General features: G+C 38.2%; 3 protein-coding genes across 5 annotated transcripts; 1 reads left to right on the forward strand and 2 right to left on the reverse strand.

Annotated features, from left to right (window-relative positions):
• Positions 1-20877: 20877 nt before the first annotated feature.
• LOC131687315 (scavenger receptor class B member 1) lies at positions 20878-178539 on the forward strand. Its single transcript, XM_058971392.1, has 11 exons — positions 20878-21783; positions 106277-106571; positions 136995-137086; positions 137640-137797; positions 148018-148156; positions 148213-148416; positions 176656-176911; positions 177006-177134; positions 177195-177313; positions 177376-177501; positions 177578-178539. Exons 2-11 carry the CDS (start codon positions 106439-106441, stop codon positions 178028-178030), a joined length of 1809 nt encoding a protein of 602 aa, XP_058827375.1. The 5' UTR covers positions 20878-21783; positions 106277-106438; the 3' UTR covers positions 178031-178539.
• On the reverse strand, positions 93048-94106 carry LOC131688422 (uncharacterized). The gene has a single exon (XM_058972627.1). It carries the CDS (start codon positions 94104-94106, stop codon positions 93048-93050), a length of 1059 nt encoding a protein of 352 aa, XP_058828610.1.
• A 32480-nt stretch (positions 178540-211019) lies between the features above and the next one.
• LOC131691420 (LHFPL tetraspan subfamily member 3 protein) lies at positions 211020-260466 on the reverse strand. Of its 3 annotated transcripts, none has more exons than XM_058977791.1 (7): positions 260276-260466; positions 242771-243065; positions 230824-230957; positions 230352-230478; positions 211454-211594; positions 211286-211387; positions 211020-211223 (listed from the first exon to the last, which is right to left on the reverse strand). In XM_058977791.1, the coding sequence occupies exons 2-7, from the start codon at positions 242910-242912 to the stop codon at positions 211021-211023; spliced, it is 849 nt and encodes a 282-aa protein (XP_058833774.1). In that variant the 5' UTR covers positions 242913-243065; positions 260276-260466; the 3' UTR covers position 211020. The 3 variants fall into 3 exon arrangements, with proteins under 3 accessions (XP_058833774.1, XP_058833773.1, XP_058833775.1); XM_058977790.1 differs by having other exon boundaries at positions 242771-243186; XM_058977792.1 differs by lacking the exon at positions 260276-260466 and adding an exon at positions 259727-259745.
• Positions 260467-265608: the final 5142 nt, after the last annotated feature.

A 265608-nucleotide genomic window follows, 5' to 3' on the forward strand; every position in this document is an offset into this window, starting at 1 on the left:
TTTTGAAAATGAATTTTCAGATATAGTGCACTTTATATATGTAAATGTTAAAATTTTGAGGCCAGAAAAAAATAACAACAAATATGAATTCAGCGTCACATAATTACCCCAATGTGAAGTTTTCATCAATACGGGCCATTTTTGAGGTTTTGTCCGACTTGTGTATGAAAAGTGATCACTGTGGTATTATACACGCAAGATGGTCTGAGTTGATCAGAAAATGTATAAGCAAGTGACTCTATCATGCGCAGAATTTCCAAACAAAGCAAAATCCTGGACACCCTAAGGTAAAGTTAGTCGTGTTTAAAATGATAAAGCAGAATATGGCAGAGAAAAATCTTGTTTCAATCTAAGAATTCTAAAAAGAAATTGTAAAAGCTATTGGAAAGATTACAGAACATTTGATGGTTATAAATAAAGAAATATTGTGTGACACTTCTCTTAATAGCAGTTGCAGAATATAGCGGAAATCTGACAGAATTGACATGTAGTAATCTGACCTTCATATTTGCTTGACGTTGTTCGAGAATGAAGAGTGCTTTAGCCAAGGGGTAATGCTGAAGTATGGCGAGTTTACCGTCCACCATTTGAACGTTGGTTTGACCAGTAAAAAACAATCTTTGTATCCCGTGATGAGTTTAGGTGGCTTTTGTAAACAAAGCGCGTAATTTCCTGTTTATTTATCATTTTAAATAGTACGTGTTTCACATGTTCAATGTGAACATTTTAACATAGAGGCTATAGTTGCCAATAGTATATGGGCGAAAGTGGATATTTTAAAGCATCACACATTCTAATTCTCACAATGCTGACAAAATAAAGAAAGAAGTATTTGTTGTTCTCATTTTTTTAATGCAATTTTTTTATTTTTTCGGAGTTCTCTTCTCATAGATCTAAAGCTAAAGAATTCCTAATCTACAAGAAATGATGTGTTTTGCTTCGAACTGAACTAACTGAAGTTGGAAATGCATTTGCCAAGAAATAATAGTCAAGTACAAAATTTGACTGAGACCGTGGGTTTAACATTTCGAATTCTTCTGATTAGCGTATGACTTAGATTTTTAGAGTGATTGCATAACCATTCTATATGAGAAAGGCATAAAAAGGCCACTTATTCTCTTTCATTGAACTTTCCACTTCGCCGAGTCTTGTCATCTTTGAAATCATTCGGTATAATGTTGATTCTAAGCGCGTATACCACCTTGAGGTTCATTCATGTTCCATCCTCGCTGTAGGAATAGAAATAACGGCTCTTTGCAAAATTCATTTGTGTACGAATTTTTTGTCGAGCCAGGTTTTTTGTTAAATAATTCAATAGACGTCAGACGTATATGGGAAGAGAACTAAATGATACATTTTTAATAATAACAAACTACCAACTCACATTTTATAGACAGCGTGTCTAAGTTTAAATCAAACCATCCTCCGTAAGGAAAGTGAGTATGAAAAGTAGGCTATGCCTTCGTTGCAAGTGGTTGACTTTTTTCGCAGCTCTTTTCGAGTCGGAAAAATTCTTTCCAGCACAGATTGTTCCTTCCAATCGTTTAAAACATGTTTAACTGTGAAATCCAGTAATGGTAAAAGTGAAGAAGCATAAAGGAGGTGTTTCTCGAAGCATTTCTCAACGGACACGACTAGTGAAAGTTTTTTCCCCGCGAGACGGGCCGTCGTCACCCGGGGTCGCTGTAACTACGGCAGTGACTTATAGAAACACTGCTCAGTACGGGTCAACGCTCTGAGGAGGGATTCCGGACAGAATACCTTTCGAAAAAGCATTTATTTTTCGGCGTCGCTTCAGGAAGGATTGGCGAAATATTATATTGGCGGCGTCATCCCTACCAGCGAACGACAGGTATCGCATTGATTTTCGCATCTAAGAAACGGATCGCAAACTGAAACTGTCCTTTACCACTCGGAGGTCCCATTCCCGAGTGAGTGCTAAGACAGCAATACCCCAACCATGGGCCTGGATGCCCCATCATCTTCCTGGGACCTCCACTCCGCCAAACGCCTCCACAATACCTAAATACCTTCTTAGCAAAGTCACTCCCAACGATTTATCATATCCCCTTCAAACGGAAACGGTTGGTACGGTTGTCCTCGTTTCTTCCTCTTTTAAGATTCAAAACGATTCGTCAATCAAATTATTCATTAATTGAATAATTTGATTGCCGTTTAATTTTGAATCATCTTCAAACCAAACTCTGCACAGTAGGCCTGGCCGTTTTAATATTTGCGACATATGAAAATATGCTTCAAATATTAATATTGACAAGAAAAACACTATAGAATAATTATAGTGTTTTCCAGGATGCTTTTCAATACTGGCTGTGTAAGGGTTAGAATAGAATGGAATAGAAACATCCTCCGTAAGGGAAGTGGCTCACATATTATTGCGTTTCCTTTGTATTTTTGCTGAGTAATTTAACCCAATATTTTCCGCCATTTTACTGAGCATAATCAAATAACCTTAGACTAGTCGTTCAGAATGTTCGGAAAGGAAAATCAGTTCAATCCACGACGAAGCAGTTCGGCATTCCAATGAAAACGTTGAAAGACCAGTTGAAAAATCGTTATTCCATAAGGGGAGCTCCTTATGCGTTATCATTTTTGCGGTAGCTGTAGGGGGCGTTCCCTAGCAATTTCTGGATTCGAGGTTTTTTTTAAAACCTACATTTTGAAAGCGGCATCCTGAATTTATTTTCTCGTGGGTATGCAAAAAGTTGATCGAAAAGGCGCATAGTTACAGAAAAACAGGTACGGTTATGGTTGCAAACAGACGAAAAGTTTTTGAAAGACTACAACTCATTGAATAATTTCACTGATCCATGAACGATTTTTTTTTTGAGCTTGTTCCGAAAAAGCAACGAACTAACGTTCAAAAAATCTTTAAAAATGTTCAGTCAATTTCAGCGAAATCCGACAAAAAAAACTATATAGTTATGATATCAGCATCAGGAGCGTTGGCTTCCTATAAGACAAGAATATCCCAAAGAATTCTACACGGTTGAACGGCTGGAAAGATGGAGTCAGGGGCATGAACTCGGTTTCCTTTTACGAATTTTTTTTACATTACGAAGGTATTTCATCCATGGACGATTCGTCAAAAGTTGAAGTTTTTCTTTAACTTTTGTCGACGAGTATTCCTCTCATACAACATAAGACACATCTAGTTTCTGTAAAAAATGAAATTATACTTGTTTCCCTTCCTCCGAATTCATCAAATTTCATGCACTCACTGGATGTAGCGTTTTTTGCACCAATGAAAAAAATCGTTCTTGAATTTTTAAGAAACAGAGGTTTAAGAACTATGGAGCTATGATTCTCCGATCGGGTTTTGTCCCATATATAAATAAACGGATTCCGTAAATGTGGATTCATTCGGTTAGACTAAAAAACAATTGGTCATGGAGCCACACAGTAGTTCTTCTTCAGAAAAAAACTACTCCCATTAGTAGAACGTTTCGATGCATTCAACGATAATGATACTATAGATGATATTCCAGAAAATTCAACAATTCAAGCTACAATTCATACGAATCTGATTCAGTTTTTGAACGAAAGACTTCTTCCACCTCAACTCGAGTCATTCATACATCGTCGAAACAAGTTGCTTTGCACAGGATCTGTAGAAGACACAAGTTGATGTGTTTAATACTCGCTTCTCCATCACACCTAATTGAAAGAGAGGTTGCAGCAGAATAAGGAACGTTCGTGGGACACTGGTAATAAAGCACTTTTGATAAGGTACAGATGTGGATGGAGTTTATTACAACAGATCCACGAAATGCTTCCCAAAGAACCTGCAATGGCCTGGATGAAATCCAGCGAAAAACAACCAAATTATACAATTAACCCTTTCATGCCCAACTTTTTTCTAGTGTATGTATGGTTTGAAAACTATTTTTCCTTGCAAACGGTGGGGTCAAAAAATATAAAAAGCGGAAGTTTGGCAGCTCTTCATAAGTTGCTACGAAATATTACAGCAGCTTGCGGATTCACTAAAATAGATAACCTGAAGCGACTCCAGGACAGTCTTCAGGTTCTGGCGAAAGAAGCTGTGTAGAGTCGGTTATTAGTGGCAGAGTCGGTTCCCGAAGTAATTGAGGACCTCGGCAATCCGGAAAAAGCTACTGAAATCGCTGGTAGCTAAAAGTCCGCAGAGTTTCAGGACCAAGACTGGATAAACATGAACGTTTCTCTACTTCGGGATCACAGTTAAACAGTTGTGTAATCAACTCGGTGGACTACACGATCATTTGAATAATCCGATAAACGGGTGTCATCGGCAAAAGCGTTCGTGAACTGCCATATCACTTAAACCGTAAGCAAGCAAGAGTTGCATGAGATGCTTGGTGCACAATGTGCATTGGAAGAGCACTTCATTCACTCAAAGGCCAGGTTCGAAATTAGGAATTGGGCATAGAATTCGAATCAAGCTTAACGCGAACTAGAAGAAACGAAACAGAAGCAAATGATACACTTCCACTAGGACAAAGTCGCCGGAAAAGAGCATGTACTGGGTCTCATGTGGTCCAAAAAAGGGGATGCACTGTCTTTCTCGATTTCGGCTCAGGGCGAAGCCACAAGTTTCGGAGCTCACCCGACCAGGCGTCATATCCTAAGTGTTATCATGTTCCTTTTCAAACCGTTCAGTTTGCTCTCGCCGTTCACCGTATTAGAGAGACTGTAACATACTGGAGATATGAGATCAAAACGTTCATCACAACTAATTGACTTATAAATTCAACCAGTCGTAATAGTTCAGTCGCTTTCCGGGATTGCCTATTGATATCTGTTTGCTGTATCGTCGCGTGTTTTAAATTTCGATGAACATTAAATGGTAACCATAAATGCGACTAAAATGGTGCAGCTCGTTGCATCATCAAGTTCATCGTGAGAACTTAACCTAAGAGCGAAAATCGAAAGTAAATTTTTCTTCTTTGGTTGATTGACTAATATGTGTTTTAGCAGCAATTGACATTGGTTTTAATGCTCGAATTGTTATAAAAAAAATCAACCTTTTTATTATATATATTTTTTGAGTCATTGTTTCAATGCTTTAGCTAAACTGAGCCGTGGATCTTTCATATTTTAACATAATATCAACGATAAAAACAATAATACGAGTTTTAATGGTTGTCCGGCAGATCTCGTGCGAGCAACGAGCCATTGCGCATGGAGACCTGTTCACGAGGCTGGAACATATTTTTGTCTCACCAACTGCACATTGAGAGTTATTCATTATTATCTCACTATTTTTTTTTTTTTATTCATTTCGTTTATTTGATAGGCACAAATGCGTTAGCTTGGCGGTGCCGAATTCTTTTGTTTTTACATTTTGAATATCTTAAAACTAGGAGGTTACAATGTTGAAATATTTTTTTTACAAAAGAGAAAAAAATTACAGCTATCTTAAGACTAGAAAAAAAAGAGAGGGGGCAAAAGATTCTTTTTTATGAAAAATTTTAAAAAAAGGAATTCAATAGTAATAGTTTTTTAGGAAATATTTACAGTTATCTTAAAACTAACAATATAGTTTGGTACACAAAAGGGGGAACAAATATTTATGAAAAATTTCACAGATGTTTTAAAACTAGGGATACAATTCTATTTACAAGATGGGGGACAATAGTTTTAACAAAGAGTAGAAATTACAACTATCTTAAAACTAGGAATACGGAATACAAATTTGATTTTTTATCGGATACTTATGCTTGGTCATTTCCAAAATCGGTGTAGAAGTAGTTGTATCAAGGACCGGAAAGAGAAGGCGTAGATGGTGACCGGTGGAGAAGAGCAAAACTTGCAACTTTCGGGCAAACGGGAGATCAGCGAAACAAATTTGCGCCTCAGTCTAGTAGGTCGGATTGGCGGATGGTATTCTTCGGACCCGCGGGGAATCCTTCAAAGGGAATCCTTCGGACCTCGAGTCGCTCTCGCTTCAGATTCCGTAGTGATAAGGGCGACGGCGGTTACATAGTGGCAGTCTGAAGCTTATCGGTTCCACACGGCAAGAGGAAACTTCTAAAAACGAGAAATAAAAAGAGAGGGGCTAAATTGGGATATTTATCGTTTTTATGAAAGTATAAATAAGGGACATATAGGGGAAATCACGATTTGCCAGCATATCTCGGACTGGGACATTGGGTGATCTACCTCGGGCCCGAAGGGAATCCTTTAACTGAGACCTGGCGTCCAAGTACCCGGCACATACCCAGACAACGTGCTCGATGTCGTGATAGCCCTCGTCACAAGCGCACAGACTACTCTCCGCAAGCCCAATACGCCTCAAATGTGCATCTAAGGTGTAGTGGTTGGACATAAGTCGGGACATTACACGAATAAAATCCCGACCCACATCCATCCCCCTGAACCAAGGCTTCGTTGATACCTTTGGGATAATCGAATGTAGCCATCGTCCAAGTTCCCCGTTGCTCCACGAGGTTTGCCAACTGTTGAGTGTCCTCTGACGACAAATACTAAAAAATTCGTTGAAGCAGATTGGTCTTTCGTATATGTCACCATTTAATGCGCCCACCTTTGCTAATGAGTCGGCCTTTTCATTGCCCGGGATAGAACAATGAGAGGGGACCCAAATAAAGGTAATCTGATAAGATTTTTCAGATAACGTACACAAGGACTCCTGTATCTTCCCCAGAAAATATGGGAATTGCTTTTTAGGCTTCACCGCACGAAGAGCCTCGATAGAGCTCAGGCTGTCCGAAATGATGTAGTAGTGATCTGTGGGCAGAGTGTCGATGATCCCAAGGGTGTACTGAATTGCAGCTAACTCTGCGACGTAAACTGAAGCGGGATCATTGAGCTTGAATGAAGCGGTGATAGTATTGTTGAAGATACCAAAGCCAGTGGACCCATCGAGATTTGATCCGTCAGTGTAAAACATTTTGTCGCAGTCGACTTCTCGGAATTTATTATAAAATATATTGGGGATCACCTGCGGGCGTATATGGTCCGGGATTCCACGAATCTCTTCCTTCATGGATGTGTCGAAGAATACAGTAGAATCAGAAGTATCTAGAAAACGAACACGGTTGGGAGTATATGAAGAAGGATTAATGCTCTGTGCCATGTAGTCGAAGTACAAGGACATAAAACGGGTTTGAGAATTAAGCTCGACGAGCCTCTCGAAATTTTGAATCAGCAACGGGTTCAGAATGTCGCATCGGATGAGCAATTGATATGAGAGTTCTCAAAATCGATTTTTTAGCGGAAGAACGCCCGCCAGCACTTCGAGACTCATCGTATGGGTCGAGTGCATGCAACCCAAGGCAATGCGCAAGCAACGGTACTGGATTCTCTCCAGTTTGATGAAGTGTATGTTCGCAGCGGAGCGGAAACAGAAACACCCGTACTCCATCACCGACAATATCGTTGTTTGGTACAACCTGATCAGGTCTCCTGGGTGAGCACCCCACCATGTTCCAGTTATTGTTCGGAGAAAATTGATCCTTTGTTGGCATTTCTGTTTCAGATACCTAATGTGACATCCCCAGGTACCTTTAGAGTCGAACCAGACCCCGAGATATTTAAATGTGAAAACCTGGTTGATCGTTGCACCCATTAATAAAAGCTGGAGTTGCGCCGGCTCACGCTTCCTAGAAAAAACAACCAACTCAGTTTTCTCCGTGGAGAACTCAATACCCAGCTGAAGAGCCCAAGCAGACAAATTGTCCAAGGTATTTTATAATGGTCCTTGCAAGTCGGCAGCTTTGGGCCCTGTAACAGAGACCACCCCGTCGTCTGCAAGTTGCCTTAGCGTGCATGAATTGGCAAGACAATCGTCAATGTCATTCACGTAAAAGTTGTAGAGCAGGGGACTTAGACATGAGCCCTGGGGAAGACCCATGTAGCTAAATCGCGATGTTGTTAAATCGCCATGCGAAAAGTGCATGTGCTTTTCAGACAACAGGTTTAGCAAAAAGTTATTTAAAATTGGCGAAAGACCATGCTGGTGCAGCTTCTCTGACAGAATGTTGATAGAAACTGAGTCAAAAGCCCCCTTAATATCCAAGAAGACTGATGCCATCTGCTCTTTGTTAGCATAGGCCATTTGGATTTCTGTAGAAAGCAACGCAAGGCAATCGTTCGTCCCTTTGCCTTTGCGGAAGCCAAATTGTGTATCTGACAGTAAGCCATTTGCTTCAACCCAATTGTCGAGGCGAAACAAGATCATTTTCTCGAACAACTTCCGAATACAGGACAGCATTGCAATCGGCCGATACGAGTTGTGGTCGGAGGCTGGTTTTCCTGGTTTTTGAATGGCGATGACCTTCACTTGCCTCCAGTCATGAGGGACAATGTTACCCTCAAGAAACTTGTTAAATAAGTTCAGCAAGCGCCTTTTTGCAGTGTCAGGCAGATTCTTCAGCAAGTTGAATTTGATTCTGTCTAACCCTGGGGCGTTATTGTTGCATGACAAGAGAGCAAGTGAAAACTCCACCATCGAAAACGGTGTTTCGTTCGCGGTATCGGGAGGAGACGCGGCGCGGCACGTTTTCTGTACCGGGGCAGAGTCCGGACAGATCTTCTTGGCGAAAGCGAATATCCAACGGTTTGAATATTCCACGTTCTCGTTGGTACTATTACGGTTACGCATACGTCGAGCCGTACCCCAAAGAGTGCTCATCGCTGTTTCTCTCGTTAACCCGTCGACGAACCGGCGCCAATAACTGCGTTTTTTGGCTTTCATTAAACTCTTCATTCGCCTTTCTAGCGACGCGTACTGTTGATAGCTAGCGGGTAACCCGTCTTCCCGGAAGGCCTTATATGCAGTGGACTTTTCCGCGTACAGCTCTGAGCACTCTTTATCCCACCACAGTGTGGGAGACCGTCCATGGGTATTCGCGCTGGGTACTGGTTTAGTCTGAGCGTGATTCGCACTGTCGAGAATCAAACCAGCCAAAAACCTGTACTCTTCCTCCGGAGGAAGTTCTTGAGTGGATTCGATTTTAACGGATATCGCGGTCGCGTAACTCTTCCAATCAATGTTCCATGTGACGTCATACGAGGCATTGATTGTTTTCGATGGTCTTGAACCGTTAGCAATTGAAATCACGATAGGCAAATGATCGCTACCGTGGGGATCAGGGATCACCTTCCACATGCAATCTAACTGTAGCGATGTCGAGCAAAGCGATAAATCCAACGCGCTTGCGCGTGCTGGTGGTGTAGAAATCCGCGTCATTTCTCCCGTGTTTAAGATGGTCATGTTGAAATTGTCGCAAAGATCTTGGATTAATGTTGATCTATTATCATCATGAAGACAACCCCATACCGTACCGTGCGAGTTAAAGTCTCCCAGAACTAGCCGCGGTGCCGGTAAGGATTCCGTGATATTACAAAGCGTTCGGTGCCCTACCGAGGCTCTAGGAGGAATGTAGATGGAAGCAATGCAAAGGTACCTTTGATTAAAACTTGACAAGCGACAATTTCAATGCCTGGTGTCGAAGGGAGGTTAATTCGGTTGAAAGAATAGCACTTTTTGATCCCCAAAAGTACTCCTCCATAGGGGTTTTCTCGATCCAGACGAATTATATTAAAGTCGTGGAAGTTGAGATTTATATCGGAAGTTAACCAAGTTTCACATAATGCGAAAGCATCACATTTTAAACTATTTAGTAAAAATTTAAAGGAATCGATTTTCGGGGGGATACTTCTGCTGTTCCACTGTAGATCGAATCGGTGACCTCGTTCGATGCCATCGAAGGATACGATCGCTGCAAGGAGGGGCCATTTAGTAGTCAACTGCTTCAAAAATGTTTGCACTATAGGGAGAAAACGTATCAGAAGGCTTTTAAGAGGATCAGTAACATTGAAAGCTGTGAAAATTAAGTCCACTATGTCAGAAAATTTCATTAGTCCGCTACTGGACTGAGTATCTGTTTGAAAAAAGGGGACACTTGGGGTTTTTGGTGTCCCTGGAAGTGGTGGGTACTCCTTGTTAGAATTAATATTTCCAAGTCCTGGAGCAAATTGCTTCGGCTTTTGTGCATCACTTCCGTTGGATTTATTGGTTGTAGATGGCGCACTCTGAGTGGACGACACCTTGGCACCCTTACGAGGCAATTTAGGGGAGGCTAGATTTCTCCTCTTCCTGGATTCCCCTGGGTTAACCAATGATGTTCCCTCTTGTGGGTCGTCAGATTCTTGCTCAACGCCAGCCAAAAGAGCAAAGGAATTTTCGGAAGGGACAGATGGCGAAGCATTCTTTAGCATTTCTGCATAAGAGTGCCTCGAGCGATCCTTAAGGGAGCGCTTAATTTTATCCCCGCGCTGCTTGTACGCCGGGCATGACTTAAGAGCATGCGGAGGGCCCCCGCAGTAAATACACTTCTCAGTTTCTCCACCGCAAGCGTCATCCTCATGCTCTCCCTCGCATTTGCCGCACCGTTTTTTATTGCCACAATAAGTGGCTGTGTGGCCCAGTTGCTTGCAATTGCTGCAGTTCATTACCCGCGGTACAAACAGGTGAACGGGTAAGCGAACCCTATCCACGAGGACATAGTTGGGAAGAGCAGACCCGGAGAAAGTCACCCGAATCGAGTCTGACGGAGAATAAGTTGTCTTATCATTTTCTGTTTTTGCGGAATACAATTGCTTGCATTCCAGAATCTTCACCTTTTGAAGTGAAGGGTCCTTAAAGCAGCCAACCCCGTACTTCAAGAGGTCTTCGCACTTTAGACCCGGTTCGGCGACTATTCCATCGATCTCAACTGCCCTACAAGGCACATACACTCTGAATTGTTTCGTAAAACGCTCGCTGCGAGCAATCTGGTTTGCCTGATCGAGGTCATTTACTATAACGCGTATCTTATTGGCTCGAACACGTGTTATCTGAGCTACGGCCGGGTAGTTGGCAGTCAGCTCCCGTGATATTTCTAGAATATTGGGCGATTTCGTGTTGGGCCGGAAATACACCACCCAGGGTCCATTTGAACTGGCTGGGTATGTTTTAATACGGGGAGGACTGGGGGAATCAGGGGAGGGAGTAATTTCGGGTTTATCCGGTAAATCCATGGGAATATCATTCCCATCCAATGTTCCTTCGCCCTCGGCCATTTAGGCACGAGGATAGCACGTGGTGTAAACGAGAGATGAAACTTGTATTCAGGGGAAAGGGAAAAGTAGACCGATCGGGGAAAGGGAAACGAAAGAAAGAAAAATAATACTTAGCTTATATAGCGGCGTGTCCGGCAATTCTGGTGTTCACTTCACCAGCCTGGGCACCGGCGAACAAAGACTGCCTCAAACAATAGTTGACCTTCACTGACAATATATATTCTTGTTCACTTTATGCACAGCACCAGAAAACGAACTGCTTCGATCGAGAGCTCGGAGAGTTATGAGTTATCTCACTATTGTACTCTTCCTTGCCATCATCGTACTACTTATATGTGCGCGATCAGATGTTCCTCCTTCCTTCTTCCGCTTACGGGTCACGAGTGTGAAGTTCCTCAATGATGGTACTGTTATCAATATTACCTAAACAGTTACCACAAATTTGCAACCGTTTGTGGTACTGGAGATTGTGGATTGAAATAGACTTCTGTAAATAAGTTTTCCGCGACGGTTTTTGAGCACGATAGTTCGTAATCGACCGTTCTTTCACAGAAATGGCACAAAATAGTTTGTTCTTGATCTGAGCGATGAATTATCTATGTAATGGTGCTATTGCATTATATTTTGTACTGAAGGGCCCTCTACACAAAAACATCCTTTGAAATAGCTGGATGTAGTTCCTACATGGGTCCTTCTTAATGGATTCAATTTTTCCTAAAATGTGACATTAATCTTTTAATGACCACTGTGCAAATAAGTGGTGTCAGATCTTGCAGCCGAGCCTCGATTTTCCCATTGTCTATATACACTCAACCACGTGCTTGAAGTTGCAAAATGAATGGATTCGTCTGGGCCAATTTGTTTAACGTTATCAGCTCTCCATTGTCACCTTCTGCAAATGTTCCATATCACAAATGCTTGGACTCAAGCAAAAATGCAGGAAGTCGATAACCACCACATTTGGCCAGAGTATTACTTCTTGCTTCCGCGACTCACTCAGTTTGACAGACCACTACGACAAGAATCAGTTTTTTGGTTCTTCAGACAAAGCATACAATTTAAAAGCAACTGTGTTTGTCGTTCGCTTCGCGCTGCATTGAGCAGAAACAGAAAGAACACTGCGTATTTTGACCATTGCCATTGGTGATTGGTGGTTAGAAATAGCAATCTTCTTTAACATTTTCTCTTCAATTTGTTCCAACCAAGCGAAATACAATAATTTTCGGAGGATTTATTCCCCTAGCCACCCCTCTGGCTACATGCCTAGTCGAGACATTGAGTGAAATAGACAGAAAGCAAAAAAATCCACTTTTATTTTTGAATTCTTATTTTGGTGTCCTATTTATCATATATTAACTGTAGTTCTTAATAACATATTTTTGTAATTGTAATTGTGTAGTGAAAAACGCTTTTAATCCACCTAACAGTGTGATGAGACATTTCTTATAACTCTTATCACTCTCTTTTGATATTATATCGTATGAGAACATTTAAAACTTGATGCTTCGCGATATTTTTGATAACACATACTACATGGGATTGTGGCAGGACACAGAGAATCGCTCAAATCAGCATAGGACAACATCAGTGCTAGAAATCTCAAACCAAATCAATGGGAAAGCGAAAAAATGGCCCATAAAATAGACATACAAACGAATTATTGCTAATGCTCTGTTAATAAAATATCTAAATTCCTCAATCAATGCATTGTGGTGGGAAAACTGAATTTTCCTAAAGGGGTTATGTATATTGTACTGAGCCAAAAAATTGATTTTTTTTTTAATCGAAATGAAGTTTATACTTTACTCAAATTTCCAACGCGACTGAGACCTAAAAATCAACGCTTTTTCTGGAAAAAAGCGACAATAGAGTGACACCATTCAAAGAAAATCAACAGTGAATATTTCCAGACTTGGTTTTATTTCCTATTTAAGAACTATTGTGTTTTTTACATCCTAGATTGCATGATTCAGTGATCGAAACCCAAAACTTCATGAAGTATTTGAAATTATTAAATTAAAATTTGTGTTTGCTATTGAAATTGACAAAATGATAGTATCGCCCCTTTGACGATTGTTTACTTTTTCGGTCCCACCTATCAGCATTGAAGTATCGCCCTTCAGGCACGTAGCCAGAGGGGGGGCTAGGGGGCTAAAGCCCCTCCCGAAATTTTTCAAAAATAAATTGAATAAATAAATAAAAAATTTCTTGCTCATTTGGTTTGAACAAATCATTGAGAAAAACTTGAAGAAGGCTATTTCTAACCACCAAAGGCAATGATCACGAAATTCAGTGTGCTTTATGTTTTTGCTCGAGCCAGTGCGAAGCGAACGACAATGAACGACTATAATTGTTGCTGTAGTAATCTGTCGAGATCAGTGAGTAGCAAAAGCAAAAAGTGGTGCTCCAGCCAAATACGGTGATTATAAAATTATTGTTGATTCGCATAGGACCGACCATCCATAATGTGGAACATTTCCTGAAAGTGTAAATGGAGGTTAGACTTTCGGAAGCCGCCTTTATCGGGTTTTACCATGGCAGGCATTTAGCGCTCAACAAATTAGCCCAAAAGAAACCATTCATTTCGAACAACTTGTGTGTGACAATGCTATAATTAAGATCCTTCTATATACGGACGATGAGAAAATCAATGTTCCGCTACAAGATCGGATACCGCTTACTCGCAGAACAATGTCACATTTGGGAGAAATGGAATCCATTAGGAAGGGCAATTATTGAGGGCGAGAAGCAAGGAAGAAATTAGATATTCGCGAACATAAATACAGCAACTACAATAATGACACGGAAATGTACAATAGCGAGATAGAAATGAACAACTCCTCCCCAAGACATAGTTGGTGAAGAAAAAAATATTTCCTGGCCTCGTAAACAGGTTTCCACGTGCAATGGCTAAGCTCTTGCGCGAGATCTGCCGGACAAGCATTTAAAGTCATTTTTAATGTTTACATACGGAAATATATAAAAGACCCACGACCCCGTTTGTTAATTTTAAATGATAAGTTTTTGAATTGCACACAATTCTGAATTTTTGTATTAGGTCAGTGCACACTGTGCACTCTGTACTCTGTATTTTGCTACACATAAAGTATTTCAATTTGTCTAAGAACGATTCAGCTGAGCAGACAGTTTTTGTTTCACGCCATTTTAACGCAATACCATTAATTTCATTCTCACGAGGAATTCGTTCCGTACTAATACACTGTTAATCCGTAAATCCGTGATATCTGCAACAAACTTGTAAAAGAAAATTCTTTTAAAAGTGGACGGATCAAAAAGTGCTAAAACAACAGGCAATCACGAAGAGCGACTAAAATGTTGGGACTGATTGAATCTATAAGCCAATAAGTTGGGATAAGCGTTTCGATTTCATGTCTTCAGTATGTGACAGTCTTTCGTTCTGTTTTTGCTCGTCATGGAATAAAATGAGAGAAAAAATGTAAGATAAATAAGAGAGAAAGGCAAAAATATGCCAAAGTCCAAAAAAGTCAATTTTCGTCAAAATTCTTTTTTCGAGATTTCATCAAATTTCAACGTTTCATGCATTTTAAAGTCATTTGACATCAAAAATGCAAATTAGATTTTGAAATTTTCCCCTGAGATTGTTTCATTTCAGTTTATATGGGAATTTGCTGTGTGGTCGCACTCTTCAACCTGTAACTCCGGAACCGGAAGTCCAACCAATAAAAAAATGTAATAGTAGCCGATGGGAAGTTAATGCAAATCGGTTCAGCCATCTCTGATAAACAGAGGTCACATTTTTTTCCACATACACACGTACATTTTCCGATTTCAACGAACTGAGTCCCTCTGGGCCGGGATTAGGTTGACGATTTTTAGAGTGATTGCATAACCTTTCTATATGAGAAAGGCAAAACATGTTTTGTTTTTTTGTGTTTCGAATTCATCTCGTCAGTAACTAGCACCATCTGGGTGTCTAGTTAGACGATGTATCTAAACTAGTACCCAAATTAGCACTAGTTAGACACAAAAAATTCCAAACAGTTCACACGACATATGTGAACGCCTAAAGCCACATGTCCCGAGTGATGTCTCGGGAAGCAAATATAGCTCTGGTTTGCTGACGAGAAAGCGAAGACGAACTCTTGTCTTTTGGTTCAAGAAACCAAACGCCTGGTATTATGCAATAAAGTAGATGGTGCTAGTTACTGACGAGATGAATTCGAAACACAAAAAAACAAAACTTAATTAAAATTAGGTCTTGTGCCCTTAACGCGCAAAACGGTTTAGTCCAATTTTTATTGCACAAAACATGTGTTTTTCTCAGGATTGTTATGATTACAACATGATCTGTATTATTTAAATTGAGAATTTCATAAAGTTGAGTTAACGCAAACTTCGGATGAAGTCACAGAACCAGTAATAGTAGCAAGACGCCTGATCATGAAAATAGGAGTTGAACCTATTTTCCGCATCTACAAATCGTCTGCCTTATCAGAAGATTTGAAGCATATTTCGACAGTCACTTTGTTCGGACATTCTTTGCAGCGGTAAACTTGGATTTCACACTGATATATTCATACCTTTGGAGACAACCTTGACGTTGGTTTCGTTCGCCTGTTTAGCAAATGCGTGTAAAGTTTCGTGAGACGGGTTTTTAGATATTTTTCTACTCATTCCAACTTAGAGTCTTCTACACCTTGTAAAGGTGTAGTCTAGAATGCATAGCATTTTCAAATACTTTGAACTCTTGAATATTCATTTTTGTAACTAGAGAAATTTCTAATTTGTGAATTAATAATAATCAAATTTAATTCGTCGATGCACTATAGCCTTTCTTGTAACAGAAAACATATTTTTAGGGTTTTGTAGTGTCTATTGTCTTAGTTTCGGAATTGTTTTCACTAAGAACTTTTTACAATTACGTTCAGTTTCCTCTGACTATCTCAACTCATCAGAATTAATACATTTATGCAATAATTTTTAAGCCCCTCCCGAAACAAAATCCTGGCTACGGGCCTGTCGCCCTTACGTTTTTTTTACAATACCAATTTTACAATTGGTGGGGGTTTGGTGAAAATCGATCTAACTGTCCAAACGGCATAATTCCGAAACCGTAATTTTTGAAGTTTTAAAATTATGCAGAATTAATTTTTCAGAAAATAGTAACAGAGTTCGTGTTTTTAGCGAATTTGTTGAGACTTTATTGTAGTCATGAATATTATCCTGAAAAAATTCACCATAAATACTTCTTGGACGATATACCGTCAAAATTATTTTATCAAATGATGCGCTGTTTAACGTTTGTAAAACTCATCGAAGATACTAAACCTCCGAAATTGGCGGCTTAAAAATGATGTTATCTTGACCTTAAATTACTGTTTTTGAACATTTGACCTATACATATAATTGGTCATACAACAAAAATCAAATTCTCATCAAAATCGATCAGGACCTGCTAGAATCGAATGGAAATCGTCATTTTTCATAAATTTCTCTCTACATTCGGAAAGTGTTATCCTCGTTATCAATCATATTACGTTTGCGTCTCAACTCGACGCATTCCCAAAATATAAACCTGTTTTAATCCACCTAGTGGTGCAATTGTGCTTGTCTCACTTGTCCAGACTACGATGGTTATGTTCAATAAAATGGTGGAAATGAATATTTCATGTTCAGTACGATTTGCACATACATACAATGGATCGACAGCCACGATCTTGAGATACTATGTGATACTGAAACATCGCTTGACCGCCGCTGGTTTCAAGCGATGTTTCAGTATCACATAGTAAGATCCGGGAGGTCCGGGTCCTGCCGAAAATTTTCAACTTGTTAAGAAATTTTAAACTAGTTTTATTTTTAAAGTAGCAACCACTCACTGCATACTCCCTCCGGGCCGGTATGATTGACGATTTTTAGAGTGATTGCATAACCTTTCTGTATGAGAAAGGCAAAAAGGGGGTGGGCGTGGCGTAGTTGGTAAATCGATTGCCTTGTACGCAGCGCACCTGGGTTCGAGTCCCGACCCCGCACATAGGGTTAGAAATTTTTCACAAGAGATTTTTCTAACCCGAAGAGGCGAATGACCTTAAGGTTAAAACCTCTATAATCGAAATAAAAAAAAAGAAAGGCAAAAATGTACCAAAGTCCAAAAAAATCAATTTTTGTCAAACATTATTTTTTTCGAGTTTACATAAAATCTCGATGTTTCAAGCATTATAAAGTCATTTGGCATCAAAAATACAAATTTGATTTAGAAAATTTTTCATTTCAGTTTATATGGGAATTTGCTGTGTGATTGCACTCTTCAACTCGTAACTCCGGAACCGGCAGTCCAATCAATAAAAAATCAATTGCAGCCGATGGGAAGGTTGTACCTTTCATTTGAGACTAACTTTGTGCAAATCGATCCAGCCATCTCTGAGAAACAGAAATCACATATTTTTCCACATACACACATACATACACACAGACATTTTCCGATCTCGATGAACTGAGTCGATTGGCATATGACACTCGGCCCTCCAGGTCGGGGTTAGATTGACGAATTGTAGAGTGAATGAGAAAGGCAAAAACATTTTTAGCAAATGTTGAAAGTTATGCATTTTTTGGTGCGCAGTTCTATGTTTCACAGACATTAAATCAATTTTTACTTCGCTTCCTATTAAATAAAGACCCTTATTACAGTACATCTCTACAAAAACGAGCTCAATTTGAAAAGAAATCTGAGGATCATGATTGAAAACAGAACTCTGGAATTTTCTATTGGAATGTTTTCAGGCAGGATTTTGATATTGATGCAATTAGACAACTGTGAAATCAAGACCAATAGATCAGTTACATATCAGGACCCCATTCCGACAATTTATCAAAAGTCCTCATGATGTTTGCAACAACAGAATATCAATGTACGGATCAGATAATTGTTATTGTAATATTGAATTAAATCAGTCTGCATCAATAAATTTTCAACTTCAATCCAATTTTTTTGTGGGTGTGGTGGGGGGGGGGGGCATTGTATGGTGTTAAACCCCAAAACCTTCCCTTGGCTACGCCGTTGCTTGGAGTTAGTTATTTCGCTTTTCATTTTCCAATATGTTTCAGATCGATCCGATGGTCATGGATTAGAAAAATTGCAGTCAGAAGGTTCGCACAAATGAACATTTTTGCACTGATAAGTTATCAAGTTCCTTCCAGACAACTTGGAAGTGTTCGGTGATTATTTCTAGCGGTTGTAGATAGAAAAATGAAATACAAAATTCGTTTTATCGAAATAATGTTTGGCTTATTTCAATGGATTATTACTATATTGAACAATAAATAGGCGACAAAGAGTAATCCACAAACAACAAGCCATAACTTTTAAAGTATTCAAAATAGATATTTGAAGTCTTCAGTAAAGTTATTTGCAAAAGTAAGAGCTACAAATTTGCTGAAGGCATCATTTCGATATAATCACTTCCAAGAAAATTTGGGAAAATATCTCACTCATAGGGGGATTAATCAGCAAAAGCACAATACCAAAAGAAAGGGCATATTGCCTCCATTAAATTCACCGAAGATACTATTGACCTAAAATAAGCCGTTTTGGCGTTAAAAATAGATTACATGTTTTTGGTCATATTTCTGGCAATGGGAAATAATAAAAATCTTTCGTCCGCATTTAATGTTAAATATCTCTTTTGATAATAGTCCGATTTCAACAATCTACAGCTTGTTCGAAAGGTATTCGTTAAAGCTGTCTAAAAACATATAAATTGCTATTCTATATTGTCAATTTCGGCAGATAATTCAAAAAAACGGCAAAAAACGCCATTTTTACGCATTCAAACATTCATATCTTGGAAACTAAACATCAGAATCAAAAACAAATTAATAGCGTTCATACTGTTTTTTAGTTCTTTCATTTAAAATTGGTTTGGATAAGATCGGGTTAGCCATTGCTGAGAAACACGAATGAGAATTTGTCCGTTACATACACACACACACACAGACACACACACACACACACACACACAGACATTGTCCCAAATCGTCGAGCTGAGTCGATTGGTATATAAGACTCGGCCCTCCGGGCCTCGGAAAAAATCTTGAAAGTTTGAGCGAATTCTATACATTTCTTTTATAAGAAATGTAAAACATAGCTAGAAATCCATTCCGACAAGCGACAAAGTAGTACACATTCCTTGATGGTTGTTGCGATCTGTTTGCATATATTTATCTCGTTCATACGCCCCCGCTGATTGGCAGTGAATAGGTGCCGTGGAGAGGGATCGCATGCCATTTGCCTGTCTTTGCTAAGCATGCGATTGTAAAAAGTCGCCATGACCATGATACGTGAACTTTTAAATTTAATTGGAAATGGTAATGAGTTCTATTTTCACAGAAATGAAGACACGCCATAGCGAGTATTGAAGCTTAAACCAATGCCTGAGCTCTAGGAAGAGGCGTATAACCTCAAGGTTGTTTTAACCGGTACAATCGACATAAAAAAAACTTATTTACATAAATTCCCTAATAATATTTTGTATACAAACACAACATAACTGAAAATCACCTCGGACTTTTCTCCTAATGAAATTCGAATAATGAAAAATGCTCGGCTTGTCATTCGTTGATACACTTCAGCGAACTTGACTTTAGGTATTGCTCGTCCATTGAGCATTATTTTTCATCATTTCCGGCCTGCATAAAAATACTGAACTTTGCGTAGCAAAAGCGAAAAAAATAGAAATCAGATCGAAAACTGTCTTATGATGTTGCTATAAATCTAATCCACGCGAAAATTCTGCGTGATTTCACCATCCGTTGTACCATTCGTAGATCGCATGCCTTTCAATCCAGCAGAACTAAGCAACCGCCGACTGAAATGAACCAACCGTGGTGGGATTTTCTACCCGCACCGTCCCGTTGGTGGTGAAAATGTGCACGAGTGACTCTCTGCCAGCACTAAAACCGAGCGCGCAATTACTCGAGAACCGACTTCCCCGCCCGCTGCTTGTTTTAGCTGCATGATCGCAGCGCAATGCATGTCACTCGTGGAGGCGCTTCGTGGTTCGTTCGCGCTGGTTTTGATTTGTACCTACCTACATAGGTACATGGATGTATTTATTTCAGAGAAAATGAAACTACCTTTTATTTCAGCCCATGAACCGGGTCAAGTTCAAGCTGCAATGTTCGTGGTTTTGTTGAAATTTTTATCGCGACTAAATGTTTGTGCAACAGAGACAACCATCCCACATTGCTGGGTACATCGACCAAATGATGAATGTTAGAACCGTCTTAATGGGACTGGTTTCCAGTCGTGCATTAAAAATTGTGGAATGTCTACTATGTTGACACAAGCAGGAACTAAGTTTGCGCATTAAATGTTCATGCTTATGTGGAATGGGTTTCCATTGCGTTATCGTTGCACGAAAAATCTATGTTTCAATTAAACAATGAGAAAAAAAAATAACTAACTCAACCACGGCCTTGAACGCATTTAATTCTTTTGCCTGCCAGCAGCAATGGAAAAAAGGAGGCTAAGCTTTCAATTTCCATTCGAGGAGCTCATTTTCGATTTGCCCCCCCGTACAAGGAACGCCGGTCGGCAACTCACCATTCTGGCATTCTCAGCGGTTTCTCAAGTCGATTACATCGCAGCGCCCCGTACTCGAACACTCACGCATATTCACCGAGAGTTCACTTGCGCACCCCTTGGCTTAGTGTGTACTTACATTGCATTGTCAGTGGCGCAGTGCCTCCTGCGATCAGTTAAACATCGCACAACAAGACACCGCTGCTAGGCCCCCGCAGCAAGCCGTGATGGGTAGTAAATCGTTGAATCTTAGCACGATCGGATCGTTCAACTCGTAGCTCTCGGAATCAACGGCAGAGAAGGAGGTAGTAGTCGTAGTGGAAGAAGAAGTAGTAACAGAACCGATCAGGACTCTTTCTCAGCAAGCAAGCATAGCAGTTCTCGATTTCGTCGGCCAACGGTCAGGCGGGTGTCATTCGTTTGTAGGCTTTCGCGAGTCGCGGACGTGTCCGGGTTTAGGCGGTCTTAAAAGTTCTATCGCGGTACCAGTGCAAACGTTCTATACGACACGGTTCTAACTGGTTGTCTTGGGATTCCTGGCGAGCGGGGTAGTGTTTCCTGATTGGCGTGTGGTTCCAAGTTGGTGTTGGTGGGGATATAAAAAAAACGGCAGCTTCAAATCGCTCATCATTTTTTGCGTGACAGCGAAAGGATCTGTGGGGGTGAAAGTTGTCGTCTTGAAAAAAATATTAAGTTCTGGAGTAAGAGATGGAATTTTTTTCTGCGCTCGAGGTGAAATAGTTCGAGTGCACTGGGAACGAGGATTTATTGAATTTTTTTGTGATTTTTTAAAACAACAGTGGAGAAAAAGTGGAAGTTACTTGTTTCGAAAAAAAAATCTACAATAAGGTATATTTCGGAAGTTTTGTTTCTAATTGCAATCAATGAAGAAAATTCGGGTGCCAACCGATAATGTCAGTTAAAACGTATCCTGCCGATAATTTATTAGCAGAAACAGAAGTGAAGAAAGTATTGTATCCGTGGACGAACCAGCAGATCGAAACCATTTACTGAAATTAAATTACTCGCTTGGTTGAATTGTGTTCCTAAACGACATCTCTGTGAAGTCACGGTGTGTACACATTCTGGACCGGATCCCTGCCGACTACCTCTGACTCGAATCTCGCCAACTTGCCCCGGTAAGTCAAATTTCAATCACTCACACACAACATTTTAGGTCAAGATTCGCAAACGGACGATTTGAATGAGTCAACAAGTGACAAACCTCTCGGCACCACAAACGGCATTGCCATTTATCGATTTGTACACAGACAGCAATGAGGCTTGAGAAATGCTCATTATGTTTGGCAATGCAGCCACTCAAATTATCACCAGTAAAGTAATGCATGCTGCTGCTGCTGTTGCTGTTACTGATGTCTGATGTGGCGAGTGTGGTCGCGTGCTGCCAATCTCCTTCTGCACCATATTTACACCACATTCATAATAATTCAGACGAGTATACGGTGTGGCAGTGAAGTGACCCAAAGCTCGACATCTAATTGACCAGACAGCAGATAGACTGAAAGATAGCTGGAGAAAGAGCAGATGAAACAGAAAGCGAACTGAGGTTGAACGCGTCGTCGCGAATCAACCGCGAGCCGACCTTGTCGAACGATTTTTGCTTCTTTGAGTGATCCTTAGATGATTGGCGGCGGTGGTGGTGATGGTTGGAGGGGAAAGTTGAAGCTCACATACGGTACGGAAGATGTTGGCGGTGGCTTGGGAGCCGAATTATTTGATAATTTCGCGAGAGTATTTCAGGCTTCAGGGCAAATTTTTTTGCGTGGCATTCAATTATTATTTAATTCTTTCGATTATATAACAATTTGGATGCTGTGATTTTTTTTTTTTGTTTTTCTGCGGCCGTGACTTCTCCGTAAGTGTTTGATGCATTCTCGATCTCAGCTATGTGTTTTGTAGCTAATTATATTTCATTGCATTATAATGCCGTGCCTCCTACAAACGATACTACGAACGCCTTCGGGAACCTGCTTTATTTTTATCACATTTTAATAACTTAATTACTAGCGTTTATTGCACGAAAGACTCAAGTATCTGTTCATTTAGCGTCAATTCAGATTCGGTTCAAAGATCTCTAGAAGCAGAAAAGAACGTGATAAATAATAGGAAATGATTATTCACAGATGCACGGCATCACTGAAAATGGGACTTTTAATTCCCATACCTGTTTATTGTTGTTTTACTATAACTATACGGTCCACATCTAGAGATTTCGTAAATCTTAACCTATTATCAATTTTTACGATTGTTTCTGTTGAAAATTTGTGTATTTTTAATTAATAATGTGTAATTAAAGTTAGCTGCTTTAAAAGTTATAGTCTGGAAATACGAAAGGCTATGGTTGTCATGTGAACTGAGAAACGATTTCGAAAAATATTGAATCAGGAATAATTTGATTTTTAATTATTTGTTTGGTTTTCTCATTCAATGATCAAAGCTTAAAGTTTTCCATATGCCTATACTATGAAAGTTGAAAATGTTTTGACACCAATGAGGGCAAAAAACATCGATTAGTAATGTTTGAAGCGCATTTAGCCAGATTGTCCCTGCAAATCAGTAAAAAAAACCTAATCCACCAGGTGGAGCAAGGTTGTCACATTGAAAATACACTTTGTATACAGGAATAAAAAGCAAAATTGGTGTTTGAAAAATCGGCCATGACTATGCGATATACAGTCGTGGCCAAGAATCCGACAGTGAGACCGAATTGGGTGCGTGTTATTCTGAATAATCCAAAGCAAACGTGCAAAGAGTTCTACACACCATAGTGTAGTGTTTACATCCCAGCATGCAACGTAAAGATTAACGGTGTTGTCACAGAAATGAGTTACCGGGCGGAAAATTGCTACTATCTCAAGTCAGCGGTAACATGTGAAGCCGTGTGTGTTTGAAATTCAATGTTTAAAAAGGAGATTACAGTTTCGTTGGGTAGGATCGGCGAGGATTTTAAGCGACATACTCAAATTCTGCCACAGCTCAAAGAACAATGGTGGAAGATTCGCTGTGCGATCGCATTGCTGATGACACATTCAAGGTTTGGAAAGATCACGTATCCACGATTAAGAACCCTCATCGACGCATCCGCGCTCAGGAACATATTTCGGGTAAATCACACTCAAGTTTCACCGTAGTAGTACACCAAACTACTGAAAGCTTTCATGAAATTTGCTCCTTGCGAATCCCTTATTCTATAAGCGTGCATCGATCAACATGATTCTAGGAATCGAGCATTTCTTTTCATTCCTTCTGGCGGCAAACAGGTTTTAACAACCAAAATGACGCTTGAAAGGAGTATTGGACGGTTTCAGAAAATTGAAGAGACAGAATTTCGGTCCGGATATTTTTTGGAAAAAAGGCGAAACGTAGAACCGCTTTCATCCACCATATCGACAAATTCAGAGGAGCGATACATGGTATGTTTGCGCTGATTGAAAATACTAACGCTTTGACCGTTTATATATTCGAGCTTCCTGTAAAACGACTCATACGAAATACTAAAAAGAAGGAAGAAAATTGGACATATGCAAATGTGTTGGTGACGATAATGGACCACTACCAGCATCTTCCGGCAGTGAAAGAAGTCATCACGACGAGAATAGTACGGGTGGTCCTCGACGCGTCGAGGACGGCTGTACGGGCTAATCCCTCAACGAAGCTACGCTAGTGGGTCGTGTGGTGCAGGATTAGCTTATATTAACGATCCTTCGATTCCAGATCTTCTCCTTGACATTTGTGAGTGGTACATCGCTAAAATGTACCGACATGTATTGGTCCATTCAGACGATATACATAACCAGAGAATTCTGTGATTAACGCAATGCAAACTGGAATCAGTAACTACGCAATTTATCTTAACTTTGTGGGCGGGGACGTACACACGCTACTCCTTCGTCTCCAGCAATGTCATTTGCTCTCTTTAGACTGGAAACCACAACTCTGAGCATATCCGGGTGGACTTCTGAAATTTCGAGCACAACAGAATATCGTTCCGTGAGGCCTATCGAAAATACTTAGTAGATACTTTATCGTAGAGCCGCAAAAAATGGTTCAACTGAGTTCAATAGGTAGCATTGCAAACGGAGAATCGAAATCATTATCTTGTTCTGTTCAACATCCATTACATCATCAGGACGGTCTTTTTCAAAAGAACTTTGATGAACTGGCCGAGAACCTGAGAGCAATGTCGCCTTCCTGAGTTAGGCACTTTTAGAGTCTTCAGTGAAGTTGTTGAGAATGATATTAGAAACAACATTGGTTTTTTGGTCGAACAGTGTATCTTTAGACAGGGCCGGCGACAGCCGCGCACATAATAACACATTTGAAACTTAATTTGTATGTATTCAACTGTTCAATCACGTTGGGTGAGGCTAAGTTAAATCATCGATTGGTAAAGCAATTTCGAAGATATCCTTCATCATTTTCACTTTAATCACCTCGTTCATCGTTGAAGCAGCTCAGCCTTTGAACTTGGAATAATTTCACGTGAACTATTGCACAAAAATCGGAATATTATTCGTGAATCTAATTGTACTACGTAAATTAGTTCCACACATGGTTTGATATACAAGCTCGTGGAATAGTTTACAAAATCATAAGACACCTCCGAATGGTTCCGCTTTCATCATCTAGTTAATATATCATGCATTTTTGTGTATAGTTTTAATATTTGATTTGGAACTTATTCACAAAACTCACAATATTATTCATAGATCCATTTGTGTCTTTTGGACTGGTTCATGATTCATTGTATATTAGTATAGGTTCACTATTCGTTCTCGTAATATAATTCACAGAACCATAACATTTGTTTCCACTTTAATGATATAGTTCATAAAGTATGCAATTTGTTGCTGATACTTCCGCCTCAACTATTACATAGAATTCAGAAAATTATAATTAATAATGCATCAATTTTCGCATCGTAAGCTATTTCTTGATTCATAATTTGTTTTGAATGAGTTGTGAGCTTGTAAGCTTAGAAAATATCCCGAATTGTATCCACTTTCATGAAACGCAACTCTTGATTATAAAAAAATCCAAGTGAACTATTTCACGAAATTTGGAATGGTATTAATGAATTCGATCGATTGAACTTTCATGATCCACTTCCTACTATCACGCTACTTGATTCGAGAATCCGAAAAAATACCATCCGAAATACCACGAGAATGTAAATAGAAAATTGATATTTTTTAATTTTTTTTAAATTTAGAGGCTCCATGATAATATTTTTTAGCTTGTACTACACCATTTTGAAGATATATTATGTGGCTTAATGACTGCGAATGGAAGATGTTTACTTGCAATTTTAAATAAGACTCAGGATAAATTTTCTGCACGACGCAAAATGGTCAATGGGGCACTTCAAACAATTTAAATAATTAAAGACAATTTCAACTTTAATGCATTATAGTTATTTTTGGATAATATTTTTTTGTTAATTGTGATTTCAGAAAAAGAATTTCTAAAATCTTAGAAAGACTTCCATTTGACAAAGTTAATCTGACTCAGTTTTTTTCATGTAAAACTTGTACGCAATCTCGTAAGCATGCGTAATTTCATGATGTCGCAACCTATACGACACGCTTGTCCCAACCTATTTTTCGAAGAAAAAAAATTCAATGAACCAAACGCAAAACCCTGATTGGTAATAATATTACAGTTAATTCTTAACACTTTAAACTTATTTACATTGCAATTTCGATGAAAAAGATTCAATTTAAAATGGCCCAAAAATCAGCACAACCAAAGATTTTTTGCTCGTTTTTTTGACACTGCTCAGTGCAGCTGTGACAAGAATAAACTATAATTTCAACTTGGCATCAATAGTGAGCTACTACCGAGTCCAGTATGTGCTAAAAGTAACAGATGGCAACACTGCATAGGAACGAAAATATCGAGCTGTCCCAACCTATACGACAATCCCTTACTTATATCTGTTCTATAAAGTTTCGATGTGTCAGAAGAAAATTTTCGTCTTCAAAAACTCTGAAAATCTTTTAAAGGTCAACAAAAAACTTACATGGTGGACAATATGAAAGATATAGTTTCGTTCTCACAATAGAATTTGCAAATGTAAAATAAATGTACCAAAAACCAAAAATGTACATTTCGAGACAGAGTTTCGCAGTCTTTCAGAAAATGGAAGAAATCCCAATTTTAAATGCTTTGTCGAAGGAATTTACACAATGGTTACATCGATTTCTCGGAATTTTCTGAACCGATTTTCACAAACTTAGTTTTAAACGAAAGATACATCAGCTGCCATCAAATCTTTTTGTCGATCCGACTTCTAGTTTCCGAATTACAGTAAGATGACATGGAAAATACCGATTTCAAGGGATACTGAAAGGAATTCAAAAAGGTGAAAATTTTCTTGAATTGCGAGCCCAATTGCTTGAGTTTGTAGTACCTGATCACCAAATTCTGTTTAAAGTCTCTTTAAATAAACTATACAACACATAGACGCCTCCGGAAGTCTCAGAAAAGGTGACCATACTTCCAAATTAACAAAGTCGCATTGACTTATCGGAGATGGTTGGGCCGTTTTTTAACAAACTCAAATGAAAGGAATATTATCCCATTAACAGCAATAAAATTTTGAATGGTCCGCTTATATGGTACCGAAAATATAGACTCCACCACCGAGAATTCGTCGGAAATAGTCCAAACTTCTGAAAATGCAGCAACAAAGAAAACCTTCTTGCCCTAATAATCAGTCGAGATGAGTGAGTCGCAGAAGCAGGAAGTGGTGCTCCGGCCAAATACTGTGATTACTGATGACTCGCATAAGACCGACTATTCGTAATGAGGAACATTTTTTGGAGAGGAAAACAGAGATTCTAATTTAGTCGCCTTTATCGAGCTCGAACATGTTAGGTATTAGGCTCATAGCGTCAAACAAATTGGCCCAGGCGAAACCATTCATTTTGAATAATTTTAAACACATGGATGTGTGTGACAGTGTTATAATTAAGAGCTTCATATATATGGACGGTGAGAAAATCAATGTTCGGTTGCAAGATTGCAGATACATGTCATATTTGGGAGAATAGCAGTAAAAACTTTAAGTCGATAATACAATTACACATAGTTCTCTTTGCACATATCAAAGACTAACTAGTATGTTCCAGTTCCGTGAAAATACGGCACAATTTAGTTTATTCTGATCAGAAACCACTAAACACAAACAATTACCAAATCTGTGGCACCTGTTCAGGTAATATTGAAAACGGAAAAGCCTGCATCAAGTATCTTAAAATCTACAGCCAGCACAATCATTGAAGAAATGCACACTCGTAAAGGTAGCAAGTAAAGAACAAATCAGATTTTCGCGAACGTAAAGGCAGCAGCCACGATGAGATTCAATAGCGAGAGAGATCTGAACGACCCCCTATACGTAGTTGGCGAGGAAGAAAAGATGGGTAGGCAATGTCAGAGACATAACCGAAATGAAGTAGAATACACTTAGGCTGTTAATTCGAATGCTGTATTTTTTACTATCTTCTGCATGGTTGCATTAAAATCAGCTATTTGTTGTGATGCATTATGCCCCGCCCTTGTGGTCCATTTTACCCCTGTACAAGTGTTTTGCCCCGCCTATTTTTCAAAGAGATTTATTATGATTTTGAAAAATTGAATATTTTTCATGTTTCTAAACATTTAACACAGCAAGCATATCAAATACGATCGCACTCATCATGGGATGAACATTGAATCATTTCATAACATAAAATAAACCGGGCTTAATGTCGATGTACAAATCCCGTCGTATATGTAGCAGTTATACAATGAATCTGGTTCTACGGATCGTTATAAAACTGTGATTATAGCAGCATATACGATGATATTTAAAAAATTATCCCAATTTGCCTTGAGTATCAAATCATTAGCAGAAACTTATAATATCAGCATCCAATAAGCCAACATCATCTCCATCATACAGCACAACAACCAATGATAATCCAAGCCATATGGGATCTCTCGCACCCAACCACCCCTTCGCACGCACTTAAAATCCGTTCATTGAACTCCCAAGAAAAGAGCGGCACGCATGTGCATCATGTATTCCAACCGACGAGTTTGAGCTGACACAAATCGTAGCAGCTACTACGAGCTCAGAGCGCAAATTGCCGTTTTTATACCTGGCGCAGTGCATACATTATTATCGTTATCTATCGTTATCTAGATAGCGATTTCGATCAGTACAACGGAAGTTATTCGCATTTAAAGACATTCATGCGTACTAGGCAAAAAATATTTCAATTTACTGAGAACGATATAGCCGAGACGACAGTTTTAGTTTAGTTTATCGCAATATCGTTTTCATAGGCACTTAGTTTAATTTTCATGCGAGGAATTCGTTACGTATTAAAACACTGTTGTGACTAAAATGTTGTGACTGGTTGAATCTACAAGTCCAATCATTTCGATTTCGTGCCTTGGTTTTTGTTCGTTTTTGAATAAAATTAGAGAGATGATCAGAATTCACGGAGGAGGAAAAAAGAATCAGCTAACCTAAGTCGGCTCACGAGCAATTCTTCTATCTTTTCTATACACTCAGAATGCCTTCTAAATTGCGTTCTAATCCTCTCAATTCGGTTTGAATAAAACGGAATTTTTGAAAGCACCTTACGTGCAACAACTTATATTGAAATTATTTCCAAAACTTTGGTAAAACAAATCTGTAATCAAAAAGCATTACAGCTTTCTTCAAGAAATCATTCATCTCTTCCAATACAATTACTGAGCAGATTAGTGGTAACATGTTTGAATTGACTTATAAAGTATAACTGCAGGCATCATAGCAAATCCAACTGCCAGAAGAAACTAGACAGTAGGCCATGCACATTGCCGCTGACAAAAATTTTGCAAAAGATTCACAGGAATCGGATAAATTGCAGTAATTTAAATACAGAGAAATCTAAAAAAAGTCTCTTTGGGACAGGAGAAGCAAGTGCGATGTTTTTTTCTTTGATTTGTCGGAAACAAGTGTGATGCTAAAATTAATGAGCTCATCTATTTTTGAAGTTTCTAGCTATTTTGGTGGTGTCATCAATGTTACATCTAACAAAATTTGTGTAAATTAGAAGATAACAGTAATCAGTACGGAAGGACTTCCTTCCGATTAGTGAACAGTTCTTTAGTAGAAAAAATTCCGGTTAGTTTAGTAGATTAATTCATTGAAAAATATCATGAACTCCGAAATAAAACATGTAATATTCGTGTACTCAAATATAATATTTGCTTAATCTGGGTAATGTTATCGAGTTCCAATGGTTTTTTAAGATTGTAAGGCAATAGAGCTAAAATTATATTTATGTTTTGTAGAAAAATCAGTAGTTTTTTTTTTGCACACGCTTTACATGTTAACAAGCAAAATTACTGGTTTTTACCATAGTTTCAAGAATCTAGTAGAAGAATCACCTAGAAAAATCAACCTGTCTAATGATATAAAAAGTATCAATTACATAAAAAATAGGATCTATGAAAAAATCTGAAAACTTAAATAAATGAATAATTAGTTGTTCTCACTTTTCTGAAAATGTTGCCGAAAATAGTCTTCAATATAAATTATTCTAGATTTGAGTTAAATAGTAGATGAGCCGTTTCTCCGCATCTACAAATCGCCTGCCTGATCAGAATATTTGTAGCGATTTTTGACATTCTCTTGTATTTGTATTTATATTTAAATAATTGAAGTCCAACTGACACTGAGTCGACGAATCATTCCTAAAATCGGCCTGTGTGCAACGTAGTTAGTGTTGCGCATTTCAGTTTGCAGCAACGATTCGGGAGATCATATTCAGCCAGAAGAAGTATGAATCTACGCTAGACAGCTTCAATTCTTTGGCTCCAAGTTGCATGATAGGGGACGCTTGCAAATTCCAACGGTGAAAATTGTAACTTGTAAATTAACCATAAAAATCAAATTCAAAACCAATAATTCGCAATAGCCTTTCTTGAATCAGATAACATATTGTCTATTGTCTTAATTTTAGAACTGTTTTCACTAAGAACTTTTCAAAATTTTATTCAGTTTACAGTGACTATCTCAACACATTGATGAAACAAGTTTTAAGCCCCTCCCGAAACAAAATTCTGGCTACGGGCCTGCATAAAGTTTAATGTTCCTCCTCCCTTTAATCGTTGTCCGCTCACTCTTTAAAAATTCTTCCCTAAGCTTTTATACATATAAATATATAAAATATATAAATATATAAAAAAACAAATTAGGCTGTAATGTTTGTAGTGAGCTCTCGCAGTACTAAGAGGTTACGCGTATTATGTACTCGACGCATCGAAAGAATGCAACCTGTCATAATAAGTTTGTTTGTGATCTAAGCGTCACCAAAAGGCGACAAACCCCCTCCTACACTCTAACCAGTAGCGTGTAGCAACATGATATAGTCAAGACGCACGTGCTTGACAAAGTCTACTGAAAACTCGCTCAATTATGTAAAATTTAAAAAAAAAGCAAGTGAACTTAAACTTTTGACCGGTAGTGTATATGTATTCAAGTTTAAGTTGGTGTCAAAATTGTCTTCTTACTTCTACAATATAAAAAAAATCAATTTGTTAATAATGCGAAATAGTAGGCAAACTTTAATTAATGCTATATATTTTTAAGGAATGTGAAATATAAAAAAATAAGAAATTGGCAAGCCAACGTAAGGTATCATATCGAATAAACAGATTGAAAAAATATAAGTATTTATATTTTCTGCTCTTCCGACTTTTATATTTAGTCGCTCATTTGTGATTATAGTCACTGATTTGATTTGCTGTAGTTCCGCAGCAAAGATTAAAAAAGCAGTTTTTTAAAACTACTATCACGATTAAGATAATCGAAACAGTTTCCACAGCGCGCTACTCCAAAGACTGTTGTGAACAAATTGATTACACGTTTAAAAATTTTAATGAGTTGTTTGATTGAAAGAGATTATTATTTTTAAAATTTTCTTCTCGGTTTTGCTAATGCAAGGATCGAGATTCAGCTCAGAATGCTTCCTTTCGCCATAGTCTTCACTACGTGTCGTTGCATATGAACGATTCTCGCCAAAAGCAGCCCTCACCCGTTCAATATTTTTGTCAATACTAGAGAGTATTGACAAAAGTATTGAACGTGTAATGAAAAAAGTTGGATTGACGATGTGCATTTCAAATGGGATTGAAGTATTGAAGCAGTATCGTCAATACTGTCTATTGACATAAGTATTGAACGTGTAAGGACCGCTAAAGAATAGAGTTTAAATGCTCGATTACGAAATCCATCGCCACATATCACGACTTTGCACTCGACACCTCAGTTGTCGCGCTAAAAATTCTTCCCGCCTAACCTGTTTCCCCGTAACCCAATCAAAGCAGGCAAGGCAACCACAAACGGAAAGCACCACCACAAAAACGAAGATGCACCCGTTTAGCAAGTCAAGCACAAACGATCAGAGCTTGATCGGTGATCGATTCCACCCAGTCATGTTCGATGTCATAATCGCCTGAACCAGCACTAACTATACCGATATGTTGCTGTTGTTGCAGTTCCCTGCCGTCCGTTTACTGGAGGCACATTCAAGTGCACACGTGAGGACTGGTTTTCCACCGCCCGGTACCAGCGACTAACTACAACGCCGTCTACAGCCAACGTGACAAGTTTGCGTTTTTTTTTTGCTTGCCGCTCCTCCACACAGTGTGGATAATTTATATAGAAATGAAAACACGCCGCAAAACATTCCGGGATCGGGACAACAATCCGGTGTACATCCGATCGACGATGGCATCAACGATTGTAATTAGTTTCGCTTTCGTCACAAGGTCAGACTGTGGGTAATGGGAGCCACTCATCAAGGCGAATCGGTTAAAGTCGAAGCTACCGACAGGAAAGTTACCCGGTCGGTAATCGATTCTTTCCCCGCCTAGAGTCTAGACGCGTTGAGAGTGAAATTTTCCGCTAGCTCGATTTTCTGCTACCGAGCACATGTTCCGACTCCTTACACAACACGTGCATTGATTGCGTGCAGTTTCTCATGCTATCAGTTCCAACAAGTAATGTTCGTTATGCATATACGTGGGAAGATTTGTCTGGGAATCCCACAATCAAACTGATTATGACTAAAAAAAAGTAGTTCCGCGTACCTACCGTCACTAGTTTTAAGCGGGGCGACTCATCGTCTATTCAAGTTCAAGATCTGTCTGTTGAATCAGTTCAACCACCTGTCTCTGGCGCCGCCGGTCCCAGCTGTCAACAAAACCGGTTCTCGCAATACCGGATCAAAATTTACACAATCGCGCGAAATTGGTCCATCGGCGTTAAGCAAAGCTAACAAGTTTGATTCGGAAATCAGAACCTATAGGCATGCCAACCAACCATCGACTACTGCACAACTTGTACCTACTGTTCATTTGTTCAACGTGCTTCCCAACCAGCTAGCGCGGTGGCTTCATGCTTCGTTTGGTTAAAGTATTTAGCACTCTTTAGGTACTTCAATTAGTGTGGAGCTACTATAGTTGCAGACTAAGCCGCCTTCAGCACATTACGCCATCGTTTGTTCCAATTTGTCCATCAGTCTGTTGACTCGCTGGGTTAGATAGACATTCCAAGTTAAAAATGTCGGGGAAAATGTTCAAGGTCATTAACAGATAAAAGCTTCGATCGAAATGAATCTACAAATCATAATCGAATCATTGCAATTACTGGTAATTTCAAACGTGCAATTATGAAAGCCAACCTCGAAGCACTTCTTCTTCCAAACTCATACCGCATCGTTTCCTTTGTTTGCTTCGGCTATACAAATTCAGATTCAGATGAGGGGTTTCTCTATTCTCTCCGTGAGGTGATCAATTGGGTAATACGCTAATTGCTGATCGGTTTGGCATTGATCGACTTTTTTTTCAACTTCTATGTACCACTCGAATGCGATGCCGTGCGGTTCGGTCAGCAGACGAGGTTGGCCTGATTTGGCTTCCTCGTAGTAAGTATAAGTGCGGTATGGTTTCGCGAGTGTGAAGGATTTTCCGTGTCGTGTGTAGTTCGAGGATAGTACATTGCAGTTGTCGGCGAACAAAGAATTACATCCCGGAAGTGTGGATGTAAATTCGTTCGATGGTTATGGTCATTATGTCGTAAAATTGTAAGTATCGGAATGCATTACTGCAGTAGGAAGCTCGTATAGGTTCCGCGGAATCATTGATACTTTTGAATATACTTTGACCTGATCTTTCCGAAGCTGTAGTTTTCGGTACTTGCTTATGATTTTTTTTCTAAAATTCTCTTGCTCAATATCCTTTATTTGGTCCGACGAACGTTCAAAGTTGGATACTTCTGTTTCCGCTTATTTTCTTCTTGAAAGAAATTCTATCGAACCCATCTATCGGTGGTCAGATGATTGAGTTCAAAACAGTTAACGCTTCCGAATTTTCTATTGGAGATTTCGAAAAAGTTGAAGCCTATTTCTACCGGTTGTCTTTCCGAATATTCATATGAAGACTTCTTTGGGAAGGGTGATTGACAAGGACTACAAACTCGTTAAGAATAAAGTCTAATTAAAGCGCGACTTCAACCAATAGGTGGAGCGGAAGAGGCACTCTATCCCGACAAAATATATCTTATCCACGGACCACGATCTTTACAACATTCTTGTATTATATTTCGAAATGATGATTTTAATAAGCTCATCGCAGCATGCTGTGCGTTTCCTTTGGTTTGTTTACTTTTTTGTACGGTTTAAATTCTTCGTTTCCAAAATATCGCGCATTCAAATTGAAGTGGAAATAAGGTTTCTGACTGAGTGAAAAGGGGGTAATTTGGCGAGTTGCTTTGGAATTCACCGCGCGAGTATAAAATCCATCATAAACAAACGTGGGGTACATCATTCTTTGAATGAACTGCAGAGATGACGCAAAAAATCCGCATCTTCCAACCTGAAACTGAATCAGAAAGTGGCGTCTCTCATTAGAAAGAATAAATCAATGTCGATACGTGAATTTGCCAATCAATCTGGAGCGAGTTTCGTTATAATCCAACGTATCAAGAAATTGAACAAAAACGGAAGTCCTATCAAAATCAGAAAATTACCACACAAAGTGTACAACAAAAGCAAAGTGCTGCAATAAGGGCCCAGAAATAATATTCGTGAGTTTTACAGAAAGCGATACGAACAGGTCAATTCAATTGCTCGTATGGCTAGCGATATCTTCCTGGAGAGTGAAGTCTACCAATTTTAACACCATCGCACAGTGGTCGGAAACGCCAAAAACGTGAACTTAATTCACTAGAGGCCAAACCATTGAATATATTTACAGGGTGTCTTTGGAGTAATTGTTCGTATGAATATTCCCCACAATCTACTAACAATTGAAATTAGGCATGGTTTACTACGATCGAACTAAAAAAAATAAATTTTTATCCTGACGAGGTAGAAAGTTGGTGTCTTCGACAAAGTTTTAGAAATGCTCATAGTGAAGAATTTTGTTGAAAAACTTGAGCTTGTAGGACTAAAGGTTATCGATTTATAAGTCGTTTTCTCTCAGAAAACTGGCAACCCCCTTAAATCTAGTTTTTTTTAATATAACTTTTTTCATTGTGACCTTTCGTGCAAACTATGTTCTAGACAAATATGTAGGTATCAAAACTACATAATATTGCCGAAGACTGCATGTAAAAATACTTATTCGTTTAAAAGTTATTGAAGAATTTTACATTTTTTTACACCAACTTCAACTTTGTATAAGAAAGAAAGGTGCAAACCAAAATGCACGAACAGGCACTTTTTTCACTGTCTAAACCATGCACAGTAAAGTTAAGAAGGTTTGGTGCGTGGCACTCTAGAACCCTATGAATAGGGTAAGTTTACTTTATCTTGTTTTTTTTACCTTTTCCATACAAAAATCAGCATAAAAATTCTTGGTTTGATATTCAATTACAAGTATTATTTTCACATATATCTGAATATTTCAGATTTTATAAGCGTGGGAGCAAAATGTGAAGTTTTTAATATCATTGCCACAGTGGTCCAGGAAGCGAAATTAGCGGGAAACAATTGTTAACGCATTCATCTTTAGGTTTAGAGATTTGGTGTCTTGGAAACATTTATTGTGCGTGACAAACTGCATCTTTTGACTGAAACGGTTTTAGGGTGGTCCTTAAAATGTCAAAGTTGTAGACATTTTTTCAAATTATAGTTCAGAAAGAATGATACTTTCTTCTCCAATATTCTAGAACAATCAATTCTGAGCAAGTTTGTTGAACATACTAATTTTATATCTCAAACCGTTTTCATTTTATAGTGAGTTCCATATCATAACTTAGGGTGTCTCTCAAAAAAGCAGTTTACTCCGTACAGTTTTTTAATATGATTTTTCTCTCAAAAGTACTCTTCAGTGTACTTTCAGAGCATGATTAGAGGCAACTTTTGTTGAAGAAAGAAAAATTTTATTTTGTCTGGTTCAAAAGTTATACTTAATTTTCACTTAAAAATACGCCCTTTTCAAATGTCGATATCTTAAAAAGGGGCAAACGAAAATTGATAATTTTGATTGCATTTGAAAGACTGTACTTTTGTCTACAATATAGAGAAAAATTGGAGAACGCTTTTTTGTCTTTCTCAAATAAATGAAATTTAAGTAAAAGCATTTTTGCGTATAATCCTACAGCGCTCATATTAAAAAATATTTGTTTTACGCGGATTCTGTGAATTCTTGTCAAGACTTTTCAAGAATCACATACATTTGCAGGTTTATATTAAATAACTTGTATACGAGTGCAATAGAAACTAGAATCGCTTTTCTATTACTTCCACCCTACCATTCCACCAACAAACATAATGGAGCTATCGAAAATGCAAATATACACTGAAGTCTTTTTAGGCTGTTTTTATACGCGCATCCCCTACATAAAGAAGCCTATGTGTACAGTATGTAAAATAATTAAAGACACCCTCGTTCTTTTCTATTTAATCCCATTACCACTACTAGAATGCCACACTTTATTACGACGACTAACTTATTCAGTTTTTGATTTGTTGGCTGTGAAACGGTAAATCAAAAATTTTAAAAGAATGTTCATCGTACAATACAACAAACCTTTCCTATGACCAAAATTACTGAAACGATAAAGGGGTGTCTTTATTTTTTTCATACTGTATATAGGAATTGTTGCATTCGCGCAGGATTTTTTTTTGTTTTAGTTCCATCGTAGTAAGCCATGCCCAATTTCAATTGTTACTCCAAAGACACCCTGTAAATATATTCGATGGTTTGGCCTCTAGTGAATTAAGTTCACGTTTTTGGCGTTTCCGACCACTGTGCATCGGAACTATAAATGCGATAATCAATCGAGCTTAGTGTCTGCAGAGAAGGTTTCTGCTTTTATAAGAAGTTAAAAGATGCATTGTTGGCCAGATTTGGAGACGGTGCATAGTGCCAAAACAACTCTTACTTAGCTCCAGGAAAAGAGTATAGATTTCGTGACCTCAGCTTCAGCCCGTCTAACCTTACTGGATAATTGTGTAGAATGTCTACAAAAAATTGGCAAAGCAACTGAGAATATACCAAAATTAAATAAATTGGGTTAACACGTCAAAAAAGAAAGCGTGCGGAAGTTGCTAGAAAGTGTTCAATCAAAAATTCGAAAACTCGCAAAGGAATAACATTAAATGCATCAAGTCAATATTTAAGTTCAATCTCGTACTAGAAAGATCAAACTTCATTTTGATTTTTTATATTTTCCTTCAATCTATTCTTATTTTTATTATTCTATTTTAATACATTTTTGGCCCAGTTCCATGTCCACTTTTCTATAGTTTTTCTCGTTTTGAAAAGTTTCATTTTGTAATAACCTTCATTTATTCCATTTGGTTGAGTTTTCTTTTGTTTTTGCCTCTTCTTTCATTTATCTTAATTTCTCTTTTTTCCCGTTCCAATTTTCAAGCACATAACTTTCAAACAAATCAAAGTAGATTTGCTGTTCGAAAATAATTAGAATGCTTATAAAAATATAAAATAAGATCGTTGCATAAAGAGTATTGGTTGTTGTTTTAATGATTAATCTCCCTAAAAGTGAGATATATTTACCAACTTTCTTGCAGGTGCTTATAGTAAAATAATATTTTTGGTAAAACTTTTATTTATTCACTATCAAGTCTTCGATATATACCGTACAAATCACACTTAATGTGATTGCTAGGTCAATGTTAAAAAATTCTAATTGCTAACTTACAACTAGATTTAGTAGTATGGAAATCATAAACTAAAGCAGTTTCGTTGAATTTGTTACAACATCTGCCTACCGGATTGTTCTGGCCATACGCTGTACGGTGCCTACGATACCACAGAAACGGACGATTCCTTATATCACGAGGGGGAACAAACAAATGAATCCTTCAGAGAATGTCGAGACAGTCAAAATTGTTCGACAACATATCGAAAATGAACATTCTTTGCAAGAAAGTGCGGAAGAACTACAGCGTTGTCAAATCTAGCAACATGCATCTATTATTATACGGCGGAAAACGGATAGGACCCAAGGCAGTTTTCTGAGAGAAAATAGAGCAAAACTTCTCTGAACGCATTCTAGTCGGCTATTTGAACGGCATTGTATGGCGCCCATACTTGTACAGCATACTTCAAGGTGCTCCGAACCAGTCCGCAGTATACAGAGTTCAGTGCGTAGAAATCAATAAAATCGACTGTGTTCCATTTCAGAAACTCCAATGTTGTTATTATTGCCGAAGATTTCTGTCAATAAACACCCCGGATAGAATCCACCCTCTCGATGACACAGGCTTGAAGAGAATATTCGCAACGCCTTATATTTGCCGAGCGCCCAAAACTTATCACCTTACATTTATTTAGCAAACACCCTTCCTCTATATTGGCTATATCGACTTGGAGCACAGCAGAATCGAGTGCTAAGGCAATTGAACGAAAGATTTTCTGATCATCAGCATAGAGTAGTTTTCCGTACTTGATGCGGGTGCAGAGATCGTTAATAAATAAACGCGAGATCAGTGGCCCTAGGTGACTTCCTTGAGGCACCCCGGTTGGCGTTATGAATGCGCTTGAGCGTGTAGTGCCAATTCTAACGAAGGTGGATCGTTGTGAGAGTTAAGAATACGGCCATCTGGTAACCCACTCAGGAAAACCTAGTCGCTCCAGTTTCAAGCAGCAATGTTGTGGGGCACCTTGTCGAATGCTTTCGCGAAGTCAAAATATACAGCGTCCACTTATTTACGCTTCCCGACAGCTGGAACTAGAAAGCTTATGTACGTCATCAAGTTCGAGGTGGCGGAACGTTTTTTTACAAATCCGTGTTGACGTTCGTCGATTATGTTAGAAGAAGCAGCGTACATCGCATTGTAGAGGAACTTTTCCAGAACTTTAGCTAGGCAGTTCAGCGAGCAGCGAGATTCCTTTGTAGTTTTCAACATTGTGCGCGTTTCCAGTCTTATGAATAGAACTATAGCAGCTTCTTTCCATACAATTAGAAAAACATTTTCTGAGATTGAACGCTGGAAATTATACACACTGGTGCATAAAGTGCTCGGGCACAATGCTTTATAAACACAGGAGGCAAGCAATCCGGACCAGGCCCTTTCAAAGGATCAACACTGGACAGAGCGCTCAATACATCGGAATCACTTACGTTAAGAAAAGGAAGGTTGATATTATGCGTTGGAAATGTTTCAAGGTACTGTTGCGATGGATAGACAGGACGGCTGGTAAATACAGCTCGGAAGTGATCTGCAAAAAGGTCCACCGACTCGGCAGCGGACTGTGAATTTTTGTCACGAAGATAGACATTTTCTGGTACACAGCGTTTCTGCTATTTATAAACGTCGAAAATGTCGAGGGATTATTTCGAAGGCTGCGTTGAACTTGGTTCAGATATTCACTGAATGCACTGTTCCTAGCTGTTCCATACTGCAGTTCAATCTGACGAAGAACAGGTTTGTTGTTGTCGGTCCTATGGTGTAAGTATAGCTTTCGTTTTTTTCCGGAGTACGTTGCATAGGAGACCAAGCTCGGCGTTCCACTAAGGAAACTTATAATCTGCTTTTCTGCTGACACGTTTTTAGGAACATTACGGCGAAGAATCTCATATATGGCATCATAGAAAGCTGCAACTGCCTGATCTAGGTCATTTTCAACCAGCGTCTCACGCCAATTTAGAGCACCAATGGCCATTGACACTTCATCAAAGTTTGCTTCGAGTAAAGCCAAAGTTGAAGTCGTCGTTAATTGTATCAAAAGCTTCACCATCATCAGAACGCACATCAAAGCTTAAAACGAAGGGTTTATGGTGAGGGTCTACCTTCAGTACATATGTCGGAGGCTCAATCAGTTCGAACACGTCTGTGTCATTAACGAAAGCTAAATCGAGGGTCCAGTCATTCACGTTACTAAAAGAGCAGATTTGATACAAGCCACCAGCGACCAACGTTTCTGTGATTGCGTCACTTGCTCCGATGTTGCATTTTCAGGAAGGTAGCACTTACAATCTTCATTAAAAATCCACCGAAGATTAGAAAGATTATAATCACAACTCATCCAGGATGCTTTGGACTGCTGAGGAGTGAATGTTGTACAAGTCAGGATCACTGTTCGACCTTAGATAAATGCAGTAAATATATAACGATCGACCTGGCATTGAAACGCGTACTAAAACATGCTCCAAACATTCACATCCAGACACTTTTAGTACATTCCCAGTTAGATGTTTCTTCATCGCTATAAGAACACCACCTTCGTGGCTTTGATGACTGGTAGAAGAGTAGCAATCGCATCGGTATATATCATCACGTAGCCAGGTTTCGGTGAGAACGATAATATCGTAGTCGGAGTGAATGAGGGAAAGCAAGAAGGCCTGCGTTTTAGTTCTCATTCCGCATACGTTATGGTAGTAGACGGACAGGATCATATGCTATGGACATACTCGCCTAAGGACGAAGTTCGGAAGACCCCCTCACGACCTCCAAACGCAGGACCGGGATGACTGAGCTGGTCGCTGGCTGGTAGCGCGACTGCGTCGGAGCGCTCGGGACCTTCCGTAGTAATGAATAACGGGCGTCCCGGTAATGGCAGCGCAGCGTGAGTTTGTAGATATAGTCTTGACGATGGCATGGAAATTATGCTTCGTTCAAGTAACGGCAAATTACGCGAACGTATTGTGCCATGTGCGTTCTCAGGATTACGGACTCGATGATCGGTAGCAGCAAAAGTAGTGCCGAGGCGGCATACGGTAACATTATCAAAAAGAGGAGCACGCGGAGCAACACGGAGTGAATGGGTGAGCGCGTTAATGTAGTGTTATACTCGGCTATTGATGTGCTGTTACTCCTAGTGGTGTTATAGGTGTTAGAGTTAGGCCCGCAACGAGAGGTTTGCGAAATTTTTAAGCAGAATATTCCTCAAATTGACGGAACAAAATCCCTTCCGGCCAGGATTTATTCAATGATCTCGCAGATATTGGGACGAACACAGCTTTTTCCCCTATCTGTTTCGAGCCAGACAGGCATTCTGATGCTTTTTGTACCGCGTCTGATCCACGGGGCCGCTTAGCTGTTCGGCAAGAGTCAATTGGAGACCAACGGTTAACTATCGATGTCGGAACGGATGGATTTGATGTAGACAACTGCTTTATTTCTGTCTGTAAGTTGTTGATTGCATCCGTGAGTGATACGAGAGGTGACTTTTCATCAACCACTTTTGTGATTGAGCGGTGATGCGAATTTTCAAATAACCCAGCACAATTATCACACATCCAAAATAGATTTTTCCGATGTGTAGTAAAGTAGTCCAGCAGAACTAGAGTAACACTTGAACAGGCCATATGGAACGAGTACCCACGGCAGACAACTGAGTCGATCCCGGTGAATAACTGGTTGCACTTAGCGCAATTTTTCTCAATGCTCATTTCGCCCAGGATTCCACTCAAATGGCAGCACACACTAAGTAGCACGTAGGTAGCAACGCACAGTATATCAGCAGCGGGCACTGCGTAAATAATAAATCGAATATCGATTCAATTCACAGTTGAACGGTGATGATAACACAATATTTGTACACAAGAGATGAATTAACGATAATTAGACGGCACTTTGAAAGCAGCGCGACACGAAAACACTTTAAAAACGATGAAAATACTTGGTCTCTAAAGAGCGCAACAAACTGAATATAGAAACTGACAACAACTTTGAGGAAGACACGAAGTCTTTATCTTTAATATCTCCACCATTATTGCTGGTTGTTTGTGGATGATCCCTTTAAAGCTAATTCATTAATATTTCTTTTAAAATATCATTCTGACAAATTCGGTATGTTCTGTAAAATGGTTTGAACTATCAAAATGGACAACTTTCTATATTACATTAAAGGCTTATTTCGCGTATTTCCAAAGCAATTTGGCAATTTTTAAAACATAAAATATTTTAAATGGCTAACAACGTAGAACGGCTGAAGTTACGTCAACAATTTTTTCGGACTACTTATCAAAAATAGCAAGGTTTGTTATTTGCTGCTATGATTTTCGTGATTAATCCTCCTATAAGTAAAATTTTTCAACTAAACTTTTTTTTTGGTAAAAGAAATAAGCTAATGTCTTTTTAAAAGTTGTGGAGATCGCTTTCACGTATATCTTTGCTGAATACACGAAGTCTTTTCCCATACGAATTTAAACAGTGGGCGAAAAAATATAATTTCACCGATCGAGCTAAGCTAATTGCACGGTTGTTTTTGGACCCAAACAAACATTACCCAAAAAGTTGTTCGGATCCAGAATGTAATTTTTGTTCCACCCTAGTGTTCACCTTTAGCATACTTTGCATCCCATAGTGATACAATACGCAGGAAATGTCTCATCTCACTGCTAGGTGGATTAAGTCGATTTTTAAAAATACCTTGTTGAACGTGGTAAATTCTAGGATTTATCGTGTTTGTAGCATTGGTTGTATTTTATAGCAGTACAAGGTATGGATACCATGGTACGGGAATCAATGTTGGTGTGTTTATCTGACACAATATGGTTTTATGGTGTACAGTGATTCTAAGATCACATGCGTATCATAAGTATTTTGTACGAGGTAATATTTATACTGTTAAGAACCATACTACTGAAAGATGTTGTAGGTGAAGGAAGATACAAAAACCTGTTTTAATCCACCTAGTGGTACAATTGCGCCTTTATCATTTATCCAAACTATGATTCAATAGCTGAAAATTAAATTAATTAAATTCTTATCATACTTAGCACGTATCTCACGACTTCCACGAAAGTTGACGCTGACTCACTTTAAACAAAAAGTGTAATAATTAGGGTAGGGTGTCTATTAGACTGGTTCAATTTTCGACTTTTAGCTCCACCAGGCTCTAGTGATTCCTTTTATGGTCCTTAGCAATTGTGCAAATTTTAGTACCGATTGGTTGTGTCTACGGACCCTCCAAAAATTTTAAAGTTTATATGGAAATTAGTATGTAAAATCGGTTAAAATTGAAAATAAATTCTTAAAAACCTATTTTAATCCACCTAGCGGTGCAATTGTGCCTTTCTCAATCATGAATCACGAGAATGTGTGCGTTGTTTATATTCATTAAATGCTTTTAAATACATATATTACATTTTATTATTATACATCACATGACAACTATATACAGGAAAATAAATCATTATTCGAGTTCTAAAATTTTTAAAAAGAAAAAGCAGCCACGGTAATATTGAACTGAAAAAAGGTGCAAAATCGGCAAAGTCCCAAAAAGTCGATTTTAATAAAAAAAAATTTTCGAGATAACATAAAATCTCGACGTTTCATTCATTTTAACGATGTTTGGCATCAAAAATACGAATTCGATTTCTGAAATTTCATGAGGTCCCCCCTTTGAAAAAAAATTTGAGTTCCGGCTTATATGGGAATTTCATATGTGACCGGACGGTTTAGTCTATATTTCCGGAACCATATAAGCGATCCGTACGAAATTTTATAGACATCTATGGGGATATTATAGCTATCATTTGGGACTAAGTTTGTGAAAATTGGCCCAACCATTTCCGGGAAACTGATGTGAGTTCGTAAATTTTGAAAGATGGCCGCTTTTCCCGGGCACTTCCGGAACCGTCTATGGTGGCTAATGTAGTCAACGAAAGTTTGGTTGGCCGTCGGTGACCTAGAACAGCAAATTTAAGTTGTTTGAGAGACATTTTAGCGAAATTTTTACCTTTTTTGCTTTCATCGGAGTATCGGTTTGAATCACAATTTGCTATGTGATCGCACGCCACAACCTGTAACCCCGGAACCGGAAGTCGGATCGGGATGAAATTAAATAGCCATTTACGGGAACGCAATACCTTTCATTTGAGGCCAAGTTTAGTCGAATCGGTCTAGCCATCTCCGAGAAAACGGAGTTGACTGTTATTCTGAATTTAGATACTTCCGCCGGGGCTTCCGGAACCGAGGATGGTGGCCAATGTGGCCAAATAGACTTTGAATGGATGTTAGTGACCTAATACTACAAATCGAAGCAGTTGTGGTCATATTTTGGAAAATTTTTCACCTTTATACATTCATTGCAGAATTTATTAAAATCGACATTTTCTGCGTGTTCGTACTTATCACCCTGTAATTCCGGAACCGGAAGTCGGATCCATTAGAAATTCAATAGCAGCCTATGGGAACGTTGCACCTTTCATTTGAGACTAAGTTTGTCAAAATCGGTTCAGCCATCTCTGAGAAAAATGAGTGACATTTTTGGTCACATACACACACACATACACACACACATACATACATACACACATACATACACACACACAGACATTTGCCGAACTCGACGAACTGAATCGAATGGTATATGTCACTCGGCCCTCCGGGCCTCCGTTAAAAAGTCAGTTTTCGGAGCAATTGCAATACCTTTCTATTGAGAAAGGCAAAAATCATCCCATCAATCAATTCATGAGAACGGTATATATTTCTAAAGGTGTTATTCTGCTGAACACATTCGTGGAACATTGTAGGTTTTTGAAAATTCTCTGAAAAAAGTTATTAACTAAAGAAGCAGCATGGCTTCAAAATAAGTGGATTTTATTATTAATCATAGCAACCCTGAATAGCTGCATCTGCCATACGGAAGCGGTGGGTGGTAAGCCTAGTTTACATTTGTATAAGGATGGAGCTATTCAAACAGGGTTGCTATGATTAATAATAAAATCCACTTATTTTGAAGTCATGCTGCTTCTTTAATTAATAACTTTTTTCAGCGAATTTTCACAAACTTGCAATGTTCCACGAATTTGTTCAGCAGAAGAATACCTTTACAAATATATAGTGTTCTCATGAATTGATTGATGATAAGATTTTTTAAGAATTTATTTTCAATTTTAACCGATTTTGCATACTAATTTCCATATAAACTTTGAAATTTTTGGAGGGTCCGTAGACACAACCAATCGGTACCAAAATTTGTACAATTGCTAAGGGCCATAAAAGGAATCAGTAGAGCCTGGTGGAGCTAAAAGTCAAAAATTGAACCAGTCTAGTGTCTATTTTCATCCTATTTGGGGAGGGTGCCACACTAATTCATTAATTACTCGGTCTACAATCAATGGAAGGCGCACAAATTGGCATCAACAGCTTTGCTTCGTTTTTAAGAACCAAGATAATAACATAAATGCCTGGAAAACGGTGAAACGTTCGTGTTTGAATGCAACGAAAACTCAAATCGAGTGCCCCTGTTGTTGTCCTACAACTTGACTCAATGCATTGAACAAAGATGGCAGAAGCTGCTCTGACCAATGGGTAGGGTGATAACAGAAATGTAGCGAAAATAGGCTTATTACCCTAATAAGCTTAATCAGCAGCAGTTTAATGTTATCTTTATGTGATCATAATTTGAAATGCTTGGAGAATGGCTTTGGAAAGGGAGATGGGTTAGGGTTAGGTGGAGAATGCGAAGAAACTGCGGGTTTGAGGATGGTCCACGAAAGGAGGGAGGTGATTAAGTATGGAGATGTAAAGGTAAGAGGAGGAAGGCGATGAGATATTCAACTACATACTATGCCTTTCATTTGAGATTTGTTTGTGAAAATCGGTTTAGTCATCACCGAAGAACCAATGTGACTATAATTGTCGAATATGCCCGGAATCTGGGACTTCCGGAATCGGCGGTAGTGGACACTATATTCAACGAATGTTTCATTGGTAATCATTGATCTAGATCTGGGAATCGAAGTAATTTGATGACTATTTCAATAGTTTTTAGCCCCTGAGGTATTGCGATTGTAATATGGGAAATTGCAGTGTGACCTTACTAACAAACCTGTAACTCCGGAAGCAGAATCCTGGATTGAATGTAATTTATCAGCAGTCAATGGGGTTACTGTATCTTTCATTTGAAATCAAGTTTGTAAAAATCGGTCAAGAATTCGCTGGGAAAGAGGTGTGATATTAGTTTAGGAACTTAACGAGTTCCCCGAGGGCATCATGAGCCGTCATAGGTGGCCAATGTGGTCAAAGCTACTTTAAATGATCATTAGTGATCTAGACCTGCAAATCAAAGTAATGTTGCAATCTAGTTGGCCTCGATCAACATATGGCTGGTTGTAGTGAAAAATCGATTGAAACAACTTAACTATCAATCGCTAGTAAATGTTATAACAAAACATCTAATCAGAACGGCAAACAAACTTCAAACCGTTTTAGCAAACAATAATGTTGTCATTTTCCTGTCTAACCGCTGCTTACCCCCGTGTGCAACTTTCAAGTAAGTCAATCTCGCATAACTTGAACTATGCAACGTCACGATCGCCGCTATCTCAGTAGGATGATCGTATCATTCAAGCATCTCACTCCACCTGACAGTCGATGTTGCCATATTGTAAATAGAGTTGATGCCATGCTACACTGACGTTAGCAAAGAGGAGATCATAGGATGCAGAAGCCTTCAATTGATGTTCACTGTGCTTTGAAAGTAGGTCGAATCGTTATTCATGGTCACAAAAGTAGCAACCGAGTTCATAGAGAGCCCCCCTCTTAATACGCCTCTGGTGACTTGATGATGAAAATTGAAACACATTCAACTTATTTGCTTACATCTGAAGTGTTCTCAAGTGCGCTGCTCGCGTCCAAAGTTCTTCTACACCAATGGAAAGGGGCATGATTCGGTGAGTATCGGTCAAGTGACTGGTTTCACTCTCCTTTTCTACAGGGGAAAGAACCGTGCGTCGGTCGGGCCACCGTTTTACGTAACAACAGTACAAGATGACAGACGCTTGTTTTGTTACACGTACTCAACTCATAAGACCGAAACGTGAATAAAATTTTAATGCGTCTCATATTTGGTGTACTTTAAAGTGATGATGAACTACCCATCACATCGCAATGAATGGCTCTATCTTTGTTGGGAAATTATCACAATCTGGACACGAGACTCGTTTTATAGAGCCGCACACGTTAGACACACGTTACGTTATTGGGCAACGCATGCTAGATGGTTAAACAAATCAGACGGAGTTGTCTGGCTTCAAGCACGTCATTATGTTTCACCCAAGATGCTGTGATTACAAGCATCAAATAGGTGCAGTTTATTCAAATGAACAAGTGTTAATCCAGCATTATTGGGTCAACCGTAAAAACCCACGATTGGGGACAGTAATTCAAAAAGACAATCATTTCAGAACCGCATAAAAAACGAAGGTCACGCCAACCGTACAAGGACCGACTTGGGACCATAAAACACGCTTGCCACAAAGCAAACATCAACTTGAACTCTTTGGTCCGGGTTGGAATTTTGTGGCCGACAATTAGGACACCGCAGCAGTAAATCAAGACCTCAGTCCCCAGCAGCGGTTGCGGTTGCCAATTTTCGTATCAAGGGGAGGTCAAAAGGTAGCTTTTAGCAGAGCCTCTGTCGCTACCGCCTCCATTATTCAAAACGAGAAAAGAGCGAAAGAAAGAAGAGAAAGAATCAAAAAAATATTCCTCCGCAAGGTAAATTTCTTCTCAACCATCATAAAACGATGATAAACTCGACGAACATTGGCAGACAAAAATCTCACCCAACTCGCGACTGAAATTGCGCGAGGTGATCAGTACAGATCAGTTACCAGTTTCAGCCGTGGCGATGAAGGTGCTCGGGTGAGGAAAGAAAGGAAAAAAACACAGCGCTTACTGCGTTCTCGCCTGCCTTCGAACGATCCATCTTCTGGAAGTCTCTTTTCTTCGCCGAAGCATCTTTCGTTTTTGTTTTTATTGTTCAGTTCGCCGGTCGTACACGTGAGGCACTTTTCACACTCTTGTAAAGTTTATGGCGCTATTTTTATGCAATATGAATGAAACTTGTTTTTCGAAGTCTATATTTACATTATTATATTACAGCGAAACAGATTACTAATGCGCAGTGGTGTTCAGTGTGTAGGTTGCGTCGTTAGTACGTTTTAATCATTTCAGAATGAATATCTTCTTTTCTTCATTTCTAAGTGACTTCAACGCTAACAGAAACGAACCCGAATCAAACAATTGTCATAACGATGCCTATAACTGTGTCTATAAATAACTAACTTACCGTGCTTACGTATTCAATGTAAATAAAGATTTTAAAAATAAATTATGATTACACTACTCTTCCTGAGGCTACCCACCAACCACGCAATCGAACCTCCGTGAGTAAACTCTTATCATGTCCCCTCGTACCTGCTCCCAGTCCTCGATTACGCTTCCGTAGCTGCTCACCGTAAGCCATGTCAGTTGATTTCTTCGCACAGGCTGAGAAGCGAAAATTGCGAAATGAAACTTGTACTTATCGGCTGATACGAATGCTCTGTTACCATAATTCAATCTCGCGTTTTCACTCTACACACATGAACGACAGCGTACGCCGATCGAAGCAGGCTATCGCATAAATACAATGTTGCTCGATTGAAATTGTCCCCTTTCAACTGCAATTTGAATAGGCACAAAATGCTATCTCCCGGCGGAGATGATTAGTCAAATAGCGATGATTGCCCACCGCCGCCGCGCCCGCCTACTATTAGCCAGTGTTCCCAGAACGCGAACTATGGGTCGATAGAGCAAACAACCGGTTGATGATCGATGATCGGTTGGACTTTGCGGCTTCCGCTAGGCGGAACAGAACGGTGTTTAATATGCAATTTGCGATTAGGATATCGCATCGTCGAGTTAGATTCGTTCTAGCATGAGCGACAATAGGTTCCGGTTGGTGAAATTTTCCACTCGACCAGCTTATGCCGCCAGCTAATTTGATGATTTATTATGCAGAAAAAAAGGTATCGCAATAGCATAGCGTCAATTTACCGTGACTCTCGCATTGATACTGGCAGTTTTGTGTGTAGGTTCGTGAGGTACGTTACCACACCTATTGGCCATAAAAAACTAGAATTTTTCTCTTGATCGCAGTGACGTGTTTCGAAACGTTTTAGAAATTTTTATGGTCTGACATGTCTGTCGATGGTCGATGCTTGGTTCAATGATCGTACAAACCGTATTTTGTTCCGAATCAGGCCCGAAGAAACTACATGTTTCAATAAATTTCAAGCGGTATTCTCTAGTTGTTTCGGCACACTGCCAGCGAAAATGTCGGCCTTATCGCGTTGCACCGTTATAGATTGTTTGCTATGTCGATAATCGCCGAAATAGTCAGAGATGGTCGGGACCACAAAATTCGTTGCTTATCTAAAACTCGAACCTCCGAAATTTAAATTTAAGAAATTCGACCTAATCCCACCATTACCGCGTTTTGGCGACGAGGAATTGTTTCGAGTACAAGCAACCCGAATCAAACGCACAGCCTACTTTGTTGTATAACCCTCATGATGGCAGCATGTGTTTTCAATTTATGACTCTAGTGGTTTTCTTCGACAATGCTATCACTTTCGCTACATAAGTGAACCATTTTCTTAAACCTTTCAGAACAAAAGTAATTTTTGTTCAATAATTCACCAAAGTTTAGTTTTGCAATAAAGTTCCCAAAAAACGTTCTGTGTCAGTTGCCCCATCTAAATCTTGAAAATATTTTCCAGCCGGAACTACCACAAGCCACTTGAAAATAGAAATGATTTTCACAGTTTCAGTGAATGGAAACTTGCTTATTTCGTTGACATATATCAGAAAACGACATAATGCCCGTATATTGTACGAAATGTTGTGCATTTAATTATAATTTATGCATAGGTTCATGAAAATAATATCAAAAATTCGTAATGGAAGTCGTTTACGAAAATCATGATCCAGTTAATGAAATTGTGTTCCCACAAAACTAGTTCACGCCGAAACTTACGTGAGGTTACATTTGAATATTTAGTTGGCATCATGACCATGGCCATAACGTGGTTTTCTATCGCCCTTGTCAGAATCCCATTTTTGCGCCAACGTGGTATTTTCTTTTTTTGATTTTCTTCTCTAGTTCGATCTTCGAACATAGTGTGTACCTGGAATGGCACACCTTCCTCGATTTAGTTTTTAACTTATCTTCACTCATTTAAACAAAACAGATCAAGATTTCTGCCTTCCTTTTCCCCTAGGGCTCATGTCTTTATCGAGTGCTAACCGGCACCTTACGAGCCTGAATCGAAGACAAGTACACCTGAAGCTGTTAATTCTAATATCCTGAAAGATTGTAATAAGATCCGGTAAATTTAGATAAACTTCGTTGAAGGTGGTTTCCATTTAACCACTGCAAAAATCACAATTCAAGCTTTTTCCGAGCCATAATAGCTCAATTTTGTTTGGTTTGAAATAATGAAGCAGTCCCTATTTTGAAAACAGTTTCTTATGCCAGTAGGAAAACGGTATCTATTAGTAATATTGGGCGTTCGTTACACAATGCAATATCCAACGCCATTAAGACTTTTTCAAAACAAGAGCGTTTGGTATACAGGATGTTTGGATCATGATTAAGAACCTCTCGAGGGATGATTGACTGTCATATTTGGAGAAAAAAATCGTTCTACACATACCATCAAATCTCAACCGTTACAGAGTTATTGAACTTTTTGTTTGAAAAACTTATTTATCTATAACTCAAAAAGTATACTTTGCATTTTAAATCTTTTAGATCCATTGGAAAGGTGAGAAAATTTACTATCGAATGGTACTCTCATATCTTTCAGTTAATTAGTTTTTATTATCTTTTAGCTTAAAGTAGTTAAAAGTTGGTCTTTTTGATGAGGTTTTTGTTAACTTTCTCAAAATAATGAATTATGATTATAGCAATATCTATTTTCCAAAAGTTGAATTTCAGTTGATTCACAATTTGTTCTTCAACATCATATTTTTATCTCTTCTCATTTCTTTGTAATTTCATTACTAAACTTTTCCTGTAATCGACTTGCAAGCGCTTAAAAGACTCTAATCTAAAAATATGCTTTTTATCATTATTTCCAAGGCTTTATTGGAAAGCTGAGAAAATTTTCTTTCGATGTATGTACAAATATTTTTAGTTAAGTGTACAAAATAACTTTTTACTAGTAAAATAACTCAAAATTAGCGTTTTGAGAGTTTTGTAATTATTTTAATTATTATTCAAATAAATTTATCGTTACTATTGTTTATTTGGTACCCTTAACATTCTCTATAACTTGTTATATGACACTTTATCCCTATCGCTTTTCGTTTCGCTGCAATTTAATAGTTAACACAGCATGAGCTCACCACAAATGTAGTGGGTTCAAAATCCTTGTTTTTGCATATGAAACGAGGTGGTAAAAATGATTTTGCTTCGAAACTGAAAGAGATAATTGAATGGCGTCAAAAAAAAAGTTGTAGAACTTGCTGAGATGCATTTATTCCATGATAATAATGAAGATGTTCATTATTTACTATTTTAAGAAAATAACGAAAATGTTAACAATAACATTAACTTTAAATTAATTAACTTCTAAAAGAATACCAAATTTGCTTAACTGTAATGTATTAATACATTTTTTCCTGAAAAATTTTCCTGACTTTCGAGTAAAAATAAGATAAGGGGCAATAAGTGCCATATTTTTCCAATAAGAGCTAGTATTAGTAAAAATAAGATAAAAATAACCAAGTTCAAACACATGAAAACAAAAAAAGATAAGTGTATCATGTGAAAGAATAAATTATGCAGCTCTTCAAGCTTAACAATCTGAATTATTAAAATGGTGATGTTAACTATGGTGATCAAAATTGTTAAATTTTAAATAAATTTCTGTTAAAAGGTTACTTAACCTCACTAGCTGAAACATGTGAGGACATCATTCAATGAGAAATTTTCTCACCAATAGATCTGAAAAAATTGAAATACAAAATATTGTTTTTGAGTTAGAGCTATTTTAAGACAACTAAGTTCTTAACACAAAAAGTTCAATAACTTAGTAACGGTTGAGATTTGATAGTATGTGTAGAACGATTTTTTTCTCCAAATATGGCGGTCAATCATCCCTCGGGAGGTTCTTAACCATGAACCAAACACCCTGTATCCAAACAGGACGGTGCAGGTTGTCATTATGGGCAGTAGGAAGTAGCAATTTCTTCTGTTACCAAAAAACATCATAATGTCTTAATGTAACTACAAAACACTAGAAACCTTTATCAATAAAAGCATTCATTGAATGAGTCATGTTCGTTGACATGCAAAGTAGCGTCTGCCGGTAGTAATAAAGTACTTAAATTATAATTGGTTATTAGATAAACATTGATTGAAGCAATTTTGAAATCCAATATACCGACTTTCGGTAACCATAAAACACTAGTAACCTAGACCAAATTAATGTTCTTTGAAAGGGAGTAGCTAGGGGATGATAAAAATTGATGATTGCATCCATTTTAAAATTTTAAATATAAATTTCCCGGTGATCGTAGGAAGCAAAGGCTCTGAAACGCTAAAAACAGATCAGCCAACACAATCCGACGTTAGGACTGCATCGAAAATAAGCTATCCACATAAATTTGCTTCGCGAGTACGTATATATAGCGCAGAGCATGCTGTGACGAGCACATTAGAACTATCATAAGTGGCCCTTACACGTTCAATATTTTTGTCAATACACAGTATTGATAATATTGTTACAATATTTCAATCCCATTTGAAATCCACATCGTCAATACAACTTTTTTCCACTACACGTGGAACGTACTCGTACTTTTGTCAATACTCTTTAGTATTGTCAAAAATATTAAACGTGTAAGGGCCACTTATGATAGTTCTAATGTGCTCGTCACAGCATGCTGTGCGTTTGACTGACATCATCGTTTTACTTTTTTGTGCGGTTTAAATTCGTTGTTTCCAAAATGACGCGCATTTAAAAACAAGTGAACGTTAAGGATACATAGTTAAGTGAAAAGGGTGAAACTATGCGAAAAATTTACGATGCGTACCGAAATTCATCACGCGACTGGAGAATTCATAATAAATTTAGAGGACACTACTCTACTTTCTGCCAGGAAGAGGCAGAAAACTCGAATCTTTCAAACGAATACTGAACCGGAACGTGGTATCTCTGGTAGATTAAAACAATGTCGAAACACGAAGAAAAAAATATCAACGTAGGAAACGAAACAACCAGTAGATCTTATTTTCGATTTTTCTGTTTTTTAGTAAAGAAGAAAATAGTCAAATAAAGAACAAAAAAGCAACGTGCTGCAAGATGCAATTGAATCCGTAAGTTTTGCTCCGGTTGTATGCATGTATTTTGTTGGACGACCAGACCTATGTAAAAAGGGGCTCAAAAGTTATTCCAGGTCCACAATATTATACTGCCATCATAGGGGAGGATATAAGCGATGTGGACAGGTCGATTCAAGTAAAAAGTCGCGCAAAACAAACTGGTATGGCAAGCAAAATGTTCCAACGTTCTTAAATCTACCAATTTTTACACTACCGGAAATTTATCAATCCGAGCGTCTGCAGGAGTGGTTTATCTGAGAAGCGTCGGAGAACTACTAACACAACTCGAACTTTACTTGCGGAAATACATATAGATTTCGTTGACAAAGATTGCCCTTAGCTACAGTTTAGCGAACATTATGGAGCGATTGTGAAGATAACGGATGGCAAAAATAAAGTCGTTAAGTTTCCGTCTCGACACAAATTATATTCATCTAATATAATTGGCCCTGGATGGTCTACTTCTGGACAAAGCCATTTAACATAATCGATATATCTCTTGGTCTAACTAAAAGTTACTAATATCGCCATGGTCCATACCTAGATTTACGTAGGTTACCTCTGAGCACTGGCGGCTCCAGGGGGTGACACGAGGGGGCACGTACCCCCCCCCCCCCCTATTCAACCAAGAAGTTTTCCATCCTTAGAGGATTACTTAAGGAACATATAAAATAATTTCTGTATTTCATTTGACAAATTTTTCGCCACACTCCACGCCTACCAGGAAATGCGTTTCCAAGATTCGAAGTGTAATTTTCCAAATCGTGCCTCACACACATTTTTTCACGAGGGCGTACCCCCCCCCCCCCCCCATTTACCATCCGGCTGGAGCCGCCTATGCCTGTGAGCGACCTTTAGCCGGTAAATAAGGTTGCTCACTGCGAGCTTTTTTACGAAGAAGTATCTTATCTACGTACCCGTCCGAGAAGTAGAGCTTCATGGTGTAGTCTCCGATATGGGCCATCAAAACGAAGATCTGCTGTAGTCTGGGGTTGCCTCCGTCAAGAACCATTTACTTCAGTCAGTGCAAATTCTGGATTGGATGCAATTGCGTTTAGCAAAAATCGGGAAGTACAAGAAAACAACTCATTTTCCATCCGCATCATTTCTGGCATTTCGCCGGATATGCTGTTTCAAACTTTGTTCTTTTGAGCTGAGTTCGTATACCTATACCTATACCTTTTTGTTTCGGGGGCATGAGCTGCCATCGTTGCAAACCATTGGGCTATACAGCTACCCTTTATAGAAACAATGTGGAGAGCATCATGAAAGTGATTGTGGCAATACTGAAAAATCTTACTGTGGGGAAACTCCGCATTATTTCTTGACAAATTCCGTACCTCGCGTACAAATTACGCGGAGAACAACTGAAACATTCTTTCAATTAACGCTCCGAGAAGAAATGTTTCAGAGGACCAAGCCACTGGCCACTAAAGAGCGCGAGTCTGACAATCCCATTCAGGGAACATCTTCTAATCATTTCCTCTCTTAGTTTCATCGATTCTTTGAAATATTTAACAAATAAACTGCAGTATGAAACATTTGCATTGTGCAAAACCTGGTTTACTTCCGACGTAGATCTAAGGACCGAGAAAGCACTATGAAAAAGAGTTTTTGGGGATCGAAATGTGCGATTTTTTTCAATCGAATAACCTTCATCGTTATCAGGTATTGCAGTTGTCGCTTGTCAAGTCAGATTCAAAGGTAAAGACCTATGCATTGTTTCCATATACATCCACTAAAACTCTATTCGCACCTCAGCTAGTTCTAGAAGACTTCAACTACCATGGTATGTAATAGGGTTGTCTTCACGATGATAACTGATGATGGATATTCGCGACTTTTTAAATATAATCATGTTGGCTCGGTGCTCAACACTGCGAAAAAAAAAATTGACGGAACGGGTACTTGGCGCAAACACCGGTAAACGGTCTCGCTCTCCGTGGTGGGACAGAGAGCGCTAAGATCTGTACGCGAAAAGGTTATATGAGGACTTTTTAAATCGTCCGAATATTTCCGACAACACGCGACGCTAGAAGCGCAAATGGAAAACTGAAAAACGCAGATTTTGGCGCCGGTTCGTCGACGGATTAACGAGAGAAATAATGTTTCGTCTGGCGACTAGGCCCTACGTTCTGTATTTGATTCAACCTTCGATCGGAATACACGGAACACTGAATTAGAAGGTGATGTTTATGTATGATCGGTTAGTTTCAACAAGTTTTTCAGTATACATTGTCAGAGGACGCATGAAAATTGGAAAATTTCGTGGAACAATGGAAGATTAGGAATCCCAAAAATATTAACAAACCTTGGTTCAAGGGGATGGACTAGGGTCGTGATCTCATTCGAGTGATATCTCGGGTCATGTCCAATCATTATACGTAGGATGCGCACCTCCTGCGTATTGTGGTCGTGGAAAGCGGTCACTGCGTTTGTGGTGACGCGACATTAAACATATTGTCTGGTCATGCGCCTACTATTATGGTGCTAAACGATCACCTTTGGTCTCGTTTCAGTCCGAGATGTGTTGGCTAACCTCGATCTCTAAAATATGTGTATTTAAATTTTTAAACTCGTTTAATATCCAAAAATCTTTTCTCTTTTGGTTGTTATGCGCCCAATTTTCTCTATTTTATAGAAATTTCAATTGTAAAACAAAGAAATTGGCTTAAAGTTATCGCAAAAGTGGCGGGTCAAATAAACAGATTGAATAAAAAAATTAATTTGTTGTTCATCGAGAATTTAAAAACGCGTGCACTGTGTGCACGAGACACATACGTGGCTAATTTCGGGTTTTGGTTGGTCCCAAAGTTTCAAGTAAGTAATTACCCCCTCGGTTATTTTCAAATGGTAGTACTACAGATACTACTCACGTAATCCACCGGTCCTGCATGGAATCATAGTTTGCAACACTAGGTAGATTAAAGACATTACAAATTACATAACAAATCTTTTTTTATTCTAAACAAATCTTCCTCGGCAGTTATCTCGATTTCGTTGTGAACACTTTAAAGATCAAATCCGTTGATCCGATATTCTCAAGTTTTATTTCTCTGTCAATCTTTCAAGCGTTTCAAATTTAAAAAAAAGTTGTTTGCTGTCAATGATAACAAGGTGGCTCCGATTTTCAAGAATTTGAATACATCTGGAAAAAAATTCTTATTAGACTGCACACTACGAAAAAACATGCGCTGAAGCAATTTGTGAAAATTCATCTACTACAGCCAACTCTAATTAACAGCTAAACAGTTAGAGACAGATAAACCAAAAATAACGACCCAATTGAACAATATTGAAGAGACAACGATCACAACAACTGCTTCCAAACCAGAAACTCGCATCACCAATAATGAAGCAAATACCGATGAAGACGGGTTTAGAATAGCAACCCGTAAGAACAAGCAACAAATAAGAATCTCTGACCGTGAACAACAAGGAATCAGTAGGGGAGAGTGAGGACACTTGATCCTTGGGGATATTTGATTCCCTGGCCATATCTCATCTATACGAATAAAGTTATCACAATATAAAAAGAAAATGAAGTATTTGCTCGTTTATGAGGTTTAAAAATAAATCTAATGTATTACATTTGGTTTGGAAAAGTTGTGATATATTTTAGAAAATATGTGTTTAAATCCATGTCGAAGATCTTTTTATAAATTTTTTTAACGGTTGTATGAGATAGTCGAACTAATTATTTATGAATATTTTCATTTACGATTACTTTCTAAGGGCTTTTGTCTAGAAAAACACGTTCTTTAAATAAAAATTTTAACAAAACATACAAATAAATTTTAATTTTTTTCACCTTATAGAACAGGCATCTCTATCCCTGTGACAATGGGTATTCTTGATCCCTATCATTAGTTCTCTCAAACACTTTCGAAATGTATAAAAATAGAAAAGCATCATTTTCATAAAGTACCGGGCTCTATGAATTGATCTAAAATGTTTTTTCCGTGAACAAATCATGGTATAAGTTATTGAAAGTTGGAAAAGCCAATTAAACAGTACTGATTCACCGTAAATACTTGTCTTGACTTTCTACTGTGGTTAAAGTATGTCGTGCATCTAAAAATGTAGTATCATTAGTTAATTTGTCAGGACAGGTGGTTAACTCAACTTTCGTGTCTATAGGTCATAGTGTGCTTTGTTTCTTTAGCCCTAGTAGGCGGGGGATCAAATTACCACACGTTTTCACAAAAAAACCTCGTTTTGACATGATTTTCAAAACTGTTCATATTACTGACAGGACATAGAATTCGGGTTGACACATTATTCATAGCTCTTACAATTCGAATTGACTACAAGATGGCGAATTTTGCAATTAAAGTTTTTATTTCGTTGAGAAGTTATTAGAAAAAAAAAACAAAAGTGGAATCAAGCGTACCCACTCTCCCCTTCCGATGATGACATGAACGTGAGCGATAACGCGAGAGATGGCAAACCCAATCTGCGACGGATAAGGCAACTAATGCTTCACGGCCAAGGAAAAGGATCTCAACACGCAGCAGCAAACTGCGTCAACAAGATCTGGCAGATAGATATTCTTAGCATTTTTTTATTTTTACTTATTGTAAAAACTTGAAACTATTATACATAGGACATTGTGCAAATGTTTTAAAATAATTCATCTGAACATTCGAACTCGATAATATTTTAGTTATTTCAGATCGAATTTCTATATATTAAGAACCCCCACTGCGCTCTATTGCTCAACTATCTATGCCCGTAAAATTGAGCTAAGGCTTTTGAATAATTCATTCAAACATACCAATGTGGTAAATCTAAAATATTATTTTTGTGTGCTATATGAAATATCACTGGTACACAGGCAGTGTTGGCAAAAAACGATTTTTGGCATTTAGTTCGAACTATCGTACTTTGAGCAGCTATAATTTGTTTTGAAGACATTCTAACACCATACATCCTTCGGCAAAGTTGTTCAGCATATCCTAAACTATACTTTTATTTAATTAGTTGCATACTGCAGGAAGAATTGTAGTCAGTAGAATTGAAAATACGAAAAAGTAGGTTTTCCCATACTAATTTACATTCAAATCGATCCCAAATTTTGCACAAGTATTTGGGACCCCAAATGAAACGTAAAAGTGCTGCGCTAGAAAAAACTATCATTTTGCCCCGCCTTAGTGAACATATGGAATGGTCGACGATAGGTATAAATGCATACTTGCGGAAATATTCTTCAGGTGAACTTGATTTGTTGAGTTCTCTCGATGTTTCTGACTTTGAATAATCATAAGTTCATCGATTCTTATTCCGACATCATCTTCTATTTCTTCGGCGATTGCGAATAGTCTATTGAACTCACAACTTGTAGAGCTATGAGTTGGGACTATCATCAACAAAAAGGGCTCAGAAATTTGCCCAACAATATTTTTTTAAAAAAATTGTTAATATTAGTTTGGCCAGCTGTTGCAAAAGGTAAAATTTTTATTAGCCAGGGATATGTTGAGAGTAACTGTCAATATTAATCAAAAATTTCTTCTTCTTCAAATCAAATATGAAATTTTAAGCGCAATGTGTGTGGTATTCTTAACAACTGTCATCATAATCCACACGACATCTAAAATGTAATTTTAATATAATGATGAAAGAATTTTGAAACCTTTGCTCCCGGAACATGGCGAAAAATTTGTGCGTATTTAAAAGCTCACAATGTTATGTGATTTTCATCTGTACGTACGCTCAAATCTTAAGTTTTTGATTCTCCACAAAAAACCACAACAACGCAACTCTTTGTCTCGACCGGCCAGCACTGTTTCTAATATCGCCACGAAAAATGAAACTCCGAAACACGATGCAAAATCTCATAAAAAGATACGACTTCTAGGGGTGATCCTCAGATAATTCACAACACCGCCGCACCTCCGCCACCAACCGACCAACAAATACTCTTTGTAAGGAATGGATTAATAAATTACAATTGCGCAAACGTACCTGAGCATCATAAAATGCCATCACAGCGAGTGTGCCGCTCCGGCGCTGACAAAGAGGACCCCAAGCTGTGATCATTTGAACATACTGGTTTTTCGTATGGGGGGGGAACTATTTACCATTTAATTGGGTCTCTCTCTCTCTCTCTATCTACAGCAGTCTGGTAAAAGGCGACTTGTTACACCAAGGACCTTCAAATTTATGAAACTAAGCGCATTGCGACCGAGATCGATTAGAATCGTACGTTGGAGTGGACGGCTATTTATCCGAGATACACAAAACAACATAAATTGTGTAATTCCAGAAGGTCGTGATCACGGAAAACTCTTACAGCAAGTGGCGAGTCTCTGCAGTTTGAGACAGTTTTGCGACCGGGCCGTGGTAAGTGCCTTCGGGGAGGGGGGCAAACGCTTAAAGACTATGTGCTCGCACGCTTGTAAAGAACCCGATGACAGTCGTCGCTTTTGCCTGTACAGGTTTCTGCGCTTTGGTCTAGAGTCTAAATAAATCTATCTATGAATACTTACACTGGTTCGGTGGTGTGCTCATATGTGAAGAGCGAAAGTCTTTGCAGATTGGTCCAATGAACCACTTCAGACGGGGTTTGTTTTTCTTGTCTTGGCTGAGCTAGAAACAGGTTTCCAAGTCAGTAGGTGCGGATGCCGTCATAAACCTGTAACCTCTGGTCAGGCTAGAGAAGGTGGAAAACTCAAGGATAGAACGGAGATTTAATTGGTTGAATTTTTACAATGGCAGTCGCCATTAGAATGAAAATACTAGAACTAAAGTGATTTAAAGGCGGTGTTTTAAGGATTATAAGCGAACTTTAGGCATTCAACGAACAATTCGCCGTGATTTTATCTAAAAATTGATGTTGCAGTCGTAAATCCTTAGTAATATCTTTTTACACCATCTATTAGGTCGAAATGTAACAGAAAAGTATATGCACTTTGAAACTATTTCTGAACAATGTATTTAAACAAGCAAATTATCGTACTACTTATGTTACCACGACAGGAAAATTAGTTACGCACCCTAACTTATCTAACTTAACATCAGTGCTTTATACCTAGCATTAGCGTTCTGTTACTAGGCTGGTAGAGTCATGTAAAGCACACACTAGTTTGACGCTGGCTTAGAACATTTCTTCACATTGTGCACTGTATTTCGCTTGAATTTTCAAAATCAAATTCAAAGTGGCAGTATGCAGATCTATTCGATAGTGATTGATTCTGATTTGCAAAGACTGTTCGAGACAAAAAAACTCAAAATCTATTGCCAAAATAGCCAAAATTTTCTCAGAAAACCTGTCTTCCCCGTCAGAATGATTCGAGGACTGCCATGACCGCCTTGTACGCAACCATGTAAGCATCTTGAACCTTTAAAAAATAAACATATCTTGCGGTTATTATGCCGATCAAACACGGAAAACCCACGCTCTGCTGGATGTCAACAAATCGGTGGTGAAGATCAACAACCAAACAGAAAGATGCGCTCCTTACCAATGCCTACTACGCCCGGCTCTTCAGTTAAAAATAAACCATGGCGCCACGAGCCGAAAACGTGCGCCCATAAATCAATTTACAAAAAGCGCTGCTACAATAACCCCCTTTAAAACGCTCATCTGTAAACAGGTGATATAAACTTCGATCGCTAATTTTCCGCCCATTAAATTTAGGCGAAAACCGTTGACGTCGCGACGAGGAGGGAAAAAAAGTCGCAGTCTATCGTGTGGCAAAACGACGTCGCCGCGCGACACGGCTCGTGCTCCGCCAGCTTCGGGTTGCTTGGATCGCGTTTTCCACACCCGACACCAGAAGCTTCCAGCGGGTATGATAAAGCTGCCGAATGGATTGAACATGGTTGAGTGACTTGCTATCGTTTACTTGCGCTAACCCATCGAGGGGGTACGAGGAATAACACGAAGGAAAAAAACATTTCAATTTAACGCACTGTCATTCGTCGCGGCACGATCGGTCGCTCGCGACTGATCTTTAGCTATTGTTTGTTGGCTTTATTATCTTACATGCTGTTTTTTGGGCGGTGAACGTTTTTTTCTGGTCGTTTTTTGACCACCGATGATGGCAAGGTGATTTACAGGAGCTCATAAACAAACGTTAATTGATTTTAAACGACTTTTCAACCAGATTAGCGATCGTACAAATTAATATTTACTACCAACTGACGGCTGACACGGGAGTAAAACAACACCTCTCAAGAAAAGGAGTTCTTATTAAGCTGATGATAATTAGTCAAATCGAAACTTGCTTTGGCTTAGCAAGCCTATGTCATATTGCTCCTTAAACACATATAGTGTTCTCGGTTTTAGTGCTCGCGTCAAACTGGCGCTAGCATTATCCCTGTCGCTAAGTAAGTGTCAAATTCTGATAAGACGAAGTCGAAACACAAGTTCCATAACTAATTTACTTCTATTTAAGTTCGTGGAGTGATGACAGCGGATATGAAAGTGGCGATTTTACTAATTTTTGAAAATTGCAGGAATAGTTCCGTATTTTTTTGTGCATTGCGGTGACAAAGTTTCTTCGCTACCCCTTTACAGAATGTTCCTGAAAATCAATCAATGTATTCGGGGCATTGGTAGAGTACTACTGATTGTTTTCATGCAGATTTTTCCAACTGTGTGGAAACAAACAGCTTCTGTCATTCTCAAAGATAGCCGTTCTTTTTCGGCTTTCTTAGTCGAACCTTAACCTTACCGTTCTAAGGATCAGACTTTGTCGTTGATGTCGTTCATAAGCCAGTGCGAACCTTCTTTAATCTTCTGTTTTGGATAACTGATTCACCCAACCAATGTAGCTGGTGACTGCTCCCTTCATCTTCAGTTTCCGCTTCCTTATCGCTCAATACTTCTATATTGGAGGGAACTGGAGACCTTTGTGGGCATGAGCTGGACTCCCTTGTTGTTGCACCATTGCAATCCGTCTTTTCGGTAATGGCAGCTGGCTAAATCTGTCCAAAATATAACTAGACAATCATGGGACTTAATAAAAGATAAAATCCGTTTTTAAGACACTCTAATTTATAGACTTCCAAATTCATACCCAAGTAACAATTGAAGTTATATAGCACGCTACAAGTGCAATCTTAATTTTATTAGTGGCTATAAAATTACCATAAAACCTCAATTGTTACTTGGGTAATCTTATACGTCACAAACACTGATTTTCTTGCCACAGGAACAGACCCCTCGCCAATTCAGATTGCTTTTTTGCGAACTGATCTGCGAAAACAAACATATAAGTGTGCCATAGTGCTTTTAAAATAATCCTTAAATTTTGCCTGCTCTCAAAATGACTTTCATGGATTTTGGAACTCACGGTGCATAATTGTTTTCTCTTTCTCATCCTGCGTGATGAATATCCAGAGTCTGTTAATAATGGAAAACAATTAATTTTCAAATTTCACAAATAACATTACAAATACTTGGAACCTTAAAAAAATGTGGATTACCTCTTTATGGTCGCCAGGCATTCGATCAAAACCGTTCAAGTCAGATGGCGTAACCCCATAGATCTACCGCCTTACCGGTCAATCCGTTGTGATTCGCTCGATAGGGATACCTTGTCAAAACGACGAATCATATCCAAAGCTGTTTTAAGGGTGAACTACAGACTGGTTAAATTTATACTCCTTGTTTTCTCTGTTTTGAAATAGCAATCACTCTCTTTTGCTTCCAGATCTACGGATTTGTAGGTTTTCTAGGGACCTATGGATCGGTAGATAGAATCTACGGAAATTTAATATTGTCTGCGGAAATCTAAGGATTTATCTCCAGCTTACTTTTGTATATTGCCACGGACATACTTTCTATTGAACTGGCGGATTTATAAACTATCTTGCGCAGCAGCTCGCCACGTACAATTAAAACTCCGTGCACAATTCAGCCCGCAAATTTTTCCTGAAACCAAAAAGTGTCATACTGGCTTATTCGGAAGGCTTTTCTGTATAGAATAGACTATAATGGTGACTGTTAGTTAAAATTTTGGGTATTTTAGTTATTTTTTGAATAAAGTACTCAAATGAGATTTTTTAACAAATTGTTTGGTTCAGTTTGTGCACAATTAAATTCTGTAAAAAGCAATGTTTTACTTGTATACATAGCTTTTGATTTTCATAAAATGGGCTTAATTGAAATACTTATTTTTACCTACAAACCTGATTGAAGCAACTACCGTGAAGGATTTCAAATTGTCAGTAGCGCAGAAAATCACTAAATTATCCCGTTGGCGGCAACCGGCTTAGGCAGTCCGTTAGTAATTTTTCAAGAAGCGAACTTTCATCAGGCATCGGTTAACCGGAGGAAAACGACTTTTACTTATCTGGTAGGGTGGATGTACCAATAGTCGCATGCTTAAGGAAAATTTTTGATAAAAAATCGATGAATAGACCTATGGGCAATGTTAATACATTAAACGAAAGCTTTCAGTCCCTACTTCATAGGAAAAATATAAAGATGGCTTAATAACCAATTTATGTATTCAAAACCGCTTGTACCACTATAGGAACACATGTACCAATAGTGGTGCAATCGCTAATTTCGGTTCCTATTGTTGCAAATCCCATTGCTTTCTTATGGGACTTGAAACTATAGGTACACTACATCAACTATAGGTGCAAGGGAGCTCAAAATTCTAAGAAAATCATTTTTTTTCAATAGTTATTTGAGCAAATTTCAAGGATAACAGTTTTATTGTCGCATAATTTTAGTGTGATGAATCGATAAAAAAATATTTGTTGATGGTTGGTACCTTAGTTATGCGTATAACCCACTACTGCAACTATTGGTGCACCTCAACTATAGGAGCACCCACCCTACATACACGTCAGTACTAACCTGGACACGTTTTGTTAAGTATCCACTTGCTTTTTTATGTTTGTAATAATGAAAGCGATTGTGCGTGGTGTATGTCGAATAGGCGGTTGAATCTAATAACTTATTAGTTTAAGAATATTTTTTTTATTTCGATTATAGAGGTTTTAACCTTAAGGTCATTCGCCTCTTTCTGGTTAGAAAAATCTCTTATGAAAAATTTCGAACCCTATGTGCGGGGTCGGGACTCGAACCCATGTGCGCTGCGTACAAGGCAATTGATTTACCAACTACGCTACGCCTACCCCTAGTTTAGGAATAGTTTTCCGTTAGAGATAGCTCTGGCCATGTCAGTCCTTAATAGGATGCTGAATAACACCGGAAATATTTCTTCTTTAATTTTTTCCTGAAATTCTTCTGACACTACATTGCAAAATGGATGAGCAGAAATCAATATGTGGTGAAATAATAGATGCAGCAATAAACTTTTAGGACTTATTTGTTAAATCATTTTCAAACGACTCAATATATCATATTTTCTGGTAAATCACAATCACAATAAATTTGAACATCCACATCAGGTCTAGCAAGTATTAGTTTTGGCATAACACTTAACATCTATTATGTATTAATATTATTGTGAGCGAAAATACCCCAGTAAACAAAGTAAATAATACTTTCAGCAAATATTAAATTATTGTTACGCCCGCCACAAATATTAAATATTCATGATTATTTTACATTTTCGAATGCAAGTGTCAGAGCGAGTAAAGGCGCTATAACTTAGGCTCAATAGCCAGGACAGGGCTAAATACCTCTGTTCCATCCTAGGGAAGGACCAAAGGAGTGACATTAACCCTCTTAGCCAAGCCACTTCCAACGATTTATCAAACCCCCATCAAATTGAAACGGTCGGTACAGTTGTCCACGTTTCTTCCTTATTGAAGGTTCACAATATTGCGTTGATTAAACCATTCATTAAATGAATAAAATGAATATAATTTTGAATCATCTTCATTTTGTACGCTGCTCAGTTGGCCTAGCCGCTTTAATGATTGTGTCCCATACCATATCTGCCACAAACATTAATATTGACAAGAAAAATTGTAGGCGAACGTCTGCAATTTTCCAGGAATCCTAAATGTATTGACTGTGTATGTGTAGACTAGACTAGACTGGACTAGACATGATTTTCATAAAATGGGCTTAAAAAACTTACAGTCATAATCTGTTATACCCTAAAACTTCAAAAAAATATTCACAGATATTAATTCTAAGTGATGAGGATACCTCCCTAAGTAAACATAAGTCTTAAAATGGATAATTTGCCAAAGCACGTCGGATGTTAATACAAATGTTGTATACAAAGTTGGGGCTCCAAAAATCGAAAAGAAAATTATTGCATATTCTGAAAGTACATACTTTTGAAAATATCCGTACGAAATTTCATCCAGATCGGTGCAGTAGATTTCAAATTACAGCCGTTCCAAGCGCGCAAGTTCCATCTACGAACGAAGTTAACACAAAACTTTGAACGCGATTATCTCGGAATGAAGTTTTTTGCAAAGAACCGTTGCGTTGAACGCGAACTCAAAAACTCAACAACTATTCAGCCGATTTTCATAATCTTTTTTTAAAATTATTTGTATACTTGCAGTTGTATTAGTTACATTCTCGTATACTTGAACGGTTCATTTTTCAATTGAAATTTTTCGGTTCTTTGCCTATAATTTTTGTTTAAAATTTTGAACACCTCAAACATCGATTTTTTGTCAACATAGTTTTTTATCGAGCAATCATTTTTTTGAGAAACTAAAGCCTTCAAGTACACCACAATACATTTCTCATCAATATTTCTTTTCTTTTTTTGATGTCCGTTGAATGGTTCGTCTTGAAGAGCGTTCACCGCAAGCCTCTGCGAAAAAATTGCGCTTCGGGGGAGGGGCCATAACCCCGACAATTTTAAATACTTTTTTAATACCATTTGTTTTTATTTTCCTCGATAGTATACCAACAAGTTGTCTTTGGCTTTTTCAAACGAAATTTGCAAAAAACCGGTAAAAAAAATCACGAACTTAGCTCACTTTGTCCTTTGTCCTTAAGCTTTATTTTGGTTAAATAACCTCTCGGCAATAATGAGCTGGGAAACTTTGGACAATTGTATGCAGTCAATCAATAAATCTAACAAAAAGCGTATACTATCATTTATTGGAACAAAATTTGTGTTCCTGTTCATTATCTCGTTTTGAAATTGTTAGAAATGTTATAGAATTGAAGCAAAATTCAAGTTTTCCACCATGGGCTTTTCGTTTATTTGGCATGACTTGATGCGTTGACTTAACGAAACAATCTCGGCGCGGCCAGAGGTAAATATAGATATCTGTAGCAACTCTGGCAACAATTGAGGTTTTATGGTACTCTTGAAGCCCTTCTTGAAACTTATAACATATTTGTAGTGTGCTGTAAAAAAGCTACAAAATGATACACAGAAGCACACCTGAAAATGTGCGTAATGTCGAAACGCACCGCCAAATCAATCATGATTTGATAGAGGCTCAATATTTTGGCGATGTCATTGATGTCAGGACCTTCTGAAAACCGAACGTCGACTCTGACCTTTTTCCGGTGGTCTGTGGGATCCGCGCAAGAACAAACTGGAAGCCCAATGCTTGCTGCAGCTACACGTAAAACAGGAAGAGGGCGCTATCGGCATATTAAATAAGGAAACGTCGAAAATGTACTTGAGGAGAGGGGAAAACTTTACCATAAACGACGCATGAAAGTTTTACAAAACAATTAATAACACGAGAAGGATAAACGTTTATTACTGAAAGGACAAAAAATTAGAAATAGTAGAGGTGCGTAGCAACTGTTGGAAATATACGGATGTGATATGGCTTTTCAGTCGATAATGCGATTGCGTCGATTACTGTGTGATCTTTGCGGCGAAGATCACACAGTAATCGTCGCAATCGCATTATCGACTGAAAAGCCATATCACATCCGTAATTAGAAATAGTTACGTCGATTTTCAGCCCCCAACGGCACTGGTCACGTTCAAATCAGTTGCCCGTCGAGTTCGGCTCTTTCACGCTGAGCTATAGTATTCATATAGAGGATAAGTACCGTTCTTGTTGTAGGGAGCATTATGTGCAATTTGTGGTTCGAAATTCTCTCAGCTTGAGTACAATTAGCTCACCTCGAGGTGTTGTTTTTTCGCAGCGGTCATTGACTTCCAAACGTGTGGAATTCACCAGGCCATGCGCTGTTTTGCCAGCTTCATCATGTCCTAAATTTGATAGTGATGCTGTTCAAAGCTGCACCATTGCATGATGAGGTAATCTTGTTAGAAATGAAGAAATGCATTCGAATTGGATGGATGGACTCATGCCCTATCTACAAAAAGAGCCATAAATTCGAGTGTTATAATCTAGGCATAACACTCCTCAATATCTCCCTTAAGCACCTTATTCTGTTTGACTCGTTGGTGGCAATGTATGACGGTGTATACCAAATGTTTACCTTGCGATCGCCCTTGAATAGATTTCGAAAATACACCTAGTGCACTCACCAACTGTTTGTGGATTTCAAGTCAGCGTCCGATGCAGTGAAACGATCTGGGGGGTAAATAACGCTTCCAAGAAAACTAATTATGTCATTCGGCTCATCCAGGCGTTAAATTTAGCGATGAGCTTTCTAATTTGTTAATCGAAGTTGTGCGAAGGAATAGAACTATCATCGCGATATCTTACATGGATCTGGGGTTCGTGGGTGATATTATTGGAGTCGGTGCTTGCTAAAGCTTCGAATAGTTCTTCTATCGGGTTGCGTGGTCAACCGAAGCCTCGTACCAAACCTTGCTACATACAAATTGCTGTTACTCTCTGTTGCTTTGCACGACCATGAGTGCCAGTGTATTCGAGGGACATAATAAAGAATTGATAATGGAGCAGGCGCATGAACGACACCGAGCAGCACTAAGAATACAAATATGCAGATATCAGAACGCTGACTGCACGCGCTATCTGTGTTGAAGCATAAAGCCCAAGGAGATTTGTTACTGGCTGTTTGAAAAAAATATACTTTTATTCGAATGCATCAAATTTGTCTAAAAAATAATATATAATTACACAATAAGTTTGAAAGCGTTGATACTGGTAAAAATTTGTTTCTTAGTGGGAGAAAGATAATTTATTATTTCTTGAGAATTGTGGTCATCTCAAAAGAAGGAAAAATGCGACTTAGAAGCAATCGCGCTTTACGGTCAATGTTGAAGACAATGGACCGTGGCACCTCTATGTTTTTTATTTTTTTTCTCAAATAAATCAGTTTGAAAGAATTTTGACGCTTGAAAATATGTGCTGTGTAAATATGCTCAAGGTTATGGCTTTGTCGTTTTTAGCAGTGCACAACACAGGTATAGTCGGTGATACACTCATCCAAACTCGGCTAAAATTAGGTTATCCTTTTTTTTAACTACACCATTGTAGCACCAAGTAAAAACGAAAACGCCATTAAATTAAGGAGTACTAAATTCTGAGTCGCATATGAAGTGATCCATGGGAATCCATCTGGGGAATTCATAGACATGTAAATAACACATATTTTTAAAACTCTGTCTCTCGCTGTAGAACGAACAAGAATGGTTTCTGAACGAACCACGTGAATGCAAACATAGAGCTTCCAACCAGGGAATCCCAGGATTTTTGCTTTTCACGGGATACTCGAATCCCGGGAATTTATTTTTATTGCCTCCCGGGATTCGGGAAACCAGGGAAAACGCATTATCTTGATTTTTACAAAAGATATATGATCTTCATTAGAATTTGTGCGGGTAATATTTCGATCTGTACATTTTACAAGTCGTTAAAATTTATTTACAAATTGGTTTTTTCGTCGACGAGACTTACAGTAGTACAGAGCACAAGTTATCAACGTACAGGATTATTTCAATGATTTGTATTACACCAAACAGACTAATCAGTAGATGACTGCGGAAGGATTTTTTTTTTTCAAAAATAATTCATTAAAATAAATCGGTTTTCAAAAGCACACAGGGCATTTAAAAATTCTTTTTTTTTATGAAAACAAAAGCTATACATTTTTCATTGTTTATTCTGTATTTCCGGAATCCCAGAATTTCCCGGGATATAGGTTCTTTTCGAATCCGGGGAAGCTGAAAACACCCAATATCAATTCCCTATCGAATAGAAATTCTTCTTGAAATTGGGCTTAGACACACTATTTCTAAAAGGGATGAAAATCTCTATTTGGAACAATTCTGTTTTTTTTTTCATGCAGAGTAAATCTACGGAAGTAATGTTGTAACAATCTGGCATCGCTGCTCCAGTCTTAAGGCACAATGTTTCTCAATGTTGACTAATAAATTCATCATTTGAACATTTTATATTACTCAGAAGTGACAGTACTAGCATCGGGTTCTGAGCTTGTGCGACCATCCCTGGCTGTAACTCCGCTGTCGATCTGGACTAGCTGAAGTTACACAGGGAATCAGTAGATAATTATGCTTAGGAGTAGCGAAACATCTTTCAATGTGCAACTCCTGGTAATCTTAAATCCTTTTGATCAATACCGGCTCCGGCCAGGCCCGAACGTAGATCGCGGAAGGAAAGGGAAGGAATGTTAATCCGATACTTGCTTTTGCTAGAAGCCATATATCCTACTGCGCACTCCACAAATATCACAGGAGAAGGATAATTGTTAGTAAGTATAGGGAATGCGATTCTTCTTCGCTACGAAGCTTAAGACCGACACCAGAGAGTATCTAATACCACTACCCTCCAAACAACCCGGAACTACGAGACGATAATTCTAACACCAAATAACCGACTCTTTTAAATGCACCAGGAAGGACAATTTATCCACATGAAAACAGTCAGTATGTAAACAAAACAGTAAGAGAACTTGTTTCTCACGTCATAAGCCGCATGTTTGTTGATTTTTTTTTGTTCCTCTAAAACCAGAATCTTCAGACAAGAAAAAAAATGTACTGACAAACTTCCTGCTCAGTACCACCGCCGCCGCCGCCGCCCCTAGTAAAGAGACCAAGACTGTAAGCTGACTCCAGCGAGTGTGGAAAAACCTTGGAATCCAAGCGGGTATCTTCTTCATTTGCATTTTTTTCGTCAAATATTGGCTCCGATGACCAAGTTCAGACAAATTGTTTGTCTTATCTATTCGAGCTACCTTTCGGACGGCGTTGCTGTGGGACAATTCGAAGTTCGTGGGAATGCTCGAATGGTTTCTAATTTGAGAAATCATGTTGGCTGGGTGCAGAAGTCACATACACACCAACGCGAAAATATTGATCTTTCGCGATTTGTCGAGAGGCTTAAACACCATTGCTAAATTATTCGACTCTATAGGACTGTAATTAGATTTCCTTCCAGCATGTGCTTTTAGCACGGCTGGTACACAGGCCACTCAGCTGATGTGAATGGAGGGGAAAAAATGAAGGTCGGCACCAGTTCTTGGGTTTTGTATTGGCTGCGATTTATCGGGGGGTCGAGCACTCGAGCCGTGTGTACGTGTACAAAGATTTGTACCGGTAGAAGCATATGGACATTCAAAGCTAATACCTAATTGCTTCCATTGCCTATGCAGAAGACATTGGAAGCGGTCGCAGCACGACTTGAAGAGTGGTCTACCTTGGCCATCAGTGCGGCCAGTTACGAAAAACCTAATGAAAAAAAAAAAAACAAAACGCAAAACTCCGGTGTGGTGCTTCTCCGGTGGCTTTCGCTGACCGTGAATTCGGCCATAGGCAAGTGCTTCTTGCCGCGATCTTGACGCGGTTTCGCGGCCGGCATTGTCCGGAGCAGCGGCTGGTTTCCATTCGATCCGGGTCGAACAGTTCCGTTTTGAATTAACTTTCGAAATGAATGAGTGGTGCGTTCTTAAACGAGAAGTTCCGGTTTAATTTATAGCATGAGCTATGGCTGTATTCCTCTTTCAATTACAAGGAAAATATCATTTTCTTGTAAGAAACAATCGGTCCAGCAGTCAAACCGAGCATGTAGTAGCGTGTGGTTGAAAAAACATCGCAGCATGCTAGGGGATTTTCGTCAGGTATTACTGAGTGCATTGACAGCGCGGGATGGAATCTTTACCAACTAGCAGCAATATAACCAGCCTGCTGTTTATTATACAAACGTACTGGAGAAGTTGACAGACAATAATTGATAGAACTTGCTTCAGTGCACATGAAAATTAAATGACAATTATTATTGTACCTTTTAAACTTGACACGGCTCAAAGCGTGGGTCTTTTATATATTAAATAAAACACATTTTATTGTGTTTCTATTGAATCTTTCGCACGCAATTTACCTTTGTGATCATGCCTTTAATTATCTTGCAGCGAAAGCGTAATGTTTTGAGTTCTGGTGAATTTTTGACCGCTGTTGGAGCTATTACCGCTAGGGTTACCAACCGTCCTTATTTTAAAGGACATGTCCTTAATTTCGATGATTTGGGAAAGCGTCCTTAATTTTACTTCAAATGTCGTTAGTTTTAATCTCAATCCATGTTATATTTGAAATCAATTAGATTAAATTCACTCAAGCGAATGAAACATTTTACTCGCCATTTTTTGTTATGTTCAGATTTAATTTTATTGCTTGAAGAAAAATTACAAACTAATACTTTTCATGTTTCTCATCTTGTTGAGCGCTGATAGAAAAAAAAACGATTTGTCCTCCATTTCGAACCATCGAATTTTATACAGCTATCACTTTTTAGCACAGTCGGCAAATTTCTCAGTTACTTCATGGACTTTAATCAATAAGTTCAATACTTAAGGAAAAACTTTGATTTTTGGAAATGAAAATGCAAAAAATAGGATTACTCGTACTAATATCCATACAAATTTCAAATGTAACACGAGATGCCACGACCTAATATTCTGCATAGTTTCTTAGGACCCCAGAAGAACAAAAAAGGCGCTGTTCTAAAAAAATATTGGAAATCTTTTCTTAACACCACTAAACCAAACACATTTTAGTCAAAGATGAGTAAAATTTGTTAGTCTCGGTCAAATTCAAGATGTCCTTATTTCGCTTTCAGCCCATTTGGTAACCCTAATTACCGCGTATGTTCAGAAGTAGACGGCCATGTTCCAATATGTACAAAAAAAAGTTTTTCTGAAATGAAAATTTTTACTGGAAATAAATAGACAGTTGGAGTCTTCAATTTCAGTAATTCAACTGAATATATCAACTTTTTAACTGCAGTTGTTTCTTTGTTATTGAACGTTTTCCTGAGCAATCCAAAGCAATGATTTTCTTAAAAAAAATTTCCGCAATAATTTAGAAATTATAATCCACAATTTTGTTGAAGATTTCAAGACGCTACGATATTTTTAAAAAGAGTTACAACTATAGCTTTGATAAAAAATGTCATACTTTTTGCCAGTTTTCTCCAAGACTTGCAAAATGATGCTGATGAAATAGTCTTATCTTGAGAATACTATCAATCCACTACAAAATTAAGGTTAAGTTGTTAAGGAATTTGAATTTCATTACAATATACAAAGTTGGGGGAACACCATTCTGCCGAGAAGAGGCAGAAAATCCGGATCTTCCAAACCAAAACTAGATCAGAAAAAGCTATCTCTAATTAGAAAAAATAAATAACCTATGTCGATATGTGATTTGGCAAATAAAGCGGGAACAAGTGTCGCAATGATCTAACGTATAAAGAAACGGAGCAACCTGACGATCTATAAACATCAGAAAGTAGACAAATAAAATGCAGCATAAAAGAAACGTGCTGCAACAAGGGCCCGGAAATTGGATTCACGAGTTTTGCAGCGATCGGGTGTATGCATTTTTATGGACGACGCACAGTGGGACGGAATCAAAAAAGCCGGACATTGAAACTATTGGTTATGGCACTTTGATGTCTTCGAAAAGGTTTCTATATTTTTAAGTAGTTTAATATAATGTTGGAAAAAATTTATTTAAGGGGGTATATACGCAGATAAAAAAAAATAACTTTGCAAGGTGTTGCCAAAATTGATAGTCATGTATGGAAAGTTTGTAGACGAAATGATTTTATGAAACTTTGTTGAAGTAGCAAAAAGGCTATCTGTTAAGCGAAAAAAGTTATTGGGTGAAATTGAAGTACATATCGGAATACCCCCTTAAAAAGTGTTTTTTCATTGTAACTTTTTTAATTGATTTTTACAGCTTTTCGATGTTCTAGAAAGTTGTAGATGCTTTCAAAACACACATTTTTGCGGAATATACCAACTCGCTATCTCTTCGTTTTTACGATGTATACCTGTTTTTTGTTTTTTTGGGCTAACTTTAAGGGGTTATGGTTTGTAGAGTAGCAGGTAGTAGCAGCTAAATTTATTTTTTTGTTGTTCAGCAAGAAATACCCTATTGATGCATATATAAATCATAGAGGGATCTAATGAGATCCTTGGAATAATGTGGGGTGAAATAGACTAGCGTTTCAATAAATTATTTGCATTATGAAGCACGAAAAAAACTATTAGGCGAAATTAATAAACATTTGAAATATTATAGTTCATTCCATATATTCTGACATTCAAAGTTAATTTTTTTGTTATTAATATGTTCATAAGTCATCAGTGTCCTGCCAATTATCTTCTTCGTCATTGGATGAACAAGGTATTTCGTTGCTTAGAATACTCGGTTATATTGATACCTTAACGTTCAGTGTTTTAGTGGGTGACATTTCCCGTCTCGTCTGCAATTGTAATGAGTGATTCTGATGGGAAGCCCGTGAACCCAGCTGTATAGATCCAGTAGGACAACTTTCGAAAAAGAAATATTGTCTATCTCGAGATAATCTAGCATCTAGTTGTTGGTATATGGGAAACATTGGAGTGCGATCGAAACAAAAACAAACGTCGGAATGTTTTCTCACTCGCACTGATGTAAATTAGATAGGCGCGTAATTTAATGCACGGCCCGGTGGCGCATGGCTAAAAAGTCGCAATGTGGATAAAAGAAAAGATTCGCAATAAAATTAGGTTTTCGTGTGCCAGATAGTACGAAATTTAGAAACATGTTTAAAACTGTTGCACAAATAACGTTTTTACCAAGTACTTCTCCGCAATGTTTCCATTCTCTTCAGATTTTCGTTGCTAAAAATAAAAGTTTTAAAAAAAGAGTTTTTTTTGTAGTTTTAATTTTTTATATAAATTTTTATTCAGTGTTTGATATTTTTTGGGAAGAAGAGATTATTACCTGTAACTTTTTCTCGAAGTGTTTTGCTGTTCAAAATACAGATTTCGAGCAACATTTTTTTTTGAAACGGCTCTTTTAAAGTATTGCTCTTGAATCAAAGAACGGCGTTGTACTTGTACAGCATATTCCAAGGTGTTCCGGATCAGTGCGCAGTATAAAGATTTCATTGCGTAGAAATCCACAAAATCGATTGTGTTCCGTTTTATAAAACCCAATGTTGCGAAATTGTTTGAAATTGTCTGTCGAGTAACACTCCTAGGTCACGGTTAGAATCCACCCGCTCGATAACACAGCCTTAAAGAGTATATTTGAAACGCCTTATATTTGCCGAAAGTCCGAAATTTATCATCTTACATTTATCAACGTTGATCTGCATACCGTTCAGTAAGCACCCTTTCTCTATATTTGCTATATCGTTTTGGAACACAGCAGAGTCGAGTGCTGAGGCAATTGAACGAAAGATTTTCAGATCATCAGCATAGAGTAGTTTTTCAGAGTTGATGCGGGTGCAGCGGTCGTTGATGAATAAGAGAAATATCAGTGGCCCTAGGTGACTTTCTTGAGGCATACCGGTTGGCGCTACGAATGCGCTTGAGCGTGTAGTGCCAGTTCTAACGAAGGCGGATCGTTGTGAGAGGTAACCCACTCTGGAAAACCTAGTCGCCCCAATTTCAAACAGCAATGTTGTGGGGCACCTTGTCGAAAGCTTTCGCGAAATCAAAATATATAGCGTCCACTTGTTGACGCTTCTCTACAGCTGGAACTAGAAAACTCGTGTACGTCATCAAGTTCGAAGAGCGGAGCGTTTTTTCACAGATCCGTATTGTCGTTTGTCGATTATGTTGGAAGAAGCAGCGTACATCGCATTGTAGACAAACTTTTCGGAACTTTAGCTAGGCAGTTCAGCAGCGAGATTCCCAGGAGTTTTCAACATGATGCTTATCTCCAGCCTTATGAATAGGAGCTATGGCACCTTCTTTCCATGCAATTGGGAAAATATTTTCCGAGATTGAACGCTGGAAAATAATACTTACTGGTGCAGAAAGTGCTCGGGCACAATGCTTTATAAACACAGGATCAAGCAATCCGGACCAGACCCTTTCAAAGGTTCAACGCTGGACAGAGCGCTCGCTACATCAGAATCATTTACGTTAGGAAGAGGAAGGATGATATTTAGCGTTGGCAATGTTTCAAGGTACTGTTGCGATGGATAGACAGGAGGGCTGGTAAATACATCTCGAAAGTGATCTGCAAAAAGATTCACCGACTCGACAGCGGACTGTGCATTTTTGTCTCGAAGATAGACATTTTCTGGTACACCCCCAGAACGTATATATAAATGTGCAGAATATCGAAGGATTATTTCGAAGGCTGCGCTGAACTTGGTTCAGATATTCATCGAGTGCACTGTTCCGGGCTGTTTCATATTGCAGTTCAGTTTGATAAAGAGTAATTTAGTTGTCGTCTGTCCTATAATGTAAATATCGCTTTCGTTGTTTCCGAACCCTGCGTAGGCGACCAAGCTCAGCGTTCCACCACGGAAATTTATATTCTGCTTTTCTGCTGACACGTTTTTAGGAACTCTGTTTGGCCTTAGCTCAAAGCAACAAATATATAACGATCGACCTGAAACGCGTACGACAACATGCTCCAAACATTCACATCCAGGCATTTTTAGTATAGTCCCAGTTAGATGTTTCTTTATCGCTATGAGAACACCACCTCCGCGACATAGATGACTGGTAGAAGAGTTGCGATCGCATCGGTAGATTGCGTAGTTCGTCGTTAGCTCGGTGTTATATCAGCACGTAGCCAGGTTTCAGCGAGAACGATAATGCCGTAGTCGCAGGAAGTGAGCGCAAGCAAGAAAGCCTGCGTTTTTGTTCTCATTCCACGAACGTTCTGGTACTAGACGGACAGGAAATCAGGTGTTGCACGCAACGGCACGCTATGAACCAACAGGTTTTCAGGGGTGGATTATCTTAAAGCAAAATACTCGCCTAAGAAGGAAGTTCGGAAGACCCCCTCACGACCTACGATCGCAGAACCGGGACGACTAAGCTGGTCGCTGGCTGGTAGCGCGACTGCGTCGGAGCGCTCGAGGGCTTCCGTAGTACCGTCCCGGTGATGGCAACGATGAACAAAGTGCACCTTCAGGAGGGTGAAATTCCAGTCGACTACTGTGCAGATGATCTTCGGTGATTGCGTCTAAACTGTTGTATTCAGCAGCAGTCTGTAGTGGGAGGCATTCTGAGTGAGCAGAAACGATGCGATCCAACTTTCCACTTAGACATTGAAGTTGTTTGCCAGGCAGGTTTGCAATGATGGTAGAATCAAACGAATTGTGTTTATCGACAGACTGCATTTGAGACTTGTTTTGAAAATGTGCAGAATCTAGAATTGCTTCGGAAGGACATATACCCTCCTTGGCGGTACCTGACACAGAAGGAGTCTCCGATTCGTCAGGTATGTTGATTGCCGAGGAAAATAAAGTTAGAAAGACGAGTTTTTCCGGTATAGCGTTGAGCTACAGAGCACCACCAGATGCATTTCTCTCTGCAGCAATCCTGATAAATGGTCGTTGACTTGTTGAGTTGTTCACAAATTCCCGAAAGTAAACGTCTTCTAGCCAGGTTTGTTTGGAGAGGGCCTTATCCCTATATGATTTACGAACGCCGATCTTAAATGTTATTTCGCTCAGAGATGTGACATCCTTGTCCTTAGGAACTAGACGAACTATCCTTGGTTGTATATCCTCGCCCAGGTATTCTTTCACTAGTGTCGAAACTTCATCATCCGTCGCTCGTGCTGGGGTCAAATGCTGACAAGTAGACCCATAACAGCTCCTCAGGTGGCGAGACTGTTTTTATTGTTTCAAACGCAGTCTATATTAGTGATTTTGGTTTTTATCTGGTCATCTTCACGCTTAGGTGTGTTTGGAACTAGATTATATCCAGCAATCCTTTTCCAAGGCGTATTTACGGTTGGAGATAACGGTTTTGACTCAACTTTAACCGAGAGAGCTTTTACGACGTCTTTCAAATCAGCAATGTCGTCCTTTAAGGATTAAACTAAATTAAAAAAATACAGCATACGTGTCAGGTCTTTAGTCATAGTCTGTTAAAATTTCGTAAGTTCACTTCGACCGGAGTATCTAATTTTCTACAGAAACCCATATAATTTCGAAGAACTTTTCTGCCTGGCAAGAAATTTCAGTTCGTTGTGAACTTGACATGAAGAATGTTAAACAGAAGGCAATTTTTATGGATTTGTTAAAAGCATAATGCGGAATGCATCTCGGAATGGTCAAACTAGACTTTGATAGTAAACTAAATATAGTTTGGTTCCATAAATACGCACTGCTAATTGAATAACAAATGTACATGGAAGAAACCGATCAAAAGACCAACACAGGAACTCTGACATATACTTTCTGTGCTTCATCACTTGCATTGAATCCAGAAAATACTTAGATTATAGATGTTTTAACATTAGGGTCATTTGCCTCTTTTAGTGGGGGTAGAAAAATATCTTTTGAAAAAACTCTAACCCAAAAATCCCACTCCCTGTAAAATATAGCAAACAAGAGAAATAAAAAATATAGAAATAAGTGAAGTAATAAAGAGTCTAATAAATCGACTTTTGTGTTTTAAATTTTGATATGAAATGTGCTTAGTTATGACACTCTGCTCTCCGGGCCGGAATCAAGTAGTGCATTTTCAGAGTAATTGCAAAACCCTTCTGTATGAGAAAGGCAACAGTAGTATAAGTGTGCAATTTTGTTCAATTATCTAAAGAAGTTTTTGAAAACAAAACTTTAAAATTTTGTCGTGCATTAAAGTTTAAACAAAAAAGAGAGTTTTGCCGAAATATTTTTAGTAGTAGTTGCACATCATGTCTCCTTACTATACAATCAAACATATTTCGTGATGTTGCGTAATTGGCTATAGCTTCACATGGCTTTACTCAGTATAACAAAAAATGCCCTGAAAATTGCAAAATACTCGAAGGTAACGTCTGCATCAGACAGCTTTGTCCACGTTTTGTTGACTACATCGTCTGATGAACAGGATTCTGGAAACACTCCGTAAATACCTGCGTAATCGCCATGAACAGGTTTATCGTGATTTTATTTCTAACCCCATATTGTCAAAGGCGAATTTTAAGTACTAGTTGGGCAATCTACAAGTATTTGTCAGACAATTAGGAGTAAAAAGTGGCAGGCGCCAAAAAAACAGGAAGACATGCCTCAATTGACCTTTGTTCACCTTCCAAAAATAATAACGAGTGATATAACAACGCCACAACAAACAGTCCAACGACCACGCTGTATTCTGCTACTGTATCACAGACTAACAGACATAACATTAAGAATAAATTCTTTAATCATTAAATTATATTGTGGATTGATTTGTCTCTAGTACACACTCAGTGCAAATCGATTTGTTGCCGTTCCTAATCCTATCCAAAAAGTCGATTAAAAACTTAGTAAGTCATGGATTCGACTTCGTTTTCGTCGCCGATCTCCGATTTATGAAAGACTCTTTCGTGACGAATCGCTCCGACGATCGTCACCCAAGCCCGGTATCCAGCTGATCAGCGCCACTTAATTTGATTTAAATACCATGCTGCGGCAGTCTGGGTGTTGACTGTCTGCGGTTAGGCGATCCAAATCGATTTAATTCAATTATCTTGTGTGCTATTGTTCAGAGCGGTGGTAGGTTGGTATTCACCAGCGACGTGTGATTATCACTTGTTGAAGTTGTAATTACTTCATAAACGCACATCAATGAATACCATCCGTTCTACATATGAGGACTTACTTATGTTGCACCACCATTCTCATTCGGAACGGAATGGTTCTGCCAGTTAGTGTTGAACGCACGGATCGAAAGTCAAGTGTATCAGATTTTGATGTACACCGATAGCGGCGGTTGTCTGCTAGTAGTTGAGAGGAAAAGCGATTCAAATCAGATCTAGTGGCTAGTAGCACTTCACGAAGCCTAAGTAGAGTTCCAACAAGGATAGACTAATGCGACTACTAGAGCCAACGACGCCGACGAGAAACCGAGGTGGTAATTGTTCTTTGTGTGTATTACAATGTTTGTGCAAAGTAATTGAAGGTGGTGGGCTAATGATCAAAGCGAATCGATCGAACCAGTCAGTGGCCGGTGTTTGTGGTCTAGCATGAGGCCACGAAGAACCCCGATGCTTGAGACGTCAGTTACTTTGGCTCCTCGGTTAAGGAAACTCGCAACTCACCACGGTGGCAAAAAAGAACAATGCTAGCTGAGCTGGTGGTGCTCATCGGCTGTGAAGTTACGACGGCATACCTCCCCGTTGCGCTGACGGCTAATCTAACACACTGTGCTCAATTAACACAAGGTAATGTTAATAAATAAATCGTTATTTGCTTTTAATTGTACACTTTCGCAAATGGGAGGATATGCGTGGCAGCTGCCGATGTTCTTGTGGGAAATTGTTCATAAATCACCTAGAGCAACTGCGGAGTTCTTGCTTACATGCAAGCAGTTGACCAAACAAGGTCGCGGTTTCCACTTGAAGCGCTGATGAGCGGGTACAAATTCCCGTCGTCGTCGTCGTCGTCTGGGTTCCAAACGCAACAATCAATCAGTCAGGCAGTGGTGTGATCAATACACAACAATGATGGACCTGCCGGCGGCTAAGCCACTCGGCAAAACGAGTGCCGTCAGTAGTATAATAATTAAAAGAGGCAATCAACCTTAGAAATAAATTTCCTTGCGATCACTTAGAGAGCTTAGATGCCTCGGTAGGTACGTAGAGTTGGATACGCATCATTGCGCCGGCAGTGTAGAATCAATATCGGCGATAGTCTTGCCGGATTGTGGTTGAACTTGACTCGGTGAAGGGTCAGAAGAAGCGATCTTCCCCATCGCATTGCCAGTACCTTCGGGGTGTACTTGTGTATTTGGACGTTAAGTACGATAATATTTCCGCGCGAATTGATTTTGGTGGGGGCAACACAGTCAAAGGATTATAGTAAATTTTGCCTAGAATCTGAAATAATCCGAAAGCACTTTTAGAGGAATATCGAAATAAGTGAACCAACAACCAGTAATATTTGGATTAATATACTAGTAGAGGGATTTGGGATATGTTGCGACAACTTTCATATTTGCTTTTTAATTGTAGCTAATTATAGGCAGCCTGTAGTAGTCAATCAATGAAAAAACTAATTGAGGTGTGAAATGTCAGGTACATGACCGCAGGGTCAACGTGACTACACGATAGAAAATGTACATCATGCCGAGGCAATTGCACAGTCAGCGGGAACTAACTAGTTAGATACGACTAGAGACATTGACATTGTAATATGGTCAGGGGCTGAGGGAGTGTCCCCGGTTGTGAAACACGTTTCGTTTTTTTGTCCAACACTTTTGTTAGGATCTGCCATTGGTGAAGATTGAAATACATTGGGATTGTAAAGCCAATATCTAACTTTAATGAAAAAAACGATTATGATTAAAATAGACTAGTATGGGTAATTTTTGAGAGATATGATGTGTATGTTCATAGCGGCATAAAATCAGAAACACTCGTACTCCATCATCAACAAATTTTGTTGTTTGGTATAGCCTGATTAGATCTCCTAGGTGGGCTCCCCACCATTTTCCGGTTACTGTCCAGAGAAAACTGATCCCTTTTTGGTATTCCTATTTCAGATGCCATGTGACATTCCCAAGTATCTATAAAGTCAAACAATACTCCGGGATATTTAAGTTTCTACGCCTGTTTGATTTTGGCACCCACTAATTGAATCTGAGGGAGCGTCAGCTCGTTTTTTTCCGTCGAGACTCAATACGCAGCCGAAGACTCCAATCAGATAAATTCTCTAAGGCCTCTTGCAATTGTTTTTTGAAATCGACATCTTTCGGTCCTGTAACAAAGACCACTCCGTTATCCGCAAGTTGCCTTATCATGCAGAAATTGACAAGACATTTGTCAATGTGATTCACGTAAAAGACCCATGTTGCTAGAACTTGATATTGTTGAATCACCGCGCGAAAAATACATGTGTTTATCAAAAAATGGCCAAAAACAATGCTGGTGCAGTTTCTCTGAAAGAACATTAAAAACGGAATCAAAACCTCCCTTTATGTCAAAGGAAATTTATGTTAATTGCTTTATGCGAGCATAATTTGAACGCAATGCAAGCCTTTGTGGGTGACAAATAGTTTATCTGACAGTAAGCCATTTACTTCAATCCATTTATCGATGCGGCACAGAATTCCTGTCCTGAACAATTTCCGTATACAAGAAATCATTTCAATCGGCCAATACGAATTGTGGTCGGAGGCTGGTTGGTTGAACTATTCCACGCCTTTATTGCTATTGTTTCAGTTGCACATACGTCGGACTGTCCTCCAAAGAGTGCTCATCGATGTTTCTTTCGCTAATCCGTTGGCAAACCGGTACCAAAAACAGCGTTTATGGGCTTTCATCAAGCTCTTTATTTTCGATTTCAATATCGGGTACTTTCTGGAATTGTCGACCGTTCAAACCTTCTGGAAGTCGTTATACCTGAAAGACTTCTCCGCGTACAAATCTGAGGACTATTTGTCCCGCCACAGTGTGGCAGGCTGCCAACAGGTGTTCGCATTTGGTCCATGTTTCATGAGGTTGAATCGCGCTATCGAGAATCCAGCAAGCTCTTGTGTAGACTTTTATGTTTGCGTGTTCATGTATCGTAAAATGCGTAAATGAATTTTCGGAATGATACTTTTGCAATTCCACTGTAAAATAGTGATCAGAGCCATAACCTCGTTCGATGAATTTTATCCATCGAAGATAACGATCCTATACAAATCAGTTCTCTCTTTGGAGAGAAAAGTTATCAAAAGACTTTTAGGTGGATCAGAAATTATGTGAATTTCAATCGATATCAAGTCCACGAAGTCAGAGAATTTCAGTAGACTCGCCGCTATATTTGTTGGCCTTAACAAGAAATCTTCAGTCAGAGCCACACTCTTCCTGTGCGTGACCCAAGAGAACATAAGAATTTGTCATGGTCGATAGCACAGTTATCAAACGTCTCTGCCAACGAACGACGCTGCACTTTCTCCTCAAGCTATTTGTACGCGAAACATGTCAAGCGCTCATGTAAACTCATGTAACTCCTCGCAGTAGAAATTGACATTTTCCCCACTGCAAAAATCATGTTCAGGATTCCCTCCGCACATACCGGGTTTTGCTCCTATATCGAGTGGCAGAGTATCCTAGTGGCTTGAAAGTAATGGAAATCATTATCCACCGTAAAGAAAGGCAAACAATCAGACGAACCTTGTCGAAGAGAACGTAATTGGGCAAAGCAGACCCGATGAAATCGCTCGATATGAGTCAGAATGAAGATAGAATTTTTGCTTTGTAATGGATACACTTGCAATCCAAAATCTTTACTGACTGGAGCAGCAATCCCGCTGAAACAACCAACCTCGTACTCAAGCAGATCCACGTATGTGAAACTCGAATCGGTGACGACGCTGTTTATCTCAATTGTGTTGGTGGGTAGCTAGGCACGGTACACGTTCGCAGAGATCTTAAATCCAGTAATGCCATCTGCTTGCTATAGATGACACTGAACTTATCTGACCGAGCCTATGGAATTTGAATCACGGTCGAATATGCTTATAGTTTTATTTCCGGGCCGGAAAAAAACACAAATGCTCCAACCGAGTTAATAGGCTAGAACTTTAAATGGAAAATCAGAATTTTCGATAGCAAGTCTCGATCGACATCCATCTCGCCATCAGATAAGACCTTTTCAAAGCGGCCACTCATGGGTTCAGCACAAGGTAAAAAATGTGAATTAGATGACATGAATTGTGGCAAATCCGTTCCGTGCAGTTTTCGTTTTATATTCATATACCACTTCGAATTATCTTTGCGAGCATTTTCGGCGTCGCTTGACAACGCCTGAGAGTCTTTCCGTCTGCTTCCTCGATCGTCGCTTTCATCCATACTATCATCCTTGCTGTCGCAAAGCCTTCCTCTTTGTTGTCTGGATCTTATTTTGCGGAGCCATTTGTTGCAACAGAAGCATTAGATGTAGTTGTTGTTGATTCAATACTCGTTTGGGGTTTAACCGTCGTTGCTGGTGGAGCAACTGTTTCTGATTTTACTGTTACTGATACTATTCGTTTACGTGTTGAAGTCTGGATGGTTGTTTTGGTTGTAGTTGACATTTTTTCATGAGGGTTGCATGTACGGTTTTCCATAGTGTGCAGATTGTTCACAGAACTGACACACGGCAGTTTGTTGGTCATAAATGCACAGTGTTGTCTGTGCATAACGGGTACCAGGTTCCAGGGTCACGAAGGAAGGAATATAGCAGTTTGGCCACATTCGTACGCCATTGGCAACGCCGGGGAGAAAATTTCTCAACTAGTCATTTTTATTAGAGACCACTTCACCGTACTGCGACATGAATCTGCGGATTATGCTATCAGGAGTACCTGGAAACAGATGCCGAGTGTCGTTTGTATTATCCTCCATATGCACGGGGATATTGACCTTAACGTTATTGTGTTCTAAAAAATGTTTCATATGCTTATTACAGATAAATTGATCTAGTGGAAGACGATTTCATTAGTACCACATTTCTTACATGTTGGAGATGAATAAGGTCAACTTAATTAGCAATATGCGTTTTTTATATTTAAACTAACGCTCCACTTTTACTTGTCACTCTGTCAGCTTCATTCCACATAACGTAAGAAGTTCTCCGCTACACTGCTGATAGCTGTTCACGGTGTTCCAACAGTCCTCGCGAGAGACTTTGTCGAGCTCACCCTCATTCGGCAGCGCAGTATCGAGCGACCGTGTGTGGCTTGCGGCGACGTAAAATTCCCAATCCCCAATGATGAACTTAATGTCATGGATTGGGCAGTGGGCGTATTCAAGCTCCATCTGCGCGTAGAATTATTTTTGTCATCGGTACTTTCGAGGCGAGGGCTATCCACGTTGATGATGCTAATGTTGAAGAATCGTACTCGATCCACCAAAGGTATACCGACCACTAGAGATGGGCGAATGAATCGCGAATCGATCAAAAGAATCGACTCTTCAGACACAACACGATGAACACATGAGCTCTGTTTGTCTACACGGAATAAAATATCTACTCATAACTAATTAATTTTTTTTTGTTGGGGACGAACCACTGCGACTAGTATTTAGATCTATTGTGGTTAATTAAATAATAGTTTTAATTTAATAATAGTTATAATGTCGAGGGAGAAACCAATCTTGAAAATGGCGGAATTTTTCGTGAAAAATAGCAATTTTCATTTCAAATGAGTAAAAAACTCCCTTAATTGAAAAATCATCTCGAAAACTCAACGTATAGTTAGATATATCTTACATAAAATGTGTATGTTAAATTTGAAATAAGTCGGTTAAGTAGTTTTTGAATGACAGTTAACACCGCAAATCGTGTTTTTCCAGAGGCATTCTACGAATAGCATCATCACACAGTCGCTTGTCGATATTTTTGCATAGAAAAATTACATAATATAATTGAAATGATACATTATAATGTACAACAGTTTTGATAAATTTGCTGAAAAAAAATCGCAAATAAGGTGTTTTCTTCATGCTGAAACCCTTACGGTCCCTAATCTCATCTTAAACATTTTTCAAAGTTCTGAAACGAATCACTGAATCGATCAAAAGAGTCGATTCCGTTTAGTGAGTGAATCGGACACGATTCACTCTCCAAACTGAATCCCATCTCTAACGACCACGACCCAAACAAACGCTTCAGAATCTCACCAATCACGACGAAAGCTGTTCCCAACTTATGTGTGTTTGGCCTCAGCTGTGGCAGAGAGTATGACTATTCCGAAACGTATGCACCAAGGCTTCCCCTCAGAGATATCGAAATTGCGGTTCATAATTTCGTTGAAAAGCACAAAATTTTGGGATTGGCGATTCCACGTCCTAAGCTTGCTATCGTTAGACCTTATCCGTTGCCTCGGTCCATCTGTTCGGTTGGAATCGTACCGATTATTTTATCGGTATCGGCTTGCAAGGCCCATAATCAACCCAAGAGGACCATCATGAGTAAGCTAATCCCGAGTATTACCAGGACTTTCGATTTTAGTCCTGGCGGACTAACAAGACGGTAGCATAAGCACTTCATTCATGAATTAAGTAAAGCAGAAATTGCCCGAAATTGACTCCCCCTCCCTTCCTTTAACAAATTGTCACATATTTCTTTATCTCCTCGCTTCCCCTAGTTCGAAACAATCACTTAAAAAAAATTCTTCAGTACAATCATGTTACGTAACGTTCTAGCTTACTCCCCTGCCCTAAATATCAAGTGTCAAATTTTGATGAACCACCTCACCCCTCCCACCTAAAAGTGTTTAGTAATATGAATAATCCCTAATAGACACTGTTTGCAGCCGCCTCTGACCTGAAAATATAAGTTCGGTTGTAGTTTATTTATTGTTGCCCATCCTGCATCACGGGGAGGCGAACTACCTTACAGTTTTTACTCTTACCGTCTGTTTAAACCAAACTTTTGAACGTTACTACTACTGCATTCCATATGACGCTTCACTTTCATCTTCAACAAATGTTTCACTTCGCGAATAAATGGACGGACAGGGCAATATTTAAAGTCAACAGCATCTCCTATCTCATTTCAATACATACACAGAAAAAAATATTTTGTAATTTTAAGTTTATTTTCATGCACATATTTGGAGCATGAATATAAATGTAAAATTAAGTTCCACCACAAATACACATGACTTATCGTGCAACGAATTTTATTATAATTTTACACGTGGACTGACACAGTTTACAGTTTCTTTAAACTGAAAACCAATGCACTTCAATGTATTTTTACTCGAATACTGATGTAAAATGAATAACAGGTAATATTACACGAATTAAAGTGTAAAATTTATGCTGTTTGATGCTCCAATTGATTTTAAAGTAATTTTCAATCAAATTTTGGATTCAATCTTTGTATGTTTACATTCGTCTTGATTTACATGTCGTTTAAATTTCATTATTTTTTGGTGTGTACGATTCCCACAGCAGAAATAAAAGTCACGGTTACATCTTCTCCCAATGTTCAAGCAATTAAAACAGGTAGATGATGTAGTGGAGGAAATGGTTGGAAGAAATAATGAAATATCGCAAACGCAATGATCCATTAATTTTCAGAATGCGACAGATTAGTTCTCTATTCTTTTGGTCTCCATACTTATTGCAACCATATTGAAACGATCTGGGTTACTTTAATTTCTGACTTATTTGTTGAATTTCTGAATCTGTGTAATCTACGAAGTGAGAAATAAATAGTTTTCGTACAAATTGAGTGGTAAAAGTTTAGGAAATGATCAGTGTTCATAACCATTAACCTATGCGATACTCCAACGATATTTTCAATTTCATGCTTTTCGATTATTCGGATAAGATGAAAGCCTATTGTTGTTTTTACGTAAGATTTTGGTCAATTTTTCAATCAAATTAGTTAATTGAATGTTCCTAATATTTCCTTATTTCATACTATAATTTCTGCCCCCTGATTTGATGAATCAATTTAAGTGCTGATGCAGTACGAAAATAACAGTATAAAATAACTAACCAGCTAAACTTTCCTCATGAAAAGTGCTCGAAAGTGTGTAATTGAGTTTGTTGTCGATACTGAAAACCTCAAGAGACTATTCACAACAATTTCAATGTTTAAAAACGATTTTAATCCAGCTAACAGTGTGATGAGACATTTCTTATAACTCTTATCACTCTCTTCGGATATTATATCGTTTGAGAACATTTAGAACTTGATGCTTCGCGATGTTTTTGATAACATATACTACATGGGATAGTGGCAGGACTCAGAGAATCGCTCAAATCAGCATAGGACAACATCAGTGCTAGAAATCTCAAACCAAATCAATGGGAAAGCGAAAAAATGGTACTACGTTGTGAAGCGATGGTCACTATTTATTAAAAAATCACGGTTAAATAAAAAATAAAACTATTAAAAAAAATCAAATAGTTTATAATTTTCACAAACTTATTGGGAAAAATTGTTTAATAAGCTTTTGTAATTTTGTGTAGGAAAAAAGCTGAAAGTTTCAGTATTTTCTCTATCTGCAACATTTAAACCCTTAAGTATACCAATTAATTGGTATACGAATTGGAATAGGTTCGCCAAATTTTGGAAGAAGTCTATAAAATAACTCCTTGAAAACTACCTAAAAATTATTGTAGTTCGATGCAATAAAAATATTTCCATCTTCATGATAAGGAAAACATGCTCAAGAAAGGATTTACTCGAATTCAGTCTTGTTCGTCTGCTAGAGCCCATCAAACATATGTTCATATTTGGCTGATAAAATCAGGGTTTCAATGTTATAATGTTATAATAGTTATTCAGCATTCGAAGAAGTTTCTTGTGAACGAGTGTAGAACGACTTTGTTTCTACTTACTTGAAATCAGCGGCGTAGCCAGAAATTCGGTTTTTTTTTTTCATACGTTTATTTGACACGGCATTTGCAATAGCTTTTTACGCCAGTTTCTTTTTTTACATAGCACGTTACAAAAATCCTTAAGACTAATTTTAACTATACTAGTACTTTGTCTAAAACTAACACTGAAATCACTTTATTGTTTCCTTTTTCCCTACATTGTTGTATTTCATACTGATCTAGTATTTTCGGGTGTATTTTTTTCTGTTATTGTCTAAATTTAAAAACTAAATATTCTAGGACCCTTTAATTGGTGAATGATTAGCCTTGGATGAGAGTATGAGGAGATGAATTTAATTAAATTTTGACAGACGCTGTTTTTAGAAAATGATAGATAAGTTCCATGTATAGAGGATCGCGATACGGCAGGATGTCTCTAACAGGAACATGGATTGGTCTTCCTCGGACTTGTAAAGAATCTACTAATTGTGATCTGGCTTCACGATATTCAGTGCAGGACCAAACAACATGCTCAATGTCATGGTAACCTTCTCCACAAGCACAATGATTACCCTCAGCGAGCCCAATACGACGGAGATGCGCATCTAAAGTATAATGATTGGACATGAGCCTAGACATCACACGGATGAAGTCCCGACTTACATCCAATCCTTTGAACCATGCCTTCGTTGATACTTTAGGGATAATTGAGTGTAGCCATCGTCCCAGATCTCCATTGTCCCAAGATGTTTGCCAACTAGCAAGTGTCCTCTGTCGAGAAGCGCTATAAAATTCATTGTAAGCGATGGGTCTTTCATATATTTCACCATCTAGTGCACCAATCTTGGCTAAATTATCAGCTTTCTCATTTCCCGCAATAGAGCAATGGGCGGGGAGCCACACTAGGGTAAATTTATAACATTTTCTTGTTAGGTTACTCAGAGATTCTCGTATCTTCCCCAAAAAGAATGGATCTTGATTATCAATCCTCTTTGAGCGTAGAGCTGCAATTGTGCTGAGACTATCAGTGAGGATAAAGTAATGGTTCGAGGGTAAAGTATTAATTATTTGCAAACTATAGTGAACTGCTGCTAGTTCCGCTATATAAACAGAGGCGGGTTCTGCAAGTTTGAGAGAAATTGAAAAATTATTGTTGAAAATACCGAAACCAGTGGCCTCACTGATTCGTGACCCATCAGTGTAAAACATTTTAAGGCAGTCTATGTGTTGATATTTACTTGTGAATATTTTAGGGATCTCTCGCGAGCGTAGATGATCCGGAATTCCACGAATCTCTGCTTGCATGGACGTGTCGAAGAATAAAGTGGATTCAGGAGTATCTAGTATATTGACGTATATGGGAACAGACCTAGCAGGCGTTATTTCTTGTGACATGTGATTGAAATACACTGTCATGAATCTGGTTTGGGGTTGAAGCTCAACAAGTCTTTCAAAATTTTCAATTACCAGTGGATTCATAACCTCACATCGAATAAGTAAACGAGAGGAGAGATCCCAGAATCGGTCTTTTAAAGGAAGAACTCCCGCTAGTACTTCAAGACTCATCGTATGGGTCGACTGCATGCAGCCTAGGGCAATTCGTAAACAACGATATTGTATCCGTTCCAGTTTAATAATATGAGTGTTCTCAGCTGAACGGAAACAGATGCACCCATATTCCATTACTGAAAGTATTGTTGTTTGATACAATCTTATCATGTCACTTGGATGAGAACCCCACCATGATCCTGTTATTGTTCGCAGAAAATTTATCCTTTGTTGGCATTTCGTTATTAGATACCTAATGTGGCCTCCCCATGTGCCTTTAGAATCGAACCAAATTCCAAGGTATTTAAAAGTCAGGACTTGGGCTATCGTTCTACCAACCAACTGAAGCTGAAGCTGAGCCGGATCACGCTGCTTTGAGAAAACGACCAACTCTGTTTTCTCCGTAGAGAAATCGATGCCCAGTTTTAAAGCCCAAATTGATAAATTATCCAAGCTATCTTGCAATGGTTGTTGTAAATTTATAGCTTTTGGTCCTGTGGCAGAAACCACCCCATCATCTGCAAGTTGTCTTAGAGTGCATGGGCTGACAATACAATTATCAATGTCATTCACGTAAAAATTATAGAGAAGGGCGCTTAGACAAGAGCCTTGTGGGAGGCCCATGTAACTTATTCTGAGTGTCGCCAAATCGCCATATGAAAAATGCATGTGCTTTTCTGACAATAAATTGTATAGATAATTATTTAATATCGGTGAAAGACCACATTGATGTAGCTTCTCCTTGAGAACATCAATGGAGACTGAGTCGAATGCTCCTTTTATGTCTAAGAACACAGACGCCATTTGTTCTTTTTTTGCGTAAGCGAGTTGGATTTTTGACGAAAGTAGCGCCAGGCAATCATTCGTTCCCTTTCCTCTCCGAAAACCAAACTGGGTATCTGAGAGCAAGCCGTTCGCCTCAACCCAATTGTCGAGACGTCGTAGGATAATTTTTTCCAACAATTTCCTGATGCAGGATAGCATTGCAATCGGTCGATACGAGTTATGATCGGAGGCTGGTTTTCCCGGTTTTGGAATGGCGATAACTCTCACTTGTCTCCAGTCACGCGGGACAATATTCTGCTCAAGAAGCTTATTGAATAAATTCAACAAGCGTCTTTTTGCTAGGTCAGGCAGATTCTTCACCAAGTTGAATTTAATTCTGTCTAGTCCCGGAGCATTATTGTTGCATGAGAGGAGTGCAATTGAAAATTCCATCATTGTCAAAGGCTGTCTATGAAATCGTTACTTGTGGGAGCATCGCGAATGATTTTCTGCGCAGGAGCAGAATCTGGACAAATTTTCTTGGCAAAATTAAATATCCAACGATTCGAAAAATCTTCGCTTTCATTAGTCACGTTTCGATTCCTCATTCTTCTGGCTGTGTTCCAAAGAGTACTCATTGATGTTTCTCTTGACAAGCCATCAACGAAGCGTCTCCAATAACTAGACTTTTTGGCACGACTTATACTGTCAAATTTGTTTTGCAAAATGAAATAATTTTCAAAGTTCTCACGTATACCCCCTTTCTGTTTCATAATTTCTTTGTAGGCAACTTGTTTAGCTTCATATGCATCAGAGCACTCTTTGTCCCACCAAGGATTAGGGGGCCGTCTATTTATTGTCATTCCAGGATTGCATTTCGTTTGGGCTTGTTATTCCGTTTATATTGGTGATTGGTCGATGGAAATGGGGCCTGGCGAAGGTTGGGTTTGTGCTTTTGAGCGGGTGTTGGTGACAAATCGCATGCAATATCCGATGACGTGGAGTAATCGGCTGTAGGAAGACCAACGGAGAAACCAGGGATGAACGGTCGGAACTGCTTGAGTGAGTGCAACCGTAGTTTTTAACTCCAACTCTTCTGCTGGCACGCCTGGGGGAATGAAGATTGGCCAATCTTGTGGTGACAGTGACAACCAGGCTGGGGCACAGCTCCACAAGTCGCTTTGTAGAAATTAGTCGACTGACATGCCGCGCGAGACCAGATCGGCAGGATTTTCAGCTCCGGGAACGTGTTTCCACTGACATCCGTTCGTGTACTGCTGGATTTCCGAGACTCTGTTTGCGACGAAGGTCAGCCAGTCGTTCGGAGGTGATCGTAACTACTGACCAAAAGTACGATACAGAAACGTTGACGTCGGTGGCCTTTTTGATTCGCGCGTGTAGATGAGCGGCTAGCACGGCTGCGCATAATTCCAAACGGGCGATGGTGGTTCGTTTCAGCGGGGCTACTCGAGATTTCGACGCTAGCAGTTGAATCCTCACATTTCCTTGGTCGTCTTCACATCGAGCGTACGTACAAGCTCCATATGCTGCCTGGGAAGCATCCGAAAAAGTTTGCAGCTGTATAACAGAACTCGGAAGAAATGCATATCTGTTGACATGGTGCCCAGACATTTTCACCAGCTCTTGGTGGTAGATTTCCCATCTCGATTTGATCGGTTCTGGAACAGGATCATTTCAATCACAGAACAACAACCACAATTCCTGCATCAGGATTTTCGCACGAACAACGACGGGGGCAATGAGTCCAAGAGGGTCAAATAACTTAGCGATGTCGGAGAGGATAGACCGCTTCGTTGGAGGTTCACTGCTTGTTCGAATCTGCGAATGAAAAGGGAGGTAATCTTCTTCAGGCTCCCAGCTGATTTCAAGTGCTTTGATGGTTTCGTGGGGAGACCTTGGAGGACTTCGAGACAGTTCGACGTCCATTTTCTGAGCTCGAATCCTCCCTTCTGCAGAAGTTCGCTCAGTTCTGCTCGCATACGGATAGCTTCTTCAATGCTTTCAGCTCCACCGATGAAATCGTCGACGTAGAAGCTCTTTTTCAATGCTGGACCACCTACCGGGTACGTATCACATTCATCCACCTCTAGTTGCTGGAGAGTTCGTGTCGCTAAGAACGATGATGGACCTAAGCCGTAAGTAACGGTCAGTAGCTCGTAAATCTGTACTGGTGAATGTTGGGAGAATCGCCACAGAATGCGTTGTAACGATGTGTCCTCAGAGTGGACCTGTACCTGCCTGTACATTTTGGCAATATCTCCGACGAGAGCAACGGGAAAGGTTCGAAACCGCAAGATGATGTTCAGCAGATCGTCCTGCACCACGGGACCTACGCAAAGAGCTTCATTGAGGGTGAAGCCGGAAGAAGTTTTTGCAGAGCCGTCAAACACAACCCGGACCTTGGTCGTCGTACTTGCTTCCTTAATTACAGTGTGGTGGGGTAGATAGTAGGTTGGAGAGTTGCGTTCGTCGTCCACTTCGACCAGCCGCATGTGGTCGAGGGAGAGATACTCTCGCATGAACTGATGATATTCGTCCTTCAATTTCGAGTCTCGTTCCAGTCGTCTTTTCAGATTTCCGAATCGTCGCTGCGCACTGCTTCTGGATTCGCCAAGCATCGGGGGGGGGGTTGTGCTAGCCGAGCCTACGATAATCCAGCCGAAGACGCTGTCAGCCAGAATCGGAAGATTTCTGTCAAGCTGCATGCGTGCAGCGCTGAGGAAGAAGGAGTAGAAATGCCGAGCACCCAAAACCATGTCGATCGGTTGACTTTCGTTGAAGGATGGATCAGCCAGAAGCAACCCCTTCAGAATCTTCCATCCCACAGTTGAAACACTTTGCGAAGGGACATTTGCCGTCACTTTGTCCATCACCAAGAAGTTGACACCACACGAAAAGTCACCCGTCCTTAAATGTACCTATGCGAACACCGATTCATGTGCCGGCTTAGATAGCTTGCCGGCTCCCTGTACCGTAACATTTACGGGTTGTCGCCGCAATCGTAGAATTTGCGCCATGCGATCCGTGATGAGATTCGGCTGAGATGCACTGTCCAGAAGTGCACGAGCTAGATGTTCCACACCGTAGGTGTCGATGACCATCACAATGACAGTGAGAAGAAAGACGTCTTCGCGAGGATGTTGTAGAGCAGAACTAACTTCGTCCACAGGAACATTCTCAGTAGCAGCCACCGTAAATTGCGTAGATGACTCGACCACAGAAGATCCACTAAATGGCGTAGTCGAAGCGATTGCACCAGGACTAGAGGAAGCTCCTTCGCTAACGTTTTTTCGGGAACCATCGCTCTGCCCGGAATGAAGAAGCGTATGGTGACGTCGATTGCACTTCCGACAGCTGAAATTTGAAGGACAATTGCGGACAAAATGATCACCCTTCAAGCAGTTGTGACAAAGGCGTTTGGAATTCACAAGCTGCTGACGTTCACTCGGTGAAATCCGATTGAATTTCTGACACTTCGTCACGGAATGCGACTGGTTGCAGGCGATGCACTTTTCACCTAAACTTGCAGTCGATGCACACGAAGTAAAGCGGAACTGAGAGTGGAGATGATTCTTCTTTGGTGGATGAGCTGAAATACCAGAAGTTGACGCTGATTCTACTGTATGATGGTTCACAGAGATGGATTCTAGCACTCGTGTTCTCCGCTGCAGAAACTCGATGAGACAGGCGTAGTCCGGATTCGCTACCGTCGACGCATGGTCCTCCCATGCCTTCAGTGAATCATCGAAGAGTGCCTGCACATGCCGCTTCTTTAGCAAGTAGTCATTCGAATACCGATTCTCCAATGTCTGCCAAGCCAAAACGTAGTTAAAGGAACTGATACCAATCGACTCGATCAACTGAACAGCTTCTCCCTTGACAGCTGCCCGCAAATAGTGAAATTTTTGAATATCCGGGACCTCCAGATTTAAATGAATGAGCGCCAAGAATGTATCATGGAATGCAAGCCATTGCATGTAATCTCCATCAAATTCGGGCAAAGAAATCGTCGGCAACTTGATACCAGAGAGAGAGTGGAGGACACATATAGGGGAACAGGGCTCCGATTGTTAGGAATAGGAGGCAATTTTGAAATGAGACTGGCTTTTATTTCAAATAGCCGACGTTCAAAGGATGCACGAGTGGCAGTGTGTTCTGCCCTACCTTCCTCGGTTGTGTCGTTGTCCTCAAGCTACGCCTGTACTGTCTCCAGGTTGTTCCATACTCCATTCAGGTACTCGAGCCTCAATGTCACCTGCGTCACCGATCCTAGCCACGGCACCAAAAATTATGAAGTCGTTTACCCTACGTTGTGATTCCTTTTTTTCTGCGAAGTCACCAGAATTTTCCGGTCGGGACGAGGGTGATAATGGGTCCACTTACCCTATTTGCAGCAGGCAAGTTTACCTGGCGCAGGTAACGAACATCACCGATGAGCAGCAGTAGAACGACGATCACCCAATAGCAGCTCGCAATTAAGGCGAGCGAAAAACAAAACTGCACGGGAAGCAGCGAAAGCTTACAGTGACTGCTATCATCAGTAGAACCAAACAGCAGCAGCAACGAAGAACTTACTACAAGAGTTTTCGGGCTGACTAAACACTGCACTTTTTACTGAACTGAACACATTTATTCACCTACATACGGGTTACACATTACATGCACTTGAAAACTAATTACACTAATTAAGGGATCGAAAGAAGAGCGATCTCGTCTGGTTGCAGGTTTATTTTCGACTGAATTTTCTGTGTCATTCTCACAGTGTGAGCTAATGTTGGCTCACCACATCGTATCATCCCGGTTGCCAGAAGGGCTAGAAAAACCGGTATAACTGGCGCCCGGTAGCACCGATCCTTGCGTGAGAATGGAACTTCTCACGCAGTGGGGCCAAACGTTTTGCGTGAACCAACACAGCCCTTTTCAGGGTTCTACCATGAAGTAAAGACTATTTTTTTTAATATTTTCCGTTACCGATAGCAACAGTGAAAATTTGAATTGCATTCGATTGCAAAATTTATGCTTGGTTAACTGTAGAGAACCAATCAAATCACAACTAATGAATGCTTTTTCAAAAACATTTTTATCGTAATTTATAGTAATTGTGTTCTCTATGGAACCTGTTGCACAATTTTTGAGAATATTCCCTAACAGATCGCGCAAAAATCTATTTATCCTGTTCAGTACAGCGGCAATAATTGACGTTAAAAAAACAACTCGAAAATGTCAGCTATTTAGGATTTAGGAATGTAAGATGCATTTTCTCGCAAAGGTCCCTTTTCAGATCCAAATTATTATAGGTATTTTCTTACTTCTGATTAATGGGTCATATGTCACCTTGACTCATGCACATCTATTCGAAAACATAAATTTGTTTTCATTTTCCAAAAAACTAGGGGTAAGTAATGTCCAGGATATTACAGGGTGTCGATGCACGACAATTATTTTGTATACAAGTTTTCTGTATAATATTAAAAAAATCCTGACCAAACATGCTACTTTTACTGGTCATTCGCCAAATTTAATTCTCGATTTACTGAACTAGTCTGCATTCCTCAACTTTTATCGGCAGAAATTTACAAAAACCATATACCCTTATTGACAGGTGTTCATAAATATTTTTTGCGGAGACTCGGTAATAAAATTGTTTTACTGAATTGATTACCGAACGGGATACTATTCAAATTTTACTGCACCCGTTGTATCAAACTTAATGTGTAATTTTAGCCGTTGGAATAGAGATGAGTAAAGCCATGTCAAGGCTTTACTCATCTCATGTAGATTTTGGTACAAATATTTCGTTAAAACTCCTTTTCTTCTTTAAGATATTAACCTTTTAACTTTATGGCATGACAATATTGCAAATTTAGTATCTCAAAACCAGCGATGATAATTGAATGAATTTTTGTACACTTATGGAATGATATTTACACTATCTCATAAAAATATTTCTACAGTGTAATTGTGTGAATAATGGTAGTTTTCATCTATTTAAAATTTCAATTGTATTTTTTCTTGTGTCCTTCACGCTAAAATTTTCCAAAAAATGTGAGTCAAATTACGCGGCAATCTATCACATTTAATAATCTGTATTGATATTTTTTTCATTTTTGTTCTTATCGAGAGTTGTGGAAGATTTTGTAACAGTGCGCTCCTTCGACGCATGGCCCACTTTGATGCAGCCCGAGAGAACTTACATATTTGCAACGCCACACGTCACAACGCCCTCATGCGCATTGCTTTGGAAGAGTGTATCTCGTGTCCAAAATTGCTATCTCTGGGATCAAAACAAAACAGATAAGCTTTTCTTTACGAATTATTGAATTGTCCGAGTAATTTGCATACTTTTTAGCGTTATTATATTTTCCAGAAGTTATTCATTTTTCTGTCACACAACATATTGGACCGCCGTGCTCGGATATTGGCAGCCGCTGTGCAAAGTGGGCAAGTTTGAACCTGCATTGATATGATTTTTTGCAAATTGACATACTTTAAGGACATTATTCATGCGAGCCACAACATAGCTTCTACGCCGCACACACCCCTCTTCCATGCCTAACCATGTATCTGACATGAGCAAATATAAAAATACGTTTTTCAATACACTAACCTTGCCGGTGTACCACGAAACTGCTAGCTAGAACATTTTCCTATACAATCAACCCGAGTTTTTGACGGAATTCCATCTGTAGCTCTTATTTTGTGCGAAAATATCACCCCTCTTCACTTGGGGTTTCTTTTCGAAACGCTTTTATTTTTCTTTTTCTCATTTTCAGAACACTTTTTCTAATGCACTTCAATCACACACCACTGAAAAAACACCCGCGAAACTTTAATCGTTTAATAACTAAACTTCAAATTTTCTACCAATGTGCAGATTACCGAAGGAAAATGTCCGAAAATTATTATTTGTGCGTTTGAATTTTCACTTCGAATTCCATTTTTTCTCAATGTAAACAAGCGCGTCGGTGCCTAGCAACAAGCGTGCCTTGCTGGCTTCCACATATCTTCACCTAACAGAATAGCGTCAGCGCCGACTTCGACTTCGCCGTATCCGTTGAGTACTAAAACGTACGACGGATACTTTGACGCACCATGCATATACAATGGCAGATTGCGTTGCGTTCAGATCCTGTCAACAGTTATTGTTTTTCTTTTTTTTTTTTCAAGCATGTGGGTTTCGAAGCAATTAAAAGTAATTGGCCAGATTGTGAGAATCCGGAACGAATCATGGAATATGTAGGTAAAGGATATGTCCATTGAAAATAAATCGGAAAATGGAAAAGTAGGAAATTATGAAAATTGGTTTTTCTCTTTTTCCTAAGATTATGTGAAACGTTTTCTTTTTGGAAATAAAAAACGATTTGAGTTCAAGCAAAACTCTGCATCTGTACATTCTGATAAATTGAATCAACCTCTAAAGATAACAAATATGGACCCAAACGCAAAGAATTTTTTCTCTTACAATCATTATTCTTTTAATTTTGAAAAGGTATATTTTTGCAAAAACCGCGTTAATTGGAAAATCCGCGTAAATTTTTTTTCCAAAAATAATCTCTTTTGTTGAGTTTTTTACGCGGATTTTCCAATTACGGCGGTTTTTTACGCGGTACGTATCCCCAGCGTAAACAAAAACCTGGGTGTAGAGATGTTTTTAGGATTTTTGCACACTAAAGAGCCTCTTTATTTCCACTCTTTTATGTGTGCAGCCATGGAATAGAATGCACACATGGGAGCCACACACATCGAAGAGAAGAGGTTTACTGTAAAAGAGAAGAGCGGTGGTTCGCATGAAAAGTGCAAAGAGCGTTTTTATGCTTCTCTTTATTCGCTCTGAGGTGTATTCCATCCCTGCTACGGGCCTGAATACATTGCAAAGTTCGAGTGACCAAAATTCGTATATTTCGAGTGCAACTAGAATAAAAGAATCTGAAAACATTCATGAGTGCTAAATTTGTTTTATTTCGTTGGTTCATCAATTAATAAAGAGTTTTGCCCATTTTAAGATGTTGGAGTATATAATATGAAAAAAAATATTGCGAATTTAATCTTGAAATAATTTGAAGCAATTGAAAACTAGTATCACGAAAGATTTTTTTTAAAAAGCTCCGCAAATATAAGGTAAAAATAAAATTTCGGTTTTTTGTAGTTTATGTACCCAAAAACCAAACGATATACTCTAAAAGTATAACAAATGAGGGTTTTATGAGTTCAGAGTACAACTCATTTCAACTTTAAATGGTTCGGTGGACTATTACGGCTAAGTAGGCAAAGTACGAAAAAAAATCGAGTGATAAAATTCACCCTGTTTAAGGACAATATACAAGCGAGCCACAACATAGCTCCTACGCCGCACACACCCCTCTCCACTGCCTAACCATGTATCTGACATTGAGCAAATATAAAAATACGTTTTTCAATACACTAACATTGCCGGTGTACCACGAAACTGCTACTTGAAGGACGCTAGAACATTTTCCTACACAATCAACCCGAGTTTTTGACGGAATTTCATCTGTAGCTCTTATTTTGTGCGAAAATATCACCCCTCTTCACTTGGGGTTTGTTTTCGAAACACTCTTATTTTTCTTCTTCTCATTTTCAGTGCACTTTTTCAAATGCATTTTAAGCACACACCAGTGCAAAAAACATCCGCGAAACTTTAATCGTTTATTAATAAAACTTCAAATTTTCTGTCTATGTGCAGATGACCGAAGGAAAATGTCCGAAAACTCTCATTTGTGCTTTTGAATTTTCACTTCGAATTCCATTTTTTGCGTCGCCTGCTTTGATTGATTTTTGTTAAAGAATGTTTTCAATTTTATTTCCATTCTGCTACATTTTAAAGACTTGCACATATAGCAAGGGAAATTCCAATTTATTAATAAGGGAGAGTCGGGGCTTGAAATCATTTGTTTTATGTTTTAAAAGTTAAACCATTTTTTCAATAATAAGGCTGTTAAGTGAAATTGTTGCATTTAATCTCAAAAATTATTTTGGTCGCCATTTATTTCCACTATCATTGTAATGCTATTAAAAACTTCTTGGGATTAAGTAAAAGTTTTGGTTTTCTAATTACCCGTAGATATTACGTTATGAAATGGCAGCATAATTGAAATAGTGGTTTTTGATCAAATGCCATGTCAAAAATAAGATTAAATGTTTAAACTCTTCTTTGATGTGAAGTGAAAGTTATAGTGGTTTAAAAAGGAAGTTTGTGCTTATCAGCCACTAAAACCTGAAAAGTAAGTGCAAGTGGGCCTGGGCAGGTGTTTTAACAGCATAAAACATTGGTTTTAATTGTGCTGACAGATAAGGTTATGGTTTGAAGTAATGATGTCATTTTTATGGTTCGAATAGGTCTGTCAAAAAACATTATGGACACCTTCAGAAATAACTCAATACTCAGTAAGGATCTGACAAGTCAGTCGAAATAAAAAAACTCTATCGAATTGAAGGCACGCTCAAACCGATATGGCGTGACTTAATTTCATTTCTTTTGTTTTCTTTCTCTCGGTTGTCCAAGAAGTCATTCCTCTAACTGGTTGTTAACCGCGTTGCTCTCAGCCGTCGTTCGCTTCCCCAAGTCAAGATAAATTGACAAAGGTCAGCGCAGAAACCGATACGATAACCAACACACGCCAGTAGGTATAGGTACGAAAAAAGGACCATCTATCTAGTTGGTGGCACCGCAACCGGTTTTGCGATGACTTGTTTGGAAGTTGACGGTTTGTGCGGTGGCGGTGACGGTGTGAAGTTCAACTCATTCCCTCGGCAGGGAATCCGCTAATAACTGTCCGCGAAAATATTTTATTGAAACTTTATCGTTGCTCTTTTTTTTCCTGCGACGGCTGAACGATGGAGGGCTAGAAGCTACTCGCTGCAGTCGGAAAAGAGTTGGGCCGAAATTGAACTTGACTCTCGGTGACGGCTAGCTGGTAGCGACGACGTCGACAATGCGTGTTGCCGAGTTGAGCCTTTCTTACCAATTCGGGGATAACTGGGTTAAGGTGAAAGTCAGCTTGGTTTTGTTTGAGGCGTTGGCACGCGTGTCATCTGAGGTTGCATTGCCGGATTAATTGGTGACGAATTCCCGTTCTTGAACTTTTGAAAGTGGTATTTCACGTACGCGATCGGCCATGTGGGAGAAGCGAGAAAGAGAACTTGATTATGTCTATAAATCCGACATTGATTATAAAATAATTTCTCGATTGCTTTGATTATGTTTCTTATACTAACATTCCCGTCCATCCTCAATTGATCGAAATAGACATAGCTAGACTGTTGACAATGTTCTGCATTCCTCAGTATCCATCACTCAAGTTTCTACCTATCCTTGAGCTACTGTCCGTCCTACTCGAATAGCAGCAACAATCCCTCCACTCTATCCATCCGAGACCATTATCGTTAGTTGTCTGCGCACCTGATCCGAATCAATGGCCAGTGAAGAGGGGTGGCAAAAATAAAGTATACAAATCCTAGAATAATTACGCAACGTGGAACTCCGACACTTGGCAGTTGAAGTCGTCGTGTTGAAATCCATCGGATGCAGTACCGTTTTCAAGTATCAAGTTTATACTAATTACACTCGTGCGGCTCAGCTCATTCATTGACATGACTATACACATATGGGGTATACTCGATCGTAGGTCAGGCAATGAAATAGTTCGTTTATTAACCAACCACGCTGGAACTGCACACCGCCCGATAGATACCTAATGTTGTGATGCGCTTGTGTTTAGGTTGAAAATTAACAGCTTATTCATCATCCGCAGTGGCAATCAATATTGCCAAGGGAAGCCTGGTAGCCAAGAAGCTTTAGAACTAACGCGATTTGTGCATAGCCTACTATTTACATTGCGTTTAGTTTTTCCGCTTGCCGTTTTTCACCAACACACAGCCCGTTTGTCAGCTCTAGGTCGCATCAGCCTTCACAAACACCAACAATGAATCGAACGAGACACGAAAAGCGGCCGAGCTTAAGACAGAACTTCAATCCATCCGTTCGAAGGCTATAATTTCATTTCTTTTGGGGGGCTGAAATAACTCAAAACTAACTCTAGAAGTATCGACCGGCGCGCGAGATTGCGTCAAATCCGCGATCATTTGGTACACGCGGACCGATTCTAGCAGTAGTAAACAAACAAGTTTGATTTTTATTACCGCCAGCTACCGCATACCAAGTTGCAACATTTATCGGTTATTGGTTGCGAACGGTGAATCAACTTTTCCGCTCTGACGAATGGTCTAGAAAAAAGTGCTCTGGGGGGAATGGCTAGAATCGCCTGATACCAACAAGTAGAGAGTGTGAGGGTTTTGCTATGTGACACAGTACTATTTGCCTAATTGAGGCCAAACAGATCCGCAGTTGGCCGAGGATTGAAACAGATTTTATGTTCGGATGACAGTTTGTTTTGCATGGCATGCTTGACGCGTTCTAGAGACTTATTATCGAAAGGTTAAGATATGTGGAAGTCAGGAACGCACGCTTGTTGCTAGGCACCGACGCGCTTGTTTACATTGAAAAAAATGGAATTCGAAGTGAAAATTCAAACGCACAAATATGAGTTTTCGGACATTTTCCTTCGGTCATCTGCACATTGGCAGAAAATTTTAAGTTTAGTTAGTAAACGATTAAAGTTTCGCGGGTGTTTTTTCAGTGGTGTGTGATTAAAGTGCATTTGAAAAAGTGTTCTGAAAATGAGAAGAAGAAAAATAAGAGTGTTTCGAAAAAACCCCAAGTGAAGAGGAGTGATATTTTCGCTAAAAATAAGAGCTACAGATGGATTTCCGTCAAAAACTCGGGTTGATTGTATAGGAAAATATTCTAGCTTCCTCAAATAGCAGTTTCGTCGTACACCGGCAAGATTAGTGTACTGAAAAACGTATTTTTATATTTGCTCATGTCAGATACATGGTTAGGTAGGGGAGATGGGTGTGTGCGGCGTAGGAGCTATGTAGTGGCTCGCATGTATAATGTCTTTAAGGAAAGAGAGACTATCTCTCCCACGTTGGATTACACTCTTCAAGTGCTTTCTCCACCTGTTTTATTACATCCGGAAGAGGGTCCATTATGTGCTCCCTATATGGGCCAAAAGAGTTTTGGTCTAGGATGCGGTGCTGAGACATCTATTTCAAACAGTTGTGTCGACGAAAACATTTCCACTGCGTCAGTTACATTACATGTCTGCTCAACTAAAAGAGGCGGATGACGGGAATCTATTTCAACGAGCAATTCATCCACTGGCGGCGCGAGGTGTTTTGCCGCTCGGGGCAGAAAGTTTAGTTTGTCGCCCCTTTTATTGCGACCGTATCAAAAGGGTTCGAATTGTCCCCACTTTATTCAATATGTAACAAATACGATGCACTGGTGCCTTTTAGCCGAATGTCGATTGGCCGAACGCAGTTAAGCTGAATGAACAATTAGACCGAATGCTATTCTATTTATCTGAATAACTATAATTTTTGTCTTAAATTGAATACTGATTATTCTTATATTTACAATATTCGTATCTATTCAATATTCTGTTGATCTGTTGTTGTTTTCCTTCTTTTTAACATGAGCTGTTCTTCCTATATACTTCTTTAATAGAAGTCTACAAGAACATTATGCAATTATGAAAGTAGAGCTTGATAAGGTATTATTTCAGTGAGAAAAAGAGAATTGTTGATAGACGACATATCAGCAAAATTGTGGAGATTGCTATCTTGAATATTTTTGCTAAACTCTAGAAGTTAAAGCTCGTTATATTTGAGATGCGCAGCTATAATGATTGGACAAGAGCCTAGACATTACACGAATAAAGCCCCGATTTAAATCCAAAGTATGTCTTTAGGGACTATTGAGTTAAGACACCGTGCCAGATGTCCATTGTCCTCAAAATGTTTGTCAATTAGTCAGCATCTTCTGATAAGAAGCGCTATAAATTTCATTAAATTCAATAGATCCTTTAACAATTTCACCTCTTATTTCTTTATTTCTGGTTATAATTGGGCCGTTTGCTCATATTACCCTATTCCACACATTCGTATAGTGACTTTTTCAATCCTCAGATGCACATAAAAGGAGCGCCCCAATTCACATAAATTTACATTGAATTACATGTAAAAATGTGAGTTGGTCGGCTTTTCCTAGGTCATTCAGTCTGAGTTTTACATCAAAAGATTCATAATATTTAATTTTACATATCAGAACATGTAAAATCCTATTATCAGACAGAAAAAATACGTCGATATGTTGTTTACGTCAAATGTAATTTTCATTTTTCCTAAGAGTGTAAGAGAATGTTGTTAAAATATATAAACAAAATTCATCGTCAATTACACCAACCTAGGAAAATTTATACGCACTCCCATTATCCGGTATCCGGAGCAATGAACAGGAAATCTTACTAAAGAAAATTGATTTGAATTTTAGATTTGTGTATTAAGCTTCTCAGATATTTCCGTATCTTCCTAAAAAAGAACGGACCGTGATTATCAAGCCTCAATGAACATAGAAGCTCAATTATTACCTCCTCCGCGAGTATAATATAAAGGCTGCTGAACATCTGCTTGATCGGTTATATAACTGATTTGAAATTAAAATATAGTTAATGAAAATTCCGAAACCATCGAACACAACAATCCGTGACTCGTCAAAAATAAATAAGTGGTATCGAGAGAATTTAATATACTGGTACTTGTAGGAAGAAAACTGGTTATAGTTATTTATAGTGCCAAGTCATTGAAATACACTGTCATAAATGTGGTATGGAACTGCAGCTCGACAAACCTTTTAAACTTCCAATTTCTAGTGGATTCATAACTTTACATCGAATGAAATTGCTTACAATCAAATACCTTTTGCTTCTTGAACATGATGTCTTCCAAACGACCAACACCTGACTTCAGTAAATCCCCGTCAGTGTGACTTGATTCGATGATACCACCGTCAATCTCAACGTCACACGATGGAATATAATGGCGATACTCACAAGAGGCCATCTCCTTAGCTTACGTCTAAGTGTATCAATGATAACGCGAAGCTTATCTTTCTTGACTTTCATGATATTAAATCCTTCGCAATTCGTACAACATTGGCGGCTTTATATTCCACATAAAGAAAACTATCGATGGCCAACAAGAATCTTGAGGATAAAATATCATTCTTGTGGATTTCGAGATAGAGTGGAATTAGTAGAGCTTTGTCAATACTATAACAATTTAGAAAATAGAATTCACCCAAGGCACCAACACTCTGGGATATAAACCTAAAGTTCTTGAGGTTTGGTTCGTCGAAAGCAACATCATGCGCCGTTATTTGATAGTTCAACCCAGATAGTCTGCGCATTTTATTTCTTCTCACACCACTTTCTAGATTGCTTTCTAAATATGATACGCAATTTTATACGAAAGTAGTAAATATTTTGCCAACTGAATATTCCCAAAAATGTGTAGTTCCCTTCAGTACAACGAAAGTTGCTAAAATTTCAAATATTTCACTTCTTTTTTCTCTGAAATCTAAAAAACTTTAGTTCTTTTTTGACGAACACCAAAACACCCCACCTGTTTTCTTTTCCTTTGGCAGATATTAGATAAGAATAACCAACCGATGTTTTAGATTTAATAAGATCGCCATAAGCAACCAACAGATCTCTCGCCTCGCTAATCATCTGACGAAATGTAAATCTTCTTCGCCGAGCCCATTCAAACGGTTCCTGATACAGGAAGCAGTAGAAATCAAACTTAATTTATTCGCATGCCTTAATATATTGGGACTCAGACGTTTAGCATATACATGAATAAATAGGAATCCCTTCAAGCTGCTAGGCCGGTTCTATAATGCTTGGCATCTACCGAATTTTACTGCCGGTGCGAAATTAACTTATGGCGAAAACAGGTTTCGCTTCATCGTTGAACTTTTCGAGGGAGTAACCAAAATTTATCAATCTTGATCAGCTGCTCTGCTTTTCATACTGTAAACTATGGTAGTAAAATCCCAATATATTTAGCGGTTTTCTTTATGAGCATCCGGGATGGTCGCTCTGGTTTCTGATACCGATCCAATAGAATAGATGAAACATAAAAATCTATCGAAGAAACATCACGAATTTAAATTGGATTTTTTCTTAGAAATAATTTTTTTCTTTCCGCCATATCATGCTAAAAGATCATCACGTAGGCTAGCTAAAATTTCACTAGATGAAAATTTATGATAATTTGAACTAAATTATCAGTGAGAGAAATAGTCGTAAATGATCAGTATTAGACACAAGTGTCTTAAATAAATTAATAATAATTATAATGATCAGTATTTCGTATCTCGATCGTGCTGGTAAATCTCGTTTAGGTATAAAAAAAACTCTTGTTTAACCTGCTCATCCTTCACCATAAACCAGTGAGAGAGGTTTAATCAGTTCCATAACCGCGTGTAAACACACTTACCAGCACCCATCATTAGCTAGTTCTGCGGTAGGATGGACCAACCAAGAGCGTGTTCAAGACCGAAACATCACACACCCAGCATCTTCACACGCCAAGCGATCATATAATTAAAAATTCAGAAGCATAATTCTACTCTTCATGATGCGACAGGAACGGACGGATCTGGGTGTGACTTTCGGTTCGAAACCACCTGAGGATACTGTTTCGCTGTCGCATTCAATGTCATCCTCGTCCCCAGGGGTTCGGTCAACTAGTGTCGCGTCAACCGCGGACGCATACAATTAGCCAAGTTTGCCAATATTGACACTGACTCTGCGGGGCTAGCATATGATAAATCTTGTATTTTTGGTTATATCCACCAGGGTCAGTTAATTTATGAATGAAAAACAAAACAAACGAACGATCGACGAAACCTCGCTCAACCGGTAGAATGAGATAGTGATATGAAAGAAGAAAGATGAAAGATGTTATAAGTAGGCGATGATTATTATACAACCTACCGAATTGGTGTGTTTATTGTCTGTCGAATAAACAAACATTTCGAGTTATGTCAATGACTGGCCATGAATCGCGCTTCGTTCGTATTGGCGGGGCAAAACCAAATCGTTCAATGTCAAGACCATATATTTTGACTGTGAAAATTTCACGGATCATAATTTTCCCACAGAGGACAAAAATTCACATCAACATACTAATTTGTCACCTTACTCTCTTCCGGTTTCAGATTACCCCAGCAGCCGGATTCTGACGGGTTGCGGCTTCGAAGGCCGGTCAAGATAAAGCCACCTCATTCTGGGGGAAAAGGCGCGGGTGGAGACGACGACGACGACGACGAGGACGACGCTACCTTCAAACCCAGGACGACCCGGGGGCTGTCAACCACGTGATGGGATTGCACAAAAACTACTTCAAAGTGGGACAAAATGCTAGCAATCAGCTGTTTGGCCTGCCGCCACGTGGCCCAAGTGGGCCTACGCCGCTATCGATGCTTATTTCGCAGGGAGCGAAATTCAACAACAGTAAGTAGACCTATTGAAGAGTTATCATTTGCTTCAAAAATCAGCACCAACGGAATCCATCGGCTGGGGAAGATCTCGTAAAAAGTCAAGGATCATGGGCAATCAACATGCAACGCGACACTGTCCATAATAGGGCAATTAAAAAAACCTACATCGTAAAGTGAAAAATGTCACCGCTTCGTACTGTTCGAGAGGGGAAATTTCGCATCGGTCATCGGTGTTCCTTACCGCAGCAGGCTGGGGATGTAAATCATTTTCTTAGTTACGACTTGAGATGAACTTATGACTATAGGCAATGAGTGCAGATCAACACCTGGTTTCTTTCTGTCAGCACCCCACGAAGAAACGGAGCGTCTCCATCAGCGGCAAAGCCTACTGTGGAATGCTCATTAAGTGGTTTACCGCAAACTGCTTGGTTACATACGACGAGCTACCTCATTTGTTCTGGCAACCGCCCTCTTGGGGAAGTGCAATTCTCGTTCTCCTTATGTTGTAAATGTGCTGGATCAGCAAATGCACTGAAATAAAAAAATATGTTGAATTCATCTTAATTATTTTATAAGCAAATTTTTAACATAATTTCTATGTGCAAATCACATCTGCAGTCGATAGATGGTTTTACTTTCGTTCATATGAAATGCCAATGCAACCTTTTGGTTTTAGTTAAAAGATTTTAAGTAAAATACCATAAAGGATTATTGATTTCGTTCATAAATCTAATGCGTTATAATAATATCTTTTAAAAACATTTTTTCTGCATGAATTAAAATTTCTGCTCTTGCTGAATATTAAATTTAAAAAAATAAAATCTTACCCATTACAAATTATCCTATGAAAGTTACACGAATGCGAAACTTTTCGCTTGAAACTAATAATTAGAGTCAATTTTGTAATATAAATTGAACGGATTATTAAATAAATATTAAAATCATTGAGCAATAATGACAACTTTGACTCAAATAATAATATAGGGGAGCCCGGGGCTATTCGGACCTACTTAAGCAAATGGCCCTTTTAGGTGAATAGATGTGGAAAAATTTACCGATCAAAGGTCCTCATTGTTAGTTTGAAACCTCAGCTACATTTTGGTGCCAAAAAAAAGGTTCATTTGCACCACTCAATGGTAGCGCTAGACGACTATTTGCAAACCTCTACGTTTTTCCATCCTTTTACAATGTAGGGGAAATTCGGACCGTCATTTTTCTTTAATTTGTTTTCAATGGAATTATGTTTACCTATGAAATATTTATAAGAGACACTCCTTAAGAAGCAAAAATAAATAATTTGCTTTACAAAAACTTAATCTGGTAAGTCACAGCTGTCGATTGGCGACCCATGTATTTTCTTTACTGTGGCGTGTACTATAGTATGCGCAGCCACAAGCCGCTAAACGGTGGTGGACGGAATGGGGGGTCCGAATAGCCCCGTACGCTCATTTCGCACAAAAGTGGGGAGCGTCTCTAAAATATCTGCGTTTTCACCCAAACAAAAATCATTCCAAAAAATAGGAGCCTCAAGCTTTCCAAAACACTTACCATTCATTGTTTCACTTTTATTTGTTGATTTAATCACGGTTTTTCCATTATAATGATTTTTGTTTTGAGAATTGCAAAAAAACGAAACACGTTGTATCTCCTTTCTACAAAGAACAAAGAATCAAATTCAGTTATCAAAATTAATGTTTCAGAACAGCGGTTCCACCAATATGTACGATAGTCAGACAGTCTTGCCATTTTCTGAGAAATCGAAGAGGTCCGAATTACCCCCACTGTCTTAATAGCCCCGGGTCCCCCTACTTATTTTCCGATACTATCTTTGTTACCAATGTGACTTTTTTTTGTAAACAAGAATATACAACTTTACTCTTGTGTCGTTGTTTGGATCCCATAATTTGAAACATGGTATTAATACCAGTCATGTCTAACAACATTCATATGCTTCATACCGCTAAAGGTGGTGAAACTGTGCGAAGACCCTGCATCAGGAAAGAGCCATGCAATAACTGTAAAAGTTATAAAATACTAACAACCAACTGAATTAAACCACGTTAACCACGAAATCCTACTTAAATATGGATGGGTACAATATTTGGCAGGATATCTGCCGCTGCGGTCAGAATACTTTTTACGCAAACACTGATCTTGGAAAATAACAACCCGCAAAATCTATTAATATTTCCATTGGCTTGTCAAATTCATCTAAATATAACGAACTACCATCACAACTTTCTTGAACCGAGTTGACTTGGTACATTCCAAGCGTCCAATGGAGCGTCGAGCTGTAACGAATGCTGGCAAGAGGTGTCTTGATCGGCAAGTTGGCTTCGGAGTCGTGTCAGCAGCTAAGCGATACCCAGGTGGGTAGATATCCTCTCGTCTAACGTTGGCACCGGATACCGTACCGATGGGGACGCAGCAGCTTCTGGTCTGGCGAAGCTCCGTTGGACGAATTTCGCTACGTTAACGGTAATATGGCTAGTACTTGCAGTACCGATCCTCTTTCCACGAGATTTTTAACGGCGCTTTGATCCTTTCCATAAATCGTCGGTCATTTGAGTGAGGATGGAATGGAGCCGTTGTCTAGTATTCGATGCTGTTTGAGATGTCGAAATTGGCAAATTCGTTACTCGTGAATTGGGTCCCATTGCTACTAACTAGTATAAGAGGTATACCCGGCCAAGCAAACAACCCAATGAGGATGTCGATGGGTGCTGCCGAGGTTAAACGGGACGTTTGGATGATCTTGGAGAAGGAATCAACGGCGATCAGGTAATAGACGTTTTCGATAGGACCGAAATAATCCACGTGGACGAGTTGCCACGAAGCAGTCGACGAAGATTGGAAAAGTGACCTGGCTACGGACGCACACTTTTGGAATGCCTTGACAAAGTTATCTATGTTAGCATACAAACTGGGTAGCTTCATGCAATGGCTTTCATATGCTGAATGCCAGGATGGTCACTAGAGTGACAGGAAAAAATGACCTCTATCGGCCCATGCCTGAGTCGATTCCTAGTCTCACCAGGAGCTCCAAATTTGAAGCAAATCTGACAAGACTAACTACCGGACCAACGGCAATGGAAGCAGGATTGGACAAAATACGACGCCAAACAACGCATTCGACGACTTCAGGAGAAAGCTGCTGATAAGGCAAGGCGCAACCGAAAACGTCGTAAGCAGTCAAGTCAACGTGACAACGATCGCGCTAACAATAATCATCATAACGACAGTGGTAAGACGTCAGACAAATTACTACTTGCCACGGCGAAAAAACAATTTTCCGTTCCTCCCACAACCACCGAACATCCGATTGCAGGTCTTGCAATACCAGCAGTAAAAACAAATTTCATAAACTTTAAAAAAGGTGACACCATCAACCCGTACCGTTCAGCTAACGAAAACATTCAACCCAAACATATGAAAGTGACACCTACCAGCGGCGAAAATAGTTTAAACACATTGGCAACCACATCTCAACATTCGAACACAGACAGCCAATTTGAACTGGACCCCTTGCACCCTCCAATCGTACGCCTCACGTCACAATCAACGAATGGCGACGGTCGCTTTTTAAAGGCCAGACTTCGCGAACCAAAAATAATGAACATTGTACGCCTATACCTGGCATATATGAAGGACCAACACCCATCTACTTGCGTGGAAGGAATGACGCCGACCAGCATCAAAATGACGCTCGCATCCGAAGGACTACCGACCACTCCTGACCATCTCCTGCGCATTTTCATCGAAGTCTATCAGGAATATGGGCTAAACCCAGACGAAGCAGCAGCAGACCTCGACTCTTATGGAAAAATTTTATCAAGCGAAAGAACCAGGCGCCTTCAACAACTCCGCGAAGCTACGCATAAATTTGGAACGTCGAATTTTCGGAAGTAACGACGCCCTCTATAGAGGAAGAAAATATAACTGTAAGTAATTTAAATATTCCAAAAACTTCTTCGCATCCACAACAGAATTCGACTGAAATTTTGGTCTATTGCCAAAATTTTAATCGAATGAAAAGCCCAGCCAAAATGAAAGAAATCCAACAAAAACTAATTTCATCTTCTTTTAATATAATTCTTGGAACAGAAAGTAGCTGGGATGAAAGCGTAAGAAGCGAAGAAATTTTTGGAAATCAATTTAATGTATTTCGGCATGACCGTAATTTGTCTCTTTGTAATAAAAAGTCTGGAGGAGGAGTCATTATAGCCATAAACGCAGACTTTCCTTCAGAAGAAATAGAAACCATTAAACATATAGAATTTGAACATATATGGGCAAAAGCAGTAATATCAGGAGAAGTGCACATATTCTCCTCCACCTGAAAATGCTCACAAAAAATCATTTGAACTATTTTTTCAAACTGTAGAATCTATCATGTCAAACATGGAACCTGAAGTAAAACTGCATATTTATGGCGACTTTAATCAACGTAACACCAACTTCATCGTAGACATTGAAAACGAATCTATCTTACTCCCTGTCGTAGGCGAAAATGAAACACTTCAATACTTCTTTGACAAAATATCTGAATTTGGCCTGCACCAAATCAACCATGTAAAAAATAAACAAAATTCATATTTAGACCTCTTATTCACGAACTGCACTGAAGACTTCTGTGTTAATGCATCTTTAACTCCATTATGGAAAAATGAAGTATTTCACACAGCAATCGAATATTCAATTTTTATTCATCAAAGCTCTTCCCCGAACGACTTGGAGTATGAGGAAGTGCCGGAATACCATAAAACTGACTTCGAAGAAGTCAAACGTAGACTATGTAGAATAAATTGGCAAACTGCATTGAGTATAGAAGGAAATGTCAACGAAGCAGTGACTAAATTCTATTTAATTGTAACTAATTTAATCTCTGGAACAGTACCAGTAAAAAGAAGAAGAAGAACTCATGGCGGCCAGCAGCCTGTATGGTTCAACCAACATCTGAAAAATTTAAAAAATAGAAAGCAAAAGGCACATAAAATTTACAAGAAAGAACATAGCATTACAAATCGGCAAAACTATCTGGATATTTGCTCCCAACTGGACATAGCCATTAACACTGCACATGAAGAATATAATCGTAAAATCGAGACTGAAATCAAGACCTATCCAAAGAATTTCTTCAATTACGTGAAAACAAAATTGAAAAGTAGCAACTTTCCATCCCAAATGCATTTTGACGGACATGTAGGAAATAACAATACTGAAATTTGCAATTTATTTGGAAAATTCTTTCAAGAAGTGTATACTTCATATTCCGAAACAGACCGCGACCGCGACTACTTTTCATTTATACCTGAATTTTCAAATGACATTGCCGTCCACGAAATATCTGAACACGAAATTACCACTGCACTAAAAAACTTGGACGCATCAAAAGGACCTGGACCGGACGGAATAGCACCAATAATTTTAAAAAATCTAGCAGAAGAATTCACTCTACCACTACTACATATTTTCAACATGTCACTGAAAAATGGAACATTCCCAGAAATATGGAAATCATCCTTTTTAGTTCCAATTTTTAAATCAGGCGCTAAATCGGACATCCGAAACCATCGTGGGATTGCCATTATATCATGCATTCCAAAATTATTTGAAAAACTAGTAAATGACAAAATATTTCAGCAAATCAAAAATCAAATAACAAGCAAGCAGCATGGCTTTTATAAAGGCCGCTCAACAACATCAAACCTTTTAGAATTTGTAACATTTACTGTAAATGCAATGGACAATGGCAACCATGTGGAAACACTCTACACAGACTTTAGTAAAGCATTCGACCGTATTGACATACCTTTATTACTCTTCAAACTGCAAAAATATGGCTTAGAAAATAAACTATTTTTTTTTTTTTTTTATTTTTATTCATTTCGTTTATTTGATAGGCACAAATGCGTTAGCTTGGCGGTGCCAAATGCTTTTGTTTTTACTTTTTGGATATCTTAAAACTAGGAGGTTACAATGTTGAAATATTTTTTTTTACAAAGGAAAGAAAGTTTACAGCTATCTTAAGACTAGAAATAAGATTCAATATACAAAAGAGGGCCAAAAGATTTTTTTATGAAAAAAATTTAAAACAAGGGATTCACTTTGATATACAAGAGGGGGAGTAATAGTATTTTACGAAATATTTTACGGTTATCTTAAAACTAACAATATAGTTTAGTACACAAAAGGGGGAACAAATATTTATGAGAAATTTCACAGAAATCTTAAAACTAGGGATTCAATTCTATTTACAAGATGGAGGACAAGAGTTTCAATAAAGAGTAAAAATTATAGCTATCTTAAAACTAGGAATACAGAATACTAATTTGAATTTTTTAACTAAAACTTATGCTTGGTCAAGATATTCAAAGGGTGGCTTATTTCCGCATCAGTGTAGCAGCAGTTGTATCAAAGACAGGGGAGAGACAGGGAAAGAAGAGCAAAACTTGCAACTTTCGCTCGAACGGCGGGGGGGGGGGGGGGGAGGAGATCAGCGTATCAAATTTGCGCCTCAGTCTAGTAAGTCGTCGAGTACCGGATTGGCGGATGGTATTCTTCGGACCCGCGGGGAATCCTTCAAAAGTCATCGGACCTCGAGTCGCTCTCGCTTCAGTTTCCTTCTATGCAGGCGTAGTGGTAAGGGCGACGGCGGTTACATAGTGGCACTCTGGAGCTGATCGGTTCCACAAGGCAGGAGGAAACTCTAAAAACGAGAAATAAAAGAGAGGGGCTAAATTGGGATATTTATCGTTTTTATGAAGGTATAAATAAGGGACATATAGGGGAAATCACGAGTTGCCAGCATATCTCGGACTGGTACATTGGGTGGTCTACCTCGGGCCCGAAGGGATTCCTTTAACTGAGACCTGGCGTCACAATACCCGGCGCACACCCAGACAACGTGTTCGATGTCGTGATAGCCCTCGTCACAAGCGCACAGACTACTCTCCGCAAGCCCAATACGCCGCAAATGCGCATCCATGGTGTAGTGATTGGACATAAGTCGGGACATTACACGAATAAAATCCCGACCCACATCCATCCCCCCGAACCAAGGCTTCGTTGATACCTTTGGGATAATCGAATGTAGCCATCGTCCAAGTTCCCCATTGCTCCACGAGGTTTGCCAACTGTTGAGCGTCCTCTGACGACAAATACTAAAAAATTCATTGAAGCAGATTGGTCTTTCGTATATGTCACCATTTAATGCGCCCACCTTTGCTAATGAGTCGGCCTTTTCATTGCCCGGGATAGAACAATGAGAGGGGACCCAAACAAAGGTAATCTGATAAGATTTTTCAGATAACGTACACAAGGACTCCTGTATCTTCCCCAGAAAATACGGTAATTGCTTTTTAGGCTTCACCGCACGAAGAGCCTCGATAGAGCTGAGGCTGTCCGAAACGATGAAGTAGTGATCTGTGGGCAGAGTGTCGATGATCCCAAGGGTGTACTGAATTGCAGCTAACTCTGCGACGTAAACTGAAGCGGGATCATTGAGCTTGAATGAAGCGGTGATAGTATTGTTGAAGATACCGAAGCCAGTGGACCCATCGAGATTTGATCCGTCAGTGTAAAACATTTTGTCGCAGTCGACTTCTCGGAATTTATTATAAAATATATTGGGGATCACCTGCGGGCGTATATGGTCCGGGATTCCACGAATCTCTTCCTTCATGGATGTGTCGAAGAATACAGTAGAATCAGAAGTATCTAGCAAACGAACACGGTTGGGAGTATATGCAGAAGGATTAATGCTCTGTGCCATGTAGTCGAAGTACAAGGCCATAAATCGGGTTTGAGAATTAAGCTCGACGAGCCTCTCGAAGTTTTCAATTACCAACGGGTTCAGAATGTCGCATCGGATGAGCAATCGATATGAGAGTTCCCAAAATCGATTTTTTAGCGGAAGAACGCCCGCCAGCACTTCGAGACTCATCGTATGGGTCGAGTGCATGCAACCCAAGGCAATGCGCAAGCAACGATACTGGATTCTCTCTAGTTTGATGAAGTGTATGTTCGCAGCGGAGCGGAAACAGAAACACCCGTACTCCATCACCGACAATATCGTTGTTTGGTACAACCTGATCAGGTCTCCTGGGTGAGCACCCCACCATGTTCCAGTTATTGTTCGGAGAAAATTGATCCTTTGTTGGCATTTCTGTTTCAGATACCTAATGTGACATCCCCAGGTACCTTTAGAGTCGAACCAGACCCCGAGATATTTAAATGTGAAAACCTGGTTGATCGTTGCACCCATTATTAAAAGCTGGAGTTGCGCCGGCTCACGTTTCCTAGAAAAAACAACCAACTCAGTTTTCTCCGTGGAGAACTCAATACCCAGCTGAAGAGCCCAAGCAGACAAATTGTCCAAGGTATTTTGTAATGGTCCTTGCAAGTCGGCAGCTTTGGGCCCTGTAACAGAGACCACCCCGTCGTCTGCAAGTTGCCTTAGCGTGCATGAATTGGCAAGACAATCGTCAATGTCATTCACGTAGAAATTGTAGAGCAGGGGACTTAGACATGAGCCCTGGGGAAGACCCATGTAGCTAAATCGCGATGTTGTTAAATCGCCATGCGAAAAGTGCATGTGCTTTTCAGACAACAGGTTTAGCAAAAAGTTATTTAAAATTGGCGAAAGACCATGCTGGTGCAGCTTCTCTGACAGAGTGTTGATAGAAACTGAGTCAAAAGCCCCCTTAATATCCAAGAAGACTGATGCCATCTGCTCTTTGTTAGCATAGGCCATTTGGATTTCTGTAGAAAGCAACGCAAGGCAATCGTTCGTCCCTTTGCCTTTGCGGAAGCCAAATTGTGTATCTGACAGTAAGCCATTTGCTTCAACCCAATTGTCGAGGCGAAACATGATCATTTTCTCGAACAACTTCCGAATACAGGACAGCATTGCAATCGGCCGATACGAGTTGTGGTCGGAGGCTGGTTTTCCTGGTTTTTGGATGGCGATGACCTTCACTTGCCTCCATTCATAAGGGACAATGTTACCCTCAAGAAACTTGTTAAATAAATTCAACAGGCGCCTTTTTGCAGTGTCAGGCAGATTCTTCAGCAAGTTGAATTTGATTCTGTCTAACCCTGGGGCGTTATTGTTGCACGATAAGAGAGCAAGTGAGAACTCCACCATCGAAAACGGTGTTTCGTTCGCGGTATCGTGAGAAGACGCGGCGCGGTACGTTTTCTGTACCGGGACAGAGTCCGGACAGATCTTCTTGGCGAAAGCGAATATCCAACGGTTTGAATATTCCACGTTCTCGTTGGTACTATTATGATTACGCATACGTCGAGCCGTACCCCAAAGAGTGCTCATCGCTGTTTCTCTCGTTAACCCGTCGACGAACCGGCGCCAATAACTGCGTTTTTTGGCTTTCATTAGACTCTTCATTCGCCTTTCTAACGACGCGTACTGTTGATAGCTAGCGGGTAACCCGTCTTCCCGGAAGGCCTTATATGCAGTGGACTTTTCCGCGTACAGCTCTGAGCACTCTTTATCCCACCACAGGGTGGGAGACCGTCTATGGGTATTCGCGCTGGGTACTGGTTTAGTCTGAGCTTGATTCGCACTGTCGAGAATCAAGCCAGCCAAAAACCTGTACTCTTCCTCCGGAGGAAGTTCTTGAGTGGATTCGATTTTAACGGATATCGCGGTCGCGTAACTCTTCCAATCAATGTTCCGTGTGAGGTCATACGATACATTGATTGTTTCCGATGGTCTTGAACCGTTAGCAATTGAAATCACGATAGGCAAATGATCGCTACCGTGGGGATCAGGGATCACCTTCCACATGCAATCTAACTGTAGCGATGTCGAGCAAAGCGATAAATCCAACGCGCTTGCGCGTGCTGGTGGTGTAGGAATCCGCGTCATTTCTCCCGTGTTTAAGATGGTCATGTTGAAATTATCGCAAAGATCTTGGATTAATGTTGATCTATTATCATCATGAAGACAGCCCCATACCGTACCGTGCGAGTTAAAGTCTCCCAGAACTAGCCGCGGTGCCGGTAAGGATTCCGTGATATTACAAAGCGTTCGGTGCCCTACCGAGGCTCTAGGAGGAATGTAGATGGAAGCAATGCAAAGGTCTTTACCTTTGATTAAAACTTGACAAGCGACAATTTCAATGCCTGGTGTCGAAGGGAGGTTAATTCGGTTGAAAGAATAGCACTTTTTGATCCCCAAAAGTACTCCTCCATAGGGGTTTTCTCGATCCAGACGAATTATATTAAAGTCGTGGAAGTTGAGATTTATATCGGAAGTTAACCAAGTTTCACATAATGCGAAAGCATCACATTTTAAACTATTTAGTAAAAATTTAAAGGAATCGATTTTCGGGAGGATACTTCTGCTGTTCCACTGTAGAACAGTGATCGAATCGGTGACCTCGTTCGATGACTTAGCCATCGAAGGATACGATCGCTGCAAGGAGGGGCCATTTAGTAGTCAACTGCTTCAAAAATGTTTGCACTATAGGGAGAAAACGTATCAGAAGGCTTTTAAGAGGATCAGTAACATTGAAAGCTGTGAAAATTAAGTCCACTATGTCAGAAAATTTCATTAGTCCGCTACTGGACTGAGTATCTGTTTGAAAAAAGGGGACACTTGGGGTTTTGGATGTCCCTGGAAGTGGTGGGTACTCCTTGTTAGAATTAATATTTCCAAGTCCTGGAGCAAATTGCTTCGGCTTTTGTGCATCACTTCCGTTGGATTTATTGGTTGTAGATGGCGCACTCTGAGTGGACGACACCTTGGCACCCTTACGAGGCAATGTAGGGGAGGCTGGATTTCTCCTCTTCCTGGATTCCCCTGGGTTAACCAAAGATGTTCCCTCTCGTGGGTCGTCAGATTCTTGCTCAACGTTAGCCAAACCAGCATAGGGATTTTCGGACAGGACAGATGGCGAAGCATTCTTTAGCATTTCTGCATAAGAACGCCTTGAGCGTTCCTTAAGGGAGCGCTTAATTTTATCCCCGCGCTGCTTGTACGCAGGACATGATTTAAGAGCATGTGAAGGGCCCCCGCAGCAAATACACTTTGGGGCCGTACACAAATGACGTAGCTTTTTTCTGACGATTTTCGACCCCTCCCTCCCCCTCGTAGCATTTGGTCACAAATTTCTAACCTCCCCCTTGTAAATGACGTAGCATTTGCCTAACCCCCCCCCCCACGCAACGCGACCGGGAGATGAAAAAATTACATGTTTTTCAATTCTTTTAAATATATGTCCTTACAAAATGTTTGACGACTTTTATCAAAATTTTCATTATAATGGCAAATTTCCTACAAAACAAGCCCATTTCATGACAAATATTTTTTGTTTAGAATTTTACATGTCATAAAGCATGAAGAGAAGTTCACAATCCTGCAGCGGCCAACGATTTTAGGAAGCATAAGCTCAACTAAATTACTAAATTTTCTTTGATTGAATCCGAAAGAAAATTTAATTCAGCTACCAAAATAAGTCTACTAGTTAGCAATATTAGCTAACTAATGTGGAAATTTAAATCCGCATGAAAAATCTTTCCATTTCTTTGCTAGCCTGCTATTCCGCGAACAGTAAAATTTACAAAATGAAAAACCGCGTGAAAAGCAACTTGGGAATGGAGGAACATTAAATTATCTCTAATTAATGGGTTTGATGCCCGCCAAAAAAATTTAAACTTAATGCTACGTCGCACAACTTCTGACCCTACCCTCCCCCTCGTCACACTTCGTCACAAATTTGGTTTACCCCACCTACCCCCTAAAATGCTACGTCATTTATGCATGACCCCTTTTCAGTTTGTTTGTCGCAAGAGTCATCCTCATGCTCTCCTTCGCATTTGCCGCATCGTTTCTTATTTCCACAATATGTGGCTGTGTGGCCCAACTGCTTGCAATTGCTGCAGTTCATGACGCGCGGTACGAACAGGCGAACTGGTAGGCGAACCTTGTCAAGGAGGATGTAGTTGGGAAGAGAGGACCCGGCGAATGTCACCCGAATCGAGCCTGATAGAGAGTAGGTAGCCTTACCTCCCTCGGTGTTTGCGGTATACAATTGTTTGCATTCCAAGATCTTAATCTGTTCAAGTGAGGGGTCCTTAAAGCAGCCAACCCCGTGCTCCAACAGTTCTTCGCATTTCAGGCCCGGTTCGGACACTACCCCATCGATTTCACAGGCCACACAAGGCACGTACGCTTTAAATTCCCGCGTAAAGCGCTCACAGCAAGCAATCGCGTTTGCCTGGCCGAGATCATTCACTAGAACACGTATCTTGTTTGCCCGAACACGCGTTATCTGAGTTACGGCCGGGTAATTAGCAGTCAGATCTCGAGAAAGTTTTAATATATTAACCGGTTTCTCTCCGGTCCGAAAATATACCACCCATGGCCCAGAGGAACCTTCTGGGTACTGCTTTATACGGGGAGCAATGCGAGTATTAGGGGGATCAGGGACTTCCATGATTGCATCAGATGGTATTTCGCCCTCGGCCATTTAAGCACGAGGGCAGAGCGTTATATAAACGGGAATGTGTCTTATTATTTGATTACAAGGTAGAGTAAAAGTAGGGAAAAGGAAAGAAAGCAAACGAGGAAAAAAAATAAAGCAAAACTTATCTGCAAACAACGTCGATTGTTCCGCACCAGCGAAAACAATGTACTGGATTTACTGTCGGCACCAGCAGAACGGCTGCTAACGAACGAACAAAGGATGACCTTGACTCACTAAAATTTACACACCGAGCACCACTGTGAAATATAACGATCCGTTCCGTTCAAAGGTTGGGAGACGTATGAAAATAAACTATTGAAATGGCTCGAATCATATTTAACGAAACGTCAACAAACAGTTCGCTTTCAGAATATACTCTCGGAACCAATTTCTGTCACCTCTGGCGTACCCCAGTGTTCCCACTTAGGCCCTCTTCGTTTTATTTTGTACGTTAATGACATTACCTTTATACTCAAACATCTTGAAGTGCTTATATATGCAGATGACATGAAACTTTTCATGGAAATAAGAAATGCCAAAGACACTGAAATATTCCAAAACGAAATAAATATATTCCACATGTGGTGTAGCAAAAGTCTACTCCAACTTAATGTAAAGAAATGCAACTCAATAACCTTCAGCAGAAAAATTTCAAATGTTCCCATAGACATACACTTAGGAAACCAACTTGTAGAAAAATCCAAAATTGTACGAGATTTAGGCGTAATCTTAGACTCCAAGCTCACATTTGTTGAACATTATAATACAATAATAAATAAAGCAAATAGTATGCTGGGCTTTATTAAACGTTTCACCTACAATTTTAAAGACCCTTACACAATAAAATCATTATACAATACATATGTCAGGCCAATTTTGGAATATTGCAGCATAGTATGGAACCCACACACTGTCCTGTACGAAGAACGCATCGAATCAGTGCAAAAACAATTTATTTTGTACGCGCTTCGTAAACTAAACTGGACGACATTTCCTCTTCCATCGTATAAAGCACGTTGCATGCTCATTAATATACAAACGCTCAAAGAACGCCGCGAATTTGTCATGCTTTACTTTATCAACGACATTATTTCTCAACGTGTACAATCCGCATCATTACTTTCGCAAATAAAATTTTATGTACCTAGCCGACAACTAAGAACTCGTAATTTATTCCAAGAACAATCTTTTAGGACAAACTATGCTAAAAATAGCCCCATCAATAGAATGATGCGTCATTATAATGAAAATTGTGTAATAATTGACCTTTCCATGTCTAGAAAACAAATCAAATCTGAACTAAACCGTAGAAATAATGTATAGTATATAAGTAAATATTGTAAAACCATTCTATGTAGTCTACATATGCTTGACGAAAATAAATTAAAAAAAAATAAATTAAAAAAAAAATAAGTTTGTATGGGATTTTTCGACAATTTACATGGAGAAAATCCGCTAACTCGCATTTTCGCTGCTAAATGGTTCTGTATGGATCGTATTATCATTGTAAGTGAAAATAAGAAAGATAATTTAATTCCCTACAACTTTGTCGAAGACTGCTAGTGAATCCGGCTTTGTTAAAAGAAGTTATTAAGCTTTTAACGAAGTGATGGCTGAGTCAGTTTTGCATGAGTCCTAGCAGTGCATGGTTGTGTATCAGTACTCGATTCGCACGAACTAAACATTTTTGTCAAATAATCGTTAGGTTTAGCTCGGCGAGGACAACCTGCTTGAGGCAAAAAGGGCAAATACGAAACAGAGTTTGAAACTGTCGATCAGATGGGAATCAAGCTAATAATTTTTTTTCCCGGTAACACGGATCTGCTCACGCCGTGTACTTTCTTCGATTTTGGCGTCAGACTCGAATTTCCCACCGAGCGATGAGACATTACCGAACACCGTTGCTTTCGCCGAATCTCTGCCATCTCATCCTAATTATGACGGTGATCTCGAATTGCTGTCGAATGACCGTTCTGGAAATGTTAACAAAGACAAATTCGCGTCGTTGCTGCATGCTGCAAACGTCGACGAGCACCACATTGGCTAAGACGCGTCTTCCATGTATCCGGAAGTAATCCGAATTGGGCGCAATCGGAGCACTTATTGCTGCCGTAACTACAGTCCCAAACTGTCATTCGAAGACAATAATAGAATAGACTGCCCAGAAAAATAGTGATTGTTTGAGTCGATTCCTAGTCCCACCGATAGGGCTTGCTTTAAATTTGCGGCCAATCGTACAAGTCTAGTTACCGGAAGTTTTCGACTATTTACATGGATAAATCCCACTAGTTCACATTTTCACCGCTAGGTGACACTGTTTGCATCAGATTATCAATCCAAGTGAAAATAAGGAAGATAATTTAACTTTTTCAATGACTGCAAGTCACCCGGCTTTGTTAGAAAAGGTTTTTATCTTTATTGCGAAGTGATGTCTGAGTCTATTTTACATGGGGCCTAGCAGCGCATGGTTGTGTACCAGTATTCGATTCCCACGAACTATACTTTTTGTGAAATAATGGTCAGTTTCAGCTGAAAGTTTAGAAGAATTTTAGTATATAATATGAGTTATGCTTTGGTTAGAAAATTTTAATTCCACATGTTACCGCTAGAGGATGCTAACATTAGTAATTATTATAGTTACTATATTCATAGTTAGGCGGAGACACTGAGCGGAGCCAATTGAACATGTCGAATGCCGGAGCATGGCGTCACATAACATGCACTTTTTGGATGTAAATAGAAAAGGTATTGCGATTATGGTCATAATTATTTCACTCTTTTCCTGTGTTATCGAGTACAGAGAAACGAAAAGAACAAAAAGAATTTCTGTAACACCAAGAGGCAAGTATTTTGTGTCCGCCTAACTCTGAATATAGTAACTCTAGTAATTATACTCTTGAAGTGGAGGAACGCCATTTTTATGAGGAAAATCACAGTAAAAAATTATTCGACGTAACGTTATGGAAAACACTCTAAAATGAAAGCCGCTTGAGATACCAAATTGTCATCTTCAACAAATTTATAAGACTTGATGTTCCAGAAAATTGCAGAAGAAAGTATCGTTCTATATGAACTAGAATTTGAATTAATTTTTATAACTTCGATTGTTACGACCACCCCAAAACCGCATAAGTCAAAAGAAAAAGTTTATTAGGAAGAATAAATGTTTCTAAGACATCGAATTTCTATATCCAAAGATGAAACCGTGAACAATTGTTTCCTGTTAATTTCGCTTCCTGGACCACTGCGCATTAGTTGATCATCAGAAGGTGCTCTTTGCTCTCCACCTTTATCCCATTTCAATTTGCAAGGTACTGAGCTATCACTTATACATATTCCGCAGAGCTGCTCCAGGATCTGTCGGCTCTTCGTCCACCATCATGTCTGCACCAGACACCGTACCTCGTAGGAGATGATTTAGCATTAGTAATTCAGTTTGCTCCGTATATTGCGGCAAGCATTTTCGGAATCTGCCTCCGCACTCCTCATGTTGCTGCAGAACCTCAACAAGACTATGGCATGCCTTTTGTCGAATGGGATCTTCTCGAAATATGCGAGTCGACTGTCCATGCGTAGCATAACTTCGTCGTCCAGTACGGGTGAACTCTTGTAGATGGAACTACTTCTCTTGACAATCTCCATCGGGCCTGGCTGACGCTTCAAGTTACTGATTAGTACACTCATTTGATCCAGGAAGCTGTTCCGCTGAGTCTACTGCCACAGGATCCTTTCCGCCCACTGGAGCTCCTCACTGACACACAACTCACCATCGTCGCTTCGATCAGCTCCCGCTGCTTCTCCGTAGCTCGTACAGTGACGTCTCTCCTCTGCTCTTTCATCGGCCGTTGGCGACGAGACACACTATGCTAGCTGTCACTCGTAATAGTTTGATCCAGTGTTGATTACTCCGTGGAACAGAACAACTCCTCTAGCTACTTTGTCAGTCTCTCCGATCGTCGATACTGGCGTTGGCCAAACTTCTTGCGGCCGGTACGAGACGGCAGTATGCTATCTTCGTCGACTCTTAAATCACGTCTATCCGAAATGCATGCAGTGCGCGACAACGTCCAGAAAACAGTGCGAGATCGTTTGACTCAGCCGTACTCCCAGATGCCTCTTTATCCCGAGTCAGACTACAGTGAACTTAACCGTTGCTAATCGCTGGTCGCCGAAATAACATGAGGAAATTCAGATAGCTTCAACATCTGGAAACAACCTCGCCCGGTGCTTCTAAAATTCTCAGCAATTTCCTGGTTCCACTCACAGTTGAGACGCTACAGACACTGTATCATAATTTACTCGTGGACGATGGACTATGATAAGAGTCCTAAGGATCGAGGAATCTCATTACTCAGTTTGCGACGAGCTTTTTGTGGTCGTTTTCCCTGGAACAAGTACGGTTGCAATTCTTCGAGGTGCTTCGTTGAGAATGAGAACTATATTCGAAACCCAGCACTTTCTGCTTTGACGTTTGCTTGTGACACCCGAAATAAACTGACGCTGCAGGTTTGTTTCTCTCCCAGATCCCGTAGAATTAAGTGGAATACCCAGGTCCGTATTTGGAATCCCGCCATTTGGTGAACCAGCCGAACCTCCTGCGATCGTAGCAATCGATGACGGTGCACGCAAAAAATTCTCAAGTTTTTTTTACAACAAACTATAAATCCATATTGTGTTACGATTTTGGAAAGGTCGACGTAGTTGACATTACAGTTGAAATTAAAAACGGGGGTAATTCCGCGTATTCCTGTTCGGACGAATTTTAGTGTCATCCCTTAATGAATTTTATTGCTTGATATAAGCTTCCTCGTTAAGAAATTGCAGGTGCCCAGCCACGGGCAATGTGAACGCGAGTGCTTTGCCCTACGGGTATCGTCAATGCTTGGTTTATGCCACTCGGCTGATACTTCGATCGGGTTGCTTGGATGAGTGTATGGTTGATACATATATCGACACTTTGTGAGTTGTTAGCTGATGAAGAGCTGACAGGTAGGGATTAACTGTCACCGTTGAAAAAAGAAAAAATCAGAGGGCAAGATTGCCGATTGAGCAATTATTAGAAGTTGTGGTGTGAGTCGATACACTAGGAATAGTTGCCAGTCGATATCGGAATTCGTTTGGATTGAACCAGAGTTGAATATTTGAAGATATTGGAACCAATTATTGAATGATCGAATACGGTCAAGTTTTGCAGTACTTATTTATTTATATGATGTTACATCAATTTATTTGATATAATCTGATCAACGATCCTTCTCTATAACACTCGTTCGCGGCTGCCTCTTTCCACCCACGGTTGCGTCCGATACCTTCCAGATCTAGCTGCAACTGTTAGCCCACCTGGCCCGCTAAGCTCCTCGTCGTCTTGTACCTGCTGGATTTGGGCAGAACACAAGTTTAGCAAGGTTGTTGTCCGGCATTCTCGAAACGTGCCCTGTCCATCGTATCCTTCCGGCTTTGGCCACCTACTGGATACTTGGTTCGCCGTAGAGCCTGTCGAGCTCGTGGTTCATTCTTCGCCTGCACACACCGTTCTCCTGCACGCCGCTAATGATAGTTCTAAGCACACGGCGCTCGAAGACTCCAAGTGCTTGCAGGTTCTCCTCGAGCTTCGTCCAGGTTTCGTGCCCGTAGAGGACCACCAGTCTTATCAGCGTTCTGTACATGGTACTTTTAGTGCATGGGTGAAGTTTTTTGAACACAATTTCTTTTGGAGGTCTTTAGTACTCTGTTCTGGACGAGTAAAGAAATACACCGCCGGTCAGTGGTAGATTTAATCTCACACTCAAACATCTCCTTCAAGTCGCCACCGAAAGCAGTTCGCCATTTGTGAAAGCCTGAGACCAGCGATACGAGCATATATGGTTCTTTCAGGAACTGCGAATTTAGGGATACTCCTTGTACCATTGCTGCAGCATCCCATACGAGGCGAAATTATTCAGCCTTCTTCGGGCTCTGGACGAGGGTGATCGGAAGATACCAGACCTGGTCGGAAGCAATATTGGTCAGTTCTTCGTCGGTAGAGATATGTGCATATCATTTCTGCTCCATATCAACCCAGTTTCGAACCAATCGCCGACGCGTTTATTATTCACTGATTCTTCCAACGCGTAGTGACTCTTTAATAGTTCATGTAGATCTCCATTGCTGACCTGTTTATGGTAACCCAGATAGTTGGCATCATCAACCATGAACTAGACTTGGACTGTCCATCCAAGATTAGTGCCCACCGAAACCATCTGTCTTAAGATCTGTTAATTGTCAAATCCATCAACTTCTACAGCGTCGTTTCAGTGTGACCCCTTCTTTAGTGGACCCACTCAAGCTTTTCTAGATCAGGCAGCTTGACGACCAGCGATGCTATTAGCAGTACGTAGTGTTTTCTTGTGATCTCATAAAATCTTCGTTGATCGTGCAGCCACGGCTCCGCCGAAGGCTTATCGGGAGAAGTTATGTGAGTGCCAATAAAATTTCGTGTGAAAATGTGAGTTTTTATTGTTGCAGCGGCAAATGAGTGATAAATGCAATGCCTGCTTGTAATCCACAATTTTCAATGACTGAAGCAAAGGTTTCTTCAACCCCATACTTTAGCAGATCTTCGCAATTAAAGCCCATGTTACTATACTGTACCATCAATCTCTACTTCCCGAGCGGGTACGTAAACAAGATACTTCATCCTAAAAAGCTCGCAGAGCGCAATCATATTCAAGATCGCTCACAGATAACTTTCGTTCATCTGATGGTGTTGGATGGCTTCTCTTTGTTCCGGGAGTAAACCATCCAGCGGCCAGTTGCATTAGACGGATTTAATTGAAATCGAAAAGGTGACTTATTGGAATTATTTTTGTCACATTGAAATCTATCTTCATTGAGCCAGAGAGGACAGACTCCCTTGCCTTCAATCTACTGCTTCAGTTTTTCTGCGCTTTACGGTCGTGTAGCATCGTCGGGAGGTCGCAATCAGGCTTCCTTTCGACACTATTGCCTTTATTCAGGAGAGAGAGATGCAGAATGGTGTGAATTCCGGTTCGGCTATATCTGGTTGAGACAAAGTGCCTCACGATGTCCAGCTTCTTCGCTCTGGGGTGGAACTGGCAATATAAACAAACCATCCACGGCAGTTGCTTGATTGCCTTCACCATCAACTGTTACGCTGGAATGGGTTGCTATACGATTGGCTCTACAGTGATGGACACAAAATTAGCACACTCACAACCCCAACACTGAGATAATGGATTACATATTAAAATAAAATAGATCATTAACTAATTGCTTCAAGATATATGGTGTACTGTTAGTGGGAACATGAAGATATCCAAAGGAATTAAATGAGACTTGGAGAATCAGCACACATTTCAAAATTGCTAGTAATTTCTGTCTAGGTGAAGAATAATAATTCATAGCTGTTTAGTATTTAGTCGGAAAACCATTTACTAACTTTCTTCAAGAACGTTGCAGACTTATTTCCGTATATCCTAGCACCCAGTTTACTCTAGTTTCGAATACTTTTTAGAAACAAGTGGTTTATGTTGTGCAATATGGGTAATCAAACACTCTTCATATGTCACATTCGTATTGTCTAAGTGCTCACTAATATGCCATGATCTTGTCCAACGATGATTTTGATTTCAGTCGAGAAATTGATAGATTAGTTTGGTTCCATGGTGATAAGACGATCTTCCGTAAGTATCGATGATTATGGAGGAGGATTGCTTTTCACAGAATCGGGTGTTTTCTGCTGCTCGCAATGTTTTATTGCTTTATACCTCAGTTTCCTGGAATGTCCCACATATTCCGAGATCTGTTTTATGTCAGAGCACTATCTGAACATTGCAATCTCAATTATCACATGGCCTGCTATTCAGCGTGCTGAGTATAATTCGTGCGATCTTTGTAATCCGATATCATTTGATTTGTAACTGCAGTAATGCAATTGTGTATCCAAATGTTTGGTTCGCTCTGCCCCTCCGGAAAGTAATGAGACGACACGGCAAGGCACAAGTCTCCGAATAATATGGGTAACATGCAATATTATTAAATAATTCTACAACGTGTAAAACAACAAACAAACCTCCTTAAAGTTTCAAAAATTACTTTCTGGTTAAAAATTAAATTCTAGTGCCATTCTGAACAATGTCAACATGCCAGACTTTCGTGTTGGATGTAACTCTACTTTACAAGTAAATGGAAAAAAAACTCATACGAACAGCATAATTGAAATTCTTCTGCCCTTTTCCTTTTGTCCACCACGAGTTGGAAGGTTACTGATGACAACAACGTACCATCTACAAGTGATAAAGTACCGCAATCACAACAAAAGGGACAACCGTTTATTGTATTTTTTATACCAACATTTCTCAATTTGTCACGCATGCGTGCTGCAGAATGGAACGGATCGGATCAAGTCTCATCGTAGCAGGCTGTTGTCACAACATCAACACACCACGTTACATAGGATCATGTTGTGCCTCGTTTTATTTTTGTTCCACTTTGCATCGCCACCAAATCTTGATGGACGGTCGCGCTTGACATCTGAAAATCTGCAATGCTTATGTGTTAATTGCCTATTGTCAAAAAGCACGACACAAAACAGCGCCACGCGCATGATGGCTCGATTTAATTACCTACCACACACCGGTAAATGCCCGGCTGGGCTGTGAGGTACGACTACGACTGGTTTTTTTTTTACGAGACATTCCACCCGGGACAATGTTGGATGGCAACTGGAGCCGTTCAAGGGAACGTCCGGCCAAGGATGAACAGGTCGCGAATCGCACAGATTGGTCGTGACAATATTTACTCTCGGTAATTGTTCAATTATTGATCATAACTGCATTTCGTCAGCCAGTTCAATATCGGTTGGAATCAGCAATTAGTTTCGTCAACATGAAGATGTTGCACACTGAAATTGAAAGAGGCAACATTTTTCCTACTCCCCCTGCTGACTATCAGCATAAAGAAGTAGGCGAATAAAATTTTGAATCGCTCTGGGCAAACCGCGCGCCATGAATCCACTAGCCTTTTTGATGTTTAAACGCCTTTAGTTACATAATTATCGTCATCTTGATTCCAGAAACTCGCAACTAATGCCGGTGCATAGCAGTCTGTGCAAGAAAACAGTGATCAAACACCTCACCATGATACTCACACGAACAAGTCATCTCATTGAATCGTGGAGTAAGAATGTGGCTCCTATAAAAAATCGATCGTTGGTTCGTTTCGTTCTGCACAGTGCACATCGTTTTGCCGTTGGGAAAGAGCAAAAAATATTGTACATTTGCATAGATTATTTACTAGACAGAATGACATGACAAGTGTAGAGCTTCATGATAGAACTGTCTTCCTTCTACGCTTGCTATGATTAAAAATGATTTCTCAATCGGAAATACCGTCTCTGTACGACAATCGACTGACATACAACAATCAACTAAACATATACCCTGATCTCTCTTCAAATGCAGAATAAATCTTTATTAACCTAACGTAAAGTTTGACCTCAATTACCAACCAAACAAAACGCTTAATCGTTAAGCACATGCCATTTATTGCTCACATCCATCGATATTTACTATTAAAACTATCCGGCCGGTGTGAGTGGCGTGCAATCGTCGCGGTACCGCACTTGTACCTACAAACGAGCAATCGACCGACTCCATGCGGCTAATTAGGTTGCCCCGCTGCCGGTTGCAAAAATATCCTCCATCGTTTATAACTTTTCGTTTGGATGAAAGCGAAACTAGGTTAAGCGCCTTCTAGCGAGAAGGTGTCGCAAGATCTTGACAAAACACTCGCCTTACTTAGTAGCAGCGTTTACACATGCACTAGAAAATCTTTCACTGCCACATGGCCGGGGTTCTGCCGTCCGTCCAAGAAAGCGGGTCTTACAGCCCAAACTTGCTCAACTACTTGCCGCTTGCGGTAGGTCAGTTGGACACCAATTAGAGCCTTCGGTTCCACCGAGCAAACCGATGTGCGATTGGCAACGAACCCGACTATTATGTAATCCTCCGACGGCGGCGGCGTCACACCGGCCAGGGGGAGGGTTGTAACACCATCACACATATGACAAACACGACAAGGTGCAGCACCCACCGATGCCAGGGAGATTAATTCCAATCAATTACTGACTGCACTGTAATGTGATAGACTTTTTTCTTGTCCTTTACTCTTTCGGTCATGTCCACAAAGGATGGCCAAAGACTGCTCCATCGGTGGTATGAAGAAATAGTCATATCCATTACCATGACGACAATGCTGCTTCACGGCAAAAAGATACACAGGAGTACAGTGCCAGAAAAACCACACTTTTACTCCGTATGTGGTACGAATCTCGCACAGAATGAGCAGCTGTTGACGGCGATTCAGTACCGTAGGGGAAACTGATGACTGTTTGGCTCTGATAGGTAATTTTTTGATTCAGTCACGTTATCGTGTCATAGGATAATCTTGAACCCGCTTGCAAAGTGAATAAATGTGTGCGGTAGACACTTCACCCTACATTCCTCTAATAAATTGCCACCGGCGGTCGCGGCATGCCATCAAAGCAAACTGTGTATTCTGGCTTTTTGCTGCTATTTTATTGATCCTTGAAATCGCAACTCATTATGTTAGTATCGACAATGGGTGTGTTTTTTTATAAAACACTAGAATTGAATATTTGATCGAGTTTATAGAAAGACAAACTATAACATCCGCAATGTTTGGACACTCCAAATTCAACACTGATTAAAACGCCTACAGTGCGCAGTGATCTATAATGTGGACTTAACAGAAATTTTAACTGTTTACTAAAGCTGTCCACACGCGAGGGAAGAGGACACACGTCACGGCGTGTGCCCTATTGTCTCGTCTACGGACTGCTTAAAACTAAACAACTTAGCCTTATAATATGTTTAGGGAAAATTTTGTACTTAGCGAGGCCCATCTTTTCGTTTAAATAGCAGCTAGGGTGGTTCTCACATTAGAATGATCTAAAATTTAACTTTCAATAGAGCTTGACTGTCTTCGATGAAGTTGTGGAACATTACTTTATAGACAAATTTGCTTAAAGACACTATTTTTCATATGTTCCATTCCGCTAGACATCTAAATATAAGCTGTAGGGTATTTCCCAAAAACGGAATAATTTATATAACTTTTGTGTTTTTTACTTTATACGAAAGTATCCCATAAACAACTTGAAGATAATTTAAGGCTACAAAATTTGTACATATACACCACCTAAAGCTTCCATATCTGGGATGACCCACACATGTTGGAAGAATTAAATATTTCTTAACGCTTAATTATTCTTGAAAAACGTTGAGTCTTGAAAAAGAACGATTGAAAAAATGTAGGTAGTGTTGACAAAGACTGGTCGAGCAAAAACTTAACAATCTGAGGAATATATTTGACAAAACGTTCCTTCAATAACCCTTATTTATACACTGGAACCTGCGTTTACCAAACCGTGGGTTCGTAAATTGAATTAGTTCGTAAAAAAAAGTGTTCGTTATTTGGGATTTAGTTCGTAAAAAAGTTTGCTTCACATTTTTATTAAAATTCTTTCGATGAGCAATATTTTCGATAACCCCAACAATATGGATATTTTTGGAATCGGCTTGACAAGTTGCTGATGAAAATGAACAATTGGAACTTTTAGAAATCCAAGATGGCGACTTCCAGTTGAGCAAAATTATCGAGTAATTTATCTAAACCGGTAGTCGCCATCTAGGATTAAAAAAATGGCTCAAGATATCGAATTCGGTTTTGTTCGTTTGCTAGAGCCCATCGAACATATTTAATTTTGAGACTGACAAAATCGTAAGCAGACTAAATCGGGAACTGAAAAAAGCGGACCCTCGCTCTACATGTTGGTAATGGATGCTTAGCGCCATTTGCAAATCCAGGAAGGCTAGTTGAGCAATAGTCTCGGTATCCTTAACATTAATATTTTTGGGTTGGGCTTAACGAGTAAATGGGAAAAAATGTTGTTTGGAACCCTAACAATATAGCTATTTTTGGAGCGGGTTTGACAAGGAAATGATAGAAATCGATGAGTGACGTCATTTTAAAGGCCTATATCAGCTCCTGGTTGAGCAAAATTTTCTATAACCAGATCATCACTAGAGTTGTGTTACCGGTAGTACCGTAATACCGGCGCTGAATAAAAGCCACCACCGGTATTTTCGGTGCCATCTACACATTTTCAAGAAAAGTATGTAGGATCCTATAGGCACCCGTTACAAAATATCGCTCTGCAAGGTGGTTTTAAATTATAATAATTATCTTCTAGATAAATCGTTCAGCTTACGCCTTTATGAGGGAATGAGGCGGGGCCATCATCATAATAGTTCTAAAAGTTAAACCTTACTAGCTCCCGTTGTACTGAACGGTATGCTTTAATTCCTGAACTATGCGGTTGAAATAAAATTTAAACGATCTCGTATTGAAAGTATCCACATCTAGCGTAAGTGATGTCAAGATTTGTATTGATTTTTTTATTAGCGACATTCTGATTGGTTCCCATTATTCACTGGGTGGAGCGTAATAAAACTGGCCTAGGTTACGTATGTATTTGGTTTGCTCTTAAATCCTTATCTATAAAAGAACGATCATCGATTTGGTAACTAACAATTTTAGAATTGTTGAACTACTTTGAATGGGGTGATTTTAGTTTTGCAGATCGGATAAGCAGAAGTCATAGTCTCCATAGTTTACAGGAAAGTTAGGAGCCTTGGTATGCTTAAGAGAATAGCAGGCAAACCGCATTAAGGTCGAAACCAATTTATAGCAAAGCGACAATGCTGAGAGAAAATGCAAGCATCATTAAAATCGATCAGGACCTGCTAGAGTCGAACGGAAAACGCTATTTTTCATAAATATCCCTCTACTTTAGGAACACTTTCCTCGATATTGATCATATTACGTTTTCATCACAACTCTACGCATTCCCAAAATAAAGACATGTTCAGCAAATGTTGAAAGTTATACAATTTTTTTGGTGAGCAGTTATATGTGTCATAGACATTAAATCAATTCCAACTTCGCTTCGTATTAAAAAAAACCTAATCCATATTACACTACATCCCTTCAAAAGTGAGCTCAATATGACAGGAAATCTGAAAATTATGATTGATTTCAGAACTCTGGGATGAGTTTCTATTGAAATGTATTCATGCAGACAGTTGATATTGAGGTGATTAGACAACTGTGTGTAAGATCCAGACCAATAGATCAGTTACAGGTCAGTATCCCATTCCCACTATTTTTCAGAGGTCCTCATGATGTTTAAATTATTATTGTAATATTGAATGAACTTAGTCAGCATCAATAAATTTTTCTCTTCCAACCGAATAATTTTTTTGGGTGGGGTTGAGGAAGGGGGGATTAAACCTCAAGGCCTCCTCTTTGCTACGCCGATGCATAGAGTTATTCATATCACTTTCCATTTTCCGAGATATGTTTCAGATCGATCCGATGGTTATAAATTAGAAAATTTGCAGTCAGTAGGTTCGCGCTAATGAAAATTTTTGCACCGATAAGTGATCAAGTTCCATCCAGATAACTTCGAATTGTTCGGTGATTATTACTAGCGGTTGTAGATAGAAAATGAAATGCGAAATTTGTTTAATCGAAATAATATTTGTCTTATTTAAATAGATTATTACTATATTGAACAATAAATAGGCGATAAAGGGTAATCCACATACAACAAGCCATAACTTTTAAAATATTCAAAATAGATATTTCTTGTCTTCAGTAAAGTTATTCGCAAAAGTAAGAGCTACAAATTTGCTGAAGCCATCACTTTCAAGAAAAAATATGAAATATCTCACTCGTAGGGGGATTAATCAACAAAAACACAATACCAAAAGAAAGGGCTTATTGCATCCATTAAATTCTCCGAAGATACGATTGACCTAAAATTAGTCGTTTTGGCGTTAATAATAGATTGCATGTTTTTGGTCATATTTCTGGCTACGGGACTTCGGCCCTGTTTTCGCGGGGAACTTTCCTGTTCCGTTAGTGGTATTTCGGTTTCGCGGGGAACTACTGTTCCGAAGATCGAATTAAAAGTTGCGGGTATGTTATCCTAATGAAATTTCCGCCCCTTACTGTTCCCTATTTATACTCTCCGAAAGTAGTTGAGTGCGGTGTGCAAATTGTGTCGCCCTATTGTGTATGGTAAACAGCCTAATCCTCTTACAATGCTCGAAATGGGTATTGTTAAATTATTGGCGCCGTGCGCACTGCACAACCAAGGCCATCTTTATTTGCCGCAGCCTTGCACACTAAGCTATTGGTGTCGTTCCTATTGTCATTTCTTTTCTTCTACCTGTCGACGGCTATCGCCTTCGTTCTCGTGTGCACTAGATTACGATGAATTTTATGACAACCGTCTTGTGTTCATTTGTGGTGCCGAATATCGGTGGCTTGTATTGAATGCTTTTAGTGTATGATTGACCTTTGAGTGGTGCTGATCAGAAGAAGTGATGCTGATCCGAAGGGTGAGTATGGCATGCTTTCAGGGTAGGTGTTTGCGGTTTTTTTATATGTGTATTTCGGATATGGAGTTTGAGGGTGAGCCGCTACAGTCCCAATACACAATCTTAAATAACACTAGGTAAAATAAGAAATATTAGTCCGATATATGGTACAGCAAGAGACCGAGCAAACCGCTGCATCTCAACCTGTACCACGGGATGGGAAAATTTGATAAAGCTTCCACTGGTGCTATCATGTAGAAATTGTTTTGAGCAGCCGGCTGCCGAAACATTTGGAAGATTGAAAATTTGGTGTATTAATATGAAAAGTCACGGTTTATAAAATATGCAATTTGAACTCCGGAGAGCCAGCTATCGGGAGTGATGCCAACGTTAATTGAAACGGATATTGTTCCACAACGAGCAAACGTTTTTCTTCGATTTTTTTATTTCGGCATAAACGACAACGACTGGGCTTTGGGAGAGTCTGTAGGGGAGACCAGGGCTAGTTGGTGGTGCTTTAGTTTCCATTTTTTTACCGCTTTGATGTAGGTTGGTCATGCAAAATAGAACATATGACATGAAAGGACAGACTGTTGGCAACCTCCCTGAATTTTTTCAAAGTGTTTGTTGCATTGTCTTTGTTTTTATAGACAAAAATGTGTGACGCGGAAAACCCGCCAACTTACCCCGGCTCTGGGGTAAGTTGGCGGTATGTTTGGATACGCCAGAAAATAAGCAATCAAATAAAGATTCGATTACATTAAGGGTTTTTTTTTTATTTTTATTTCGATTATAGAGGTTTTAACCTTAGGGTCATTCGCCTCTTCGGGTTAGAAAAATCTCTTATGGAAAATTTCTAACCCTATGCGGGGTCGGGACTCGAACCCAGGTGCGCTGCGTACAAGGCAATCGATTTACCAATACGCTACGCCCACCCCCTACACATTAAGGGTCCTTATGAAACGTGCTGAATGTCATTTCAATAAAACTGTATATTACCGACAATTGCCAATATATTTCAGTCTCAATACCTCGGCATTTTGACTTTGACGCATATTCCATATTCAAAAGCATTTTGTATTTTTTTATTATTTTGTAGACGAACAAAAGCATATTTTGGAAATTCTTCAAGCGATTGGCCAAAATAAATATTCCCTGCATTGACGTTATACACAAGAAAAAGGTTTTCTTACTTTGAAGTGAATTCCAAAAATAAAAATATTTGATGACTATTGAAAATCCCCTAAATAACACAAAGTGCTTAAAATTTGGAAAATTCACTTAGTATGCTCGAAAACACAACATCGCCCAAAAATTCTACCAAATAAAATGGTTTTCAACAAAAAACACATTGGATAAGCAGATCAATCTTAAAGAACATTAGTACATGAATGAAGACTTGATGGAAACTAATATTCAACTAATTTGATACAAACCAGTAAGAATAGATGAATAAAGAAGAAACTTCTGTCGTTTTGTCTCCACTAACTGCCTAAGCCACTAGATGTCACAGAAAATTTAGGCTGGTTCTGTCCAGAGAAAGATAATAGTGTAATGTATCTTCTAGTGGACACCAGCCCCAATTTTACGAATTTTCTGGAAGCTTCATGGGAATTACTACAAACTTTTACATATTCCTTGTTTGGACGGGAGTCTTTGTTTTTTTCCTTTCTTAAGGATTTTTATGAACGTGTCCATTGGAAAACAGACAGAGAAAGAATGACCGGAACGGTGAGAATGGAGAAACGGTGAAAATTCACCTTTATTGGAAACACTGAGAAAAGATATATCCTCAAGCAGGAATCGAACCAGCGATCTCCCAGTCTCTAGTTGGGTGCGTTAACCACTGCGCCATCGAGGCACTGTGAGCCTCCGATACCTCCTAATTGACCCATCGACCCCCAATGTCTCATATAGGCAGATCGTCCCTCTCATTGATCGGGCCAAACTTTGAATAAGTTCTACGTAAAAGCCGGTTTGTAATTTCATTCAACACTTACGAACATCAGAGAAACGTTACAAAGAAGCTTACATGTTTTGCGCACTTCAAGAGATTTCTTAGATGAAGGTATACAAACTTCAAAGAAGTCGTATGACCTTAATGGGTTACACCACTGTAGAGCTCGAAAAAATAGGCATATTTCGAAAATTTTGTTGACGCAATAAACAGGTGAATAGAGATCTTGTTAAATGGGATTTATAACACCTGGAAAATCCCAACAAGTTCAGTAAAACCTGCATATGGAAGCTTTAAATTTCAAAAAAAATTGTTCGTTCGTCAGGGAAATATTACGTATTTTGAAAATGTAGGGGAAGATTGCATGGATAATTTTTCCCCACCCTGTACTCAAAATATTTTGCACATTTTTACATTCTATCGTTAGTGTTCGTACACTTAAAATAATACTTGGGAGTCGAGGGGTTTATTAGTACAACTAGTGTATTACCAACCAGAGCAAGATCAAGATCTACAAAATATGCGACCGATTGTCGTGCACATAAGAGAACTTGTCTAATAAACGAACAAACAACCAGCACTGATATGACTTAACGATAGAGTACACATTGACACCTGGTACTTAACTAATAGAATACTACAAGCGAATCAAATCGTCTCTGATAAATCTAAAGTAGCAGATACAGTAAATCAATCGAAGAATTTATTATTCACAACCCTGTCCGATGCGACCGGCCCCCTTCGGAAGTAAGTAGAAGCTTTCTATTAACCCAGAAAAGCACAGCCAACTGCATACTTAGCGATACATCTGGGTATAAGAGGGAGGAATATAAGGATCTATTTATATGTTCAGTAATTGCTGTTCGCCAACCGCTTCCAATACATGCCAATTATCCGGCATGAAATCGTATATCTTAATTAAATCAATACGTCCGTCGTTTTTTCTACTAATTAAGTAGCAGTAATTTTGCAATAACAACAATCCATTTTGCTCTTTTTTGTGAGTTCCATTCCCGCTTTACAATCGAATAGCCCGCCTTGCTTCATCATCCTGAATGAGTTCAAGAATGGCAATGTCATTGACGATGAAACCAATCGGATCGACCGTCTGCGTAGAACCATACTCGATTGAACTCGGGAAGTTCATCTCATCCATATGAGCCAGAGCAAATGTGGGTTTTTTTTGCACTTTCCACTGATGTAATTTGACTGTAGGATGTCAAACATCAAAAAATTCAAATTCCATATAACGGATACATCTTGCTACCACCAGTTGTTTCTTTTCGGCCATGTACAACATCCTAGAAATCGGCTTTGCTCGGAAAAACCAGTTTTTTTTGTGGAACCCAGATAACTCAATTAGACAACAACGGTTTGTTTACGAATGAATCGTTCGACTTCTCCGCCCATGATCCCTGACTTGCTGATTTACTCGGTGTAATCGAAACTGGCTGCTTTTTTTCTGGTTCCGTGTGGATTTTGATTAATCTTTATTAATTTTGATTCTATTTTCATTGCAGATCGTGTAGCAGTAATTATATTCGGGATAGCTACCCTCATCGCTGGTGTGATATTATCTTCTGTTCCTTGGCTGAATATTTTTATTATGAGGGTGAGTAGGAGGAAACAAGACAAGCGGGATGCACGTTCAAAGTTCTTGTTTTCGGGTAGAGAAGAACCCAGGAAAACCAGTTGTTGACGCAAATTTCAATGATTAGCGAATTACAAATAATGGTGGATGCCGAAGACAAAGTCAAAGCATCTGAGAAAATCGCAAAAATATTGATTCGAATTGATTGAAAGTTGTTTAAAATGTAATATGCAAATTTGTGATTAAGAAATTCGATCCTAATACTCTATTACAAATATAGTGTAAAGAAATTACGCTTTTCGAACTCAAGTTGTTAATGAAATGTGCATTTATTTATTTTGGTAATCACAATCGAAGAATCGTGACACGTTATGTCATTATTACTAAACTAAAAATCAACAAATATTTAGTATTTGAAAAACTAAATTGTTCCGATTATCCGTACTACAATGACCAAAGTTTAAGACATCCATGATTGAATGAACCGATGTCTTCTAGCGTGACTAGATCGATTTCGAGTCACGAAGGATCTAGTAATCCATGACACTGACCACTCCTTCCGCTCTCATTCCAGAATTTAAGACTATGGAACGGCACGTTAAGCTTCCACTACTGGCAGCGGCCGGGCGTCACTAGGTTAACTAAGGTGTACATATTTAACGTAACCAATCCGGAGGGGTTTCTCGCCGGTGAAAAGCCAAAACTAGTTGAAGTAGGACCATTCGTTTATAGGTAAGAAACGCTCTATCCTTCCCTGTTTAATGAGCACACTAACTCGCATTGTGCACGCCATTCTCAGAACCTGATGCTATTAATAATTATACAAATTAGAAAGAATATTGCAGGATGTAACTATCACGATTACGATAACCAATTGGTTATACTGGAATCGCACATGTGTTAAACATTATACTTTAGTTCTAATTTCAGCCGATTGGTGACAGAGGAGTAATCCTGAGCACTGAAAAAAGCACTAGATGTGACCGTTGCTCCTGTTATACTGCGGTAAATTCGAATCATTCCGGGTGGGAACATTTCGTTTATAAATAAATGTTATTATTAAACTGGCTCCAGTAAACAATTACTTACTCCCGAGCAAATAGGAGCAAAACGTTGTTCTTTTTTAGTCCGGTTTGTTACCAGAGTTACACAAAAAAGAACCCTGTGTGCTCCGGAGTACTTGCAGTTTCTTCTATTACTCCAACAAACCAACTACCAGATTTATTTATAATGACCGAACAGTACGAATGTTTTACGGAAATACGACTAAATGAACAACAGATTATAACAGTTTTCTCGAACAAACGCTACATGCATATTTCACGGAATTTCACAAAACCCTGAAATTTAATTCCCTCCTTCTAGATTCACATCCGACAGTAAAAAATATCCATTTTACGTTCCGTATTTCAGCAACCTCTTAATTCTTACCGAAAATTGAGCGCATGCTTATTGTTCAATGGTGCGAATAATTCAACAATCATAGGTATACACTAGAGTAACAAGAAGAAAATGGCCACTATCGGCTTACCCCTGAGTCGATTCCTAGTCCCACCAGGAGTACTTACACCAAATTTGAAGCAAATCGGACAAGTTTAACTACCGGACCAACGTGCCTGAAGTTTGTATATGGGATTTTTCGACAATTGGACATGGAGAAAAACCACTTGCTCACATTTTCGCCGCTAGGTGGCACAGTGTGCATCGTATTATCACTGTAAGTGAAAATTAGAAAGATAATTAAATTGTCAACAACTTCGCAGAAGACTGCTAGTCAATCCGATTTTTTAAAAGAAGTTATTAAACTTTTAGCGAAGTGATGTCTGAATCACTTTTTTGCATGGGACCTATCAGTGCATGGTTGTATATCATTACTCGATGCGCATGAACTGAACATTTGTGTGAAATAATGGTTAGGTTCAGCTCAATAGCATGTTCCGAAAAATTATAGTGAATAATACGAGTCATGTTTCGGTTAGAACATTTTAGTTCCACATGTTACCGCATAGAGGGCGCCAACACCAACTGTCGTTTGAGAAAACCGTCGTGGTATCCGGATCGAACCCATATAAGTCTTGATCGTAGCTAACGTCACTTCCGTAGCATTGCAGCAGTTCCAGTCCGAACATTTTATACAAATTTTATCCGGTGCTAACAGGAAGTCACAACTGACGATACGTTGCGATAAGAAAAAGTAGCGGGAATCTTATACGATCATTTATCAGTTTGTGTCTGTAAGTGACGGCATTTAAGTCCCACGCAATGGATCTTTTAAATAAAATGTAAATTGGTATACATTTTCGGTCATTCTGTTTGCTCTTAGTTTTATTTATACGCTCAACGCAAAAAACTACACTACACTGTACACTGCCAAGACGATAATAAATAAATACAAACATTTAAACCGAGATCGTCTCCAATCTCACGCTTTGCGAATGGGACTGACATGCAGCCATGAGCAGTACACAACTATAGCTGATTATTTGGATGTCTCAACGATATTTAACCCCCCACAGTCATAAATCTTTCTTACTGCTTAGTCTGTCATAGTTGGTTTCGTTTTACTGAATCGGACGTTGCCGACGAATCCATACCCGCAAAATCAATCAAGATACTACCGTATCCTTGATTTTCAGCTCCCGGTACATAGCTTCATCTATGCATGGAGAATCAAAAATCCAAACACGCAATTGCATTACTGCAGGGCAGTTACATATCAAATTATATGAAGCTCAGCGATCGGATTTACAAAGATCACACGAATAATACTCAGCACGCTGAATAGTAGCCATGTGATAATTGAATTTACAATGTCCAGTCAGTTATAAAATGCAACAAATTCTTTATAATTTTCGGACCAACATCCACCAGATTTTGTTTAAACGCAAGTTTGCCAGCTACGCCAATGGTTACCATGTTTGGATGCAGCCGTGGAGCGAATCTTATGCTTAATCCAAGTTATTGACAGTGGTAAAACTGGTACTGGTCCAACAAAGTCAGTTGCAGCTCCCGCTCTAGCCAAATAGTCCACACATGCATTTTCAGTAATACCAGAATGGGCGGGTGCTCATAAAAGGTAGGTAGAATTTAATATGCAAGTTTTTTACGCAACACTCTTGAGGAGGCAAAGAGCTTTAGACCGATCAGTTTGACCTCCTTTCTTCTCAAATCAGTTGAACGTTTAGTTGACCACTACATTCGGGATGCTAGCTTGGGCGAGCACTCACTACGTGCAATGAATCAGAATATATTGGCTCAAATGGCACCTTCCCCGTATGTAGTCGGGGTCCCGACTCGGGGATTTGTGCCTTGAAACATGCGTGTCAGCGGAGGAAGTCTACTACCACCCTGTTACACAATGTTGTGTACAACACTGAAAAAGTTTTTTCACAAAAGCAATCAAGCTTAGGAGTTTTTCTCGATATTGAAGGTGCTTTTGAAAACGTGTCTTTCGAAACCATTTTGGAAGCAGCACGAGGTCATGGAGTACCTTCACATATTACGAACTGGATATACGCAATGCTTAGCAACCGACATCCGTGCTCATCGTTAAGACAAGTAGAGATAACTGTCTTCGTGTCTGCGGATGTCCTCAAGGTGGTGTGCTGTCACCACTTCTATGGAACCTTGTCGCCGATGGCTTTTGAGGAAACTTAATGAGCTTGGGTTTTCGACGTATGGTTTCGCCGATGATTATCATAAAATGATCACCGGTATTTGGATTTGGTTGTTGGGCAATGGTGTCTTCGTGTTGGACTTCCAGTTAATCCAAATAAAATATCAATTGTGCTTTTCACGCAACGAAGTGTTACAACCGGTGCTCGTTCATTGCAGTTTTTGGGCTCTGAAATTATTATCGCAGATCAGTACGTTGGGTTGACTCAAAACTTAATTGGACACCCCACATCGATTTCAGAATCAAAAATGCTTGCATGGCCTTCGACCTTAAAGACGTTCATGTATTCATTTTCATTTTTTCTTTGCAATTTTTACCACTCATAAACCAAATTTTCGGATTAAATATAGTTGTTTTTACAAATTTGCATCAACCTATAGGGTGTTGAGTATTTTTTCAAAATCAAGCTAATTTTATAGTCCAAAAGGAAATCGCCGTATTTTTTTCGAAAAACTCTCCACCAATCCGACACTTTTCACGGTATCTCAATAAAAAGTAATAAGAAAAGTTGCCAGACTCCGAACAAGTAGATTTCATAAGATTGGAACACTTCTCACTTCATATTCCCGCGTTATGAACGAAACGAATAGGTGGCAATATAGTTGCCACCACCTAATAATGGGTTAAACAATCTTCAGAGGATGATCTTGATGGCGATGAGTGGTGCGTTCGCGACAACACCTGCTGTTACTCTAGAGGCGTTCTTGAACATAAAATATTCTGAAACAATAAACACTTTCATGTACATTCCGTCTTGAAGGTCTTAAAACCTTGGAGCAGTAACCCAATAGATCGTGTAACTAGCCACACAAGACTGTGGCCCCAAATGGTTACTTGGGATGAGTATACACTTGCTCCCAGTGACCTTACTCTCATATGTAGTTTTCCATTTAAAACTTTCATTGTGAGAATTCCTTCTCGCGAGGAACGGCTGTCTGCCGGGATGGAGCGACAACTTGAAAAATACGTACTTTGTTATACTGACGGATCTTTGTTGGAGGGCCGAGTTGGTGCTGGTGTCTATTGTCATGAAATGACATTCGCTTGGTAGATACTGTACCGTATTCCAAGCAGAAATCTTTGCGATTCTGTGTGGCGTACAATCAGCACTTCAACAGGGGATTTGCAGTAAAAGAATCTATGGGCTGCCCTGAACGCACTTAGTTCGGCAGATTCGAGATCTAAATTAGTAATCGCACGTCGAACTCAAGTCGAAGAACTTGGCATTTCAAATACCATCTACCTTCATTGGGTATCCGTTTATTCCGGTATTACTGAAAATGAATGGGCGGACTATTTGGCTAGAGCGAGCACTGCGACTGACTTCATTGATCCATAACCAGTTCTACGATGAGCTGGATAGGCTGCATCCGAACATGCCAATCATAGGCGTTGCTTGCAAACATGCGTTCGAACAAAGACTTTTCTGCAGGATGTAAGTTCGAACGTGTCGAAGAATTTGTTGCATTTTTTTTTCAAGCACAACTGCAGTATTCTAGTCAGGGCACTGACTGGACAATGCAAACTCAATAATCACATGGCTGATATTCAGCGTGCTGGGTATTATTCGTGTGATCTTTGTGAATCCGATGCCGGAACTTCATATCATTTGATATGTAACTGCCCAGCAGTAATGCAATTGCGTATTCGGATTTTTGGTTCTCCATTTGCACAGAGGTGAAACCCAAGGATATGCTATTCTTCCTAACCCAGTGTGATGAAGAGTTATAGTTTAAGCCGTATTTGAATGACAACAACTCTTTGGGATGTTGATATATCCGCTCACTGTTTAAATAAAAATTCCAAAAACCCCATGAGGGGGTTCGAAATTTTATTCTTACTTTGTTTAGGAAATGATGAAAAACAGATCATGAAAAGGCACAAATCTCCGATCAACATGGGGAACGTGCCATTTAAGTCAGTCGCTACTGATTCCTGATTCACTTTCGAATTTGACACTTCATGACCATGCGCATGTTGCATAAAATTACAAATGATAAATGATATCACAAAAACTCAAAATAGATATAGCGAATCATGTACTAGGAAGCATAAATTTGTTCACGAATCCATGAATAATATTTCATGATTTTGTAAACTATTGCGCGAGCAAGAATGGTGATTTGTAAGCACGGATATTGAATCATGACTGGTATATTAGGGACCATGAACTACATACAAAAAATGTGAATTTTATCGTTGACTTAATTTCAACCATGACTCAATTTAACAAACTGTAATACACAAAATGACGAAATATAACCATGCTGCGTTGATTTTTCATGAAAAATATACCTTCCATGAGCAATGACATAAAATTACACTCATTACCATTCAAAACCAACGACATGTATGGAGTAAAATTACGTGATTTTTGAAATTCAATTTTTGATACTCGTATACGTCAGGGTCAGGAGACGTAAATTCACACGATTTTTTCTAGGTGTGTATTTCATGATAATTGAAAGGATTCATGAATTAATATTGAATACTTTACGCTGACGACACAAATTAACTGAGTGTTCATTTGTGACAGTTCGCTTGTACTGTTTACATGGACTTAGAAAAATTCTTTACGATTTTTCTAAGTCCATGTAAACAGTACAAGCGAAATGTCAAGAAAAGTGAGGTTAACTGTGCCAGTTAAGAACCTAATTGCGAGTTTCGTGAAATAGTTCAGGGGAAAATATATTTTGATTTTGTGAACTAATTCACAACCACTAAAACCAGATCAATAATCATAATCAGTTTACGTCGCATAGTCAGACTCTGAATAATGTTCCTAAATCTATGAATAAAATCGTGATTAGACCTTTGGTTTAATGAATAATGTTTAGTAGAGAAAACCAATTTTGTAATTACACGCCACGGAAACCGTGGCTGAAGTTCACAAACCAACGACAAACATCTCCAAACATAACAGCGTTGTGAAGGCCTTACTGAAGGGAAATTGAAAATACTTTTAAAACACATGACTTTTGTTCATGGTTCTGATTTCGTAATTTTTGAATCGACCCCTCAAGATGTGTTTGTCTTGATTGAAGGAAAAACATATAACAAAAGAGACAGTTTGAGAAGCTTCAGAAATCTCTACCCATTTTATTTGCATTCTGACTCAGTATTATAGAATACTGGGGTGGGCGTAGCGTAGTTGGTAAAGCGATTGCCTTGTACACAGCGCACCTGGGTTCGAGTCCCGACCCTACCCATAGGGTTATAAATTTTTCATAATAGATATTTCTAACCCGAAGAGGCGAATGACCTTAAGGTTAAAACCTCTATAATCGAAATAAAATTTAAAAAAAAAAGAATACATTTCCACCGCAGTAATATTTTGTCTGGAATAAGATTAAATACACAGAAAATGTGTGATCCGAATGATTTTGAGATTTTGGATCCTGGCAAACTAGTTCGTAACGTTATTTAGTCTGGTTTTCAATTTTTGAGCCCTTCTACTTCCACTGAGGTCAAAAATTCCGAACAGATTGCGGACAAATCCGTACAGGTATTTTTTTCCGGACACTTAACCAACAGTACTATCCTCCGTACGGTTGGTACGCTCCAGTATAATATTGTGGGCCTGGTAGAGTTTTTTAATCCTCTTTCACTTATACATGGATCCGATCGCCGCCAAACTGGCGACGATATTTACCGAAAACTTGCTACAGCAGAATGCTTTTGTTCTGCAGCGATTTTCCACATTTTACAGGTCGTCAGGTTGTTCCGTTTCTTGATACGTTGGATCATTCCGACGCTCGTTTCAGCTTTTTTAGCTTAGTCACCCATCGACTTTGATTTATTTTTTTTCTAATTTGTGATACCACTGTTTGGTCCAATTCCGAGTTGGAAGATTCTGATTTTCTGCTTCTTCTTGGCATTTCACTCGAAGAATGAAGTTCTCCATACTCTTTCATGATTGATTTTACACTCGCGTAATGAGTTGCAACGCGATTCTTCAATTTTCACTTATACATGTGTCTAAATCCTAAATTTTCACTTCACTTTCAATGTGCGACATGATGGCTTTTAAACGGTACAAAAAAGTAAACAAAAGAAAGCTGACAATTCAAACGCACAGCATGCTGTGATGAGCGTATTGAAATTATCGCAAATACGTGCGTTCAACGCAAATGTACCCAAGCAAATTCTCAGGGGTTCAAATACCATACAACCCCATAAAGATTCCAGAAATATGATCCGCACCAAATTTTACAACCATCAAAACATTATGAAATGGACTCAAAAACCCATAAATACACCAGAATATGATTTTTATAGACCCATGAGACGTAACGTTACTCAAAATTCCTAACTGTTCGCTGCACTTAAAATTAGTTATCCGCCTAATTCTTGAAAAAGTATATTTATTTGCTTCAAATCCTGACTGACTGTTTACCTTGTAGCATGTTCACCTTTTTCGTAATTTTTGTCATTATTCGTTCACTACGCTCACTATGTCAAAACGCATCACATCAAGAAATATTCAGACGCTTGTGTACAAATATTCCCTTGCATGCAATTTTAGCCTATTTCGGATGAACTTTCAAAAAATATTCCGTCTCACCGAAACCCAAATGCGCATTAGAATGAAATGGATAGATACGAATGTGTTAAGAGGAAAGAGTATTCTTAAAATTCAAGCGAGAGAAATGGTTGTCGAAAGAGTAGTATTTGTAAAAATACGTACTTCCGACTACGAATACTCGAATCACTTGACGCCTATCTGAGGATCTACAGAACTGCAACTCGTCCATTTCGATCCTGATCGTGGAAGAGGCAGCAGTGTGAAGTTCTTTTTTAGTATCGCGGTGTGTTTTAAAAGGTAGTTTGTCAAAAATGTGAGAAGTTCTTTTAGGATTAAATTTATTAAAAAAGTTCCTTTCCGATAGGCATAGCTAGTGCGGTCAGTGAATTGTGCGGTCAGAAATACACATTTGAATTCGCTACATTTCGTGCGAACTTGTGTGTGAAAAGAAGGTAAGATTAAATAATTGAGTTGTGTGATAAAAAGCTTCAAAGCGTCGAATAGCCGATCGACGGCTTCTTTTCTTTTATTGCAAAAGTTTGGAGATTTTCCGCCATCCGTGTTCTAGCGACGCATACGCTCGGCACGCCGCCCGTCTCGTTTACCACCCTGCTGACCCCACGTTCCGGCTTCGAAAGTTCCCGACGCTTTTGGCAAAAGGTCGGAAGGAAGCAGCAAAACCATCAACGCGCTTCGTTAGAGCGACGGCCATCTTCATCGTCGAAAAGTTGGCCGAATTCAACACCCGGTAGGCAAAGGCCTAAATAGCGTCATCATTGCGACGCCATTGTAGACGCCGTTCGTCGCCATCGCTGAATAGGTTTGCGATAGGAAGTCGGTGCCGAAACCGCAATGCCAGTCGGCACCCAGCTGAGATGCAGCTCTACTAGATCGACGCTGTTCCTGAAATAACGCATGTAAGTTAAAAATAGATCATTGATCCGTGCACGTAGATCCATACACACACAACACTCAAACCTTCGAAAGCTTTCTTTGCCGCTCGAAAGCTAAAGCCGAGCGCGCATTTGTACTGCTCAGCGCAGCTTTATCCGCTAGCAGGAAATTTTGACCGCACATAGGTAGACAGGAAAGGGGAAAGCTAGAAAGGGAAGGAACACGAAAAATGTAAAGCTAAATGAATATATGAAACCTAGGTTAAGAATAAAATGCCGTATTTTAATCCGTCCAATAAAATGTTTTCCTGTTAGTTAGTGTTACCTGAAATGTTTGTATTTTTTATGTTGATTAGCTTTCCCATGTAGTGAATTTGGTTCGAGAAGATTTCTCACGTTTCGCGTCGTTTCCGTAGATTTGAATTTTCTTTGTGTTTGTTTTACTCCGATGGGCTATCGGGAATTAGTCCCCACTACTACTTACAAAGCGAGAGGGAAAGAGTGTTCGACTGAGTTCTGCCTGTGATGATAACTGATCGTTTTTTTAGTGCATGAGCTGTCGAGTTGGTATAACGATCATTTCTCTTGCGTCTTTGCTAAACATAGTAGTGGCTCCATCTATACGCGAAACGGAGTGTATCTTTTCACATTTTGTGTTTACCTACCGTTCCTTTACGCCATTTCGGGATCAATTTCTATAACCTGCCCTGAGGTTAGGTTTCATGCTGGGCAATTCTAACCTGACGAGTGGTCCTCTTCGGGGGTAGCGCTAAAGCTACTCGTTTAAAACGTCCTGAGGAGCGTTTTGGTAGACGGAAACCGTAAACGGCCATTTGGCCCGCTACAACCTCGATTATTTTGTTCAAAAGATTTGTTATTATATTGTTCGATTGTATACTATTTTTCCACTACAAGTTAAAACATGTTCTCAAGTTATCTTGTTGACGTTCGTCTTGTTACTAATCATTTTAAACGTGTTTAACTCTGTACCGTGAACACTGCATTACACAATAAATCGTAATTGTTTCTATCGAACGGTAACACTTGTTATCTTCTAGAACATATTTAATACTAATCTATGTAGATTTAAACAGTATGTTCTACGTAGAATAGTGCACGCACGCGAAATTAATGCCAGAGAAACTGGGAATCCCGTTATATGCAGTCAACGGGGTGTGTGAATTCAATTAAAATTCGTAAACAATCGATTCCGTATTATTCCGTTATGAGTGATCGAAAGGAAATTTCCTTCTAAAAATCACACGTAACGTGCGTTCGTATTTATTATATGCTAATTAACTAGAGAGATTTACAGTAGACGCGAAACAAACAGTAGATTAAAAAGAGAGTTGCATTTCCTCATTTTATTTTCGATTCCTTAAGTACAAAAATTCAAGTCCCGTTAGAAGGATGCGGTTGTACGCGATCGCACCGGTTAATGCATCGGTTTAACATTGATCATTGCCGACTGAAGTCTACCTGCACCGTAGTACATTCACCACCAACGAACGGACACGGATGATGGGGAGCGCAATCAAAATCCACTTCTCAAGTTCAACCGGTAATAAGAGACTTAGCGCCGAGGCCTGAAGGCGATGCCGAGATCATTAGGAAAATGTGTGAATACTTTAATCTTAAGTGTCTGCAAGTTGCTGCAGTTCTGGATGCATGTGTATGATGAGTCATCGTTGTAATTTTATGGCTATTCGTGTATATTAGTAATCAGTAGTTAAACTTGTAATTGTGAGTAATTAATTTGCATCAGTGAATGAATCATTTCAGTCGTACATCAAAACAGCAATCAGATTATTACAATGTAATTTTACTAACATGAATATTTCCCCATGCGTTGTTCCAGAGAAGATATGGAAAAGGTGAATATCAAGTTCCATGACAACTACACTGTAACATATCAGCACAAGAAAATTTTACAATTTGTTCCTGAGTTAAGCGTAGATAAGAATCAACGAATAACGACACCAAATATTCCACTGCTGGTAGGTTTTTTTTTAAATTTTGTAAACATCACACTAATTTTTTCATTAACCCACAGACCATCTCAACCCAGAGCAAGCATCTCGGCTACTTCCTGGCGAAAACCATCTCGCTGGTGCTAACGGCCACCAAGTACAAGCCGTTCATCTCGCTAACAGCAGACGAGCTGGTGTTTGGATACGACGACACACTCGTAAGCCTCGCACATCGATTTTACCCCCGAAATCGACGGCCAATGTCACAGATGGGTCTGCTAAATGGGGTGAGTGCCATTAACCAACGAAAAAAAATCCGTTCATAATCATGTAACAACTGACAAGACAAGAAAGGCAGCATCGCTTCGTCTCAGTCTCTGCTCGCGACATATTTTCCTTTTCTATTACTTTCAGGATCATAATCGTTCAAGGAGCGAAGCTCTTTCACCATCACCTCGAGCAAATGACTTCGAAAAAAAATCCGAATCATCCATCGCCATCTCACTTATCGCGTCAGTACATATGTAGTATCATTTGGCCCTTTCACCTGTAAACCGTAGTAGAACGACTCGATCTTTGCTATCGCGATCCTCATTCTCTGTTCTTCATACTACATATAATAACCCATTAATAAACACACAATCGAACATAAACCAAACAGTGACTGAAACGGTTCCGTATATTAAATCGCGGTTACGCTATTTTTCGCATGTTTAAGCTTGGCTCGATCAAGTAGCTCAGAAGCGGCGAAAGGCTAACACAACAAGTACCGGGAGTTATAGGTACGTCTCAGTGCGGTTTTTCCCGCTGCTTGCTGTCTCATATCATACAGCCGCCGCCGAGACGAATGACGCGGTGGGTTGGGAATTGCATGAATGAAGGCGGAAAATTTATGTTATTATCTCGTACGATGATCATCTGAACTATTAAGATCACCTTAATCAAGCTTGTGTAGCACCTGAATGAGAGGAGATAGCAGATATTATGTAGATTACTGCAAAACAGATTCCCAATTGATTAGTCTGTGGGCCACCCCTATGCTTGCTAGCTACCTGCAGGTGCGGTGTAATTGATTTTGTCGCCTCACATTCATGCTGCTGCTGATGTTGCTGATGTTGCTGTTACTAGTTGTAATTGCAGTGATTGGTATCGTGGGAAAGAGCATGTTTTTGCATAATTAGCAGAGGCGGTTTTTACATTTTTTTTTGCTTTTAGAGCATTTGTTTCGCATACATATTACATCATGCGATTAAGAGAGCTGGTGTTCTACTACAAAACGATGCATTATTTGATACATTTTTGAACAATAATTAATAATCCGAATGAATTTAGATACATTTTTCTGGGTGGATAATGCAGAACTGACCGATACGATTTTCAATGGAATTGATTTATGACAAAGCGAAAAAATGTTGAATCAATTGTTGGACGCGGCTAGTGTTGCCAGTTCTGCACACAACGAAGGGCTTACTCGGCTGAAACTATTAAAGTTTTATATTTTCAATTCCATTTCGTACATGGATATGGTACCTACATTGCCTCATTTTCCAACTGCCCTGAAAGTAGGCAAACAGTCGGAAAGGTTACCCGGATAGAATTTTACAATAGCATTTACCCTACAAACAATCATAAAACAATAAATATTATAGTTGTTACTGTTTCAACATTGTTCGATGTCAAGTTCTCACAGTAGATTTACAATAAAATTTCATGTAACAATAAATTTCACTGTTCAGCAAAAAGCTGATACAGTGCATTCACATTAAATTTTACTGTTTTCGAGAAAAAAATGAATGGAGAAAAATTGATTTTTTTGCTGTTAAGATACATAACCACCCCCCTTTTTCACTGTAAAAGTCTATTTTACATTGAAATTTACTGTAAAAACGTTAAAGTTTATTGTTTTTGTATTGTAGCATAACACTAAAACTTACTGTAAATTATTGTAAAATTACTGTACTGTCACAGTGAAAATCAAGGTTTTGTTACTGTACATTTCTATTCGGGTAAGTTTTATATGGAGCATTGCATGACCAAAGTTTAACCTCACTTTTTGATAGTTCAAAGAGTTTGTTTACATGGACTTCAAATTTTTTTGATTCCAGTACGAGAAGCTGGACTCGAACATTGGCGGCTCCAGGAAGGGACACGGGGGTGAGGGGGAAGCCTCCCAGAAGCTGTTTGGTAAAAAGATATTTGCGTTTCCCATCTTCAATATTTTTATATTTTAGAACAACAAGGTGATCAGGTTATTTCTTTTTTTTTGTACCACTTTATTGTACCAAGTGAAAGCTAATTCATTAAATTTGGTGACAAATGCAATTTCGAATATTTTAGCAATATTTAGGTTAGGTTTATGGCTTTGCAGTCGAATTTTTAAGCAAAAACAAACTATTTTGTCTTCATCCGACGTTTCGGTCCGTTTGGGACCTTTTTCAAGGATTCGATAATTGTTGTTTTGTTGTCAACAATTATCGAATCCTTGAAAAGGGTCCCAAACGGACCGAAACGTCCGATGAAGACAAAATAGTTTGTTTTTGCTTAAAAATTAGACTGCAAAGCCATACACCTAATCTAAAAATTGGAAACAGTCGACTTCAGTTCAAATATATTTTAGCAATAAGCAATGTTTCTATTACGAGTGTGGTACAGGTAGTACCAGTATCAAAAATCGTGGGAAGACCGACCCCGTTTTGCGTTCCGTAACAGTGTCTAGTTCATTATTGTCCGTCTACAGGACTTTGTGTCCTGTCTCGCGTTGACTACATTACGTAGGCACATCCCCAAAATAAGCGTAATACTGGTCCTGAATAAAAATAAGTACCACTATTTTCGGTGCCATGAAAAACTTTTGATAAAGAATATATCCAACCTAGAGTTAAAACTTGGCGAGAATCAAATTACCATCGCCTCCAGAAACCTATAACCGGATTCGAATGACACACTCAAACTCGAACTTGCAAATTGGAAATTAATTTTACCACACAGTTTCATCCTGATTATTATGGATTATTTCCGACGTACTGAACGAAATATTTTCACTATTGGGTCGAAAATAAGTACTGACAGCATCTACAAACATTTGCCATAACACTATACTAGTACTCAGTCATCAACCTTATCACAATCGAGTTTGGTTGATAAGGCGAGGGAAATTATAAACGATCATGATAACCGATTCAATACATGCGCAGTAGTCAAGTCGGCCTACGGTAGCTAGTAAAGGCAATATAATGTTAGCTAGGTAACAGTAGCGGTAGTCGTTTCTCCTAGTTCAGTATTAAAACTAAACTCAGATGTTTTGTCAGCAAGATAGATAGCAAACTGTAATGAAAATTCGTTTCTGTAACCCGGAAGAGGAAGCCGGTCAATTGGAACTTGTGGACGATATCAACGGAGATTGAACTTAATTCATCTTGATCCGTCGAACCGACCCCCACAAGTACAATGATCTTGTTTTTAATTTCAATGTATTTACAACGAATGGGTAATAGGATTTTTTGAGATTTGTTTCAAAGAGCGAAGTTCTGATTAGTTTCAATTATTCGCTATGTGCCGACATTATTAGTTTGTGGTGTCAAGTCTGATATTAAAAACTATGTAATGATTTTGATAGCACTAGTTTATAGAAGCACATGTACACGGATTTCTTGGTATTCCGTCTGCCTAAAGTACTGACTCGTACTCTGCTTGGACTTATAATTTCATATCGTCAGGTCTGGTAACTATTGGTAGGGCTTGTCGCTTTTCCATCACTCGAACGCCGTTCAGAGCATCTGGAAAGAAGTTCTTTTTAATGTTATCATATCACCTCTCTTTAGTGCGACATCTTTGTCGCCGTTATTGTACCCACGAATAGACGAATAGGTACGTAAATACTTAACATCAACCGCTACGGTGTAGTTTCACATTGCAGGAATGTAACGCGAGGGATTCCATGAGAAACCATCCAACCGCAAAATATAACCATCACCGATTCGAACGAAGCTTTGCAGTTGTGTTCGGTTTATGAATCTCCATGATTTTCTCTACCATTTGCAATAATTTGATGCAAGATCAATTTTTCAAATGCATGTGGACGTTTCTACGTGCATTAATTTCAAAAAAAATGTTCGATTATTATATTGTATACAGCAAAACTATCTGCGAACGTGTTAGAAGGAATGAATACGAAAAAAAATACGTTGAAAAAAATTTTGTGTCATTTTTCACTAAAGCAAAAATTTACGTTAAAAAAATTGCAAAAAAACCTATTTTTTATATTTTTTAATATTTTGTCAATGAAAACCTGAAGAGAAAAGAAACATTTGGAATGTGATTTCATGATATTTTTTGGTGAAATTTTTTTTCTAACAATATCTTTATACATGTTTTTAAATTTCATTCTAATTGGCATACAAAACTTTAATTTTAGTACAGAATATAACTCTAAGTACCATTTTAAATCAAAATGCATTTAATAAAAATCTTCTAAAATGCAATAGTTTTCGAAATATTTGGAATTTCGCTTCAACAAAAGCAATTAATCTGTGTAATTTTGCCTTTTTTACAAGTTATTCGCGTTATCCCATCATAAAATGTCAACAATCTAATGTTTGTCGTTTTAAAAACGTAAATGAAACTTTTTCAGTATATTTGGATCATGGAGAAGCTTTCAATAAAAAGTATTCATAACAACAACTTTTGACATATTTGTATAATTCATACAATTTGCAGCCAAAAGTACAATCTTCATTTTGAATATGATTTTTAACGCCATTTTAAATCAAACTTCTCATAACAAAATTTTTTTAGAATGTGGTTGTTTTCGAGATATTTTAAATTTTGTTTTCAACAACACAATTATTTTATTGTGGTGACCTTTTGATAAGTTATTCGCGTTTCTCCACCAACAACAATATCAAACAGCACATGACATTTCCTGTAACTTTCCAACTGACAACAAGGCGATATAGTAAACCATTTGAAATTTATACAAAAACAATCACAATATTCAACCATAGGGTCTGATGATTAAATTATATAGTCGAATCATATTTTGGTTGTTCTCATGTAGCTTTCAAATGGTTTACAATAACGCTTTGATATCAAAGAGAAAGTTACAGAACATGTTATGGGCCTTTTGAAAAACTAATTGTTGTTGAACAACTCCTTGTGCACCATGTTGGGGATGTTCAAGTTTCCCTGCTTGCTTAATTTTTCCTCTCGCTCAAACAACAAAATTTATTTGTATCTCGAGAACTAATTCATTTCCGAAAATTTTTGTTATGAGCAATTTGATTTAAAATGGCGTCCAGAATCATATTCAGAACGAAAAATGCATTGTTGACTGCAAATAATGTGAATTATAAAAATATGTCAAAAATTCTTGTTAGGGATTTTTTTTATTGAAAGCTTCTCCATGATCTAATTACACTAAAAAGGATTCTTTTATGTCTTTAAAACGATAAAGAGGGATTCCATGAGAAACCGGCCGACCGCAAAATATGACCATCGTAGATTCGAACGAAACTTTGCAGGTGTGTTCGGTGTATGAATCTCCATGATATTCTCTGGCAATTGGAATATTTTGATACAAGAGCATTTTTTCAAAAGGGCTTAAACGTTTCTAAGCGTATATTTTTTTTTGTTCGTTCACTGTATTTTATACAGCAAAACTATCTGAGAACGAGTTACAGGGTATAAATACTTCTATCCAAAAAAAATATACACTGAAAAAAATGTTGTGTCATCTTTCAAAAAAACAAAAATTTATGTTAAAAATTTAAATTGCGAAAAAACCCATTTTTTTAAATTTTTCTATTTTGTCTACGAAAACCTAAAGAGAAAAGAAACATTTTGAATGTGATTGCATGATGGAGAACTTATCGGTAAAAAAGTTTTTTTAACAACTTCATACATGTTTTAAAATTTCATACTAATTAACATGCAAAATTGTAATTTTATCACAGAATATAATTCTAAGAATCATTTAAAATCAAAATGCCTTTAACAAAAATCTTCCAAAATCCGATAGTTTTCGAGATATTTGGAATTTTGCTCCATCAAAAACAATTATTTCCTGTAATTATGCTCTTTTCAAAAGTTATTCGCGTTACGCCATTATAAAATGTCAAAAATCTAATATTTATCGTTTTAAAGGCGTAAAAGCAAATTTTTCAGTGTATTTGGAGCATGGAGAAGCTTTCAATAAAATGTTTTCTTAACAACAACCTTTGACATATTTTTATAATTCATACTATTTGCAGTCAAAAATACAATTTTCTTTTTGAATATGATTCTAAACGCCTTTTAAATCGAAATGCTCATAACAAAAAATTTCTGAAATGTAGTATTTCTCGAGATATTTTAACTTTTGTTTTAACAACACAATTATTTTGTTTTGTTACGACATTTTCATAAGTTATTCGCGTTTCTCCATCAACAATAATAAGTTTTTCAAAAGGCCCATAAACTTTCCTACAACTTTTCCTTTGACATCAAGGCGATATTGTAAACCATTTGAAAGCTACATGAAAGTAACCAAAATATTATTTAACCATAGGGTCTGATGATTAAACTATATAGTTGAATCATATTTTGGTTGCTTTCATGTAACTTTCAAAAGATTTACAATAGTATAAATTATAAAAATATGTCAAAAGTTGTTGTTAGGAAAACTTTTTTATGGAAAGCTTCTCCATGATTCACATATACTGAAAAAGTTGCATTTACGTTTTTAAAACGATAAATATTAGATTTTTGAGATTTTATGATTGGGCAACGCGAATAACTTTTAAAAAGAGCATAATTACACGAATTAATTGTTTTTGATGGAGCAAATATCTTCTTATTGTTTTTGATGGAGCAAATATATTCCAAATATCTCGAAAACTATTAATTTTGGAAGATTTTTGTTAAATGCATTTTTATTTTAAATTATGCTTATAATTATATTCTGTAATAAAATTACAGTTTTGTATGTCAATTAGTAGGAAATGTAAAAACATGTTTGAAGTTATTGTTAGAAAAACTTTTTTTCCGATTTTTGCTCCATCATGCAATCACCTTCAAAATGTTTCCTTTCTCTTTAGGTTTTTGTTGACAAAATATAAAAATTTTTAAAAAATGGGTTTTTTCGCAATTTACAGACAGAAGTATTCATTCCCTGTAACTCGTTCTCAGATAGTTTTGCTGTATAAAATACGATAATCGAACAAATAAAAATTGAAATTCATACACGTAGAAACGTTTACGCCCTTTTGAAAAGTTGCTCTTGAGTCAAAATAATCTTATTACCTGTGGAAAATGTTTAGTCTTCCATGCCGGTGAAATGTGTAAAGTTTGATCGGAATCTAAGATTGTCGGTCACGATTTTAAAGATTTTCGGACGGATCTTCGTGGAATTCCTCTAAACATTAAATTGTTGACATTTTATGACGTAGTAACACAAATAACTTTTAAAAAGAGCTTAATAAGACAAATTAATTGTTCTTGATGAAGTAAAATTTCAAATATCTCGACAACTATCGCATTTTGAAAAAAAATATTTTAAAGATTTTTGTTAAATGCATTTTGATTTAAAATGATACTTAGAATTATATTCTGTAATAAAATTATAGTTTTGTATGTCAACTAGTATGAAATTTAAAAACAAGTATAAAGTTATTGTAGGAAAAACTTTTTTACCGATAAGTTCTTCATCATGCAATCTTTTTTTTAACGGGCTGATAGGATTGCAGCTTATATCTTATGGGATATCGATCCGTCCCGCGAGGCAAAATTAGCAAAATCGGAAAAAGTGGCAACTGTCTGCCAAGTAAACACCGGTCCTCGGGAGGAAGACTACATTTTGCGCCTGTTTGTCTCGAAGTGTGTAACGTCAAGTCCTTTATTTTGTCTAGTCCAATGTATCCTGCTCCTAAAAATGCGTACTAAGTCGTCAGTGATGCAATTAAAACATCGCATTGATTCCGCTTCTGTCTTCTTCCTGATCTCCTCTTGGGTCCCCAAGGTCTAAAGCGGATCAATCGACTATTAAGTAAATCAGAGAGCGCTGGTAACCGAAATATAATGTAATATTAATTTCCCTGCAACTATTCTACCAGTTATTATCCTATGCTTGTATGTATCATTGATTGTTATGTTTGATAATAAGAGATTATTTAAAATTTTAAAATATTACAGCTAAATCACAGAGCACAGACATTCTTCGAACAAACAAGTTTAAAATATTTGTTTTGCCAAATATCCAAAAGAACACTAGGGCCCCCACACTGGCATATAACAATATAACTATGACGGTCACTTGGACATCAATTGTGTGGTCCACTGTCAATTCAGTCAAACTCACACACTACACGTAATAACCACAGAACCATCTCTCGTGGTAACATCGGTTGTACACCATTCCCCCGAAATCTATTTTCCAGAAAGCCATTCCCCAGAATTCTATCCCCCAGTATGTACCATTCCCCAGATACATTTTCCAGAATGTACCATTCCCTAGAAAACCATTATCCAGAATGTCCCATTCCCCAGAAAAGTTAATGAATTTTGTTCATTTTTGCCTTTCTCAATAGAAAGGTATTGCAATTGCTCTGAAAACCGACTCCCTAACGGAGGCCCGGAGGGCCGAGTGACATATACCATTCGATTCAGCTCGTCTAGTTCGGCAAATGTCTGTGTGTGTATGTATGTGCGTCTGTGTTTGTACGCGAACACAATCTCACTCACTTTTCTCAGAGATGGCTGAACCGATTTTCACAAACTTAGTCCCAAATGAAAGATACAACGTTCCCATAGGCTGCTATTGAATTTCTGATGGATCCGACTTCCGGTTCCGGAATTACAGGGTGGTGAGCACGATTACGCAGAAAATGTCAATTTTTAAAAAATTCTGCTATGAATGTATAATGGTGAAAAAATTTCCAAAATGTGACCACAACTGCTTCGATTTGTAGTACTAGGTCACTAACAGCCATTCAAAGTCTTTTTGGTCACATTGGCCACCATCATCGGTTCTGGAAGCCCCGGCGCTCCGCTCCCGTAAATGGCTATTGAATTGCATCCCGATCCGACTTCCGGTTCCGGAGTTACAGGTAGCAATATCCTCACAGAAATCTATAAAATTTCATACGAATCACTTATATGGTTCCGGAAATATAGACTAAACCGTTCGGTCACATATGAAGTTCCCGTATAAGCCGGAACTCAAAAAAAAAAATTTCAAAAGGGGGTCCCCATGAAATTTCAGAAATAGAATTCGTATTTTTGATGCCAAACACCTTTGAAATGCATGAAACGTCGAGATTTTATGTTATCTCGAAAAAAAAACAAATTTCATAAAAATCGACTTTTTGGAACTTTGCCGATTTTGCACCTTTTGCCTTTCTCAATATTTCAATTTAATATTGGCGTGGCTGGTTTTTCTTTTACAAAATTTTAGAACTCGACTAATGATTTCTTTTCTTGGTGTTTGTCATTTCGTGTATAATAAAAATGTAATATATACATTTGAAAGTTTTTAATGAATATGAACAACTCAATAATTCTCCTGTTCATGATTGAGAAAGGCATAATTGCACCGCTAGGTAGATTAAAAGAGGTTTTTGTGGTGAAACCAGAGGTTTGAGCATTACATAACTCAACGAACTGATGCGGTATAAAGCTGCTGAGGATGTGCCGTCGAAATCGCCAGCTTCTCGCAAGCAAACCTGTTATCCTCTCGTATAACCGGCTTACTCGAACGGAATTGGTTCCTTCTTTCAAACATGAGTTGTTCTTTGAATTTGTATGCCAAATAACTCTTGCAAGCAAACTTGCGATCTTTTCGTCTGCCCGGTTTATTCAAGCATAGGTGTTGATTCCTTTTTTCGACTTTTCCTTGAATCTATATTGAAATGGAAATGAATGCAAATTTTGACAAATGTCTTTAGAGCAGTTACCTTTCTTTTGCATTGGAAATGTTTCGTACGCAAATGTACGATCCATCCGATTGCTCGGTTTAATCAAACATGTTGCACTAAATACATTCGAAAAGTATTTTCATACCTTATGCCAAATGGTACGTATACCACAACCAACTAACATAATATTTGACAACAATTCTTTGTGATTATGGCACCACTGATACATGCGTAGGTATACGGGGGATAAAGCAATAGTAAAAAATGTGTTTGGATCTGAGGGTTAACTAATTTGTAAATGAGTGGTTGGAACCGTGTATAAAAGTGTGTGTCATAGTGTTATGTCGTGCTTATTCTACACGACTGTTATGTCAAATGAGCAACTACCATATAATGTCTTATATCAGACGATGTTGTGCCAAAAGACTTTATGCCGAACAGGATAGTCTTGCTCAAAAGTTGCTAGATATTTGAAAATGTCCATTTCAACTTTCACCAACGTAATGTTTCAAGAATGTTAGTTATAGACAAAAGGCTTGGGGATTGGGAAGAAGCCGCAACAATGACAAAATAGTGTCAAGTGGAACACCAACCGCTCCCACTGGGAATGCCAGGGTGTTCTGTATGAATTATCTGGCAGTATTTTCTTGTAACCGGGACAGTCAACCAAGAACGTCTCATTGATATGACCGCCATATGAATATATGATCAATGAAACGCATCAAATAAGAAACTTCGATCGTAGTCACTACCTCGAAAGACTCCAAATATACATTGCATAATTTCAAACAAATATTCCAAAAAATGAAACTCAAAGGAAGGGAAGGGAAACTCTTTTAGAAAATGTATTCATATGAAAAATAATCAGTACCAACAGTGCAACAAAACACTTTAAAAATTGTCCTAGCTTCTGAACAGGATTACCTACTTACTTGACATAAAGCTATTTGGCATATCGTTTGACATAAGACATATGGTAGTTGGCCAATTGACATAACAGTCGTGGAGTATAAGTACCATTTATCATATACTGTGGAGTGTATTTTGTGGCATATGTTTGAGTATTTGAGGGTGGATCGTACTTTTACGTATGAAAAATACCCAATGCAAAAAAAGGATAAATGCTCCAAAAACACGCCAAACCGTTTGTCAAAATGTGCATTCATTTCGATTTTAACCCTCTAGTTCCCAACACCGCCTCTAGGCGGTCTCTATAAAAATCTAAATAAAACTACTAAAATATGATTGTATGTTGTCATCCGCACTATCATTTCTTCCCAACGCTCACGCCTTTCATACACACACATTACTTGAATATTCGTAGCTTTCTGTCAAAGGCAATTGAAACTCAAAGTTGAAAACTCGAGGAAAACGTGGAAAAAAATTATTTTGTGTTTAGTGGTAATTCTTCATAACTATTTTTGGAAATTTCAAAATCTAAAAAAAATATTTTTGAGTAGCCTGTTTCTAGCATTTCACTGTAGATGTGAATTGGTTTAGTGGAATAATTCGGAAGTTTTGGTTTTTTGGTAAAATACTTTGCCCGCCTAGAGGCGGTCTTGGGCACCTGGGCGAAAAAAATTTTCTTTAGTGATTACTTATCGTACCGAAACAAGCATTATGTGCAATTTTAGCTGAAAAAAAGTATGTTTTAAAAACTTTGGGTGAATGTTGCTGTTAGAATATGGATATTCTTATCATTCAATAATATTTAGGGGAGTCTGGGGCTAGCTGGCGGAATATTTTTTCTCGTTTTGAATTAGACATATGGTGCTGTCTCTAGTTCTGCACTCCGAGTACTGTTTAATATAGATTCCAGAAAAGCTCCAAAGAAATATGTTTGAATAAATCTCGCGGACAAAAGATTCAAAGAACTGCTCATGTTTGAAAGAAGGCATCAATTCCTATGTTCGAATAAATCGGGTATGCGAATCGATAACTGGCTTGTTAATAAGGAGCCGCCGCATTCGGCGGTTAACCCTTCGCAGCTATGCACCGCATCAGTTTCTTGATTTAGGTAATGCACAAAGTTTTGGTTTCAACACATAACCTTAATTACATAATACTCTTCCATGCTTTTTGATCCTATGAAGGGGGCTACCGCTTCCTATGGTTGTTACTAAATAGCTCTCAAAAACACACCTGTACTGAATTCTGCAATTTGTCCTACATGCATGTTTATATTATTAAAAGAAATGTAAAAATACTGACATTGTCTAATGTTGCTAGCAGTGCAGATTTTTGATTTCCATTAAGATTTTTCATAATTCAAAGCAAGTGTTTTCCCCATCTTAGCAATAATGTCTGGGAAATGGTTATATCTGGGGAATAAACTTCTGAGCATTGGTTCATTCTGAATAAGGCTTTTTCGAGAAAGAGTACATTCTGGAAAATTGTTTTCTAGGAATTGTTACTTTCGAGGGAATGATTCTTTTTCGGAGAACAGTTCTTTCTGGGAAAACACTACGGTACTTCAGTTTATGTGGTATGGTTTTTGGGGAAAAGTCAAAGAACCAAATAATGTTTTTCTGGGGAATGACTTTCTGGGAAATAGTATGTTCTGGGAGATGATATTCTGGGGGTGGAATTCTGGGGAATGATTTTCGGGGTTAATAGTATACAATCGGTAACATCACAATTGCCTTTGAATGTGCCGTAAATTTTTTACTCAACTTTTACGATGGACGTCTGTTTTCTGTGCCTAAATTGATGTTGCTTCTAAGTTTTGCACGACCCGTAGGGAACTTGGCCTTGATCCCACTGCCCAGTCATCGATGTTATGTGATATTTGTTATGGAATATTGTTTTATGAGGGCCCTTCATAAACAATATCTCGCAGAAAAAAAAGAAAATTTCTTCTTTAAGCATATATAGCAAATTGTTGTTGGTTTTATATCCCCGCTCCACTAGTACGGGCCCTATTCTCACAGCCACACCATCCAGCGACTAGAAGAAAATTTCCTTGTAGCAACTAAGTGACGGGCCCTACTTCTCAAAACCATTTTTCGACAAACATGTGACTAGGACTCAAAAGTCAACCGTGGGAAATTCACCCCGGGAACAAATTCCAAACTGCCAATCGCCCAGCACAGCCGTTGATAGCAAATAAAAGAGAAAAATTTGCTCTTTCGTTGACTGTGGAAAATGTTTAGTCTTTTAGCCGGTGAAATGTGTAAAGTTTCATTGGAATCTAAGGTCGGTCACGATTGTAAAGATTTTCGGACGGATTTTCGTGGAATTCCTTAATTAGACCATTTCTGCATAGCGGCTGGTATTGCCACGGGGAACACGATAAATCAAAAAAAGGAATGAGTAAGTACGTGGAAAATATGAAAATATGTTATGTGTCTTCAGCAAATTTTTCTAAAATGTGTTATTCAAGAACTTCATCGAAAGCAGTCAAGCTCTATCTTGAGCCGTTAAAAAGATCAATTTTAGATCTTCCTAAAATTAGAACGCTTCTAGCTTCTATTTAAACGAAAAGAAGCGCTTTAGTTTTTTTACATGTGCTAGGAATACTTTTTCATAATGGAAGCCCCCTTCTTTTGATGTATACTGAATTGAGATTAATCTACCTAAAAGTGAGATAAACAATTTATTTCAACTAACTTTCGAGATAGAGTCATGGTTTCAATGACAAAGTTATAGAAAATTCTACTACGAGAAAACTTGTTAAACATGCATGCAGTGATCATGGAAGTGACACAAGGGTGCGTGTGTTCAAAGTCCATAGATGTCGTCAGGACTAGAAATCAATAATGGTAAAACGGAAAGTTCCAACGAAATGCCGGATATTATGGCCTGGGGTGTAAACAACGCTGGACAAACTGGAATTTGCCCAATCGAATTATGTGCCGAATCGGGCCAACCCTCTACAGATTGACAGAAGAGCTGTGATCATAAACAAAATAACAGATAAATTAATAATAGTACTAGTAGACGAAAATCGTGATAAATATTGCAAAGTGTGGGAATTTTGTTTTTCTATTTGGTAAGAATGCAGTGAATTTGCGGATAAAATTTAGTAGTTTGCTTGAGTTCAAAATTCAATTATAATGAAGTGTTCGACGCAATAGTTTTACTAACATGACTTATAACTTACTTGCAGCTGCACATGAGAAGTGATATAACAGAGAAAAGACAAGGAAGCGAAAGAAGAGAGGACACGGAAGAATCAAGGATCAATTTAAGAAAAAAGAGAACCAAACGTAATTGGAAATTTTGCTTACCTAACCACAAAAATAAAGTAAATTGCAGTTGATGGATATTCGTTATTTGTTGAAACTATGTTGAAAACACAACAGGACAGTACATACTTCCATATTAAATAAGTCGGACGGTGAGAAGAAATCAAAATAGAGTAAAACCACAAATAGTGAGTCGAGTGTACTTAAGATTTAAAAATTGACAGTTTTAGCTGCTGAAAATGAGCTGCTACATAACAGGAAAAATACAACCAATCACGGAAAATTTTCGCGCGTAATTCGAAGCTTAAAAGCCTCAAGATTTCTATCGACTTTATTATGATTTATATCTTCGTAATAAAGCGATCGTATTAAAAGTTAAGAATCAACGTTTGACCTTACTCGCGATATTAAAAACACACCCCTCGCCGTAATCAGTGCTTCATTCATCAACTAACACGATAAAAAAATGTCGATTACGTCAAATGATCAAAGTAGCCTTTTTAGATGATGCAATAAACATACAGTGTTAGTAGTTTTCCGCTGGACTTCACGTAATAAATCTCCCAATCCCGAGATATGCTAAAAGTTTCAACTGACGTGGTTCCTACGATTGCAATCTATAACACGTGGAACACAAAAGGTACAACAATCGACATTCTCGGATCGGTCATTCTCCGGCGATAATACCTCTCCCACGCACAGGCACGCACCGTCAAATCAAACTGAACGTAACCGTTAGTTCCCACCAACCCTCAGAACACCCCCCCCCCCCAGTCGAATGAGCAATCAATTATGCAACAAATTAGAACCAGATTATCACCTATCAAACCGTGTGCAGTAGTCGGCTCATGCAGGCAGGTGCCGATGCTACTGATTGAACTGATTCTCGGCTGAAGCCCTAAAGTGGGAAAATCCGACACATTTTCTGCGACTAAATCAGCTGCTAGTGCATCCCTGATAGCGGCTAATCATCTGTTTGCGTTTCGATGAGTGATGCGTCGTTTTTCTCAAACAGATTGGAATCACTGCCGGGTTCACGGACGGATAATTACAACTAATGACATTGATGGGCGCGCCAGGGCCGGTAACGAAGCGTACGTCTCATTTTTATTGTTGATTGTCCCGCAATGTTTCGACAAACTATATATATACATACACTATGCGTCTCCACCTGATCGACTAGTGGTTACGGATTTGCTTTTCACAGAAGGAAATGTTTTGATTTGCACTAACTGATCGTGAAAATTCAATAGCAATCTCGGTAGGCGTGTTTCAGGGATGGATATAAATCTTAAAAGTTTTCTTGATAGCAGTTATAGACTGTCGTCAGAGCCTGCAATCAATCTGATTAGGTTCAGGGTTGTTTGAGTTGTTCTACGACACCGTAGGGTATATAATTCGAGCAAAATCTGATATCAAATTGAAAATTAAACTTGATGTTGTGACGTAACAGGTATTGATTGTTCAGGCTGTTATCGTGTTAATCACCTTAACAATTAAGAGAACGGAATCAGAGCAAATGAAGATGTTAAAATTTCTTGTTGATAACAAAATAAGTATTCTACATGCTGCAAGAAACATAAACAAAGCGAAATCATCTAACAATGGTAAAATATTGTATTCTTAACCTCTTCATTTAAATTTTAAGCAGCACCCAAAGTGACTTTTTTCTTGATTTTTGACCTAGATTTTTTAAATTTAATTTTTTAGATTTAGACTAAACGGTTTGTGATGCTAGTGTCGAGACCATATGATGCTTAGCTCGAATTGAATACAAATACAGATTCAGCTACATGATTTTGTCGTCTCTTTCACTCGGATGCCGATCACAGTTAGGTCAATGAACTACATTTTGCTTTCATTTTCACTCTTAGGCAATATTTTCACGAGGAAATTATTGTAGCAATCAGTAGCAACGTTTTAGTCGCTCTACATACATGCGTGGAGACATCGAAATGCAATAATGGAGAACGAACAAAACGCTGAGACTGGTGACATCTTTAAATCGATTGTGAAATCAAAGCTTAAAGAGCTACGATGCCTTCAGATGTTGAAACATTGACATTTTTTGACAATAAATGACTAACTAACTTCACTATCTGGGACAACGTTTCGTAAAAATTAAGGAATCTCTTATAGTTTCTACGGTTAAAACATTGCAATTGGTCGATGGATTATACTATTTTATGCACTAACCGTTTCAGAAACACCTGATTTGAAATATTGTTAAATATTGTTTTATGTCCTATAATAGTACACTAAAGCCAGCTCTATTTAGAATTTGGTCGGTCATTTTTAACTATTGAAGTGTATTTAGTTGTCGTAGCGAGAAACTAATGACTGCATTTCGATCCGAACGAATTGTTTATTTAGTTGTAGAATTAATCAGGATTCATAAACACGGCCGAGTTACCTTGGATGAAACACGTGAGGAGCGAAAAAAATATACACTCACGTTGAAAAAATAAAAATTCTTGCTAAATATTAAAAAAATATTGCAAAGGTTTTGCAAATGTAGCGAAGCGCGCATTGTCAAGAGTCGAGTAGTCTGGTAAGTGTTTGAATTCTTTTTCATCTTCATGGCCTTCTACAATACTTGAGGGCTGCATATTTCGACGCTATTAAAATTCAGCTCGTTTGTTGAGCAGTACTTAAATAATTTAATACCGCGGGGTACGATTATATTGAAGATTCTAATTTTAAGTTTCGTTGCGGTTTCATGATATTTTTTCACGTGTCTTATGACGTGACAAATGCTACCAACCGGCCGATTATCCGATCAGTGACATAACCTTAAATTTGGTTTGAAGCATGAAAATCCCACAAACCCGAAAATAAAATCCAAAAAAAAATGCAAAATGAATGTAATTAGTAATAAAGTTCTTAGTGAAAACAGTTTCAAAACTAAGGCAATAGACAATAAATTATCTGATACAAGAAAGGCTATTGTACATCGACGAATTATTGCTTTTGAATTTGATTTTAGTTAATAAATTACAAGTTACAATTTTCACCATTGGAATTTGCAAACGTCGTCTGACGGGTCTCCTATCATGCAACTTGAAGCCAAAGAATTGAAGCTGTCCAGCGCAGATTCATACGATATGCGTTAGGTCAATTGCCTTGAAACGATCCGCTGAACCTGCCACCATACAACGACCGTCATCGATTATTATAGGACTACACACTTTAGAAGATCATCGTAGACACGCGTCGCAAGCTACCTTCGTGTCTAAGCTTCTTCTGTCTGAATATGATGTTCCCGATCTCCTATCACAAATAAACCTTTACGTACCAACCCGTGTCCTCCATCCACGAACACTGCGCAACACTAACTACGCTGCCAAAAAAAACCGATATTAGAAATGACCCGTCGATTCAACGATTATAGCGGCACAGTTTCGTAGCCGTTTGTTGCCACTTTAGGTCTTTTTAGTTTCGGTCATTAAAACTCAGTGTCAATTGGACTTCAATTATTTAAATACAAAATATACAAATACAAGAGAATGTTGAAATTCGCTACAAATCTTCTGATCAGGCAGGCAATTTGTAGATGCGGGAAAACGGTTCAACTCCTATTTGGCTCAAATTTATACTATTTTCAATTTAAATCACAATGAGAACAATTATTTATCTATTTAAAGATTCTGGTTTTTTCACAGATACTATTTTTTATGAAATTTATATCATTAGGCAGGCTGATTTTTCTAGGCGATTCTTCTACTAGATCCTTGAAACTATGGTTAAAAGCAGACCAGTAATTTTGCTGGTTAACATGTAAAGGGTGAGCAAAAAAACTACTGATTTCTTTACAAAGCATAAATACGAGCTTTATTGACTTACAATCTCGCAAACCCGTTGGGACTCAATAAGAATATTATATTTGAGCACACGAAGCTGTTAGGATTTCTTTCGGAATTCATGGATTTTTAAACAATACAAAAGATATATTTCAATGAATTAACCGGATTTTTGTCTACTAAAGTACTGTTCACTAATCGAGAGGAAATCCCTTAGTACTGATTACTATTACCTTCTAATTTACGTAAAGTTTGCTAAATGTAACATTGATGACAACACTAAAATAACTAGAAACTATAAATATGGGCGAGCTTATTAATTTTAGCATCACACTTGCTTCCTACAAATCAAAGAGAACACATCGCAAGTGGCTGCTCCTGTACCGATGAGACTTTCTTTTAGATTTCTCAGTTTTGAATTACTGCAATTTATCCGATTCCTGTGAATTTTTTGTTAATTTTTTGTCAGTGGCTGTGTGCATGGCCTATTGTCTAGTTCCTTCTGTCAGTTTGATTTGCTATGATGGTTGCAGTTACACTTTCTAAGCCAATTCAAACATTTTGACACTAATCTGCTCAGTAATTGGTTCGTTTGTAATTAGCTAAAGCTTTTTTTTACAATCATCATAAAGATTGGAAGAGATGCATGACTTCTTGAAGAAAGCTGTAATTCTTTTTGATTGCAGGTTTGTTTTACAAAAATTTGCAAGTTGTTGCAGCTAACGTTGAACGTTGTTCGGGTAACGTATTCAAACAAGTTCGTGTAACGAAGACGTAAGATGTTTTCGGAAATGCCGTTTTATTCAAACCGAATTGAAATGATTAGAGCATAATTCCGAAAGCACTAGTTCTGACTGCATAGAAAAGACACAAAATAAGCTCTTGAGGCGACTTAGATTAGCTGATTCTTTTTTCCTCCTTCGTAATTTCTGATCATCTCTCTCACTTTATTCTAAAACGAACAAAAAAAAGACCAAGAGACTGCTATATGCTGAAGACATGAATCGAAATTATTGGACTTATAGATTCAACCAGTCACAACATTTTAGTCGCAACAGTGTTTTAATACAGAACGAATTCATCGCATGAAAATGAAATTAAGTGCCAATGAAAATGATATTGCGTTAAAATGACGTAAACAAGAACTGTCGTCTGTCTATCGTTCTCAGTAAATTGAAATATTTTTTTGCCTAGTACGCTTGAATGTGATGCTTAATATTTATACTAATAGTATAGAGTGCACAGTGCATGATACAGAAATGCAAATTCGGTGCAATCCAAAAACTTGTCATTTAAATTTAAAATAGTGTTGCCAATATCGAGTATTACATCTGAGTTTGGTTTAATGTGACAATCTCTTGCGATGAAGCGTGGAGAGGTTTTGTGTTCAGTGGTCTATAAAACTTTTTTTTTTAATATTTCGTTTAGTGGACTTGTTTGAATACTTTTCCCAATCAGAACAGTAGTTCTTTTATCTTTTTATATCTATTTCCAACAATAAATCTCGCTCAAACTCTTAACCATTGAACGTGGATACCTGTTTACGAGGCGGGGAAATATTTTTTCTTCACCAAATGCGTATAGGGGGTCGTTCATATCTATCTCGCTATTGAACACCTCGGTGTCATCATCGTGGTTGCTGCGCGAACACCTGATTTCTTCCTTGCTTATTGCCTTTACGATTTCCTGTAGACAGATCACTCTAGGAATGTATAACAAATTTGCATCAAATTTAGAAAAAATGCATTTAATTTCCATTTTTGCATTAACTTTGCAATCCCTCGCAGAAAAGTTTGTTTAACAAACGTCCTACACTGATCCACTTTGTTCGACGTTTTGTTGAATGTAGGCCCTACAATGTAGGGCTAGTTTTTTGTACGGTTTTGACTTCTTACACGCAACGCAAAATACATTGTGGATTTCTAAGTTGATGGAAAGAAATGCATTTCATTTAGCTGATTTTTGAAAATGCATCACTAGTGATCTGCCCCTAGGAATTTCCTCAATGATAGTGCTGGCTGTAGATTTTGAGATACTTAACACAGCTTTTGCCTGCTGCTCCAACAGGACATAAGACGGCTGAAGGGAAAGATGATCCAACTGTGTGCGATCATCTGCTCTCGGTGCTACTACGCTGGCGAATTTTCATGGAAACCGTCGGATTTAAAAAAAAAACTTTATCTCTAGTGGCAATTGACAGCAATTTGCTGGATAACGATTATGTTAGCTTGCCTTCGGTTCGCGGGTGCGCCAGCTGATCGAAACTAGAGAATAATTTTATCTCCTCCACGGGGGTGAAAATATTTGATTTGGCACACTATCTGCAAGTGTCAATTTTGGCGGCCAAATAATTTTTCGGTACTATGTTAACTTCGGCGCGAACAGGTGCTACAAATTTGGTAATTGTTTGTGTTCAGCGGTTTCTGATCAGGGTAACCCGTAATGTGCCGTTTTTCACAGAACTACTAGTTTGTCTTTGATTTGTGCAAAGAATACTATGTGTAATTGTACTATCGCAATATGTTTTGTACTGCGTTTCTCCCAAATGTGACATTTACATATGTATCTGCAAGAAAGCGGTATCCGATCTTGTAGCCGAACATTGATTTTCTCACCGTTCATATATATATAAAACACTTAATTATAGCATTGTCACACACAATCACGTGCTATAACTTATTAAAAATGGATGGTTTCGCCTGGACCAATTTATTGAACGCTGTGAGTGCTGAATACTTGACATGATAGAATTCAATAAAGGTGGCTCTCGTTAGTCTAACCTCCATTTTCACCTTCAGAAAATGTTCCTCATCACGAATACTCGGTCTTATGCGAGTCATCAATAATCGCAGAACTTGGCTGGAGCACCACTTCTTGCTGCTGAAACTCACTCATCTCGACAGATTACTAGTGTAAGAAGTATAGAAACAGTTTTCTTTGTACTTCAGACAAGGTACACAATATAAAAGTAACTATATTTGTAGTTCGCTTTGCACTGGCTCGGAAAGAAGCATAAACCATACTGAGTTTCGTGACCATTGTTTTTGGTTGTGTGAAACAGCAACCTTCTTTAACTTTTTCTCAATAATTTGTTTTCTCAAAATTGTTAAAAGTCGCTGATAATCATGTTTAAGTTATCGGTATTTGACAAAGAGCTATTTTCAATCAAAAACGTGAATATCTCTCTAGCGATAGCAAGTTTCCGTCTTCTGAAAATTAATGTAGTTTCAACTATGTTTATTTTATATAATAGAAAAATCTAGTAAAAAACTAACGATGAAAAAACTGTTTTAGGGGGCCTTTCAAAAATAATGCCAAACATCACAAAAATCTTAAACGATAGCGAGTTAGTCTTCGGGTAAAATGTTTGTAACGAGTTTCTCCACTACTTTGCTGAAGTAAGTATTTTTCTATCTGAATTATTGGGGAAAATAAATTCGGTAATTCACCATTCGTAGAATTAATCATCAATCCGATAAAACAGAGAGAAGGGGAGCTCTATTCCAAGAAACTGTCTAAAAGACACCACATTGCTAAAGTCAACTGTTTTGACGAAAGCTAAAAAACCCCTTTTTTTGCTCTTTGGAACCGAAAAAAACCCTTTTTTGCTCTTTGAGCGCGACGAGTGACAAAAACCCCAAAAATCAATGTATTGTAATTCTTTTGTAAATATTTATTTTATTTTCCTCTCAGTTTGACTAAAAGTATCTCAAAATTTTACCATAATCGGATGAAAACCGAATTTTTAACATGTCGTTGGAGCAGGTGATGTCGAGGATTTCTGTTCAATTCAATTCATTAAAATTGTTCGTACTTTCGAACTTCAAACGGCGATATCTCAAGTATCGATCGATTGGAGTAATTTTGAGTTCTTTGGAAAGAAAAATGAATATGCTAAACTATAAATGTGAGCTTTCTGTGCAGAAATGATTTACGTTTGTTTTGCATCAAGAAAAAGCAATTGAAAAATTCTATGTCATATCAGTAATGTATCTTTATGCGTATTCCAATTTTTTGAGATGATCTCCCAGGGCATTTTTTTTTTTTTTTTTTTTTTTTTTTAATAGCCCGCCTCTTACCCCCACACCAAAAAGCTCACAAACGGAGCCCCCTGGTAGTGGACACATCAGTTCTCAGCGTACAAAAAAAAGGTCAGCACAACAAAACAAAGTTACGAATCGCGGAAACGCTGAGAACAAAAAAAACAATACGAGACCGACAAAACACAAAATTTGACAAGAAGCTACGGCGAGTACCCAGCGGAAAAGAATCCTTTTAAGGGTCCCATCGTAGCTTTGCAGGAAGCTCATAATAATTTAAATTTATTTATTAGTTATTGCTAGAAAAAATGCATTTATCAATTGTTTTTATTTAAAAAATGTTAACCAATTATAGCTAAAGGAATAAGCTCGATTGGTGGTGAACGAAGTTTATATTAAAAATTCTCCTATTTTATTTTTTAAAATTAGTTTCAATTTTGCTTGGAAACGAGTGCGACATGTTATTTGCTTTAAATCCGTAGGAAGCTGGTTGAATAACTTAGGTCCGATGAAAGAAATGCGTCTTTGACCAAGGTTCGTGGATACTCTGGAGTATAATAAATGATTGGCTTGTTCTATAGTTTCAAGATATATAGGTCTCATCTTGCGCATTTTTGCGCCGAAATTGTTATATCTATGTTTTTGAAAATACCCACATGGAGACGCCCTGTAGCTCATGAATCTTCTTACAAATTGTTTGCATAAACAACATACTGTTACCGAAAAATTAGTGATTTTTAGTTTTAGTTTTGAGAACTATTTCTGCTATCCGATGTGATTGGCTACTATTATTAACGTATATATTAACCCTTCAACGTTCAACGCCTTCAAATGGGTTTACATAAAAGTTGTTGAAAAACAGAATAATGGATTTTTAAATCTGATAGCAGAAATGGATTCAGCGACCCAAAATTAGTTAAAAACCTAATTTTTAGCCACATAAACCAATTTTCATAATTTTGTCACAATTTTGTATGAACAAGTGCCACTGTGCGGTGCAAGCGCCCTTTAACCACTGAACGTAAAACAAATCAGATTTGCGGTGTCAAATTAAAGACCAATGTCAAATCGTTTGCGCCGATATTTTGACGTATTTCCCAATGTAAAATAATTGCATCAGTTTTAACACACACTTTAAGTTATTCAAATAAGTATTTTTCTTATTAAAGTTGACGGTGTCCGACAATCGAAGCTGTCGGACATTCGAATCGAATCAAAACGACGGCTTTTTCCAATGTCTTTTTAGTTTTTGACAACGCACTACATCGGTGTAGTCGACGCTCATGTAATCAGTCTGTCTCTTTTTTTACACTACACCGGTGCAGCATCAGGCAAAAATGAAAACAGTTCCCACCAAATCGAACTGCACAGTATGAAAGTGTGATGAATCAAAAGTGTGATCTTTGACCTGGTAGATTATTGACATTGAAAAGTGTCAAAAACAAGCTGGTAGGTTACCATAGCTACCAGTATCCCGATTTTTATAATATATTTGATCGAAAAGGTTAATTTTTTGTCGATTTCATATCATTTCATTTGACAACCGTGAAAAAAGTGTGTTAGTGAAGTGCATCAAAAATCCAACTTTCAAAGCAATAAGCAATATAAGTGGATAATATTGTTAGGTGTTTAATATTCCTGTTTCACTCTCATGGCCTGCTACAGTACTTCAAAATTGCATTTTCTGTCGCTGCCAACCTTCAGATTGACTGTCAGATACTTCTCGTATCATTTGATCCCGTGGGATACGATTGACTGCACGAAATTCTTTCACTCGCTTTTTCCGCTCTTGATGCCATTAATACTCGATTTATTGTGACGGGATTTCATATGCCAAAAAGGCTTATTTGTGTATTAAGCTTTTTTTTATTAAATACAGTATTTATTCAATCACCTGACACTCAATATTTTCTATATTTTAATTAGTGGCTAATTTGTAGGGTTACCAAATGGACTGAGAGCAAATTAAGGACATCTTTGCCAAATGTTATGCCAGTTATGTCACTTGAGCCAGAATTCTGAAAAAACAGTCGGAATTCTGACTAATTTTTCAGCGGTTAAACTGGGATGTTGAATCTCAATCGAGGTAAATTAGAATGATGTAGTGCCAATACCAGACGAAGATACCACTTTGGCCAAACCTCATATTGAGCTATCCAACAAATTTTGGTTCTTCTGAGTAAAACAAATTTTGGTTGCCATGACTCACAGAGAGTATGCATTAATAAAAATAATCGCTGGAGGGAATTGAAATTGATTCGCTTGGAATAAAATTGATCTGAATAATTTAATACAGGGTGATTCGTCAAGACGTTTTTTTTAATCTGGTAAAAAAATTGAAAAATGTAAATCGCGAATTGTTTATTTGTCAATCGAAAGAACGTGTTTTGCCATTTATTGTTTGAAAACAATTTCTTTTAAATGTTGACCATGTTGGCGCTTCAGGTAGTCCATTCGACTCACAGTGGTCGCAATGGTACCAAAACGTGCGTTTAATTAATGATGCTCTAGGAGTTGATTTTAGCGATTTGGTGTGTTAGAAACACTTTTTCAGAATGGAAGCCCCCTTCTTTTGATGTATACTGAATTGTGATTAATCCACCTAAAAGTGAGATAGAAAATTTATTTCCACTAACTTTTAAGATAGAGGCACGATGTCAATGACAAAGTTATAGTAAATTCTACTGCGAGAAAACTTGTTGAACATGCAAACTCTCCAAAATGTAATGGTTTTGAGATAAAGCACGTTGTTTGTGGGAGGCACCCAAAATATCACTTTTTCATTATAACTTTTTTCTGAGATTTTTGCAATTCTTCAGATGCTCTATGAAGTTGATGAAATTAAGAAATTTCAGATATTCGTCGAAGACGTCAACATTTTTTTTTTTTCAAAACTTAAGAGTTATTAAATAAAGTGGGTTAAAAATACCGCCATTTTGAATGACAATTACTAAGAGATGTGGAAATATGTGGAAGACATTTCGATTCTATGAGAAAAACAGTGACAAGTACTATAAGAAAAATACTACACACAACGGGCATCCACCGGCCTCCTGTATACAAAAAATACTTTCCGGCAATGTATGTTTTGCATTTTGTAACAAAATAAGTACGACTTTTTCAGCATAAATTTTGTTAGTGATTTTTTTTCTATGTGTCGAATATTCTAAAAATCATTGAGAGTAATAAATACACATATAAATCGTGAGCTTTGAATATCTGTTATCTGAAACTATTCATAAATTAACAGGATTTGGAAAGTGAACACTAGAGACGTCTAAAAAGGTTTACTGTATTTTCATGAGTATGAACCATAGCAAAGAGTATTAGATATCATTTTCACGAAACGACTGTGTAGTCAGAGTTGCTACTTAGGATCCGACTTGCCAGAAAATCTTTAGAAAAATATTTTCACCTATATATTACATCTCTGTCAAATTTTAACCCTCAAAAAGGCAAGGGGTCTCAGAGGCTCGGCTAGTTACAGTTCCCTAGTTTCAATGAACTTGTAATTCGAAATACAAATGATCGAGCGTTTTCGGGCTTTCGATTCTCTCACTGGTAAAACGACAAAAAAGAGACTCTTGGTTTCATTGGGTCTTAGAAGCGATGCTTTATGAAGTCACAATTTTCGCTTGCCTTTTTGAGGGTTAATTTCAAATATTTAATCATTCATTGCGTGCTTGCAAAAGAATTATTGACAATTCCGGCCACGTAATCGTTTCATGAAAACGGCATATAGGGCAGACGAGCCCTTATCCATCTCATTAGTCGGGATGTCACAATATTTCGTTGATAACTCGACTTAGAGTGACTGGATTGCGCTTAAGTAAGTACCACCATCTTTCCTTCGTTCCTAAGAAGCAGTACAGTTAGACTTTTTGAGCTAATGCGTTGAATAGAGATAGCAAATACTTCTCTAACTAATGAGTTCCAATGGGTGGGATGAATAGAGGAGCTAAGATGAATTAGGGCGCAGTAACCCTAATACTGTTTGTAATGGTTTTTATTCTTGTAAAGACAGCCAAAAAATTTTGCGCATTTTTTAGTTGATCACTTTTGTTGTTGTGCTAGTTTAGTAATAATTCGTAAGTTGGAGACTGCAGAGCTGAGAGTTTTGGGTTCATATGTGTACTTTGACATTTCCAAAGATTTTTTAGAATATTCGTAGAATAGAATAACACATAGAAACAATTGCTATAAAAAGTTATGCTTAAAATGTCGTAATTATTTTGTTACAGAATGAAAAACATGCATTGCCGGAAAGTATTTTTATATACAGGCCGGTGGATGCCCGTTGTGTGTAGTATTTTTGCTTATAGTACTTTTCACTGTCTTTCTCATAGAATCGAAATGTCTTCCACATATTTCCTCATCTCTTAGTAACTGTCATTCAAAATGGCGGTATTTTTAACCCACTTTATTTAATAACTCTTAAGTTTTGAAATAAAAAATGTTAACGTCTTCGACAAATATCTGCAATTTCTTAATTTCAACAACTTCATAGTACATTTGAAAAATTGCAAAAATCTCAGAAAAAAGTTACAATAAAAAAAATTACGTTTTGGGTGCCTCCCACAAACAATGTGCTTTATCTCAACACCATTACATTTTAGAGAGTTTGCATGTTCAATAAGTTTTCTCGCAGTAGAATTTACTATAACTTTGTCATTGACATCGTGCCTCTATCTTAAAAGTTAGTGGAAATAAATTTTCTATCTCACTTTTAGGTGGATTAATCACAATTCAGTATACATCAAAAGAAGGGGGTTTCCATTCTGAAAAGTGTTTATAACACACCAGATCGCTAAAATCAACTCCTAGAGCACCATTAATTAAACGCACGTTTTGGTACCATTGCGACCACTGTGGACTGGTCCAATTTTTGATGACGGATTCGAGTATTTCAAGTGGTGTCTGGCTAATTACTCGAGTAATGTTGGTTTCCAATGCTTGGGGATGTCACCGCCGCTATGTTTTCTTCACTGCGTGCTGGATGTGGTCGATTTTTTCGCTAATCATCCAATAACAAGAGCTACAATGCTTACTTTTTGGTTGTATGGCGAATAGTTGAGTCAGTTGGCCGATGATGTCGACCATATTATGGTCGGAGTTCACTAAACACATTTCCCACCGATCGCTGATTTTCGAAATATAGTTGAATAATTTGAAGATGGTGAGCCAGTGTAAGTCGTTCCATTATGTAATGGCAAACAATACTAAACTACAATAGCATGACAGTTTGCAGTTAGTACCCGTTAACTACCAGAAAATGCCCTGTTAAAAAACTTCATATTGAACCACCCTGTATAAGCCAAGGTTTGAGACTAAAATTAAGGACATTTGAAGTAAAATAAGGACGCTTTCCAAAAACCTCGAAAATAAGGACATGTCCTTTAAAATAAGGACGGTTGGTAACCCTACTAATTTGTATCACTGATCCGATGAGCCACTGCAGTACCATGACTGGTTGATCCGATGCTCAAGATGCTAACAATCGATGTTCAGTCGAACTGTCATCATAAATCCGTGTATTAATAAGCAATTATCACTCCGATAATTACCCAATAATCGGACCCCATGGGATCAGAAATTCACCACGTTTGCAAACACTTTCATGCGATAAAATTATACCATTCGCCTGCATCGTTGGGCTCTCCCGAGCTCCTTAACGTGAGCGATACGATAATAGGCTGCTAATAATAACGGCATGCAATAATCGATTGGTTCTTTATAGACCTATACGCTTAACTGGGCTGCCATTGGAAGACATGTTCCGAAGTCAATTTGATCGGCTTCGCAAGTTACGATAATTTTATACGCGCAGGCACTAAGTAAGACAAACTTGCGCCTGCTCCACACAGTTCTGGTTGGACGGGCTTTTGAACACAGCCGCCAACACCGGATCGATGTATGAAGAGAATTGGATGGAGAAAAAAACCGATCAGTGTATGATTAAGACGTTTAGAGTTTATCAAGTTAAATTAATTCCACGAAGGGACTTGGAGTATAGGAGTGGAATAACGCAGAATGGGTAGTCTGGGTGTAACCTATATTTTTTCCCCATGCACAAGGTTTGACCGTGACCATTATGGAGATGTGTAATTTTGATAACTTTATTAACGGAATATATACTGACATTTGACCTGATTCTGTGAGAGGGCAACCATATTGTAATTGTTTATCATTTATAGTTTCATCTGGTTATTCTTGAAATCAAGGACTGACGGACATTATTGGTTTAACAAATCTGACATCTAGAACTGTGAGATACAATCAAAAAGCTCCGTAAGTATGATGACGTCTTTATGACGCTACAATTTCCATGACTTTTAATTCAAATATTTCTATAAATGGTTCTAGTTTTGAACATATAACCTACTTAACAGGACAAGAAACCACAGTACTCAGCAAAGACCCTTCATTTTCCATATTTTTACTTTTACCACCTAATAACACCAATTCACATTTCAGCCCCATCTTATCTGCATACTTTAATATCTTTCACAAATTCCATTCCAAAGTACACCTCTGATTTGAACAACAAAACAATCCCATCCTCTTTTGTTTCGTTTTCGTTCTCTTGCTATATGTTGTACCCACAAAAACTAGCGGAACGGAACCCTGACCGAGTACATCACGATGCACACTGGCCACACCGGAATGGACAGGTTCGGTTACTTCGACAAACTGAACGGGCTGGACCATCTACCGAACTGGGAAAAGCAGCCCTGCTCTAGCATCGAAGCCTCTGAAGGATCATTCTTCCCCCCAAGGGAGGTCACCAGTGCCGATGTAGTTTATATCTACGATAAGGACTTGTGCAGATCACTACCCCTGGTGTACCGGTACCCTGTCGAGAAGGATGGTAAGATAGCGGATCAGACGCGGGATTGGTTTCCTTCCAAGGGATTTGTTCTTGCCCTTTATTCCCGGAATTCTAAAACTTAAGCTCTTTCCAGGTATCTCAGCGGATCTTTACACACTAGCGGCGAACGCATACGGACCTAATAACAAGAATAACACCTGCTTTGATCATCCGGATTACAAACGGTACCAGGGGTTGCAAAATATCAGTCCCTGTCAATATGGTGAGTCAAGTTATTTGGACAAAATGACTGAAAATCACTGAAAACGCATTTAATCTATAGGAGCTCCCGTGTACATTTCCAATCCACACTTCTACCAGTCTGATCCGCAACTGCTAGACGCCGTCGAAGGATTGAGTCCCAAGCAGGAAGCACATCAAACTTATTTCAAAATCCAATCGGCAAGTTCCCGGTAGCGAATCAACTCTTCCCATACTAATCATTCTCTTTCAAACCTCCTCAGAAACTTGGCGTACCTCTGGAGGGACAGGTTAGAGTCCAGCTCAATCTACTAGTCGAAGAAGCACCAAATGTAATGGCGACCAAAAATTTCAGAGATTTTGTTTTTCCAATCATGTGGCTTGAGGAGGTAATTAATCCTTTTCAATACCCTCATTTCCAAAATTAATAATGTTCCACATTTTTTTTCTGTTTTCCGTTCAAAGGGTGTCAGCGAACTAACCCCTCCCATCCGGCGGTGGATCTACCTGGCCACGGTTTTCGCCCCGACAGCATTACCGATTCTGTCCTACGGAATGATCCTCACTGGCACGTTCGCGCTGATCTACGTGTTCGTTAGAGCGTACAAAAACTTTGTGTTCACCTCAGATCCCACGACGGAGTTCCTGGAAATGGGTAGAAGATCGCTTCGTCGTGGCAGCAGTATGATCATTAACGGCCAGCACCGGATACTGATGCAACGGGACAGTTACATTCTTCTGAAGGCCAGTGAGGATCCAAATTTGTATCACCATAGCAACAACAACAACAATAACAATGTCAGTAGTCATAACAACAATCTACTTCAAAGCCATCATCACAACCATCACCACAATCATCATCATCACAATCATCACAAGGAGCAAAGTCTGCTGAATGAGGATAATTCACCAGCTTAGATCGTGTCGCAGTTTCAAGCGAAACGGATCTTCACTCCGACTTAGGGCTATTCATATCCGGCGATTTTTTTCGCCCAGTTTAGGATAAAGCGGTGATAGAGACTGTGTTTTTTTTCTAGTGTGCGTGTTTTGAATCTTTGAAATATACACCCTCTCTCTCTCTGATGTTTTCTCTATCCTGTTCTCAGTGTTTTCGTTTCCGATTCGAGTAAGTGTAGTTAAATTAGAATATATGTTTGTTAATTGCCAACCAAGGTTAGAAACTTTTACCGTCCCAGATGCTCATCCCAAAATGACGATTGCTCAAGTTATCTAAACGAATAGGTTCTAACTTAATGAAAATAAATTACCATTAAATTAATATGTCATCTAATTCAATAGCTATCATTCCCAGTTGTACATATGTCCCACACTTGCCTTCATTCTAGAATAATATAGCGAATAATGAAATTTTATAAAAAAAAAATGTATGCGCAAGATATTGGATTTACCTGTAAATAAAATTTGTAAATATTATTCACCAAAACAGCATTGGGTTTGATTATTTCCCGGATTGAAAATTTGGTTATTTGGATGACATTTCGTGTCTTGAATAATGATTGAATAATAATGAAGTGAATGATGTGTGTCTTGGGTAGAAAATTGATTTGATGTACAATAAAAGACATTGTAACACCCTTAAGTTTTTTAGTATCTTATTACGTAATAGAGATTTCAACGAAAATGATATTTATCGATATCACAAGTTCATATTGAGTGACCTTTCCAAGAGTACCACAGGTAACAGACGCTAATATTAAAACTATATGGAAGCATCTACATTCTACAACTGCTATTTTGAAAAAAAATCGAGTGACTAAAATACGTTTAGCAAACGTTTGTATACATATATCGAATCCCAATCTCTTACGTCATATTGAAAAGTAAAGGAATTAGGTCTGGCATTGCTTTCAAGGCAATTGTTGGGACTGATTTCATTATACATATGACTGCAAGGCAAGCCACTTCTTTAATATTTGATAGTTCGAAACAAGTCTTTTTGTCATTAGTTTAATATCTGAAGTGAAAAGCCATTGCGTCATTTTTAGTTTAATGTCTTATTTTTTCTCAAAACGACTTCGACAAACCATCATACATTTGAAGAACTGATATGCTGATTTCTCAACAATTAACTATCTAATATCACTCTAGATATTCTACTTAAATATTATGTTCGAGAGTGGTTCGTTTAGGGATACTTCAGTTTGACATTTCGTTTCCATGTAAAACGAACCGCAGTAATTTTTATTTTAAATTTATGCTAAAATTCTACCTAAAACTTCCAAAATGCGATCCGAAATCATAGAATCGCTTTTATTCGTAACAGTGATGACAATGTTATCTGCGTAACCCATTCCATAGAGTCCCAAATCTTCCAGATCGTTGAGGAGTCCGTCCTCTATCAGGGGCCACAAAAATGGTGACAGCACTGTTCCTTAAGGCCAGCCTGTAGTTGTTCCAGGCACGTAGCTAGAGGGGGCGCTAGGGGGCTAAAGCCCCCCCGAAATGATTTGAAAATTAATTTCAAAAACATTATTATCAGCGACTTTAGCTTCTAGCTCGTTTGGTTTGAAATAAAGTTAGCAGATTGCTGTTTCCAACAACCAAAATCAATGGTCACTAAATTCAGTGTGGTTTATGCTTCTGTCCCAGCCGGTATGAAGCGAACGACAAATAAAGTTTCTTTTATATTGTGTTCCTTGTCTGAAGAACAAAAAAAACTTGTACTATACTATGCCCCAGTAATCTATCGAGATGAGTGAGTCGCAGAAGCAAGAAGTGATGCACCGGCTAAATACTGTGATTAGTGGTGATTCGCATAAGACCGAGTATTTGTGATGAGGAACATTTTCTGAAGGTGGAAATGGAGGCTATACTTACGATAGCCACCTTTGTGGAGTTCTATCACCTCAAGTAATTAGCACTCATAGCGTTCAACAAATTGGATCAGGCGAAATCATTGATTTTGAGTAATTTAAAGCCATTAAATTTTAATGGTTGTGTGTGACAACGCTGTAATTAAGATCTTCGTATAAATGGACGGTGAGAGAATCAATATTCGGTTACAAGATCGGATACCGCTTACTTGCAGATACATATCACATATGGGAGAAATGCGGTACAAAACATAATGCGATAGTACAGTTACACATAGTATTCTTTGCACATATCAAAGGCAAACTAGTACGTTCCAGTTCTGTGAAAAAACGTCACATTACGATTTATTTGCCGCTGAACACAAACAATTACCAAATATGTGGCACATGTTCAGGTAATATTGACAAAAGCAAAAGCTACGTCAATATCTCAAAATCTACAGCCAGCGCAATTATTGAGGAAATTCATAATCATAAAGGCAACAAGCAAGCATGTTTGCGAACATAAAGGCAGCAACCACGATTATGACACGGAAGTGTTCAATAGCGAGATAGATATGAACGACCCCCTATACGCAGTTGGTGAGGAAAAAATATTTCCCTGCTTCGTAAACACGTGCAATGGTTAAGAGCTTGCGTGAGATCTGTTGGACAACCAGTAAAAGTCATTTTATTATTTTTATTGTTGGATATATATATATATATATATATATATATATATATATATATATATATATATATATATATATATATATATATATATATATATATATATATATATATATATATATATATATATATATATATATATATATATATATATATATATATATATATATATATAACTAGATAACAGAACCACTTATGAATTATTTAAAAAATAGTAGAAGAAATTTAATGGACGACTGAGTACTAAATCTCTCCAAAAGTGAACGCATCATCCCAAGTGATTGTCCCGTTTAACAAAACTCAGATGTAATACTCGATATTGGCAGCTCTGTTTTAAGTTTAAATGACAGGTTTTTGAATTCTACCCAATTTGAATTACTGTATAAGGTCTGTGTACTCTGTACTCTTATACGCAGAAAAAATATTTCAATTTACTGAGAACGATATAGCTGAGGCGATAGTTTTTGCTTTCGCATTTTAACGGATCATCATTTTCATTAGCACTTAATTTCACTTTCACGCGAGGAATTCATTCCGTTCATACGAGTTCGCAACACTGTTGCGACTAAAATGTTGTTACTGGTTGAATCTATTAGTCCAATAATTTCGATTTTATGTCTTCAGTATATAGCAGTCTCACGATCTGTTTTATATTCGTTTTGGATTAAAATGAGAGATGATCAGAAATCACGGAGGAGGATAAAAGAATCAGCTAATCTAAGAAACCTCAAGAGCACCTCCTCTATCTTTTCTATGCACTCAGAACAAGTGCTTTCGGAATTTCGCTCTCATCCTCTCAATTCGGTTTAAAAAAACGGCATTTTCGAAAACACATTACGTCTTCGTTATCCGCACAATATTCAACGGTAGGTGGAACAACGTTGATTGAAATTGCTTCCTAAATTTTGGTAAAACAAACCTGTCATCAAAAAGCATTACAGCTTTCTTCAAGAAGTCGTGCAGCTCTTCCTATCTTGATGATGATTGTAAAAAAAACTTGAGCTAATTAAAAACGAACCAATTACTGAGCAGATTGTTTGAAATGACTAAGAAAGTGTAACAGCAAGCATCTTCGCATCACGAATACAGCCGCTGACAAAAAATTTTGCAAAAGATTCACAGAAATCGGATAAATTGCAATAATTTAAAAACATAGAAACCTGAAAGAAAGTCTCTTCGGCACCGGAGAAGCAAGTGCGATGTGTTTTCTTTGATTTGTCGGAAGCAAGTGTGATGCTAAAATTATTCAGCTCACCCATATTTATAGTTTCGAGTTATTCTAGTGGTGTCATCAATGTTACATTCAGTGCTTCGAAATTTCAAAATCAGTTAACTATTTCTGCTTATTGAAACTGACATTCAGGGGCCCTATTCTCAAAGTAACGTCACTTAGTGACTAAAAGGAAATTTTCTTCTAGTCGCTATGTGACGTGACTGTGAGAATAGGGCCCCAGATTCAACGTCTCGGTCATTCAACTTTCCAACTGACTGAAATTTCATACAGAATCGAATGTCTGAGTGCAGAGGAAATAAAAATTCCTTCACCAATCAAAGCATTATTTTGATATTATGTAGACAGTTCGAGCATTAGTCAGCTGAGTCTATGTCTAGTGCCTTTTCGCTCAATAATCCCTCTCAGAGATAGCATAGAAACAAAATTCAGTTTGTTTCTGAAACCGAACATATGCGAACCCGAATGCGCTATGTCGGGAGAATAAATGACGAGGGAAACGAACCAAACATTTCATTCATCACGGCGGGCAGGAATTGAATTTCAGTTCTCTTTCAAATTCACGCAGGGATGTCAATTTTTTTAAGCTCTGGTTATATTTAACAAAATTTACGTAAATTGCAAGATAACAGTAATCAGGGGATTTCCTTTCGGTTAGTGAACAGTCCTATAGTAGATAAAATTTCGGCTAGTTTAGTAAATAAATTCATTGAAATTTCTCTTTTGTATTGTCCAAAAATCCACGAATTCCGAAATGAAACCTGTAAACTTCGTGTGTTCAAATGTAATATTAATCTAGGTAAATACAGCTATAGTTCATATTTATGCTTTGTAGAGAAATCAGTAGTATTTTTGTGCACCCTTTACATGTCAACAAACAAAATTACTGGTCTGTCTTTTGCCATAGTTTCAAGGATCTAGCAGAAGAATTGCATAGAAAAATGAGCCTGTCTAATGATATAAAAAGTATCAATTTCATAAAAGAATAGGATCTGTGAAAAATCTGAATACTTAAATAGATAAATAATTAATTATTCTAACTTGTCTGAAAATAGTCTTTAATGTATCATCATTTAAATTGAAAATTATTATAAATTTGAGTTGAATAGGAGTAGAACCGTTTCTGCGCATCTACAAATCGCCTGCCTAATCAGAAGATTTGGAGTGAACTTCGACATTCTCTTGTATTTGTATTTGTATTTAAATAATTGAGTCTTAATGAACTATGCTAAAAAGAAAGGACCCAAAGTGGCATGCGCGGAACTAATGACGATGTCGAAGATGTCGTTATAATCGTTGAAGCGACGGGTCATTTCTAATATCGGTTGTTGGCAGCGTAGTTAGTGTTGTGCATTTCAGAGTGCAGCAGTGTTCGAGAACAAAGGATACGGCTTGGTGCGTAGAGGTTAATTTGTGATAGAAGATCGGGAACATCATATTCAGCCACAAGAAGCTTAGACACGAAGGTAGTTTACGGCGCGGGTCTACGATCTTCAAAAGTGTGTAGTCCTAATAATCGACAACGATCTTCGGATGGTTCAGGTTCAGCGGATCGTTCCAAGGCAATTGACGTAACGCATATCGTATGAATCTGCGCTGGACAGCCTCACTTCGTTGGCTTCAAGTTGTATGATGGGAGCACCCACATTTGCAAATTCCAACGGTGAAAATGGTAGCTTATAAATTAATAATTAAAACCAAATTCAGAAGCAAGAATTCGTCGATGTACTATACCATTTCTTGTATCAGACAACATATTGTCTATTTCCTTAGTTTTGGAACTGTTTTCACTAAGAAATTTTCAAAATTACACTCAGTTTCAAGTGACTATCTCAAGTCACCAGAATTAAAACATTTATGCAACAAATTTTAAGACCCTCCCGAAACAAAATCCTGGCTACGGGCCTGAGTGGTTGTCGTGATAATGGTCCCATCACAGCATTACAGTAATGCATTCGACAACGGATCGTTTTATTCTGTTTAATTCAGCCATGCACCGAATCGATTCGAAGGCATTATTTAATTCGACATTTTCAACCTTTTTGACAAAATTGTGTAATGCCGTAACAGTTGATGTGTACCAATTTCATCTGATCTTTGAGGCAACTTTCATAGATTTCCTAAGATTTTGTTGTAGTCAATGAAAGACGGCTTGTTCTGAGATCTTAATAGGTCCTTTCTCACTGCATATTTGGTAATAGACCTCACTTTCCCGCGCATTCTCTCAAGGCTATTTTTCTACCCTAGAACTTCTCTTTTCGAAGTCCGTTTAGTTGGTCAGCAGCTTGTATAGTTTTTTCAAACGTTATAATCGTGCCGGTCTTAAGTTTCGTGGTAGTTTCGTCTACATCTTTGGAGCCTTTGACATTGACCTGGAAACCCTCCAAATCAGTTCTTAGTCTGAATATACGTGTGCTAATTAATCAAGAGTATTCCTGTAGACTAGTTATTTATCATGAAAAAGTAAGCTTACCCTATTCAAACTGCTCTAGAGTGCGCCCTATCAAACCTTCTATATTGTGCTTATTCTGGATATTGAAAAAGGTCTGGTCATGCTTTTCGGTTTGCAACTTTATATTTTATACGTAGTTGAAGTTGGCGTAAAATAATATATAAAATTTCAATAAATTTGAAACGAATAAGAATACTTTCTTATGGTCGGCAATATGTGATATTACTACCTCTACATTTGTCTTGTACGCTGTATGCAAGAAAAGTAACAACTAAACAGTTATATTAAAATAAATAAATATAAAGGGGCTGCCATATACAAGACGCTTTCTAAATAGATAATATTCTATCCCATAAATTCAAGCTGTTCAGCAAATTTCTTTATAACGAGTAGGTATATCTAAAGTTTATTTCGATGAAACCAAAATTCTATCTAACCACAAGAAGAAGGCTATGTTTTGGTTCAATCACAGTAAACTATGCTGAATTTGAATTTTTATCAAGTTATGGGGAATTTTTAAGGTGAAGATATGTGGAAGCCAGCAACACACGCTTGTTGCTAGGCACCGACGCGCTTGTTTACATTGAGAAAAAATGGAATTCCAAGTGAAAATTCAAACGCACAAATAAGAGTTTTCGGACATTTTCCTTCGGTCATCTGCCAATAGCAGAAAATTTGAAGTTTAGTTAGTAAACGATTAATGTTTCGCGGGTGTTTTTTTAGTGGTGTGTGATGAAAGTGCATTTGAAAAAGTGTTCTGAAAATGAGAAGAAAAACAAAAGCATTTCGAAAAGAAACCCCATGAGAGCTGTAGATGGAATTCCGTCAAAAATTCGGGTTGATTGTATAGGAAAATGTTCTAGCTTCCTCAAGTAACAGTTTCGTGGTACACCGGCAAGGTTAGTGTATTGAAAAACGTATTTTTATATTTGCTCATGTCAGATACATGGTTTGGCAGGGGAGAGAGGTGTGTGCGGAGTAGAAGCTGTGGCTCGCATATATAATGTCCCTAAATGAACAATTCCTTCACAGACACCTTGTGAATATATTCGATGGTTTGGCTTCTAGCTAGTGAATAAAGTTCACACTTTTGTCGTATTACCACCGTCATTGGAATCACCCGTCTCCTCTTGGAATTCTTCTGATCACGAATGACTTCCTTTGATCCTTCACGGAAAAAAAATTGTTCTCAAAATCGTAAAGTGCCACGAATTCTGGAACAATCACATGTTTACGTTGCGAAAACAAAACCATGTGCAAAAGTCATGTGCTTTATAATTATGTTCTATTTTAATTCAGTAGCGCATATATAACGCTTTTATTTGTGGAGATATTTGTTTTTGTTTGGTTAAATTCAGTCACGGTTTCCGCCATACCATTACCAAATCGATTTTCTGTACGTGTACTAATTCACAACTTTATGAGCACTATTCATAAAACCTATGACTATACTCATAGTTTTTGGAACAGTTTTTTCATAGTCCGACTATGCGACGTGAACTCCTTCACGGTTTGTTACATCTTAAACATGATCTGGTTTTCATGGTTGTTAAGTAGTTCACACAAACGAAACATATTTACTCGTAAACTGTTTCACGAATATTATTCATGAATCCTTTCAATTATCGTTCATGATTCCATGATTCCTAATATGTATAATAGTCACGATTCAATATATCCGTGCACGTGAAATAGTTCACAAAATGTTATTCATGTATACGTGAACTGATTCCTGATTTCTAACGAATCAGTCACAACTCATCATTTGTGCTGACGAAATAATTCACAAAACTATGAAATAATAGAACTAGTTCATGATTTCTATTATAATAGTCACAACTTACCATTCGAACTCGTAAAATAGTTCGCAAAATCATAAAATATTATTCGTGGATTCGTGAACGCATGATTCACGATCTATCTTGAGTGCTTGGAATATTTAGAAGACATCCGCAATCAATTTCATGCAACTCTGCACATGGAAATTTTCTCATGAACTATTGCACAAAATTTGGGTTTTGTCATGAAATGTCATAGTTCAATGTGATGTCTAGAAAAAGAAAGCTGCGCTCGGCCCAAAAATATATATAATAGAGCCACAAATCATATTCGTGATGTAGTTCACAAAACAAGATACCACGAATCATTTACGCTTGTACGAAAGAAATCAAATTGTCACGTTACTCAGAATAAAAAAATCTGATAGTAATAAAACATGAACATGAGTCACATTACTACACGTCTAAAATTCGAACATGAGCTCATGAATAAAGTATCACGATAACGCACATAAAAAATACAAAAAACGTGATTAGGATCCTGAAATCATGAACATAAGTCACACTACTCTGCCAGACAAATCCAACACGAAACTCATGAATAAAATATCATGAAAACGTGAATATAAATCACGAATATCGTGACTGAACCCCTAAGATCATGAGCATAAATTGTGCTCTTCTGCCAGAAAAATCCGATATTAAACTCATCAATAAAATATCACAGCAGCGTAATGAGAAATTATGAAAATCGCGAAAAGCTCCTGAAATCATGATCATCATTAATTGACATACTACAAACCAGTGTATCACCGAAAGAAAAAATAACACTTGCAGATTTTTAGCAAACGGCAACGCATGCATGTTACAGTACGACCCTTATTGATCCCCTTAAACCAAAGTTTGTTGATATCTTTGGCATCCCTAAACTTCCATTGTTTCGCGGAATTTTCCAAATTTCAAGCGTCTTCTGACAAGAAATACTGAAAACTCGTTGAAGCCAAACTATCATTCATAAATGCCTAAGTGTCCGCCTTCTCATTATCTGAAATGGAGTAATGCGAAAGAACCTAAACTACCACCAAGCACAACGTAGGGCCTAATCACCAGACAAAATCTTGTTTCTGCCGTTAATCCGTCAACTAACCGGCGTCAATAGTCGCGTTTTCAACTTTCATTAAGTTTTTCGTTTGCGCTTTAATTGTCGCATATATTCGGTAATATTAGAACGATCCGACGTTAAAAAAGTCACTCATTCTGAGCACTCCCTGCCCCACTACGGAATGGGAATCCGTCCACGGATGTTCGCTTCGGGTTCTCGTTTCGTCCGACTTTTAATCACAGTGTCGAGAATCAAGCCAGCTAAAACTTTGCACTCTTCGACCGGAGGAACTGCTTGTTTTGATTCGATGGTTTCGGATATATTGGACGTGTAGCTCTTTCAATCAACGGGGGTACTCTAATTGAAGCGCTTGAACGCGCTGGTGGTGCAGCCATCCCCATTTAAAGAAAATTCCGTATTTTCCACATTGTGCCTTGTTTCTACAGTGGGTTGCTGTGTGGTCCAATTGTTTGCAACGATGGAAGTTCACGCACCCGGCACACAAAACGAACAGGTAGACGAACCCAGTTCAGAATAACAAAGTATGGAAGAGCAGATTCAGTGAAAGGTTGTTTTCTTATACTCCTAGATTTTTGCTGAACACAATTGCTTGCAATTCAGAATTTTCGCTGACTGAAACAAAGGCTTCTTGAAGAAGCTAATCCCATCCTTCAGCAGATCTTCACAATAAAGTCCCATGACGGAGACAACACCACCAATCCCAACTACCCGGGCGGGTACGTATACAAGATACTTCTTCGTAAATCACGCACAGCCTAGCCTACCTTACCTATTCAAGATCGTGTTTAATGGCGGTTGTATGAGATCGTTATATTTTCTATCGAAAAGGAGATATCGGCATTATTTTTACCATCCGAAGAAATTATCAAATCGACTTCCTGAGACCCGAGCAAAGTCATCAAACATCAAAATTACATCATATTTTTATATCAGCCATCAAATTGATTTCTTAATTTGATATCGGCTTAACGAAAATACACTAGCAATAATATTTATTTGTCGATGCTTGATTCTGTAGATTTGCGAGCTAATGATGGTATTGTAAGACGGAAACCTGATCGGTGTGCATATTTCTCATTTGAACTATGTTCTAGTTGCATTATTAGATGCACATTGCATTAATTTCGTTTAATGAATGAGAATCGCAAATTACTGAGTATGCATCAAAATGAAATTGCAACTTCGGATTGTCATAGGAAAACGAAAGTCGCTGCTGCTGCTACTCGTTTTCGTAGAATCGAGAGATGAGGGAACATCGCTTTTATTGTTTTATTTTTTCATGCATTTAGCGACGAAAGAGGCAGGGAAAGGACGAGGATGAATTCGCTGTATTTTGTCGTTCATTGAATAGGTATGAGAAATTTAGGAACGAACGACACCCCGCCTACTTCTCTTTACAGGTAACAGACATTTAGGCTCATAATTAAACATATGTGAGCACCTACCTACATCAGCTATTTCGAACCAATCGAGCGACTAAAACACGTTTAGCAATCGTTTGTAAGTAGCAGAGATTGCTCGCTTTTCGCTGGAAATACAACTTGTCAAATCATAATCACTTACAAACGAATTGCGGCGATAGATTGTTATCTTCTCCAACGTTTCGACACCCTGTTAGGCCTTCTTCAGGGCTCGACAAGATGACCCAAACCAGGGCAGGGGTCGAAACGTGGTTGCGTTTTTGAGTTTGACCATTTGCGTTCACCGATATTAACTCCACTATTGAACGCCTGTTAATCAAAAGATGTTCGTTGATCAACACCAGCATGACGGAAGAAAAATGTATCAGTTCGACACATCGTGTTGCTAAAGGCTATAGATACCACTGCTCGCCACAAAAGTGTTACGTGAGGATTTGATAGTAGGGGTACGGATGCGATGAAACCGACAACATTGAGCTATACTGGCACTCGAGCGTTTTAAAATTCTCTGAACACCCGGCTACCATAAATTAAGTGCCTGAATGAACGTTTTAGTAACATCTAAATGCCATGTGGGTAGAAATATCTAGGAAAATATTTAATTTAGGTCAAAACAATAAATAGATTATAGCAAAGGAACTGCAATACGCAAATTGTAAGAAATAAATGGAGAATAAAAGTAAACTAAGACCACAAAAAGGGTGTTGCTTATATTCAAAACTTGCGTGCGTTTCAAATCGAATATATCCGTATGAAAGAGAAGTGTCCTTGGTCAGTTTTCCGTACCTCTCCAGTTTTCCTTAAATTATTCATTAATATTTTTCAATCGGACGAAACTAGGGACAGTCTACACCGTTATTACAGTTTCACTGTAGCACCTCTACACATTATCGGCAACTCCCCAAATCTGGTCAAAATTGAACAGCAGCACGATGTACGAAATTTATATTTCTAGTTAGTAACTGGCCATGTTTTTATTAAAACGTGAAAATAAAAATGAAAGAACAAATCGAACTGGTCCCAGTTGTGGGCCAAACCCGGAACGCTATCGATGTCAACCAAGCGTTGATTACCAGAGCTTTTTTAGGGTTAAATCGCTAAAAGCTAGATCTTTCAATCAGGGACCCGACTGATTCCCTTCGGTACTTGTAAAAATACACATCCACGTTTTAGTGACTCCGCTTTTTCAAATCTTTCGAGCATCTCGTACCAGTGGCTTTTTCCATCTAGCTGGAAATCTGTTTGAATTTCATTGAGCGTTAGGAATAACACAGGGAAGCTTTCTGGGACCGTTGCTATTTCTGCTTTACTTCAATAACATGTATTTAGTACTGAGTGCTCCTCACCTTACCAACAACAGTTTGAAACCTTCACTAATTGTGCTGTAGCAAGGCCCACATGTGTGTAAATCCTAAGAAGTGCGCGGTGATCGAATTCTCACATAAGACATCCTGACAGAGCTGTGCATGCTAGACTCTCAAGTATTTTTTATGGCTGCCGAAAGACTAGGGAGAATTTCGCCAGTCTCGTTCGAGTGAAAGGTGCGGAAGCAAATGATGAAAACGACGTGGAAGCCCAAATTTTCCACACTATTTAGAGCAAAATCAAATTGTTAAATTTCACTGCAGATTTGTCTGTAATATTATCATTGCAGTATTTGAAGACAAGGAGAGTAATCCACAGGGAGACTTTGTGAAATCAGTTGACAGTAGGTGTTTGAAAGCGACGGACGAGCATTTTTCCAGGAAACTGCAATCCAAATCGGTTGATCGGTTTTCGATGGTTTGATACTTATAAAAAATACAGAAAAAACCCAAATTTCAAAAGACTGTCACTCATTTCATGTACATTCCAGCCTCCAATCTTGTGCTATAGATTTGTGAAATCAGTTGACGCTAGGTGTTTGAGGGTGGAGCATCTATTCAGTAGACTTTATATCAGGACCAGTATACTGAGAAGACAATTTTTAGGAACTGTAAACTGGTTAGTGGATTGTTGAATATGGTGCATATCATTAGATTTGAATTATCAGTCCAAATACCGACACGACATTCTTTTTGCACAAGCGAGAAAAACAACGATGTGTTCTGATCTGCTACGGATAAAGGGTTTTACACGGTAGTACTTAATTGAGCTTGGCAATTTCCCACATAGCCGAGTAATCAGCAAATGCTTATGTTGATATCTTGGAAAAGTGTTATTTGTTTGCTGATTTTCAGCGTAATATTTCCCGAGTTTCAGCAAACGATTCTAATTTTTAATGAGATCTCAGAGAAAAATAAATTTGCTCGGTTATTCAAATCTCGGCAAAAACTGCAAAAAATTCTGAGATTCGGCAAAAAAATGAAGTGTACAAACATCAAGAAAAGCAAGGCGAGAAGCATTTTATAAAAGCCTACCGCGTCTACATGCCCGTCCACAAAGTTGAGATCGACGGCATGATCACCGATTTGAGTTTGTCTTGCGTAAATCTACTGAAGTACGCGATTTGCTGTTTCAATGATCTATAGCTTCTATACTGAAAAGCGTGCATATTGTGGGAAAAGTCTACATGATTTATTAACATGCCCCGCGTACAAATACTGCGCTCTGAAGCGCTTCCTTAAAAGACGCTCTAAGCACTATTTTGCAGAAAATCTGATGAGAGCTACACTATTCATTACGACAAAATATTATGCTCTCTTAGCTCAGGAAGAGTGCGACTCTGTATTGTGAGAAAACTATAACTGTTTTCAAATGTTCACACCATCAAGATGAAAGGTGTATCTTTCCGAAACGTTGAACTATGGGTAGGCAGGCGACCAAAAATCGAAAACAACATTAACTTAAATTTAATTCAGTTCTATTCAGAGCTTCTATATACACTATAATTAAAGAAATCCATGGCTATCTAGAAAAAATATTCAACTTAACTGGGTAAAACGGATGTTTGAAGTTGAAAAATTGAATTTTAAATGAAATATATGTTCAAATATGTCATGTGAAAAGAAAGACCATCTTTTTTGTGATGTACTATTGAAAATATATATTGGTATGAACTATTATGAAGAATAACGGATCAAATGTTTCTTCTAACTTATTATTATCCATTTTTGCTCTATACTAAGTACAATTCAATTGATGTTTCAATGGCAGTCACAATTAGTAGAGAAGCCTTGGATGTACTGTATACGGAGACGTTTGATCTGACTACATTTTTGCCATACACATTACCGTGTAACAAGAAAAGAACCCGAAGGTACCCTTTTCATGACCAATGTAACTAGAAACATATTTATTCACAGAAAATTAAGACTTGTAATGTCAAGTATGTCTATCTATCAAGAGCAGTATTATGTCAAGTGACACTTTCATTGGCCGCTTACGTTTCCAACAAATTAAATACTTATCCTGAAAATAAGAACCATTTCTTTTTCAAAGTATTGGTTTGTATAGCACTTATTTATCCATATTTCCTGAACGAAAATTCTGAACGAAATAATATACAAGCTATAAGGATGACTGCAAAGAGACTGCATTATAATCAACTGAAACACTATTTAAGTCAATTCAAATGAAAACTTTGAAATGTCTACCTTTCCCATTCGCAAATCGCATTCTCCGTCTGTCGCTTTCTGTTTAAATGGTTTGAAAGCAGATGTGACTTACTTTACTATCCAATATTGAATTCCAAAACAAATTTTACATTCCAGGTTCCTTATAACTAATAAATATAGATAATAGAATAAAATAGAAACACCAGATAATCTTAAACGACGCCGCTAAGAAATGAACAACGAAAATGAAACTGTGAAAACAAACCAGAATGAAAACTTTAGAAAGTTCCTTGCATATTAATTAGCCATTTTTCAGATGATGGGATTTTCAAAAACAATTCATAACTTTCTGAAACAATAGTTCTCAAATTCGTACAATCCGGTTTATTCAATTACTTTATTCAAAAACGATTTTTAATTTCATTCTAAATAGTTTTTTTTTCAGTTTCTTCATTTCATGGATAGACGAATAACGTTTTGTTTATTTTCTTCATTTTGAACATTTGGCTAATTTTAAGTATGTGATCTTTGCATTTTAATTATTTATTTCATTCAGCATATCTTTTATTCATTTTGTTCATTTGGATTCATTTAATCTATTTTATTCGTTTCATTCTTTATAACCACTCTGATCAGTTTACTTTTTTCGTATATTTTATTCATATCATTTATTTAACGTATTTTATTCATTGTTTTCCTTCTTTTGCTTTTTATTCGGATGTTCCAGTTTATAAATGTTTTCAGTTTCTTCATTTTAAGAATTTGATAAATTTTTCAGATTTATTAATTTCGTCCAAATAATTTATTTGACGCAAATTATTTTCTTTAATTATTTTATAACTTTTAAACATCGCTTAATTTTTCATTTCAATCAATTCATTTTCTTTTTCGTTTTATTCATTTAATCAATTCTATTCGTTTTGTTTATTTGATTCGTTTATTCTATTTATTTATTTTATTCAATTCATTTTTTATTAGTTTTATCCTTTTCATTCATTCCAATCATTTTATTCATTTCATCCATTTCGTTCTTTTGATTTATTGTATTCACTGGGTTCATTAAATTCATTCTATCCATATGATTCATTTGTTTCAATTGGTTCATTTGATTCCTTGAATTCATTTGATTAATTTGATTCATTTTGTTCATTTCTTTAATTTTATTCATTTCATAATCAGTCATTCCACTTATTTATTTCATTCAATTTGTAAGTTTGAGTAAATTTAATTTTATAACTATTTTTAAATAAAAAAATAAAAAATGGCTATAAAATTTAAAAAATTTAAATTTTATAACTATTTTTAAATTTTGCCTAATTTTTCATTGAATGAGCTAATCTAATTTAATTTGTGTATTTTATTAATATGATTTATATTATTCATTGTACTCATTTAACGAATTTGCAAACATTTTGTTTTTTATTATTTGCTTTATTTTTTTATTTTGTTCGTTTTATTGATTTTCTATATTTTATTAAATTTTTAATGAACGAGTTCTGCAAACTAATGAATTATCCATGTGGCATGGGTAAGAAATGTCTCATCTCACTGCTAGGTGGATTAAGTTGGTTTTTTTACTATGGTATTGTTCTCGGAATTCTCGCAGCAGAACATCCGGTTCTAGAGTAGTTCAGCTAAAGTTACGAATAAATTCTATTTTTAGTGAACAAGTAATTTTAGTCTTAGCTCTTTCTTACAATCTAATCTCCAATTTATTTTAAATGAACAGAAATTTCTTCCGAAAATAGTATACAATTCTAATTTAGGCTACAAATAAATGTTAGATTGTAAATGAATATAAGCTCAATATAAATTTAATTTTAATTTTACTTTTGATCTCCTGCTTGCTATCAGTTCATTCATTGTCAAAGTGATGGGGTTATGTCACGTTATTAGACAGCCCACTGTGATGGTGTCAACCGAATGTCAACGTTTGAGTGTTGGCTCAGATTCGTGTTCGTTAATGAGGGACATTTTTGCACCTAGTTGTACGGAATAGAAATCATTATTAAAGAAACTTATTAGGAAGCAAAAAAATGGGTTTAAAAAACTTAATCTGGTTAGTCACAGCTGTCGATTGGAGCATCATGAATTTTCTTTGCTGTGGCATGGCAATCGTGTGCCACTGAACGGTGGTTGATGGAATAGAGGGGTTTAATAAGCCCGTATGCTCATTTCACACCAAAGTGGTGACCGTTTTCACCCAAACAAAAATCAATCCCTAAAATAGGAGCCTCAAGCTTTCCAAAATAGCTACCTGTTATTTTTTAACTTTTATTTGTTACTTTAATCACGATTTTGACATCATGTTTTTTTGTGGATGGCAAATAACTGCAGAATGAGATTTCTGAGAAATCGCGGGGCCTGAATCACCCCACGGTGTTGATAGCCCCGGTTTCGCCTAATTTATTATTTGAATATCGATTAGAGCAATTGTACGGTTTCAACCTTTCAAATCGACCCATTTTTTATAAACATCGTGTATATGCCTCAATGCGTCAGCTAAACGAAACCTAGGGTATTTTATCAATTTAAAGGAAGGAAAACATCAAAAGAAATAAATGTATGAAGAGTGTCGAGATGGTAGAAAATCAGCAAACCGCTCGGGAAATTTTTTTAGTCGCAAGCATGCAAAATCCTGGATTTTCGCATCGCATCTTAGGACAACTGATGCTGGACGAAAACCAGGAACAACACGTAATAAAATCGACAGAGCAGCGGATACTAAACATTCCTCTAGTGGGTCAAGAAAAATTCCTGATTGAAAACGTATAAGATGCAGAACTTCCGACATGTTCAGAAAAAATCCTAATGTTCCAAATGTTACACTACAATCTCTTCGCTGATAGTTTCAATCGTTCAGATGAAATGAACCTTCACAGACGAACATCTCGCGTGGTACAGTCCACTGCAAGCCGGCCGACTGTGGACTACTTATCAGAAAGTCCTAAACAATCGCACCAGTTCTCACAAGACCTGAAAACACCAGAACTGTGAACGTTTCAATTAAAACAAATAGAAATAAATAATTACATTCAACAGTGCGAAAGGACAATACACTCTCCACCGCATATTACTGCTCCAATCAACTGATTTACATTATCAACGAATCATTACCCGGTTTCTGTCATCAACCGGTAGACAAATCTGAACTTGAACAAACGACAGGATCCTGCCAAGTCATGCCACCGAAGATCAGACACCTCTCGACTCGACGCCTCGAAATCAAACCAGTTACGGGGGAATTAGTTCACGATAACTCACTAACCGGTCAGCTATTTAGAGCACCCGTGTCTTCCAACGTGTCTGGGCGAGCCTCACACGCGCGCAACAGAAAAAGACGCACGCGTAATTAGTATCGCCTGGCTTCTTCATTATTCAATCACCCGCGGCGAGACACCTTGGCGCTAAGCGGTCGGGAGGATTAATTTAATAAAATAGAACCGGAAGGCTACTGGTGGGAGGAGCTGGTCTGCTGTCGGGGAGCTAAACGAAAATGCCACCCGTTGATTAGGTGGTGAGCGTAATCGTTTGATGTTATTCTAATTCTGTATACTGTCGGAGGAAAGTTGAAAGCTTTGTGAGTACCACCTTCGGGGAAGCGAAGTTCTATCGCATCTACAAAAACAAACAGTGTAAATGATGTAACAGAGTCTGAACGCGTGTGCGGATTCCAATTAATTATGCGAGGAAAGCTTCTCTTGAGGGTGTAATTTAATTCGGGGAAATCAAAGTGGAAAAGCTAATATACCAATTATCTGTTTAAGAAGAGAATCAACCTGTCATAAACATAATAAAGTTAAAATAGAATCTCCGAACACGAGTTTCTCTCCCACGAGTTAAAGTTTGATTGCTAGTTTATCATAAAATTCCGTATATCTTCACATACGCAGTTTTGTGATAATGTAATTACCCGAAAACCTCCACCAATTCTAAAAAGAATATAGCTTTGTAGCGAAAAATCTGCCCCAGGCTACAAATGTCGCAGGAACAAGAAAGTTTAAAAAGGAACATTCAGTATGCCAATACAAATTGCATGTATCTAGGGGCACAATGCGGACAGTTTTAACGAGGATGGGAATAAATAATCGAAGCATCAATGTAGGATGTTGCATGCAACCATCTTGAATACATCACATGCAAGAACGTATCAACTGCGCACAAGCTTGCATACTAGATCTGCTCAGATGAAAATAGAAAGGTGGGGCCAGGGATGCCATTATGCCAGATTTATCTGGCACAGCCAGCTGCAAAAAGCTTCCAGACAAAAAGACAAACCTCTCATTCTGCCAGATTTTTGAATTATAGTTTGCACTAGACTGCTCCATCGTTATACAAGTGTAAACTAGGCTTACCACCAACCGCTCCCGTATGGCAGATGCAGCTATTCAAACAGGGTTGCTATGATTAATAATAAAATCCACTTGTTTTGAAGTCATGCTGCTTCTTTAGTTAATAAATTTTCTCAGCGAATTTTTAAAAACTTAAAATGTTCCCTGAATGTGTTCAGTTGAAGAATACCTTTAGAAACATATTGTGTTCTCACAAATTGATTGATGAGGTGATTTTTTAAGAATATATTTTCAACTTTAACCAATTTTCCATACTAATTTCCATACAAACTTTGAAATTTTTCGAGGGTCCGTAGACACAACCGATCGGTACCAAAATTTGCACAATTACTAAGGGCCATAAAAGGAATCAATAGAGCCTGGTGGAGCTAACAGTCAAAAATTGAACCAGTCTATTTTATACTCACATTTTGGAAATTTGGACATATTTTCCCAAATTTATTAAAAATCTATTGATAAATTTTGATGACTTTGAGGTCGCTGTTAAGTGACAGATTTTGCCAGACATTTTTAGTTGATCTGCCAGATATTCTTTGAAAAATAGTGGCAACCCTGGGTGGGACTGGCACGCTTGAAAAAAGGTATTATTTGCCTCTACATGGCCTTTTCAAACCAATTACTATTTGCTATATTTTCATGAAAATCAATCATCGTATCATTGGAGTACCACAAGTTTTGTGTTTCGATTGTTGAAGTATTAAGCGTATTCGCCTCTTTTTTCGGGTTAGAAATTAGAACCTAACCCAAATACACAAAAGTTAAAATAAGAGAGCTGCATATGCTTCTCGTTTTAAATAATTTTGTTATACGTTCTATGTTCAAATAGATGCAGCCTTCAAGTTCTATTAAAGCTTCACCAACTTGAAAGCTCGCTCGGAATTTTATATGAACTTTAAAATCTATATTATCCAAACTTCCGGTTACTTAGGAAATGATTTACTACTTACGCTATGACCGCACCTACTGCGCTGCTAAATTACTCCTTTGGGTGACAATTAGGCAAACACCATTGTTGGTCGTTAGGAACTTATAATTCACGGATTAAGTTTCGTTAGAGAGAGTCAGATTTATGACGTTTAATACATCAGGTGAAAAATCTACTTTTTAATGACAGATTTCTCAAAAGCTTTGCAATGCTCCTTCTTTGAATAAATAACTGTTCTCTGTCCTGTAGTATACCCTATTTAACCCTTGAGCACTTGCTCTGTTGTACTTTGTACAACACTTTGGGATTTTTCGTTATCATTTTGATGCAAAGATAACTATCAATGCCAAACCACTATATGTATTCCTCAGATACCATGTTTTGAACAAGATACAATCATTTTTGTACACTGATATACTCATAAAAAGGCGGAATTTTTCGTGTAAAATAGAAATTTTTATTTAACAATTAAAGACCTCCTTATTTGCCAATTTATCTCGAAAACTCAACGTAGGGGCTAGGTATTCTTTACATAGAATGCGTATGCAAAATATGAAATCGGTTAAGTAGTTTTTGAACGGCAGGTAACACAGCAAATCGCGTTTTTCCAGAGACGTTCTATAAAAAGCTTCGTCACTGAGTCGTTTGTCGATATTTTTGTATGGGAAAATTACAGCATGTTATTGAAATGATACACTATAATAAACAAAAGCTTTTATCAATTCGCTTCACGCAAAGTTCTAAAAAATTGCAAAAGAAAGTGTTTTTTCACACCGAAAACCCTTACCAGCCTCCTCCCCCTCTCCTTAAATACAATAGAATGTAAAAATCGGATATAAACATAAAGCGTAAACATCGGACAGAAATCTTCTCATAAAAAACCTTCAGTATAAAACTATGTTTTTTTATTTGTTTGTTCGATCTTCGGTAGATACCGTACAGATTATAAAAAATAAAACATAATTTCTAAATTAATTAAAAATAGCTAACTTATAACTAGATTTGGTGACAATAAAATCAAGCAGATGTGAAGTTTCGTTGAATTTGTAGCAATATCTATCCACAGGATTGTTTTGACCATAAACAGTACGATGTTTAGGAATCCACAAAAGAGGACGGTACCTTAGAGCGCGAGGAGGTACAAACACATTAAGGTTGGACAGAGAATGCGCAAAATTCGCAAATGAAAAAAGCAGTTTTTTCAACACCGTATGTCAGATCTTCATAAAAATCAATCATGTATGTAGAATGTTGCTACAGTACTGCTGATTGATTTTTATGAAGATCTGACATACGGTGTGGAAAAAACTGCTTTTTTCGTTTGCGAATTTTATCCTTTCTCTATCCAAACTTAATCCGTGCAAGAATATCTGGGCAGGCAATGTTATTACACAACATATCAAATATAAACATTCTTTGCAAGAATGTGCGGCGGAACTCTAACGTCGGTAACTCAAGCAGCATGCATCTATCGTTGTAAGGTGGTAGATGGGCAGGGTCGTTCCACGGCAAATTTCTTAGAGCATATCGCACGAAACATCTTTGTACGCGTTCTAATCGGTTTATTTGGACGTTGTGATGTGGAACCCACACTTGCACAGCATACTCCAAAATGCTTCGCACCAATCCGCAATATAGCGATTTTAGTGCGTAGAAATCGTCAAAGCCAGCGGTATTTCGCTTCAGGAAACCAAGTATTGCGATTGCCTTCGCCGTCGTTGCGATGCTGTGATCTGAGAAGCTAAGCTTTCTATCAAAAAGCACTCCCAAGTCACGAATGGAGTCCACTCTTTCGATGACGCGCCCTTGGATCAAGTACTCATAATGAGATAGAGTGGATGATCAGGCCCGCAGCCAGGATTTTGTTTCGGGAGGGGCTTGAAACTTATTGCATAAATGTGTTACTTATGGTGACTTAAGATAGTCACTGTAAACTGAATGTAATTTTGAAAATTCCTTAGTGAATAGGCAATAGAGAATATGTTATCTGTTATCAAGAAAGGCTAGTTCATCGTTCGTTCATCGACGAATTCTTGCTTTTGAATTTGAACTGGGCCAATTCGGACCTAGTAAGGGTTTATGAGCTATAGAACTGGAACGTGTTAACCGATTCACGAATAAATATTTTTTCTTGAAAGCATGGTCAATTGCGCACAGTTTTTCTAAGACGGTTTTTCCGATTTTTTACCGTATTGCGTATAAACAGTTTTGTGCAAATGTACACGAATGGTCCGAATTACCCCAATCTTGTTCCAATACGGACCACTATTTTCTTGTCGATTCTTTTGCAATAGAAATGAATTCCTGTTTTAGCCCATGTTACTCCCACTTGATTTTCACTAAATTTTGAATCGTGAAATGAAAAGTTCTCTATGATATATAAAACTTTACAGTAAATATACAATAAAAGTTGTTTTTCGGCTTACACATTTTTTTTAAAAAAGCGCCCCGTAACAACATTCGCCCCTAGCGAACGCACACGAAACCTGAGAACCGCAAAATTTTCTGAGTTAGAACAGAGCTACACGCGTCGCAAGCTATCTTCGTGTCTAAGCTTCTTCTGGCTAAATATGATGTTCTCCATCTCCTATCACCAAAACCTCTAACCAAACCATGTCCTTTGTTCTCGTTGGTACTCGATAAGATTACCTATATTATAATAACTAAATATTATATTTGAGCACACGAACAGGTTTCATTTCGGAATTCATAGATTTTTTGACATTACAAAAGAGATGTTTAAATGAATTAATCTACCAAACTAATCGGAATTTTATCTGCTAAAGGACTGTTCACTAATCGAAAGGAAATCCGCTGATTATTGTTATCTTGCAATTTACGTAAATTTTGTTAAATGTAACCAGAGCTTAAAAAAATTGACATCCCTGCATAAACTGGAAAGAGAAACGAAATTCAATTCCTGCCCGCCGTGATAAATGAAATGTTTGGTTCATTTTCCACGTCATTCGTTCTCCCGACATAGCGCATTCGGATTCGCATATGTTCGGTTTCAGAAGCAAATTGAATGTTGTTTCTACGCTAGCTTTGAGAGGGATTATTGAGCAAAAATGCACCAGACATAGATTACGTAGCTCGCTTATGCTCAAAAATGAAGAAGATGCCAAATTCTGCCTTCAAACTGTCCATATAATAACAAATGAATGCTTTGGTTGGTGAAGGAATTTATATTTCCTCTGCACTCAAACATTCGATTCTGCATGAAATTTCAGTTAGTTAGAAAGTAAATGAATGACTGAGGCGTTGAATCTGAATGCCAGTTTCGATAAATACAAGCAGAAATACTTAACTGATTTTGAAATTTCGAAGCACTGAATGTAACAAGACACCACTAGAATTACTCGAAACTATAAATATGGGTGAGCTCAATAGTTTTAGCATCACACTTGTTTCCGACAAATCAAAGACACAATACACAGCGCACTTGCTTCTTCTGTACCGAAAAGAATTTTTTTTCATATTTCTATGTTTTTAAATTACTGCAATTTATCCGATTCCTGTGTATCTTTTGCAAAATTGTTGTCAGCGGCAGTGTACATGGCCTACTGTCTAGTTCCTTCTGGCAGGTGGATTTGCGAAGATGCTTGCTTTCTAAGTCAATTCACACAATCTGCTCAGTAATTGGTTCGTTTTTAATTAGCTCAAGCTTTTTTACTATCATCATCAAGATTAAAATAGATGCATGACTTCTTGAAGAAAGCTGTAATGCTTTTGGATAACAGTTTTTTTTACCAAAATTTAAGAAACAATTTCAATTAAACTTGTTCCACGTAACGTTGAATATTATGCGGGTAACGAAGACATAATGTGCTTTCGAAAATGCCGTTATATTCAAACCGAATTGTGAGGATCAGAGCGCAATTCCGAAAGCACTTGTTCTGAGTGCATAGAAAGGATAGAAGGGGTGCTCTTGAGGCGTCTTAGATTAGCTGATTCTTTTTTCCTCCTCCGTGATTTCTGATCATTTCTCATTTTAGTCCAAAACGAATAAAAAACAGATCGTGAGACTGATATATACTGAAGACATGAAATCGAAATTATTGGACTAATAGATTCAACCAGTCACAACATTTTAGTCGCAACAGTGTTTTAATACGGAACAAATTCTTCGCATGAAAATGAAATTAAGAGCCAATGAAAATGATAATACGTTAAAACGACGCAAAAGCAAAAACTGTTGTCTCAGCTATATCGTTCTCAATAAATTGAAATATTTTTTTGCCTAGTACGCTTTAATGTGATGTCTAGTATTTATACTAAGAGTGCAGAGTGCACAGACCTAATACAGAAATTCAAATTGGGTACAATTCATGTCCTGTCATTTAAATTTAATATAGAGTTGCCAATATCGAGTATTACATCTGAGTTTTGTTGAACGTGACAATCACTTGCGATGAAGCGTTCACTTTTAGAGAATTTTAGTGCTCAGTCGTCCATAAAACTTCTTTTATTATTTTTTTAAATAATCCGTATGTGAACTCGGTTCAATACTTTAGCCAATCGGAACAGTGGGTCTGTTTTCTATTTATATCTATTTCCAACAATAAAAATAATAAAACGAGTTTTAATGGTTGTCCAACAGATCTCGCACAAGTTCATAGCCATTGCGCGTAGATACCTGTTTCCGAGGCGGGGAAATATTTTTCCTCACCAAACTGCGTATAGGGGGTCGTTCATATCTATCTCGCGATTGAACACTTCCGTGTCATTATCGTGGTTGCTGTCTTTATGTTCGCAAACATGCTTGCTTGTTGCCTTTATGAGTGTGAATTTCCTCAATGAATTTGCTGGCTGTAGACGCAGTGCCGTTGTCAATATTACCAGAACAGGTGCCAAATATTTGGTAATTGTTTGTGTTCAGCGGTTTCTGATCAGGATAGACCATAATGTGACGTTTTTTCACCGAAGTGAAACGTACTATTTTTTGTCTTTGATATGTGCAAAGAATACTTTGTGTAATTGTGCTATCGCATTATATTTTGTACTGCATTCCTCCCATATGTGACATGTATCTGCAAGTAAGCGGTATCCGATCTTGTAACCGAACATTGATTCTCTCACCGTCCATTTATATGAAGATACTAATTACAGCATTGTCACACACAACCATTAAAATTAAATAGTTTTAAATTATTCAAAATCAATGGTTTCGCCTGATCTAATTTGTTGAACGCTATGAGCGCAAAATACCTGACATGGTAGAACTCGATAAAGGTGACTATCGTAACTCTAACCTCCATTTTCACCTTCAGAAAATGTTCCTCATCGCAAATACTCGATCTTACGGAGTCACCAATAATCACAGTATTTGGCCGGTGCACCACTTCTTGTCCCTGCGACTCACTCATCTCTACAGATTACTAGGGCATAGTATAGTAGAAGTTTCCTTTGTCCTTCAGATAAGGAACACAATCACAAAGTGACTTTATTTGTCGTTCGCTTCACACCGGCTGGGACAGAAGCATGAACCACACCGAATTTCTGGACCATTGATTTTGGTTGTTGAAAACAGCAATCTTCTTTAACTTTTTCTCAAACCAAACGAGCTACAAAATTGTTTAAAGTCGCTGATAATAAGTTTTATAAATTTATTTTTGAAACATTTCGGGGGGGGGGGGTTTAGCCCCCTAGACCCCCCCCCTCTGGCTACGTGCCTGTGGATGATCGCTTAAAACATATCATTTTACATTTGTCAACGTTTATCTGCATACCATTCAACAGGTACCATTGTTCGATATTAAGTACATCATCCTGAAGTGCAGCAGAGTCAAGTCCAGAAGCAATGGAACGAAAAATTTTCAAATCGTCGGCGAAGAATAGTTTTCCAGATTTGATACGAGCACAAATGTCGTTTATAAATAAAATAAAAATTAGCGGCCCTAGGTGACTTCCTTGAGGGACTCCAGTTGGCATGTCGAGCAAGCTAGAACGTGTTGAACCAATTTTAACGAAAGCACTCCGACTAGGCAGATATGATTGCAACCATCCAGTTAACCACGCAGGAAATCCTAGTCTTTGCAGTTTCAGAAGAGCAATCTTGTGAGATACTTTATCGAATGCTCTCGAGAAGTCAAAATATATTGCATCGGTTTGTTGACGCTTCTCAACAGAGCGGACCAAGATGCTAGTGTACATCATCAAATTTGAATTTGTAGAACGTTGCTTCACAAATCCATGCTGACACTCGTCGATGATGTTAGAAGCAGCAGCGTACATCTCATTGTTAACAAATTTTTCAAGGACTTTAGCAAAACAGTTCCAAAGTGAGATTCCTCTGTAATTTTCAACATTATGAATGTCTCCAGCCTTGTGAATCGGAAATATAGCCGCTTGTTTCCATGCACTCGGGAAGACGCTTTCAGTGATTAAGCGGTTAAAAATAATGCTGACCGGCAATGACCATGATTGTGCACATCCTTTTATGAATATCGGAGGCAAACAATCCGAGCCTGGCCCTTTCGATGGGTCGATACTAGATAGAGCTTTCAACACGTCTGCTTCAGTCATATTCAAGCTAGGGAGACTGATATTGTGTTATATGGTAATGTGTCTATATACTCTTGTGACGGAGAGATAGCTGGGTTGGTGAATACCGCACGAAAATGTTCTGCAAAAAGGTCTACGGATTCGGCTTTGGATTTCGCACTGGCATCTCCAAGATAAACATTTACGGGAATGCCACCAGCGCGTTTTCTGCTGTTCACAAACTTCCAGAACGTCGAGGGGTTGTTCCGAAGGTTGCTTTGGACGTGACTTATATACTCGCCGAATGCACTATTCCGGGCTGTTTCGTATTGAAGTTCGGTTCGGCGAAGAACAGCTTTGTTTTCGTCGGTCTTGTGACGGAAGTAACGCTTGCGATGTTTTCGGAGAATGTTGCGTAGACGACGAAGCTCGGAATTCCACCACGAATACTTGTAGTCCGTCTTTCTGTTGACACGTTTCTTCTTTTTAATTGCCGCAAGGTTCTACTGTATAGATTTTGTGGGATATTTTCGGTAAATTTAAGGCTAAGAGAAACGATAGCAATGAAATTGAAAGACCGATAGATATTCTAGTGCGAACCAGTTATAAACTTAGAACGGAAAACTAGGACTAGGCAGGCTCATAAGGACATGATCGAAAGAAAATGTAAAGAATCCTTTGTCTTCTGCTAAGTAGGAGTTATGTTCTATCTATGACCATGCGGTAGACTTGGGTGAAACGCCTAACCCAATATTACTCATTCGAATATTGCACAATATTGACGTGAAACTTTGAACACAATTCTCTCAAAATCGCGCTTTTTTTCTAAAACGGTTTAGTGGTGACCAGGATTTCTCGGCAACAACTGAACCGATCGATTTGAAACGTTCAACCTTACATTTCTTATTACAATGTCTTCTTCACGAACGAAGCGTTTTTTTAGTTCATTTTTATTTTTTAGGCCAAAAAACAAAGCCATATAAAATTAACAATTTCAGAAAAATTCTCCCCATTTTATAACAAAACTGAATTTTGTCAAATTCTTCGCTCACGAAGGACGTCCAGGCATGTACTGAAAAAAATTGGTTTTTCCTTTACAGATAAGCTTGATTTATCGTGGTCATGGTATTAGCTAAAAATGAGCTGATCCGTGGCAACAGCTATATTATTTTGAAAGCTTTTTCAACATAAGAATCACCACGAGTACTTTCAAACATGCACTTAAATTAGTGAAAGAGAAAAAGAGCCAACAAAAAAGAAAATAAACCCTGTAGGCTCAAAAGTTTAATAGAGATTCTTAAATTGTGAATATGATTTGTTTTTTCCTTCATATTATTTTTTTTTATTTTCAGTTGATTTTCCTAGGGAATCCACAACCAGGGACGAAACATTAGTGTATTGTGACCAATAAAGATTACAAATAATTCCAACCAGAACACTCAAGATGGGCGTGGATATCTGAGTAATTAAATCATATATAATACACGAATTAAACCCGGTTTCTTCTACCACATCTTGCAATGCTCCGCAAAAATCCAACTGTCGCTAGACAACCGTAATACTTGAATTAGTTGATAAATAATTGCAAACTTCAAGCACAAACTAACAAGCAAAAAACAAATTCCTTCAAAAAATATCGATCCGCCAATTTTGTCAGAACACTAACTCCACCTTTTATACAGAGTCCCAAACACTCATTTACAAGTGGGTTATCAGGCAATTTACACAGTACAATTTTTACACCTGTAGTCTAACTCCCGTATAGTTGCGCAGATATCAGAGGTGGCATAATCACATATGCGCCCACAGTCCCAACTAAAAATATATCTAAAATGACCGTTAAATCAGGCTCATCTGTTACTTTCGAACTCACATAACTCCCATGTAAACAAACCACCGAAGTTCATGCGGCTAATTTTTTGTCTGTTGGTGTAAAACCTAATATCGTCTGACAAAAGACATATTACGGTAGTTGGCAATTTAACATAACAGTCGTGTAGTATAAGCACAGACTACCAGACATAACACTATGATGAATTCCTCAAAAAAATATCGTTCCACCAATACACGGTCCATCTCAATTACAGATTAGTTAACTCTCAGGCCCATGAACAAATTTTGTACTAGTGATCTATCCCCCGTTTACTTGCGCATATATCAGTGGCGCCATAATCGCAAATGCGATAGCAGTCTCAACTAAAATATATTCAATTCAAAATGATCGCTAATATTTGCGAGGAATTGTTGTCGAATATTATGTCTGCTACTCTGTGGTATCAGTACCGTTTGGCATAAAGGGTAAAAATACTTTCGAATGTATTTAGTGTCACATGTTTAACCTTCCAGAAGTCGCACTACTGCACTGAGTGCACGCTGCTCTGAAAATCTGACAATCGTCTTAGTGCACCAGCGGCTGCTCGTTCAGTGGGCCATTTGCGCGACTTCCGGAGGGTTAAGTAAACCGAAGAATCGGATGGATCGTCCATTTACGTACGAAACATTTCCAATTCAAAAGAAAGATTAACCCATTATATCCTAGCGTAACTATCTAACGACACTTATGGGAACAATACACCTTGTATTTTATTGTGAAACAAGTCAGCTGCCAATTTTTGTCATTTTATTTATATTTCTGCAGCGTGTATAGTTGGGCAAATGGCAGCTGAAAAGTAAGCAATACATTTAATTGAATTTTATCGTTGGAATTCGTGCTAATAACTCCATTATATGACAAAACGTTCCCACTTCGAGTGTTATGTCTGTTAGTCTGTGCTTCAAGTTACGGCTAAGGAGAATGTCATCACCAAAGTATTTGGCATCAATCCCACGTCGTCAGACGTGCAGTCTGACAAATACTGTAATCGTAATACGGTAACAGTAACGCTACCCCAAAATTTAATACAAGCGATGCATCAGTGAATCGTCCGCTAGCCCTGGAGCCGTGGTAGCAATAAGTTCCAACAACGACAAGCACAGAACATGTCCCGATATTAACCGATGTTACCCCGAAACGGGTCTGTACCCCGGATATTATTTTCAAACAAACGATACTCCATTGAATTGAAACGGTACTCCGTTCAATGCGTTCTAAAGCCCACGATTCGGAAGCACAGTTCGACCGATTCAGCGGGAATCGAAACAGTGACTAGTTGGCCCTGCAATGGAATACCAACGACATGCGATCTAGTTTGAGTATCCTACAACGATTTATCACTAAGGGGGGGCCCAAAACGCATTGCGATACAGGAAACCCGCCTGAATGATAACATTGAATCACTACTAATAAGAGATATCTTAGGTTATAGGAGCCATATTCATTACAAACGCAGTTGATGACACCGGTAATAAACTTTTTTTAGGTCGCAGTTATGGCTGACACACCATGATAACTGCAACCACAGATAACAAACATTCAAGCTCGATTCGAAATGTGTGTAAACACCCGCAACGGAAATTCCGAATAAATTAGACGTCTGAAATACGTTTAGCTAACTTTTGTAGGTGGCGCAGTGATCGATACAATGTAGGTGAAGTACAGCTGTCAAAAACGTGTAGCAAACAGTTGTGTAAATGTCAATATTTATCAATTTGATAGGTTACACGGATTTTTAAAGAATTTTGCTCTAGCGTACATGTCTGTTATCTGTGCTGCACCGTAAACTCAAGCACAAACAGAGTACAAGAAATTAACTCAAATACATTCTAGTCTCCCAGTTATACCATCCGATGTCTCTTTTTATTCACTCAATATGTAGTGCCTCGTTATTTCTCTTCTCAACTTACTTTTCTTACATTGAAATTGAAAAGAGAAACTATAAGGCATTCATAAGTACGTGACACACGTGACATGAGCTGAAACCTAGTAAAGGAAAGTCGGCAGATGAGTCGGAATTCTGGCTGTAGTATCCGGCTCCAATGACACAACCGATTCAAATTTTAATACTGGCTCCGGAATACTTGACAGCCAAAATTCCAATTCATCGTCCGCCTGGACTTATTGCGAATCAACTCGAAACAAAATCTGGCATCCAGATTCTGACAACTGCTAAAATGTTCAAAATGTTGCTACCAAAATTCTGTTATACTTCTACCAGTTATGGCGGGCAGAATCACCGCAACAATATACCCTTTGTTTCTCTTCGCTTGAATTTTGCCGTCGTCTTGCAATCCCGAACCCGACGGACTTATTTCACTACTTCTGAAAGGTCACATCGACACCAGCCCATCCGCCCCTTTCGATAAAGTGAACTACACTGATAATATAAATGCTTAAATATAACGAAATCGAGCATGCAATGCACGAATTCATTCGTCGTTTTCTGCAACGAAGTCTTTTCGTGCATTGTAAATAGTAGGTTTCGTTCATTTCATGAACAAGAATAGCCGCTTGCTAAACGAAAACTTTCGTAAATTTTACACATTTAATGTATACTGCACGAATGTTATCGTTGATAACGACTTTATTTTTCGTGAATGACACGAAATATTTTGTTTATTTGAATAAACGTTTGTGTATATTACGAACGATTTTTTATTGCTCACACGAATTTATTTCGTTCATCTAAGAAAACTTTGCGTATTTATTAGCCTGTTGTTGTTTTCAGTCGATCTTTTGGGATCGATGTTCAACAACATCGATTTTTTTTATTTTAAAAAATCGATGTGGCCAAATCGATTTCATTGTGGTACGAAGAAACGGCCGGTTGATGAACGAAAGCTTTCGTAAATTTTATTTATTTAGTTTACATTGCACAAATGTTATCGATGATAATGACATTATTTTCGTGAATGAAACGAAATGTTTCGTTTATTTTAATAAACGTTTATGTATATTACGAACTATTCCATTGCTCACACGAATTTATTTCGATCATCTTAGGAAATTTTTCGTATTCATTAGCATATTAATTTTTCAATCCATAAGTTAAGATCGATGTTTAACAACGGCGATTTTTTAACTAACTAAATGGATCGATCTGGCAAAATCGATTTTATTTCAACCTGCTCACCTTTATTGAAGATTGTGGTGTGAAGTAATGGCCGCATGATGAACAAAAGTTTTCATAAATTTTGCATATTTAGTGTACATTGCAGCATTGTTAACGACATTATTTTTCGTAAATGAAACGAAATGATTCGTTTATTTCCTTAAATGTCTATGTATATGATGAACGATTTTGTTGCTCGCACGAATTTATTTCGTTTATCTTAGAAAGGTTTTCATATTTATTAGCCTATTATTGTTTTCAGTCGATCTTTTGGGATCGAAGTTTGATAACATCGATTATTTTAATTTAAAGAAAGCGATGTGGCCAAATCGATTTTATCGTGGTACGAAGAAATGGCCGGTTGATGAACGAAAGTTTTCGTAAATTTTACTTACTTAGTTTACATTGCACGAATGTAATCGTTGATAACGACATTATTTTTCGTGAATGAAACGAAATGATTCGTTTATTTTAATAAACATTTATGTATATTGCGAACGATTTCGTTGGTCGCACGAATTCTTTTCGTTCATCTTAGAAAAGTTTTCGTATTTATTATCGTCTTATTTTTTCAGTCGATCTTTTGGGATCGATGTTTGACAACACCGATTTTTTTTAATTAAATAGATCCGGCAAACTCGATTTTATTGTAGTATGTCGAAATGGCCGCTTGATGAACGAAGGTTTTCGTAAATTTTTCTTATTTAGTGTACATTGCACGAATGACGTCGTTGAAAACGACATTATTTTTCGTGAATGAAACGAAATGTTTCGTTTATTTTAATAAACATTTACGTATATTTCGTTGGTCGCACGATTTCTTTTCGTTCATCTTAGAAAATTTTCTATACAAAACTAATTCCTAGCGATTTACGAATATATTCTATCAGTGTATGATCTAACAATCGCTTAAATGTAGAGATATGGAATCAATGATATTTTTTGTAGTTATAACGATCCTACCGCACAGATTTAGAGATAGGGATTGCCAGGTATCCACATTTACTTCAACGCTAAGAACACCCCAACGAATTGCTCGATGTCTCATACCTACGAAAATAGGACTTAATTGATTTTAACTAAAAGCAGAAATTGAATGCAAAATTCATTCACTGCCGAAAACCAGGGAAAATTGGGCCTGGTACATGCGAGTGGGAGATAACATCAAGTTGAGTTTGTAATAGCAGGGACGTTGGGAGGGGAAGGAGGCTTGTGTATTACCCCTTACGACTGTCCTGGGTTTTTAGTTGTCTGATATGGTAAACAACAACTGTAACAAAAGTTTATTATGAATAGAATTCATTACAGTACCTTAACATAATTTCGTCTTTTGGCTCGTAGGGTTCAGGAGTTAACGTGTTTTAGATTTCCGAGCCAAGTCCTTCTCTGTTAAATGTACTTAAACTCACTCCACTCAACTCAGTGCAACTCATTCGTCTTCCAAGTTTACACTGTGTTGTAGCTCTGATAATAAGTCATCAAATAGACATTTTTTCTGCAATCATTGATAAATAAAAAAAATGGACTGTCATCCAAAATTATTTTTATTGTGTAAGTCTAAGTTTTCGTGTATTTCTTGCTACAATGCCTATGCTACAATAAAATTGTAAATAACATATTTAAAAATAAAAGTACAAATATCGTTGTGAAAATGTCCGATAGAATATTTGTGCATTTATAACTATCCTACTTACAGTAAAAACGTAAAATTTTATTTTCATAACGAAGAAAATAAATTAAAATGCATTAATTTGTTACTAACTTCCAACACTGTCGTCGTAACAAGCCGTTATGCCGACTTGAACACAACCTTGTTGATTTGAGTCTTTAATAGGAATGGTTGTAGTCCTCGCTAGCGATAAGTTCAGTTTCGTTTCAGGGGTGGCTTCACTTGCAACCTCTGAACCTTCCAAATTAACTTAAACTGAACGTCAGATAACAGCTATGGTTCAAAAAACTGCAACACTAGTCAGCGGTAGAGCGAAATGTACAGGCCAACGATAATTACGTTAGGGAAATACGATTTTATACCACGCAAGGGCATATCAGCAAACAGCCTAGTCCGCAGCAAATTTACGGCCCATCTCATTACTATAAATGAAAAAGCTTACCCTCTTTACAGCTGAAACTGATGCAGTGAGCTGTGATAGTCTGACCGGGGAACGCCGTAACGAGATGCCGCCCGACTGGACAGCGTGTCGTTACCGGTCATCATGTGATGGTGAGGCGGTGCAACCAGTAGGACCGGCTGCAGGTTCAACGACTTGCGCGAACCGGCAATACTAACGGCATCCGTGACGTAGGCGTTGTTGATTTCACCTTAAAAGCGAGCGGGAGATTAAGCGGAAAACCGAAACCGGGAAACTTGAAATCATAGTTACCTTTGTACATGCTGCTTTGATACTGCGGTTCTGGTTGTAGCCGGACGTGACGGGTTGCTAGGATGAACGACAGGGTGGCTAGGATAAATCCATCAATGCAAGCTAGGAAAGGACGGTTGAATAAATATTAAGTGTATTCATGGACATATATGACGTTAAAAAATGTACCGATTATTGCCAGTGGATATGCCCATCGTAGCCCACAGAGACCAACTTCGAATCGATTCGATTCGGGGCCGCAGACCTTCCTGAACTCGTCCGAATTCCAGCCGAACGGGAATGATACACATGCAATCACCATGCAAAGAGCTGAAAAGAGATAAAATAAAATATTTTTATACATTTTGAACAGGTATTACAAGTATAGTAGACAACGAAAGTTGACATTTGGAAACCGTTACGAACCACGCAAAGTAATAATGTAAGTATATCAAAAAAAGCTATTGCATAGCCGGTCTAATTCACTTTGAGAGACAAAGCTGGGAAATAACAGAACAATGAATAAAAGAGATTGTCTGCTGGTTGATCTTAATCAAAGACACTCCTCGGACTCGGTTTGGTTGGTCGGTGACACAAGAGCTCAACTCCAATACAGAAACCACGGGTGATCACTAGATGGTCGGTTACTAAACAGTCATCGGTATTAGCATAACAAACGATTTAGTAGCAGAAGTACATTTGCATATTAGCACTACCGAGCGATTATAGTCATGAACCATAACAAAAGCGGGGAAAGCTCACCCTGATGGTAAGTTCAGATTAGATCAGGCGCATGAAATGGTACTGAACCAAGCGTAAAATACGTTGTACCCCACATGACAATCAACCGAATTGACGGTAAGGAAATTAATCATAGAACTTTCGACAATTCATGACCGCCATTGGAACAATAATGCGGGTGGAAAAGTACGTTACCATGGTCAAACAACGGCCTTCGCCTGCTGATTTTGGCGCCTTTGGCATAATCGTGCTGCTAGTTTCAATTGCATAAGAAAACGATTCAATTCAGATAGGAATAGATTAGCCTAGCAGCTGAAATGTTTATATAGCAGGGTGGTCTAAATTGAAAAGACATGCTCAGTAACTATGGATTTTTCAACCCGTTTAGTGCATGGTGTAAAGCTTAATTGCATTAGTCACAGTAACACAGCCTCCCAATACCAATACAATTTGGAGCTGAGGAGAGCAGTTTTTCGTGGCCTGCTTCTTCGCCGGAGAATGTAACGGTTTGGTGCAATGAAAACATAAACAAGATTGTTTTGGTAGAGGTTTTCGAATCGAGATTCAATTAGTTAGTTGAATGGTTTTCGATTGTGCAATGGAATGGTTGAAATGCGATTTCAACTTAGCTTGTGTATTTTTATTATTGCTGCAGAGAAATTCGTAGATTATATTCAATTAGTTTGTTTAAGCAGTTATTTTCTGGTGTTGATGAAAATGGTGTAACGATATTTCTCCGAAAATAAGGGGTATTGTAGAAGATACGAACGCGATGACATAAAATTTGAAAATGTGAGAAAATGGTTGGGGAATTTCGCCTTCTGGTTGAATTAATACGAATTATCGATTAACACACTCTTCTATAAAAATTGCATATTATTTTTGACTAGCTAAATAAATATTCCTGTTAAAAACGAAGATCGAGATGGAATATAGTCTACTAGCATTTTCAAACGGCCCAAGGCTGATAAATCTCTCCGCAACCAGAGTAATAGCTATGAGTAGCACCAATTTTGCACGGAACAGTATTCGGAAGCACACCTTGAGATACCCGAATGCCGAATTTGAACCATGTATCGATGGTCGATCGACATTTCTCCGATGTCATTGATGTCAGAACCTTCCGAGGTACGAACGTTGACTCTGACTATTATTTGGCGGTGTATAAGATTCGTGCAAGACTATCCAGCATAATCGGTTCCAGGCTTGAGAAAACCATGCGACTGAACATACAGCGATTACCAGCTGAAGGTGTTGTCGAGGATTATGGTCGAAAGCTCGATGAACGAATCGATGATCGGTCAACAAGAAATATTCTGAAGGCAGCGTGGCAACAGATCCAACAGCCACAGAAGTACCAAAGGGTGACGGACGAGAAAAACCAGGCCAGAAGCCTAATGCTTGCAGCGGCTACACAACAAAAACAAGAAACGCTATAGTGCTCTGAGAGCAGCTGAGAAAAAAACTTCGTTGGCGTAGGAAACGTGAGCGCGACGAAATGGTACTCGCTGAGGCAAAGAGAAGCACCCCGACCCAGGTCATGATTAACTACCGAAACGAGAATTTGTTGACAGATCGCACAGGAGTGGCTGTCAGGTGGAATGAGGCTTAAGGATGATGAACAGGCTATGGATCCACCCTCACTAGACGAAGAGCAAAAAGATGTGCGAAACGGAATCCCGCCCTAGCTTTGAAAAGTTTGGATTAACCGACTGTACGAAACAAACTACAGCGTGATCGGGATAACATGAGTGAAGGAAGAAATGTATTCGAATTGGTTGATTAGCCTCACATGTCCTATCTTCAAGAAGGGCCACAAACTCGCGTGCAATAACCATCGAGGCATAATGATCCTTAATGCCGCCTACAAGGTACTAGCTCCCGTGTTATGTTTAGCAAACTACGCCCGTTGGCTGAATTGTATGCCGGCGAATACAAAGGAAAGGACGATCAACAATGCACCAAATGTTTACCATGCGTAAAATTATAGATAAAATCCGGGGATACAACGTTCGGACTCAACACCTGTTTGTGGATTTGGATGCAGCGTACGATTCAGTGAAAAATGAGCATAGTGTTCCGACACATCTGTTTAAGTCGGTTCGTATGACGCCGGATTATGCGTCAAAATATACGGAGAAACATCCGACTCGTTTGTAACGTTAGATGGATTTAAAGTCTGCTAACTCTCTAAATTATCGTTCAACCTAACGCTTGAAGGTACAATGCAAAGATCTGATAGGCAAAAGATCGGAACCATCATCGCAAGATCCCATAAGCTTCTTGGGTTCGCGAACGACCTCGACTTCATAGGCAGAGCAGTGGAGAAGGTATGTTTGCCTTTCAAAAGAGATCCTGCAAGAATCGGACTGTTTATAAAATCTGAGAAGACAAAATATATAGCTGGTAGAGAGAGGGGATACGGTACGAAGTTGTCGACGAATACATATATGTTAGAACACTAGTGACGTGTGATACCGATGTTAGCCACGTGATCAAAAGCCATACTGTGGGTGCAAAAAGAACTTTCTATGGTTTACGTAGTCAGCTAAACTCCTGCAGCCTACGTATGAACCCCCAAGTAACATTTTGAGTTTTATAGCACACTACAAGTCCAATCTAGGTTTTTAGTGAGACTTCAAGAGTGTCATAAAACCTTAATTGTTACTGGGGCCACGAGCTGTACCGAGTATACAAACATGCTGTCCTTTGAAGGCTGATAAAACACGGCAGACTGCAGTGGGTTGAACATGCGGTGCGAATGCCGGAAAAAGAAGAAGTCGTCGATTTCGCTGGCTCTGTGTAATCGAGCAAAATGCACGTGCGCTGAGCGTTCAAGGAGACTAGAGACTGGTAGCCCAAAATCGAGAAACCTGGAAATCTGAATTACATTCGAACATGATTCGGAGTACCCGGATTGATCGATTACGATGATGATGATGATGATCATAGGAAGTATCGTATATAATAGGAATAGGGCAAATCGTCGTAATTTTATCGTTTCTTTTAACGAATGCCGATTACTTTTCAATTACAGATTGTCAATTAATCACGTATTTTTCGTCCACTATTTGCTTCCAATTTTTTTTCTTCATCTATGTTCACAATAGGAACCAGTATTTTTGCCGTTTTCTATGATTGCCAAATTACGTCCATAGAAGTGCGACTAAAATGCTGCGACTGATTGCATCTTTTAGTTGGTGAGTTGGGATTAACGTTTCGATTTCATCGCTACAGTAGGTCTACATACATCATTATGTTAGACGTGAAGATATGGTCTTAGAGAGCAACGATTTGTTTCGAGTATTGAACACGTATTGAAACAACGTATCTCGCTCTTTGTGGTTGGTTAGGGAATAAAAAGAAAGAAATGAACAGAAATCGGAAAGCAAAGCTAGAAAAAGAATCAATCAATTGTAATCTAACCAAGAGCACCTGTGTCATCTCTCTCTTCCGTACAATCAATACAAGCTTTTTCGGAATTGTGCTCCTTTGTTCTCATGCCGATTCGATCGTTCTGGATAATGAGTGTGAAAATAAAGTCAATAGCTAATTGTTTTCAATCAAATAGAATTTTTTTCAGAGTGTTTGTTTAGCAAATCATATACTAAATTATTGTCGCATCCAATTTCAAAATTAATGAACGAATTGATTTTGAAAATGTTGCTACAAAAATAACAAACGCGTTCATCCGCGTGAATACAGAAACAAATTCGCTTTAGAAATTTAAATGTCTATGAGTTTATTTAGGCCCAAATGCGGTAGCCTAACGAGGCCGACATTTCATTTTTTAAATACATGGCACATGTTAGTGGGGGAAGGAAAAGCCGTATTTAGGAGCGGCTTGCTCCCCTTTCATGTTAGTGAAGGTAAAAGGTAGGAAGTGGGATACATATTATGTAATTGACATTGTCGTTTGCTGGTTAATCAATGTGACGGATATGCACACTTTGTTGTAGTGGTTTCCAGCCTGTAATCGCAAGGGCGAGGGGAGGGTCGATATTTCGGATAATTATTGACACTCCGATGCTGTCATGATGTTCTCTATATCATCTGCTTGTGAGGTATATCATAATGTTCTGGATGAACGGTTAAGAAGGGTATGGATCGTAGACTCGAGGAGCAATGCCGTGTTGTAGATACAGGGAGAGATTGATGGGGTTCTACTGTGAATGAGGGGAAAATGTATTAAACTTGGACATCAATAGTTTTCAAAAAGATATAGATGAGAAAAATGTAGGTGTGGTCATGGCTTGCCAGGACGTCCTAGGGTCCGAAGGGAATCAATTAGTTGGGACCTGCCAGCACAGTACTCTGCGCACAGCCAAACAACATGCTCGATGTCGTGATAGCAAGCGTTTTAGCAAGTCCTATACGATGGAGATGCGCTTATTTCATTGTTTATGCCTTACTCACAATTAACAAGCAACAATTAGAGTTGTGATTTAATGTGAGAATCATAACTGCAAGATTGGTAAGACTACTCGATGACGTATCATGTGATTTACATATGATACGAATTCTAACAGCCATAAGTAACTATAAAGTCATCCGCACATACCGTAACTCATAAAAATATTGCAAATGTTTGACTGGAATCAAATAAATTGTAACGATTTAAAAACAGGCAAATCAAAAAGCAAATCTTCTTCGCAAACGGGAAGCAAGAGCCGTAATGACACGAAATGTTCTATTCCATTTGTCGGAATAGAGTGATGCTGAAATGATCGTAATCAACCATATTTATAGATTTGAGTCACTTGTTATTCATTTAACAACCTTTACGTAAATTACAAAATATCAGTTATCACTTCGAAAATTATAACTTACAGAATGTCATAATAACTGGTACTGGTAAAGTACTGTATAACAGACAGTTTAAAAATATTTTCCTCTAAACATTATAAAATCATTTAATCTTGGCTAAACAAAAGGTCACAATTTTAACTTTAAACTTTAAAATGCCACTATTTGGAAATATATTTACAAACATTTACATTTCTTACTGATGACTGTTGATTTTAAGGTACTAAGCGCAGCTTTTTCAGTTGTTGTTATTGCTTCACCAACCGTCACAGGTTTAGCAACCGGTAATGGTATTGCAGACTGTTTGTTCGATTTTATTTCTGTAGATGAGCTATCCTCAGCGCTTTCTGAGCAGTTTTGTCTGTAGTACCCCGTTTATCCACAGAATTGGCGCGTATTAACCTATCCTTGATATGTTCAAAGATTTCTTTGTGGATTGACACGCATATACTCGCAACAAGAACGATTTTGGAAAATTTTCGATTCCACTTTGTTTAACGTTATCAGCACTGTATGACCGACATAGTTGCACTAGACAAAGGCAACTTTTGAAACTCTAAACACCATTTTCATCTACAGAAAGTGTTACGCATCACGAATGTTTGGCCTTACACGAAAACACCAGTGTCTTGCCGAATTCCTACTTATGGAACTCACTTATCTCGATAGGTAACCTAAAAAAATAATCTTTCTGCATATGTTCAATTCGTATATTCAGTAAGGTAATGTGAAAGGATATTTAAATACCACGATTGTCGTTTTTCAACTATCGCATGTAGAAATGGTAAGGACTATTAGTAATCGTTGTAAAGGTATCGAAAAATTTCTCATGTGTCTGACAACATTACCAAACACATTGTACATACACACAAGTCAAGGATGTAGCTTCATTTTTAAATTTGAAGTACCATAAAATGTGTAATGAGTACAAAATATCGCGCATACGTTTTTTGCCTCTATGTGGATTTGATATAACCACAAACATTTTAGGGAGAGGTGGGAGTACGACAAAATATAACAAGTTGAGACTTATAGAGGAGGGGTAAAAAGCCAGAACGTTACGTAACATATTTTTACTAAAGAAAAAAATCTAAGGCATTTGTTACGCAAGGGGAAGGGGGGGGGAATAAAGAAGTTTGTGACAATTTGTTACATGGGCAGGTCCGGCGAATAATGTGGGTAGTATGGGTAGTACTACTCGAAAATAACCGAGAGTGTAATTACCCACTCGAAACTTTGGAACAAACCTAAAATTTGAAATCCGCCTCTCATGGGTCTCGGGCACACAATGCGTGTATGAACCACGATTCCATTTGCACAAATGCGAAAATGCGACTGTTCGCGTGCGTAAACCGGGTTCTTCGGACATTATTGAAAACTCTGCAATCTTTCACTCCAAAGGACAGTTTATTGCGCAAACTAAACAGTTTTATTCTACAGAGCATAAGACGTTGTACTCGTTCCAACCAGGGATGTTATGCACTTCAGAGCAAATAAAGAGAAGAATAACAAACGCTCTTTGCACTTTTCATGCGAACCACCGCTCTTCTCTTTCGCAATAAACCACTTCACTCCGATGCGTGTTGCTCCCACACGTGTATTCTACTCCATGGCTGCACGCCACAAAGAGTAGAAATAAAGAGGCTCTTTAGTGTGTATCTTGGTCCCACGCGCTCGTAAGTAGAGAAGGCAACCAAAAAACATTTTTAAAACGTTCTTCCGATCAAACTTTATCTGAATTGTAGTTTGATTCGCTTTTCTACCTGCTTTCAAGTGACAAAAAAGTGGCTCTTCAAGGCGACTCTTTGAACAAAATTATGCAGCTCTTGGTGCACAGATCTTACTCTTTTTCGTTTTCATGTTTCTCTTTGTGCGGTCGTTCTGCACATCGCTGTGTTTTTGTGCTGCTCTATTTTTAATCGGTGTATTTCGCTCATTGTTTGAGCAAATAACAAGCCTGGTTCCAACAGTTTATTTGAGTGGTCTTGATTCCTAAGCTCATTACATGCAAAAGCTGAAGTGGAACACGACAGCAGAAGGTCTATCCCAATTAGTAGAAAAAGACTACTTTGTATGAACCGAGTACACTGTTGTTCCTTATTTATACTGAAGATTCCCTAATCCTCCGGTTTGACATTTATATCCGGTTTTTACATTTTAATATATTTAAAATGTTTTTTTTACAAAGAATGTTCTAATCTTCGAATTTCGATTTCAATCGCTCAGTTGACATTGCATAACGATCACTTAGAAACAACATGTTTTGCATTATGATCCCTTGCATGCCCGGCGTACCTGGCGCTGGCTACGTCTCTAGTAAAAAAAAGGAATGTTCATTCGTTCAGTAACGGTTAATGAACGAGGAATCCTCTACGTCCCTAGGAGTTTTAATGTCTAGCTAGCGACCTGATCAGCTGCTTGCTACCGACGAAGAGAATCCGAAACATGAAAATATGACTTTACCTAAGATACGGAATATGTACTTGTTGTATAAATTTGAAAATAAAACCCAATTTGGCTCCTTAAGGAGAATCAGCATATTACTACACTGACGTATTAGCCACAAAAGTTTCGATTCAGTTTGGTCCTCATCAGCGAAAAATTAGAACTAAATAAATTATAAAAAATCAGTAAAACAAATGAAATTAAAAAAGTTATCCATAAAAAGAGTATTTATTAATTTATTAATATAAATGAAATTAATGAATTAAATAAATCAAATTAGTTCAAATTAATACAATAAATGCAAATGTTGCAAACTAACAAATTGGACGAAATGAATAAAACGAATTACTGAACAGAATTACCAAAATTAATAAAATAAAGAAACTGAATAAAATGTGTGAACTGGAAGAAAAATATTCATTCATTTTTAATGAAATAAAATAAAATGAGCGAAATAAATTAAATAAATAAAAAATAGAAAATAATAACAAAATTAATAAAATCAATAATAATAAAATAAACAAAACTGATCAAATGAATAAAAATAAGAAGAAAAGTAACAGAATAAAATGAAATAAATTATAAAATTGGAAAATTAACGACATTAAAAAAAAGCATAAAATTAATAGAATAAATCAAAATAATTAATAAATTTAATAAAATGAAATAATAATTTTAATAAAATGAAAGACTGAAAAAATATAGATAATTAAAATGGGGAAACTGTAGAGGGATTCCATGAGAAACCGGCCGACCGTAAAATATGACCATCGTCGATTCGAACGAAACTTTGCAGGTGTGTTCGCTGTATGAATCTCCACGATATTCTCTGGTAATTGGAATATTTTGATACAAGAGTAATTTTTCAAAAGGGCGTAAACGTTTCTACGTGTATGAATTTCAATTTTTTTTTGTTCGTTTACTGTATTTTATACAGCAAAACTATCTGAGACCAAGTTACAGGGAATGAATACTTCTGTCCGAAAAAAATATGCACTGAAAAAAATGTTGTGTCATTTTTCAAAAAAACAAAAATTTATGATAAAAATTTAAATTGCGAAAAACCGAAATTGCGAAAATATATTTTAACCATAGGGTCTGTTGATTAAACTATATAGCTGAATCATATGTTGGTTGTTTTCTTGTAACTTTAAAATGTTTCACAATATCGCCTTGATGTCAAAGAGAAAGTTGCAGGAAAGTTTACGGGCCTTTTTAAAAACCTATTATTGTTGATGGAGAAACGCGACTAACTTATGAAAAGGTTGTAATAAAACAAAATAATTGTGTTGTTAAAACAAAAGTTAAAATATCTCGAGAACTACTACATTCTAGAAAATTTTTGTTAAGAGCATTTCGATTTAAAATGGCGTTTAGAATCATATTCAAAAAGAAAATTGTATTTTTGACTGCAAATAGTAAGAATTATAAAAAAAATGTCAAAAGTTGTTGTTAGGAAAACTTTTTTATTGAAAGCTTCTCCAGGATCCAAATACACTAAAAAAGTTTCTTTTACGTCTTTAAAACGATAAACATTAAATTTTTGACATTTTTGATGGGGTAACGCGAATAACTTTTAAAAAGAGCATAATTACACGAATTAATTGTTTTTGAAGGAGCAAAATTTCAAATATCTCGAAAACTATCGCATTTTGGAAGATTTTTGTTAAATGCATTTTGATTTTAAATGGTACTTAGAATTATATCCTGTAATAGAATTACAATTTTGTATGTCTATTAGTATGAAATTTAAAAACATGTACGAAGTTATTGTTAGGAAAACTTTTTTACCGATTTTTTCTCCATCATGCAATCACATTCAAAATGTTTCTTTTCTCTTTAGGTTTTTGGTAACAAAATATAAAAAAAAATAAAAATTGGGTTTTTTCGCAATTTAAATTTTTATCATAAATTTTTGTTTTTTTGAAAAATGACACAACATTTTTTTCAGTGTATATTTTTTCAGACAGAAGTATTCATTCCCTGTAACTCGTTCTCAGATAGTTTTGCTGTATAAAATACAGTAATCGAACAAAAAAAATTTGAAATTCATACACGTAGAAACGTTTACGCCCATTTGAAAAGTTGCTCTTGAGTCAAAATAATCTTATTAGGGACCGTACACAAATGACGTAGCTTTTTTTCGGCGATTTTTTGACCCCTCCCTCCCCCCTCGTAAATAACGTAGCATTTACTTGCCCCCTCCCTCTCGTCCCATGCAACGCGCCCGGGTGATGAAAAAAAATTACATATGTTTTTCAGTGATTTTAAATACATGTCCTTTCAAAATGTTTGACGACTTTTATCAACATTTTCATTATAATAGCAAATTGCGTGCAAAATAAGCCCATTTCATGACAAATATAGTGTTGATAGTTTTGTTTTGAATTTTATATGTTAAGGGGACATTAAGACAAGTTCTCTCAGTTCACAATCGTGCAGCTGCCAATGATTCTAAGAACCATACGTTGATCTAAATTACTAAATTTTGTTTGGTTAAAAATTTAATTCAGCTTCGAAACTAAGTCTACTAGTTAGCAACATTAGCCAACTAATGTAGCAAGTTAAATCCGCATACAAAATCTTTTCGTATTTTTGCGAACTTGTAATTTCGCGAATCGAAAAATTTACCTCATGAATAACCACATGAAAAGTAACTTGTTTGAATTTAAATTCATTTCTCTTGGGAATGGAGGATCAATAAATTGTTTTCTCTAAACAATGGGTTTTAAACTTAATGCTACGTCGCACAACTTTTGACCCTACCCTCCCCCTCGTCACACTTCGTCACAAATTTGGTATACCCTCCCTACCCCCCAAAATACTACGTCATTTATGCATGGTCCCTTACCTGTGGAAAATATTTAGTCTTGCATGACGGTGAAACGTGTAAAGTTTCATTGGAATCTAAGATGGTCGGTCACGATTTTAAAGATTTTCGGACGGACCTTCGTGGAATTCCTCTGTATAATATGTATGAACTCGAAAAAAATGATTTAAATACATAAAATGAAAGAAGTGAATAATTAAATTAAATTTAATTAAAATAATTCGGAGATATTTGTTAAAATCCTATTCTTAGAAAAATGGCTAATTCATGTACACTTCCTTTTCGGTTTCGTTCTTCTTTGCTGGACGGAGTCGTTTACAATTATCTGATGTTTTTACTTGATTGACGAACCTTAACTAGTTATCAGGAAACTGGAACGTTTAATTTGTTTTGGAATTCAAAGATGTGTTTTCGGTCACAGATTTCTGAAAAAAAAATTGTGCCGAATACCGAGCACAAGAATAACACACCCTATAAACCAAATCGGCAAAAATTGCTATTTTTCGGCTGTAAATGCAAAAGATAGTGAAACGAAAGCAAAATAAACATAACCATATGACTTATCCATCCGCCTTTCGTCCAGAACTGGTTTCCTGCACGAACGGCAAAGCACATATGTTTGATGGAGAAAATGAAAGAAAGTTACTTGATGGACTAGACTTGGACGAACGGCAGGCTTTCAGAGAAAAAAAATGTCCACATGTAGTTGTTCGTATGCAATCTAGTTAAAAGCAGAGTGTCAAACGTTGAACTTTCTTGTTCCGACAATGTTCTCAAACCAATCCAAACTTCAAACATGAATTGAACAAGATAGTACTTGAACGTGTGGAACAAGATAGTACATGAACGTCACTCTGCAGCTCGTCACGAAGAAGCAAACAAACAGCGGAACAGGAGAAAGGAAATGTGTCTCTTTTGGTGACTTTGTAAACTACTACCTCTCAGACTGCTTGCCTTACTAAGCGGAAAAAGTTTCAACCGACAAAGTGGGTCATTATCAACGGATGTAAGGTACCCAGCGAAGTGTTCATGGATGCGGTGAGCGTTTAGCACCCCTAACACGGAGTGCATTGCACTGTTAAGAAATAGCGTGCTTTCGAGCTTCGAATGTAAACTTGTTTGGATGCTGGGTTGTTCAGAGATATACTCAAACGCTTGATTGGAATCAGTAGACACACAACGTTTTACTTTCTATAGTATCTACGGTATCGTTTCGGTCGGCACACAGCGACAATATTTTCCTTAGATTTTTATCGTTTAATGAGTTATGACTTTACGTGATGTGCCGCTTCGAGCTCTTACTGTCTATGGTGGATGGACCTATAATTGTTCGAGCACAGCTTTTCGATTCAACGTTTGATCGTGTCTACCCTTATACAAATCCGCGTTTGGTCAAACAAGACACTCGGTCAGTTGATTCGTATAAGTGAGTCATTCAGCATAAGTACTATTCAACCGAACCACGAATGACCTCTACACCGCTTTATACTGGACTGCAGAGGAACGAGTTTTCCATTTGGGAAAAGGAGTTTTCACCCAGTTTTGTTTCGAGGCGGGAGATACGGATCACGATTTGGGCGCGGTTTAAACCAGTTTGGAAGTGTAGGGAATAGTTTTCTGCCTAAGAGTGAAAGTGAATGTACGCGAGGTACAGATTAAAAGTGAAAACACATTTTTCAATTTACGGATAAGACGTGCCGTCGGCTGATGACAGGAAACATGCTGCTAGCGACAATTAATAGGATGGTTTGATTTACTTGAACTGATGGTTTCCTCCATTATGCGTCGGTTTTTTTATGACGAGGTATAATTCCGTTTGCTCTGAATTCGTGTGCTTTCTAACAGTAAGGGATGAAAGATTATGTTAGGTTACTGACTTTAATACTAATTAAAATGTTTTTTAGTTTGATTTTTGTGTTTCCAATTTGTCTCATCAGTAGCTGACAGCCAGACTTGGGTTTCCAACAATTACCAACGGAGTATCATTACTGTAGGTCAGAAGAATGCGAGAACTGCCTTTAACAGACGAAATAACGGAAATGTGCTCCTTCTTCAATTTCTTCCACATATATAATCAGGTTTGCATCAGTGACAGAATCTACAAACATGTCATGCAATGGTGTTGGACTCATTTTCGGAATAAAAGGCATAGCAAACTTTTTCTTTATCTTCACACTTCGTCATTCAAGATTTCTTGTGGAATCGTCTGTTTCCCGAGTATCTTCAACAGTCCGAAATTTCTTCTCTACATGGAAATCATTTCGCTTGTAGGGAAATTTCTCGAAATGACCTTACAATTTACAACCGCATCTCTGTTTTCTTCGTGCAGGACGTCAAGGTGATGTAATTGTAATCCACAGTTGACAGCAATTTGCTGTTCTACTCCTTCCTGGGAAATTCCAATAACTTCAATAAAACAAGTTTTTTAGTAGGATCCTCCTACGTTCGATGTACATCCCTCGACGATTGCATCGGTTAAAATATTTATCGCCCAAAACTTGTCCGATTTATCGACCACAATTGTCAAAAGCACATTCTGAAACTTGTTCCTTCCGCCGGATAATATAGTCCACAAAATGTTCTCAATTTTTTTTATTCATTCAAATTGCACTGGAAATGTTAAACACGTCGCGAATCCTCCATCTGCAAGTAAATGGAAACATATCGATCATGGCTCATTCTTCAATCCACCAGTAGTTTCTCTACGCTCTAAAACTCATTTAAATTAGCGGGATTCTAAATCGATCTTCAAATTATCGATTCTCTGTCAAAATGCAGCAATTCCAAGCGTTTGAAACTTAAACCAAAAATTGAATCTCAGTCAGCTGTGCTCAACTCAACATAACCTGTTAACACAACTCGTTACTGTCGCTGGAGATACGTGCTCGTTTGCAGCCGGTCAATAATATATTTAGGCAGTCAAATTGCAATTTAATCTGTTCTCAGCAAATATTTCGCTTTCGTGGAAGATTCCCATAATGTTCGCGTGTAGTATAGTTGTGAAATATCAAACATTTACGCAAACCAAATGCTTCACAGGAGCTAGAGTGCATTCTCGTATTCCACGTCACCGTGGAAATGCAATCATTTCGCTCAATAATTTGACTCCAAACCTTCGAGAACTCGTTAATTCTCGCTTCTCCTAAGCAATTACGAAAATTTCCGCCCTAAATAGTTCAACTTTTTCAATTGTAGTTACTTTGATGTGATGTAAGTACTTGTTGTCAGCTTCTAGTAATGCGTTCAGTGAATCCAAGCGTCAACGAATGCCAATTCTCTTGTTTCTCGCCTGCTTTGATTAGCAACTGTCTTCAAATATTCATACATTTTCAGGTGCACAACTGACACTCTACCATTCAGATTTATTCACAAAAAATGGTGTTGTTCTCAAACGTAAAGTAGATTCAAAAATGAATAACTAACGCGATTGAGATGCACGACACGAAAAAAATTGGGAAAATTAACCCTCGTTTACCCAACTTCATAGAACAACAAGTGAAATAGATATATGCTCATGGACAGTAAAGCAGTCCAACTCTTTAAAACTGTAGCAAAGATCGTAGATTAAGCTAGATTAATTATCATCGAGAAGACAACTCCATTCCGTACCATGAGAATAGAAGTCTCCTCGATTCCGGTAGGAGTTCCGCTGTCACAAAGTTCTGCACTAAGTTAAATCTCTAGTGGAAATGTGACATTAGATTTTTAGTGTTCCTGGAAGCGTTAAGGACATTATACATGCGAGCCACAACATAGCTCCTACGCCGCACACTCCCCTCTCCCCTGCCTAACCATGTATCTGACATGAGCAAATATAAAAATACGTTTTTCAATACACTAACCTTGCCGGTGTACCACGAAACTGCCACTTGAGGAAGCTAAAACATTGAGGAAGCTAAACATACAACCAACCCGAGTTTTTAACGGAATTCCATCTGTAGCTCTTATTTTGTGCTAAAATATCACCCCTCTTCACTTGGGGTTTCTTCTCAAAACACTTATTTTTCTTCTTCTCATTTTCAGAACACTTTTTCAAATGCACTTTAATCAGACACCACTGAAAAAACATCCGCGAAACTTTAATCGTTTCGTTTAAAATAAACTTCAAATTTCCTGCCAATGTGCAGATGACCAAAGGAAAATGTCCGAAAACTCTCCCTTGTGCGTTTGAGTTTTCACTTCGAATTCCATTTTTTCTCAATGTAAACAAGCGCGTCGGTGCCTAGCAACAAGCGTGCGTTTCTGGCTTCCACCTATTTTCACCTCAAAAGCTCTTCGTTTAATCTCAGAACCAGGAACTGTTTGCTTCGACTTCATATCAGAGCTTACTCGAGTTGGTATATTTGGCAGACTCTCATGAGACTTTAACTCATCTGCCTTTAATTTTTGGGAACAATTAAAGATGTCCCCACATGGAGATCATCAGAATCACTCCTCTTGAGCCAAGAGAGCACATGATGATTTGTCGTGGTGAGTGGCGCAGCTCTTTTTAGCATTTCTGTAAATGATCACTACGAATGTACGCTTCAGATGCCTCGGACACTGCTTGTACGCGGGGCATGACAATGCAGATTCTCCTCACATCAGCCACACTTTTCAACATCCCATGCATGCAAGAATCATCCTCACGATTCTCTGCGCAACTGTCACACCAAACCTTATCGCTACGGTACAAACAGCCGAAAGGGCTGACGATCGTTGTCCAAGAAGACGTAATTTAACGCAACTCAATCCCACCAACACGAGTTTGAAAAAACACATAATTTTATCCCATCCAAAGCGATTGTCATTCAAAATCTTCACACACTGGAGCCGGGTGTTTTTGAAACAACCATCCCTGTGCTTCAGGAGATCCACGCATGATAAACGCGAATCGGTGACGTCGATCTCGACGTAGTGCGCTGGCATGTAGACGCGTCTCGAAAAAAGGTTTGTCGCCAGTAACGTTATTTGCTTATCTGGACGAGCTTTCAAAATATCATCATCCTTCATCCACGGCAGAATATTCCTACGTCAGTTCTTTCGAAATCGTCCGAATACTTAGCCGGTCATTCAGAAGATCAGATATGGTCCGACCGAGTTCAATATCTGTGATATTAAACAGGATGTCAGAATCTTTACTGGCAAATCTTGTTCGACATCCATTTTACCATCAGCCGGGTTTTCAGCAGTTTATTTGCAGTTTTGGACAAAACAATAAGATCACTCCGGCGTTGACATTTCCTTTCACGCCACTAATTTCCATGTTATGATTAAGGGGTAGCATACCTTTCAATTTTTCAAAAAATCGAAATTTTTGTTATTACTTTATCTGATAGTACAACTGAGAAATAGATCGAAAGTAACAGCTCTTCCAAGCGCGCTTCGTCTACCAAGAGCAGTGGTAATTTTAAATTTTAAACTTGATTTTCTCGAAATGTCGCACAGTTATCACCCTCCATACAAAAGTCGGACAAAACCTCAAAAGTCGCCCGACTTTGATGAAAACTTCACATTAAGGTAATTTTGTGACGCTGAATTCATATTTGATGTGCATTTTTTATATTTTTATTACCTCAAAATTTTGGCACTTAGGGTGGTTCGAAAATTCAACATTTACGAATATAAAGTGCACTATATCCGAAAATTCATTTTGAAAAAATAGGTATAATGAATTTTTTAGCAGAATGCACATTTTTTTTTAATTGTTGATAATGATAAGACACATCTATAAATTATATTACGAACCCTGGATAATCACAGGCTACCTTGCGGCTCCTTCGGACTTATCATGAAAAATCACCTTTTTTCATGCATCGGGGCAGAAAGGGGCAAAACAAGATATTCACTTTCGGAAAGTACACTAATTTTCAAGTATCATGAACAACAAGTGATCTTTCCGAACTGTTTCAATTAAAAGTATAGCCACTTTAAACATTATAACTTTAATTTATCGCACAATTTATTATTTATTCTTCATTCCTGAGCGAGAAGAAAGGCTATTATCGACCAAATAGAATGGCAACTATAAGTCCAAATAACCTTTCAAATGAAACTAGTTTGACTCTAATCGGAATCTTATCTAAAAAGATATAATTTGAATACCTTAGGTTTGAAAACAGTTTTTCTCAGAATTTATCATCTATTTCACCTTTGAGGTTCTGTAAAAATCCAACTTTCGTCCCCAGGACTTAATATTTTGAGAAGACCCTATTCAACCTGTTTAAAAACAGAGAAAAATCTAAAATAAATTTTTGAGGTTTTGTCCGGCTTGGCGACACTGTGTGTCATTTTCTAAAAATGGGTTTTCCGTGATCACGATTGCCAAAAAGCTACTCAATCGATTTTCTTCAATTTTTTTTCAATTGATCGTAATTATTTTTTCTCGTACCTTAACGATAATTTTTTATTTTGTTGATAATAATTTTTTAATACAATTTTTAGAGCTTAAAACAGTATTTTTTTTAGTAAAAACGTTCTCTAATGCAGGGAAAAATTATTATTTATTCAACTAATTGTTAAGGTAGGAGGAATACTCATATACTAATGGAATTTTTTTTGAGTTTTGGGATTTTAGTTGATCTATTCAATCGTGATCACTTCAAATCGTGATCACCGCAAACCTTCTGAATAAAAAAGGGTTTCGGGGAAAAAGCCATAACTCCGCCAATTATCTATACATTTTAATAAACTTATGCTTGTTTATTTCACTGAAAAATGTGCTACCAAAATACTCTAAGTTTTATGTAATAAAATTATTGCTTTATGCTTTTACGTAATTTCAAACTTTTTGTATAAAAATGTATGTATTCCCTTAAACGAGAGATAAAGCTGATCGAATGAAATCACTTTCGGGGTTCTGTGCTAAAACTTTGATTCTAACCACTGGGACGAGCCAAATCCTGTAGAGATAGCGAAGATCAATGGCCCTATGATTCCACCGGAAACGTGCCCTGACCATGCATCGTACTTCTCCCTCACTCACGCGAAGAAGTGATTATCCGCTGTCCATCTTTTCCGGGCAAGATGTGTCGTGCCTTGTGTATTATAAGTACCAGCATGACAGCAAACACAAAAGGGACACGAAGATACTTTTAAGCTCATTTTACGGCAGAGTAAAAAATATTGTATCATATTTATCCGGAGTTGTGTAAGTACTTCAACAACTCCCGGATACATGTCACATCTTTATATGGAACTTAGCGCTACGTCTTTAAAGAATCTTTACCTCGATAATAACATAGTACCAAATTGTCGAGCTAAGTTGATTTATATATAAGAGTCGACCCTCCTGCCATCAGAAATAGTCCTAAAATTCTAGTCTATTACGTAGGTCGATTTTTAAGATGGGTTTAATCCGTATGATGATGTTAATCGCTACATTTATTATATCACCAATCACCTTTCCTAATAAACAAAAATTATACACGAGCTACCATTCTCCGTAATGTTTATTAGGGACGTTCATAACTTAACATAACCCTTTATAAGAAGATTATTCGAAATAAGATTTTACGGGCGCGACTGTTAAATGGTTGACTTTCAGTGAAGTACCTGAACTCACAAATATCTCGATCGTCTATCTGAGTGCTCCTGAGAGATCAGGGAACGTTCATGTTAAACCATATCATATACACCTTATCTAACCTGTAAGTAATTGGCTGGAAAATCACGCTTAGTTTTACATCTACTGGCAAAGATAAATCCCCTTTCAAATGAATACATGTTCACCATCGTTCAATTTGGCGTTGCAAGCTACTTTTAAAAAGAATCATCGTTGAAAAAACAGGAACAAAGGTTGCTTCGATTTGCCGATATACGCCCTAAGATGGCAGCGTAATGCAACTGCATATTTGCAATAACAATTATCATACAGCAAAAAACGCCGAAGAAACAAATGATCTATCTATGGACTTTTATGCGTATAGTTACGGTAGTTATTTTCTCATCTTATTAAAACATTCTTTAACGCTTCCACGATAGACTCAGAATGAAGCCGCGTAGTTATTACGCCATAGAGAAATTGAACATCGTAAAGCTTTTCATGCCGCCGCGCACTGGGATAAATGCCTATTGAGAAATAAAGAGCAGGCGCTTTCGCAACTAGCTCTGTGACGGCCGAAAGAGTAAACTGACTATTGTAAATCACCAAGAAGTGCTGTTATTATTATTATTATTATCATTATTATTATTTGTTTCGCTAGTGTTGCGTCAAGCTTTTAACTAGAGCATAAGTTGCACTTAAAAAAAATAGTTACACAAACGAACTGAAAGAAAAGAACTCACCGGAAAGCATTTGCATCCAACCGCAGATGTGGAAGACGGTGGTTGATTTCATAAACACCATCAGCAGAAGAAGGCAGATTGCGAGTACTGATGTGGCAACCGCCAAACCGCAGAACACTGTGGCCACCTGGAAGTATGAGTAGAAGCATCAGGTTAGAAGCGTGCAATCCGGGCACGGGCGGTTCATTTTCGCAAATGATATTAATGATATTAATGCCTGGTAATGACGTTGAATGCCGAAGAAAGAAAATTTACACCTGCCTAGCGCCTAGCACATGAAAAAAAAACTACAATGCTAACGGGTTATCCAACGTCTTCAAGGTGGTATGTTTCTTAACCTATTTCCGTCCGCTCCGCTGATGAGCGTTTCGCATTTGTGGGAAGAGGAAGGGCCAATTTCAGCTCACATCTTCACACGCGATTCGACCATAAACAGTCGGCGATAGAACGGTGAAATTTCAAAGCGACTAACCTGAAAAGCGATTGACTGCATCGCGAGAATATCTTCCAGTTTACCGCTGCAGCTGTCGTGGTGGTCGTCTTTCTGGCAGACCTGCCACAGACCGAGCCGTCCCCCGGCATCCGAATCCGAATCACCGACCCATTCTGAAAGTGTGAGAAAAAAGCAAGTTATAGCAAATTGTCGGCTGACAGACATTTTGTTGAAAATTACTATTTTCAGTTTAACATTGCGAACGCAAACGAAACCAGACCTCTTCATTTCTGACAACGCCACTGACTGACCGCCCGGCTACTACGATTGCGTCGCCCTCTGGCGTACATAAACACTCTCAAATTACACATTTTCCTCTTTCACCTACAGTCATGCGGAAAAACGACGAGCAAAATGGAATACCACGCGGGTTATTTTTTTTCGGTTCGTGTTCGATAAACATTCAGCTATACAATTTGTAATTGCATAAAAATCAAAACAAAACCCCGCAAAAGGTGCCAAACAACAAGCAGCAAATTGTTATCGGAACACGCCGACGAACGAATGAATGCATTGTGCAGGGTGGCATGCTCCAGTTTAAAACGAATGGGCACATACATTACGTATTAAGTTTCGTCGATCCTATTTATAAGCCCCGCCTGCGGGGTGTGATCCTCGACGCCGATCGAGCAACCGAAACAATCGTCTCTACGAATCGAAAAACAAAACGGCGCCAATGTTTACGATGAGGCGATAATTTATGTAGCGCAATTATAGCTTCGCCGGTTATGTTGCTCAGACGAACGTTTTCCGCAGTGGAATGCTGTTATTCGGAAAACACGACTTATGTTTGGCTCTTGGCAGCACTTTATCTCATCGGGGATCCGCAAAAATTACTACGCGGTCTTAAATTGAATTAATTATATGATTAGACCTACCAAAATTGGACGATTTGGATGAAAAATAGGTTGCTTCTTTCTCTGTTGTTCAATTTCGTTCGAGTTTTGGGAATTTTGAATCGATCACTCTTACTTTTGTTGGGTAGGAGGGTTTTTGGCAGGATGCTCCAAGGCTATTGACTGCGAATAGTCGATTGAGTGTAAATTTGCAGTGGAATTGTAATACATCATACATTCAGCTGTGGATGTTTAGTAACGAATAGGAAACGAATTATATCACGAATATGAATACATGTCTATCACAATGACATTTAGATTTTCTGCAATTTTTGTAGTTGGTCCGAAGTAACTTAGATTTAAATAAATTAACAATATACAGGTATGTCTCGATTTAACATATATTTTGCAATCCAAGATTGAACATTGAATCGAATGTTATGTTAAATCGAAACATAAAAGAAATATTTGTTTTCGAACAGAATGATTTTTTTAAATTCATCACACGAAATATTTGCGATTTTATAAACCTAGCAGTGACATAAAACCAATATTTTCTTAACTAAACAAATAAATTTATATTCTGATCATAAGCGAAATATTTATCTTAACCCTGGCACATTCGCTAATTCTAACAAATATTTGTTTCCATAAGTTTGTCGATATTGTCGTTACTTATTACTTGTTGAAAAATATTTTCACGATTTTTTTCTAACTTCGACAATGTTGGATTGGATTGAACCATTTTGGGCATGAAGAGTACAATACCTAGCTTTAGTAAGTTATGAAATTTTTGTTTCGATTTCTTCTCATCTGTATCATATAACATATTAGATCAATTTGATCGTCAGATAATTGCAGAATTCAAAAAGATAACACTACTTGAGTTCACGAGCAACCGACTAGTCACGAATGAAGTTTCACAAGCAACGAGATTCTATTCGTTACTACTTCTATTGAAAAAATCAAAAATATGTTGTGCACGATGGACACAATACCTCAGTATAGAAGTCGAAGAATTTACTTGACCTCATCAGTATCAGTAAGATAATCTTATTACACTTTTATTAAACTACACTTTATTTATTACACTACAAAAAATGTTTAATACACACCCTTATATACAACGAGGAGGTGGAATCCACTTGAATGTTAATCACGGTGTCTTTGTCGAACAACTTTATTCAAAAAAAATCGGAATCTGTAAAACTTCGGGATATGAAAACTTGGACTATGGACTTTTGCCTTTCATTTGAAAGTAAAATTAAAATATGCTGTCGGGGAGCTAGAACAACTTTTTATTTTAAAGTTTTTTGATTGAAAAGTTTTTTAAAGAAATTAATTCGCATTTTTGCTACTAATAGGTACTATAGACATTCAAAAAATACTAAAAATGAGAATCTGATGAACAATCTCATTGTCTACAACTTCGTAGAAAGCTATAAATCGATGTAAAATGACCCGAAAAGTTATTAAAATTTTATCAGTTTTTAGGTGTGCTATGGATTAAGAAATCGATTAACAAGGACTTACGAAAAAATGTTGGGTTCAAATAAACAGTAAATTCAGATAAATTTCAATATTTATAAAGTTCCATTCTCAGCAGAAAAAATATATTTTCAGATTCCTCCGATTCTTGGGCGACATTGACACTTTATGAACAAGGAGGTGTGGAAAGGTGTTGACCAAATTTATTCGATAATCTTATATATTAATGTTGATTAATGTAGTAACGGATTTTATCATGCATTTTTCATTTATTTTCTCGCTCTAGGAGATAGCTAATGTAAACTTGAATGACCCTTCTTCCTGATCCTATCCTGCCTGGTAAAATACAATTGGCTTAAATTCTAAGCTTTATATTTGAATGAACAAAGTAGACAGTTCGAGTCATTGTAATAAACGACGGATTTTATTGCAATTTTGGGTTGTGAATCCTGTTTGTCTTTATCAACATTAAAAGAAAGATTGAAAGAGAAAAATGCTCTTTGAATTTTGGATCCATGTTTGTATCTTTTGGGATACATCCATTTCATCAGAATTTATAGATGCAGAGTTTTGCTTGTCCTCAAATTTCATTTCCAAATCAAACACGAAGTGTGTCATAATCTTAGAAAAAAGAACAAAATCAAGTTTCATAATTTCCTTTAAAAAGGAAATTCGGGAGTCGTTACTCGTTGAGCACGAATCACAACAGAAAACGAACAAGAAAATATCAGGCTGGACCAAACATTCAGTAAATTCTCAGAGTAATACAAGTCTGTTTATTGAAGATTTCCCTCATAATATGGGATAAGAGCAAAGGCCACATATCAATAAGACAGTGTTGCCAGTTCAGTTTAGAATCTGGAGACATTAACAGCAACACGTCCTTCGGGTAAAGATACTTTCTATATCTACTTTTATATTGAGATCGCTATCTTCGTACAATAGACAAAACCTTTATTTCTCATTTACTATTGCGATTTCTGTTCAATGTACAGCGATTCCCAAAAGTTAACAATCTTGAACATAAATCTCGTCGAAATTTTTTTCTATCCTTCATGAAACTGTCAATCAGGATTCTCAGTAGAAATCCAATCAAATGACTGAATATCTAATCGAGTTTAATCAAATATAATGTTAAAATTTAGGCCAAAAAATCCCACAAGATGCTAACGAGCAAAAAGGTTGACTCAAGATCACATCAAGCATACTCCAGAATGAATGAAGAAATAAAAAAGAAGAAGCAAATATATCTGTGACAGAAAAAAGTTTGCATTTTGCTGTATTATCCAGCATCTTTCAAAAAGAGTACTAATTTTGTTTAAATTTTATCTACTCTTTATCTCCTTGCTCCTAAAATAACATTGGTGCGCATAAAACGGTGGAATCTGGAATTATGTTTTTTTTCGCTTAAAGGTGGGACTTTGCTGGCATTCAGGTTCTTCTGAGCACACTTTTAAAATAAGGCAAACTATTTTTTACAAATGAAAATGTTTTCGGAATAAAGCTTCTTAACCAATAGGCCCAATGCGAATCTAGAAACTTTGATAAAAATTTAATAGCTTTCTCTGGCGATTTTAGATAGCGATGTAGTTTTCTACAAAGTTGTACACAATGAAATTGTTCATCAGATTCTCACCTTTGGTAATATTTGAATGTCTAAAGTACTACCTATAGGCAAAAATGTGAACCAGTTTCATTGAAGAACCTAAGTTTTCAAACAAAAAAACTTTAAAATAAAAAGTTGTTCTAGAGCCCCCGACAGAATATTTTAATTTTACTCCCAAATGAAAGGGAAAAGCCCAGATTTTTTTCAAATAAAATTGTTCTACCAAACACACCGTGTAATATCACATCGGTCTCCAAACCAACCCAGTCTATAGGCCGCGTAGCATTTGATTACTGAAGCGATGAATTGATCCACTAGCTTCCTGTTCCCATGTTGTATCTCCTAGATTTCCATTTAAATGTAAATATTTATTATGGTACCATTTGCCATTCCAACCATTGACATAGCTTGCAAAGTTCCGTTCAAACAAAAACTTTTCCTCCTAGTGTGAGTCCGAAAATGTCAATGAACTTTTTAAGTTTTTCCAAGCACAATTGCAGTGTTCTAGTCATGACATTAACTGGACATTGCAAACTCAATCATCACATGGCTACTATTCAGCATGCTGAATGTAATTCTTGTGATCTTTGTGAATCCGATTACGGAACTTTGTATCATCTGACACAATAAATTAAAAATAAAAGCCTAATAAAAAATAAAAATACTTTTCCCATTATTAAAATCCGATGGTGAAGATATTGAACTTCTTATGCATTTGTTTCTCACTTACCATTTTCCAATAGCTGAATTGAGACCGACCCATAGAGCGTGTTACTTTACTGGTGCTTTTGGGGGCAAAACTTAATCGATTTAAGATTTCGTGGTATTAAGACACATTTACGCACTCCAAGAAATTCTGTTGAGCACACACTAAACTTTTCCTAAAGTTGAGATATTTGACCCTTGAATGAAACATTAACTTACACCGTTCAGTTTATTCATTTAAATTAATTTTACTCGTTTTAATTTATTTTATTTATTTCATATTTTATCCATTTTATTCATTGTATTTTATTATTCACAATATTTGATTTGTAATTTTCATTTGTATTATTCATTCTACTCATATTATGAAATAAATTAATGTTATTCATTATTTAATTTTTTTTAAATTCATTTTATTCATTTTGTATAGTTTGTTTGTTTTATTCGTGCAGGAATCTGAGCTGTGTTCACCACGTCTGTACGCGTGTGTGCGTCCTTTGTATGAGTTCTGCAAACTAATGAATAGTCGAATAGTAATATGTATAAGAAATATCTCATCTCACTGCTAGATTGATTAAATCGGATTTTTCACAACTTTTGCAGTTTTGATTTAACACTAAAACAATATAAATTAACCCATTCATGCCTATGTTGTTTGTGGACAACAACGTTTTTAAACAGCTATAACTTTTGATTGAGGCAAGATTTACTCACAAAAACAAGTAAGGCTAATAAATGTGACTATTAGCTTTCATTTGAGTATTAACAGTTACAAGCATAAGCTCTAGAACTGAAGTTATTGCAATTAGTCTGATTGAACTCCGATGGAGCAGTGCTACCAGGGACCGTTTACGTTGACGACGGAAAATGATTTTTTCATGTAACTTCGTTCTGTTGCAATATTAGTGAAAACTGATAAAACTTATCAATTTAGACTATTTTTGGCTACGTTTTCCACGCAGTTGGACTATTGTGAATATTCTAGGAAAATTGTAGTGAGCATTTGAAGGTAAAAATTGAGCAGCTTTTAGCACTGCAAGGAAAGCACCCACCTTTACGAAAAAAGGTTTTTCGAGTTTCTTGATCCTGCCGTTTTAAAGGAAAAATAGTTTTGAAACCCTACATGCACTAGAAAAAAGTTGGGCATGAAAGGGTTAACAACATAATTAAAACAAATAAAATGAAAAGAATAGAAAAAATACCAAATTCATGAAATGAATAATTTTTTTTTCGAGAATTGTCCTACTGGAGCTGTAGAGCTAGGTTCTCGGAAGGGCTCCCCGTCAGAATCACATACTACAATTTGCAGACGAGACAGGCAATGTCGCCCACTAAAACACTGCATTAGGCCAATTGTAGCGGGCCGTGATTCTGAATGTGATATTCATTGTACGGTTCTGGTATGTGCGGACGTAGGGACTCGCGATCGCATGTATCATCGCGAAGGGTTCGAGCATTTGTACGTTAACGTGTTCGATCGCGTGTGCGCTCGTATGTCGCGTGTGCTAACGTGTATGTAACTTCGCGTATATAAAATCTATTTTATAACCGTGTGCATTTCGCATATTCGCGTGTGTTCTTTGGATAATCGTGCGCGGACCGTGAATCTAATACTTTATATTTGGTGTACGGCTCAGATGCTAAATGAAAGTGAAATCTTCCATATCACGAGTTCCCGGCGATGTCGCCGTAGAGCGTGTGGTCTAGTGGATATTTTTTTTGATTGGTCCAACTGAATGTATGGACCTAAATTACTCGAATGAAGGCTAAAGATTTCCGGACGTGACCGATTCATAATCGCGCGCGTTTGCGGGTTCGCGTTCGTAACTTCGTAAGTACTAAAACGTTCACATAATTACCGAAGTGTTATCAAGTTTGCGCGATCTCGGGCATAGGTATGCGTAGATGATCGCGAAGGGCTTAAGCGTTCGTGTGTTGACGTGTTTGTTGCGTGTGCTCGCGTGTATGTGACTTCGTGTATAAATTCGATTTTGAAACCCTGCGGCCATTGATATATTCGCGGACCGTCATTCTGATATTTAGTTCGGTGTACGGATCACATTCTGACAGGGAGTGAGTTATCCCATATCACTAGAGTTCCCGGTCATGTCGCCATAGAACGTTTTGTCTAGTGGAGATGGGAGCGATTTTTTTTAATTTTTCAATTTTATTTATTTTTTTTAAATTAACAAGGACCCAGACTGTTGGTACCGAGGATAGAGACTTCCGGACGATGCCAATTCATGATGGCGCGAACGCGGGAGTTTGTAGATTAACGCTTGAGATCGCGTTGGTAAGTTTATGAGCGCTGAGCCGTTAACCTTATCACCGGGGTATAATCATGCTTGCGAGTTGGTGGGCGTAGGTTGTTTGGAAAATCGCGAGGGGTTCTAACGTTTGTACGCTGACGTGATTTTGTAACATATTTGCGTGTGTTGTATGTTCTTGAATGGTCGCGCGAACCGTGAGTCTGATATTAAATTTTCGGTGTGCGGCCAGAATTCTGGCAGAGAGTGGGATCCCTTATATCGATAAGGTTCCCGGTCATGTCGCCATGAGACGTGCCGCCCAATAGGTATGAGCGTATTTGCCCAATTGGTCCAGCTGAAGGCATGGACCCAGGCTTCTGGGATCAAGGGTAGACCTCCGGACGTGACCGATGCGTAATCGCGCGCGCGAGGGCACTTTTGTAGGTTCCCGCTTCAGACCGCGTTTGAGAATGTGTGAGTGTTAAGACGTTCACTATCACCATCTTTGCTGACCCAGCTGAAGGCGGGAGTAGAATGGCAGTATAGGATTCGAAAAGAAGAGATAAAAGACAATATATGAGAGACGCAATAGATTAGACAGGTACAAGATAGAGCTAAAGTTATGATCATCACATGAAAGACATACATTAGTACTTCAAACACTACTAATACTTAAATAGCCAACCACCACACATAGTACATCCTTTCTCAATTATCTATTTGTTACTAGTTGATTGTTGTTTATGAGCGGGTGAATAGAAGAAAGGTAAAGAACAGAAAAAAGGCTCCTATCAGCCCTCCCGGCCTCCTCGATACATCCAACAAATCACATCGATACAAATCTTGCGTCATAATGATTGGTGGATTATTAACATAAGAACTAATTAACCTCTAGTAGTAGCACTTGGTGCAAATAGAAACCAAAAAGAGCGAAGGGTCCTTATACAGTAGGATTCCGTTTTTGGCAACAATATTTGTTTTCAGTTGCCAAAAATGGAACCTTACCTTAAAAGCTTTTATTTTCAATTTGTGACATCACAAATGTCCCAAGAACATTAATTATATAAGAATATACGAAATGGAATGAAATAATAGAAAAAATCAACAAATTTAACTTTATTCGCCATGCCCGCCTCCATAAAATATAGTGAATATGACTCCTATGTTTGAAAATAAAGTCAAAAGCGATATCCATTATTACAACAAAATGATTATTGAGCATTTTTCAAAAGATTTACTATGAACAAAAATAATGTTGCCAAAAACGGAACCTTTTTGTTGCCAAAAATGGAGCATGCCAAAAACGGAATCTTACTGTATTTAGATAATTCTATTGAGTCTATTGTGGCTTGATGATGTTTACAATACCGTCAATCCTCCTGCGAGAGGGATAAAGAAATAGATATTAATAGATAATAGAATAGATAAGATAATAGATAACACAGAAATAGATATTACATGCATCTAAACTACTTTTAGGTGTTTGGTGATGTGGTTCAAGTGGATTGGATTTCTTCAAAAACTACGTGTTTCAGTTTATTAAGTTGATCTAGTTGAGCATTAACTAGTGGCTGAACAGTATGTTTAAGAGAAGGTTCCATCCATAAGAGATTGTCATCTCTGTTTCTGAAAACAGCGAATCCGATTCGTTATAGACGAGTGTTACTCACCATCTTCACGAGCCAGAGCGACAGAGCGATTTAAGAGATAAAAACACCCACCTTCAGTCTGATCATCTCTTATGGATGACAGTTCATCGATCCGAATCGAATGACTCGATCACTATGCTCAAGATCATATGAGTCCCCGAACAACCGAACCAGCATGTTCCCCCATTTGAAAGTAGAAACATCCATATCAGCCGTCTGCCAAAACACTCGATCGAATGATTATTAGTCATGAGATTCAGAGATCAATGAACCAGCACTCGCTCGGATCTCCCACTCTCATCAACCAAGCAAGAGTACGCGCCCATTAGGCTCATCACCCAAGCCCAGAGACCAAATTCATGAAATGAATAATTGTGCAAAAAATAAAGCGAATAAGATTAAAAACATGAACAAAATTAACAAATGATTAAAACGAATGAAACGAATAAAATAAAATGTATGAAACGCAAAAATAAAAATTTTAAGATGCAAAAATTTGTAAAATAAATTAAATGAACAAACAATAACAATAAAATTAATAAAATTAATAAATTGTATAAAATTTATAGGGGGACCCGGGGCTATTAAGACCGTGGGGGTAATTCGGACCCCCTCTATGTCTCAGAAAATAGCCAGACTTTCTGACTGTTTTACATATTAGTGGAACCGCTAGTCTAAAACATTAAATTTGACAGATGAATCTTAGTCTACAGTTTTTATAGATACAACGTCTTTCATTTTATCGCTATTCTCAAAACAAAGAACATTACAATGGTAAAACAGTGATTAAAGTTACAAATGAAAGTAAAAAACATACCAGGTAAGTGTTTTGGAAAGTATTAGGCTCCTATTTTATGGAATGATTTTTGTTTGGGGTGAAAACACATATATTTTCAAGACACTCACCACTTTTGTGATAAATGAGCGTGCGAGGCTATTCGGACCCCCTATTGCATCAACCACCGTTCAGCGGCCTGCAGCTACTCATACGATTGGATACGCTACAGAAAAGCAAATATATGATTCGCCAATCGACAGATGTGACGAACCTGATTAAGTTTTTTTAACGCAATTTATTTTTTTCTTCTTATAGAGTTTTTTTTAATAAATATTTCATAGGTAAACATAATTCCATTGCAAAAAACTGACGGTCCGAATTACTTCTACATTGTACAAGGATGAAAAAACGTACAGTTTTGCTAATCACAGCCTAGCGCTGCCATGGATTGATGCAAGCGAGCTTTTATGGTATCAAAATGTAGCTGAGGTGTCAAACTAACAGTGAGGGTCTTTGACCGATAAAGCTTTCCATATCTATCCACCTAAAAGGGCGATTTGCTTAGGTAGTGCCGAATAGCCCCGGATTACTTAGATGAAACATTTTAGTTTTGTCTTCCCAAACATTCACAATTTGCGCCGCTCACATGTTTTGGATTCGAAAAGATGGTTGCTTTCGATGATGCTATAGGTAGAATATGAATATGGACTATATGAGAAAGCTATTCCCTCCCTACTAAATGAATTACATGGGGATCTATGTATTCATATACAACCAAACATCAAATTAACGGTTGAACTCAACGCCTAATGTAAGAGGCAAATTCCTCAACTTTGGAAAATTTTGCTCTTTATCTTTGAAGTGAACTTCCATATTAATTTTTGAGAAATATTTAAATCATTATTGAGTAAATTCATGACGGAGCGGGCATAGCGTAGTTGGAAAATCGATTGCGTTGTACGCAGCTCACCTGGGTTCGAATCCCAACCCCGCACATAGCGTTAGAGATTTTTCATAAAAGATTTTTCTAATCCAAAGAGGCGAATGACCTTAAGCTTAAAACCTCTATAATCGGAATAAAAAAGAGTAAATTCACAAAATGTTTTCGAAATCGAATTCCGAAAAGTTTTTTCGCGATAATCAAAATCGGTTTGGTTTTGCTTCTAAAATACTAGTAAAGTAGTATTCTATGTAACGGTCTCATTTTTAACTACTGAAAATTGACAGGGATTAATAAAAATATAAAATGTTCAAAATCTCCACCGTTCGTTAACGGATTTCCCCTCCACTAGGTTGACGGGTTTGACGGTATCAGCCTGTGCACGCTAGCGTGGCCGATTGGCAGGTTGCCGCGGATTTCCTTTTTCTGTGAGCTGTGTTACAACAACCAACTTCTACTTAGCAGAAGGCAAAGGATTCTTCACATTTCCTTTCGACCATATCCATATGAGCCTGCCTAGTCCCAGTTTTCCGTTTTAAGTTTATAACTGATTCGCTCTAGAATACCTATCCGCCTTTCAATTTCATTGCTTTGGTTTCTATTAGTCTTAAATTTGCCGAAAATAGCAAACACAATCGATACAGTAGAACCTTGCGGCAATTAAAACATTGTAAAATTGTTCAATTTTGTCGTGCTAATTCGATTGGTATAGGACACTTGGCCCTACGGGCCTCGAATAATGTTTCCAAAGTTAAAGCAATTCCTATACATTTCTTTTATAAGAAATGTAAAAAAATTACCATACCAAAATTCAATGTTAATCAAAGTATTCCCAAAAAATAAACTGCATTAATGAAAAATTCTCGCAAAAACGCGGCTTTTATTAAAAAATCCATGTAAGAGAAAACCTCGTAAATGCAAAAAGCCGCGTGAAAGAACCGCGTAAAGAAACCTGAGTGTACTACGGCTGACAATGACTCTAAAGACTATTTCTAAATAAAGACTTCACATGCACAACAACTGTCATTGAAAATGTAGGAAAAATACATAGAAATTTTTCTCGATTTAACAACATGTTTAATTGAAATAGATAGATAAATGATAAACGATAATTAAAAGAATTAATGAGTTGTCGAAACTTTATTTTATAAACCACCGGCTTCAAATGATGGTATATTTGACATGGCCGACCAGAAACAATGCTTTAAGCAAATTCTGAATGCTATATATGTCCAGTTCAATTAATCCTAAACTTCTTAAACGTGAATTAAAATATTTTACTTAACATCGAGTAGAGCGACATTCAACTGTTGATATGTTTAAACATTGCGTCACTAGAAGCCCATTAATAAATTTCACAAGGCATTGCGAAACTGGTATAACATTATCACGTAGCCTCCATTCTTACGTAAAAATACCACCAAAAATGTCATTTCAATAAAACAACAAAAGAAGAAGAGTCTATGGTACTTGATGAATGTCAAAAGTTTAGCGATCTGCCATAAGCGTATCAAATTATTGCGCCATGTCGCATAAAAACGTGTCCATGTGAAAAGGTCACTCGACTTAATCATCACCGCGCACAAGTTGCGTAAATATTTACGACTCTATTTTTGATACATCACTGCAGTACATACATACTAAAAAATAATAATGTAGAACAACATTCACTTACCAGGCGTGACGAACGCGACAACACTGATGATGGCGTAGCAAATGCTGAAGATCGCCCAGAGCACCGCGATCGCCTTCGAGTTCCTGATGTAGTTGGTCGCGTACATGTGGCTCGAGTCGACGTACTCTATCTTCGTTCCCATGGTCGGACGAACGAAACTAATTTTCCGACGGCACTTATTTTGTAATACACTGACTGCACCCAGTGCCAAATGTCTTACACTCTGCTGTTGCACTGCACTGTATTTGGTTTAATTATTTCACAAGTCTCTCACCCAACACTATCGGCGGTGAATCTGCAACGGAGCGCGAAAAAACAACACAGTATGCAATAGCTGCCGGCTCGTACTTGTATAAGTCAGGCACTTTACGAACTGGCTGCAAAACTAAAACACACTGCTGCATCAACTCGTTGAACTGTGAAAGAAATATGATTCTATTTGGTGGCAAACGAGAAAATCGCTTCGTTGTTTGTATTGCAATTCTCTCTAATATGGCACCGCAAATCGGCTCCCTTCTCCTAAGCACCGCCTTCTAGCTTTGACAGGGCAAGATGCGCCACTTAAAAGCACCAACTCACTTATTACAATTTTAAAGTCACTGTTCGTAGTGAACTACTCGAGGTTCAGTTTAATGATAGTCGTCCTTCTGTTTTCATGGTGTATCAGCCCTCGTGTGGCAACACCTGTACACCGACGCCGGCGTGATGCTTCTATAAACTATCAAGTAGGCATTGCCATATGGAATGCGGCGCGACGACCGATCGTGTCTGAGGGTGTGCGTGTGTGGCTTGAAAAACATTGAATAGGGGAATGGAAACAGGATGCACGAATCGATCACAGGTGGCTGGGTTACGATTACTCTGTTTTTATAGTTTGTTGATTTGGTCACGTTTGGTTCTAGTTATGGCATCCGCAACACAAAATTTGTATCAGACATTCGAACTCTTGCGCAACATTTCCCCTCTAAACGCTCCAATTCCTACCAACATTGACGGCTCCCCCAATTGCTAAATCGTTTTGCTTCATTTATCGGTCGACTTTACCAATCTCCCGATCGAAACAGAGATCGAAAAGAAACCGAAATCTCAATGTGTAATCCAATTATGAATCATAATCATAATCACCAATTATATACGATCGAACCGATCGACGGCCTGGTATAGTTTGGCATTACATAAAATCAAAAACATTTGCTTAGCACTTTTTTATTGGTCTACGCCCAGCGACTGCTGGAGCGATCATCAGCCAGCGCAAATTCCTGCAGCTATCTATCGTTCTTCTCGTATAGCTTCCGAGTGACTACCAGACTACCAACACCTCCCAACCTGTTTGTGCTCGAAAACGATTTCGAAATGTATTTTAAAATTGAACAGAAGCGACGAACCTCACTCACCCGGCGATCGTAACTTTCCCTTTCGATCGATCGCCACTGCCTTGCCGATGACATTGTTCCAAATACACGGGCACGATCGCGCTTCATCGACACCCCGAAAGCGCCAGTATAAGCTTCACAATACCAGGCGTACATGACTCGAGAACGGTCAACCCATCAAGCGACTTTTTCTCCATTCTGCTTCTTCATTCTTCCATTGAAACTTTTATAACACCCTGAGACAACAACGTAAACAAAACTTATCCTCGCGTCCCAGTGTGTCCGGCTTGACTTTTACCCCGTCTCGCACAAAAGCTGGTAGGTAGGTAGTTGCCTAAGCCACAGTCTCACCTTAGCGCAATTAAAGCTGTTGAAATATTATTAAGCTGAGCAATCAAAACGGTACAGATGAGTAAGTTCTCTCGGTCTTCGTTGGTTGGGTTTGAGTTAGGGTTGTGAGTCATGTCATGGTGCTGGTGATCGCATTGGACTCAGTATGTATTTCTAGTATCTCTTTTCCAGTTTGTGGTTATTTATCTTGATGGAACTTAATTATTATAATATTGTCATGAAAATAACAGAATATTCTTAACTGTAAATTTTATGATCTATGTGATGATTAAGTTCAATCGCACTTGTAATTATGTCTAATTATCTGAACTATGTAACTTACAGTACGTGTAAATTTTTGTCCGGAATAAAATCAACTGAATCGGTTGATTGAAAATCGAGGTTTCATTAATATGACGTATTGTTACACTATATACGCACATCTACTCAGTAATATCCGATCATTTGATATTACTCTGAATTCTATAGTCGAAAAGGGTCAAATTTTTAAACGGATTATTTATCCGAAAGCCTTCGATTGAATCGATCATTCGGTCGTAATAGTCGTTTAGCCGAACTGTGACATTGATACATGCGTAAGCATAGCAATTGAGCAGAACTTTTCAGAATCCTTGGGTGATCTTGAAAAAAGTAACATTTTTTTTAAGTCTGTAAGCACAAATAAATCTTAATTCGTTAATTTTTTTTTTTTTTTTGAATTTGACGAAAGTGCCAATACCTTATTTAGGACTTTTATGGCTGTATCCAACAGGGAAAAACCGATCGAAATTGTGAAAAAAATCACCCCAGAAGCAGCATTTGAACCTGCAACCCTTGGGACTCCGGTCCAATACACTAAGACTTATGCTATCCCAAAGTTCCATAAAAACACACGATGAATGCATTGGTGACAGATTTTTTTTCACAAAATTGCTTCCGTTTAACTCACCATTTCGAGGTTTTCCCAGTTGGAACCACCATAAAAGTCGTGAATCTCGATAGTACGCAAACGTACTAGAATAGGACGTCCTATTAATGTAACATAAGGCCTGAAACCGTCAGAAAATTTCTTACATTTAGAAAATTTTAACAGATTTCTAGGATTCATTCTTATCGAACTTATATGTGTAGTCCTATAAAACTTACAGAAGCCCTTTAAGTTTCAGAGAAGCCCTAAACACATCAGGAAATGTGATTCTTTGATCTCACACGAAATTCGAGAAATTCGTTTCACTCTTTGAACAATTTTAATGAATCCGAGCCATTTCTGTGAATTGCAAAGCATTTGCGAGCTTCAAAACTTCAAAAAGGTTTTCTAAATTTTAAGGCAATCTTTAAAGATTCCTGGAAGTTGCAGACGCTTTGACAATATTCTGCTACAATCTTCAGGGAGCTTCTACGAGATTTTCAAAAGTCCTTCGAACTTCAAGCGGAATTGCAACGAACTTCAAAAAAGTTCTGTGAAACTCAGTGTTATTTTACGAACTCTATCGAAATGTTTCGAATTCGAAGAATTCCCTAACAACTTAGTGAAGTCTATAGTAAGTATTCGTATAAATGTGCATGCACAAAAATTGCTGAAAAGTGTATTTACTGTGGGGAGCATCTGCATGCACTTTCGATATGCTCAACGTTAAAGCTGCCAACGGATAAACAGTACAAGATGGGGCAGTACGACGATAATCGATCTTCGACATCGATAGTTACGCAAAAGCCTAACCTTGAATTTGGTATATATAACGACTTGATCCGATGTGAAATGACCGCCTTACCCTACTCATTGACTCTTCTGGTGGTTAAATGCCAAGAGATTTCAAATATGCTAAGTCGCGCGCATCTCAGAATATTTTTCAAATCGAATTTCTATCTCTACTAAACAAACACCCACCTCCTGTAATACTTGTGATCTGCGCAGTATTATATACGACCTCTAACTAAAGCAAATATCGGACTAATATTCCTTCCCTTTCGTTCCGCAATCAGTGTTCGGGCCTGGCTGGCACCGGTATCGATCAATAAACACTTCTAGGGTTACCAGGAGTTATACATTGAAATATATTCTGCTACTCCCAAGCCGCGTAATCTATTGATTCCATGTGCAGCTTCTGCTAGTCCAGGGTTTAGGGGCTCTAGCTCTAACGAATAGTAGCTTGCCGTACAGTGAGAGGTTGATAATGTAAATCCATATAGAGAGCCGTGTGGTATATTAGTCAAGAATTGATCCACTGAATTACTGTTCCCACCTCGTAGAACACTTCAGAAACAAGAGTCACCAAGTCATGGTGTAGTTCCGTTATGACAACTGAATGGTTGGAGTCACTAAAATATATGTCAACAGCGAACAACATCATTTTCTGACGATTTCAAAAGCATTGCATTCAGGCCCGTAGCGTGCGGTTGGCCTGGTTGGCCCTACCACAGGCACCAGCCCCAGGGAGGGCACTGAAATCATGACCGGCTTTTTAATTTTCGTGAGGATAAATCATGAAATAAGTCATGATAATGTGTCATTTTCAAGTGAACTGACCACTGAAAAAGAAGACATCAAAGGGTTTCAAAACTAATGCCGTTTTTGCTCGTGGAGAAACTGAATTAGCTTCTAACTCCAACTACTCTTTCAACTTACTGATCCCCACATGAGGATCATCAGAGTAATACTCTGGCGTAACTCTTTTTAGTTTTTCTGCAGTGCTTAGATTGTCGTTAATAGGAACGTTTTAGCTTTATGGACTCTCTCATAATTGGAATACCTATTTTTCTGCATTCTCAATGCAAGAGTCATCCTCACTATTCTCAGTACAAACAACCGAATAGGCAGACGATTCTTATCGAATTTTTTCCCATCCAGTGCTATTTCCATTCAAAAACTTTCGCTCAATGAAGCAAAGGAACCTTGGCCAATCCCGTGCTTCAGTAGATCCACGCACAATTTCGAATCGGTGACCCCACCGTCGATCTCAACTTTGTAAGCGGACATGTGAACGTAGTAGTCCTTCATACAAGCCTTGTCGCCACCAACGTCATTTAGTTGCTTTAGACAGAATATAACAATTCTGAGGTTATCTGGATGACCTTTCGGGATATCTGTCACTGTTCAAGCTAGTGATCGCGCGCCGAACCCAAATCGAAGAACTAAGCAACGTCAACACTATCGACCATGTCTGGGTGACCAGATATTTTGGTTTTACTGGAAATTAATGGGCTGATTAATTGGCCAGGGCAGGTACAGCGACTGACTTCGTTGGTACTGAGCCCACCCTGCCAATTTCGACAAGTTGGATAAGAGAAAAGATGCGGTCCTGGTCTTCATCCGAGCACAGCAATACTTGGAGAAATCTACAAACTTATCGCCAAACAAAGTCGTTTCTAGAACAATCGTGCAGTGCGATTTTGGAAAATTTACTACATTTTTCGAAGCTTTAACAGGCAATTGCAAACTCATTTATCACATGACAACTACTCAGCGCGCTGAGTCATTTTCATGTGATCTTTGTGAATCCGACTACGGAGCCTCATATCATCTGAAATAAAACTGCTCAGCAATAGCGCAATTGCGATTTCGAGTTTACGGCTGTCCTTACATAGACGACACCGTGTTTGAACGACTGAAACTCAGAAGACATACTAAAGTGATAACTCAAAATTAGATAAAAAATCCCACACTAACTCTACATACCTTAAAACATTTCTTTACATTTCTTACGCGATCTACGGTCAAATCTAACCAGCACCAGTGTTGATCAAATAACATCTTGGGATGATCAAGAGTTGTACAATGTACATTGATGAATATTTGGCTACTCCCAGGCATTATCGTCTATTGATTATCTGTGTACTTTCATTCAACCCCGATCAATAACGGCATTTCAACCAGGAGTGATCGCTAGCTCAAGCTAAAACAACCTTCCAACTGCGAAATAGCTGCTAATTTTATTCCACCCGATTTATTAAAAACAATCACGTTCAACACGAAACTAGGGATTGAGATCAACCGCCAATGAACTTATTCCGCCGAGTGTGTCTGTGTGTAGTGTAGTTCGGACTTATCAACTCGTAAAAGCTCTGACCGAATTTGCAACGAAATTGGATACGAGTTATCTCGATCGATAAACAACCCGAGTAAAAGTAGATTCGGGGATTCTTCATCGTTTCTGTTGATGGGTCCTGCTTACTGTGTGCGTGATCGGATTAACGAAAGCCCGAAATTTGCGGCAGCCTATTTTCTTATAGCTAAACAAATGAACCTACAACTAAAAAGCCACCGCACAATTGCCCCCATAACAAGACGTAGAAATGCGTTATGTAAAATTGCACTGCAACAGACGCATGGAAATGGGCTCGCGAGAGGAGTATAGGAAAAGCCTGTGTGGCATTCGTCAGTTGAGCGGTGCCTTGACTGAGGCGGCGCACGGTAACAAAACAGGAAGAAACAATGGTCGAGGAAGAGATGTTTTAGTAAACTCAATATCATTATGCTCTGACACAGTGAGCCATGGTGTTTCGTTTGCTCGACGGTGACGTCCGTTGGTTGTTAGTGCGGTGAGCCAATCAGTTTGTGTTATGGAAATGCTCTCAGGTGGCTTGCTTTGACGGGTGACGCGACGATTCAGCCGTGAAGATATTGTTTTCATTTGTAACCGACTTAGGTATAGTGCGGTGCGGTCGGGCGGTTGATTCTTTTGTTTGTTTTTCTCTTTCCAGTTGAGAAACCAGATCGCATAACTTCCTACTATTGTAGGAAAATTGAGCTGTCTCTCGTCTGTGGCGTGTGGGAAGAGGCCTAATGATTTACGAGATCAGCCGGTACAATTACGGGGGGGGGGCGAATGATACCTACCATACTTAACGAAATTACTATTCATTTCGGATGGATGTTATGAATTTCTAATTAATCTACATATTGGTAATGTAGGGCACTGAGTTGAGACGATAGATTTTTGGAGTGCATTTTTTTGGCATTGAAAATGTACTCCTCTAATTGTGATCCCAAAATTTGACAATCTATCAGTGTCAAGAATTTTTATCAATGTTTGATAGTTTATAATTTCGTTATTAATTAATATATTTATTATTGCTTTTTTGTATTTCAGTAGTACAATAGCAAAACCCAGCAAAAAAGAAAAGTTTACTAAAAACAGAAACGTCTCAAACATAAGTTTGTGTCCTGGCTTAGTTGTGCACCTAAGCGATATGCTGATTGATCGCTTTGTTGGATAGGTATAAACTGAGATTCCTGCCTGATAACTCATTCGGAGGTGCGTTGACATCCACCGAGGAATGTTACTGAAGACAATTCCGTATCAACTTTTGAATAGGGCTCATAGGATTTGTAAACAAACTTTTGTTTTGCTGATTTCTTTTAATTTGTTAGAATTTCAACCCAGAAAACAGTTGAAATTGATTATACCAAGGGTAAAGTTGTTGATTCATGTGTATTTTTCATGAAATTTAACTCAACTCGGCAGCGGAATAATGAGCGAAATAAGTTTGTTTGCAAAAATCTCTTTAGCCCTTTGGAAGAATTCATATTGATTTGTTGCTATAAACCCAGAGAACAGACGCATAAGCTAGAACAAATTGTCCCATTTGGGTAAACATTCGAATAATAATACGTTACAAATCATCATCGCACTCAATTTCACATACGTGAAAAATCATTGTATCCAAGTTTGAACACAAGTTCCGTATATCGATTGCAGGAAGTCTGCTAGCCGATTGTAGCGTAGACTAGCGGCAACTTGCTACTTCTTGCTGTCTTTTAATAGCAACAGCTATTTTTCTTACACACATTGAAAACTTTCTGATCTGGCAAGCGATTGGTGGATTTGGTGAACAGTTGAACTTTATTTTAGCCTGATATGGCGTCCTGTCATAGTTATCATTTCCGTGACATCATGCAAATTTGATGCAAATTCAGTTTCATGAAATTTTAAATATAAAAATGGAACTTCATTCATGGCATGTGTAATGTGTTCGGTAATATAGTCAGATAAGTGCTAACTTTAGGAAAACTTAATAACAACTACTAATTTCACTAATACTCAGATTTCCCATAGGGGAATTAAAGCGTCATTTAACGGTCAAAGAAAAATCAGGTAACTCCTCACACCAACGAGAATCGCATTTGAATTGCACCATACGCGCGCACGTTAGTCGGAATGAGAAAGGTTACGTTGCAGGGAGAGATAGTTGTATATGGATTCTCGAGCGAGAGAAGAGCGTGGAGGTTAAAATATCGCGGAAAAACCCTTACCAAAATCTTCTTAATTTGCATACTACTTTACTAAGAAACCGATAATAGTTATTTCGAAAATGTTTGTCAGTCTGAATTGCCACCGTTTACAGTCGGTTACCATTCATAAAAACCATATCGAAAATTGTAAATATTAAGCGACTCTAGTGTAAATCTTATCCTGTTTACTTATCGGAGTATTGAGAAGTGTGTGCCATAATAATATAAAACTTTTCTACAAAACCAATAGAAGAAGTTTGGCTCTATCCACTTTGAAGAATTATTCGAATCCATTGGGATTTAAAATGAATAACTAAATTAAGGGATTACTTTTTTGAGGTCAAAATAATCTTTCAAGTTTTCCATCTTATTTGACCATATAATTTCGAGGGCTCATTGGACAATACAAAATCTATATTTCAATGATTTAATCTATTCAAGAAAATCACCAAGAATTTAGAATTATTCGAATATGTAGCACTTTTGTTTCATGAAAATAGTTTAGAATAGTGAAATTTTAAAATGGTGACCTAAAGTCAACAAAAAGCCAGGTCTTGAAGCTCCATTAATTTTTGAGGGCATATATTTTTTTTACGATTTGTTATACTCTTTGGGTAAAATTTAAGTTTTTAACGACATTCAATTAGCAGGGGACTGGAAAGTGAAGTATACTTTTCAATATTAAGGTTGGACAGAGAAAGGGTAAAATTCGCAAACGAAAAAAGCAGTTTTTTTCCACACCGTATGTCAGATCTTCATAAAAATCAATCAGCAGTACTGTACATTCTACATACGCTAATTAATTTTTATGAAGATCTGACATACGGTGTGGAAAAAACTGCTTTTTTCGTTTGCAAATTTTGCGCATTCTCTGTCCAACCTTAAGAGCCATAGTACCACGTATATTAGGGCATTGCAAAAAAAATTTTTTTTTGAATTCTCAAAGGCCCCCCCTCTCATATTGTGACAAATGTCAAAGTAAGCTCAGATGCCAAATTTCACATCATTTGGACAATTTTAGACCCCCGCTCACTTCGCTTGAAATTTTTTGAAATTGGTACTAAGGGAAAATATGGAGGAAAAATACATTAAATGCTATAACTTTTGAAGTAGCAATCAGAAAATTACAATTTATACCTCTTTTGGAAAGAAATAATCTAAGTATTTGAATGAAGATACATTTGCTTCTTGAAAAATACGGGAAAGTGGGGTGCTGGGTCATTTTGGCCCCAAAATCCTCTATTTTTAATGATTTTTCTGCTCCGTGAGGCAAATCATACATATTTTGTAGTTTTTCTAATGTGAAAAAATCTCAGAAATCGAACGAAGCCCTTTTGACCTTAGTTCGAATACGAGAAGTTGGGGTTATAGGGCTTTTTGTCAGTCATATTAAATTTTATCATTTTCTCATGCATATATCTCTATTATTCTTCAATCAATTTTCATAAAATGTAACTTATTGAACGTGTAAAATTCTGAGGAATAAAGCAAAAATAAAAACGTTAAAGATAAAACTCAGAAACATCAAACTTTTTGATATTTACTCTACAAATCTCTTTTTTTCATTATTTGTCCTAATACCTCAACTTCTCCTATTTTTCCAGGAATGAAACTTTTCTCATGTGATCCCTTAGCATATTTTACACTAAAAGTAGTAAATTAAATAAGAATTTTGTTGTTAAATGGAGTTAATATGTGCGATTTTATGATAAAAATGTGAAATCGACACTATATGTCAGATAATTTGATGTTCCTGAATTTTACCGATAACGAATCTATTTTTGTTATAATTCTAAGGATTTTCCACGTTCAACAAGGTATAGTTTATGAAAATTGAGTGAAGAGTAATAGAGATATATTCACGAGAAAATGATGAAGTTTAATATGAATGTCAAAAGGCCATTTAACCCCAACTTCTCGTATTCGGACTAAGGTCAAAAGGATTCCGTTCGATTTCTGAGATTTTTTTTACATTAGAAAAACTACAAAATATGTATGATTTGCATCACGGAGCAGAAAAATCAATAAAAATAGGAAATTTTGGGGCCAAAATGACCCAGTACCCCACTATTTTTTGTATTTTTCTAGAAACAAATATATCTCCATTCAAATACAAAGATTATTTCCTTCCAAAAGAGGCATAAATTTTAATTTTCTGATTGCCATTTCAAAAGTTATAGCATTTAATGTATTTTTCCTCCATATTTTCCCATAGTACCAATTTCAAAAAATTTCAAGCGATGTGGGCGGGGGTCTAAAATTGTCCAAATGATGTGAAATTTGGCATCTGAGCTTACTTTGACATTTATCACAATATGAGAGGGGGGGCCTTTGAGAATTCAAAAAAAAAATTTTTTGCAATGCTCTAACGTATATGGCACCCCTATCCCATTTGTATTGATCTGATATAAGCCAACATCTCAGCGGACACACAAATTATGGGCCCCACTGACAGTTCAAATTGTTCTGCTTGTTTTGCTCGAAGCTCGATTTTCACTAGTCAGATACCGTAAGGCATGACTCGATTTTTAGACATTTGTTGAAAAGCGAAAATATTGGACAGCTACTTGAAGGAATGTGTTGTTGGTGGTGGTGCACCAACAAATTAAACGAACTTGACTATCACAAAATTGTGTTGAATGAAATTGTTTATTGCGGATCGACCCTAACGCGACGTTTTTGATGTTGGCATTGAAATCAAGGTGGCGTAGCAGATACCTGCATAGTACTGAAAGGAGAGCAAGTAGTTGAAGGAAGAAAGTTTAGAAAAGCGTGGAAAGGGTCATATGAGCAAGCTTAGAATTTACCGGCGACTTAACCCTTTGTCTGCTACCACAGGAGTCAGGATCTTTTGGCATCAGAAATGCGAATCACCTGAGTCTGCGGCATGTCCGGACGAGCGTAAAGTAACTTGTTACTTCATGCTGTCGGAACCGATAAAAAGTTAAATCACGGTAAACTTCCAAATTTAAGCCAAAATGTGAATTCGCTCTGAAAATGTCAGTACACGGCGTGTTTGCTGATATCTTGTATTTGAAGAAAAACTTGTTAAAAGTTTTAAAAAATACCAAATTAACACGAATCTATAAATATGGTTGTACGAAATCAATTCAGCATCACTCACTTTCGACACAAACAAGAAAACAATTCGCATCATAGTGGCTCTTGCTTCTCGTTTGCGAAGGAGACTTACTTTTAGATTTTCTTGTTTTCAGTTGCTGAAATTTACAGCTATGTTGCTGACATTACCCATCTATAGTAGATTATAGTCATGGATAACTAAACATTGAAAGATTGTGCTTCGTGAGTGTTTTTACATATTGATTGCCTTGTATATTTTCTTTGTAACGCTAAACTTATACAATGCTATTGAGATCTGAAATGATAACTATACTTTCTGAACGGTCATTAGTTTCAAAATTGGATGTTTAGAAAAGTTTACAATATAATTTACTAATAAAATACTCACGAAAATCAAGCTCACTCACAATCAACAAAGAAATAGATGTCCAGCTTATAGAAATCTGTAATGTTTGTTTGCTTGCAGAGTTAGGAATAATTTTACTTCACATTGAGAAATAGTTCAAGTAATGTTGTTCATCTGAAATCAGTGCGCCGAAAATGTCGTTTTATTCAAACTGCTGTGAGAGGATCGGAGGTCAATTCTTATATTTAGTGTATGAACAGATGCAACAACGACCGGAAAAGAAAATGTCTTCAGTAATCGAAACGGATCGGTGCGTATCGTATCGGGCACGTTCTCACTAGTAATTTCAAAGATATTCATGGGCAAGTTGACTGCTACATATTGATCAAATAAAACAAGTGTTTTTCCTAACTTACATCCAGTCGCAACATTTTAGTCGCTCTCCGGAATCGCCTTCTAATGTCTCTCTGCTGTTTCATCGCATCGTATGTACACTGTACACTTGCATGGTCATCAATTGGCAGTCATAGAGAGTGTTTGCTGATAGTTCAGTTCCGCGTGTGAACACAATCCATGAGCGAAAATGGTAACAACATCTAATAAATACTTAATTGTCAATATGTGATTTAGCAGCAATCGACATCTGATTGAAAAAATGACCAAATCACGACGGTGTGCTTTCACGTGTATTTTATCCAGTTTTCCTGTTCTTTTACACGTTTTTTTTGCTCAGTGTACGATTATTAGAAATGTTACAGTTTTACCAGGGTTTTTGGTACCGAATGCGTCTCTCGCATAAAAATTATACTCGGTGTCAATAAAGGTGGTATTGTGATGGAATGTCTCGGAAACAAAAATGATTAATTGACTATACCATTCTCGGCAAAGGGAAATGCCATTCTTGCCGAGCACGCTTGAGTGTGATGCTTTGTATGTTTATTGAGAGCACAGGACACTTTTTATTGAGACCGAGGTTATATACGGAATTACTGAAACCTGGAAAACGTGGACGACTTCGTGCAGGTCCCGCACTGCTATGTGCAATCGAGTAACTTGTGTTACCAATGGCACAGTTAATACATAACTTCCCAATTTTGTATCATAAGTGATCATGGAAGTGACTGTATAGCCCAAACACAAAAACGTCACATTAGAAAATACATCATCCGTTCTAAATTGGACCCGAAAACGTAATTTTTCGCCGCGTATTGTAGATATATATTAAGAAGAACCACAATCTATTCAAAACATCCATTCGAAACAGTAAATTGCGAGATTTTGTGTTATGATCATCATATCTCCAACATGTCCATCTTCTCGATCAGAAAAACATAACAAAAAGATTTAAAAACTTTATCTCGTGCTGATACTTGTTATAATTTTCTGTTATTTTTACTACTAACGGGACCTAATTTTAAATACAATATGTTACGAAAATTAATTTCTGATACTCTATTTTTCATTCTGATCGGGTTACCCACCATATGCCCGTTTCACATGCAGTCTGAAAAAGTACAGGGGCCCTCTCACAGTCACGTCACCTAGTGACTAGAACAAAATTTCCTTCTAGTCACTAAGTGACGTGACTGTGAGAATAGGGCCCCAGATATTTTTTTCGTTTCGTAATCCCTCTGGATACTCAAAAACCAACATATGGAACTACAACATAGAGTATTGCATATTGACAAAAACATGATTTTTCTATGCTTTATTTCAGTATATCCCCAATAAGTCCATTTTACCCTAGCTACTAAAAGTGAAAATGGACCTTAATCTCCAAAAAGTGACGCACATAGAACTACACCACGTGATAAACTGTGTATATTTAGACAAGGCAGAAAACATTATTGCAAAGAGCAACAAGCAACAATGCGCTGAATATGGCAACGTCGAAACCAAGAACCCTGTCTATATATGGATGGTGATAAAATTTAGGTACAACTCGACTAAAGCAGAGCACATTAAAAGATTATTGTCGAAATACGAAACAGTGTAATTCGTTACAAACGATATTAGGAGAAACTTTTTCGCTGGCAAGAACGGACGGTCGGAGGGGAAGACATTACCCAAACTATAAATTGGGTTGGGTCGAAAAAAAAAGTTTCACGATAGTCAAAAAACATCCAACTTGTTTGTGACGTTGCAGGTGTTGAAGCTATGCAATGAAGAGGAAGCGAGCCTTTTAAAAGAGAGACGCCCAGAACTTACTCCATACAGATCACTGCTACGGTCTGTACGGACATGAGATGTGGTCGTTGAAAGAACTGGATTATTGACTGGTTGATGTATACAAGCATGCTGATATCACGGCATACTACAGCTGGCCGAACATATAGCTAGTCTATCGGCAGATAGACCAACTAAAGCAGTGTTCAGCTGTGAACCTGTGTTGTTGACGTTGGTTCTGATCCCGCACTCGAGAATTAGGTTCGTTCGAATCTATCATTAAAATTAAAACAAAACTTTGGGCAGAACTCGTCATGCCAACCGAACGATGATTAAATTTGTTCGAACTGATTTGACTGAAGAACTTTAGACTTTCCAAGATGGGCCGACACTACATTAGCACTTGTCAGCATGGTTTCTTCCCCGGTAGATCGGTTGAGATGAACCTGGTCTCTTTAACGTCCTTCTGCGCGAAACAAATGTCCAAATAGCTGCAGGTGGACACGATCTACACAGATAGTCTAAGGCTGCGTTTGAAATTGTTAACCATGAAATACTGTTAACGAAGCTTGATAAACTTGGACGCACCACCCGATCCTGCCGTTGGCTTCGATCATACCTTGTTCACCGTGAAGTCGTTGTTCAAATTGGTGAGAATGTGTCTGAATAATTTTCCAACCATTCTGGAGTTCCGCGAGGTAGTACGCTTGGTCCGCTACTATTTTCACTGTTCATATTCATCTTAATGCGTGGAGGAAAACTATACTTCGCCGACGACTTGAAAATATTTCTAGTTATAGGGAAAGAAGCTGATTGCTGTGAGTTACAGTATCTCGTTGATACCTTTTACAGTTGATGTAAAAGAAATATAATGGTTATTAGTGTTGCTAAATATTTTGCTATCAGCTTTCATCGAACGAGGAACATGTTTACTTTCAACTACAACATTGGAACGATCCACTAAACTCTACCTTTGTATCTAAGCTTCTTCTGGCAGTATATGATGTTCCCGATCACCTATTACAAATTAACCTGTACGCACCAACCCGTGTCCTTCGACCTCGAACACTGCTGCAGACTGAATACTAACTATGCTGCCAACATCCCGACATTTGCAATGATCCGTCGTTTCAATTCTTCAGTAGTTCTGCACAGTTTCGAAACCGTTCGTTGCCACTTTATGTTAATTATGTACAGTTTAATAATAGTTCAATAAGACTCAGTGTTAGTTGGACTAAAATTGATTGAATTCAAATATGAATAAAAAGATAGGTAGGCCCGTACTCCATACGCCCGTAATTTGTGCGTGACGTGTCACTCACATTTAACTATGAATTCCCAGGTGCACTAGGGCCATGCAAAACTAATACTCTTTTTTCCATTTCTAATAACGACTTATAGTGAGTCAATCTTTTTCCTTTTTTTTATATTGTAACGACATATAATTAGCAAGGGACTGGAAGGTGAAGTATTTTTCAAATACTAAGAGCCATAGTACTCAAGGAAGAGCAAGCATTTGAAGTAAGAATGTTTAGAAAAGCGTGGAGTAGGGTCAATGAACAAGCTTAGTTTTCCGGCTACTTAACTCTTTGTCTTCTGCAACGCAGGAGTCAGGATCTTTTGGCATTAAATGCGAATCACCTGAGTCTGCGGCATGTCCGGACAAACGTAAAGTCAATTTAATGACTTATGCTGTCGGAACCGAGGTGATTCGCATAAAAATAAAAACGAATATTTTGGAAACATTTTTTTCGTGTAGTTTCGCTCTTAGAAATATAAAAAGGACTGAGATATCAACTCACAGTAATAATCTTCACCAGAAAATGCCCAAGTAGCATTTCTAGTTTTATAGCGCACTACAAGTGCATTCGAAGTTTTAAAAAAGCCTTAAGAGTGCCATAAAACCTCAATTGTTACTAGGGTGTAATAACCTACATCCCCCTAAAGATCCGTATTGACCAATGTTTTTTCCGATGGAGGTTAGCTACGTCAGTAAAGTTGTTTATATGAACTCTGCACAACCTGGTGTCTTGCAAAGAAATCTAAAACTGTGGAATCCGTGGAAAGCGTACATAACAGAAATATTTATAGGAGGTTATGTGAAAGAGAATGTCGAAAAATGCAGCGAAAGGACTATGGAATGTATACAGATTGCTACTAATGAACAGAAGATCCGCGTATCAAAATGTGAAGGTTACGATGCTTCTGTACATCTTTGACCTCCAGCCGCCGGAACATAGCTCCAAGACGATGAGTGAAAGGAAGTTACCATCGCTGGGTAGGGGGTATGGTGCTTTAAACGATTGCCATAAGCATGAAATTTATAAAATTCGTCAACAATTGCCTGACCTGAACGAACGCAGGCGAAATATCCGTTGCCGACATCCGGAAGATTTCATGTCTTCAATTTATTATTAGGAATTTCACATCCTTTACATTTAGTCGCGCTTTTTATCTGTTGTTTCCACTGAATCTGTTTTGATTCGAAGCGTAGATTAAATACTCTCTGTCTTAACCTTAACCTGTTTAAATTGTTTAATATTCTATCGAGTGTTGAGTGGAACAGTCCACAACTTAATTTCGGGACAAAAAGATCCGGGCAAGACCTGTATCTAAACGGGGTATAACCGGGCTATGGATATCGAAATGGCTTACACAATCAAAATGTTGGTTGACAACATTTTAACTATTTCTAATAATACAAAACCTACAATCTCTTTGCGGAATATTCACCTTCGGTTGCAACAGACTTTGCAATCAATTCTCGGTGTATAGCGCAATTGCAGAACTAATGATACGATCCTATTGACCCTTCCAAATGGCCACTCTAATCTAACGCTGTGCCTATGAAAGTCATCCAACCAGTTAGGGACTATATTACCCAGCTTGCGCAAATTCAACAGACTTTCACGTGCCCCAAGTCTTAAACCTTTCATTATAATTTTATCTCTAACATTTTCAAACAGTATATTGCGGAGAATAAAGATACTTGTGCAAGTGTGTGCGTGTGTTGACAATAGGTCATCTTTCTATTTTCAAGAACATGCCATCCCGTTCCAAAAACTTTTTAATGAATATCGTCATAAAATAATTTAACTTGCAACAGATGCTTTTTTTGCCAAGAGCTGCCTCAAACACTTTAACGATCCCTTCGGTTTTACACCCGTCCATTAATCTATTTCGCTGAATTTTATTACCGCCCAAAAACCTTCCAACTTTGGCCTAGACCTTAAAAAAATTCGTCAACGTTCCACTTCACACCACGTCATGCTCCAGCTGATACGAACCACCAAAAAGCTGCGTACGTCAACCATGTACCCCATCAAAACAGAGTTCGTGCCTTGCCGTGTTCGACTGCATTCAAATTCCCTCGCGAGATCGCTGGTTTACACTAGGCCAAGATGAGCTTTCTCATAACATATACGCACATTTAATCCCTTTTCACCATCACACGATCACTTTAGAGCATTACCAGACACCACATCAGAGCAGGAACTTCATCACTCTGCACGCCCGAAACGAACTGTACCACTATTATTGGACTGTAAAATTCACACGAAAATATGTTTATTTCCCATTATTTGCTCGTTTGTGCTAATTTCCCCCCTCTTTCAGCTTACAGCTACTCTCGCACGCTTTAGTGGTTTCTTGTTGGCATTTTTAAGCTGGCCTTTAAAGCACCTTTACAGCGGCGAGACTTTTCTGCTGCTTCTCTGTTTCTGGTTGTTGTTGTTGCTGTTTCTATCCATCCATCCAACCATACATACACGATCACCGTTACAAGTACCCTTGCGAATTCACAACGCGATCTTCAACGTCAGCCAGCGGGGAGTACCCTAACAAAGGATCTCCGCACCAAGGTTGAATGAAATTTCCCAACACCATTTTTAGGTTAGGCACTGATTGGATTTCGGAAATTGTTCTTTTTTTCTTGCCACGATAAGTGAGAATTTCCTATTGAAAAACAAAACACTTACTTCACCACTACCGAGTTGTAAAAGATCTTCAGCCCGTCGCTCACATACACAGCGCGAGGAGTAAAGAATTTGAGACAACTGTGAGCAGCATAACATTCAACTGCGAAAGAAATGTAAAAACGAATGCGGGGAGTGATCTACGTCGAACAAAAAAACACGTCTACTTCGTTCAAGATTCAACTACGGACTGTTCCTACGGTGTGGACGCAAGAAAAGCTGCACCGTCGACTGGTTGTCTGTAAAGCGAGTGAAGAATGATCGCTTTTGCAACGAGGGGTTCCAAATTTAAACATATAATTACATTTAATTTGATTATCTTGATGGTTCTTCTTAGAGCTTCTGGAAACAAACTTTGAAATACAGCGAAGACCCGTTTTTATCAGCCCCTTTGGTGTATTTTAGGTTGACAAAATTGGAACAATGACAAAACAATTTCAGTTATTTTCTCTACTAAACCGAAGCTGTTCAAATATATAACATCAATCCGTGGACATAGCCTCATAATCCGGACTGGCTGACGAAATCGGGTCGAAAAGCTGACAAAATTGAGGGCTGATAAAAATGGGTTTTCAATGTATCTTGGAAAGCAAAAATACGAGCGTAGTAATGACTCGAAATTGCATGTAATAAAATCAAATGTGCGCCCCTCGAACGAGTTTGGTTATTATGTGTTGTGCGCATGCGGATCATAATAAAGCTAAACTGGCACAAACATAAGCTCGCTGCTTCACCCGAGCTATGAGAAATACTAAACCTGCAAACCAATTATATGGTCACAAAAACACTTTTACTCCACTGAGGATGGATAACTGTCACGTTCAACAAATCCACATTTTTGTTTTTATTTAACGCTAGGGATCATCCATAAATGACGTAGCATTATATGGGGGAGGGGGGAGTTTTGTATTTTGTGATGATGTGTGACGACAGGGGGGGTAGGGGGTCATGTCATGCTACGTAGCTTTTTTAAAGGGGAATAGAATAGAATTTTTAAAAAATTTACGGGGAAAAGGGGGGGGGCAGAGTTACCGTCAAGCTACGTAATTACCAGGGGGGGGGGGTATTTAGAGGTTTGTGACGAAATGCTACGATGGGGGAGGGGGGTGTTAAAAATCACTCAAAAAATGCTACGTCATTTATGGATCATCCCCTATCTTATTTTAAGTATAGGGTTGCCACGCCTCCGGGTTTGACCCGGAGACTCCGGTTTTTGAAGGCGATCTCCGGACCTCCGTGAATTATATTAATTGCTCCGGGTCCGAGAGTTAAGAGTTTTTTGCTCGAGTAACCCTTTGTTTCAAGATGCCAAGAACTATTTCGGAATTCGTTTGAAAAAAAAATATTTTGTCCATCATTTTAGAAAAAAATATCCCGCCGCTTGCTAAAATTTATTATTTTACATCCCACAAAGCCGCTCAAAATGGTTTAAAAAAGTAAAATTCCTTTAATTTCACCAAATGCTCAACCAACCGTGTCAACATCTAGCGATTTCTTTTCGTCTTAACGTTTGCTGCTTCTTTAGCGGTCCTTTGATATTGGCTACGTAGGTGAGCTTTGCTCCTTTGAAGGGATCTCCCTAGCGAATGTGGCGAAAAACTGGCTTTTTGCTCGCTACAAAGAACCCCCGCAGTGTGATTCCCAGTCCTGCTTCTCTGCTCTTCCTGTTAGCTGTGTTGGAGGGAAATGCTCGTTCGGCCTATCCTCCACAGCGAGAGTCGCTGGTGCTTTTGTATTCTTTGCGATTAGCCGGGGAAGTGAAATTCTATACCAAACTAAACCTACAAAACCGTTACAATTGTAAAAAATTTACAGCGTAATGTGAACGCCTCTGAATAGCGTTGCGCATTATACTATGCAAATTCGAGTTTATTTTGGTAATATTCCAATCAACCAGCTCTGAATTGATACCCCGACTAGTTTCAGAAGGAATGAATGAGGGCATACTTATCACTTGTAACTCATTGAGTAATATGAAGCGATAAATGTTGAGCAATCACTTTTATTCACATTTCTGTTTGATTCTAGTGAATACTCATATGTTCCTTGAAGTCTACTACCAGGTCATTAAAATCTCCGGGTCAAAGCCTTGCCAGAGGTGGTAACCCTATTTCTAAGATTTGTTATCGTGAAATTTTAAAGTTCTTTCAGCGATTTATAGTTTTTTGAATTGAATTCGAATGATAAATATATTGGCAAATCGCTTTTCATTTATTTGATCGAAGTAGTAAATTCGTTACAGGGGACTGTGAGTAAGATGGACAGGGGAAGTAAGAAAAACAGATGGGGTAGGACGGAAATTTGGGGTAGTATAATCCAATCAAGTGTCGCGAGTGAGGGAGATTTGTAGAAGAAAATGTGTTCTAGAAATAGCGATATAGAGGTTCTTTTCATTCATTCACACGATTCATTCTAAAATGTCACTGTTTATTCTTGATTTTATTTGCCGACCATTTCGTACTTTACTTAGTTTTTATCCACATTACGCGCGATCGTACCAATTAAACGCCTAGAAGATTTACGTATCCTAGAGTCAATAATCGATTCAAACATGCACGAAAATATATTCTCAGTCGCATCGATTGCTTGAAGCGAATCCTGACTAACAAGCCACCCACTACCCAATCCGTGGTACTTATAGGAGTGTCACTGAGTCGGGGCCTTCCGTTAAGTAAGTACCACATCAACACTTCCTTTCTCATCCCAAGTTACGGTAAAGATGGTCGAGGCCCGCAATGGTGGCTCTCAGGCGAAAATCCCGCTTGGACAGTATCAATTGTTATTCCCAAACAATGCTCCTCAAGGAGTCTGGCTGGAAATGAGAGTCATCAGTCTGCAATCTACGAAGTATACCGTTATTACGCAACGCAACGCAACGCAACATTACGCGCGATTGTACCGATTTTCAATTATAGATGTCACATTTGCTCACAGTTTTAGCAATACTCCCATGGTCGGCTGTTCGGAGTTCAAAATGCTGCAGTTTAGGGAAAAAGTAAATTACTGTCGAAGGCCGGCTATCCAGAGTTTAAACACAAGAAAACATAACCAAATATCTTTCTGTTCTGAGTGTACTCGGAGATTAACCATCCCACCATCCGTGGTCGCATTGCCTACTTGTGGCGAATCCTATACCTATACCTGTCCTTTAATCCTACTCCATAATACCTATGGAAGCGTCGCTGAGTCGGTGGCCTTCCTTAAGTACAGTTACGCAATCTCATTTTCGTACACCGCTATGTGGAATAGTTATATGCATTTTACAAGTAAAAGATTAGTTTACGAAACATTTTATTTATGTAGAAATAGTTTACTAGACAACATAGGGAAGATACAATAATTATGTTGGTACTACAAATGCTAATTTTTTTCAAAAATAATCGTAATTCTAAAGATAGTCAAAAATACACTCAATCTTATATTCGTACAGTATACATTTTTTTTCAAATCAATTGAAATTTCTACAATAAATATTCAATGTGGTAGCTTTTGTTTGTAATCACAGTTTTCAATCGTATTGGAATGTTGACCACTAGTTTTTGTGTGTATTCAACTTAAATTGTATCCCATTCTTCTAAATAGTAGTTTCTAAGATCATTCTCATTATAATCCGGATAGTTTCGCACTTTTTATCCAAATTCTCGCATATATTTTTCTAATTGGTTAATAAATTGGGTTAGCAGTGGAGAATCCATAGCATTTAAACAATTATAAATTTACTCTAAACGTTTTTTGCACGCCTTATGATTTAGGTTCTTCTCCTGATCGAATTTCCAATATCCACCATTTCTTAGTAAAAGTACCATTTTACGGAAGCTTTGCTTTAAAATTTATTTTAAGATATTCATATTAAAATACACATTCTGATCCATCATTCCATCAATGAAGACCAAATTTCTAGCAGTTCTAGTGGACATATAATACCCCATACAATAACTCCACTGTTCCTGTGCTTAGCTGCTGTTATAAGGCTTTTACGTCCAGGTCTAAGTTCGATTTTATCCACTCAAAACAACAGCTATTTGAACCACCCTATATTCCTGTTCGTGATAACCTGGCTTTACGAGATCTTACATACATGGGCCATATTTATCATTTCCTGAAAACAATAAATATTCAAATGTAATTATCCCCACTATCTTTCTAGTTTTTTTCCCTTACTACCCACAAACAATTTAGATATCTTCCCAGTTAGTTAAGCTAGATATAACAATATAAATAGATGTGGTTGGACATAAGACGAGACATTACACGAATAAAATCCCGACCCACATCCATCCCCCTGAACCAAGGCTTCGTTGATACCTTTGGGATAATGGAATGTAGCCATCGTCCAAGTTTACCATTGCTCCACGAGGTTTGCCAACTGTTGAGTGTCCTCTGACGACAAATACTAAAAAATTCGTTGAAGCAGATTGGTCTTTCGTATATGTCACCATCTATTGCGCCCACCTTTGCTAATGAGTCAGCCTTTTCATTGCTATGAGAGGGGACCCAAACAAAGGTAATCTGATAAGATTTTTCAGATTACGTACACAAGGACTCCTGTATCTTCCCCAGGAAATATGGGAATTGCTTTTTGGGATTCATGGCACGAAGAGCTTCGATAGAGCTGAGGCTGTTCGAAATGATAAAGTAGTGATCTGTGGGCAGAGTATCGATGATCCCAAGGGTGTACTGAATTGCAGCTAACTTTGCGCCGTAAACTGAAGCGGGATCGTCATCCTAGAAACATTAAAACCAGCCTCCGATCACAACTCACATCGGCCGATTGAAATACTGTCTTGTATCTGGAAGTTGTTTGAGAAAACGATCCTATCCTGCCTCGACAATTGGGTCGAAGAAAATGGTTACTGTTAGATACACAATTTGGTTTTCGCAAAGGCAAATGAAGCAGTGATAGTATTGTTGAAGATACCGAAGCCAGTGGACCCATCGAGATTTGATCCGTCAGTGTAGAACATTTTGTCACAGTCGACTTCTCAGAATTTATTATAAAATATATTAGGGATCACTTGTGGGCGTATATGATACGGGATTCCATGAATCTCTTCCTTCATGGATGTGTCGAAGAATACAGCAGAATCAGAAGGAAACGGACACGGTTGTGATTATACGAAGAAGGATTAATGCTCTGTGCCATATAGTCGAAGTACAAGGACATAAATCGGGTTTGAGAATTAAGCTCGACGAGCCTCTCGAAGTTTTCAATCACTAACGGGTTCAGAATGTTGCATCGGATAAGCAATCGATATGAGAGTTCCCAAAATCGATTTTTTAGCGGAAGAACGCCCGCCAGCACTTCGAGACTCATCGTATGGGTCGAGTGCATGCAA

This window comes from Topomyia yanbarensis, chromosome 3 (assembly GCF_030247195.1).
Source record: "Topomyia yanbarensis strain Yona2022 chromosome 3, ASM3024719v1, whole genome shotgun sequence".
Lineage (NCBI taxonomy): Eukaryota > Metazoa > Arthropoda > Insecta > Diptera > Culicidae > Topomyia > Topomyia yanbarensis.

Bases quoted from the DNA above. Each gene is read 5' to 3' on its own strand.
- LOC131688422 (XM_058972627.1), bottom strand. From the start codon at position 94,106: ATGCAATGGCTTGCATTCCATGATACATTCTTGGCGCTCATTCATTTA.
- LOC131691420 (XM_058977791.1), bottom strand. From the start codon at position 242,912: ATGGGAACGAAGATAGAGTACGTCGACTCGAGCCACATGTACGCGACC. The intron at 230,958-242,770 runs GTAAGTGAATGT...TCACACTTTCAG, and splicing joins TGTCGCGTTCGTCACGCCTG to AATGGGTCGGTGATTCGGAT. The intron at 211,224-211,285 runs GTAACTATGATT...CTCGCTTTTAAG, and splicing joins TCAAAGCAGCATGTACAAAG to GTGAAATCAACAACGCCTAC.
- LOC131687315 (XM_058971392.1), top strand. From the start codon at position 106,439: ATGGGATTGCACAAAAACTACTTCAAAGTGGGACAAAATGCTAGCAAT. The intron at 137,798-148,017 runs GTAAGAAACGCT...GCGTTGTTCCAG, and splicing joins GTAGGACCATTCGTTTATAG to AGAAGATATGGAAAAGGTGA. The intron at 177,314-177,375 runs GCAAGTTCCCGG...AAACCTCCTCAG, and splicing joins CTTATTTCAAAATCCAATCG to AAACTTGGCGTACCTCTGGA.